The sequence below is a fragment of the Scyliorhinus canicula genome, chromosome 3 (genome assembly GCF_902713615.1).
Source record: "Scyliorhinus canicula chromosome 3, sScyCan1.1, whole genome shotgun sequence".
NCBI lineage: Eukaryota > Metazoa > Chordata > Chondrichthyes > Carcharhiniformes > Scyliorhinidae > Scyliorhinus > Scyliorhinus canicula.
In genome coordinates, this window is record NC_052148.1 from 208,845,143 (window position 1) to 209,133,500 (window position 288,358).

The 288,358-nt window shown below is 46.4% G+C and overlaps 4 protein-coding genes across 9 annotated transcripts in view; 3 read left to right on the plus strand and 1 right to left on the minus strand.

Annotated features, from left to right (window-relative positions):
• Nucleotides 1–7,667: 7,667 nt before the first annotated feature.
• tmem192 (transmembrane protein 192) lies at nucleotides 7,668–45,585 on the minus strand. Of its 3 annotated transcripts, none has more exons than XM_038792107.1 (6): nucleotides 45,373–45,585; nucleotides 36,971–37,120; nucleotides 35,274–35,526; nucleotides 20,043–20,174; nucleotides 13,021–13,129; nucleotides 7,668–8,412 (listed from the first exon to the last, which is right to left on the minus strand). In XM_038792107.1, exons 1-6 carry the CDS (start codon nucleotides 45,400–45,402, stop codon nucleotides 8,289–8,291), a joined length of 798 nt encoding a protein of 265 aa, XP_038648035.1. In that variant the 5' UTR covers nucleotides 45,403–45,585; the 3' UTR covers nucleotides 7,668–8,288. The 3 variants fall into 3 exon arrangements, with proteins under 3 accessions (XP_038648035.1, XP_038648037.1, XP_038648036.1); XM_038792109.1 differs by having other exon boundaries at nucleotides 37,015–37,120; nucleotides 45,373–45,567; XM_038792108.1 differs by lacking the exon at nucleotides 20,043–20,174.
• A 44,670-nt stretch (nucleotides 45,586–90,255) lies between these two features.
• Nucleotides 90,256–219,737, plus strand: klhl2 (kelch-like family member 2). 3 transcript variants are annotated; one of them, XM_038792110.1, is made up of 15 exons: nucleotides 90,256–90,573; nucleotides 111,121–111,246; nucleotides 112,629–112,735; nucleotides 133,547–133,668; nucleotides 153,403–153,565; nucleotides 163,038–163,147; nucleotides 190,164–190,280; nucleotides 193,320–193,469; nucleotides 194,063–194,180; nucleotides 196,138–196,335; nucleotides 199,737–199,838; nucleotides 203,696–203,824; nucleotides 205,081–205,221; nucleotides 205,318–205,461; nucleotides 218,423–219,737. In XM_038792110.1, exons 1-15 carry the CDS (start codon nucleotides 90,503–90,505, stop codon nucleotides 218,449–218,451), a joined length of 1,827 nt encoding a protein of 608 aa, XP_038648038.1. In that variant the 5' UTR covers nucleotides 90,256–90,502; the 3' UTR covers nucleotides 218,452–219,737. The 3 variants fall into 3 exon arrangements, with proteins under 3 accessions (XP_038648038.1, XP_038648039.1, XP_038648040.1); XM_038792111.1 differs by lacking the exon at nucleotides 90,256–90,573 and adding an exon at nucleotides 98,487–98,645; XM_038792112.1 differs by lacking the exon at nucleotides 90,256–90,573 and having other exon boundaries at nucleotides 111,186–111,246; nucleotides 133,547–133,675.
• A 3,673-nt stretch (nucleotides 219,738–223,410) lies between these two features.
• On the plus strand, nucleotides 223,411–236,098 carry LOC119963266 (methylsterol monooxygenase 1-like). Of its 2 annotated transcripts, none has more exons than XM_038792115.1 (5): nucleotides 223,411–223,907; nucleotides 227,623–227,771; nucleotides 228,806–228,932; nucleotides 230,890–231,044; nucleotides 232,523–236,098. In XM_038792115.1, exons 1-5 carry the CDS (start codon nucleotides 223,641–223,643, stop codon nucleotides 232,725–232,727), a joined length of 903 nt encoding a protein of 300 aa, XP_038648043.1. In that variant the 5' UTR covers nucleotides 223,411–223,640; the 3' UTR covers nucleotides 232,728–236,098. The 2 variants fall into 2 exon arrangements, with proteins under 2 accessions (XP_038648043.1, XP_038648044.1); XM_038792116.1 differs by having other exon boundaries at nucleotides 223,411–223,892.
• Nucleotides 236,099–285,044: 48,946 nt separating this feature from the next.
• The window catches only part of cpe (carboxypeptidase E), a 199,871-nt gene continuing 196,557 nt past the window's right edge, over nucleotides 285,045–288,358 (plus strand). The window contains exon 1 of the mRNA XM_038792117.1: nucleotides 285,045–285,429. Within this exon, the coding sequence (XP_038648045.1) occupies nucleotides 285,159–285,429 (271 nt within the window). The 5' untranslated portion in view covers nucleotides 285,045–285,158. The remainder of the gene's footprint in view (nucleotides 285,430–288,358) is intronic.

Sequence of the window (288,358 nt, forward strand, 5' to 3'; positions counted from 1 at the left end):
GTCTAATCTGGTCCCAGCCGTTCGGGAAACTCGCGAGCGGCTGCGGACTCAGTCTACGGCTGTCATGGTCGGGGGAGGGCCGATTGGAAGGGGGGGGGGGGGGGGGGGGCCTCATACGGGACCAAGGTATTTTTTAAATGTAAATTTAGAGTACCCAATTCATTTTTTTTTCCAATTAAGGGGCAATGTAGCGAGGCCAATCCACCTGCCATGCACATCTTTGGGTTGTGGGGGCGAAGCCCAAGCAATCTCGGGGAGAATGTGCAAACTCCACACGGAGTCGATCTGTGCTTTAAACGAGATGACCCCACCCCTCACTACTGCTTTCAATGCTTCCCACACCACTGATGGCCGAACCTCCCCATTCCTATTAAACCCTACATAGTCCTCAAACATCATTCCCATTTTGGTACAAATATTTGGGTCCGCCAATAACCCCACGTCCAACCACCAAGCAGGCCTCTGTGCCAGCCCCTTCTCCAAGACCACATCCACCCGATGTGGAGCATAGTCCGAAATAGCAATCGCAGAATATTCCCCCTCCCTCACCCTGACCAACAGCGCCTTCCCGTGAAAAGAAAGTCAACCTCAACCTCCCTGCGTTCGCCCCTCTCCTCTTCAACACCTTCACCCTCTCCCAGGATAACCGGTCCCCCCCCCCCCCCCCCCCAACCAGGTTCGTATCCAAATTCCATTTCAGGGTGGATACACTAACCAGCACCACCAACTTCATCTCGAAAGTACCCATTACCATCACGTAGCTACTTCCCTGGTCAGCCACCACTTTCTCCATCTGGAACCTCACCCTCTTACCCACCAGCCCTACTATCAAAGCCCAAGTGGAATACCTGACTCATCCAGCCCTTCTAAAGCCTCACCTGGTCTTTCATCCTTAGGTGAGTCTCTTGCAGCAGTAGCACGTTGGCTTTCAAGCCCTTCAAGTGTGAGAAAACTCTCACTCGCTTCACCGGTTCTCCCCCCCAGCCCTCCATGTTACCACCCCGACTGGGGTTCACTCAACACCCCCTCCTATCAACCATAGCAGCTACGCCTGGCCCTGCCCAACAGGTGGGACCGCAGCTGTGACTCACAGATGCCTGGGTAAACCACCGGAAATCTCACGTGGCTTTTGTACAATGCAGCCTTCGCCGGACCAAAGCATATGGAAGCATACTATCACAGCTCTTGGTGGCTCATTCGCCTTTGGTTTCAGCTGGAGTGACCGGTGATCCTGTCCAGCTCGTAAAGGAAGGGGTCCACCTCTTCCCTCATCAACTTAGTGAACCTCCGTGAAGTACCCCGTCGGCCTTTTGCCCTCCCATCCCTCAGGCTGTCCCTGCCACGATCCTTCGATTCTGCCTTTGTGACCTGTTCTCCAGGTCCTCCACTTTGGCTCTCAACCCTTTGTTACTCTCCCATCACCCTTCGCAGCTCCTCACCCATCGAAGTGAACTGGTCACTGAGTTGCGACAATGCCTCCTCCACATCTTTCAATACCTCTACTTGCTCCCTCACCCTGTCGGTCTCTTTTCCAGAGCCTCCTTCATCCGGCCATTGGGGCAAGAGTCTCATCTAACCACTTCTTGAGCGAGGCCGTCATCTCCTTTCGATGCCTGTCAAAGTGCTTGGAAAACAGCCGCTCAAACTCCCCCACCATCATTTCGGCCAGCTTCTCCACCGTAATGGTCACGGTCCTACTTGGCGAGCCTGCTCCCGCCATCATTCCTCCCGTTGGACTACCCGCCAAACTCACTGGCGGACTTTCGTTCGCCCCCTCTTTTACCCAGAATTTTCTTCTGGGTTTTCAACATCCTTTGATTGCCTTAGACTTTCCAACAAATAGTCATACAAAATCCTCCCCAAGAACTGGGTGAAGGGTCAAAAAACAAGCTTTAGCAGGAGCCACCCAAGGTGCGACCTCCACCTCCATGTCGCCACTGGAAGTCCCTTCTCAATCAATCTTTTTGTCCTCTGCTAAATTGTAAACTGCTCCCAATCCTCAGGTCTGCTGTTTTGTGTGGCCAATTTTATGCCTCTTCCTTGGAGTTAGTACTATCTCTAATTTCCCTTGTAAGCAATTGTTTGGTCAATTTTCCCATTTTATTTTTGCGCCAGAGTGAAATAAACAATTGTTGCCATTCAGTCATGTGCTCTTTGAATGTTTGCCATTGCCTATCCACCAGTCATCCCTTTAAGTAACATCCCACAATCCATCATTACCGACTCATACCTCATACCATTGTAGTTTCCTTTATTTAGATTCAGGATAGTAATCTCAGAATCAACTACGTCACTCTCCACCTTGATGAAAACTTCTTTTATATTATGGTCACTCTTCCCGAGGGGCATTGCACAACTAGATTACCAATGATTCCTTTCCTAGTTATGGCCTGTTCTCTAGCTGGCTCAACGTATTCATCCAGAAAACCATCCCGTATACACTCCAGGAATTCCTCCTCTACAGTATTGTTACTAAGTTGATTTGCCCAATCAATATGTAGATTAAAGTCACCCATACTTACAGATGTTCTATTGTTGCACAAGTCTCGAATTTTCTGTTTAATGCCATTCACAACACCACTACTACAGTTTTGGGGTCTAGATACAATCCCCAATAACATTGTTTGCCCTTTGGAGATTCCACATCGTTGGAGCAAATATCCTTCATTTAAAATTTTTTTTAAAGTACCCAATTCTTTTTTTTTCCAATTAAGGAGCAATTTAGCGTGACCAATCCACCTAACCAGCACATCTTTGGATTGTGGGGGTGAAACCCACGCAGACACGGGGAGAATGTGCAAACTTCACATGGACAATGATTCGAACCCGGGTCCTCAGCGCTGTAGTCCCAGTGCTAACCATCACGCCACCATGCTGAGCCGTGAATATCCTTCCTAACTTATTGTGTTAATTTCCCCTGTAGCCATCAATGAAACTCCGCTGTCTTTTTCTTTGTGTCTATCCTTCCTAAATACTGGTACGACTGTTAAATTCCCATCCCTGGTCACCCTGCAGCCATGTCTCCATAATTCAGACTATAAAATACCTATTTACATCTATTTCCCCAATTAATTCATCCACTTTATTGCAAATGCTCATTGCAAAATTACCTAATTTAAAAAAAACTGTCCACCCATCTGATTTCTAGAACATGGATTCTGAATCATACAGCAGAAAAGCTGGTCAGTCCATTGTGCCTGGCTCTTAACTGTCCAATTAGTCCCATTCCCTACTTTTTCCTCATTGTCCAACAATTGTATTCCCAAGTATTTATCCAATTTTCAATAAAATAATTGTAGGGTCCTCATTGAAGTCTCAAAAATGGTGTAGAAAAACAGCTTCCCAATTTTTCTTAAACGAGCAAAGAGATAAATACTTGGTCTGTTATATTTAGGATTGGAGAACAATTTCTGGGCAGCACGGTGATGCAATGGTTAGCACTGCTGCCTCACGGCGCCGAGGTTTGATCCCGGCTCTGGGTCACTGTCCGTGTGGAGTTTCACATTCTCCCGTGTTTGTCTGGGTTTCGCCCCCACAACCCAAAATATGTGCAGGGTAGGTGGATTGGCCGCACTAAATTGCCCCTTATTTGGAAAAAATGAATTGCATACTCTTAGAAAAAGAAGGATTGGAGAACAGTTTCTTAAAATGACAACGTGTTTTCCTCCAGCTTATTATTGACTTTATCTTTCACAAGCCAAGGACACACCAAGGAGGGAAATCTTAGGGTTTCCATGGTTAATATTTTCAACCATGAGAAAGATACATCAGGCTCAGGCAGACATGTTAACAGTTTCAAAGCATTACTTAATGCCTCAGTCTGGCCAAAGAAAACTTCCACTTCATAATTTAGTGCAAACTTCTAGAAGGCTAATTACAATATTAGGCAGGGACTGAAGAATGTAGATTGGTGGCAGATGTTCTTTTAAATAAATTTAGAGTGCCCAATTCATTTTTTTTTTTCAAATAAGGAGCAATTTAGCGTGGCCAATCCACCCACCCTGCACATCTTTGGGTTGTGGGGGCGAAACCCACGCAAATACGGGGAGAATGTGCAAACTCCACACGGACAGTGACCCAGTCGGGATCAAACCTGGGGCCTCGACGCGGTGAGGCAGCAACGCTGACCACTGCGCCACCGTGCTGCCCGGGGACAGATGTTTGAAGGCAAATGAACATGTGGGAGGCTTTCAAGTGTAAGTTGATAGGAATTCAGGGCCGGCACTTTCCTGTAAGAATGAAGGATAAATATAGCAAGTTTCGGGAAACCTTGAAAAACGAGAGATATTGTGAGCCTAGTCAAAATGAAAAAGGAAACATTTGTCAAGGCTAGGAGGCTGGGAACATGCGAAGCAAGTGTGGAATACAAAGAAAGTAGAAAGAAACTTAAGCAAGGAGTCAGGAGGGCTAAAAGGGGTCACGAAAAGTAATTGGCCAGCAGGGTGAAGGAAAATTCCAAGGCTTTTTATACATATATAATGAGCAAGAGGTTAGCCAGGGAAAGGGCTGGCCTACTCAAGGAAAGGGGAGGGAATCTATGCGTGGAGCCAGAGGAAACGGGTGAGATATTAAATGAGTAAGTATTCAGTATTCACCAAAGAGAATAACTTGGTGGATAATGAGTCTGGGGAAGGGTGTGTAGGTAGTTTGGGTCATGTTGAGATCAAAAAAGAAGAGGTATTGGGGGTCTTGATGAACATTAAAGTAGACATGTCCCCAGTGCCTGCATACTAGAAGAGGCAAGGGAGGAAATTGCTGGGGCCTTGAGAGAAATCTTTGTATTCTAACTGGCTACAGAGGAGGTCCCAGAGGATTGGAGAATAGTCAATGTTGTTCCTTTGTTTAAGAAGGGTAGCAAGGATAATCCAGGTAATTACAGGCCGTTGAGCCTTACGTCAGTAGTAGGGAATTATTGGAGAGGATACTTTGAGAGAGGATTGACTCCCAATTGGAAAGTGGTGGACGTATTAGCGAGAGGCAACATGGTTTTGTGAAAGGGAGGTTGTGTCTTACTAACTTGAGTTTTTCGAGAAAGTGATTGATGAGGGTAGGGCAGTGGATGTTTTCTACATGGACTTCAGTAAGGCCTTTGGCAAGGTCCCTCATGGCAGACTGGTACAGAAGGTGAATTTGTATTGGATCAGAGGTGAGCTGACAAGATGGATACTTAACTGGCTCGGTCATAGATAGCAGAGGGTAGCATTGGAAGGGTGCGTTTCTGAATGGAGGGCTGTCCCTAGTAGCATTCCTCAGGGATCTGCTGCAAATGGATAAGGCCTTTATCTGGATTTCACTTGGCTGGTTCGAAGAAAGTGGCTCTGTCTCTGCTGAGCCATCCATCAGGTAGCAATCGTTGGTCTTGAACTTAGCTGGCTGTTCCTGCTGCAATTGGGTTAGGCACAGGCCGGATCCAAGAGAGACAGAACACATGGCTGCGCTCTCTTTTATCCCCCTGGGATTTCGCACTCTTTGGTGTGGTCCTTAACCTTGGAACCAATAGTTCTGATCACTCTCTTCAATTTTGGCCAATAAAGGGGCAGGTGCCTTGGTAGCTGGGTGGGTCCTTAGCGGTCATTGATCTTGGCAGTTGTGCTTTCTGAGCAAGGGAGTGGCACGAACAGTCTGTGGCTGTACCGGTTGCTTGATTGGAGTTCTATTGTCCTGGGAGAATGGGCCATTGAAATGTAAACCACCAGGGGTTTCGGTCAGGTCTGGTTACCTACGTTTTAGATACACATAGGCGGTATATCTGTCTGAGTCCTGGGTTAGCCATAATTCCCATGGTCCTTTGCAGGTGTCCATCTTAGATGGCTCCAGATCAGTGTTGGGACCGTTGCTGCTTGTAACATATGATGATTTGGAGGAAAATGTAACTGGTTTGACTAGTAAGTTTGCAGACGACACAAAGGTTGGTGGTATTGCGGATAGTGATGAGGACTGTCAGAGGATATAGCAGGATTTAGATCGGTTAGAGACTTGGGTGGCGAGATGGCAGATGGAGTTTAATACGGACAAATGTGAGATAATGTATTTTGGAAGGTCTAATACAGTAAATGGCAGAACCCTTAGGAGTATTGATAGGCAGAGGGATCTGGGTGTATAGGTACACAGGTCACTGAAAGTGGCAATGCACGTGGAGAAGATAATGAAGGCGGCATACAGCATGCTTGCCTTCATCTGCTGGGCATTGAGTTTAAAATTGGCAAGTCATGTTGCAGCTTTATAGACCTTAGTTAGGCTGCACTTAGAACATAGTGTTCATTTCTGGTCACTGCACTACCCGAAGGATGAGGAGGCTTTGGAAAGGGCACAGAAAAGATTTATCAGGATGTTGCCTAGTTATGGAGGGCATTAGCTATGAGGAGATGTTGAAGAAACTTGGTTTGTTCTCACTGAGATGACAGAGGTTGAGGAACGAGCTGTTGAAGTCTACAAGTTTGAGGAGCATAGACAGAGTGGATAGTCAGAAGCTTTTTCCCAGCGTGGAAGTCAATTACTAGGAGCATAGGTTTAAGGTGTGAGGGGTAAGGTTTAAAGGAGATGTACGAGGAATGTATTTTTACAGAGGGTGGTGGGAGCCTGGAATCCGCTGCTGGGGGAGGCGGTGGAAGCAGATACGATGGTAACTTTTAAGGGGCACGCTGACAAATACATGAATAGGATGGGAATAGAGGGATATGGTCCCCAGAAGGGTAGGGCTTATTAGTTCAGACACCAGCATGGTCGTTGCAGGCTTGGAGGGCCTGTTCTTGTGCTGTAATTTTCTTTGTTATCCTTAGATGGTGCAGTAGGCATAAACTTTTCCCCTCCTTTCCAAAACATGGTATACTGGAGGGTTTGTAGTATTATGTTTCTGGCTTTCAAACTTCCCTCAGTCCATGTATCAATGTTATCCATCCTTCTGATGTTTCTCCTATCTCTTCCGATTTCACCCTCATCTTCTCGTTCAATTGCTTCTGGGACAATTACAAATATCTGTACTAACTGCACTTAATAATCCCTTTGCTTTCTGAACTAATTCTTTGGACCCGGGTTCGATCCCGGCCCGAGTCGTCTTTGTGGAGTTTGCACATTCACCCCGTGTCTACATGGGTCGCGACCCCAAAGACACGCACGCACACGCACACACAGAAGCCAAATCATAAGTATTTCTGAGCACAAGCATAGTCAGTGTACCGTTTTCTATTCAGAGGACGATTCTGCCTGAGGATGTCACATAGTACTTTAAAATGTGTGACTGACGAGACTTAGCATGCAATGTTTTGGACAGTCCCATCTGTCTGTTATCTTGGACATTGTGACCATTTCAGATATAGTCCATTTGCTTGTCCATCTCATTGATAATCTCTCTAATTGCACCCATTATTGTTTCATCTCCTGCTTTTAATCTTTCCATTGATATTGGATCTTGTCCTTCTACCTTTACACTGTTGCCTTTCTTAGCTCATCTTTCAGTACCTCAGGTTCTAGTTCTCCGTCTTAACTTCCAAATGTTACTCTTCAAACAAGTTTCCTATAAGATTCAAAGAGGAAATCTTGGACATTGCAGAATCAGGCTATTTCAATATGGATGTATACAGAATATTTAAAGTTAAAAAAGTGCCACAGAGGCTGAATGAACAAATTGTTAACGCATCGAGAGAGCAGTGACTTAAAAATCAAAAAACTTGGTGATTATGAAAATTTTATTGTATAATTACTATTAACTTACATTTTCAATGCAGCATTTCAAGTCATAGAATTCAAGGGTACCCAATTGTACACACGGCTGTCCAGAAAAGTGGACCTATACAAATGACTAGCATGTAGGTATTTTTTAAACCTGGGATATTTGGCATAGTACCAAAAAGCAACGTAAAAAAGTATATTTTACACATCTTCATAGCTTAAAACAATTGTCATTCTGAATACTTACATCATTAATGCCAAAGAAGTGAATATCAAGTTTACAAAAGCAAGAAACACAGCAGATACAATTGCCCTAGATTACAATTCACAATTGAAAGTCTTTTGGCACAGGTCATCCAAAGTAATTTTGCTACATGATTGATTTGAACCGTGAGGGGCAAAACAAGTTAGTGTTTGTAGCAAATATTCTCTAAGTATTTTCACAGGCAATACAAAAGTTTGATTCTCAAGGTAGTCTGCAACCATCTATTATTTTAAACAAAGTCATGTTTCTTTCGAATGGTTTTTACCAGTTCTGTCAATATTCATCTACAGCACAGGAAGTGTAGTTCTTTATTCTTTGGTTTGTCAAGATCTTGAGCATCTCTTCTTTCAGAACCTCAGTCTCTGGCTTGCTGAGAGATTAAAGTCAGCAGTCTTTTACTTAAATTCACATTGTGCATTTTTAAATAATCAATGAGGTCCGCTTGCTTTTCTACAAGGTTTTCCAAGTTTGATCCATCCCTTTGGGGGGGGGAAAAATAAACACAGCGTTACAAGTTTGTGAGATGCAAACATACTTGCACTAAAATGGTGCAATCTCTCCCTTAATGCCAGCAAAACTAAAGAGCTGGTCATCGACTTCAGGAAGCATAGTACTGTACACACCCCTGTCAGCATCAACGGAGCTGAGGTAGAGATGGTGAGCAGCTTCAAATTCCTAGGGGTGCACATCACCAAAAATCTATCTTGGTCCACTCATGTCGACGCTATCACCAAGAAAGCACAACAGCGCCTTTACTTCCTCAGGAAACTAAGGAAATTTGGCATGTCCACATTAACCCTTACCAACTTTTACAGATGCACTATAGAGAGCATCCTCTCGGGCTGCATCACAGCCTGGTATGGCAACTGCTCGGCCCAGGACCGCAAGGAACTTCAGAGAGTCGTGAATACCGCCCAGTCCATCACACGAACCTGCCTCCCATCCATCGATTCCATCTACACCTCCCGCTGCCGGGGGAAAGCAGGCAGCATAATCAAGGATCCCTCCCACCCGGCTTACTCACTTTTCCAACTTCTTCCATCGGGCAGGAGATTCAGAAGTCTGAGAACACGGACGAACAGACTCAAAAACAGCTTCTTCCCCACTGTCACCAGACTCCTAAACGACCCTTTTATGGACTGTCCTCATTAATACTACACCTGTCTGCTTCATCCGATGCCAATGCTTATGTAGTTACATTATATATATTGTGTAGCCCTATTATGTATTCTCATGTACTTTCTTGAATTCTGTTCAATTCCCTTTCTTCCAATGTACTGAATGATCTGTTGAGCTGCTTGCAGAAAAATACTTTTCACTGTACCTCGGTACACGTGACAATAAACAAATCCATCCATCCATTTCATGACAGAACATCTTAAAGCATTTTACCATCTCAAAGCATTTTACAGCCAATCAAATATTTTTGAAGGATAGCCACAATTCATGTAGCGCAGAACATTGTGGGCATGATCTAACCGCATTGCAACAGTCCCGTGTCGAGCACTTTTAGCCAGCTGTTTCCTGGTATTCACAGTGCCAAGAAAGATCACGCTACCTAATGGGACTTTGTTGCAATTCGGGGTCTCAGCAGGGAATGCCATGCCGAGGATGTACTTAGTCCCCTTTCCTGTACGGAGGAGCTCAGTTCACCGGAGTTCCACTGTGCACGGAGGAGCTCAGCTCGTCAGAACTCCACAGTGCACGAGAAGATCTGGACGTAGGCCCCCCAACCCGCACTCCATCTCACATGGGCAGGGCATCCCTGGGCCAGAGTCCCAGCTCGGGAAAAATGTCAGCCTGGCACCTTTGTGCTGCCAGTACCCCTGCCAGCAGTGCCACTCTGTCCGAATGGAATAACCTGGAGGCCTCCGATCCTCTGGGAGTCTCATTTGTGGGGACCGGTACTGAATGGCTCCTGCCCAAGTCTCTTGAGGGCCTCGGTAGATCAGGTCGATGCACATTAGAGCAAGACTGGCTGCCTTAATACACAGTTTTGACCAATACTGATCCCACCCACAATGGGCATGATTCAGATCATGATGTCTCCTGAGATCCCGTTAGATCGAGGAGTGGCGAGCCAGGTAGATCCTGGAAAAGGGATCTCCCAGCATCTGTAGGCCATGCCCCGGTTTACCCAACGGGGGCACGGCAAGGCCGGTAGATTGCACCCAGCATTTGTGCACAAGGTTCTGTGAACAACGAGATAATCACCACAACGTGTTTTCATAAAACCCCTACAGTGCAGAAGGAGGCCATTTGGCCATCGAGTCTGCACCAAACCTCTGAAAGTGTACCCTACCTAGGCCCACGGACCAGCCATATCCCATAACCCCACCTAACTGTTGCACACAAAAGGGACAATTTAACCCCACCTAACCTGCACATTTTTGGACTGTGGGACACCATTGGGAGAACGCACAAACGGCACACAGTAACCAAATGTCAGAGTCAAACTTTGTCCCTGGCCTTGTGAGGCAGCAGTGCTAACCACTGTGCCATCTGGATGGCTAAATATTGGCCAGTACATCAAAAGAATTATTCTTGTTCTTCTTTGAAATAGTGACATGGGATCTTTTATATTCATTTAAGGGCAGACAGCCTCAGCTGAATATCTCATCTGAAATATAGCACCTCTAATAGAACAGCACTTCCTCCTGTACTCCCATGAAGAGTCAGTCTGACTATGCATTCAAAACTCAAGAATGGGGTTTGAGCCCACAACTGTGTCACACAGGAGTCAGTTCTACCATTAACGTTATAACTCAACACAGAACATTTCATCAATGCAAACAAAACTAACTTTAAACTGAAAAATAGAATTGTTCAGAAGTTCCAGGAATAAAGGGTTACATTTCTCTTCAGTTAAAGTTAGATTACCGAATGAAGGCAGCACGGTGGCACAGTGGTTAGCACTGCTGCCTCCCCAGTGACAAGGGCCGGGGTTCAGTCCTGGCCCCCGTCTGTGTGGAGTTTGCATTCTCCCAGTGTCTGTGTGGGTCTCACGCCCACAACTCGATAGATGTGCAGGGTAGGTGGATTGCCCAGTAACTGAAAAAAATTATTGGGTACTCAATTTATATTTTTAAAAAAAGTTTATTTAATGGGAGTGGCGTGTTACAATTCATCAGGAACTGAAAGCTGATGTGGCAAAATGTGCATGGATGACAATGGTAGCGGTTCCAATGCTTTTCCATCACATGGCTCACCAGGAATCTTTCTTGCTGCTTACAACATGCTTGTCGGAGGATTGCAGATTGATACTCAACTGTTTGTCCGGGTTATGAATGTGCCTTCCTAAGCAATAGAATCCCATGCTGGAACTCTGAAGTTTCTGATTTAGACGCAGGAAGCTACCCACTGCACACAAGGCTTCCTTATCGAAACGACGATGGAGCCACAGGACCAGGAAGACTCCTTTTCATTTAGTGAGGAAGTAGCTGATGAAACACTGATGGAAGTGATAGTGGCACTAAAATTGGCCTCAGCTAATCGTCGTTAGCACTGCAGCCTCACAGCGAGAGGGACCAGAGTATGATTCTGACCTTGGGTGACTGGCTGTGTGGCGTTTACACATTCTCCCCGTGCTCCAGCTTCCTCCACAGTCCAAAGATGTGCAGGTTAGGTGGTTGGCCATGTTAAATTACCTCTTAAATATCCATAGAATCTCTACAGTGCAGAAGGAGCCCATTCAGCCCATCAAGTTTGCACTGACCCTTGGAAAGAGCACCCTACCCAAGCGCATGCCCCGACCCTACCCCCTTAATCCAGTAACCCCACTTAATCTTTTGGACATTAAGGGGCAATTCAGCATGCCAATCACCTAACCTGCACAACTTTTTGGACTGTGGGAGGAAACCCACGCAGACATGGGGAGAGAAAGACGAACTCCACACAGATCGTAACCCCTGGCTGGAATTGAACCCGGGTCCCTGGCGCTGTGAGGCAGCAGTGCCAGCCATTGTGCCACTTGACTGTTAGGTAGGGTTACAGGGATAGGGCGGTGGCATGGGCCCAAGTAGGCTGCTCTTTTGAAGGGTCAGTACACACTCGATGGGCCAAATGGCCTCAGTCTGCAACTGTATGGATTCTGCTAATGCATATGATGGAATGCATATACAACTCCAACTCCAGAATCAATTCAGACGAATGAGATGTTGAGATTGTGATCTATCCAAAGTATATCCCAGCCAAGCAAAGAAGCTGGCAAAAAAAAAAGGGGAAGTGTCACTACAGAATTGCACTTGCCAAAGTTCCCATCACAAAGAGATTTCCAATGGAAATTCTTTCCTAAAACTACATTCACTTGTTTTTATAAAAAAAAGACTATAGACCTGTCATCAGGCCCATTGAGTCTGCACCGGCCCTTGGAAAGAGCACTCTACTCAAGCCCATATCTCTCTTCTTCCTCCCCCCCCCCCCCCCCCCCCCCCCCATTCCCTTAACCCAGTAACCCCACCTAACCTTTTTAGACGCCAAGGGCAATTTAGTATGGCTAATCCACCGAATATGCACATTTTTGGACTGTGGGTGGAAACCGGAGCACTTTGAGGAAACCCTCGCAGACATGGGGAGAATGTGCAGACTCCACACAGCATGACCCAAGCTGGGAGTTGAACCTTGGACCATGGAGCTGTGAAGCAACAGTGCTAACCACTGTGCTACCATGCCACATAACAATGGCACAAAGCAAAACATTCCAAGATACTACACAGGAGTCTGAGCACGAAGTGCTCTGAACAATGATGAGGTGCAAAGTCTACTATGCAACAAATGCACTCCTGCCTTGTGGATGACATTAAGAGTGGAATTATATTGTAAAATAACAAATGTTTTAAATTAAAAACAAATTCCCTGCTGCATAGGGAGAGTTTCACACAAGAGACTACTAGAAAATGTAGGATGGTGTCACTACCTGTGACAAAAAAAATCACAACAAAATTCAACAAAACAGATTCAACAGGTGGAAGGCGAGTTGGAGCAGCCACCATAATACTCAAGATAGTAATTGGACAGCCAGAAGAAAAGCTACCTTTATCATATGGCAACTAAAAATTACAAGATGGTAAAAATGATGAGTCATTCACCTGAATCCAGTTTCAGACAGAACATTAGTGAGATTGGGATATCTATGCCTTATCTCTTCCTCTTGGATGTCAGGACATGGTTTCATCCGATTGAACTTTATAATCTTTGCTGTGAAGTAAATAGGCAAGTTAGAGGCGGAACAGAACTGATGCGTCAGACCAACACAGTCAGATTCAAAAGACCTCGAAGATAAAGAGAACTAAATGATTTCATGAATGATGGAACTACCATAACTCATCAAAATGACTTGATATTGCAGCCACCTATGACAAATAACTTATGCCACACTTTTTAAAAAAAAAAGCCACTAGAAGGATCAGTGTTCACTGAAACTGGGCCAGCTTTATTCTTTGCCTCCTATCCATTTCACCACCTTTTTTGAAACATGGATGGGTTTTACTTGACTCATCTCCAGTGTCCATCGATTGGAGGAACGGAACTTGACTAATCCATGCACAATTGGATTCAGTTGCTCCTGATCAAGGATGGCTGCCACTGGAAAAGTTTGAACCACAATAAATCATATACTTAACATTTAAAAAAAAAGTGTATCCAATTCATTTGTTTCCAATTAAGGGGCAATTTAGCGTGTTCAATCCACCTACCCTGCACATCTTTGGGTTGTGGGGGCGAAACCCACACAAACACAGGGAGAACGTGCAAACTCCACACGAACAGTGACCCAGAGCCGGGATCGAACCTGGGACCTCAGCGCCGTGTCGCAGCAGGGCTAACCCACTGTGCTGCCAGTAAATCATATACTTATTTGTGATAGATTAGTAGTAATGGTGGTTATTCTTCGAAAAGCTAATCCCCACATTGTCCAGAAATTCCAGCACAGTGAATTTGGACATCCATCCTGCAGCGAACGTAAATGCAATACTTCAAGATACTTCATTCAAACCCACAAACAAAACCAACTCCATGAGCAATGAATTATCATGGATGCACTCAACCAAAGTATGAAGAGAACCAGTATTTTAATAGGGCAAATAAAATCTGACCCAAATAATTATACTTTTAGGTGTTTTGTTGAGCTTGGCTGATAATTTAGGCACAGGCAAAAGGAGGAAGAGTTAGACAACTTCTGCTACAAAGTACGACCCATTTAATCTAATTTAGACACCAGCTATGCTAGCTACTTTGGTAGAGAAAACCTCTTGCACCTCACTCATCTGGTCACTTAATGAGAGAGTTTTAAAAAAAATTTAGAGTACCCAATTCTTTTTTTCTCCAATTAAGGAGCAATTTAGCACGGCCAAGCCGCCTAACGTTGCACAACTTTGGGTTTTGGGGGTGAGACCCACACAAACACGAGGAAAATGTGCAAACTCCACACGGACAGTTATGAGAGATATGAGAGAGTTTGTTAAGTGTATTTAGGACAGTGTGGAAAAATACATAAGGGTGAATGTTGCACTCAAGACATCCACATGTAGAATCATAACAGAATGTGCATTGACCAAACCAGTCCAGGTTTATGGTCATCTTGCTCAAGCAAACTTAATCTCATATGCCAGACAGGTTTCAATGTTCTTTTTTATCACTGCATTACTTGTGGTGTAGTTCAGGCATCTGCCCCAACCAGCCCAGTCTGAGCTGGGTCAGTCAAGGTACAATTCGAGCGGTGGTCTCCACGTCAACCAACTGTGGTGGTTCATTCCACAACCTACCAAAACGTTTAAAAAAAAAATAACCCTGCTTTTATTTTCTTCCATTTAATTTGTCTATTCTTCCTTATTCCAGATTCTTAACCTCCAAGAGAGTCTATTTCTATCTCAGTTTCTAATTCCTCAGTCAGACCACTCCATCTCCTCTGCTCGAACAAAACACAGATTTTTCTAGACTGTTTTCACTTTTGTTTCTTCATATAGGAAGAATTTACATTTTTTCTTAAATTTCCCAAGTATTCTTCCAATAGTGTAGCCCTCAGAATTGTACTCCAGGTAGCAGGAACGTGGCAAAAAAAATGCCCAGCCTTTGGGACATTGACACTAATAACACTTCAATCATACAGCAATAATTCCCGACCCCACAAAAATGAAATTGCAAGATATTTTAAAATACAATAATACACACCAAACCAACAACACCAAACACCCCCCCCCCCCCACCTCCGCAGTGGATGGTGATGGATTCCATACACACAAGCCTTCTCCACATCGAACAACACCATCACCTCTCCTTCTCTCCTCTTCCACCGCCTCCCTGGGCCGAGGGGGGGGGGGGGGGGGGGACCACATGCAGTAGGCACCACACATTGGAAGAAAACTGCCTACACTTCACAAATCCCGTTTGATCCTCCCCAACCACCTGCAGGAGACACCCCTCCAACCTGAGCGCCAGCACCTTTGCCAACATCTTTGCATTTACATTTAACAATGAGATTGGCCGGTACGACCCACACTCCATGGGGTCCTTGTCCTTTCTCAACGAAGGTGAAATGGACGCCTCACTCGAGTCTTCTGGAGCAACCGCCCGGCCACCGAATCTTCAAAAACACCTAATCATTAACGGCACCAATCGGTCGGCAAACCTTTTTCAAATTCCATTGAATACTCCCTTCCTAACTTCCTCCACCCACAACTGCTCCTCCAATGCTTCACATCCTCCTCCACCCTGGGACACTCCAACCGCTCCAGAAACTCCATCATGTCCAAATAATCCTCAAGCTGTTCCTTACTACACTAATTATATAAAACACTTCAAACACCCCGCTCACCTTCTCTGGTGCCAACACCAGCTCCCCACACTCTCACACCTGGATAATTTCCCAGGAAGCCACCTCAACAACTTGTGCACCAGCAGACAGCTGGCCTTCGCCCCACTCTAACTGCCCCCTTCACTCATCTCAACTGCCGCACCGCCTGATCCAGAGAATCCCAAATCAAACTCCGTCTGCAATAACTTCCTGCTGGCCAAAAGTAGGGCCCTCCAAATATTTCCCATTCACCTCCAATATTCCATTCACCAACCACTAATGTTTCTGCCTTGCTTCCTTATCCACCTATGCCTTGTATGCAATGACTCCCCCCTCACTACTGCCTTCAGAGCCGCCCATACCACCAAGGGCAAAACCTCCCCATTGTTTAAAAAAAATTTTTTTTTTTTTTTTTTTTAAGATTACCCAAATATTTTTTCCAATTAAGGAGCATTTTATAGTGTGGCCAATCTACCTACTCTGCACATTTTTGGGTTGTGGGGGTGAAAACCACGCACACACGGGGAGAATGTGCAAACTCCACACGGACAGTGACCCAGAGCCGAGATCGAACCTGGGATCTCAGTGCCGTGAGGCAGCTGTGCTAACCACTAGGCCACCGTGCTGCCTTAAACCTCCCCATTGTTAAACCCTACTTACTTATCTATCACCTTGACCATCCTTACACAAGATCCAATAGCAGCCTCACATCCAAACTCCACGCCGGTCATTGGACTGGCCCCTTCCCCAAAATCACATTTACCAGGTGCAGAGTATGGTCGGAAATCGCCAGTACTCAGCTTTCCTTACCACTGATAGCAATGATCCCCCCACCCCACCCAAATTATTTTCAAATCCGCAAGTTGCAGCGACGATAAAAAGGAGAACTACCCCCCCCCCCCCGGTGGCACAATCGCCATGGATCTGCTCCCCCCACACTCCAAAATCTGTTTCATAAATGGCGCCAATATTCTTGCTATCACACTCCCTCTCCTGCCACCCCCCCCCCCCCCCCCCCCCCCCCCCCCATCACATCCTTCATAAAATCTACATCACCTCAATTTGGGACATAAAAACTTCTTGCCAACGCCATTCGATTTACCCTCCAACACCTTCTAAACCATAACATACCTCCCCGCCTGGTCTGCAACACTGTCTCCATTTGCAATCGGATTCTTTTATTGATCAAGACTTCCAACCCCTGGGCCCTACTATCAAATCCAGAGTGGAACACCTGACTTGCCCAATCTTTACGAAGCCTCATCTGGTCCTTGACTAGCAAATGGGTCTCCTGTAACAGCACCACATCAGCCCTCAGATTCTTTAATGTGCAAATCTCTTGCCCGTTTTACCAGGCCTCCCAACCCACAGACATTCCACATCACCAGGGGGATCAGTGGTGGCTCTCTTTCTCTCTTCTCCACCCCCCCACAAAAAAACACAATCTCCTCCTCACCCCCCAAAACCAATCTCCTGCTCTCAGCCATCCCCCCCTCTTGACTTCCACAGCCCAAATTCCACCCAGGATGATGCCGAACCACACCCAATGGGTAGACCCACCCAGTCGCCTCCAGTCAGCCAACTACGATGTCCCCTTCCCAGAAGCTTCCCAAGCACTTCCTCTTCGAAGCCACCTCATTTCTCACAATCCCCCTCGAAACTTGCCTGAACAGGAATCTGTGAGCCGCAGAAATATGAAATAAACAAGTTAATTTAACAGAGCTGAGAAAATTTGCAAAGTTAGACTTTAAAAAAAAAAATCCTCTGGACACCCATAAACAGAATATGTTTGAAGTGATTTTATACACACTTGGGCCTACTTGAATTACTGTCATTTCATTTTACAATTGCAGAATAATGTTTGCTGAGAAGGACTAGCCAAATTGTACTGCCAGCAAGTTGCTTTTCCTACGTTGAGCAACATGGAGGGTAACTTCCCTGTTAAAATAGTACTGTGCAACTGGAGACCACCTGCTGCAGAGGACAATTATACGGTCAATAAACAAAACCGCATTATAAAAAGAGATCCTTGCAGTGAACCATAAGCTTCAAAAGAGCAAATTGTAAAGTAATTGAGACCACCATGATTATTCCTTGGTGGTCTGTTCAGACTTCTAAGACATCAGACTTCAGTTACAAGTAACCACCATACAGCTATAGAATCCTAGCATAATTTGATGCTTGTGGATTAGTGATTTTAATTATGTGGTTCTAACAGTTAGTTGGGAAGACAAGCCCCAATGTTTTCTTACTGGTTTTCATTCCATAATTTTATATAGATGTAGAATTTAATATAAAAGCTACAACTTTTATTTTGGGCGCATCATCATTCAATCTATATGTACAGCAGACGAGTAGCCTGAAGTAACTCTCTAAAAATATCATAATTGAAAAAAATGCTAGGCAGATTGAAGGAACTGTCTTGGACCAACAATTGAATTCCAGTGGTTTAATGTAATATAAAAGCAAAATACTCCTCCCACCAGGCTATGCCCACTTAAGGGCCTAAATCGGACGGACGGACGGGGGGGGGGGGGGGGGGGGGGGGGGGGGGGGGGCACCTGGCCTAAGGTTTTGCCCATTCCCCATAAAAATGCAGACAGGTCAGTGTTGGCAGAAGAGCAGTGGGAAGGTCATCTCAGGAATTTTACTGTCAAGTGATTAAATCAGTTGGCATCTTGCGGATTATTTACATTACAATAAAGATGAGATAAATTAAATTTGAGACCTCTTTCTCACACTATAAGCCAAAAAATTAATTAACGTTTCTCTGTTGTATTATATTGTGCTTCCCAAAAGTGTGACATCAGTACGAAAAAATTAAATCCACGAAAATGCTTTAAAAACTCATTAGGCCCTGCTTATTGTTACTAATTTGTAGACAAGCTACTGCTCATTTAGAACCAAATACTAATATAGCATGAGAGGGGATTAACCACTTATGACTGAAAGTCTAAAATTGAGCACCAAGTTAACTACTATTAAATTGCTTTAGAATAAACTCCTGAAAAGGTGGGGTAGGAAATAAACAGCTTATTGTGAAATAAGATTCACAAGACTGAATAATAGACTTCAGGTTTATATTGGAGGAAAATAAAAGTGACAAAATTGCAGAAAGCTAATGAAGGTAAATACACCTGCAGATGAAAGCCATTCTAATTCGACAATGTTGAAAATGTTTAGCTGCAGGATGTAGAGGACCATAAAATAATTGTTTCTCCTTTTCTTTCAGATTTCAGAGTAATGTGTGAAAAATGCAGACTACTGTGACATACCCAAAAAGTTGCAATTAAACAGTTTATGGAGCATCCTTATGGCTAGTGGGTAAAACAACCATCCTGTGTGATAAGGTACAGACTGGGACTTGAATTCCAGTATGGGCAGTTAAAATCATATCTGGTCCAGCATTACGAGTAACTACCGGCTAGGGAAAGAATGGAGGAGGAGCTGCTGTTCCTGGTCTGACATTCACATATGGGAGTAAATGGATGGCAGAGGATGGGAAATAGTTCTCTTTGAAACCTCTACTATTGCATTGCATTTTGGCACCCATCGAGACAGCATGAAGAAAGGTTACTTGGGCTAGGTACCAGAGGAGAACATGAAAAATGATGCTCCAGCAAAAGTCATCACCAGACAATGGAGGATAAGGACAAGGTAAAATTATACAGTAACATTATATCAACTACAAAGTCCAGATTGAAACATATGATTCAAACATTAAGCAAAAAAAAAAGGTGATTATTCATTAATTCAATTTCCTGCCATAAATATACTTTGAAATTTAAAATATATACAGTTCCTAGGTTGCTCTCAGCCAGTTTCGAATACTTATACTGTTAAGTCAGTTCTCTACAGGCCCACAATTTTTATTTGATACTCTGACCACCTTGCTCAGTTTTGAAATGCACAACTCAAATTTGGAATACTACAGATGAAAAATTCTCTGGCCAATTGCTTATTTTGAGTATTCAATGAGTTTCCAGTGATCCCACGTGCTTTTCACGTGGTAATAATTGTTAAGGCTAAATTATCTCTTCAATTTAAAGCCGTTGGTGGGGGCAGGAAAGGAAAGATCTTTTTCTGCGCAATGTTTTGCAAAATTGAACCACCCTTTAAAAACTGATTTCAGGTGGTTAATATTATTTTGTTACATGTGTAGCTCTCCTGCTTTTTTAAATTAAAAAAAAAGAATGAAGTTCAGGGTGGTGGGAACTGCTAAAGTGTAAACACAGATGCATTCAATCTATTGTAATACCTATTGTAGCTCCACTTCAAGCACACAGTAGGGAATGCTGCTTTCTTTTCTTTCCCCCTCACCTGTGTAAATGATGAGACATATTGAAGAAAAGAAAAGCTCTGTTGTCAGGACTCCAAGAATGAGATACATCACCAGAGTTTCCTGCTCATCCTGCATCCGTAAAGAAAGTGCCAGCAGGAGAATCGCATTTCCTTAAAAAGCAAGAAGATGGGTCGATAATTCTTTCATAGGATCTTGAAAATATATATTTTTCTCTAAACATATCAGCCTATCAAAAGTAGATGAAACTGCATTTTAGTAAAATTTACTGAATTTCAAAGCTGTACCCAGAAGACATTTAAACCAAGTTAAAATAAATCTCCATCCCGAGCGTTGGAAGAAATAACAAAAAAGGTGTTTGTACTCCCTCACTACTTCCTCTTCAACCCCACATCGAGGCATGCCAAGAAAATAAATAGCTCTTTAGTACCACATTACAATGCCCTTTCTTCATGCAGCAGTCAGCCAGCCATAATGTCGCATCTCCCTCAAAAGGTCCCTAAACTAATATACAGTCCTAATAGCTGTGAAAAATCTGACTGCACAAATCAGAAGATTAACATGGAACCTAAATTATATGGAAAAAAACAATACAAATGGTCAATCCACATCAGAAATAAAACAGCATAGATTTGAAGCAGCAAATCCTTTTGGAACTGGCACATTTGTTAACAGCTAAATGTATTATTCTTTTAACTCATCAGAACGGAAATGTATATGATTACTTAAAAATTGAATAAAGGGGGCAGGAAATGGAAAAAGAAATGACACGAGAAAAGAATGGTCAGAGAAAACAATGGTCAGAGAAAACAAAAAAAAAGTGAGAATGTGAAGCGGTGATGGGTAAATCAGGTTTGAAACGGAGGCTAGAAAAACACAGCAGGGTCCACGAGCACAAAGAGAAGGAAGAGATGCAAATCTGAAGATTAGATGAATTAAGATGAAAAAATGACAAAGATCATGTTCCTAAAAGGGATTTTTTCCCCCTTAATACACTATCACACAAGTTGCTTGAGGAAAAGGTGTATCATTTTTAAAAAATAAATTTAGAGTACCCAATTATTTTTCCAATTAAGGGGCAATTTAGCATGGCCAATCCACCTACTCTGCACATTTTTTGGGTTGTGGGGGCGAAACCCACGCAAACACGGGGAGAATGTGAAAACTCCACACGGACAGTGACCCAAAGCCGGGATCGAACCTGGGACCTCAGCGCCGTGAGGCAGCTGTGCTAACCACTAGGCCACCATGCTGCCCTGGAAAATGTGGATCATATCGTAAGAAGTGCAAAATGCCCCAGAGGCATCTGTGGCAGATCCAAATTTCTAACATTTTAAAAGCCCAGACTGAATGACTTCAAAGAGAACTCCACAGTTTATCTCAAAACAGAGCAGGTACATGTGTAGAGATAATTTTGTGCAATGAAAATGTAAGAGCACTAAAAATATATAAAATTGCAAGATTAAACAAACAGCAAAGCCTAAATGTTGATGGTTCTAGAAAAGGAGGAATAAAAAAATGTTACATATACTTTGACTTTACATTACAGGATTAGAAAAAAAAGCCAACAGGTCTAATAGTTAAAAGATGCAGCACAAAGACCAGAAAGTGGCGAGTTAGATATCAATCAGAAAAATAGCAAGTGGAGGAGGGAGAGTGCACAGTAGTTAGCACAGTTGCTTCACAGCTACAGGGTCCCAGGTTCGATTCCTGGCTTGGGTCACGATCTGTGCGGAGTCTGCATGGGTTTCCTCCCACAATCTAAAGATGTGCAGGTTAGCTGGATTGGCCATGTTAAATTGCCCTTAAGTGTCCAAAAAAGGTTGGGTGAGGTTACTGGGATAGGATGGAGCTGTGGCCTTAAGTGGGGTGCTCTTTCTAAGGGCTGGTGCAGACCCGATGGGCCGAATGGCCTCCTTCTGCACTGTAAATTCTATGAAAAGATAAAAAGCAGGAATTTAGCCTTTAATCCCATCTATTGATCATAGCTAGAAATAGTGGAAGCATAAACAGTAGAACCAAATGGGATTCAATTAGTTTGTTGTCTAGTACATTCCTCCACCATACCCAACTCCTCTCCCTTCACCCATGGTACCTTCCGATGCAATCGCAGAAGGTGTAATACCTGCCCCTTTACCTCTTCCATGCTTAACATCGCAGGCCCAAAATACTAATTCCAGGTTAAGCAGTGTTTCACTTGCACCTCTGTCAATTTGGTCTATTGCATTTGCTGCTCCCAATGTGGTCTCTATATGAAATGAAAATCGCTTATTGTCACGAGTAGGCTTCAATGAAGTTACTGTGAAAAGCCCCTAGTCGCCACATTCCGGCGCCTGTCCGGGGAGGCTGGTACAGGAATCGAACCGTGCTGCTGGCCTGCTTGGTCTGCTTTATAAGCCAGCGATTTAGCCTTGTGAGCTAAACCAGCTCGGAGAGACCAAATGTAGACTGGGTGATCGCTTTGCTGAGCATCTTCGGTCTGTGCGCATTCACGACCCTGACCTTCCCATTGATTGCCATTTTAACACAAGACCCTGCTCCCATGCCCACATGTCTGCCCTTGGCCTGCTGCAATGTTCCCGTGAAGCTCAATGCAAACTAGAGGCACAGCATCTTATCGTCTGGTAATGAAGAGGGACAGACATGTGGGATTCAGAAAAACAGGTGGACCAAGAAAAAAAAAACTGAAAGAAAGTGCATCGATGGTTGATGTGACGATGAGGATGACATTTTTGCTTTGGATGAAAAAAGGTTTACTTCCAATCAAGGTGCACACCAGCAGGAAACTTGCATCAGTCAGCACTGTGGAACTGCACATTGCGAGTGCTACTCAGTCACATCTGGAAATCAGATCCAGCTGGTACAAATACCCTGAACTTGGATGTCTTCAGGAGACCTTGTGGCAAGGTTTATTCTGAATGGAGATGGTTAGTTGCCAAAAAAACCAACAACTTTGTAGCGGCAAAGCTCAAGGAGTCTCTGTCCATTATTTCCCAGGCCATGATGTCCAAAACGCGGGGAGGGAGGCAAGCCTCATGGTTAGGGCCAATCAAATTAAAATTCAGGGGATGAGGGTATGTTATGTTTCACAAAGGTGAGAAAGCATTGAATAAAAGTACTAGAGGTAAGGCTTTAGGTTTTAGACACAAGGAATTAAATGCACAAGTAGATGATAATTTAGGTCACAACTCAGGAACCATACGACTTGTGTACGCACAGGGCTAAATCGCTGGCTTTGAAAGCAGAACAAGGCAGGCCAGCAGCACGGTTCAGTTCCCGTACCAGCCTCCCCGAACAGGCGCTGATTGTGGCGACTAGGGGCTTTTCACAGTAACTTCATTGAAGCCTACTTGTGACAATAAGCGATTTTCATTTCAGGTTTGTTCCCAGCTGGAACAAGGTCACTTTAAGAGCTTGATCACGTGACATATTGATGACATCATTGGCAGTTTGGCTGGGCTAACAGTCAGTCAGCCGAGTCTAGCAACCTGGGTGGCACAGTGGTTAACACTGCTGCCTCACAGCACCAGGGACCCAGGTTCGATTCTGGCCTTGGACGACTTGTGTGAGCAGTTTGCACTCTCCCAGTGTCTGCGTGGGTTTATTCCGGATGCTCTGGTTTCCTCCCACAGTCCAATGATGTGCCGTTAGGTGGATTGGCTATGCTAAATTGCCCTCAAGTGTCCATTGGTTAAATGAGGTAGAGTGCTCTTTCAGACTGTTGGTGCAGACTTGGTGTACTGAATGGCCTTCTTCTGCACTGTAGGGATTATGCTACAAAGAAACTGGTGACGAGGTGGTTGATCCACACCTAACATCCAAGAAATTACAGAAATCCAGGGAGGGGGGGGGGGGGGAGAAGAATAAGAAAAATAATTGATCCACGCTGCAGCCACTCAAATAGGGAAATACAAACAAAGACATTGCTGCACCAAATTTGGCAACAGAGGGGTGCCGAATAATAGCTGCAACCATTGAAGGAACCAAAATTTAAACAAAGGGATTGCGAAAACAGCATCAAAAAGAAACTAGGTCTGGAATAGTGCTCCCTCTACTGAGCAAGCAAGTAACGGTAGTTTTGAAACACCCCTTGCAAAACTCAGAAAGTAAAGGCTCAGCTCCTTTGTTTAAAAAAAATGAACTCATGCCAAAACCTTTGTGGCACATTTATGAAGCAAGGTGTCCTGGCCCCAGGCACTGTCACGTGGGCACTGCCAGTGGTGCTGCTAGCAGCAGGACCATGGTGCCAGGTTTCTGGTGCTAGGGTTAGACCCCGGGGGTGCCAGAGGACTCCCCAAGAGGTACGTTGGAGCAGTGGGTAGGGGAGAAAGAAAGAGAAAAGAGAGAAAGAAAGAAAAATTAAAAAATTGTGCCCCAATCTAAGAGTCATCTTCCTGCACCGACATGCTGAGCTACTCAGTGTAGGAAATGAGTACGGTGCGGCCTTAGCAGGATGTTCCCAACAGAGACCAAAAAAGGCAGAGTGCTGTTAGATAGTGGGGTTGTTCTATATGGATCCAAAATGGGACTCTTGTGGAGTACGGAAGAATAAACGTGGATTCTTCAAATGTTCTACTGAATACCTGGGGCACATCACAGAAGCAAGGGGACTGCACAAATTACCTTCAAAAGTAAAAGCCTTAACGGAGACATCTGCACCTCAAAAATTAAAATCAACATCCATCATTTTGGGCATTATTGAACTAATATGGAAGGTTTGTCCCTAATCTAGCAACTACTCTCAAGCCTTTAGATGACTAATTGTGTCAAAACATGGAATGGGTGGATCAGTGTGGGAGGCCTTCGTACAAGATAAATAGGCATTACTAAAGTCAGAAGTCCTGACACACTTAGATCCAAAGTTACCCTTGCAACTGGCTTGCGACGCATCATATGGAGTAGGAACAGTGGTTTCTCACAATGTCCAAAGGCGAAGAGAGACCAATAGCATTTGCTTCAAGATTCTTGAACAAAGCAGAAATGAACTATGCACAGATAGACGGAAAAGGTAGAAAAGGATGCTCTAGACATCATTTTTGGAATCTAACGTTTTTACCTTAACCTACATGGAAGGGAATTTGCTTTACTAACGGATCAACCACTGGCAGTAAGCCAGATGCAGAGATGGGCGTTGCATATATGTATAACGATATAAATCAGATTTCCATGGCAATGTGGATGGACTCTCCTTTACCATAGTTGTCATAGAATAGTTTGAGTGGTAACATTTTCTAATTTCGAAGTTAATAACTTGTCCTACGGTTACAGGAGTGTTAGGAAATGTCGAGGGGTTATGGACAGTGCTTTGTCGCAAGACCACGGGAGCAAACCCGGAGTTGAAGCCTAGTATTACTCAAAGACTCAAAACTAACTGTTCAGGTTGGCTGCCTCCTCTGGGGAAGGAGTGTCATCATTCCACCATTGTTTTTTAATTTAGAGTACCCAATTCATTTTTTCCAATTAAAGGGGCAATTTAGTGTGACCAATCCACCTAGCCTGTGCATTTTTGGGTTGTGGGGGGCGAAACCCATGCAAACATGGGGAGAATGTGCAAACTCCACACAGACAGTGACCCACAGCTGGGATCAAACTTGTGACCTCGGTGCAGTGAGGCAGCAGTACTAACCACTGTGCCACCGTGCTGCCCCCTTCATTCCACCATTGTGAAGGAAACATGTCCTAAACTAACATTATGAATGCCATTGTGGGATAGCAAGGATGAAGGAGGTAGCCAGGGCTCGATAGTGAACTATAAGGATAAGGTGGGTATGTGTTTGGCTTGTGCAAAAGTTCAGAACCTGCTGCCACTAGTGCCATTACACCCATGAGAATGGCCAAAGGGCCTTAGCAAAGAGTTCATATACATCATGCTGGACCATTCAAAGTATGAATGTTTTTCATTGTCGTCGACTTGCACTAAATAGCCTGAAGTCGCCATCATGAAGACCATGCCCTCGGAAAGAATAGAAAGTTCTCCGGTATTACTCATGGCACATATCTACAGCATTTGATTTGCTGAAGTCGCCAAGAGAAATTGTTGCATAAACAACAAAATCAAGTGGTATGACACGAGAACACGGCCATGTTTTTCCACAAAGGTCAAGTATTGGCAAGGAATTATACCACCAGTGAGAAATGGATACCTGCCATTGTATTAACACAGCCAGGACAAGTCTCCTACACTGTTCAAACTCTGGACGATGTTTTGTGAAGACATGCGGACCAACTTTTAGCAGTTGGAACCAAGATTGCCGAGAGAGTCAACAGAGTCTGCAGCAAACTGTGCCAAGACCTGTACATACTGGAGAACCTGAATACCTGAAACAACTGTGGAAGACAGTACATCAGTTGATGACATTTCAGCACCGTGTTGACCTCCAAATTCCATGTCGAGTTGAGACAACTACTGATGTCCAAACTCAACCAAAAACACCAGAGGTTCCAGTCAACACGGAAAAGCAGATGCCAGAGGTTTGTTGACAACCACACAGGAATTGACACCCTCCGAAATGTCTAATTATTGATTGCTGTGTTTATTACTTGTTCATATTGTAAATGTGACATTGTGTTTCATTGCAGTTGTCTCTGATGTAAAGGGAGAGGAAAATGTTGTGTATTCATGTTGGTCCCTGGTTGGAACAAGGTCCAATTTAAGAGTCCGATCACGTGACGTATTGATGAGGTTGTCAACAGTTTGGGCAGGCTAACAGTAAGTCTAGTCCAGCAGCCTGTAGAGGAAAACCTTTCCAATAAAGCTAGTTTGTTTGTACCTTCAGGGTGTGCAACCCCATCCTTTTAAAAACGACAATACTGGAATGATATTAGAGCCATCGAAAGAAGGTTTGGCTGTTTATACTTAAAGGGAATGAAAAATAGAAACTATATTTTGCTGAGAAAAGTAGATTAAGACTTCAAAAAGAGATCAAAAATATTCAATATTCTATTAAAAATGGTTTTCTACAGGTTGATGAATAACCAGGACTCAGAGCGGGAACTTCTGCTAACAGAGTTATTAAGACATGGAATATTGGCAACTATTGAAATTTAAAATGAAAAAGGCTCGGTTTGAGAATTAAAAATGGAAAAAAGATAGAGGGAGAGATAAGGGAAATGAGATTAGTGCTCATTTAAAGAGTTAGTATTAGCAGAGACAAAATTAATCAAAAAGAAAAACACCTCCTTTTGTGCTACAAATCTCGGGCTGGATTCTCCTCTTCACCCTCATGCCGAAATCGCGGCTGGCGAATCCATGTTCCAGCAAGAAATCAGGACCGGTTCAACGATTCTGCGCCTGGGACCTACCTGGGACCATTGCCAGAGGCCGGCTCAGCCATTCGCCGCCCCCAACCACCGAAGTCCCGACAGCGTGGACCACTCTCAGTCCTGCTGGTTGGGAAACTAGCGTGGCAGCTGCGGACTCCGTCCGTGGCCGCCCTGGTAGGGGCAGCCCGCTGAGGCCGGGGGAAGTGGGGGTCTCTTTTGTGGGTCTAGCTCCGCAGTCAGAGTCTGCTATGGAACACGGCGTGACCGCTGGAGGCCGCCGCAGTGTGCATAGGTGGCCTCCGACCTGGAAGTATCTGCAGCAAAAGCTGCGAGGTCTACTCCGGGTCCCTGCTAACCGCTAGCCCCCTGCAGGGCTAGGAATTAGTGTCCCTTTGATCCAAGTTTTTCTGGCGTAAAACTCTACCGTTTTGACGCTGGCGTGGCGGCAGTCCCAATAATGGAAAATCCAGCCCATTGTGTATTCAGCCAGTCCTGCTTTTACTCTAAAACCACCAGGTGGAGCCAAATTCATACTAGCGACAGAATAGAACAGGAGAACACAATTGTGAACATTGCACAGCAAAGTCAGTTTTGGTTCAATTTCTTTCAAAAAAGACATTTCTAACACCGTACACTGAAGAGACAACTGAAACGTTCATTAAGGAAATGCAATTGGAAGGCATTTATAGATAGCAATTGGTTACATGGATAACAATAATGATGTTTGGCAAGTGTGGTCCATAAGCTTGGAAATGTTATCTAAGTAGAACAATGGCTGAGCTAAGATTGCAAATCTATGGCATTCACGCCCAAAGTAACTTGGCAAATTTAGTAGCTTGTATGAGGCACAAACTTACATAATAAAGCTAATCAATGTCAATACCATTCTTTAGAAACGATAGAGTTCAGCAGGATTCAGGGCCTGAACATTATGAAGCCTGGCACCCCTTTGAGGAAACAAATGTCACACCCCAATAGGAAGTTGCAGGAAACTAGTTAGCCGAATGTCAGTCATAGGGAAAACTTTAGAATCTAGAACAAAGAGAACAAAGAAAAGTACAGCACAGAAACAGGCCCTTCAGCCCTCCAAGCCTGCACGACCATGCTGCCCGTTTAAACTAAAATCTTCTATACTTAGTGTAGAGGTCCGTATCCCATTTATGTATTTGTTAAGATGCCCTTAAACATCACTATCGTCCCTGCTTCCATCACCTCCTCCGGCATAGAGTTCCAGGCACCCACTACCCTCTGTGTAAAAAAAAAACCTGCCTCGTACATCTCCTCTAAACCTTGCCCCTCGCATCTTAAACCTATGCCCCCTAGTAATTGACCACTCTACCCTGGGAAAAAGTATCTGATTATCCACTCTGTCTATGCCCCTTATAATTTTGTACACCTCTATATGGTCGCCCGTCAAACTCTGTCGTTCCAGTGAGAACAAACAGAGTTTGTTCAACCTCTCCTCATAGCTAATGCCCTTCATACCAGGCAACATCTTGGTAAATATCTTCTGCACCCTCTCTAAAGCCTCCACATCCTTCTGGTAGTGTGGTGGCCAGAATTGAACACTATACTTCAATCTATTATAAAAAGGAACAGCAGAACATTTTGGATCATAATACAATAAGGCAGTGTCAATATGGTTTTGTAAAAGGAAATTATGTTTGAAAAATTTAGTTCTTGGAGGATTTGACAACAAGGATGCAAAAAGGAGAAAACAGTAACATATTTGGACTTCCAAAACGTATTTAATAAAGGTGCTGCATAAAAGATTACTTTCTGCAGCAGCATGGTGATGCAGTGGTTAGCACTACTGCCTCATGGCACCGAGGTCACAGGTTCGATCCCGGTCCTGGGTCACTGTTCATGGAGTTTGCACAGTCTCCAGTGTTTGCGTGGGTCTCACCCCCATAACCCAAAGATGTACAGGGTAGGTGGATTGGCCATGCTAAATTGCCCCTTAATTGGGGGGAAAAAAAAAAGAATTGGGTACTCTAAATTTATATTTTTAAAAATTGCTATGTAAGGTGCAAGAGGTAATAGATCAGCATGGATAAAATATGGGGGAAACTCTTTAGACTTCGAAAAATCATAACACGATTAGAAGTGTATTAAGATTTCCTTACTAACAGATTCCAACGACTGATGTCAGGTGAACTAGCCAATATTTCCATGATTTCTCTTTGCCTTTCTTGAATAGCGATGTGGCATTTGCTAACCCTCAATCAGAAAACCCCTACAGTGCAGGAGGATGACATTTGGCCCATAGAGTCTTCACCGAACCACTGAAAGCACACCCTCCATAGGCCCACTCCCCCACCCTCTCGTTGAAACCTTGTAACCCTACCAAATCTTTTGAGGCGATTTAGCATGGCCAATCCACCTAATCTTCACAGAATCACCTGAGAGTATTCCCAGTCTAGGAAATTTTGTAAAATCCTAGCCAGTGCATCCACCATCTCTGCAGCTCTCTTCTTTCAGAATCCTCAGATGTAGGCCATCTGGGGATTTGGTGGATTTTTCTCCTGTAAAACTTTCTGATATTACCTTAATTTGCTCACTCTCATTAGCCCCTAGGTTGACCACTGGAAAGACAAAATATTTGTTCAATGTCTCTGTGCCCATGATAATATCTCTAATCTTTGCTTCCAAGGGACCAATATTTATTTTAGCTACTCTCTGCTATATCCGTAGATAGTATACGCTCATATTCTATTCTTCCCCAGAATATATATTTAGGTGGCCCTTTGCTGATTTCTAAAACACTCCCAATCGTCAGACTTACTATTAGTCTTTGCAACATAAGCCTCACTATACTTAAATCTCCTTAGTAAGGCAAGAATGGATCATTCTCGTAGCTTTTATTTTTCAATGGGATGCATTTTTGTTGAATATTTTCTTTCCTCTGTTTATTTATTGCCATACCTTTCAGTCTATTTGCCGAACCAATAAGTCAGTTCTTACTTCATACCAGTGCAATCGGTTTTGATTAAATTTAAGGTTCTGGTTTGTGATTGGAGTGTTTTCAAGGTTAATGTGAAATTAATTGTATTATGATCACTTTAGGGTGGCATGGTGGCGCAATGGTTAGCACTGCTGCCTACAGCACTGAGGACCCGGGTTCGACCCCAGCCCCGGGTCACTGTCTGCGTGGGTTTACCCCCACAACCAAGATGTGCAGGTTAGGTAGATTGGCCACGCTTAACTGGAAAAATATAATTGGGTACCCTAAATTAGAAGAAAGGAAGATTGAGCCTGTAGCCATTGGGAGTTTGTAACCATTGGAGTTGAGGGGTAATCATATTGAAACATACCCGAGGGGAGTGGACAGGGTAGATGCTGAGTGTACGTTTAAAAACTGAAAGATCGCTCATTTAAGACTGAGGAGGAAAAGAAATCGTCTCAAAGAGGGTCATTTTCTTCTCTGTTGAATTCTCTTCCTGAAAGAACAGTGGAGGCTGGGCCATTGAATGTACAAGGTCCCAAAGTTAGATAGATTCTGGATTGATAGGACGGCACAGTGGTTAGCACTGTTGCCTACAGCACTGAAGACCCAGGTTTGATCCTGGCCCCGGGTCACTGTGTGGAGTTTGCACATTCGCTCAGTGTCTGCGTTTCACCTCCACAACCCAAAAGGTGTGCAGGTTAGGTGGATTGGCCACGCAATAGGGAAAAATAATAATAATTGGGTACTCTAAATTTATATTTTAAAAAAAGATTCTGGATTGATAAGGGACTCCCTTGGTGTGTTACAGAAACTGAGTGGAGGCCAAAAATCATGGGCGAGATTCACCAAAACATTTCTATGTCCAGTGTCAGGCACGTTTAGCGGAGCGTTTCTTAGCACTGCCTGCTTTCAAATGCACTTTGCCGTTTGTTTGGGCTTGGCAAAGAATGCCCCATTGACGCTGCAGTCATTTCTTGCACTGGCGAACACAGCCCATCAGTGCAGGAAGATGACTCGTGGATTGGGGCGCCACTTGTAAAGGCATCCTCGATCTTTCGAACCCCCTCAGCAACGCAAACTGCAGCCTCTGGATTTCCCGACCATCCAACTTGCCTCTTCCAGGGTCCTCGGGGCCCAGAGGCATCCTGCTAGCGCCAGAGCCAAGGTGCGACACTGCCCAATGTCCAACCACCTGGGGTCTCCAATGGCCTGAGAGCCCCCCCCCCCCCCCCCTTGGCCAAGGTACCACTATAACTGGCCTACAAAGTGGACCTATACCAAACATCTCCCAGGCGCGGTCATTATGTCCCAGGAGAATCCGGCTAGCGCGTACTTTATGAACCTAATGGCTTAAATTTGCACATCTGGATCTTGCCCAGCGAGAGAGTGAGATCCAGATCATGAAGTCTTGAGATTCCGTTGAATCCTGTGAGGCAAAGTGTCGCGAATTGCGCAAGAGGCGTTGCGCGAGATTCTACAACCTTGTCCCGACACCCAAGTTGGGTGCAGCAAAGCCATAGAATCACACCCCAGATGAGCAGTGATCTTATAGAATGATGGAGCAAGCTGGAGGCCCAAATTACCTACTCCTCATTCTTGTGTATCTTCCAGTGGATCTTTTCTTATGGCATTACTATGGACTCTGCCTCATTGTACAATCCTAGATCTAAAAAACAGTCCATAATAGATTGCTCCAGGAAACGGTCACAAAAAACATTCTGCAAACTCCTCTGCCAGACCACCTTTGCCAATATGATTGGTCCAGTCTAGATTTAGATTTAAGTCCCCCACAATTATTACATTGCGTATGGTTGCAAGCTCCACTAACAAATGTTAGGGAAGCTATAAACACCTACCAGTGTTTTGTTACTCTTGCTATTCATAATCTCCATCCAAACGGATACTACTTCATGATTTTCTAAGCCTTTCTCACCATCAACCTTTATCACCCAGGCTAACCTCCTTTTCCCATTCTGCCCGTCTTCAAAATGTGGTGCACCCCAGAATATTAATCAACCGTGGCCACCTTGTAACCACGTTTCTTTAAGGGCATTTAGATCTATGCCATATAGTGCAATGATCTTATTGTGGATGTTCTGTGCATTCAGATAAAGGGGGTTCAATTTTATTACTCTTCCATGCATGGGCCTTGCTCTCTGATAAGACTACAGTATTACCATTAAACACTGTCCCAATCAGTATACCTTGATCTCGTGCCTCCACTTTTATCTTTGGATTGCTAAATCTCCCTTCACCCACCCCAACCCCCCCCAAGAGTACAGATATTATAAATTGAAACCCATTTCTCCCACACCTTTTAAGCTATCTATTCAACTGATGTCATTTTTCTCATGGCTCAGGTAGCAATCCAGAGATTATTACCTCGGAGGATCTGCTTTTAAAATTTAGCCCCTAGCTGTTCTCTCTCATTGGACCCATGTGCACAAAGACAACTGGATCCTTCTACTCCCACTGCACATTTGTCTTCAGACCAAAGATATCCTTGACCTTGGCACCAGGTAGGCAACACAGCCTTTGGGGCTTACCCTCTCAGCTGCAGATAACAGTAACTATCTCCCTAACTGGTATATCCCCTACAATAAGTTATTTCTCAGGGCAATCCCGCAGGATTGAGGATAACTTTTTAAAATACCGTGTCCCTGGGTTGCCAACAGGTACATTTTGTTTACTCTTCTGCACCATAGTGCTGTGGTCAGTCCACTCATCCACCCTGCAATCCCTGCTCTCGCCCACATACGTAGCATGAATCTCAAAACCTGTTCGACAAACTGCAGACTACAATCTGGGACTCCATATCTGCCTCACTTGCAATCACTACCTCCTGTCCCTGACCATAGACCAAATCGAAGCACCTAGCCCAAAGGGTTAACGGCTTCCTGTACAGGTATCTGGATAACTTTCTTCCCACCCTAATGCATTGCAATGTCCATAGTCAGTCTTCAAGTCATCAACTCAGAGCTGAAGTTCATAGAGCTGTAGACACTTACTGCAGAAGTAGTTGCCATGGACGACACTGGCATTCAGAGCTCACAAGTACAACACGTCACTTGCCCTGTGCAACTGATTAGGTTTCAATTTTAGAAATACCACTCAATTATTATATTAAAGTAGTTTAGATGTAAAATTAAGGCTCCCCAGTCCAAACTACCTCTAAATTACTACAGCAATACTTACATCTCTCCAATCCCAGTTTAAACTGGCCTCATTTAGAGGCATAAAATCTTAAACTCGCCAAACACCTAAATTAATTCCTTTAAACAATCGCAAGTTATGGGAGGCCAAAACAAAAGGTATAAAAAGCAGCAACTGGTAAAATATCAATTCAGGGGACCACTTTCAATCATTTGACAGATAATTCCCACCATCAGGGATGGCACGAGGGATATTCCTTGGCCTTTTGGAGAAAGTAAGGTTCCTCAGATTGAAACCATGCTGGCTGCCAGTTCCTAGATTACTTCCAAATGTTCCAGTGTGTAAATTCAATATTTTGCCAATATCAACATTTGAGAACATGAACAATGCCAGCTCGTCTCTAATCCAGTTTGACCTCCCCTGTATCCATGGACTCTTTGACAATGAATGCAAAAACTATACTTACAATGTTATTCCGAAACCAAGTGATACACAGAATAGCACGAAAACAGGTTATTTATCCTAAGTCGATGCTTGTACTTGTACAAGCAACTTGCTTAGCATACTGTTCATGAAACTGTCCAATTCCTTTTAAAAGAGCATATGGATTCTCTTCAAAAACAGTGTGACAGAACCTCACATACAAACTAACTAGATTTTAAATGTCCTTTTTGAAAAATATTTTAGTAAATTTGTACCCTTTTATTCCTATCCATCTATGATCACTCCTCCCTGGCAAATTTACACAATCTCTTCCAATGTTCAATGATAGAAGTGCCCAAAACTCTACATAATATTCCATACAAGCATAAATTCACCCGTGTACAATTTCAATACATCATGGGGCGGACCAGAGAATCCCCGCAACCGGGCCACGCCACCCCGACGCCGGTACGTGATTCTCCATGGAGCAGAAAATCGGCGCCATTGGTGCGGCACCGGTCGCAGGCCGCTGTACACAGCCAGGCTGCCGATTCTCCGGCCCGGAATGGGCCGAGCAGACGCTCTAAAAGGCAGAGTCCCGCCGGCGCCATCCACACCTGGTCGCAGCCGGCGGGAACTCTGCGCACAGGGTGGGGGGGGGGGGCTCCGATGGGGCCTGGCCTGCAATCGGGGCCCACTGATTGGCAGGCCGACCTCCCGCTCCCTGGGCCTATTTTCGTACGCGCCGGCCCCTGAACTCCCGCACCATGTTGCGTCGGGGCTGGCACGTTGAGGGAGGCCACCACCCATGCACGTGTTGGCGCCAGCCTCACCATGCATGCGTGGAGCCCACAGTGCACAATTCGCGCCGGGATTGGAGCAGTGAACCGCTCCAGCACAGTGCTGGCCCCCTGCAGGGGCCAGAATTGGTACTCCCAGCGGCCCGTTCACACCGTCGTGAAACGCGACAACATTTCCGACGTCGTGGACAATGGGAGAATCCCACCCATAGCACTGAAACTAGATTTTAAAAAAGGGGAAAAAAAAGACAAATTTAAAATGCATGTCTACACACCTAAAGAAAGCAAAATCCTTTCTAGTTAATCCACTGTAACCAAAAGAATTTTGCTATATCCTCCAGAAACATATTTGGAGGTGTGCTGCCACTTATTACCCCTCAACATTGCCAGCCTTCCCAGCCTAGAATGCAACTTGTGACTTTCTGATCCGTACAACACAGCCCATCAGGTGGTGCTTGGGTGAAAGGTTTATCAGGGATAAGCAGGAAGTTACAACCATACCAGCCATGACCTCATTGAATGGCAGAGCAGGCTCGAGGGGCTGTGTGGCCAATTCCTGTTCTTAAGTCCTAGGCTTTTACCACCACACCAAAGTAGTATACATCATACAGCTCAGTTAAAAGTACTGAAACACTCATCTCCCCAGTACAGTAAATCTTGCTCACCTGCAGAATGAATAAGTAGTGGTAGACGCTTCAGATGCCTTGTGTTACGGTACAATGAGAGATAGCCTCTATTCCTGGCTTTGGAATGCTGAGTTTGCAAGTAATATCCAAAGACAGCATGTAGAACCCAAAGAACAACTTTTGTAATTGTTATAATAGTGAAAGGTTTGAAGGACGCAAGGACGTTACTACAAAGTTCAGCTGGTGTAACACAGAAAAAGACCAAAAGAAATGCCAGAACTACAAAAGCAACCTAGAACAAAGAAGATACAATTCATTAAAAATTTAAGAAGAAACTCAGAAGCAAAACAAATTTATTAAAATCAATAATTTCACAGTTAAACACAAATTAAAACATCAAGTTCCTTGTTAATGGAGATTACATGAATAAAGTTTTTTTTAAAATGGCAAACAAGTGAGCTTTGTCTCGACTTTTAGGCGATCTGAACAAGTCAGTCAGTTATTTATTATTTAGGGGTGTCCAAGTGTTATTTCTTTTAATGAATGCCTTAATCTGTGACACCCCCCCCCCTCTTTATACTGCATTCAGGCTTGGTTTTGTTTGTGAACATGCAGTGCATGTTAAGGTTTAAACTGGCTTCAAGTGTTACAAAATGCATCAAATGGCAGACAAGCAATTACTGCACTCATTCCTCGAATAATGGTTCACCACTATTTTAGCAAAGACCATTGATAATTAGTCATAATTAAAGTGGTTTACAAAATTATTTTCATATGCAAGTCAAATTTGATACAAGAGCCTTGGTGAGCATCTGGAGTATCGTGTACAGTTCTGGTCTCAAAGGAAGGATGTATTTGCTACAGAAGGGATGCAAGAAGTTCATCGGACTAATCCCTGCGTTGGCAAGATTGTATTATAGGAAAATGTTGGGGAATCTCTGATCACATTAATTTCTTCACTTGGGAGTATGGTGAATCTTTGGAATTCTATACCCCAAAGGGCTGTGGAATCTCAGTCATGGAGTATATTAAAGGCAGAAATCTAAGGTTTCTGGATATTAATGATACCAAGGCATATGGGATATTAGGAAATAGGGCATAAGATTAGCCATGACCCCAGCAGGCAATGTCTGACTCCTTTCCCATGTTCCAAGATATAATAAAGCAGAATTTTTCATTATATGGGGCAAAATATTTTAAAAGTATGTTATCATCTTTGGGGACACAAGTTTTCTAACATATTATATTTAAAAAATACAAACTGGAAATTAAGTATCCAAAAATGTATTTCATTGGTTGCCCAATGTTTTGTTAAATCACGCTTCAAGAAATTTTATTAAAAGGATTAAAAAGGTTTACCATTGATGATTGCGATCATTACAATAGCAATATTTCCACTGAAAACAATATTCTTGCTTTTTTAAATTATGCTTTTTAAAATTGTAATTTTTCTATTTTCCCTTTAAATAGTATCTACAGTGTTAACATTTAATAAAACTAAATATGTAAACCATGAAATATCAATTGTTACATGGTCTATTAGGAGATATTCATGCCTGGGAATCCGTTTTCCAGATGTTTCCAGAGTGTCTATTTAAAAGTAGATATTGAAGATTCGTGGCATTTTGCAGAGTTTTCAGTGTAGTAGCACACAGACACACACAATCATTGTATTACAACATAGATCAAATAATCCAGATCTGAAAATGTTCCTATATAGGAAATCTAACACTCACATGCAGAAACGTTAACAGAATTCCCCAACATACAGTTGGCACACCTTTGAAAGGAGATCTCGCATCACCAACTAGAGCATCAGCATAAAGAAGGGGATAGTCTATTAGAGGATCCTCTTCCACACTTTGGGTTACGTCAATGGATGAGTTCTGAGAAAAAAAAATGAATGATGTGAATGCTGGAGACAGCCGACTACCTCCTTTGTCCAGCAGTATCTGCAAGTTGTTTGCTTACACAAGTCAGAGCAATCAGTTTGGTATGGATAGTCTGTAATAAACATACTTTGTAGCTTAATCGCACAAAAAGGTGACATTTAGCAGTGAAAGCTTCACATCCTGTCATCCCATATTAACCCCTCCTATACAGCAGAAATCATTTTTGTGATAAAGGAAAGGAATCCAGCTGCATGTCATGTATCACACACCATCTACACTGCATCAGGCAATGAGTTTCTTTCTTTAGCAGTGTTAACAAGGCACGGGAAGCTTGGCAATGTATTAACACTGCAATGATAGATACATCATTACAAATTCAATTCATGTGAAACATCTAAAGAAAGCAACAGCTTCTATATCGTTAAATTTAAAAATGTATAAAACTGTCAAAGAACAGATCAGCAATATACATTTCATAATGAATACATTGTGGAGAGGCTGAGGGAGAACAAAAATGCTCACATGGCTTACAAATCAAGGCACAATATGTACTCCAAATATAATTAAAAACTGTAAATCAATTAATATTCTGTAGTAAATTAGTGTTCCAGGTTGCTTTCAAAATATTTAGATAAACATGCTGATATAATTATAGTTCAGCCAAAGACACATTTCAACTTCTGCGGTGAAAGAAGCATTTTCTGTAGAATTATTTAAAAACAATATTTTAAAATTAAAGAAAATGAAGTTGAGCTCAAATTATTATTTGCTGCCCAGGTTAGTTGCACTTGCAAAAATGGATAGTCTTCATGTGATATTCTCAAAAGAGACTTCAAGTTGCATCCGAGAAAATTATTGTATCCAAGAGATTGTAACCCTAGGCATGATTGCCCATTACCTTCAGCTGACAGTAAAGGCACATCAAAGGAAAACATCAAGTTAAAATCCAGGTTTTTTTGAGAAATTGAGACTTTGGAATTAAAACATTGATGAAAAGTATTCACACATGTTGTGGGTACCTCAATCATGTAATTATTCGTCATCAAGGTAGAAACATTATCCTGGAATTTTTTCAACTAGCCAACTGTCAGCATTTACTGTCATTACCTCTCCGAATCGGACTGCAACTTCAAGGTTTAGGGTTCAGCAAGAGTGCAGATTAATGCAAAGATCCTGAAGTTACCATCTTATGTCCACCCACCCGCAGAACCAGCATTCGATGAAATCAATTTATCTAGCAAGAATGCCCCCCTGTCTCATTCCCCTATTGTTAGGAACTCATTTAAAAAAAGTTAAGCCTCGTTAAATGAGGTGTACCTGGGTTTTTAAAACAGCAATCTTACTGCTAATTACTGTTGAACCATTGATCTGGCCTTCATAGTGCAATGATGTACTGAATGATCTGTTGAGCTGCTTGCAGAAAAATACTTTTCACTGTACCTCGGTACACGTGACAATAAACAAATCCAATCCAATGTAAAATTTCTCTTCGTCATAGTATCTATCTTACCCCACATGCATACCACAATCTTTATTTCTCTGTTTTTCTTTTTTTAAATAAATGGGGTATCGGTGCTTTTTATTTCCCAATTTGCTTGGGTGAAAATCCTTTAAAGCGATAGGCCGCTTAAACAGTTGGATGACCTCATTTGCAGTTCAATGCTGGAAGTTCTCAGCAAGATACGTTATAATCCCTCTCTGCTATGTGACTTACTCAGTGGTGATCACCATAATTTTTGAACAAGGCAGGCATTTGTATTTGAAAGGATTGAATGACTATAGCTTGGTTTAGTTTTGATTCTGTTCCATTTTCAAATGAATAGATTTTCAACTCAGTAAGGATTTCAACTCAGTCAAGATTTCGGACCTGTATTTTTAAAATTTGAGCCATCAGAAAGTGTACAACATTAAATACAAGGAAACTGCACAGTAAAATAGTTGTGATACAGTAATTTCTAATTAAGCGTCTTTCACTTAAAATGGTTCTCTCTGCCAATGCTGCCTGACTTGAATATTTCTAGCATTTAAAATTAAAATTCAAGGTTCGGAATCCTTTGTGGAAAAGATGTGCTGGGAGGGTAACCCAGCCTGGGTTTTTATTTTCTTCAGATTACTGGATTCACTTCCACATTGCGAGCTATCCAAATTCCATTTTTAAAATACTGTATTTTTATAGTTATGATAAAATCTTACATGTAAATATTAATTTGTTTGTTCATGCCACAACTGCTGATTGACTGGAGTGTTGCCAACCTTTGCTGTTACGTCAGCAGAGGCTGTATTGGGTGTACTTTTTAAAAATATGTTTCCAAGAAATATTCCTTTGCTGGAACATTGCACAGGTTAGGTACGATATGGTTGCTGGTCTTGGCCTTGCTGACACGATTTATATGACTGAATGCTACATACAACTGGGCACACACTGATACAGACTACCTAACCTATATCATTTCAATTGACATTGAGAAAGTGGGTGAGAAACAACCAGCAATAAAAGAGAGAGGGCTCACTCCAACTTGCTCTTCACACTTAAGTGACTGTTTCTTTTTCATTCGAAAAGGAAAAAAAGCATCAGTTCAAAACAATCTGCTTTTTAGAGAGGGGTCACATGGAAACACCAAGCATCAGTAGACAGCATATTTAGGGGCAGGCAGGCAGCTGCTGCAAGATAGAACCTTTGCTTTACAGAGGTTCTTTCAGAGACATTAGCAGCTTTTCCAGAAAAGCAGGTCTGACAAACTCTAGAGCTCCTCTCCAATAGCACTGAACTTTAAAAACGATTTTGGATACAGGCGTCACTAGCAAGGACAGTATTTGTTGCCCATCTCCAAATACCCTCAAGTAGGGGTGGTGAGCTGCCTTCATGAAACACTACAGTCCATGTGTTGTAGAAACACCCACATTGTTGCCAAGAAGGAGCTCCAGGACTTTGACCCAGCAACAGCAATATATTTCTAAGTCAGAATGGCGTGTGGCTTGGTGGGGAATTTGCAGATGGTGGTGTTACCTTCTATGCGGTATACATCTCCGTTTTGGAAGGAGCTGCCAATAGAGCCTTGGCAAGTTGCTGCAATACATCATGGAGATAGCACATACTGCAGCCACTGTGTGGTGGTGGAAGGAGTGAATGTTTAAGGTGGTAGATGGGATGCCAATCAATAAGACTGCTTTATCCTGGCAAAAAGATACCAAATTGAAAGAAAAGGCATACAATGCTGCAAATATTAGTCTTAGGGCAGAAGATTGGGAAAGTTTCAGAAACAGCTGACTAAAAACAAAGGAAAAACTGGAGTATGATTAAAAAAACTAGCAAGCAATACAAGACGACAGTAAAAGTTTCTGCAAGTACATGAATAGGAAAAAAATAGCTTAAGCGAGCATTGGTCCCTTGGAGGGAGGACTGGGGAGTTAATTATGGGAATAGAGAAATGGCAGAGGCTTTGAACAGATATTTTGTATCAGACTTCACATCAGAAGACAAAAATATTCCAAGAATAGTTGAAAATCAAAAGGCATAAAAAAGTGTATGTGGGGGTGGGGGAGGACTTAAAATAATTACTATCACTCGAGGAAAAGTAATGAGAAAACTGATGGGACTGAAGACTTGCATGTTCCTGCATCCTAGTGTCTTAAAAAAAAGTGGCTGTAGAGATAATGGACGCATTGCTTGTAATCTTATAAATTTCCCTATTTTCTGGAAAGGTTCCAGCAGATTGGAAAAGACAATTCAATTGTTCAAGGAGAGAAACTAGCCCACGGTCTGCCATTAGCAGGACATTAGATCATAATAAAATCAGAAAGAGTCAGCGTATGGAGGCCACTTCATACAAGGGCACCAGCTTAGGGCGTTGATAACGATACCTCTGCCGCTCCCGCCAGCACAGTACTCCACCAGCCCCGTGGTGGTGGCAGCCCTGAGAGTCTGGGGCCAATGGAGGAGGTATGTGGGAACAGAGGGAGCATCAGTGTGGTCTCCAATTTGCAATAATCACCGGTTTGCCCCGGGAAGGATGGACGGGGGGGGGGTTCCGGAGATGGTAGATAGTAGGGATTGAGAGGATGGGGGATATGTTTATAGAGGGGAGCTTTCCTAGCTTGAGGGAGCTGGAGGAGAAACTTGGATTGGCGAGGGGAAACAAATTGAGGTACCTGCAGGTGCAGGACTTCCTACGTAGGCAGGTTTCAACCTTCCCGCTCCTACCACCAAGGGGGGATATAGGACAGGATAGTTTCCAGACGGTGGGTGGGAGAAGGGAGGGTCTTTGACATTTACAAGGACCTATGGGGTTTGAGGAGACGTAGACCGAGGAGCTGAAGTGCAAGTGGGAGGAGAGATAGAGGATGTTCTTTGGGTGGACGCGTTGAGTAGAGTCAACGCGTCCACAACATGTGTTAGGCTCAGCCTGATACAATTCAAGGTCGTTCACCGGGCTCACATGACAGTGGCCCAGATGAGCAGGCAGGTTCTTTGGGGTAGAAGATGGGTGTGCAAAGTGTGCGCGCGGAGGGCCAGCAAACCATGTCCACATGGTCGGGACATATGCAAAGCTCAGGGGATTCAGGCAGGGGTTTGCAGAGATCATGTCCACATCGTTAAAAACAAGGGAGGCACCGGGTCCAGAGGTGGCGATTTTCAGGGTGTCGGAAGATCCGGGAATCCAGGAGGAGAAAGAGGCAGATGTTCTGGCCTTTGCTTCCCAGAGAGCTCGGAGACGGATATTTTTTAGCTTGGAGGGACTCATGCCCCCGAAGTCGGAGACCTGGCTATCGGACATGGCGAGCTTTCTCTGCTTGGAGAAAATCAAGCTTGCATTGAGAGGGTCAATGTTAGGGTGCACCCCGAAGTTGCAACCGTTTGTCGACTTCTTTGCGGAAAATTAATCGTCAGCAGAAGGGGGGGGGGGGGTTAGTTTAGCTTAAGGGGGTTAATAAAGGTGGGACCTGTAAGGAAGACAGCTTTTGCACTATGTTTATATATTCATGTATATTGTTTATTTTATAAAACCAAAAAATAACTCAATAAAATGTTTTTTTTTTCAAAAATCAGATGAAGTCAAAATCAACATAGTTTTCTTGAAAACTTGTGTTTGAAGGGCAGCACAGTGGTGCAATGCTTTCCTTTCAATCATTATATTCCAAAACAAACAGGACTGTCCTCTTCTCCTTTAGTTTATTTTCCTCCTCCCAATCTATTCCTGTTGGTACTATACAGTGTTGCGCACGGCACCAAGGTCCCAGGTTCGATCTGGGTCACTATCTGTGTGGAGTTTGCACATTCTCTGCATATTGCGTGGGTTTTGCCCCCACAACCCAAAGATGTGCAGGGTAGGTAGATTGACCACGCTAAAATTTCCCTTTAATTGGAAAAAATAAATTGGGTACTCATTTATTTTCACAAAAAAAAGAACACTGTTTGAAAAATTTACTCTAATTTTAAATTTAGAGTTCCCAATTATTGTTATTACAATGAAGGGGCAATTTAGCGAGGCATATCCACATAACCTGCACATCCTTGGGTTGTGGAGGTGAACCCCTACGCAGACTTGGGGAGAATGTGCAAACTCTACACAGTGACCCAGGGCTGAGATTTGAACCCGGGTCCTCAACGCCGTAGTCTCAGTGCTAACCACTGCATCATGTGCCACCCCATAAGAGTTCTAATTTATTAGAGTTCTTTCAGGATGTAATTAGCCGGGTGGTAAAAGGGGTAGTTGTATATGGAGCATATTTGGATTTCCAAAGCATTCAACAACGTTGAGCATATGGTGTGGGGGTGATATATTACCTTGGATAAAGGGCTGACTGATAGGAAACAGAGCAGAGCTAAATGACTAATTTTTTTTTTTTCTAAATTTAGATTACCCAATTATTTTTTCCAATTAAGGGGCAATTTAGCGTGGCCAATCCACCTACTCTGCACATTTTTGGGTTGTGGGGGCGAAACCCACGCAGACACGGGGAGAATGTGCAAACTCCACACGGACAGTGACCCAGAGCCGGGATCGAACCTGGGACCTCAGCGCCGTGAGGCGGTTGTGCTAACCACTAGGCCACCGTGCTGCCCCTAAATGACTAATTTCAGGTTAGCAAACTGTAACTAGTGGAGTGTTGCAGGGATCGTGGGTTGAGACCTCAACTATTTAGGATCTAGGTCAGCACAGTGGGTTAGCTCTGCAGCCTCACGGCACTGAGGTCCCAGGTTCGATCCTGGCTCTGGGTCACTGTCCGTGTGGAGTTTGCACATTCTCTCAGTGTTACCATGGATTTCGCCCCCGCACCCCAAAGATGTACAGGCTAGGTAGATTGGCCATGCCCCTCAATTGGAAAAAATGAATTAGGTACGCTAATTTATTTAGAGTATTCCTCTCACTAAACCCTGTGCTCCCCAACATTTTTCTGAGAAGTTTAGAGCACCCAATTATTTTTTTTTCTCCCAAATTAAAAAAAAAATCTAACACCTCCTTACATTTACTCACTGTCCCAGCATCCACCGCACTCTGAGGGTAGTGAATTCCAGAGATTTTAACAGAGTTGACTACACCATTCCCCAAATCTTTCAGTGATCCAGCTTGCACTTGTCTGGTTACATTTTTATCTAGTCATAACCAGAGAATCACCAGCTGAGACTTATGTTTGTGCTCCTCCACTAACAAGTCTGGGATCCTCAAAAGGATTTAACCTTGGCTCCCTCTTATTTATCATCTAGACTGGCAACACCCAGCTTGAACAAAGTGATCGTCTCTCTTGAACTCTCCACTTTCTCCAATTTATCACACTGCTTGTCCAGTAAGCTGTCCAGGACAAACAGAAATTTCCTCCAACCATACAATGGACAGATCAGAACACAGTATTTGTTTCCTTCCAGAAGCTTTGTCCTCACCACCAATTCTATCCAACCGTTTCCCTGTTCATATTAGGAGGTTGAATAAGAGTCTTCACTATCATCGCACCCTACTTGACCCTTGACAAGGAAAGATGAATGTTCAACCACACGTTCACTCCATCCCCAAAAATGCAGTTGGGAAATACGACCCAGATAGTTGTTTTTAACTAATGGGCTGAAGGGCCTTTGCTGTGCTTTATGACTATTACACTTCCATTACATCATCCCTCAGCTCATTACTGCTGAAATCCTCAGTCATGCCTTAGTGTTACCTCTAGCCAACACACTCCTTCCTAATTGACCTCCCAATTCCACCATCCAAAGCTAAACAATAAATCTGCTGCTATACACACCAAGTTTTGTTCACCCAGCACCCCTATTAAGCAACATTTTGATTTTATTCTGATCCTCATTTTCAAGTCCCTCCATAGCCCCATCTGCCAGATCTTTCTCCAAATTTTGTTGAATTCAAATTTCACCATCCAGGTCCACAGAGCATTACCTTGGGTTTCTGGTCCAGTGACAATACAACTTTACCACCACCTCCCCAACAACCCTTGGATTCTGAACTTCTGCTGCTCATTCTCACTTTTAATTGATCCGTTTGCAGTTCAGTTTTGAAATTCCCTCATTCAGCCTCTCTCTTCTCCTTCAGCTGTGTGTGTGTGTGTGTGTGTGTGTGGGGTGGGGGGGGGGGGGGGGGGGGCTTGGTATCAAACCTTGTTTGGCAAGTTCCAGACGATATCTGATGAGCTTCTACCCAAATAGAATCCTGAACATTAAGCTATCCGTCCCATTTCAAACAGCTTGTCCGCACAGATAATTTCAATTTGACAATATGATCTGGTTTCACCTGCACATCAATAAAGGGATGAAACTACTTTAAATCTTGGCGAGCAAAAGAACCCTACTCAAAAAGGCTTTTTCAACATAACTTCGAAACGTTCTGGGTATGGGGAAGGAGGTGGGCGATTGGCGCTAGGGAAGCTGCTCATTCGGAGAGCCGCCACCCACAGGCTGGGCCAAATGGCCTGCTCCTGCATCGTAACAATTCAATTTCTGCTGAACTCTTCAAAAAAACACAGAAGGCTCCCCAAGGTGCACAAAGGGCGCACCAGTCGCAGTCCCGAGGATACGTTATATTGTGGTTTTATAAAATGAATCCTATTTTCCTTTCCAAAAAAAGATAGAATCAGGAACGACGACGTACAAACTGTGCTGCAGATAAGGCCATATCCAGGACTAGGGGGAGGGATGGGGCGTTCACTGGTGGGCACTGACTGACTGACAGCCGACTCCGGGACGTTGATAAGAGGCGAGGGGCCCAACGTTTCAAATTTAACTCCCCCGCTCACTGACTCACCTCCTGCCGCTGCCTCGCCTCTGAGCTCATCGTTAATGGCGGGCGTGATGAAAGTATGTCAACACTGACGGATTAAATGCCGCCAATTCAACCAGCCTCACAAGCAGCACCCCTCTTGTCAGCTGGTGTACCAGTTTGGTGCTTCCCTCCCCCTCCGGTCCGCTGCGCAATCCCCTCCTGACCTCGCAATGGTGATGGCTGTAGGTTCCGCCTTTAAATTCCTTCCGCCCCTCCCCTCGCGCTCTCCTTGAAGTGCAAACGGCCGGCGCGCGCGCGCTCCATCATTGAGCTGAGGAGAGGCAGAGAAGGAGCAGAGATATAGAAAGAGAGAGTGTGATACAGGGAGATGGCGAAGAGAATAATGCACAGCGTCGGTGTCCAGAGAGAGATCTTTGAATATATTCAAGAGGGGGCTAGATACAGCACTTGGGGAGAATGGGATCAAAGGCTATGGGGAGAAAGCAGGATTAGGCTATTGAGTTGGATGATCAGCCATGTTCGTGATGAATAGTTTAGCTGGCTCGAAGGGCCAAATGTGTCCTCCCGCTCCTATCTTCTATGTAGATGCTGGGCTGCTTTAGCACAGTGGGCTAAATCGCCAGCTTGTAATGCAGAACACAGCCAGCAGCGCGGGTTCAATTTCTGTACCAGCCTCCCCGAACAGGCACTGCAATGTGGCGACTAGGGGCTTTTCACAGTAACTGCATTGAAGCCTACTTGTGACAATAAGATTATTATTAATAGCAAGTGAGGGAGGATGCACCGAGAGGCTTTGCTATACAAAGTGTGAAAAGTAAAATACTCAGCAATATCTGTTACATCTAACATTTACATAAGGTGAATATGAATTTTTAAAAATATTTTGATTATAGTTTGCATTTTTATACTGTACAAGAAATGGATGAAATGATAACAATTTACATGTTGATCCTTTGCAGTACCCCCCTTTACCCACACTTCCCCTTGTCTGCAGTTTCCGGGTCCTAACCTAGGCCTTTTCTTTCACCATAGGTGGTTTATTTGGTGTTTGTCTTGTAGCTTTGTGATGGGCCCTCTGGTCTCCGTGTCAATCTTTCCCAGGGCTCTCCTTTGGCGTTTCCCTGGGTTTCTCTCTCCTGCTGTCACTGAGCGCGCCCCCCCCCCCCCCCTCCCATTCGTGTCTGTTTTCTGTGGCCTTGGTGGTTCCCGTGCATCCCCCTGTTCTATCAGTTGTTGGCTTTGAACAGGTCTTGGAACAGGCTGGTGAATGGCCCCCACACTTTGCGAAAGTCATCTTCCGACCCTCGGATGATGTACTTGATCTTCTCCAGGTGGAAAAATTCTGATAGGTCTGCCAGCCAGTCTACAGCTGTGGGTGCTCCTGCTGATTGGCAACTGAGCAGGATTCTCCGGCGGGCGATTAGCGAAGCAAAGGCAAGGGTGCGGCCCTCTTCCCCATTTGAAGTTCTGGCTGGTCCGGTACCCCAAACACTGCCACTCTCGGGAACAGTTCCACCCCCATCCCCACAACCTTGGAAATTGCCTCGTGGAAGGCTGTCCAGAACCCAACAAGTCTGGGGCATGCCCAGAACATGCGGTGTGATTGGCTGCACCTCCCTGCCATGATTCACATTAGTCCTCCACCTCCAGGAAGAATCTGCTCATTCGGGCTAATGTCAGATGTGCTCTGTGCACCACTTTAAGTTGCATGAGGCTTAGCCTTGCGCAGGAGAAGGTGGAGTTGGCCCTGTTTAGTGCTTCGTTCCAGAGTCCCCACCCTACTTGCGTCCCGATCCCTTCCTCCCATTTTCCCTTGTTCCGTCCAGTGGGGAGCGTGTCCTTTCTAAAAGCCGTCCATATATGTCCCCGCAGTTCCCCTTTCCCAGGCTGTCTGCATCGAGTAATCCTCCAACATTGTGTTTCTTGGAACCCTAGGGTTCCTCATCATCTCCTTGCGGAGAAAGTTTTTGATTTGCAAATGTCAGAGTTCCTGTCCGTTCAGTAGTTCCAGTCTCTCCGTCAGCTTTTCTTTTTAAAAATAAATTTAGAGAACCCAATTATTTTTTTCCAATTAAGGGACAATATGGTGTGGCAAATTCACCTAACCTGTATATCTTTGGGCTGTGGGGGTAAGAACATGCAAACAAGTGGAGAATATGCAAACTCCACATGGTCAATGACTCACATTCTCAGTGCCGTGAGGCAGCAGTGCCACCCCGCCCATCAGCTCTTCTAGGGTCACAAGTCAGTCTCTTGTGTGGAAGATCCTAACCGGTAGTGTCCCCACATCTTGTCTCCACCTCTTAAAAGGTGACGCCTCGCATGGCTAGTGGAAACCTGTGGTTGTCACAGATGGGGTCCATGGTGGACACCTCGGTTAGACCAAAGAGCCGCCACATCTGGTTCCAGGTTCTTCGCGTTGCCACTACCACTGGGCTGGTTGAGCGACAGTGGGGAAGGGAGTGCTGTCGTCGTGAGGGCTCAGAAGTTTGTCCTGTGCAGGACTCCTCCATCCTCACCCATTCTGTGTTTGGGTCCTTCACCCATTTTGTCAATCACAGCCGTGGCAAGCCAGTACATTCATCTTGATTGTCTGCACCCTTTCCGCCAGGGAAAGCGGGGGCGCATCCCATCTCTGTAGATAACTTCTTCCACCAGACTGGTCAGATTATACTTGTGATCCATGTTCAGTTGTGGGCTATCTGGATCCCCAGGTAGGGGAATATGTTTCGGGATATTTTAAATGGGAGACCCTCCAGCACTGCTCCTTCCCTTCTCGTGTTCACTGGGAAAACTTCACTCTTGCCCAGGTTGAGTTTCTAGCCCAAGAAGGCTCTGAATCTTCCAGAAGCTTCATGATTTTGTTCATGTTGTTTAGCGGCTCCGAGATGTAAGAGGAGCAGATCATCCGCATTGAGTGAGACTCTGTGCTCTCTGCCTCCTCTTCAGATTCCCTTTCAGCCTCTCGCGTCTCGCAGGCCAATCGTCAGCAGCTCGTTTGCCAGAGCTGGGACAGCAGGCACCCTGCCTAGTGCTTCTGTGCAACTGGAAGTATTCAGAGCTAGTGGTGTTGGTCCGAACGCTCATCCTGGGATGTTGTACAGGAGTCTCACCCATGAGGTGAACCCCGTCCCTAGCCCAAACTGCTCCAGTACCTCAATGAGGTACTTCCACTCGACTCTGTCAAAGGCCTTTTCTGCTTCCAGGGAGATGATCACCTCTGGTGTTCTCTTCCCAGATGGACTCAGTATCACATTCAGCAGTGTATGATGTTCACAGTTAGCTGTCTATCCTTAACAAAGCCTATCTAGTCCTCTGCGGCCACCTCTGGTACTCAGTTCTCCAGTCTCTTGGCCAGGACTTTTGTGAGTATTTTCGTGTCCACATTGAGCAGCGAAATGAGTCTGTATGATCTCCATTCCATTGGGTCTTTGTCTTTTTGGGTATCAGCAAAATGGTGGCCTGTGTTAGCATTGGAGTCAGAGTGCCCCTCGCTAGTGAGACTGTGAACAGGGGCAAGAGTTGGTGCTAATTTAGGTGAATATGAATTAACATGCAAACTATGATCAAACAAGGGCAGCACGGTGGCGCAGTGGGTTAGCCCTGTTGTCTCACGCCACCGAGGTCCCAGGTTCAATCCCGGCTCTGGGTCACTGTCTGTGTGGAGTTTGCACATTCTCCCCGTGTTTGCGTGGGTTTCGCCCCCACAACCCAAAGATGTGCAAGGTAGGTGGATTGAACACGCTAAAATTGCCCCTTAATTAGAAAAAAATGAATTGGGTACTCTAAATTTAAAAAAAAGAAAACTATGATCAAACACATCATGCTGCATGTTAAATGGCCGATGTGACATAGGCAGGTCCCATGGATTTCTCATCAACTCACCCAGATGTCTTCAAACAAGAGATAGTTTGGGCACAGTCAAGTTTTGTGCCCTCAAAGGGGAAAGGTAGGACAAACAATCCAAAAACAAAATAAATAAAGATTAAGATCAAGAGGAAAAAGTGTGCTTGTGACAGATGTCAGGTGGATAATATGGAGAACTAGGCTGAATATAGAAGGTTCTGATGAAAAGTGAAAGAGCAAAAAAGAGAAGCAAAACTGGAGCATGAAGAGAGACTGGCAGCTACACAAAATGGAATTCCAAAATCTTCTAAAGGCATATAAATAGTAAAAGAATGGTAAAGGGAGAAGCAGTGTCCATTAGAGGGCATAAAAGGGATTTATGCATGAAGGCAGAGGGAACACCTGAGGCATTAAATTAATACTTTCCATCTGTCTTTACCAAGGAAGAAAATCCTACCCAGTCCACAGTGAAAGAGGAGGTAATTAATTAATTGGAATAATTTAAATGTGATAAGGAGGAGGTATTAAATAGACTGCCTGTACTTTTTTTAAATTTAGGGTATCCAATTTTATTTTTCCAATGAAGGGGCAATTTAGCATCGACAGTTGACCTACCCTGCTCATCTTTTTGGGTTGTGGGGATGAGACCATGCAAGACATAGGGAGAATGCGCAAACTCCATACGGACAGTGACACGGGGCCGGGACCGAACCCGGGTGCTCAGCGCCATGAGACAACAGTGCTAACCACTGTGCCACCATGTTGCCCAGGCTGTCTGTACTTAAAAGTTGATAAACTAGGATGAGATGAGTCCCATCCAAGGATGCCGGGCAGCATGGTGGCACAGTGGTTAGCACAGTTGTTCAATTTCAACCTCGGGTGACTGGAATTTGCACATTCTTCCTGTGTCTATATGGATTCCTTTGGGTGCTCCGGTTTCCTCCCGCAGTCCAAAGATATGCAGGTTAGGTTTATTGGCCATGCAAAATTGCCCCTTAGTTTCCAAAGGTTAGGTGGGTTAAGGGGATAGAGTGGGGGATTGTGCCCAGGTGGTGTGCTCTTTTGGAGGGTCATGCAGACTCAATGGGCTGAGTGACCTCCATCTGTACTGTAAGGCTTCCATGATTCTATGCTGAGGCACGTGAAAGTGGAAATTGCTGGAGCTCTTTCCATAGTTTTCCACTCTTCCTTTGACTCAGAGGTGGTTCCAGAAGACTGGGGAATTGCGAATGTTACACCCTTGTTCAAAAAAGGGTGTAAAGATAAGTTCAGCAACTATAGGCCAGTCAGTTTAACTTCTGGAAACAATAATTTGAGACAAAATTAACAGTCACATGGACAAATGTGGGTTAATTAAAGAATGCAGCATAGATTTGTTCAGGGAAAATTATGTTTAACTAACTTGCTGGAATTGTTTGAAGAGGTAACAGAGTGCTGATGAGGGCAATGCTGTTTATGTGGTGTGTATGCACTTCCAAAAGGCAGGTGTTACAGTGCCACACAGCAGCCTAGTGAAAAGTTTGAGGTGGAGTTCCCAAAGGATCAATGTTGAAACTCTTGCTTTTTCTGGTATAAATTGACAACCTAGGTGTACAAGAATGTTCAGGATTACGGGGAGAGGGCAGGGAAGTGGCAAGAAGTGGATTGCTCATTCAGAGAGCCTGTGTAGACACGATGAGCTGAATGGCCTGCCTTCTGCACTGTAACAATTCTCTGATTCTCTGATGCTAATTGTACTATTAGAGCTATATTGCCAGTATTTTCAGTTTAGCATGTGATCCATGAGTTTCCAGGGCTCCGGACTGAAACTCACTCGAAGCAATTGGCTTCTCCTACACGTTGGAGGTTTTTTCTATATTTTGGAACTACGACCTATCACATCAGGATGGATGCTATTTATGATGCTTTAGTTTGGATCTCAGATAAGGACCAATATGCTCAACAGTAGCAGCACCAGCAGCAACCTGTGGAGTGAAAGAAGCAGCAGAAAGTTGCAGTTCACGTGCATCTTTCGTTCACGTCAGTTCACGTCACTTTTCTTCACATTGCAGAACAACAGTGTCTCAGAGGGCTCAGGTTGGCACATCACATCAGGTGGTGGCATTTACAGGAAGAAGACCTGCTGCCAGTCAACACTTTACCAGTGGCTGTCAAAATACCTCAAATATTTTGCTTCTGGATCTTTCCAGTGCTATGAATCCATAGAATCCACAGCATGTCTTTGCTGGATATTTTGGAAGATCTCTCAAGTTTTTAAAAATATATTTTTTATTCTCCTTTTTCACATTTTCTCCCAAATTTACACCCAACAACAATAAACAATAATCAGTAACAAATATATCAATCCCCATATCAATAACAACGATCCCATCCTCCCACCAAACCCCAAATATTAGCCCACATGTTCACATAAACAAATGACAAAAAGGAATCAGGAATCACCCATAGTCACCATTAACCCACACAGCCCCCCTCCCACCCACCCGCCCCAACTAATGTTCGATGTTATCCAGTGCTTGAAAGTGCATAATGAATAATGCCCATGAATTGTGGAACCCCTCCATCCTTCCCCTCAGTTCAAACTTAACCTTCTCAAGAGTTAAGAATTCCAACGGGTACCCCCGCCACGCCAGGGCACAGGGTGGCGAGGTTGCTCTCCAACCTATCAGGATCCACCTTTGGGCGATCAACGAGGCGAAGGCTACAACATCTGCCTCCGTACCTGTTTCCAACCGTGGCTGGTCCAGAAGATCTCTCAGTTGGTGGGCCACAAATGCGTCAGATAATTGGCTAATGGATTGTTTATCAGGACCTCCAATTAAATCAATTTTGCCTGTGATGATGCTGGTCAGAATGAGTTGGCACGTATGTCTGTAGCTCTGTCTGGCTTCCCGCAGGTGCAGGGGCACACACATGGCAGTCAGGGCGACTGGTGTGTAACCACAAAAAGATTATTGTGCAATATGCAAGATCCCTGGGCAACTGCCATGATGATTTTGTCCTGTAGCAGACCAACCTCACTTATGTATTTGCACCTGGGATCAGAGTTACTAGGTGGTTGCCAGGAGGCAAGGTATACCCAATCAACAAGTGGCCAATGGCATCTCTCAGAAACCCAAAGAATAAGATCCAGGAGCAATACAAACATGACCACCAGATGTGTTGCTAAACTAGTCACTGACATGCTCAGGATGCATACCGGGTGCTAGGACAAATCTGGAAGCACCCTTCAGTGCAATCCCTGTGGCTTACGTAGGGGATAGAGGGAAGGGTTTGAGATGCTCTTCACCAAAGTCACCTGAATCTTTGATCCCCTGAGGGCCACGCCAAAGACTGCTCCACCAGCATCCATACAGAGGCACCCTTGACCATTGTATACAATGGCAGCATTTTGTGTGCTGACTAGGAGAGCAAGTGGAAGGCTGAAGTGCTTTTGGTGCAGTCTTCATTTCCCTTTCGCCATTCTCCCTCTCGTACCCTAGTAGCAATTCACTGCTGGAGGGTGCTTTCTGCTCTCAGCGAAGTATTGCAGGACAAGGGATTAGCTTTGTACACCCTATGTAAGGTGGCCTCCAGAGTCTGCAGCACCATGCACAAGGATGACATAAACTCCTCTGATTGCTGGGTTTGTTATTGTATGCAGTTGTGCACTCTTATCAATGGAGAAAAGATCATTGCAATGATATGCAGCATCAACCCATTCATGCTTGACACGGACACCTGTATTCTCTCTGCCGTCATGGACACTATGCCAAGAAGTCCCCATCTCTGACAGACAGGCAGATCAAGATTCAGCTGATCTCCAGTATCAATTCCTCAGTGCTTGTTAGCTGTAAGATGGCTTGTAGGCCAGCCCCCCTGGTCTCTCACCCTGCCTTGTATTTTTTGTTTTCTTCAGCAACAAGGGAACAATCAGATCAATGAGTAAGTGTCTGACATATATTTTGCCAATAGATGCAGAGCATTTTATGAGGATGAATATCAGGACGGACTGCACCCTCCCCGCCAACGACAATGGCAGCATGTCCCACCTCTTGAACTCCCCCTCCATCTGATCCACAAGCCTGGTGAAATTATGCTTGTGAAGAGTCCCCCAGTCCCTGGCCACCTGCACCCCCAGGTACCTAAAACTCTCCCCTGCCCTCCTACCATTTCCCTCCTCCTGGTCCCCAGGGTGCACCACAAACACCTCACTCTTGCCTAAATTTAGTTTATAGCCTGAAAAGGTCCCAAACTCAGCTAGCAGCTCCATCACCCCTGGCATCCCTCCCACCACATACAGTAGCAGGTCATCGGCATACAACTACTCCCTATGTTCCTCCCCACCCCGCACCAAACCCCTCCACCTCCCTGAATCCCTCAACGCCATCGCCAACGGCTCGATTGCCAATGCAAACAACAAGGGGGACAGGGGGCAACCCTGCCTGGTCCCTCGGTAAACCCGGAAGTACTCCGACCTCCTCCCATTCATGGCCATGCACGCCATCGGGGCCTCATATAGCAGCCTCACCCATCTAATAAACCCTTCACCAAATTCAAACCTCCCCAACACCTCCCATAAGTACCCCCACTCCACTCTATCGAAGGCCTTCTCCGCATCCAGCGCCACCACTATCTCAGCCTCCCCCTCAATCGCCGGCATCATGATGACATTCAACAATCTCCGCACATTCGTGTTCAGCTGCCTTCCCTTCACAAAACCTGTCTGGTCCTTGTGTACAACCCCTGGCACACAGTCCTCTATCCTGGTGGACAGGATCTTTGCCAGCACCTTGGCATCCACATTAAGGAGAGATATGGTCCTGTATGGACCACACTGCTGGGGGTCCTTGTCCCTCTTTAAATCAGCGCCCGCGACATCGTCGGGGGCAGGCAAAGTCCCCCCTTCCCACGCCTCATTAAGTGTCCGCACCAGCAAAGGGCCCACTAGGTCCACAAACATTTTATAAAACTCCACTGGGAACCCATCCGGCCCCGGCGCCTTCCCTGACTGCATCTGCCTGATCCCCTTAACCAGCTCAATCGGCGCCCCCAACCCCTCCACCTTCTCCTCCTGCACCTTCAGGAAAGATAGCCCGTCGAGAAACCTCTCCATTCCCCTCCTCTCCACCGTTGGCTCCGACCGGTACAGTTCCCCGTAAAAGTCCTTGAAGCCCTCATTCACCTCTACCCCCTTCCGCACCACATTCCCACTCTTATGTCTCACTCCAGCAATTTCCAAAGCCGCATCCCGCTTGCGGAGCTGATGAGCCAGCATCCTACTCGCCTTTTCACCATGTTCGTACACTGCCCCTTGTGCCTTCCTCCACTGTGCCTCCGCCTTTCTAGTGGTCAGCAAATCAAATTTAGCCTGTAGGCTGCGCCTCTCCCCCAACAGTCCCTCCTCTGGTGCCTCCGCGTACCTCCTATCTACCTCCAGCATCTTCCCCACCAGTCTATCCCTCTCACTCCTCTCGCTCCTCTCCCTGTGTGCCTGGATGGATATCAGCTCCCCACGAATCACTGCCTTCAAGGCTTCCCAGACCATCCCCACCCGGACCTCCCCCGAATCATTCACCTCGAGGTACCCCTCAATACTTGCCCGGACCATCCTGCACACCTCCTCCTCCGCCAACAACCCCACATCCAACCGCCACAACGGGCGCTGGTCCCGCACCTCCTCCATCTCCAACTCTATCCAATGCGGAGCGTGGTCGGAGATTGCAATGGCCGAATATTCGGCCTCCTCCACTCTCGGAATCAGTCCCCTACTCACCACGAAGAAGTCTATCCGAGAATAAACCCTATGTACATGGGAGAAGAAAGAGTACTCCTGTGCCCTCGGCCTCACAAACCTCCATGGGTCCACCCCTCCCATCTGGTCCATAAACCCCCTCAGTACCTTGGCCACCGCCGGCCTCCTACCCGTCCTTGAACTGGACCGATCCAGTGAAGGATCCAACACTGTATTGAAGTCCCCCCCCTGCATAATCAGACCTCCCGCCTCTAGATCCGGGACACGTCCCAGCATACGCCTCACAAAGCCCGCATCATCCCAATTTGGGGCATACACACTAGCAAGTACCACCTTCTCTCCCTGTAGCCTGCCCCTTACCATAACAAACCTACCCCCCTTATCCGCCACCACCTCAGATGCCTCAAACGACACATTTTCCCCCACCAGAATCGCCACTCCCCGGTTCTTCACATTCAACCCGGAGTGGAAAACCTGCCCCACCCACCCCTTCCTCAGACGCACCTTCAGGTGGGTCTCCTGAAGCATTGCCACATCTGCCTTTAGCCCCCTCAGGTGAGCTAGTACCCTAGACCGCTTCACCGGCCCATTCAGTCCTCTCGCATTCCAGGTGACCAACCGGATCAGAGGGTGTCCCGCCCCCCCTCCCCCGTCGACTAGCCATAGCCCGCCGACTGCCCGCCCCAGGCCAGCACCCCCCCGCCCGACCCAGTCCCTACAGCGACAACACGAAATGTGGAGAAAGTTGATCACCACACCTTCTCCCACCGGGAGACGTCGACAAAATTCCGTTTTGGGCTCTAAAAAGAGCCGAAAAGTCCGTTTGAATCGGGAGCTCCCAAATGTGCGGCTTCCTACGTCATCGCCGCCACCGGAAGTCCGGGTACTGTGTGTTTTTATTACTAATGCACAGAAAGGGGTGATCGATATCACTCATCTGTTTACACAAATGGAACAGCATTACAGCTGGAGCGGTCTCGGGTCTTTGTTTGATTGCCCTTGTTTGTTTTTTGATCTCCTGGACTGCAGAAAGAGAGACTGCTCGAGCAGAACACATCAGGAGAATGGGTGTGGATGGGTGGGGGGCTGAGCTCGGAGGAACAATGGGAGCGAGACAAGTGGGCACCGGAGGGATGGGTCACTGGGCTAGCGGGAAGCTAGTCAAGTGAGTCAGGTGGGGGGGATGCATACAGCCAGTATATGGCAGAGGTTGGGTTATAATGGAGTGTTGTTGCTAGGGGGGGAGGGGGGGAAGTTATTCTGCTGACATGGAGGGATCAAAAATAGGTAACAGAGTGGAGGTCGGGGGTGGGAAGTACCAGGAGGCGAACTGGGAGGGGCGCGGCACATGGGGTGGGGGCGGGCCCAAGAAGGGGGATGGTTGATCGGCAAGGGGGGGGGGGGGGCAGGTGCCCTCTAACCAGGCTGATCACCTGGAATGTCAGGGGACTGAACGGGCCAGTCAAGAGGGCACGTGTGTTTGCGCATTTGCGGGCTCTAAAGGCGGACGTAATCATGCTGCAGGAGACACATCTAAAAGTGACTGACCCGACCAGACTAAGGAAGGGCTGGATTAGCCAGGTCTTCCACTCGGACTTGGACTCTAAGTCCAGGGGAATGACAATCATGATTAATAAACGGGTTCAATTTGAGGCTGACGGCACGATTGCAGATGGAGGGGGTAGATAGTACGCTTGAGGGGGTGAGGGTAGTCCTGGTGAATGTATATGCTCCAAATTGGGACGACGCTGACTTCATTAGGTGCTGGGGAAAATCCCAGACTTAGATTCATGGGTGGGGACTTCAACACGGTCCTCGACCCCGGACTAGACAGGTTATGCTCCAGAACGGATAGGCTCCCAGCGATGGCAAGGGAACTGAGGGGGTTCATGGAGCAGATGGGGGGGGGGGGGGGGGGGGTAGACCCATGGAGAGCCAGACGGCCGACAGGGAGGGAATATTTGTTCTACTCGCATGTTCATAAAGTTTACTCTAGAATCGATTTTTTCATCATGAAGTGGGACTGTGTAGGCGGAGTAAAAAATACGGAGTACTCGGCGATCACCATCTCGGATCATGCCCCACACTGGGTTAACCTGCAGGTTTGCAAAGGGAGTTACCAGCGCCCGCAATTGAGGTTGGACGTAGGATTGCTAGCGGAGGAGGGGGTGTGCGAGAGACTGCGGAAGTGCATGCGGGACTACCTGCAGGTTAGTGACACAGAGGAAGTCTCAGCAGTGACCCTGTGGGAGGCGCTGAAGGCGGTAGTACGGGGGGAGCTGATTTAAATTCGGGCCCACAGAGATAGAACAAACAGAGCGGAAATGGACAAACTGGTCAAGGAGGTCCACCGGACAGATTGGGAATACGCAGAGGCCCCGAGGGAGGACCTACTTAGAGATAGATGGAGACTGCAAGCCGAGCTGGAAGTGTTGGCCACGAGCAAAGCAGTGGAACAACTCAGGAAGGCAAAGGGTGTGGTCTATGAGCATGGGGAGAAAGCTAGTAGAATGCTTGCGCAGCAACTCAGGTGGAAAGAGGCAGCCAGAAAAATAGGCAGGGAAGTGGACGATATTGGGAACAGAGTGGATGACCCGTCAGGTCTGAACAAGGTGTTTCGGGAGTTTTATAGTAAACTCTATACCTCGGAACCTCCTGGGGAGCCGGAGGAGATAAAGCGTTTCTTAGACGGCCTGACCTTCCCAGAAGTGGGTAGGGGGCTGATAGACGAACTGGGGGCCCCGATCAGAGCTGTCTGCCAGAAGGGGCGAAGAGAAAAAGGTCAAAGACGAAGAGAATGGATTGCTTCGACAGAACCTAAGAATCGGGAGGCTGCTGGAAGGAACAAAGGAAAAGAACCCCACGGAGTATATAGCGGCTATGCTTGGGAAACTGGTCGGTGAGGAGCGCTTTGCCAAGCTGCTGGAGGTCGGCCGCGCCCACAGGTCACTTTGGCAGTTGCCCAAAGCCGGGGAGCCACCGCGGACGATAATGGTAAGGCTCCACAAGTACCAGGACAAAGTGTGGAACCTGAGGTGGGCCAAAGGTGCGAGATCGACACTCCATCCACTTATACCAAGACATTGGGCAGACCTGGCCAAGCCTCGTGCTGAATTAAACGGTGCCAAACCTGCCCTGTACAAAAGTAAGGTGTGGTTTGGTATGCTCTACCCTGCCAAGCTATGGGTTACGCAGCAAGGGAAGGAATACTACTTTGAAGCCCCGGGGAAGCCAACAAGTTTGTCCAAAAGAACAGTCTGGACAAACAGGAATAGAATGCAATGGCCAGAACGCTGACTGCGAAAGTCAAGAGGGGCAGGGACGAACACAGCCAAAGGTGCAGAGAAAGCAGGGCGGGGACAGGGGAAGGTAGATAGGGGTTAAACCGTGGTGCGCCTCTCGGGAGGGAGGGAGCACCTGGCAGAAGAGAGGTTAGAGACAGAAATTAAGGGAAAACAAAGGGCAAATAGAGGGGGGGAGGGCCTTTATGCTTCACCCGATGCCGGTGCTTACGTAGTAACTTGTGTAACTTGTGTTGCCCTATTATGTATTTTCTTTTATTTCCTTTTCTTTTCATGTACTTAATGATCTGTTGAGCTGCTCGCAGAAAAATACTTTTCACTGTTCTTCGGTACACGCGACAATAAACAAATCCAATCCAATAAGAGGGCATAGCCAAAGTGGGAGGGGGGAACTACAAGAGGGAATAACAAGGACAGAGGTCACAGGGGGAGAAACAGAGGGGGGAGGGGGAGGAGAGAGCACTAGTAGCAACAGATAACATGTGGAGATGGCGAAAAAGAGGAAGATGTCGGCGGACGTAGCCTTCCTACAAGAAATACACCTAAAAGAGAGGGACAACAGTGGGTAAGGAAGGGCTGGATGGGACAAACATATCACTCATATTTTGACACTGGGATAAGGGGGTGGCTATGCTAATCATGCTAGGACAGTGTAATTTAGGGCAACGAGTACAGTGATGAACCCTGGTGGGGGTGGGGGGTGGGGGGAGGGGCAATACCTGATGGTCAGCGATACCCTGGAAGGGGCCCCGGTAGTCTTGGTAAATATATACGCCCTGAACTGGGATTACGCAAAGTACATCAGGAAAACAGTGGCTGCAATCCCAGACTTGGACACTCACCGACTTGTCATGGGGGCGTGACTTTAACTGTGTACAGGACCCAACTTCGAACAGATCCAACCCCAGGACAGGTAATGTGTCAGGCATGGGACGAAGATTGAACGCCTTTATGGAGCAAGGGGGGGTTGACCCAGAGGTTTCACCACCTGAGAGAAAACAATTCTCCTTCTTCTCCCACGGACATAAGGCCTACTCATGGATAGGCGTTTTTGTGGGAGGGAAGAGGGTGCTTCCAGGAGTAACAAAGGCGAAATACTCGACGATTGTAATCTCCGACCACTCCCACCCAACATAGATGTTGAAGGAGAAGGAATGGGCCCAACAGCCCCCATGGAGGCTGGATGCAGCTCTCCATGCCGATAAGGAATTCTGTGCTAAAATATCCCAAGCTATCGAAGATTATGTATCCTGCAACCAGAACAGGGCAGTCTCACCCTCTACATTCTTGGAGGCACTGAAGGCGGTGATCGGGGCAAAATCATAGCCTATAGGGCCTTAGGGACAGGAAAGAAAGGGCAGCCAAGCAGCGGCTGATCAACGCCAGACTGGAGGTGGATCGGCAGTACTCCACTGGCCCCAACCATGGGACTGCTGGCGGAAAGGAAGATGCTGCAGATGGAATTTGACCTGCTTGCCACATGGTAGGCAGTCCACCAGCTCCGCCAGACATACGGGACCGTTTAAAAACATGGAGATAAGGCCAGCCGCATGCTAGCTTACAGGTTGAGAAAACAGGCGGATGCGAGGGACGTGAGAGAGATAGCACAATTTAGGGACAGGATGGCAGTGGACCCAAAGAAGATCAATGAGGCCTTTACCAAGGGCTATGCACCTCCAGCCCCCGGAGGGAGACTCGGGGATGGAACAGTTCCTCGACAGATTGGAAATATCAGTTGTAGGGGAAGACAGGAAACATGGGCTGGAAGCACTGCTAGGACTGGGCAAAATCGTGAAGTGCCCCAACTCCATGCAGTCAGGGAAAGCGCCAGGATCAGATGGGTTCCGGTAGACGTCTACAAAAAAAGGCCTCAGCAGCGCTGGTCCCGTTGTTGGAGATGTTCAACAACTCACTATCAAAGTGGGCCCTGCCGCCCACGCTGGCCCAGGTCTCAATCTCATTGATCCCAAAAAAGGACAAAGACCCGACAGAGTGTGGATCACACAGACCCATTTCTCTCTTAAATATTGATACAAAAGTCCCAGCGAACATGAGGCGTCTGGAGAGGTGCCTGACAGAAGTGATGACAGAAGATCAGATCAAGTTTTTTAAGGGCAGACAACCAACAGCAAACATCAGATGCCTGCTGAGTGTAATAATAACCCCATCTGGGGACTGGACACCAAAAGTGATCATCCCTCTAGATGCTGAGAAAGCGTTCCATCGAGTAGAATGGAGGTACCTCATGAGGTGCTCGAACTGTTTGGCAGGGTTCACCATGTTGGTGAAGCTCCTGTGCTGCGCTCCTATGGTGAACGTATGGATGAACGTCACTAGCTCCGAATACTTCAGGCTGCACAGGGAACAAGGCAGGGATGCCCACTATCCCTGCTCCTGTTCGGGCTAGACAGGTGGTTTGTGATTCAGAACAAGGCTAGCAGTACGGTAGCATTGTGGATAGCACAATCGCTTCACAGCTCCAGGGTCCCAGGTTCAATTCCGGCTTGGGTCACTGTCTGTGCGGAGTCTGCACATCCTCCCCGTGTGTGCGTGCGTTTCCTCCGGGTGCTCCGGTTTCCTCCCACAGTCCAAAGATGTGCAGGTTAGGTGGATTGGCCGTGATAAATTGCCCTTAGTGTCCAAAATTGCCCTTAGTGTTGGGTGGGGTTACTGGGTTATGGGGATAGGGTGGAGTTGTTGACCTTGAGTAGGGTGCTCTTTCCAAGAGCCGGTGCAGACTCGATGGGCTGAATGGCCTCCTTCTGCACTGTAAATTCTATGATAATTCTATAGCAGCGTGGGTTCAATTCCCTTACCAGCTGAGAATTCTGAATTCTCCCTCTATGTGCCTGAACAGGTGCTGGAATATGGCGACTAGGGGCTTTTCACAGTAACTTCATTGCAGTGTTAATGTAAGCTTACTTGTGACAATAAGGGTTATTTATCTTTTATCTTTATCTGACAATTGAGCTGCTGGCTAGCGCCCTTAGATTGGCAGATTGGTGGATGGGCATTCGGAGAGATGGCAGAGAGCATAGAGTCTCGCTCTATGGCGATGACCTGCTCCTCTATGTGTTGAACCCCCTGACCAGCATGCGAAAGATAACCGGACTCCTTGGGGAATTTGGTGCCTTCTCAGGTTACAACCTCAACCTGGGAAAGAACAAAATCCTGGTAAACTCCCAGATGGTGGAGTGGAGCTGGAGGAACTGCCGTTTAAAGTAACCCAGACCATGTTCAGGTACCTGGGATCCAAGAGGCCCACAGCTGAAAGAGGCTCCACAAAGATGTGCGGGTTAGGTGGATTGGCCATGCTAAATTGCCCGTAGTGTAAGGTTAATGGGGGGATTGTTGGGTTATGGGTATACGGGTCACGTGGGTTTAAGTAGGGTGATCATTGCTCGGCACAACATCGAGGGCCGAAGGGCCTGCTCTGTGCTGTAGTGTTCTATGTTCTAAATGTAACTTCTCCAGCCTGGTGAAGGGGGAGCTGCAAAGATGGGACTCACTCCCTCTTTCACTAGCCGGAAGGGTGCAGCCGGCCATAATGAATGTGCTGCCTAGGTTCCTCTTTGTATTCAGATCACACTCGGTCTTTATCCCCAAATCCTTCTTCACCAGGGTCGACAGTTAATCATGGCCTTCGCCTGGGGGGTGGGGGGGGGAATAGTTCCTCGGATATGTAAGTCTATTTTACAGCAAGGGCGACACATGGGAGGCCTGGCCCTACCGAACCTTCTATTTTACCATCTATCTGGGCGGCAAACACGGAGGAGCTGAGGGGGTGGCTAAGGGAGCCGGAGGCCGACTGGGTCTGAATGGAGGTGGCCTCCTCCACGGGGACGTCTCTCCGAGCGCTGGCCACCATGCCACTCCCAACCCCCCAACATGCACACTCCAGGAGCCCAGTGGTAGTAGCACAGATAAGAACATGGAACCAGTTTAGGTGCCACTTCAAATTGGTGAGATGTCCATAGAGGCCCCCATCTGCAACAATCACGGATTCACACCGGCGAGAATGGGCGCTTCATTTGGGACGTGGGGGAAGACAGAGGAACACTGACAGGAGAGGACATGTACTTGGACGACAGACTGGTGACCCTGGGGAAACTCAAAAGATGCTCTAACTCCCGAAAGGGAACAGGCTTAGGCGTGTGTAACTACTCTCCACAAGGAGACAAAAAAGTTCCCGCAGAGACCCGGACGCACATTCATGGACACGATGATAGGGCTGGACTGGTTAGGAGACAAGTGTGGCGACATCTACAGACGACTTATAGAAAAAATTAGGACCCCACTGGACGAGACGAGGCGGAAATGGGGGCTGGGAAATGTGCAAGGAGATAGGGGGAGAACTCTGGATCGAGGCACTGCACAGAGTCAACTCCATCTCATCCTGTGCTGGGGTAAACCTGATGCAGATCAAGGTAGCGCACAGAGCGCACCTTACCGAGACGCGTATGAGCGGATTCTTCCCGAAGGTGGAGGATAAGGTGTGATGCACTATCAATTATGCTGAGAGGAGAGTAGAATGTAATTGAGGCTGTTACACAGAGATGTGTGGCCTCTTACAGCAGCTGACAAAATGGCTGCTGTACGGAGAGCACACACATTTATACTCTGCCTACTGGGCGGAGCCATCAGGCAGGGATCTACCCCTGTACATGTAGTACAGGGGCCTTACTGTAAAACCCATACATAAAATATCATACAACAGTGGTGACTACCACATTCACTCCCTGTTAAAAATGAGTCCAGCGGGGGGGGGGGGGAGGGGGGGGGGGAGGAGGGGGGGGGTGTTGTAGCCATCTAAGATGGCCACTAACGAACACAAAATGGAAGACTGCAAAGTGTGCAGGGAAAACGGACATGTTAAAGAGCAAACAGCTTGCAGAGCAATTATGCATTGAGACAATTGCAGAAACCGGTTTCCCGACAGCTGCAGAGATCAGGCAGCGTTGTAAATGGAAAGCCGTTAGCATATTAATGAGGTGATACCGGGCCAGTCCCAGATACAATGGACACAAATTAAGTATCAATCGATACATTCAATAGCAGACCAGACACGGTGGAGCCAGAGAAGCCCAGGACAATAAGTCCTAAGAACCGCCCCAGCGATCAAGGAACGGACCTAGGATTGGGGGGTTCAAACCATATCGATTGGGAAGAGGCCCAATCGATCCCCAGCAGGTGAGGAAGCCCGCCCAAAGGGGCGCGGACCCCCTGGGACCTATAAAAGATAGGTTCCACACATGGTTCAGTCTCCTGTCTCCGGCCTCCGACTCCAGCCTCCAGACCCATGTCTTCTACATCAGCCGTTGAGCAGCAGCCGCCAATACGTAAGTGCCTAAACAACGACCGCTACCTGAAACTGGCATTACTTACACCCTTGCCGACTGATTGTGATCCGAAGCCTCCAGACCAGAACAAAGGCCTTGTTCCCTGACCTCGCAGTTCCTTCTTAGCTAAGTATTAGTTGTCTAGTGGTAGAAGTAAGTTTAATCTTTAGCGTGTGCATGAGTGTTATTATAATTGTGTTATAATAAACTCTAATTGTTTTGGACTTACTAATTGGTGTACAGCTTTATTGCTTTGAACTTGACCTTGATACTTGTGACGGTGTCTTTACGGCACCTGGCGACTCCAGAGCTTAGAATGTGAAACAGAGCCAAGTGAGTGTTAAGCACACTCACCCAAAATGAGCAACAAGGTGGAAAACTATATACATATAGATTGTTTTTAAAAAGTACAGAAGGTTACAAATTTAGACGATCCGGCACCTCGATCTGTCAGTGAGAGCGCCGCAGTGCGGGTGGCGACTCAGGGGTCGGCTTGGTCTTCGGTGACTCCGGGAACGTGTCAAAATCCTCTTCATCCCCGGGTGGGAGCAAGGGGAGGACGGATTGTCCTGGAGCGGGGGCTGCGGTAGGGTACGCCGGGGGAAGGGAGGGTGGCGCCGGGGCAGTGGGGGGGGGTGTGTGTGGGGAACCAGCTGGTGCCAGGTCCCTGAGGGAGACTGTCTTGGCGGCCATCGGGGTACGCTACGTAAGTGTACTGCGGGTTGGCGTGGAGTAGCTGTACCCTCTCAACCACGGTAGCATTGTGGATAGCACAATCGCTTCACAGCTCCAGGGTCCCAGGTTCGATTCTGGCTTGGGTCACTGTCTGTGCGGAGTCTGCACATTCTCCCCGTGTGTGCCTGGGTTTTCTCCGGGTGCTCCGGTTTCCTTCCACAGTCCAAAGATGTGCAGGTTAGGTGGATTGGCCATGATAAATTGCCCTTAGTGTCCAAAATTGCCCTTAGTGTTGGGTGGGGTTACTGGGTTATGGGGATAGGGTGGAGGTGTTAACCCTGGGTAGGGTGTATATGAGGTGTTTCGTTGATAGTCGTGCACAGTAGTGATCAGATGGAGTGGAGTGCATCGGGGAGGACCTCCTGCCATCGGGACACTGGGAGATTCTTGGACTGTAGGGCCAGTAGGACGGCCTTCCAGACCGTCCCGTTTTCCTTCTCTACCTGCCCGATTCCCCAGGGGTTGTAACTGGTCGTCCTGCTGGAGGCAGTGCCCTTGGTGAGCAGGAATTGACGCAGCTCGTCGCTCATGAAGGAGGACCCCCTATCGCTATGGATGTAGGCGGGGAAACTGAACAGGGTAAAGGTGCTGTGGAGGGCTTTAGTGACAGTGGCAGCCATCATGTCGGGACAGGGGATGGCGAAACGGAACCGGGAGTATTCATCAATCACGTTTAAGAAATACGTGCTGCGGTCGGCGGAGGGAAGGGGCCCTTTGAAATCCACGCTGAGGCGTTCAAAGGGACGGGAAGCTTTCACCAGGTGCGCTTTCTCTGGCCTGTAGAAGTGCGGCTTGCACTCCGTGCAGATTTGGCTGTTTCTGGTTACGGCCCTGACCTCCTCGATCGAATAGGGCAGATTGCGGTTTTTAACAAAGTGGAAGAACCGGGTGACCCCCGGGTGGCAGAGGTTGTCGTGGAGGGTCCGGAGTGGGTCTACTTGTACACTGGCACAGGTGCCACGGGACAGGGCATCAGGAGGCTCGTTGAGCTTCCCGGGACGATACAAGATCTCGTAATTATGGGCGGAGAGCTCGATCCTCCACCATAAGATCTTATCATTCTTAATTTTGCCCCGCTGTGCATTATCAAACATGAAGGCTACCAACCGTTGGTCAATCTCCTGCCGGCCAGGTAATGCCTCCAATGCCGCACAGCTTCGACGATGGCTTGGGCCTCCTTCTCGACGGAGGAATGGTGGATTTCTGAGGCGTGGAGGGTGCGTGAAAAGAAGGCCACGGGTCTGCCCGCCTGATTGTGGGTGGCAGCCAGAGCTACGTCTGATGCGTCGCTCTCGACCTGGAAGGAGAGGGACTCATTGATTGCGTGCATCGTCGCCCTGGCGATGTCTGCTGTGATGCGACTGAAAGCCTGGCGGGCCTCTGCCGATAGGGGAAAAACCGTGGACTGGATTAGTGGGCGGGCCTTGTCCGCATAACTGGGGACCCACTGGGCGTAATAAGAAAAGAAGCCCAGACAACGTTTCAGGGCCTTGGGGCAGTGGGGGAGGGGAAACTCCATGAGGGGGCGCATGCGTTCGGGATCTGGGCCTATGACTCCATCATGCACTACGTAGCCGAGGATGGCTAGGCAATCGGTCCTTGTTGTAGGTTAAGTTAAGGATTTTTGCGGTATGGAGGAATTTGCAGAGGTTGGTGTCGTGATCCTGCTGGTAATGGCCGCAGATGGTGACATTGTCGAGGTACGGAAACGTGGACCGCAGACCGTACCGGTCAACCATTCAGTTCATCTCCCATTGGAAGACCGAGACCTCATTTGTGACACCAAAGGGAACCCTTAGAAAGTGGTATAGCCACCCATCTACTTCGAATGCAGTGTACTTGCGGTCGTCCGGGCGAATGGGGAGCTGGTGATAGGCTGATTTAAGGTCTACTGTGGAGAAAACCTTGTATTGCGCTATCTGGTTGACCATTTCAGATATGCGGGGGAGAGGGTACGCGTTGAGCTGTGTATACCTGTTGATGGTCTGACTGTAGTCTGTGACCATCCTATGTTTTTCCCTGGTCTTTACCACCACCACTTGAGCTCTCCAGGGGCTGTTGCTGGCCTCGATAATGCCTTCCTTTAGTAACCATTGGACCTCCGACCTAATGAAGGTCCAGTCCTGGGCACTGTACCGTCTGCTCCTGGTGGTGACCGGTTTGCAATCAGGGGTAAGGTTTGCAAACAGGGCTTTGATGACGGTGGCAGTCGTCATATCAGGGCATGGGACGGGAAAGGGGAATCGGGAATATTCGTCGACCACACTGAGAAAGTACGTATTTCGGTCGGCGGAGGGGAGGGGCCCTTTGAAGCCCACGCTGAGGCGTTCAAAGGGGCGGGAGGCCTTCACCAGTCGCGCACGGTCTGGTCGGTAGAAGGGCAGTTTACACGTTGCGCAGACCTGGCAGTCTCTGGTGATCGCCCTGACTTCCTCGATGGAGTAGGGCAGATTGCGGGCCTTAATGAAGTGGTAAAAACGGGTGACTCCTGGGTGACAGAGATTGTCGTGCAGGTTCCAGAGTCGGTCCACTTGTGCGCTGGCACATGTACCTCGGGATAGGGCATCGGGGGGCTCGTTGAGCTTACCGGGGCGATACTAATTCTTTTAATTGTAGGGGAAAGCTCAATCCTCCACCTCAAGATTTTACCATTTTTGATCTTGCCCCGCTGTGTGTTGTTAAACATGAAGGCAACCGACCGTTGGTCAGTGAGGAGAGTGAATCTCCTGCTGGCCAGGTAGTGCCTCCAATGTCGCACAGCTTCTACGATGGCTTGGGCCTCCTTTTCGACGGAGGAGTGCTGAATTTCGGAGGCATGGAGGGTGCGGGAAAAGAATGTCACGGGCCTGCCTGCCTGGTTGAGGATGGCAGCCAGAGCGACGTCTGATGCATCGCTCTCTACTTTGAAGGTAACATCTCGTCGACCGCGTGCATCACGGCCGTGGCGATGACGGCCTTGATACGGTTGAAGGCCTGGTGAGCCTCGGCCGTCAGTGGGAAAGCGGTGGAGTGAATGAGTGGGCGAGCCTTGTCCGCATAGTTTGGGACCCACTGGGCATAGTACGAAAAATACCCCAGGCATCGTTTGAGGGCCTTGTGGCAGTGGGGGAGGGTGAGTTCCATGAGGGAGAGCATGAGATTGGGTTGGGCCCTAGAACTCCATTCTGAACCACATAGCCGAGGATGGCTAATCGGTTCGAACACACACTTCTCCTTGTTGTAAGTTGGGTTGATGAGAGTGGCGGTTTGGAGAAATTTGGAAAAGTTAGCGTCATGGTCTTGCTGGTCGTGGCCGCAGATGGTGACGTTGTCCAGGTGCGGGAAAGTGGCCCACAGTCTGTACCGGTCAACCATTCGGTCCATCTCCCGTTGGAAGACCGAGACCCCATTGGTGATGCCGAAGGGAACCCTAATGAAATGGTAAAGGTGGCTGCCTGCTTCAAACGCAGTGTATAGGCGGTCCGCCTTACGGATGGGGAGCTGGTGGGAGGCAGATTTCAGGTTCACTGTCGAGAAGACCCGGTACTGTGCAATCTGATTGACCATATCAGATCTGGTTTGCAAAAAGGGAAAGCGGGTCGACCTTAAGGGTTGCGAGGCCACAAACAGTAAGGGGTGGTAAGGGCCCACCAAATTTCAGGGTTAGGCTCTGGAGGTTGCACTGGAAGTCCAGGCCGAGTAGCAAGGCAGCGCAGAGGTTGGAGAGGACGTAGAGCCGGAAGCCGCTGAACTCTACACCCTGGACGGTGAGGGTGGCGATGCAGTACCCCCGGATCACCACGGAGTGGGATCTGGAGGCCAAGGAGATTCTTTGGTTAGCGGGGTGTACCGCGAGGGAGCAGCGCCTTACCGTATTGGGGTGGATGAAGCTCTCAGTGCTCCCGGAGTCCAGAAAGCAGGATATCTCGTGCCCGTCAACCTTCACCTTTGTCAAAGCGGTCATGAGGTTGTGCGGTCGAGACTGGTCATTCATGACCGAGGCGAGACGTGGCTGGTTGTCGGCGGTTGCTGCCGATGAGTGGCCTGATGAGGTGCCCGACGGGCAGGTGGTCCTGAGGCAGATAAGATGGCGGCGCCCAGGGGCCGCACGTGTCCTGGGGCAGGCAAGATGGCGGCGCCCATTGGTTCTGAGGCAGGCAAGATGGTGGCGCCCACGGGCTGCACATGTTGTGAATAGAGCTAGATGGCGCCGCCCACTGACCGCACGTGGGGGGTACCGGGACAATAGCGGCGATTGAACGGGCCTGGCACACTGCAGTGAAATGTCTTGTTCTTGCCACAGGCCTTGCAGAGCCCACTCCGCGTCGGGCAGCGCTGCCGGGGGTGTTTTGTCTATCTGCAGAAGTAGCATTTGGGTCCCCCGGTGTTGGTTGGCTGTCGCGCAGCGCAGGCGTGGGGTTGGCTGGGGGCGGTCGCTGATGGGGTCCACGATGGGGTGGCCGCTGGCAAGGTTCACGATGCACAGGGGGGATGGGCCATGCGGTCGGGGGCATAAGCCTGTACGTTGTGTGAGGCGACCGTAAGTAAGAGCGCTAGTTTCTTGGTTGCCGCGAGGTCAAGCGTGGCCCCGTCTAAGAGGATGTAGTCAGACCCAAGCCCGTAACGAATGCGTCTCTCATCAGTAGATTCGAATGTTCAGTGTCCGAAACGGGCGAGCAGGGCACGCCAGAAATCTTCCACAGACTCACCAGGAAGTTGGTGCTGTGTGGACAGGAGGTGCCTGGCGTAGATCTTTTTTTTTTTTAAATAATTTTTATTGAAATTTTTCGATACAAACATTTACCCCTACTACATTTTAAATTAAAACACAACAAATCCCCCCTGGAAAATCCTCCCCACGCCCTCCCCCGCGCGCACCCCCCCCACCCTCCCCCCCCCCCCCCCCCCCCCCCCCCCGCGCTACCAGTCTAGCAACCAAACCGTTTTTTCCCTTTCTGCCGATGGCCTCGGGCAGTCATTGCCCGCGACCCCCCGCTGACGTGCTCCCTTCGTTGCTATCCCCCCCCCCTCCCTTCCCCCCCCCCCCCCCCCCTTTCTCCCCGGGTTGCTGCTGTTTCGGCCTCCAGTTCCTATCTCTGATCCAGAAAGTCAAGGAAGGGCTGCCTCCGCCGGAAGAACCCCTGTACCGACCCTCTCAGGGCGAATTTGATTCTTTCCAATTGGATGAAGCTTGCCATGTCGTTTAACCAGGTGTTAACACTTGGTGGCCTTGTGTCCCTCCACTGAATCAAGATCCTTCTCCGAGCTACCAAGGACGCAAAGGCCAATATTCCGGCCTCCCCTGCCTCCTGTACTCCTGGCTCCATCCCAACCCCAAAAATCGCTAGCCCCCACCCTGGTTTGACCCTGGTTCCCACCACTCTCGATACCGTCCCCGCCACCCCCTCCCAGAACTCTTCCAGTGCCGGGCACATCCAGAACATATGTACATGGTTCGCAGGGCTTCCCGAACACCTAACACACCTGTCCTCACCCCCGAAGAACCGACTCATCCTAGTCCCCGTCATATGGGCTCTGTGCAGCACCTTAAATTGGATGAGGCCCAACCTTGCGCACGACGACAACGAATTGACCCTCTCTAAGGCATCCGCCCATGTCCCATCTTCTATCTGCTCTCCCAGCTCCGCTTCCCACTTGTCTTTCAGCTCCTCTATCGATACCTCCTCCACCTCCTGCATTATTTTGTAGATGTCCGAGACCTTCCCTTCTCCGACCCAGACCCCTGACAGCACCCTATCACTCACCCCTCTATCGGGAAGCAAGGGAAATCCTTCCACCTGTCGTCTGGCAAATGCCTTCACCTGCAGGTATCTAAACGTGTTCCCCGGGGGGAGCTCAAATTTCTCCTCCAGCTCTCCCAGGCTCGCAAACCTCCCCTCTATGAACATGTCCCTCAGTTGCCTGATGCCCGCCCTGTGCCAGCTCTGGAATCCCCCGCCAGTGTTCCCCGGGACAAATCTGTGGTTCCCTCTCAGTGGCGCCGCCATCAGACCCCCCACTTCCCCCCTGTGTCGCCTCCACTGCCCCCAGATTTTCAGGGTGGCCGCCACTACCGGACTCGTGGTATACCTTGTGGGGGGGAGCGGCCATGGTGCCGTTACTAGCGCCCCCAGGCTTGTATTGCCGCAGGACGCCCTCTCCATACGTTTCCAAGCTGCCCCCTCCCCCTCCATCACCCACTTGCGCACCATCGATGCGTTCGCCGCCCAGTAGTATCCGGAAAGATTGGGTAGCGCTAATCCTCCCCTATCCCTACTCCGTTCCAAGAAAATCCTTCTCACTCTAGGGGTGCCATGTGCCCACACATAGCCCATAATGCTGCTAGTTACCTTCTTGAAGAAGGCCCTGGGGAGAAAGATGGGCAAGCACTGGAACAGAAACAAGAACCTCGGGAGGACCGTCATTTTGACTGACTGCACCCTCCCTGCTAGCGACAGCGGTACCATGTCCCACCTCTTGAACTCCTCCTCCATCTGCTCCACCAGCCTTGAAAAGTTCAGCTTGTGGAGGGTCCCCCAGTTCCTTGCCACCTGCACCCCCAAGTACCTGAAGCTCTTTACTGCTCTCTTAAAGGGGAGCCGCCCAATTCCCTCCCCCTGATCTCCCGGGTGTATCACAAAGACCTCACTTTTACCCACATTTAATTTATATCCCGAAAAGTCCCCAAACTCCGCTAGTATTTCCATTACTTCCGACATTCCCCCTTCCGGGTCCGCCACATATAACAACAAATCATCCGCATAGAGTGATACCCGATGTTCCTCCCCTCCCCTTGTCAGTCCTCTCCACCCCCCTGAACCCCTCAGTGCCATCGCCAACGGTTCGATCGCTAATGCAAATAGTAAGGGGGATAGGGGGCATCCCTGCCTGGTACCTCGATGGAGCCCAAAATACTCTGACCTCCTCCCGTTTGTAACCACACTCGCCATCGGGGCCGAATACAGCAGCTTCACCCACTTGATAAATCCCTCCCCAAACCCAAACCGTTCCAGCGTCTCCCACAGGTATTCCCACTCCACCCTATCGAATGCCTTCTCCGCATCCAGTGCTACCACTATCTCAGCCTCCCCCTCCACTGCTGGCATCATAATCACATTCAACAGTCTCCGGACATTTGTGTTAAGTTGTCGTCCCTTTACGAACCCCGTCTGGTCCTCATGGATTACCCCTGGCACACAATCCTCTATTCTGGTTGCCAGGACCTTTGCCAACAGTTTGGCATCTACATTCAAGAGGGAGATAGGCCTGTAGGACCCGCACTGTACAGGGTCTTTGTCCCGCTTCAGGATCAAGGAGATCAGGGCCTGTGACATTGTCGGGGGCAGAACCCCCCCCCTCTCGCGCCTCATTGAAGGCTCGCACCAGCACTGGACCCACCAAGTCCACATACTTCTTATAAAATTCCACCGGGAACCCATCCGGCCCCGGCGCCTTCCCCGCCTGCATCTGGCCTATCCCTTTAACTAGCTCCTGCAGCTCTATCGGCGCCCCCAGCCCCTCCACCCGTTCCTCCTGGACCTTTGGGAACCTCAATCTATCGAGGAAGTTCTCCATTCCCCCCCTCCTCCTGGGCGGCTCAGACCGGTACAATTCCCTGTAGAAATCCCTGAAGACCCCGTTCACCTCTTGCCCCTTCTGCACTACGGTCCCTCCCTTCTCTCTCACTCCCCCAATCTCTCTGGCTGCATCTCGCTTGCGCAGCTGGTGTGCTAGCATCCTGCTCGCCTTTTCCCCGTACTCATAGACCGCGCCCTGTGCCCTTCTCCATTGCGTCTCCGCCTTCCTAGTGGTCAGTAGGTCAAACTGGGCCTGTAAACTGCGCCGCTCCCTCAACAGCCCCTCCTCTGGTGTCTCCGCATATCTCCTGTCCACTTCTATAAGTTCCCCCACCAGTCTCTCCCTCTCCTGCCTCTCCTTCCTTTCTCTGTGTGCCCTTATGGAGATCAGCTCTCCTCTGATCACTGCTTTCAGGGCCTCCCAGACTACCCCCACCTTCACCTCGCCCGTGTCGTTCGTGCCCAGATATCTCTCAATGCCCTTCCGGACCCTTCCGCACACCTCATCGTCCGCCAGCAGCCCCACATCCAGGCGCCACAACGGGCGCTGGTCCCGTGCTTCCCCCAGTTCTACCTCTACCCAGTGTGGTGCATGGTCCGAAATCGCAATGGCCGAGTACTCCGTGTCCTGCACTCTCGAAATCAGCCCCCTGCTCAGTACAAAAAAGTCTATTCTGGAGTACACCCTGTGGACGTGGGAGAAAAAAGAATACTCCCTCGCCCTTGGCCTGCCAAATCTCCAAGGGTCTACCCCCCCATCTGCTCCATGAACCCCTTAGCACCTCTGCCGCTGCCGGCCTCCTATTCGTCCTGGAACTCGATCTGTCCAGCCCAGGGTCGAGCACTGTATTGAAGTCCCCCCCCATGATCAGGCCCCCTGCCTCCAGACCCGGAATGAGGCCCAACAGGCGCCTCATAAAACCCGCGTCATCCCAATTCGGGGCATACACATTCACCAGCACCACATTCTCTCCCTGCAGCCTACCCTTCACCATCACGTACCTACCCTCCTTATCTGCTACCACCTGCGCCGCCACGAACGACACCCTCTTTCCCACCAAAATCGCCACCCCCCGGTTCTTTGCGTCCAAGCCTGAGTGGAACACCTGTCCCACCCACCCCCTTCTCAGGCGTACCTGGTCTACTACTCTCAAGTGAGTCTCCTGCAACATTGCCACATCCGCCTGCAGTCCCTTTAGGTGTGAAAAAACCCTTGCTCTCTTGACCGGCCCATTCAGCCCCCTCACGTTCCAAGTAATCAACCGGGTCGCGGAGCGACCTGTCCCTTTCCCCTGTCTATTAGCCATGTCCTGTCCCCTGTTTGCCCCGGGTCGACCCTCCCCTTCTGACCCGTTCCCCATGGCGATGGCCCCCCCCCCCCTCTCTCCTCCCGTTCTTCCCTTCCCGTCCTCGGCCTTTCCAGCAGCAACCCGGTATCCCCCCTAACCCCCCTTCCCCCCCCTGGCTAGGACCCCTCCTAGCCGCGGTGTATCCACCATCGTACTCCCGAGAGTCAGCTGATTTTCGCTGACCCGGCTGCCCCTGCCACACTCCGACTCCTCCCGATGTGGGGGGGGGAGGGGCCTCCCCCCCCCTTGCCATCCCTCTCTGACCCCGCTTCAGCGCGGGAAAAGCCGCCATTGCTGGCCACACCCCACTCTTCTCCCCTCCCCCTTCCCCCGTCCCGCGCGCGGGAAACAGGGGAAAGCCCGCGCTTTCGCCCGGCCACACCCTACCCCGCCATCTTCAATTCCACCCCCGTCCCCATCCAAGCCCATAAAAAAGCCCCCTTAAAACGAGAGGAAGAAAAAAGAGAAAAAGAAAACACGCATAACCAACTTGCACCCCCCCCGTCCCGCCTCCCCAACTTAACAATATAACAATATAAATAACAAATCTCAAATAAATACATAAATACATAACTATGCCTGCATAACTAAATAACTACCCAATAATAACGTATTTAACCATCACCCTCCATCGAACAGAACAGTAACCATAACCCTTAAAGAACAGATCAAAAAACAGTAAAAAAGCCCCCCCTACAACAACAATAATTAAGGGAAGTTGGCAACGGGAAGAGACACACAAAAAGGAACAAAGAAACCCCCCATAACACAAGTTTCAAAGAAACCAAACGATCCATCAACTTTAACCAAGTTCCGACCTGGCCTAAGAAAGACATGGGCCACTTGATCAGTCAAGGGTACGCGGGCGGCCTCGACCGCCGGCGTTCCCAAGTTCTAGTTCAGGTCCAGCTTTTCCTCCCGAACAAAAGTCCATGCCTCCTCTGGGGTCTCAAAGTAATGGTGCTGGTCCTTGTAGGTGACCCACAAGCGCGCTGGCTGCAGCATTCCGAACTTGATCCTCTTTGCGTGCAGCACCGCCTTCGTCCGGTTAAACCGGGCCCGCCGCTTTGCCACCTCCGCACTCCAGTCCTGATATATCCGCACCGTCGAATTCTCCCATTTGCTGCTTTTCTCCCTCTTGGCCCACCTCAGCACTTTCTCCCGATCACAGAAACGCTGGAATCGCACCAGCACCGCCCTCGGGGGCTCGTTCGCCCTAGGCCGCCTAGCCATGACCCGATATGCTTCTTCCAGCTCCAGAGGCGATGGACCGGCCCCCTCTCCCATCAGGGAGCTCAGCATCTCCGCTACATATTTCGGGAGATCAGGCCCCTCCAGGCCTTCTGCTAGGCCCAGGATCCTCAAGTTCTTCCGCCTCATTCGAGTGTCCAGCTCCTCAAAGCGGCTCTGCCATTTCAGGTGGAGTGCCTCGTGCACCTCCACCTTTCCCATGAGGACCGTGGCCTCCTCCTCCCTTGCAGTCATCTCCTGCTGCAGCTCTCTTATCGACGCCTCTTGGGTCGCCTGGGCCCCCATCAGCCTTGTGGTCGTCGCGTTCATAGACTCTAAGAGTTCCACTTTCAGCTCCGTAAAACACCAGAGGAGAGCGGCCTGCTGCTCCTCCGCCCATTTTCTCCAATCTTCTAGTGCGCCACCGGCCGCCATTTTGGTCCTCTTCCCCCGCTTTTTTCGGGGAGCTGCTGCCGCTTTTTTTGTCGCCCCACTCCGAGTACCGACCATAAAGTTGGTCTCACTCTCCTCAGGGAGCCTTCCCCCACCGGGATTCGTCTTTACAGTACCGTCGGGGCCCTCCAATCGGCCCTTAAACACCTTTGTCGCAGGAGCTGCCAAATGTGCGACTTAGCTGGTCATAGCCGCAACCGGAAGTCCCTGGCGTAGATCTTGTTGGTCCGCTGAGCGTAATTCTCCTTCAGTAACGCCATGGCTTCTGTGTAGGTCGGCGTGTCCTGGACGAGGGGAAAAACGTTGGAGCTCAGCCGCATGTACAGAATCTGGAGGTTCTGTGCTTCTGGGATTGGGTCTGGCACAGACCCGATGTATGATTCAAAGCAAGCTAGCCATATGTTCAAAGTCTTTTTTGGCGTTGTCTGCTTGAGGATGCAGCTGCAGGCGATCCGGCTTGATGCGGAGGTCCATTTCTGAAAAATCTCTGTGTAATAAATTGATGCACTATCAATTACGATGAGACAAGAGTAGGATGTAATCGAGGCTATCACACAGAGATGTGTAGCCTCCTACAGCAGCTGATGAAATGGCTGCAGTACGGAGAGCACACACATTTATACTCCGCCTACTGGGCGAAGCCAGCAGGCAGGGATCTACCCCCGTACCTGTAGTACAGGGGCCTTACCGTAAAACCCATATATACAATATCATACAACAGTGGTGACTACCACAATGTGCGAGCGGTTTTAGGAGGGCCCGGCCATCCACACACACATGTTCTGGTCGTGGCCCAGACTCTGGGTGCTCTGGACGGCCTTCTTCAAGGCTATGTCCAGGTTGGTGGGGGTCGAGCAGTGCCCAGCTGTGGCGGTCTTCGGAGTGTCAGAGCACCCAGAGCTCTGGATGGGGAAGGCGGCAGACATTCTGGCCTTTGCCTCACTGATCGCCAGGCGGAGACTTCTGCTAATTTGGAAGACGTCAGTGCCAGCCAGGGCCTCGGAATGGCTCTCAGATTTGACCAAATTTCTGAGGCTGGAAAAAATAAAATTTGAGGTAAAAAAGTGCGAGGAGAGATTCCACGGCATGTATGGAATAAATTCACAAGCCTCTTCACAGACATGTTCGCAACCAGCAGCCAACTGGGGGGAGGGGGGGGGCGGTAGAAAAGGGGAGGGGCAAGGAATGTCACCTGGAAGGAGCGAAGCTCACAAGGCACAGAGAAGGAACAGGGAGGAGGGCCACCCACAGGAGGGAACACAAACCTCTCCCACATGGGCTGAACCGGGGAAACAAACCAACGCATCCTTCCTTGAAAACTCAAACTCTACCTTTCCCCACCAGCAAAACAAAGACAACCGACAAATGAGCGGAAGGATCCCAGCAATATTTGTAAATACGTGGACAAAGTTGGGTGCACCTCCTGCTGCCAAGCGGAGGACCCCAGTAAGAATCCTTTAAAGTATTGTAAAAAGTAACACTACTGGGGCAGCACGGTGGCACAGTGGTTAGCATTGCTGCCTCACGGTGCCGAGGTCTCAGGTTCAATCCCCGCTCTGGGTCACTGTCCATGTGGAGTTTGCACATTCTCCCCGTGTTTGTGTGGATTTTGCTCCCACAACCCAAAAGATGTGTAAGCTAGGTGGATTGGCCACCCTAAATTCCCCCTTAATTGGAAAAAAAAAAATGAGTTGAGATAAACATAATGGCAGAGAAAGAAATGGATAGACAGAGAGAGAGACATACAGATAGAAAGATACACAGCTTCAGAGAGAGACATGCATGCAAATAAAGAGACAGACAGATGGAGATACATTAGTGTCAAAGACCAATAAGCATCAGGGGGATATGTAAAAAGTGATAAAGTGATACACAAAAACAGAGAGGGAGAGAAACACATATTTAGATACCCAGTTACTGACAAACACACAGGAGGAAGAGTCAGCAGCAGAGATCCACCTGATGATGTTAATTCTTCAAAATGCACTGATTCTTTATAAGATTTGCCTAATTTCCTCCCTTTCAGTTTCATCATGGGGTCTTTCCCTCCTGTGATCCATGTTTTTGAACAGACACAATCTTGTAGACATTGTGATCTGTGCCATTTCCTTTCAGTACGTGCTAAATGGTGATGAACAAGTGCTACTTCGAAAATCCCTCTCCTGCACAATTAAGATGGTGAAGAAATAAATTTGCATGCTTTCCTCCTAGGCTCCCAGGTTAAGATTGAGTTTTGTGATCATAAGACAAACTGCTACATTTATTCTTAAGATTGAAATATGTGAAAATGAGTAAGTCTCTCTTGCCCACAACTGAATGATAAGTCTACTCCCACATCTTACTTCTGTGGATTGTTGCTTTGGTACCTTTATTATCCCTTTGGAAAAGAATGTGAAGTAGTGGAACACGCACTTATAGCCTACCAGGTACAGTAGTACACTGGTTATGTTACTGGTTTAATAATCTGGAGACACGAGTTCAAATCCCACCATGCTGGGGAATTTGAATTGAGTTAATTAAATCTGGAATAAAAAAAACTGGCATCAGTCATGGTGATCATGAAACAATTTGATTGTTGTAAAGTCCCAACTGGTTCATTAATATCCTTTAGGGAAGGAAACCTGTCATCCTTACCTGGTCCAGCCTTTATACAGAAAGATGGTTGATCCTGAAATTATCTGTCAAGTCACACAGTTATATGAAACTGGTATAAAAAAAACTGATGGGCCACCCAGCATCGACCTATTTTTTAATTTAAAATTTTTTTAAAATATAAATTTAGATTATCGAATTCTTTTTTTTCCAATTAAGGGGCAATTAAGTGTGGCCAATTCACCTATCCTGCACACCTTTTTGGGTTGTGGGGGTGAGACCCACGCAGACTCAGGGGGAATGTGCAAACTCCACACGGACAATGGGCTGGGATCAAACCAGGGTCCTTTGCATGGTGAGATAGAAGTGCTAACCACTTGGCCACCATGCCGCCCTTCCCAGCATCAGCCTATGCATTGGATTCAGACAACACTGCAAAATCCTGCTCCTCAACATTTGGGAACTTGGTGCCAAAATTGGGAGGCCAATTTGGCTAACCAAACAACAGCCTGATGGTCCTACTCACACAATCATGCCTACCAGCCATATTCCCAGACTCCTCCTTCATCATGCTTGAATAGAGCCTGTACTACTGGTAGGACGGATCCACCAGAGGTTGTGGCACAATGGTATACAGTCATGAGGTAGTGACCTGGGAATCCTCAAATTATATTCTGGACGACATGAAGTCAAATGACATCAGGTCAAACATGGACAAGTAAATCTGCTGATTCCACTACCCTCCCAATAACTGACGAATTAGTACTCCTCCATGTTGAAAATGACCTGCAGTGAGGGGAAAAAACGTACTCTGGGCGGGGTCAATTACCATCATCAAGTGTGGCTTGGAAGCACCACTACTGACTGAGTGGGCTGATTTCTGAAGATTGTTCAGTTAAGTTGAAGGGCATAAAACCAAATTAGAGTAGGTTGTGACAGAACCAACACGAGGGGAAAAACATATTTCACTTTGTTCTCATCAATCTACCTATTCAGATGCATTTGTCATGACACTATTGGTCGTAGTGATCACTGCACAGTCCTTATGGAGTAGAATTCCTGAGGACACAGGACTGAGGACACCCCCCCCCCCCCCCCCATTTTATTATGTAGCACAACCACTGTGCCAGATTTAAAATAGATCTTGTAGCTCAAAACTGGGCATCTTTGAGGTGCAGTGGGCCACCAACAGCAGCAGCACAATATCCACAATCTCTTACCATGGCCAATGTGTGTTCTAAGGTGCATGGGGTGTGCAGCATGCAGTAACCCAATAGTTCACGCGCAGGATACGCAAAGTCTACGCATGTACAACTGTGCATAAAAAATTAACAGGCCCGAACACTTAAACAAATTGGCCTGTTGTAATATAGCTTTGAGTGATGTTTATTTAAGGAACTCAATATAAGGGCGGCATGTGGCGCAGTGGATAGCACTGGGACTGCGGCGCTGAGGACCCGAGTTCGAATCCTGGCCCTGGGTCACTGTCTGTGTGGAGTTTGCACATTCTCCCCGTGACTGTGTGGGTTTCACCCCCACAATCCAAAGATGTGCAGGTTAGGTGGATTGGCCATGCTAAATTGCCCCTTAATTGGAAAAAGAAAATAATTGGGTACTCTAAATTTATAAAAAAAATAGAACCTCAATATGGAGGTATCTGGATGTCATCATGTGAGTATGCGTCATTACCTCTATCTGCACTCTCGTACCCTAGAAAGCAGGATGTATCTAGAGACTGCTCTACTGCTTGTATTGATTTAGCTATAAATAAATCCCACCAGAGATCCTCAAATAAACAGAATCTATATATCATATTCCTGTTTCGTATAGATAGCTCAAGGGTATCACTATATGGTGGACAGAAGTGATTGTTCTGTTTGAAATGAAAAAGCAGAACAAAGGATAAAAGCTTGAAGACCAAAGTGAAAAACAACAGACAAGTTCCTCAGGGTAATGTCCTAGGCCCAAGCATCTTCAGCTGCTTCATCAATGACCTTCCTTCCATCATAAGGTCAGACATGGGGATGTTCGCAGATGACTGCACAATGTTCTGCACCATTCACGACTCAAATATTGGAACAGTTCATGTAAAAATGCAGCAAGATCTGGACAATGTTTAGGATGGGGCGGACAATTGGCAAGTAACATTCACGCCACAGAAGTGTGAGACAATGACCATCTCCAACAAGAGAGGATCTAACCACTGCCCCTTCACATTCAATGGCATTACAATTGCTGAATCCTCCACAATCAACATCCTGAGGGTTACCATTGACTAGAAACTGAACTGGACTAGCCATATAAATACTGTGGCAGGTCAAAGGCTAGGAATCCTACAGCGAATAATTCACCTCCTGACCCTGCAAAACCATCTACAAGGCACAAGTCAAGAGTGCAATGGAATACTCTCCATTTGCCTGGATGAATGCAACTCCCACAACAGTTAAGAAACTCAACACCATCCAGGACAAATCAGCCTGTTTGATTGCCCGCATTTCCACAAACCCTCCACCACCGATGAACAGTGGCAGCCATGTGTACCATCTACAAGATGCACTGCAAGAATTCACCGAGATTCCTTCGGTCGCTCCTTCCAAACCCACGACCACTACATCTATAAGGATAAAACTAGCACATACATGGGACCCCCACCACCTGGAGGTTCCCCTCCAAGTCACTCACCATCCTGACTTGAAAATATATGGCCATTCCGTCACTGTCACTGGGTCAAACTCCTGGAATTCCCTCTCTAACAGCACAGTGGGTGTACCTACACCACATGGACTGCAGCGGCTCATGAAAGCAGCTCACCGCCACCTTCTCAAGGGCAATTAGGGATGGGGAACAAATGCTGGCCCGGCCAGCGATGCCCGCATCCCATATATTAATTAAAAAAAGGTTAGAAATCACTCCAGAGATTACAAGCACTGAACAACAAAGAAGCAAGTTTCACTTATAGGCTGTGAAGTCCGGAAAACAGCCAGCTGCCTCAGGAGAACGCTACTTGAATTAAAGGACAGCAGGAACACTGCTGGAGTTACATAAAACTTTCCTGCATATCAATAGTGTCTCAAAAAGGCTAAAAAACATTTGAAGGATGAATAGCAACCGCCCCCCCCCCCCCCCCCCCCCCAGTATGAATTGGAAGTCCTATCGAATTGCTGGACAATCAGCTTTGTGTAAGAGTAAATTTTAGAATTCAACGGCTAGAATTAATGTGCTCAAGGCAAGAGCCAAGGAATTAATAGATCAGTTGATCAGCAGATGTCGTAGTAAGGGCAACAAATGCAACTTTTCAGAGACTGAATAGTCGGAGCAAATAACACAGTTAGTGATTGCCTCAACGTCTATTGAAATGTTCCAAAAAGACCTCTTCGAAAAAAGAAAGGTCATGTCATCATTGCGCTGCTCGAGATGGCAGGGAGTACAAAGTCATTGTAGTCATCCTTATCTGATCTGACCTACATGTGACTCCAGACCCACAGTGGTTGACTCTTAAATGCCCTCAGGTATGGGTAACAGATGCTGGCCTGGCCAGCGACACCCACATCCCATGAACGAATAAAGAAAAAATGAAGCTTCCCTGAATTCCAACTTTTGTGCAAGGTGTGGGGAGAAAAAGGACACTGGCTTGTATACAGTACTAACTCCTCCATGGCCAGGCTTCATACAAACCAGTTTAGTTGGACAAGGAAAATAACTGCAGTTGTGATGTACAATGCTGCTAGCCCGGGACCATCGGGAATGCCGGTGTGAGTCTGGGCTGCGGGTTTTAAACTCCCATCAAATAGTTCCAATTGGGCGAGCCCCTGCCGGCTCAATAGGGAAACACATATTCCACAGATCCCACGGGGTTATCTATCGACGATCCCCCGTGGCCTTCATGGTCGTCATAACACCACTCCCCCCTCACGTCATTTCCCCCTAGATGCTTCCAAGGCGAGGAGGTTTCCTCCCGAGCCTCCACATCTTTACACTCAGCCTTGAGTCTGTGGCAGGCGGAGCTGGATTGGGAGATGTGAGGCAGATAGCGATCTTCACTTCTACAGGGAGTGCCTAAGGGTCACCGATGTTGGTTCTTCTTCAGTATTGGCTATCGGGGGAACCCTCAATTCCTTGGCCTCCATATCGGAACCCAAGTCCTTACAATCAGGAGAGATGGGCATCAGTCCTATACAGGTGGTAGCACTGCTCCATGACAGTCACCCCTTGGGTCAGAGGTGAGTCCTCAACAGGGGCAGGCTCCCTACTTCTGAGGTGGTGCAGGTGCTTCCTCAGAACTTTGTCTTGGACCTTCACCTTGTGTAATACAAGCCCCGTTTTGTCCAATATGACTCCTGAGACTACGCTGGAACCTTCTCCAAATTATTTTAAAAATCGTTCATGAGATGTGGGTGTCGCTGGCTGGGCCAGCATTTATTGCCCATCTCTAATCTAGAACTGAATGGCTTGCTAGGCCATTTCAGAGGGCAGTTAAGAGTCAACTATGGTACCTGAAGGTGGCGGACCAGGTCCGTCTGAGGAAGGGATGGGTGGGGCAGGTTTTCCACTCTGGGTTGGATGTGAAGAACCGGGGAGTGGCGATTCTGGTGGGGAAAAATGTGTAGTTTGAGGCATCGGAGGTGGTGGCGGATAAGGGGGGTAGGTATGTTATGGTTAGGGGCAGGCTACAAGGAGAGAAGGTGGTACATGCTAGTGTGTATGCCCCAAATTGGGATGATGCGGGCTTTATGAGGCGTATGTTGGGACGGGTCCCGGATCTGGAGGCAGCAGGTCTGATCATGCGGTGTTGGATCCTTCACTGGATCGGTCCAGCTCTAGGACGGGTAGGAGGCCGGCGGCGGCCAAGGTACTGAGAGGGTTTGTGGGCCAGATGGGTGGGGTGGATCCATGGAGGTTTGCGAGGCCGAGGGCACGGGAGTACTCTTTCTTCTCCCATGTACATAGGGTCTACTCTCGGATAGACTTCTTCGTGGTGAGTAGATAACTGATTCTGAGAGTGGAGGAGGCCGAGTATTCGGCCATTGCAATCTCCGACCACGCTCCGCATTGGATAGAGTTGGAGATGGGGGAGGTGCGGGACCAGCGCCCGTTGTGGCGGAGGAGGAGGTGTGTAGGAGGGTCCGGGCAAGTATTGAGGGGTACCTCGAGGTGAATGATACGGGGGAGGTTCAGGTGGGGGTGGTCTGGGAAGCACTGAAGGCAGTGATTCGTGGGGAGCTGATATCCATCCGGGCACACAGGGAGAGGAGCGAGAGGAGTGAGAGGGATAGACTGGTGGGAAAGATGCTAGAGGTGGACAGGAGGTACGCAGAGGCACCAGAGGAGGGACTGTTGGGGGAGAGGCGCAGCCTGCAGGCTAAATTTGATTTGCTGACCAGTAGAAAGGCGGAGGCACAGTGGAGGAAGGAACAAGGGGCAGTGTACGAACATGGTGAAAAGGCGAGTAGGATGCTGGCTCATCAGCTCCGCAAGCGGGATGCGGCTAAGGAAATTGCTGGAGTGAGACAAGAGTGGGAATGTGGTGCGGAAGGGGGTAGAGGTGAATGAGGTCTTCAAGGACTTTTACGGGGAACTGTACCGGTCAAAGCCAACGGGGGAGAGGGGGGGAATGGAGAGGTTCCTCAACGGGCTATCTTTCCCGAAGGTGCAGGAGGAGCAGGTGGAGGGGTTGGGTGCGCCGATTGAGCTGGAGGAGCTAGTTAATGGGATCGGGCAGATGCAGTCAGGGAAGGCACTGGGGCCGGATGGGTTCCCGGTGGAATTTTATAAAAAGTTTGTGGACCTAGTGGGCCCTTTGCTACTTAATAAAGCGTGGGAAGGGGGGACTTTGCCCCCGACGATGTCGCGGGCGCTGATCTCGTTAATTTTAAAGAGGGACAAGGACCCCCAGCACTGTGGTTCATACAGGCCCATATCTCTCCTCAACGTAGATGCCAAGGTGCTGGCAAAAATCCTGGCCATCAGGATAGAGAACTGTGTGCCAGGGGTTGTGCACGAGGACCAGACAGGTTTTGTGAAGAGAAGGCAGCTGAACACGAATGTGTGGAGATTGTTGAATGTCATCATGATGCCGGCGATTGAGGGGGAGGCAGAGGTAGTGGTGGCGCTGGTTGCGGAGAAGGCCTTCGATAGAGTGGAGTGGGGGTACCTATGGGAGGTGTTGGGGAGGTTTGGATTTGGTGAAGGGTTCATTAGATGGGTAAGGCTGCTATACCGTGGGGCAGCACGGTAGCATGGTGGTTAGCATAAATGCTTCACAGCTCCAGGGTCCCAGGTTCGATTCCCCGCTGGGTCACTGTCTGTGTGGAGTCTGCACGTCCTCCCCGTGTGTGCGTGGGTTTCCTCCGGGTGCTCCGGTTTCCTCCCACAGTCCAAAGATGTGCGGGTTAGGTGGATTGGCCATGCTAAATTGCCCGTAGTGTCCTAAAAAGTAAGGTTAAGGGAGGGGGGAGGGAGGGGGGAGGGAGGGGAGGGGAGGGGGGGGGGGGGGGGGGGCGGTTGTTGGGTTACGGGTATAGGGTTGATACGTGGGTTTGAGTAGGGTGATCATGGCTCGGCACAACATCGAGGGCCGAAGGGCCTGTTCTGTGCTGTACTGTTCTATGTTCTATATGAGGCCCCGATGGCATGCGTGGCCACGAATGGGAGGAGGTCGGAGTACTTCCGGCTTTACCGAGGGACCAGGCAGGGTTTCCCCCTGTCCCCCTTGTTGTTTGCACTGGCAATCGGGCCGCTGGCGATGGCGTTGACGGATTCAGAGAGGTGGAGAGGTTTGGTGCGAGGTGGGGAGGAACATAGGGTGTAGTTGTATGCCGATGACCTGTTACTGTATGTGGCGGACCCGGTGGGAGGGATGCCGGGGGTGATGGAGCTGCTATTCCGACCTTATGATGGGATGTAATTGATGAAGCAGCTGAAGGTAGTTGGGCCCAGGACACTACCCTGAGGAGCTCTTGCAATGATGTCCTGGAGCTGAGAATATTTTTTTGAATAAACATTGTATTGAATTATCAAGTATAAACTGTAAAATTCATGTATAGCCCAAAATACACATACAATATAACATTCATAAACAACCAAATACTAACGAGTCCAGGTCCTTAAAGAAATAAATTAGTGGCCGCCAACTCTGGTAGAAGCTCCCCACCAAGCCTCTGATGGTGTACTTGACTTTCTCCAGATTTGGCAGGCAGCACGGTAGCACAAGTGGCTAGCACTGTGGCTTCACAGCACCAGGGTACCAGGTTCGATTCCCCGCTGGGTCACTGTCTGTGCAGAGTCTGCATGTTCTCCCTGTGTCTGCGTGGGTTTCCTCTGGGTGCTCCAGTTTCCTCCCACAGTCCAAAGACGTGCAGGTTAGGTGGATTGGCCATGCTAAATTGCCCTTACTGCCCAAAAGGTTATGAGGGGTTATTGGGTTACGGGAATAGGGTGGAAGTGAGTGCTTAAGTGAGTTGGTGCAGACTCGATGGGCTGAATGGCCTCCTTCTGCACTATATGTTCTATGTTCCATGTTTTCTATGTAAGACTGATATCAAGTCTTTTATCCAGGCTGATGCCCTGGGTGGATAGGGGAATCTTCATTTGAGCAATATAACGTCCGCCCTCACTCCTGAATAGAAACCCCAAATATCGCAACTAGCTGACACAATTCTAAGGTTGTCTGCAAAATCTTGGACATTGTGTCAAAAAAGGAGGCCCAACATCCAGCAAGCTTAGGACAAGGCCAATACGCAGTTAGCCAGTGTAAGTGAACAGCAGGCACACCTGTTCTCGGTGTCTTGAAAGAATCCACTCATCCTTGCCTTTGTCCAATGTGTTCTATGTAGCACTTTGAACTGAACTAACTCAGTCTGGCACAGGATGAAGTGGAATTCACCGTTCGAGGGCTCACTTCCAAACCTCCCCGGTAAGCACAGAGCCCAGCTCTTCCGCCCATTTCTCATATACTCTATTCAAACGGACAGGTTCCGAAGATAGAATGAGATTGTACAGAATTGAAATTGACCGTCTCGTCCACGGTGCCAAGGCCAATATCTTTTCCAGCAAAAAAGAAAGGGTGGCCCCGAGGGATGGATGAAAAAAACATGAGAGAAATCCCGAATTTGAAAGAAACGAAAAAGGTTGGGACCGGACAGATTGTATCTGCCTGAGGGGTTTCAAGGCTGGCAATGCTTCCATCTCAGAATAAATCCCCTAAGTGCAGCAGACCTTCCGTTCTCCAGGAACTGACAATGGGTCCAAGCCCGAAGGCACAAAGAGGTGGTTATCGCATATCAGGGCAAGTGAGGACAGTGTGAGGAGATCGAAATGCTGCCGAAGCTACTTCTAAAGACTGAGGGAGGAAATCACCACAGGGTTTAAGGGAAGACCTACTGGGGAGAAGGGTAAAGGAGCGGTAATTGTGGCATGTAGGGAAGAGGCTGTGGCACAAGACTGTGCCTCTAATCTACTCCAGTTTGATTTTGGATCCGTCAGCCACTGTAGGATTTTCTGTATGTTGACAGCCCAGTAATAGAACAGGAGATTCGGGAGGGCCAAACCTCCCGAGCCTCTGTTTCTCTGAAGCAGAGCGCTGAGGACTCTGGGACTTAACAAAAAAACTTTTTACTGGAATTTCCCATATTTATAAGAAGTTGTATGTATACACATCACATTTTTCTCACCCGCACTAATTTCCTTTATTATACAGAGAGTTTAGTTTGTCCTCCGTTTAACTGACCCTATGTGCATTTAATTGCCCACTGGATCGGTATATGGTCGCTCTCCCTTCCCCGTTGTCCCCAACCGCCCCCCCCCCCAGCTGTGCTTTTATTTTATTTTCCGGACAGAACGAAAAAAAAAGAAGGGGGGTAGCCCCCTGCCCCCCTCATCTCTCGTGGTTTCCCCACCTTCCTTCTGCACCCCCCCCCCCCCCCCCCCCCCCCCACCACCAAGGGTTGCGCGGTCTTTTGGTACCTCATCTATCGTGTTTTTAAAAAAAAATCTTATTAGGTTAGTCCTCGTTGCTGGCCTGAAAAAGGTTTTGGATCAGACCGGCAAACTGCCCCCAAGTATCCAGGAAGCCTTCCTCTGACCCTCGGGTGGCGTACTTAATCCTCTCCAGGTGGAAAAATTCCAAACGGTCAACGAGCCAGTCTGCAGCTGTGGGTGGTGCTGCCGATCGCCAGCCGAACTGGATTCTCCGGCATGCGATTATGGAAGTGAAAGCGAGGGCGTTAGCCCTCTTCCCCATGTGTAACTCTGGCTGCTCTGACACCCCGAGGATTGCCACTATTGGGCATGGCTTCACCTTCACCCCCACAACCCTGGACATTGCCTCGGAGAAGGCTGCCCAGAACCCAGCAAGTTTGGGGCAAGCCCAAAACATGGGTGTGGTTGGCCAGGCCCCTCTGGCACCGCTCACGTTTGTCCTCCACTTCTGGGAAGAACCTGCTCATTCAGGTTCTGGTCAGGTGTGCTCTGTGCACCACTTTGAGCTGCATTAGGCTTAGCCTTGTCCAGGAGGAGGTGGATTTCACCCTGCTCAGTGCTTTGCTCCAGAGTCCCCATCCTACCACTGTCCCCAGTTCGTCCTCCCATTTTTGTTTGGTCTCGTCCAGTGGAGTCCGGGCTCTGTCCAGTAGCTGTCCGACGATTTTCCCCCCTTCTCGTTGCTTGTGCCTATCAGGTCCTCTAGCAGTGTGGTTTCTGGGGCCCCGGGGACCCTCCTGTCTTTGCAGAGGAAGTGTTTTATTTGGCGGTGTCTCATTTCCTGCCCTTTTTCTAGCCTCCACTTCCTTGTCAATTCATCTAGTATCGCCAGTCTGTGCCCTACGTAGAAGTCCCCAATCATCAATGTGCCCCCGTCCCGCCTCCATCTTTTGAAGGTGACATCCCGCATGGCTGGGGGGGAATCTGTGATTGTCGCATATGGGAGCCATGGGGGACATTTTGGCTATCCCAAAGTGTTGTCTCAACTGTGTCCACGTTCTCAGCGTGGCTGCTGTCACTGGGCTTGTTGTGTACCTTGTTGCGGAGGATGGGAGTGCTGCTGTGGCCAGGGCCCGGAGGGTCGTTCCTTTACAGGATGCATCCTCCATTTGTACCCAATCTGTCGGGTTCTTGTACCCATCCCCTCACTCTGTCTGCCGTTGATGCCCAGTGGTAGTATTGTAGGTTTGGTAAGGCCAAACGCCCTTTGATTTTCCTTCCTTGCACTGTCTGTTTGGGAATTCTCAGGTTCTTCCCCCCCCCCCCCACACACACACACACACACATAAACGGCATGATTAGACTGTCTACGTTTTGGAAAAAGGTCTTGGGGATGAAGATCAGAATGGATCTTGGCAGTACTTTCATCTTGATCGTCTGCACTCTCCCCGCCAGGGAGAGTGGGAGTGAGCCGCACCTTTGAAGGTCTCTTCTTACTTCCTCCAGACTGGTCAGGTTCCACTTGTGGATCTGTGTCCAGTCTCTGGCTATCTGGATCCCCAGGTAACGGAATCTGTTCTGGGCCGTTTTGAACGTGAGCCCCTCCAGCTCTCTCCGTTCCTAGTTTGGGTTCACTGGGAATGCCTCGCTTTTTCCCAGGTTAAGTTTGTAGCCCGAGAAGGTCCCTAACTCTTTCAGTATTTGCAGTATTGCCTTCAGTCTCTCATGTGGCTTCGAGACATAGAGGAGGAGGTCTTCTGCACAGAGTGAGACTCTGTGCTCTCTGTCTCCTGACTCTGGGACTCTTGCCTGCCCAAACAAACGGCGATATTAATTTGTTGACCGTAATGAAAAAATGCTTTGGCCAAACAAATTGGCAGCACGGTAGCATTGTGGATAGCACAAATGCTTCACAGCTCCAGGATCCCAGGTTCGATTCCCGGCTTGGGTCACTGTCTGTGCGGAATCTGCACATCCTCCCCGTGTGTGCATGAGTTTCCTCCGGGTGCTTCGGTTTCCTCCCACAGTCCAAAGATGTGCAGGTTAGGTGGATTGGCCATGATAAATTGCCCTGCCCATCGCAGGATCTGCTCTTTTTCTTTGAAGTTGTGGAACCTGAAGATCATCGCTAGAGGGGGTTCCTCTGCACAAAATCTTGGTCGCAGCGCACGATAAGCCGATCTAGCCCAGGAGAATGTAAGCACCTTCTTGCCCACCATTTTAAAGAGCATGTCGGCTATGAATTCTATGGGGGTGTGCCCTCAGTTCCTTCCAGCAGACTCACAAAGCGGATGTTTTGCCTTCGATTCCTGTTCTCCAGGTCAGTTACTTTATTCTTTAAAAATGTATTCACGTCCAGGAACCAAGACTGTTTTTTCTCCTTTTCTTTAGCGATGTGATCCACTCACTGTGTCAGTGAGGGCCACCTCCATATTCTGGACAGTGTCACCCCACGCTTCCATTTTTCTATCCATCCCTTGCAACGTGTTCGAGATTTCACTTAGTGGTTCGTCCACTGACCTTTTTATTCCTCCGGCCAGATCCCAATTCAGCCACGACAATGCGGCTGATGTCTTCAATAGATGGCCATGGGTCACCTGGGGGCTGGTGGGGGGACGGCGCCGGCGCCACCATTTTGTCTCCTCCCGACTCCAACGAAGCCTCTGAGTCTGAGGAGCACATTTGGCTTCCCTCTCTCTTGTCATTATTTTTTGGCATGTTTTGATTTGAAGCCATATATTTCCCCTGGTGTCCCTTAATGTTTTTGTTGACTGCTAGCGCTATTTATAGCACGCGTTATGAGTCAGGTTGGGTTGGAGCATCTCCCGATGCATGTCCTCTGCTCACATCCTCCACCAGAAGTCCTGGAGCTGAGATGATTGACCTCCAACCACCACAACCATCTTTCTTTGTGCCAGATATGACTCCAACCAGCGGAGAGTTTCCCCACTGATCCCCATTGACTCAAGTTTAGCTAGGGCTCTATGATGCCATACCCGGTCAAACGCTGTCTTGATGTCAAGGTTAGTCATCTCACCTTTACTCTGGCATTCATCTCTTTTGTCCATGTTTGACTTGAGGCTGTAATGAGACCAGGAGCTGAGTGACCCTGGCGGAACACAAACTGAGTGTCCACGAGCAGGTTAATGCTGAGTAAGTCCAGTCTAATAGCACTGTTGATGACTCCTTCCATCATTTTATTGATGATGGAGAGTAGACTGAGAGGGCGGTAATTGTCTGGGTTGGACCTGTCTTGTTTCTTGTGTACAGGACACAGGTAGATGCCAGTGTTGTAGTGCCAAATGTTGTTTGACAACACTCCTGTGAAATATGTAGGGACACTTTTTCTATGCTATAGGCAGTATATAAATGCAAGTTGTTGTTTCTGTCAACAGTATCGATAAAATAGTTGCTATGGAAACAATGCCAACAGCAACAATAGCCAAGTGACTGGAATAGGGCACTTTGTGTGAAGCCTTATATCAGACAAATTGAACACGGTGGCTAGCAGATCTGGTTTCGCTTGATTGTTTGCTTTTTCATCTTGTAGAGTCATGTATTTCAGCCTGGAAAGCGTGCAGTATGTTCTTAGAGACATGGGTTTAAATAGCAGGTGCAGTTCACCACTCACTGCCAAGGGTGCCTGGAGGCAGGCATTTGATGATACTACTGTACAGTACTTTCCTGAATAATTCCCATATTAGGGCTGCTTCTTTCAAGTCCTCCAGCCAAGAGGGAGCTCCTGGTATACTATTACCAGGTAAATATCAGTTTTCACATTAGGAGCGGAATAAAAGTTGAAATTGGGAGGCAACTAAGTGCTTGGGGGTGGGGGGGTTTGGAGGCGCGGAGCATTGTGGGGTGTTGGAAGAGGAGGAGATGGTTTGAAGGAAGCACTGCCTCTCTTGTCCTCCTTCCCTCCCCTAAACTGCTGGGAGGCTCAGAGACAGGCAGACAAGCAGGGAGTTGGTGCTGTAGTAGAGGCGGCGGCCGGCGTTGCCCCAGTGACCGCCCGGACAACCGCGGCGAGACAATGGAGCGTGTGTGGGGACTGGAAGGGCGCTAGAATGGGGCAGGATCCCACACGTTCCTGAGTGGAATGGTGCAGCGCGCCGAGCTCGCTCTGCGCAGTCGGCAACAGGCGGAGGAGACAATGGAGATACAGCAAATGTGAGTGTGTGGTTACAGTCACAGGCGGCGGCGGCGGCGGCGGCGGCGGGGGGGGGGGGGGGGGGAGACACACAGATAGACAGCCAGCACATTCCCACTCAGTGCGCAGGGCGGGGTGGGGAACTCCGGCCAAGTGGGGACACCCCGGCCTAGGGATGGGCTCTGCTCATCGTGGGAGTCTCCCCTGCTCGCTGGGAGGGACAGGGGGCTCTCCAGTCAGAGAGGAAACCCGCGAGTGGAGCGGGCTTACAAGAGACTTCTGAATACAAGGAGATCTGGAGTGGGGGGCGGGGAGCACAAGCTTGAGTTTCTGTGAAAGGCAATGCAATTGTTTTAACAATTTTTAGAAATGCTGTAATTTTAAAATATATAAAGAGCGTTGGGTCAGATTAAGAGGTCACCAGTCCATTGGTTGTTTTCCTTGGGGGGGGGGGGGGGGGGAAGAGGATGGAGGACTTTCCCATGGATGTACGGTAGCTGTTGCTATAGTGAATATTCTGTTGCTTATATACAGTAGTTGCCTTGCTCTTGTTGAGAGGAGATGTGTTAGGATGAGGGTTGAAATCTCAATCGAATGTAGGAGATCGTGTTGAGCGAGGTTTTGTTTCGGGGGAGGCCAGCTGCAGTGCGTTTCATGAATGCAATAAAACATAAATCGTTTCAGAAATGCTTGGCATACCTCTTTGGAGAAGATCAGTGTGTCATTTTTATATACTAACTTTATTTGATAAATTGCATTATTATGCAATTTGATTTGTGGCGTTAACACGAGAATATTTAGCTTCGAGTATGTTGAACTTTAACGTAACTGCTCTGAACATCCACTCTAAATTTCAGTAAAGCACAATGGTGGGCTTGTTATTTGTTTGTCCTGTTGATTTTTAATGGTGGGGAGAGGTGCACCTCTATAATGACTTGTGCTCTTCTGAGCTTAGTTAAGTCCAGTGGGGATCCTTAAGAGTAATTCAATACTTGGTCAAGTACTGGTGGAAGCACCATGGGTGAATGCCGTACTGTATGTGGTGTTGCATACATGGTATACAGTTCATGAATGACTGGTTTAACTTCTGGATTGAGTCAACTGACCTTTGCCTTTGTGATTGGGTGTGATGCTATCGGCAATTTTGCAACCTTCGATTAGATCGAGGCAGAACTGCATAAATTCCTGTTAATTTCTGCCATTGATCCTGGATACAGGTGTACATGTGGAGATGTTGGATGACGACATATCGTCCCACACATCCACCACCTCCTTTGTTCCAATTGTCTGCCAATACTTGTAGATTAGGCCCACATAATTCCTTTGAAAAGGCGTTCTCTCAGGATATAAGGAGTAAATTGGAGGTGGGCAGTAAATATAATTCTGAATATAAATTTTGTAAAGGTCACTGCATGCAATAAGCTAATAGAGATATGTTGTGTTGAGATTTTAGACAATTCTGCAAAGCATGTTGGGGGTGGGTGGGGGGGTCTTGGGTTCTATTACAGTTTTTACAGTGGCATAAAGCAGACATTGAATTTTATCAGTTGTAATTTACACTTACAAAGTCAATTTCATATTTCTCCACGTTTATTTTTTCCCCCCAAAAAGAGTTGACTATCAAAATGAATATCTGTCCACCCCAATTTAACTCTTAAAATGCTGGAAATTCTCAGCATGTCTCTGGAAAGAGAAATCTAGTGAACATCAGGTCGGTGATTTTTTTTTTTTGTTAGAGCTGGGAGTTCTTCGAGATGTCGGCAGGGAAAGTGGGGAGGGGAGCAAAGAACAAATAGAAAGATATGTGATAGGTAGGAGAATTGTATGACCGAGGGGATGATGGCAATGGGCCAAGTCAAGAAACCAAGGCTCTGTTTAGAGGAGCGATAAGTGGGAATAGCAGACTCCTTATTCCCAATTGTTGCTGTCGAAAAATATTGGGCAGCGGTTATGATCTGAAAGCCCAGAAAATTCAAGAGCTTAAACCAAAAGATGAGAGATGCTGTTCCTATTAAAGCATAACATCACCACTTAACATCAAACTATTATTTTCAAGACTGTCACTGACGTCATCTTTGGAAATCTTCCCACCACAGCCTACTCTCATCGACCCCATTTCCAAACAGCCCACTTTTACTTCCTTCCCAGGATCCATATACAAGACCCATTATTCCAGCCTGTTTTAGTTCTGCAGAACTGATTTCTTCCTATCTTGACTCTTTCTCCCGCCGACCTTGTTAGTCTCTTCCCACTTTCATCCATGACTCCTCTGATGTCCCACGCCACTTTAGCTGTTTCCAGTTGCCTGTCTTTAACCGTCTCCTGTTCAAGGTGGATGCCCAGACTCTCTATCAAGACAGTCGGAGAGCTCTCTGGTTCTTTCTTGAACAGAGACCTTACCGGTCCTCGCCCACCACCACTCTCCTCCACCTGACTGAACTTTTCTCACACTGAGGGGAGTTAAGAAGTTATTTAATTTCTCCCAAGTGGAAGGTATTGCCATTGGAACCTGTATGAATCCTAGATTTGCCTGCCTTTTTTTTTTGGTGGGATTTATGGAACATTCTTTGTTCCATTCTCACTCGGGACCCATGCTCTTTCCTGGTACACTGATACTGTTGACACCATTTCCTGCCCTTGCCAGATATGGAAAATTTCATCAACTTTGTCTCCATCTTCTTTCACCTTCAATTCTTCATCTCTGATTCTTCCCCTTTCTTCCTAGACTTTCCTGCCAATCCCCAGAAATGGAGGCAATCAGTGAATATTCACTGTAAGCTCACGGATTCCCACAGCTGGCTTGTCTGCACTTCCTCACACATTACTTCCTGCATGAACTCTTATTGTATTCTCCCAGAGTCCCCATCTTCATTGTATTGGTTCTGCCGATGCAACCTTTGATACCAGTGATGCTGGCATGTCCTACTTTTTGCTCTTCTGCTCTCTGCCTGTTTCCTCCTCCAATACCCTAAATAGTATTCGCTGGCCCTCTCCTTGCACCCCACTAACCTCTGCAGTCAATAGATCATCCTCTGTCATTTGCAATCTCGTGTCACCAGCTGATCATTATTTTACAGGATTCTCCCGTATCGTTATTTTACAAGATTCTCTCATATCTGAGTCCACTGTTCCAGGTTGCATGGTGTTGGGATGCTGTTTGTCCTGCAATCTGGACCTTTAAATATCACGCATGTGCAGTATCCACTCTCCTCCTGTTTGTGCACTCTTTTTTAAAATAAATTTAGATTACCCAATTATTTTTTCCAATTAAGGGGCAATTTAGCGTGGCCAATCCACCTACTCTGCACATTTTTGGGTTGTGGGGGTGAAACCCACGCAGACACGGGGAGAATATGCAAACTCCACACGGACAGTGACCCAGAGCCGGGATCGAACCTGGGACCTCAGCGCCGTGAGGCGGTTGTGCTAACCACTAGGCCACCGTGCTGCCCACTTGTTTGTGCACTCTTAATGGCTCTGGCAGACACCCTCGCGCTGCTTAGCTTTGGCAGCACCCACCCGAGACCCCTGTGGTAGGAGGTCCCTTAAATTACTCCATGAGTGTTGGTCACCTTGATGCCACTACCGGACGCATCTCTCCGGCCTATACTTTCAGCATTCCGTAGGGGCTGTTCTTTCTGTGACACCCTGTCCCCTTCCCAAGCTACTTTCTCATACAAGTGTCAGTGATGCAGCAGCTACAATTATACTTCCTCCTCCTGTCATGTGAGAGTCCTTTTAAGAAAAGTGTGTTTTATCAAATGACTGCAGTGATGTCATTGTGTGGGTGGAGCTGGAATGTGATTCTGCTTTTTACTTTCGTTTTGAGCTGGAAGTTCTTTGGCTCTATGTTTTAGTTTTGCTTTCAGTTGGAGAGCTGCATTCAAACCAAGCAGATGTATTTTAGCATCTCTCTTCATGCTAAAGAATGTTTCCAGATCACTTGATGATTTAAAAGTAATACCTGTTTGTGTAGAGAATTCAAATCTACTGACTTTGTTAAACAGTGTTTTGGCTTATGGATGTTGTTAGGAAAGTTACTAAGGGTTATCTATAGAGTACTCTATCTTGTTGGGGGGTTATCAGTGTTGGTAGTTGGTAAGATGTTTACTGTGGGTTTATAAAGTGTTAACTGGATTCATAGAATAAACATTGTTTTTGTTTTAAAAATACTTTAGATCTCTGTTGCATCACACCTGTAAAGTGGGCCCTTGTGCTCCCCATAACCAAAATCTATTAAAAGTTGTGAGCCAGGTGAACTCCATGATATACTTTGGTGTTCTCTAAACCCTGGCCCATAATACTCCTCATCCAAAATTCCATGGTCCTTCCAGTTGAAACAGCAATTTACCTGTACTGTAGATTGTATTCGCTGCTCGCGATGTGGTCTGTGATACGTGGTGGCGACCAAATCTGGATTGGGTGATTATTTTGCAGACCACCCCCGTCAGTCCACAAGTAGAACCAAACTTTCTGGGAGTCAGTTAAGATTCTCCACTCCCGCTCTGACCTTATTGCCCTTGGCCCCCCCACACTGTTCTAATGTAGGCTTAAGGGAAAACACTCGCCTTTTGACTAGATACAATATAATCTTTCTGAGTTGACGTTGAGTTGAAAATTTTGGATCATAACCCTTTTGTCATTTATTCCCTCCTGCCTTCTAGCCTGTTTGTTCTTTTCTCTCCACCCACTCCCCTATGCTTTCCCCTGCCTTGTTTAAAAACTGTTGCATCCCTAAACACTCCCAATCCTGAAGAAAGGTTAACTGTTTCTCTCTCCACAGATGATGCCTGATCTGCTGAGTATTTCCAGCATTTTCTATTCTTGCTGTATTTCAGATTTACATAATTTGCAGTATTTTGCTTTTGTTTTGGAAGGTTCAGTATGTTCCTTTCTCACAGCTTATTACCACCTGCTTTGTTAATAAAGCTGCCAGTGAACTGTATGGAAACCAAAATGTTGTTCAATCTTTCTGTGGTGCATTGAACAGTTAATTCCCTTATTTCAGAGCACAATTACAGTAGGCATTTAAAAAGGTTCTTCATCTGTGTAGTGAGAGAACTGTTTCAACGTTGTCACAACAGCCATTTTAAAAATGGTCCAGTGATGTATTTAGTGAGGGAAGGCATATACATCCTCCCATACAACTCTTATGAACGTCCCACAGTTGGTGCTCAAGCTGCCCACACCAAGAGTAGACAGTACAAAACACATGCAAATTGCAGATGAGCAAGGAATGACTGTTAATCCAAACCTATTCGACTTGCAACAGTGAAAAAAGAACCCTCTGAGAATAAATCAATGATTAATTAGTTTTGGTTGTGCTTGATGGAGGAATGTTGGCCAGTACACTAAATGATGTGAATGTGCTTCGAATGACTGGTCAGGTTTTTGAGGTCAATGTTGAAGGAATGGTGCACATGTTTTGCTATTCTGACAGTTGCCCTTTTGTGGGCTTTTGAACACAGACTTTCTGTCATTGGATGTCTGATCCTGTGCAATATTCTTTGCAGGGCATCTGTGCCATGTGCGAACAGGGCAAGAAACAATAGGGTTCTTTAAACCATCAAAAAATAGTTTATCTTTATCTGCCTTGCCTGTTCCTCTTTAATTTCTTGACAACAACTTCAATCAATTTACCCCTTAAACCTTCCAAATCCCAGGGAATACAACCCCGGATGTGTTAAATCTTAATAATTCATGAATGCCCCGCCACCTTCCAAAGATGTGATGCCCAGAACTCCTCACATCATTCCAGGTGTCTAACCAGAGCTTTGTGTTGCTGAATCATGAATTCCAGTCCCTTGTATTCTCATCCTACTTGCCACATGAAGCAAGTCTCGGGTTAACATTTAAAGGATAACGGACGATTGTGTGTGGGACTCGCCCTAAAATGTGTGCCGTTATGGGGTGGGTTTGAGGCTACAACCATCTCAATCCTGTGCCCAACTTGTCAAGCTGATGAACTTAAATCAAAACGTTTAAAGTCAATCAAAGATTGAGAGGGCAATACTGGGAGAACTGAAAGAGGATAATTCTCAAAGTAAAACACTGATATAATTTCCATTTTAACATTTATTTTACAAGTATATATATATATTCAAAAAGGAGACATGCGCATATATATTTATATATTACGTGCATCACTTTTCCCAGTGTGTGTTCTTGGGAGTGAAAAATATCGATACCTGGATAAGATAAACCATGACATCAGTGGAACAATCCATTTAGAATAGAGGGAAAAACATGAATTAATCATTTAAAAAAAAAAAAAATCTTTTTATTCTCCTCATTTTCAACATTTTCATCAAATAAGCAAAAAAATAAAAGTTAAACAAATACAATAACAATCCCCTCAAACAACCCCCCCCCCCCGGGCACCGGCCTCAATATACAGACCAAAATATCCGCCTGTGTGTTACAGGTAAAGAATTAACGGTCAATCAGTAAACAGCGCAATCAAAACAACAATAACCCCCCCCCCCTCAATGTTCAATGGAAACCAATTATTGAAAGTGCATAATAAACAATTCCCATGAATTGTAGAACCCTTCCTTCATCCTCCTCAGCACAAATTTCACATTCTTGAGAGTCAGAAATTCAAGTAAGTTCCCTGCCAAGCCGAGGTACAGGGTGGATAAGTTGACTTCCATCTCAACAGGACCCACCTACAGGCAATCAGGGAAGCGAAGGCTAAAACATCTGCATCCGCCTGCAGGTCGGCTAGTCCGACACACCAAAATATCTTCTAGGGCCCAGGTTCCAAATTCACGGCTAGTACCCCTGAGATGATACTGAAACCTTTCTCCAATACCACTCCAGCTTCGGACAGGACCAAAACATATGTACGTGGTTTGCGGGGCCCCTCCCACAACGTTCACATACACCCTCCACTCCCTCATAGAATCGGTCACCCTCGCCCTCGTGAGGTGCGCCCTATACACAATCTGCAGCTGTATCAGTCCCAATCTCGCGCATGAGGTTGAGGTGTTAACCCTTGGGAGCACCTCACACCAGAGACCTTCTTCTTCACCGCCCCAACTCTTCTTCCCACTCGGCTTTAATCCCCTCCATGGGCACCCTGGCCTCTCCTGAAAATCCTCCCGTAGATCACGACACCACCCCCTTTTCCATTCCCTCTGCTGTCGTCAATACCTCTTCCAACAATGAGGGGGTCAGCGCTATTAGGTAACTCCTTTCCAGCAAAGTTTAGGAGCTGCAGGTACCTAAACCCATCCCCCTGCCCCAGTCTATATTTCACCCCCAACTCTTCCAAACTTGCAAAACGTCCCCCCAGGAACAGGTCTTTTAATACCCTGGGAGGACGTGCAGACTCCGCAAGACAGTGACCCCAGCGGGAATCGAACTTGGCATTGTGAAGCCATAGTGCTAACCACTATGCTACCCGTGTCTTTTCTGCTGTTAGCAGTGCAGCTTTTGAAAGAGCGAGCGGTATGAATTGTTTCCTCGTAACGTTGAATAGAATTGAATACTAAGTGTGCAAAGTGTCCAGCTGATTGAATTGGCCCAGTGGAGACTCTGGGTGTAGCTTTGCACAATGTTGGAGTCACGTGTCACCCAATCAATGCATAGTCAAAATGGTGCAAAATCATGCAAGCAGAGATGGAATCAAAAACCTTTGTGTCCGGTCACATGGAAGTTAGGACGTGCTGTTCCTGGAACTTTGAGCTGCGCTGTTGTGTAGAATGCCAAGGTCAGAGAGGGAGTAGAGAATTACAATAACAAGCGACTGGAATCTCCTGGTCGAGCTTGAGGACTGAGTGGTGGAGTTCAGCAAAATGAGCGCCCGATATGTTTGGTCCCCCCAGTGCAGAACAGACCCATGTTGTGAGCAGCAGGTATGATCTACTAAATCAAAAAAGTGCCGATAAGTCACTTTCACTTTGATAGGGCGATGGGGAGTCATTTTCACTTTGCTAGTGTGATGTGGACCCTGGTTGGTACAAAGGGAGGAGGTAAAATGGCAGATGTTGCATCTCAGCTACTTGATGTTGGGGGTGACTGAGTGATGCAGGTTGACGCCGAGGGGGGAATTATCACTTTGGAATACTGGGAGAGAATGGCAAGGAAGGTAAGTTTTTGGTGTTTGCTTTTCTGCCACCTCCAGTGTGATGAATCATGAATTTATTTCAGTTTATTTAAAGCTTGAGGATGACCTACGAGTTGAGTAAATTAAAAAAAAACACATTTTTTGTGACGGCGCAGCTTTGTGAAAATTTAATAAAAAAACTAAAGGAACATAAAGGGGCTTCAAACACTTCGGCATCTGCACAGGTTGGATTATTTTCAATGCAGTAGGTTTCTATAACCTCCATAATTGACTTATTTCTGACTTTGATGAAAGGTTTAACAGAGATTTAACAGTGCAATAGGTTATCAAAAAATACTTTTTTTCTATATTAAATGTTCAGATAACATATTTACGGGTGACAACAATAAATCATAAATATTTCCTGTGATGTGCCACCAGCAGTTTAACTCATTGTTTTTTGCCGTGGATCTCTACAGTTCTGGCAGCAGAACAATGAAGTGTTTTCAGATTAACCACCTATTCAGTTGTTATCTTTTAACAAGAAATCCATATATCCTTTAGCAAGACATACATATACTGCAGATGCTGGAAATCCAAAATAAAAACAGAAAATGTTGGCAGGACTGGCCACATGTATGGAGAGAGCAACTGAGTTAATGATTCATGTCGCTGACCTCCTAGATGGAACTAGCAAGTAGGAGGGGGAGAGGTTGCAAGGCAGGAGAGATTAAAAGATGTAAGGGATGATTTTCCAAGGAATAGAGGATGTTAATGGGACAACTAAAGAAATAAATGATTGAGCTAAAGATGGTGGGGAAATCACCTACAACTGCTTTCCGATAAAACTAGTTCTGACCTGAAATTGTTGAGCTCTAGTGTTGAGACGGCGAAGGTGGAGTCTATCCAACTAATTGTGGAGGGAAAATCCTCGATAAGGGGTTAAAAGTATCAGAAGAGGAGTTAGAAAAGTTGGCTTTGTCTTCATGCGATGGAGAAAGAGAATTGAATAGAGTTCTTTCAGAAAGCCGGGCATGAGGAGTGTAGTCAAAGCAGTGTTCGGAGTTGGTGGGAGCCAGATTGTCTGTGCCAGCGATCAGGCCTGGGGGTGTCTTGTCCTTGAGAGGTGGGATGAGGGGAGGGGAGGGTTTTTGAGGACCCCGTGAGGTACGCTGGTTGCAGTGGGGAGCCTGCCGGCTGCAGTGGGGATGGTGAGGAGGGTTGAAATATCGGGATGGCTATTAAAAATGGTGGCCCGATCCACGAACACTCTTCTTGCACTTGCCAGTGCAGAAAATGGTGTGTGTGTGTGGCCACGGCAGGGCATTCCTCGATGAGGCTGAAAGAAACGGCAAAGTGCCGTCGAATAGTGTAATTCTCGGGGCCACACCCTGCTAAACGTGCCCAAAACGTTTCTGTCCTGTTAAATCATGTCCCTTGTCTGTCGTATGGTACTAGATAAGCAGAAATTTCCTCGAACTAAATATTGAGAAGGTGGAAGCCATTATCTTTGTTTCCTACCACAAATTCCATTTGCTAGTCACTGACTGAATCCATCTCCATGGCAACTACCTGAAGCAAAACCAGGTTGTTTGCAGCCTCTTGTGTCTGTTTTTTATACGTTCATTGCTGGCAAAGCCAGCATTTATGACTACACCTCACTAATTGTCCTGGAGAAGGTGGTGGTGAGCTGCCTTCTTGAACCACTTAAGGTCCATCTTGTGTGAACACACTCACCTTGCTGTTTGGGAGGGAGTTCCAGAACTTTGACCCAGTGATGATGTAGGAACAGTGATCAGACTTGACTAATTCAACATATCCTGGCTGACCTCCTACCCTCTAAGATTGAGGTCATCCAAAACTATGATGCTCAATGTTCTTACTAGCATTAAGTGCAATTCACCCATTGTCAATATGCTTGCTGGCCCCTTAAATGTCCTCTATCTTACTTGCACCACTACTGACCTTAAGCTGCCAAGACACTAAGGATTCCCTCCCTAATCCTTTCCGCTTCTTCTACCTCTAGGACGCTCCTTAAAAGTGACTGCTTTGGCCAAGCTTTTGGCGAGCTGCCTAAATCTCCTTGTGTATCTCCTTGTCAGGTTTTGTTTAATAATGCTCCTGTGAATTGTCTTGGCTCTGTAATGGCAAGTTGTTTTTATTGGGGGCATAGTGAATGGAATCAAATAGGTTTTTAAAAAAAATAATATAAAAATGTTTTAATTGAAAGATTTACCACAACAAATCTATGACGCACATAATTCCTATTATTCCAAAGTAATAGGAATAAATATTGCACATCTTTGAATTCAACCTGGGTACAATGGCGATTAAACTATGTATCTTGCCAGAGTGGTTAATGTTTACAGATTGTGACAGGTGGATTAACAGAAAAATCAAAATAAAATGACCCCCCCCCTCCCAATGTCACCTGAGGTGGGGGGAGAGGCCAACCGAAGGTGGTGAGGCTACATCTGAGGACTCTGCCCTTCTCTTGGGGTGTGTTGCTGTAGTGCTGCTTGTGGGCCCGCACCTTCATTGTACCGTGCACCTGTCACTTTACCTGTGTTATGGGTGCTTCCTCTGACCTCCCGATCCCAAGATGGTAAACTTTATTTTTTCCAGTTTCAGGAATTCCGCTAGATCAGACAGCCAGCCTGCAGCCATGGGTGGCGCTGCTGACCTCCATCCGAGCAGCAATCTCCGGCGGGCTATCAGAGAGGCGAAGGCCAGGGCTTTGGCCTCTCTCCCCATGAAGGTCTCTGGATGCTCAGAGACCGTGAAGACCTCCACTAAAGGGCATGGCTCCACCCTCACTCCAAGATCTTGGACATGGCCTTGAAGAAGGCGGTCCAGAACCTGGTCAGCTTGGGGCAGGCCCAGAACACGTGGACCGCCCTGACACTGCTTGCATTTGTCCTCCAACTCCAGGAAGAACCCACTAATGCATGTCTTGGTCAGGTGCATCCTCTGCACCACCTTTAGCTGTGCTGGCTTAGCCCTGCGCATGAGGAGATGGGGTTTACCCTATGCAGTGCTTCGCTCCAGATCTCTTCCCCCCCCCCCCCCCCCCAAATCTCCATGCCTAGTTCTTCCTCCCACCTTTCTTGTGTCTCTTCCAGTGGGGTCCTTGCATTTTCTCAAAGTCGTCCGTATAGGTCAGCACATTTACCATCCCCTAATTGGTCCTGCGCTACCAGTCTCTCCAGTGAGGTGTGTCTGGGTAGCTGGGGGAATGCTGCAGCCTCATTGCGGAGGAAGTCTCCTAGCTGCAAATACTGGAGCTTGGTCCCTTTCGGGAGCTGGAGCTTCTCCGTTAGTTCCCCCAGGGTTGCTATTCTACCGTCTACGTACAGGTCCCTTACTGTCAATACTCCTTCGTCTTTTCTCCACGTTTTGTAGGTGGCATCTGTTTTCAGCGGGATAAATCTATGGTTTCTGTAGATGCTGTCTCCTCCCCGGGTGGGGTCATGATCACGTTCAGCAGGCATCTGATGCTCGCTATCTGCCCTTGACAAACCCGGCCTGATCTTCTGCGATTACTTCTGGCAAGTAACTCTCCAGTCGCATCGCCAGAGCTGTCGCCAGTATTTTGGCATCAGTGTTCAGGAGTGAGATGGGTCTTTGTTCTTCTTGGGGATCAATGAGATTGAGGCCTGTGCCAGTGAGGGTGGCAGCACCCCAGTCGATAGAGAGTCGTTGGAACATCTCCACAGGTGCGGGACTAATACTGCTACAAACTTCTTGTAAAAGTCCACCGGGAGTCCCTTGGATCCCGATGCCTTCCTGGACTGCATGGAATTGATGCATTCCATGATCTCCCCCAGTCCTCCCGGGGTACTTCCAGTCCCTGCTTTTCCTCCAAATGGCTGGTATGTCCAGCCTGCCCAGGAACGGGTTCATCTTTGAATCCCCCTCCGGGGGCACGGAGGTGTACAGCCCCCGGTAAAAGGTTGATCGTGTCTGGAGCCATGACCACCCTACTGTTCCCATCTCTTATCTGTGCTATCTCTCTTGTGGCAGCCTGTTTCCTCAGCTGGTGTGCCAGCAGGAGACTGGTCTGGTCCCCGTGCTCATAAAAGTTCCCCCGTGCCAGGCAGAACTGGTTCACTGCATCCCCAGTAGAGAATTGTAGCTTTTCCTCTCAGTAAGCAGCTCCACGGTTGAAGCCATAGAGTACTGTCGATCCACTTCCAATATAGAGTCGCCTGGCTGCTCTTTCCCTCTTGCCCCTGTGAGCCCTATACACTATTATTTACCCTCTGATCACTGCCGTCAGTGCCTCCCAGATTGTGGAGATCTCCCCGTTCTGGCTGCAGGTTACATTTCCGTTGATGGTTTGTGATATTTTTTCGCAGAACACCTTGTCGGCGAGGAGGGCTGTGTCCAGCCTTCACCTTTCCCTTATGTCAAAACACGCCTGATATGTCTGTCCCATTCAGCTTTTCCTTCCCGTCAGTAGCTACCTCTCTCTTAGATGTGCCTTCTGAAGAAAGACTATGTTGACCCTCGGGCTTTTTAGATGGACTAAGACTCTGGATCTTTTCACTGGTCAGTTAAACCCTCTCGCCTTCCAGGTGACTATACTGATGGGGTTTTTGTCCTTTTTTTAAAATCCCACTCCCCTTCCCCTTTTGTGGGGTCAGCCATATTTGCCTCGTGGACATGCCCCAGCATGCTCGAGTTTCCCTTTGTTCATGGACTATCCAAGGTGGCGACTGTCACCTTCCCCTTTCAAACCATCTCCGCATGCGACCTGTTGTAACCAGCGTTGTACCCTCTCCCTTCATCCCCTGCCTGCCCTGGAAATGGATCTTTTAGTTCCCAACGCGTCTGATTTCTAACCACCCCCCCAAAACAACCACTATGCGGATAGTGTGCCCTTCCCACTTACAGGACTGCATGCTCCTAACCCAGCTCAGAATTCCATTCCTCGTCCCAACTTGGGTTTTTGTCCAAGTGACCTGTAGGCCCGGTCCACCTCTGGGGGCTTGGTGAAGCCCTCTACCCCGACCAGTCTTCCAGGCATCTTCAAAATAAATTACGTCAGGTTCCTACCCGCTGTGCCCTCCGGTAGCCGGTGATCCAGAGGTTCAGCTGCCTGGACCTGTTTTCCTGGTCATCCATCTTCCCTTTTGATGCCTTCTGGGTTGTCACCAACCTTGCAACCTCTGCTTTGAGCGTGGTGATCCGCTCATCCTGGTTGGTGGCCGCTTTCTCCAGGTCCTTCCCTGTAGCCTCCTGAGCCTCCAGTCTCTGCTCTGGTCTGTCCAACATTCCTTTTATGGGAGCCAGAGCAACCTCTATTGCCAACTTCATTGTTGACGTGAGGTTCTCAATTATCGTTTCTGTTATTGGAACTCCATCAGCTTCTCTGTTAACGATTGGACCAGCGTTGGCGTTCCTGCTGGGTCGCCATGCTCTGGTCTGTGTAGCCACGTGGGTTCCCCTGTTCTGGGGTAGGGGGTCTTCCTCCTTTTGCTGTTGCTGGTCTTGCGGCCTGGCTACTGGTTTGCCGGCATCTCAGACAGCTGGATGTTGAGTGGAGGTTTTGTTGGGGAACTTTTTCGTACTTCTGATGGGTTAAAAAGATATCACGAGAAGTTATATCCACTTATGATCGCTCACCTCATCGCCACACCGGAAGTCGTCAAATAAGAAGTGGTCAGTGTGAGAACAAGTTTAGCCGGGTAGAGTTTGGTGTCAGGGACATGTTTAAGGCATTTAAAAGAAAGGAAGTTTGTATAATTCAGACAGCATTTTGTCAGACCTGGTCAGTGTATTTTTTAAATCTTCATTTTTCCCTCGAGTTACTGAACTAATCTTCATCGTATGAGAGATTCTCTTCAGTCTAAGATGAAGGGATTCCATTTATTGATGTGCACATGGGGATTCCAACAGGATTGAGGATAATTTTTGGCAGTGATTATTTTGGCTGGTTTACAAATGAGAAATTTCAGCCATGAAATACCATTTGCACTTCTGAGTTTGGCTTGTTCTGTGCAATATTGAGCTAAATTACAGATCTACAATTTCGGAAGCTGTCAGATTGGTTAGGTGTGGCAGTCTGTTGTGGCTATGAAATTGGTGCAGCTTAAAGATTCATGCATGAAATTTTTGTAACATGTCCACTTCCACTGTAGAAAACCAGGTGGTCCTGCTCCAAGTACCATGCCCTAGGAGGGAATAAAAGAAAATTACTGCAGATGCTGGAATCTGAAACCAAAGAGAAAATGCTGGAAAATCTCAGCAGGTCTGGCAGCATCTGTGGGGAGAGAAAAGAGCTAACGTTTCGAGTCCAGATGACCCTTTGTCAAAGCCTAAGAGGGTTTTGGTGACTGTGGACTTTCATTGGATAGATCCATTGTTATGCTTGCCAAAATACTGCAGTGGTTTCTCGTCACCTTCTACAGCATTGCTGACTAGAAAACTCTTTCGCTCTTTCTGCCTGCCATCAGGGGTATTGAAAGGATTTATAGGCTAACAATCTACCTTTTTGGTCATGTTATGAATGCACCTTCCATGGCCATTGAGATCAGGAGTGGGACTTGAGCTTGGAGCTTCTGGCTCAGAAGTAGGGACGCTTATACACCATACTTCAAGATAAGAAATTAAATCCAGGCAGCAGTGCAATTAAATTTTGTTTGTTGACACTTGAATTGTGTCTGGGGGAACGTTTTAATTCTAGCTTTGAAGTGAAGTACCGATCGGAATAACCAAAGGTAAGTTAGCCCATAGAATTGTATAATATTGGATGTTGTTTGGGAACAAGGGGTGCCTGAGAGATTGAAAGCAAGAGTGTTCATACAAGAAATGTATTACACTAAACGTATTGGCTTTGATTTACTAAAAAACATATTTTTGCTGTACAGCATAAGTACACAATAGACCTCGTGATAACACTGCTGTGTTGCATTGAGTAACAAAAGTAATGAAATTTGCCTCCACTGTCTCTTCCTGGACTCCCAGGTCCTCCGAAACCCCAAAGATTGCCACCTCCGGGCTTATTACCCCCCCCCCAGTTTTCAACACCCGGGACATGACATCTGTGAATCCCTGCCAATACCCCCCAAGTTTAGGGCACGACCAGGACATGTGTACATGGTTAGCTGGCCCTCCGGCGCATCTAGCACACTTGTCCTCCAGCCCGAAGAATTTACTCATCTGGGCCACGGTCATGTGGACCCGGTGCACGACCTTAAACTGGATCAGGCTGAGCCTGGCGCATGTTGCGGTCGCGTTTACTCTGCTCAGGGCTTCTGCCCAAATACCCCCCCCCCCCCCCCCCCCCCCCCCAAATCTCCTCCCACTTAAGCTTCAGGTCCTCTGACTGTGTATCCTCAGCTCTCATTAGCTCCTTGTAGACGTCTGAAATTACCCTGTCCCACCTGTCCCCTAGAAACTACCCTGTCCTGCCTCCCCTTCGGCGGGAGACGTGGGAAGGACGGCACCAGTCTGCGTACAAAATCCCTCGCCTGTAAGTATCTAAAGTCATTCCCTCGTGTCAGTCCAAACTTCTCCTCCAGCGCCCTCGTGCTCGGAAAGCTCCCTTCCAGGAACAGATCCCCCATCCTCACAATCCCCGCCCTCTCATGTTCCCCGGGGCAAATCAGTGGTTGCCGCAGATTGGGGTCCACACCGATGCTCTTACCTCCCCTACATGCCTCCTCCACTGGTTTCAGATCCGAAGAGCCGCCACCACTATCGGGCTGGTGGAGTACCGTGCCGGCGAAAGCGGCAGAGGCGTCGTGCTGCTAAGCTCGTGGCCCTGCATGAAGCAGCCTCCATCCACTCCCAAACCGACCCTGCATCCACCATCCATTTCCTTCTCATCGCTATGTTGGCTGCCCAGTAATAGTTGAAGTTTGGCAACGCCAGCCCCCCTTCTCCTCTGTTCCTTTGAAGCATCACTTTCTTCACCCGTGGGGACTTCCCTGCCCATACAAATCCCAGAATAATTTTATTCAGCCTCTTAAAGAAGGACCGTGGGACAAAGATGGGGAGACACTGAAAAACAAACAAGAACCGTGGGAGAATCGTCATGTTAACGGTCTGCACCCTCCCCGCCAATGACAGCGGGAGCGCATCCCGCCTCCAGACCTCCTCCCTCACTCGTTCCACCAGTCGGGACAGGTTGAGCTTATGCAACCTGCCCCAGTCCCGTGCCACCTGAATCCCCAAATATCGGAAACTCTTCCCCACTAGCCTGAACGGCAACCCCTTCAGGCTACTCTCCTGCCCCCTCGCCTGAATTACAAACAACTCGCTCTTAGCGATGTTCAGTTTGTATCCGGAGAATCGGCCAAATTCCCTCAGGGTTGCCATAATACCATCCATCCCCCACCACCCATCCCCCATTCTGGTCGCCAAAATCTTGGCCAGTAACTTGGCATCTACGTTAATCAAAGAGATCAGCCTGTATGACCCACAGGCCTTCGGGTCTTTATCCCTTTTCAGAATGAGCGAGATGGTGGCCTGCGATATTGTCGGGGGTAAACTCCCTCTGTCTCTTGCCTCATTAAAGACCCTGACCAGCACCAGCCCCACTATCCCGGCAAATCTTTTGTGAAACTCCACTGGATACCCGTCCGGCCCCGGGGCTTTACCCGACTGCAAGACCTTCAGGCCCCCCAACACCTCTTCGACCCTGACCAGGGCCCCCAGTCCATCCACCAACCCCCTCCCCACTCTTGGGAAGGTCAGTCGGTCCTCCCCACTCTTGGGAAGGTCAGTCGGTCCAAGAATCGCCTCATGCCCCCCCCGGGTGGTTCGGAAGTGTATAGCTTCTTATAAAAGTCCCTAAAGACCTTGTTCAGCCCTGCTGGATCACCCACTAAATTACCTTCCCCACCCACTACCTTCCCCATTTCCCTAGCCACTTCCCTCTTCCTCAGTTGCTGCGCAAGGATTCTACTGGCCTTCTCCCCATGCTCATAAATCGCGCCTTTTACCTTTCTAAGCTGCTCTACAGCCTTGCCTGTAGTCAGCACCCCAAACTCGGCCTGCAGCCTCTCTTTTCCTGAGTAACTCTGGCCTCGGGGATTCCGCGTAACTCCTGTCCGTCCGTAGAATTTCCTTAATCAGTTGGTCTGTCTCTACTCTATCTGTCCTGTTCCTGTACGCCCGGATTGAAATCAGCTCCCCTCTCACCACTGCCTTCAGCGCCTCCCAGAGCACCACTGCCGAGACTTCTGCAGTATCATTCACCTGCAGGTAATTCTGCATGCATTTCCTCAGCCTCTCGCACACCGCCTCGTCTGCAAGTAGTCCATGGTGGGTGCTGAAAGCTGTCCTTACAAAACTGCAGGTCTACCCAGTCCGGAGCATGGTCCGATATGGTAATTGCTGAATATTCTGCCCCCACCATTAGGGCCAGCCCATGATCAACTTCTGCGAGCCAAATTCGGGGATCTTCCCTAGCATCCTCCTAATAAAATCCACATTGCCCCAATTAGGAGCATACACACTGACCAGGACTACTCCCACCCCTTCGAGCTTACCCCTCACCATAACGAACCTGCCACCCCCATCCCCGACTGTGCCCGCCTTCAGAACCCGCAGATGCGCAAACACACGCGCCCTCTTCACTGGCCCGTTTAACCCTCTTAACGTTCCAGGTGATCAGCCTGGTTGGGGGGCACTTTGACCCCCCCCCCCCCTTTGCCGATCAGCCATCCCCTTTCCTTGGCCAGCCCCCCAGCCATGTGTCGCGCTTCCTCTGGCACGCCTCATGGCCGGCTCCACCCATGACCTCACTGTTACCATGCCCAGTTCCCCTCCCCGTCAGCAGAACAACCCCCCACCCCCTGAAGCATCCATTTTAACCCAACCCTTTTAACTGTTTTTCTTTATTAATTCCCCCCAGCCAAACTCCAACTAAGCAAAGAGCCCAAACAGGAAACATTCAGGTAAATAACGCAAAGAGCTCGCAAAAAACCCACAAGAAAACAAAATACATCCCAAAACGGGAGAGACACCACATATACTTAAAAGCTCTAACATGAGTCCAAATGGCCTCAGCTCAGGGCCAGTCCTTGCTTCGTAACGAAGTCCATCGCCTCTTCGGGTTCCTTGAAATAGTGGTGCTGACCCTTATACGTAACCCACAGTCACACTGGAAAAAGCAGCCCGAATTTCACTTTGTTTTTATACAGTATCTCCTTCACCTGCCTGAAGCCTCCCCTCCTCCTGGCCACCTCCGCACTCAATCTTGGTACACACGCAGGGTGGTATTGTCCCAAATACAGCTTTGTGTGCTCTTTGCCCATTGCAGCATCCATTCCTTGTTCAGGTACCTGTGAAAGCATACCACCATCGCTCGTGGGGGACCCCCTTGTCGTGGCTTCCTCACCTGCACTCTGTGTGCCCCGTCCACCACCGACAGGTGTGGGAACACCTCGTTCCCCAGCAACTTCTGAAACATACCCTCTATATATGGGGCAGCATCTAGCCCTTCTGCCCCCTCCGGGAGGCCCACGATTCTCGCGTTCTACCGGCGAGATCTGTTGTCAAGGTCCTCCAGCCTTTCCAAAAGCTCTTTTTGCTGGTCCCTCAGCCTCTGAATTTCCACATCCGCCACCGTTTGAAAATCAGCCTGCTCCTCCACTGACTTCTCCAACTGCTGGAGCTTCTCAGCCTGATCATCCAGCCTTTTTCCCATCCGATCAATCGACTTCTGAAGCAGCTCCAAGTTGTCACACTTCAAAGCCAAAAAGCCCTCCTGCATAGCCTGCAGCAGCTGCTCCATTGTGGGCTGGGCTGTCGGCTCCTTGCTGTGAACACCAACCATGCTGGTCTCTCTCATGGCTTCTTAGGTCCATACAATTCTGTATGGGTCCAGTGCCTGAGTACTATTGCTTTCCAGTTCCGTGCTCAAAAGCGCAAAAAAGTCAAGGGCAAAGGGACAAAAGTCCGACCGAAACGGGAGCCACCAAATGTGCGACCTACTCCCTCATGGCCACCACCGGAAGTTCCACACATCTTCTACCCCCTCAAAGAGCCGGCTTATCCTCTCCCTTGTGAGGTGTGCTCTATATATCACCTTAAGCTGTGTGAGCCCCAACCCCTCTCACGAGGTGGAGGCGTTCATCCTCCGGAGCACCTCACACTCAAAACTCCTCCTCCATATCCTCTCCCAACTTTGGTTGCGTTAGTTAATGGGGAGATAGAATTCCTTTAGTTTGGTGTCTTAGTTGTCTGTCAAATAGTGTTTGACTCTGTTGATTTAAGTTTGTTACAGTAAAAGTCTTAAAACCAGAAATCCTTTTGTGATTCTTTGTCAGTCATTGGGAAATCCATCTCACTTTTTACGTTATCAGTCTCTAGGGGGATCCTAACCAGCTAAACCTAGAAAATTGTATAGGATTACTGGTCTTGTATTTAAGGGTTTCCTCACTCGGTTGCACCTTGTTAGCTGCTGCAGCACAAAGTTTTCCATTACAGTCTTTGCACTTTTACTGCATACATACCGTATATACAGTGTTTTGATTAAATAGTTTCTTGAGATATTAGTTAATGTCAGTAATCAATCATGCTGCTGCCACAGTTCTGGTGATTATTTTTAAGAGCCTTGTCATTGTAATGCCAGGCATTTTAATTAGGACCATAGAACCATAAAATTCCTACAGTGCAGAAGGAGGCCATTCAGCCCCTCAAATCTGCACCGACCCTCCAAAAGAGCACCCTACCTAGGCCCACAAGCGCACCCTACCCCTGTAATCCAACCTAGCCTTTGGATACTAAGTGACAATTTAACATTGCCAGTCCACATAACCTGCCCATCTTTTGACTGTGGGAGGAATCCCACGCAGGCACGGGGAGAAAGTGCAAACTCCACACACAGTGACCCAAGGCTGGAATTGAACCCGGGTCCCTGGCGCTGTGATGCAGCTGTGCTAGCCACTGTGCCACCCCTGATTGTGGCGGCTTACTTTGGTTTCATGTTTTCCCATAATCTTTCAACGTATTTCAATCATTCCTTACAAATTGGAACTGTGTAATTCCATATGAATGCCTTGCTGATGCATAGTTGTAGGATGAAAATGTGTATAATTATTTAATTGTTTGCGGACTTAGTCGGACTAAAGCTAAGTAAATAGCCATATTTGTGGGGCAGCACGGTAGCATGGTGGTTAGCATAAATGCTTCACAGCTCCAAGGTCCCAGGTTCGGTTCCCGGCTGGGTCACTGTCTGTGCGGAGTCTGCACGTCCTCCCCGTGTGTGCGTGGGTTTCCTCCGGGTGCTCCGGTTTCCTCCCACAGTCCAAAGATGTGCGGGTTAGGTAGATTGGCCATGATAAATTGCCCGTAGTGTCCGAAAAAGTAAGGTTAAGGGGGGGGGGGGGGTTGTTGGGTTACGGGTATAGGGTAGATACGTGGGTTTGAGTAGGGTGATCATTGCTCGGCACAACATTGAGGGCCGAAGGGCCTGTTCTGTGCTGTACTGTTCTATTCTATCTATATTTCATCTATTGCAGACCTTTCCTGCTGGATATTTAATCCTCATTCTTGCTTACAGGTGCACAAAATTATGCCAACATAAACGCCATGATCTAAAGGATGATGTTTCTGAGAAGCAGGGCCCAGTGACTGTAAATCCTCGTCATATGAAAAAAGCTTTTAAAGTTATGAATGAACTGAGAAGGTACGTCTCTGTATGTCCATTGGAGCTTGAAACTAGTATTTTGATAACGAACAGAAAATCGCTCTGAGTGGTTCTATAGTTCTGTATTAAGCTTTTCACAGTAGGCAATATACTGCCAACTATCGATGCACAACTACAGACATTGAGGTTTTCACTTGTCCCTTCTCTCGTTGCTTGAACTGACGGGAAATCTAGGCACTGATTGTAATTCACTGCCAATTACTGATGACATTTGGCATCCCAGCAGTTGCCAAGTAAACATTAACCATCAGCGATATGTTTTAAAAAAAAACTCCATCTGTAGTTCATAGCAATTTCTTTTATTCTGCATATTACACTTTGTGGTGTAAGATCCATGCTTCCTTTCTGCCTCTTCAATATTACAAAATATTTGCAGCACAACAACCGGTCATCTGACCCAAGAAGCCCCCACCCCAAATTCTCTGTGGATTTGTTGGTAAACAGCTTATTTTATGGTCCTTGGTTCTGCCTACTCTGTCAAATCTGTCAAGTTAGTCTTTTCCACCTTAACTTTCCTCTTGACATGCCATAACTCGTGACTGAATTCTTGTGTTGCTTGGTATCACATGTGTTTGACGTTGTTCCTGTGAAGTGCCTTTGGATACTTTACGTTAAAAGGGCTGTAGAAACATTTGTTGTTGTAAAAAGAGCCCTAGCCTATTCAATTGTTCCCAATGGATATGACCTATAACCTCTCAATATCATTCTAATAAGTCACTTTTGTACCTTTTCTGATGCCCTTTCATTTACTTTTAGTGATTTTGTTCATCTCTACCCTTAAATTCCCCTCTTTCTCCATCCCACTTAGACACTTGTTTTGCAAGCAGTATGTGACTGCCTTATTCTATCAAGCCCAAAGTGTGCTATCTAGCGCAGTTCCAAAGGTGAATCTTATCGGCTCAAAATGTTATAAGCTCTCGTTTCTCTCCACAGATGCTGCCAGACCTCCTGGGATTTTCCAGCACTTTTTTTTTTTAATACAACCTCGCATTTCTCTGTATTGAAATGTAGGGAAATAGGTGGTGTAGTCGTAATGTTACCGGACTATAATCCAGAGGCCCAGACTACTGCTGTGAGAGCAGGGGTTCAAATCCCACCATTATGGAGTTTGAACTCCATAAATGGCCATATGGTACATGAAAATATACACCTCTTGACCTTGTTTATGGCATAATATTCTCTCTCATTAACCTCTAATTGTGATATCATATCTACTGTATTTCTGGCTAACATCCAGCAGAAACGCAAAGCTCCCAACCCTGGGCTTTCCCTTATTCTGGTGACTGACCCAGAAAACAGAAATGAGGTGTCAGCAACCCATTAGGTTTGCTACTAATGATCTTCACTCTGTTCTCTTACAGCCATAACCTTTTGTGTGATGTAACACTTGTAGCTGAAGATACTGAGATTCCAGCACACAGAGTCGTCCTGGCAGCTTGCAGTCCATACTTTCACGCAATGTTTACAGGTATTGTGATACTAGTTGTTACATGTATCTGTAGGCAGCAAAATAAACGGGTAGAGAAAAGTACTGGTGCTGCGGATTGGGGGTTGCTGCATTGCTTGGGCACAAAATTATACCTGTGATTTCTCTTGTTATTTCCAACCTTGTTGGTGGATGATTTTTGAATGGAATTGAACTGCTTCCTGCTTCCTCAAATGGATGAAAAATCGGAAGACAAGTCAGTACAACAAATCTGGTGTACCTTGCCAACCTGCTCTGAAGTAACGAGGGCTGCCATTTGATCTCGTCTGTTATGCCCCTCATAATTGGGTGGCACAGTGGTTAGCACTGCTGCCACACAGCGCAAGGGACTCTGGTTCAATTCCAGCCTTTGGTGACTGTCTATTTGTGTGGAGTTTGTACGTTCTCCTCGTGGCTGTGTGGGTTTCCTCGGAGTGCTTGCACAGTTCAAAGATGTGCGGGTTAAGTAGATTAGTGATGCTGAAATTGCCCCATTGTGTCCAGGGATGTGGGTTAGGTTAAAGGAATAGGGTAGGATGGACGGGGGAGTAGACATGGGTAGGATGCTATTTTGTGAGGCCGTGCAGACTTGATGGGCCGAATAGCCTCAGCACTGTAGGAATTTTGTGATAATCAAGTCTCATCTTGTGTGCATTTTAGCACATGAGTGGTTGCGCATGAGTGCCCTTGATGGTTTTATCTCCTTCATCCAAGTCTCGGATGCCAGTTGCTGCTAAAATGAGGTTAGCTAACTCCAACGCACATACAAACAAAGGTTGTAATTTAGTCACACCGAAGGCAACAGAGTAAGCAACCACAAGCAAATGACAAGACTGTTAAAACAACTAAATATTTTATTTCAATATGTACCAGTCGAAAAATTCAGTCCTGAGTTACAGAAGTTTTTAATTATGTTTTTCTTCATGATGACTCCTGTTTTAAGCATCCTGTCAGTTGCATTCTTAAGTTACACAACTTTTAATGCGCAATACCTCCGCCCAAAAAAAATCCATGTGTGCTTGTAGTGCTGCAATGAAGGATTGTGGTGCATGCCTCCACTGGAGGTTAACTCTGCTTTTTGAGGATATATTTCGAAAGTCATTGTATGAAACATTACTGTCTGCTTGTAGTGTTTGCTCTCTGGTATCCTTGGGCTAAAATCCAATTGAAAAAGATTTGTACTCGTAGGCCAGAATCTTGCGTTGATGTGGGTGCGCGCCTGACTCAAATCAATGTAAAATTGCTAATATTTCATGTTCTGTGTTTTCTGCTGGACTTTTGCCATGTGTTTGCTTCCTATTTTGAGGACTTATTTGTTCTTCAAATCTTCTTGGAGGCTTTCTGCCTTTAGTGCATGAGGCAGTGCCATCTGCATCTCAGCAAATGGGGATTGTGTACTCTGCTGGTAGAACGTCCTCTGAATCGGAAGAGAGGGACAGAAGAGAGGGAGGCCAGGTGTTCTCCGAGAGCAATCTATGGAAGGAAAGGCACAGCGAGTGCCGGGTGAGTAGGGAGTGCAAGATGGAAGGGTTCGCAGAAGACTCCACCGTCCTGCAGTCCCAAGTGCACGGGCAATGTTCCAGCCACCTCCTCGTGTCTTGAGGTTCAGTGTCGAAGGAGGCTCCACCTCTCTCGGAAGACTGTAGCCTTCATATGCCAGATTATTGGACCCGATATCCCCTCTAACTGTGTGGGTGACCACCCTGTGTCATACAAGTCAGTAACTTTTGCATGTCGGTGCAGACTTGATGGGCCGCAAGGGCCTCTATTGTACTCTAACTCAATGCATCTCAAACTATCTGATGTGGCGGACCGGCAGTTTTTTTTTCAATGTGCCAGGGACCGGTGAGCGAAACAAGCCAATCCAGGATTACTGTCTCTTTCTTTTCTGGAAACACTCCAAGTACCGGCAGACGATGGCTCGAGTACCGGCACCGGTACGCGTACCACACTTCGAGAAGCACTGCTCTAACTGACTGTGCAGATAGTTTGCAACCACAAGACGCAGATTCCGCAAGTTTGTGCGAGGTACCCCAGAAGCTCCAAATATCATCCATCCTCCGACACTCTCCGGTGCCAAGGCTGTACATCACTCAAGCTCGGACAGATGGGTAGCTTTTCAATGACAAAAGGTTATCCATTGAAAAGGTGGTTCGTGGGGTCACTCGACACCCAAGGACGGAAGCAGAGGAGAGTACAAAGGAGTCCTTTCTCCACAAGGGTGGTGATTTGTGAGGACCATTGGGTTGATGAAGATGAGGTTCAGATGCCTGGACTGATCAGGAGAGCAACGCAGTATCCTTCAGAGCATACGTTTCTTATAGTTGCCGCTGCTGTGTTCGGCACAATCTGGTTATGGCACGGGGGGACCCACTGGAGGATGATGGTAGTGAGGCAGCTCCACAGGCCGCAGAGGTTGACTCAACTGATGGGTTTGATGAAGAGCCCGAGGAGGAACAGAGTTAGGATCTGGAGGCAGACATGAAGAACCTTCAGGGAGGCAGGGACACCAAGCACGCCCTGATTCTCTGCACATTCTGCAAGGCTGCCAAGGCATGCCGTTAACCGCCTGCCATGAGTGCCACCTCCTCACCAGACACTTCTGATGAGGCAATCCTTTGACCCCCAATGTCAAATCACAGCCTATGTAAAAATGTTTGCAGCCCTTGCTGTCTGTCATAAGCCACTGCATCTGTGGAAAAACATGAAGGATCCTCATGCTATTGAAGCACAATCAATATCTCTTTTCATGAGGAACGAAAAAGGAACAAAACATAATCTAGTGTTAACAGACATCAAAAATAATGCATAACACTGATGAAATGGAAGAATCTAAACTGTGAAAGCCCCTCATGCCCACTGTGCATTTGCGAGTCCTGGGTCTTTGTGTGCCCCCTCGCTGGCAGTGGCATAGGGACAACCTGCTGTCCTGTCCACCCTGATGGCATTGACAATCGCCCCCTGGCTGGTGATGCCTGAGCAGGTGTTGCCTGGGAGGGTGTGTCCAGTGCCATGGCTGGGCACTCCTCAGTCATTGCAGCCTCATCAGATGGCACAGTCACTGGAGAAAGTGCAGAGAAGCTGCTGCCGTCATCTGGAATGCCCTGAGGGGAACCCGCTGAGATGGCAAGCAATCCGTCTACCAGCATGAGGTTGGTTTGGACCTCCCTGCTTACCATTGATGGACAGGTACCTACCTGGGAGACTAGATGCCTTGTCTATCTCTGTGGTTGTGACCTCCAGAGATCACTGGCAGTATGTGGGCTTGCAGGTCCGAACGTAACCCTTGCTTCTGTTCTGGAGCTGCATCACCATGAGACTCGCCACTCGTGGAGGAGGCTGCGTGCTTGGTGCTCGGGGACAATACAGTGCTCACGCTCCGCATAGCCTCCTTCATGACAGAGACCACAGTACACACACCCTTGAGGATCTCCAGGAACATCTGCTGGACATGCAGAACCTGCAATCTCTGGTGTCCTCCATCTATCTTGGACTCAGCATGGTCCTGGTCCTCAAAACACCTCCAACTGCCTGCACCCAGGGCATTCTCTGTCTCTGCCAGCTTCTCCAGCATGTGAGCTGTGCCCTCCTCACTGTCCACTGCCACCTGAGCCGAAGGTCTAAAGCCAACGGATGTGCTTGTACCTGGTTCTGAGAGTGGATGTGACACTAATGCATTTGTCTGCAGCTGCTGATCTGGTGTCGAGAGGTCCTCTGGACTCTGACAGCCTCTTGACGATGGTGCATCTGAGGGAGGAAGACAATATGTCAATGTGCGCTAGGCAAGTTGGTGATTTGGAGTTCAACGATGTGCAGGTTATGTGGATTGGCCATGATAAATTGCCCCTTAATAGCCAAAAAGTTTGGTGGCGTTACTGGGTTGGAGGTTTAGACAGGAGATGTGGGCTTGAATAGGGTGCTCTTTCCAAGGGAGAGTGCGTACCCGATGGGCTGAATGGTATCCTACACTGGACATTCTATGATTAGACCCCCTTTACCTCCAACACCGTAGCAATGTCTGGGGGGGGGGGAAGAAGAAGAGAGAGAGACCGAGTGCCCACTGGTATTATCTTCTCGCCTGGCAAGCCCAGCTGATGCTGCAGCCATAACTGCTGCCAAATTTTAGATTCTCTCCTGGATAGCACCCTGAGGCTCCTCACCAGCTCCTGTTTATTTTCAGGGAGCTACCTCTGCTCTGGTTAAGCACTGGGTCCCCATTGCCTGATAAGCTCCAGCCCCAACCAGCGGCACGGAGTCTCTGCCTAACTGTTTCACGCTGGCCGGCTCTTAACTGGCCAGTCAGCATGAAATCGTGCGTCGGTTGTGATGAAGTGGAAATCGCAGCCACTTCTGGGCCCGCCAATCACTCATGCATTCGGGCCATAGTTATTTTAATTTGTGAAAAACTGCATTTTGTTTGAGATCCTATTTAAATAGACAAGATGAGAGTTTGGACCAAAACTAGTATTTTACCAAATAAAGCTACGCTATCTTTGAAGTCCAACATGAGGTTTTGAGGTTTGGTTTGATTTCTTGTGTGCTGAGTATCTGACCTCAGTGGCATTAATAGAATTGCAGAATACAGGTCTAGGTTTGTTTGCAAGGGACAAAGGGAAAATTGAAAAGGGACCTTCAGTCACCCTGGCTCACACGGTGACTTTCCAGAGTTAGATTTTAGTTTGATATCTGTGATATCCGCTTGATGCAGGTAATTGAGGCAGTGCAGCACAGTGGTTAGCACTGTTGCTTCACAAAACCAGGGACCCGGGTTCGATTCCCGGCTTGGGTCACTGCACTGTCTGTGCGGAGTCTACATGTTCTCCTGTGTCTGCGTGGATTTCCTCCCGGGTGCTCTGGTCTTCTCCCCCCAAGTCCCAAATTGTGTGCTTGTTAGGTGAATTGGACATTCTGAGTTCTCCCTCTGTGTATCCGAACAGGCGCTGAAGTCTGGCAACTGGGGGATTTTCACAGTAACTTCATTGCAGTGTTAACGTAAGCCTACTTGTGACAATAATAAAGATTATTGTTCCATGTGGCTCTGCATAAAATTAAATGTGGTTGAATATATGTAATTAGTTTTGAAATTTGGTTTTAATGGTGAATTTTTTTTCTTCTTAATAAAATCCATTTAACAGTTTCAGTTGAATCATTTTGGTTCTTTTAACAGTGTTTATGATCAATACATTAACTCTTTCTCCGTTTGACTGAATCATTTACATTTTTGTTCAGTGGGTTTTGTCAATGGTTATTGTGTAAGCACACCAATGGAATACTACCAATTGTGATGAATAACATTGGAGTAAGAATTGTCGGTCATTGGACTTTAATGACGGGCACCGACCAGTCCAGTTAATTCAATTGAAACATTTTGAAATTGTATTCAAATTTAAATAACCAATTGTCCTTTTTATAAAAAAAAAATCCAAGTCTTGGAAAGGTTTATAAGAGATAGGATTTATAATCATCTAGAAAGGAATAATTTGATTTGGGATAGTCAACACGGTTTTGTGAAGGATAGGTCGTGCCTCACAAACCTTACTGAGTTCTTTGAGAAGGTGACCCAACAGATGGACGAGAGTAAAGCAGTCGATGTGGTGTATATAGATTTCAGTAAAGCGTTTGATAAAGTTCCCCACGGTAGGTTATTTCAGAAAATACGGAGGCATGGGATTCAGGGTGATTTAGCAGTTTGGATCAGAAATTGGCTTGCTGTAAGAAGACAGTGGGTGGTGGTTGATGGGAAATGTTCAGCCTGGAGTTCAGTTACTAGTGGTGTACCACAAGGATCCATTTTGGGGCCACTGCTGTTTGTCATTTTTATAAATGACCTGGAGGAGGGCGTAGAAGGATGGGTGAATAAATTTGCAGATGACACTAAAGTCAGTGGAGTTGTGGACAGTGCGGAAGGATGTTGCAGATTACAGAGGGATATAGATAAGGTGCAGAGCTGGGCTGAGAGGTTAATGGAGTTTAATGCAGAAAAGTGTGAGGTGATTCATTTTGGAAGGAGTACCAGGAAGACCGAGTACTGGGCTAATGGTAAGATTCTTGGTCGTGTGGATGAGCAGAGAGATCCCGGTGTCCATGTACATAGATCCCTGAAAGTTGCCACCCAGGTTAATAGGGTTGTTAAGAAGGCATACGGTGTGTTAGCTTTTATTGGCAGAGGGATTGAGTTCATGAGGTCATGTTGCAGCTGTACAAAACTCTGGTGCGGCCGCATTTGGAGTATTGCGTGCAGTTCTAGTCGCCGCATTATAGGAAGGATGTGGAAGCATTGGAAAGGGTGCAGAGGAGATTTACCAGGATGTTGCCTGGTATGGAGGGAAGATCTTATGAGGAAAGGCTGAGGGACTTGAGGCTGTTTTCGTTAGAGATAAGAAGGTTAAGAGTTAATTGAGGCATACAAGATGATCAGAGGATTAGATAGGGTGGGCAGTGAGAGGCTTTTTCCTCGGATGGTGATGCCTAGCACAAGGGGGCATAGCTTTAAATTGAGGGGAGATAGATATAGGACAGATGTCAGAGGTAGGTTCTTTACCCGGAGAGCAGTAAGGGAGTGGAATGCCCTGCCTGCAACAGTAGTGGACTCGCCAACATTAAGGGCATTTAAATGGTCATTCGATAAACATATGATAAGGGAATAGTGTAGATGGGCTAAAGTGGTTTCACAGGTCGGCGCAACATCGAGGGCCGAAGGGCCTGTACTGTGCTGTAATGTTCTATGTTCTACATTGGCAGGTATTGTTTAATTAATCAGAATTCTGTGTTGATGATGATTTTTAATTGGTTATTCAAATTTGAATACAATTTCAAATGTTTCAATTGCATTAACTGGACTGGTCGGTGCCCGTCATTAAAGTCCAATGACTGACAATTCTTACTCCAATGTTATTCATCACAATTGGTGGTACTCCATTGGTGGGTTTACGCAATAACTATTGACAAAGTGCACTGAACAAAAATGTAAATGATTGAGTCAAACTGAGAAATTGTAACAAGGTTGTGAACACACGGCCTTAATCTCAGCCTATTGCCAGATAGAAGGATGGCATTGGAAGCTAAGGAATAGTCTGCAGTGGGAACCAAAAATAATGGCTACAGTTATCCCAATATTTAATTGGAGGAAATTTCTGCTCATTTAGTGCTGAATTTTGATGAGTAGTCTGATAACTTAGCAACAGTGGAGGAATGGAGAGACATGGTGGTGAGGCTGGGTGTGATCAGTGCTTTTAGGGACATGGGAAAAAGAAGCAGGAGCATGCCATTCAGCCCCTCGGCTTCCATTATGATGCAACCAGATCATGCTGATTGTCTACCTTAATGCTAGTTTTCCACACTGTCCCTTGATGTTTTAAATATCTTGAAATCCATCGATCTCTGCCTTGAGCAGACTGCATGACAGCATCCACAGCCTTCTGGGATAGAATTCCAAAGATTCATCACCTCTGGGGGCGGGGGGGGCGGGATTCTTCATTTTCATTCCTAAACGACCAACCCCTTATTCTGAGACTGTGTCCTCTTGTTCTAGAATCCTTCCAGCATCTACCCTGTTGAGTCATGTAAGAATTTTGCATGTTTCAATGAGGTCGCCAGTCATTCTTCGAAACGAGAGTGCAGTCATGGAATCATAGAATTTACAGTGCAGAAGGAGGCCATTCGGCCCATCGGGTCTCCACCAAGGAGCACACTACTTAGGCCCATACCTTCACCCTATCCGAGTAACCTCACCTGACCTTTTTAGGCACTAAGGGCCAATCCACCTAACCTGCACTTCTCTTTGGATTGTGGGAGGAAACCGGAGCACCCGGAGGAACGCAAACATTGGGAGAAAGTGCAAACTCCAGACAGACAGTAACCCCAGGCCGGAATTTAACCAGGGACTCGAGCTATGAGACAGCAGTGCTAACCACTGCCACCATACCATGCTGTCTATTTCAAACTTTTTCTCCCGGCACCCAACCGGCTGACCTTCGTGGCCCACGCCGGCCGACCTTCATAACATGCCATGTTTGCTTACCTTTAATGCAAATGAGGAGCCTGCTTGGTCCTCACAACCTCGGTCTAATCAGGTTCTCCGGAGGAGAGGGCAATGCGCACATCAGGTGCAGACTTCAGCCAGTTCCTTTGCATCGTCTTTATCTTTGTGAAACGGAAAATCCAACCTCCCAGTGTAGGTCGTCGTGAAGGGCAATAGGAACAAAATGCTTGTTTTACTCAGCTACTCCAGAATGCTGACAGCCTTATGGGTTTTGGCATGTGCTATCACAGGTCAGGTAAGGCAGCATAATCTTTTCATTTGGAGTCAGCTGTAAATTATTAACTGACTGGGGTCTCAACGTTAAAAGGAATTTTTCATCCAACACTTTTCTCTTTCCAAATCTGAAGCTTCTCTCACTTGCGAGTACATATAACATATGTGGGCTTATTTGCATTGGCACAATCAACAAAACTATACCTCACAAAATCATCGTCATTCTGCTTTGTACCAGAATTAGTTTCTTAATTTGTAGGTTGTGAACCAGAGGCCCTGGAGCTCTGTACAGAGCTAACATCTAAACTGCTCTGTCTGCCCTGGACTCTCCAGCAGATTCAGTTGTGAGATCCTTTCCTGGATGTACACTGTCTATTTCCAGTAGGTACGCTGCCTATTTGTGTCTCTGGCCACCTCTGAATTGTAAGAAAACGATTCATCTTCATAGTCCTTTTGCCTTGCTTGCTAGCAACTAGAAAATGGAGAAGCTCACCTTCGTGATTTGGTGCCAAAAGCATGTACGTAGAGGGTGCTTGATGTCAAGTGTACATACTTTGTGTGTGACCTCACTGCTACAGCTTCTGGCCTGAAGACAGCGCACATCCATATTTCTTCTCATTTAAAAGGTGGCAGTGGCCAGCATTCTCAATACAAACAATTCCGGTAGCAGCTGTTGTGCGCTTCTCCCATGATCCGGACCACAGCGGGAACGCCGGGACTGATTTGCTCCAAGACCCTCCCAGCTCCCACCCGCAGGTCGCGTCCAGTATTTTGAAAAACCCTGCTGTAAAGATTACAGACCTAGTCCCCACCATAACACCATCCTGCCATCCCAGGAATCAGTCTGATGAACCTTCAAAGCACTCTCCCTGGCAAGTATATGCTTCCTTGAGACCAAAACTGCATGGTACCTTGGGTGTTTTCTCATACAATTGAAGCATAAATCTCGCTTGTGTACTCAAATATTCTTGCAGTAAAGGCCAACATACCATTTTGCTTTCCTAATTGCTTGCTGCACCTGCATATTAGCTTTCAGTGACCCATGAACAAGAATACCCAGTCCCCTTGGACATTTACGCTTCTCTTCCCCTTTTAAGAAATACTCTGCCCGTCTGTTTTTACTACACATGTGATTTGCATTCTTTCATATGAAATTTTATCTGTCATGCCCATTTATTTAGCCTATCTAAATCCTCTTGAGACTTTTTGCATCCTCCTTACAATTCTTATTCCCACCTAGCTTTGTGTCGTCAGCATATTTGGAGATTATACCATTGATGCCCACATCCAAATCATTGATATCAGTTATGAGTAGCTGGGACTTGGAAGCTCTAATCCTTGCGGTATCCCAGCAGTCACAGCCTGCCAATCTCCAAGACCAGTTTATTCCTATTCTGTTTTCTGCCTGTTATCCAAATCAAAATCCATACCAGTATATTACCCAAATCCCATGTGCTTTAATTTTGTTTACTAATCTTTTATGTGGGGCCTTATTGAAAGCCTTCTGAAAATGAAAATACACCACATCTACAGGTTTGATCTAATTTCTTCTGCTAGCTATTCATGAAAGCTCCACCTTCTCAATCTTGCCCCAAGCCTGAGGTGTGGTGATCCTTGGGTTAAATCACCACACCCGTCAAAGGGTAAAGCAGCCTATGGTCATTCGTTCTCAAAAAATTAGAACCGGATTGTCAAATATGATTTCCCTTTCATGAACCCACATTGATTCTGCCCAATCCTACCAGTATTTTCTAAGAGTTTGATTTCAAATCCTTTATAATAAGTTCTAGCATTTTCCACACGACTACAAATATGAAGACACTGTTCTAGAATCTATAGAATGTTAGGAGATGACCACCAATGTATCCACTATCTCCAGAAGCTCCTTTATCAACAGTATTTGCCAACTTTCAGTCCCATTAATTTTTCCAATATTGCTGCCCCCCCCCCCCCCCCCCCCCCCCCAAATAATTTCTTCAGTTCCTCATTCTTGCCAGTCCCTTGGGCTTGATTTCTGGGAGATGTTTTGTGTCTTCCTCCGTGAAAAAGTATTTATTTAGTTTCTCTGCCATTTCCATGTTTCCCTTTATAAATTCTCCTCCTGTCTCTGCCCATATTAGGGCATGGTGTCAGTGGTTAGCACTGCTGCCTCACACCCGGGTTCGATTCTAGCCTTGGGTGACTGTGTGGACTTGCATGTTGTCCGTGTGCCAACGTGGGTTTCTTCCACTTGCTCCGATTTCCTCCCACAGCCCAAAGTATGCAGGTTAGGTCGATTGTCCATGCTAAATTTCCGCTTAGAGTCCAAAGATGTGCAGATTAGATGGGATTACAGGGGAGTACAGGTAGTGTGCTCTTTTGGAGGATCGGTGCAGATTCGGTGGTGTCCTTCTGCACTGTAGGGATTATATGGATTTGTCTTTGCCAATCTTTTCCTTTTTACATACCTTATAGAAGCTTTTACAGTCCATATTTAAATTTCTCTAGTTTACTTTCATATTCTATTTTCCCTTTCTTTATCAGTTTCTTGGTCCTTTGCATTCTAAAATGCTCTCAATCTTCAGGTTTCCTACTTTTTGGGAACTTTATAATCCTCTTCCTTCAATTTAATGCAGTCCTTAACTTCTCTTGTTAGCCATGGTTGAATCACTTTTCCTGCTGGGTTTTTGTGTCTCATAACGATGTATCTAGTAAACCATGTATTAATTCTTTAAATGCTAACCATCGGCTATCTACCATAATGTCTTTAAATGTAGTTTCCCAATCTGCCACTCTACTGTCATATCTTTTGTAGCTCCCTTTCTTGAATTGAACGACATCATCTTCAAGCTTCATGTAAAATTCTGTCATATTATGGATACTCTTCCCTTAAAGGCTCCTTTTATAACCAGATTATAATTAGACCTTATTGCACAATATTAGATCTAAAATAGCCCATTCTCCTATTGGTTCCTGAACATACTGTTCTAAAAAACCGTTTTGTATGCATCCAGAAATTTGTCCTCCACCGTATGAGATGAAATGGGTTTCCCCATTCTAAGTATAAATTGACATTCGCCGTTATTACTGTTTTACCCTTGTTGCATGCAACTCTTAATTTCCTGATTTATATCATGTCCTATAAACAACTTCCACCAATATTTGCTGTCTCTTGCTGGTTCTTGCCCCCATTCAAATTGATTCTACATCTTGACCTCTGAATGAAGATCTTTTCTCTCAAATGCACTGATTTCATCCTTTAACAGCACAACCCCACATGTTTGTCCTTTTTGTCTGTCGTCCCAAAATGTCAAATAATATGAAATATTCATTCCCAGCCCTTCTTACCTTGCAGCGATATCCTTGTAATTGCAATTAGATCATACCCATTTATTTCAATTTGTACCATCTACCTTGTTGCAAATGCTGTGTGCATTCAGATAGTGCCTTTAGCTAAATGAGAATCGGCGGGGGGACAGGGACGGACTCTCCACTGCTTGGATTCAAACCTAACACAAGGGAACGTGGTTGTTGAAGGGCAATCGTCACAGTTGTGGAACGTCATTGCGGGAGTTCCTCAGGGTAGTGTCCTAGGCCCAACCATCTTCAGTTGCTTCATCAATTACTTTCCCTCCATTTATAAGGTCAGAAATAGGGATGTTCGCATGCATCATGTTCAGCCCCATTCGTGACAACTTGCAATGAAGCAGTCGAGTTCATGTGCAGCAAGACCTGGACAATATTAAAGCCTGTGCTGACAAGTGGCAAATTGCATGCGCACCACACAAATACCAGACGATGACCATGCACACCACACAAATACCAGACGATGACCATCTCCACCAAGAGAGATTGCAACCATCTCCCATCATGCTGAATCCCACCATCAACATTCTGTGTTTTGCCATTGACCAGAAACTGAACCCTCCCTCCTGCAGCAATGCGTTCATTTGCTCTATCCTTTTCTTTTTATACTCCCTAGCATGGGGCACTGGGTGTATTCCTAAAATGACTGCCTTTGAAGTCCTGGTTTTTAATCTCTTTCCTAGCTCTCAAATCTGATTTCAGGACCTCAACCCTCTTTCTACCTCTGTCATTGGGGCTGATGTAGACGACAACCTCTGTTCACCTCCCTAATTAAAAAAGAAAAATGTCCTGTAATCGCTCAGTGACATCATTGACCCTGGCACCATGGAGGCCACCGTCAGGAGATTACAACCATCTCCCATTATATTCAGTAGCAGCCTATCATCGCTGAATTCCCCACCATCAACATTCTGGGTTTTGCCATTGACCAGAAACCGAACTAGACCATATAAATACTGTGGCTACAAGAGCAGGTCAGAGGCTGGGAATTCGGTGTAAAGTAACACACATCCAGACTCTGCAAAGCCCATGCTGACAAGGTAGAAGTCAAGAGTGTGATGGAATACTCTCCACTTGCCTGGATGAGTGCAGCTCCAACAACACTCTCAAAGCTTGGCACCATCCAGGACAAAGCCTGCTTGATTGGCACCCCATCCGCCACTTTCAACATTTACTCCTTCTACCACTGATGCACAGTGGCAGCAGATTGTACAGTCTAATTGTTACTTGTTATTAATCGTTAGTATGTTTAACATTTGTTAAATCCAATTTTATAATTTGATCCCAAGCAGCAATTCTCGCTTGCAATCTGTTTATGGCTTAACTGTGATGTTGCTGTGCGCTTTTCTTTTCCAAACTCCGATCCGCTCTGCTCTTTGCCTCTCTCCACAAAAGTAAATGTCGTAAGCTTTATTTATCTGCTCCCCAGTCTGTGTTTCTCTGCAGGTTTGCTTCCGTCCCCAAGGGTAAATGAGATCTAATACTACTTTCCAGATGATATTGCTGAGTGGCAGCATGTAAATGTAAAATTGGACGGGTGAAGAGTGTATCCCAAATGTTAACGGTGCAGGAATAGGAATTAAAACCTTTGCAAATGATTCTCGGGCTACAGTTAGATAATGGAACCAGGTGACCCTGGCACTGCCCAGCTGGATGGTAGTGCGAAGGCATTGGAGGAGGATGGTGTGGTCAAACATATCAAAGGGTGTAGGTCAGGAAGGCTGGAAAAGGAAAGTTTGATTTTGTCAGTCGCACAGGATGTCATTTGTGACTGAGAGCTGTTCGGTACTGTGGCAGGGGCAGAAACCTGATTGGTGGGATTCAAACAAGGTGAATTGGGATCTGGGCATGGAAAGGGAGTTGGGATTAGGACCGTCGTTTGCAAGGATAGTGAGTCAAGGGCTTTTTTTTCCTGGAGGGGGGGTGATAACGCAGGTTTAAAGTAGAGAGGACAGCACCTGAAGAGAGAGAGTAAACAACATTGGGACCAGGAGGGAAAGTTGATGGCTAATAGTATAGTTGGAATAGGATTGAGGGAACAGGAGATGAGATCAGAGGGCACCTGAGGAGATAAGAGGGAAACTAGAGAAAGATGCGAGTCCAGGGCTAGGACAAGGAGTGGGGGTATACTGCAGGAAATCTGATCCGGTGAGTTAATGGAATTGAGGGATGTAGCAGAGGCTGCTGATTGATCTCACCTTGGTGACAAAGAAGTCCTTGAGCACGTTGTACTTACTGGAGGTGAACATGGAGGCGGTGGTTAAGAAGAACCAGCCAGACTAAAAAAAAAATTGAAGTTTTGTTCTGTCAGGATGTTTCCTAAAATTTGAGTGATGTGAAACCTGTTTCTAATGGGCATGAATTCACTGAAAAAAAAACCTAATTATGATTTGGCACTAAATTAGCAGTGTCACTTGGGGACCATATGGCTGGCTGGTAGGAAATAATGGCATGCTGGTATTAAGGGATGTTCTTCTGAGGGTGGGCTGAGGCTCACAGTTGGATCAGAAGCGAGACAGATTTCCTCTGCATCTGAGCAACACCATGCCTGGTACAGAAATGCTTTGTGCTAATACTGGGAATGCGTCCATTTTAGTTGGAGGTTTTTCCACATTGATAAGATTGTAAATGGTTTCTTTATTATTTTAATTGGTCAGTTTTGTAGCATGATGAAGTACTGCATTATACTTGTGGGTTTATGCCAGTCACGACCATTTTAAAAAGGTCTCATTGCCTCACAACTTTAAAAATATCTGATTATGTATTAAGCCATGAAGATGCAAGTATTTTACTTGAGGTGGAAATAGCAAAATCACAAAACAACTTTAAAAAGAAACATGTTTTTATTAAAGTTTATATTGTTTACACTGTACGTAAAAATAGATGAGCTGGTACCAGTTGTGTGTCGTCCCCCGTCCCCCCCCCCCAAACTTTGTGGAAGCCATCTACAGACCCTCGGATGGTGTACCTGATCTTCTCCAAGTGAAGAAATTCTGATGGGTCTGCCAGCCAGTCTGCAACTGTGGGTGGTGCTGCTGATGGTCAGCTGAGCTACATTCTCCGGCGGGCGATTAGGGAAGCGAAGGCATCCGCCTTCTTCCGCAGATGAAGTTCTGACTGGTCTGATACCCTGAAAACTCCCACTCTCGGGCACAGCTCCACCCTCACCCCACAACCTTGGACATTGCCTGGAAGAAAGCTGTCTAGAACCCTACCAGTCTGGGGCAGGCCCATAACATGTGGGCATGGTTGGCCGGGCCTCTCTGGCACTGTTCACATTTGTCCTCCACCTCTGGGAAGAATCTGCTCGTTCTTATCCGGTTTGCTCTCTGCACCTCATTTAGCTGCATGAGACTTAGCCTTGCGCAGGAGGAGGTGGAGTTGGCCCTATTCAGTGCTTTGCGGGGAATGTTTTTGATTTGCAGATGTCGGAGTTCCTGTTCGTTCAGTAATTCCAATCTCTCCGCCATCTCTTCTAGGGTCGCAAGTCAGTCTCCTATGTAAAAGTCCCTAACTGCCAGTGTCCCCCCATCTGTCTCCACCACTTAAAGGTGGCGGTGTCTAGCATAGCTGGTAGAAACCTATGCTTGCCGCAGTTGGGGGCCATGTGAACACCTCTGTCAGACCGAAGAGCTGCCTCATCTGTTTCCAGGTTTAGTGTTGCTACTACCACTGGGCTGGTTGAGTGTTTTGTTGGCGGCATTGGGAGTGCTGTAGTGGCATGGGCCCGGAGGGTCGTTCCTATGCAGGGGAACTCCTTCATCCTCACCCATTCTGTGTTTGGTTCCTTCACCCATCCCCTCACTCTTGGCCGGGGCTATCCAGTGGTAGTATTGCAAGTTCGGGAGGGCCAGGCAAACGCCATAATCATCTTGGAAAAGGGCCTTGGGGCTGCAGATCGGTATGGATCTAAACAGGAAGAGGAACCGGGGCCAGTATGTTCATCTTGATCGTCTGCACCCTCCACGCCAGAGAAAGCGGGAGTCCCATCTCTGTTGGCCCTTTTTAACTTCCTCCTCCAGACTGGTCAGGTTCTACTTGTGGATCCGTGTCCAATATCTGGATCCCCAGGTAGTGGAATATGTTTTGGGCTATTTTAAATGATACACTCTCCATCTCTGCCCCTCCCCTTTTGGGTTCGGCTGAAACACTTCACTCTTGCTCCGGTTGAGTTTGTAGCCTGAGAAGGCTCCAAACTCTCCCAGAAGCTTTGTGATTTTGTTCATGCCGCTTTGCAGGTCAGAGATGTAGAGGAGCAGGTCATATGCATAGAGTGAGACTCTGTGCTCTCTGCCTCCTTTTCGGATTTCCCTCCAGCATCTCTCGGGGTGATCGCTAGCGTTTCAGTTGCCAGGGTGAACAGGAGCGGGGACAGTGGGCATCCCTGCCTGGTGCCTCTGCAGTTGAAAGTATTCAGAGCTGGTGGTATTGGTCCGAACGCTTGCCTTGAGGGCATTGTGCAGGAGTTTCAACCAGGCGGTGAACCCTGTCCCTAGCCCAAACCGTTCTGAGTAACCTGAATGAGGTACTTCCACTCGACTCTGTCAAAGGTCTTTTCTGCATCCAGGGAGGCGAACACTCCTAATGTTCTCCCCAGCTGGAGTCGGTATCACATTCAGTAGCTGTCTGATGTTTGCAGTTAGCTGTTTACCCTTAACAAAGCCTGTCTGATCCTCTGGGACTCAGTTCTCCAGTTTTTTGGCCAGGACATTTGCGAGTATTTTCATGTCCACATTGAGCAGCGAAACGAGTCCGCATGATCCACATTCCATTGGGGCGTTGTCTTTTTTGGGTATCAGCGAAATGATGGCCTGTGTTAGCATTGGAGGCAGGGTGCCCCTCGCTAGCGAGTCTGCAAGCATCTCCCGTAAGTGTGGGGTGAGAGCCGGTGTAAATATTTTGTAGAAATCCGCCGGGAACCCGTCCGATCCCGGGGCCTTCCCTGCCTGCATGGAAGTGATGCTCTCCATGACCTCTTTCAGTCCTTTTGGTGCATCCAACTCCCCCTGTCTGTCCCCCACAACTGGCATGTACAGCCCATCGAGGAACTGTTTCATCCCAGAGTCCCCGTCCGGGGGCTCCCTGGTGTACGGACCCCGGTACAAGGCCTTGAATGCTTTGTTGATCTTTTTTGGTTTGGCTACCAGTCCGCCTCGGCTATCCTTCACCTGTGCTAATTCCCTTGTGGCTGCCTGCTTTCTCAGCTGGTGAGCCAGCAGGTGGCTAGCCTTCTCTGTGTTCGTAGAAAGACCCTGGTGGAGTTGGTGCACTGCCTTCCTAGTGGTTAGCAGGTTTAAATCCATTTGTAGCTTTTTCCTCTCCATCAGAAGCTCTACGTTTAGAACCTTCTGTTGACCTCCAGGATGGAGTTGATCAGTTCGCGCCTGGCCGCCCTCTCTTCCCTACCGCTATGTGCCTTGTAGGGTAGAATTTCTCCCCTAATCAACACCTCCGTGCCACCCAGAAAGTGGATGGTTAGACTTCCCTGTTCCGGTTGTTAGTAACGCACTTGCCTATGGCCTGTGATGTTTTCTGGCAGAAAACCTTGTCGACCAAGAGGGGCGTTGGGTACGGCCCGCCTCCAACCTCACATCCATATAACGTGGAGCGTGGTCAGAGATGACTATTGCGGAGTATTCCGCTCTGACTATTTCTGGAAGCACCGGTTTCCCTACTATAAAGAAGTCGATGTGGGTGTAGAACTTGTGTACTGATGAGAAGAACGAGAATTCCTTCTCACCTGGGTGCAGGAAATGCCATGCCCCCCCCCCCCGCTCCAGGGTTTCCCTTTGTCCAGGAGCAACCCATCATGGCTGCCAACTGTGTGTATGCCATGTGGGTGAGCACCTGCACTCTGGGGACACCCAAGGAACCCTCCAAATTGGCTGCTTACGATGCCATCTTGTTCCAGTTTAGAGTCCTTCCCTTCCTTATCATTATGCCCCCCCACCCCCCGGACCAGGCGTGCTCTCCCAGCTGGGAGGTGTGCCACATCCCCGTCTCTCATGCTTCCAAGCGCTCGCTTTCCCTGCTAGTGTGGTGGCTGCCTTTCTGGGGTTACTCCCCCCCTCCTATGTCCGTTCCATTGCTGTCCTTTCTTTCCTCTCCGTCTCCCTTTCCTTCCTATGAGCTAGTCCTCCTACTCCTATCGAGGCAGTGCAGTCCTGCGCAAACATTGTCCATATCCATCACTATTTCTCCCTGCGTCTTCCTCACCGCTGCTTTATTTGCCTTTTGACCAGGCCGTTCACACGAACAAACCCGTCTGTCTCTGCCGGGGTGGTGAAATAATGTTCTTTATTCTGGTATGTCACCCAGAGCCTGGCTGGGCATAACATCCCGAATTTTACACTGTTCTTGTACAGGGCCGACATTGCGTGGTTCAATTTGGCCCTGCGCTTAATAATAATAATAATAATAATAATCTTTATTATTGTCACAAGTAGGCTTACATTAACACTGCAATGAAGTTGTGTGAAAATCCCCTCGTCGGCACATTCCGGCACCTGTTCGAATACACTGAGGGAGAATTCAGAGTGTTCGATGCACCTAACAAGCATGTCTTTTGGGACTTGTGGGAGGAAACTGGGTCCCTGGCGCTGTGAGGCCACTGTTCCACCCCTGATTGTGGCGGCTTACTTTGGTTTCATGTTTTCCCATAATCTTTCAACGTATTTCAATCATTCCTTACATATTGGAACTGTGTAATTCCATATGAATGCCTTACATAGAACATAGAACAGTACAGCACAGAACAGGCCCTTCGGCCCTCGATGTTGTGCCGAGCAATGATCACCCTACTCAAGCCAACGTATCCACCCTATACCAGTAACCCCCCCCCCCCAATATTAACCTTACTTTTAAGGACAGTATAGGCAATTTAGCATGGCCTATCCACCTAACCCGCACATCTTTGGACTGGGAGGAAACCGGAGCACCCGGAGGAAACCCACGCAGACACGGGGAGAACGTGCAGACTCCGCACAGACAGTGACCCAGCGAGGAATCGAACCTGAGACCCTGGTGCTATGAAGCAACTGTGCTAACCACTCTGCTATCGTGCCGCCTGCCAGGTCTGCCCCAATATCCTAATACACCCTTTATTCTGTGTCCTTCCCAGCTGCTCGCTTTGGTCTGCTGAGCCCAGCGCAGTTTCCTCTCCTGATCCTGTGCAGCTTGGCAATCATCAGCCTCAGCTGCTCCCTGGTCTTGGACTTTGGTTGAAATGACCTGTGGGCCCTGTCAATCTCTGGTGGTTTGGGGAAGCTGCCCCTTCCAACCAAGTTGCCCAACATCTGTGCCACGTAGTCAGTTGGGTCTCTACCCTCGAACCTCTTTGACAGAACTGCTATTTGTATATTCTGTCGCTGGATCAGTTCTCTTGGCCTTCGACCTTCCCCATCAGGCTCTCTTGGGTCACCACCAACATTTTTATCTCGGCGACGATCCAGTCACTCTGGTCGGTTGATGCCTTTTTGAGCTCCAGCTTTCCCATCCTGTCGAGCGCCATCTGCATGGCGGCCAGTGCCTCCGCCACCCTGACCGTCACCTGGATTTCCACCTTGACCTCATCTTTGATCGCGGTCAGTTCATTAGTTAGGAATGTCTTCCATCCCTCTCCAGGTGTGGGGGGGGGGGGTGCGTGGCTTTCGTGTCGTCAGTCTCCCTTGCGAGTGGTTGGGGAACCCCCGCCTTGTGGGTCAGCTGACTTGTTCGCTCTCTTGGCCTTTTCCACCTTTTCTGGCTTCCCAGTTGCCTCTCGAGCTACTGTTTGCTGGCATACTATTCTTTGCCTTTTTAGTTGAGGAGCTGAATGAGTCTGAATTTTTGGGCTAAAGTTGGCAAAAAGTGACTGTTTTTCTGTGTTCTGGAGGAGAGCCACCTGATGTGCGACGACTCCGCATATCCTCGTCACAAGAAGTCCCGTGTTGTAGTTCTTGAGGTTGAATGTATAGAATGTTGTTGGTCACTGTCTATAATGCAATTCCTGCGGATTGGCAGCAAGTGTAATATTTGAGAATTTGTATTGTAATGTGGAATTTGTGCTTTCAAACTTGTATTACCATTTTTATAATGAGCAGTTGTAAATGGCAAAAAATCATTGTATTTCGGTGGTCCGCCCAGTCTATTAAAGCATTGTCCCGTGTAGCAGTGAGGCCTGGGTCTGTTCTTAAAATCCTGTTGTACCAAGGAATGGAGGATGAGAAAAATAAACAAAGTATCTAACAGTGGATGCATACTTCAAAACAATAATAGGACGCCGTGTGTTAATTACTTTGGATCAGGGTGGCACAGTTGCTGGCACTGCTATCTCATAGCTCCAGAGACCCGGGTTTGATTCTGACCTCGGGTGACTGGTGTGGAGTTTTCACATTCTCCCCGTGTCTGCGTGGGTTTTCTCTCTCAGTCCAAAGATGTGCAGGTTAGGTGGTTTGGCCATGCTAAATTGCCCCTTAGTGTCCAAAGGCTGGGTGGGGTTGCCGAGGTAGGACGGGGATTGGCCTGAGTATGGTGCTCTTTTGGGAGGGGGTGGTCGGTGCAGAATAGATGGGCCGAGTGGCCTCCTTCTGCACTGTAAAGATTCTATGAGACATTGATGAACCGTGAAATGTACGAACACAAGCACCAGAAAGAATACATTGCATCAAGAAAGCAGGCAGCTTATGGGACCATCACCATGTTATATAGCCAGCAGTTTGTAGTCAGTGAGTCCCCACCTGATTGCTATACAGCAGTTCTGGGAAGTGGGAAACTTCGCCGATTTTTCAGCTCTCTAACCCAGTGTATGGAACTAGCTTCTTCTACCAGCTCAGCTGAAATCAACAACTCCTGAAATTAGAGTAAAACCAAAGATTTCTGTCGGAATGGCTCATCCCCTCACTAGATAAAACACTGGGTGCCCCCACCTGCAATCTCAATGATAAGGAAATATAACCATTCATTTCTGACAGAATACACTGAAGAAGAAGACAAATGCAACAGTAGCCAAACAAGGAGCCTACCCAGAAAAACTGTGGAACAGAGCAACAGAATGCCATTCAGTAGCATTTTTTCCAAATTCCTTTGGTTTGATATGTAACATGCCCGTACAAAGGTGTATAAAGGCAATGCTTTGTCTAAAATATACGTGATTGATAAATGTACACTTTAAACGCTCCTCTTTTGTAATGCCGCGAGATAGAAAGGTGGACAGATGTCATGCTTATCTTTTTCAGGTGAAATGAGTGAGAGTAAAGCAAAGCGAGTTCGCATAAAGGAAGTGGACAGCTGGACATTGAACATTCTTATTGACTATGTTTACACAGCTGAACTTCAGGTTACAGAAGAGAATGTACAGGTACTGTGTGAGTAGATCATATTTAATATCAAACCATGATAAAACAATCAAATAATTACAATGGAATTGTAGACTTGCTCTTTTTAAAAAAACTTTGAATGTGATTTCAGTCTGATAATAGTAAGGCCCATGCAATGTTGAACCAGTTTTCAGAATTTTTGGCTGTTTGGATAACCTGTTGCTTAAAATGTTCTTTTACATGTACATGTAACAGTATAAACATGTAAGTATGTAAATGTGTGTACATTTCTGTGTATGTATATTTGTGTTTTTATGTGTGACAAAATTCGAAGACATGGCAAAATCAAGGTTAAGTAAGCCATAGTCTCCAAAATTCAAATGAACTAAGCGCTAAATTGGATGTGTTCTGCTTTTCCAGCGAGTTGGTGCCGAACCATATGTGAACCAAATTACAGGTCTGTGCTAACTGAGCTGATTTTAGTTGGGGCAGCAGTTGGTTTGTACAGATGGTATCAGTTCCTCCTATGGCAGAGCAATGGAAAAGCAGCCAGAATTTTTTGCTGTTGTCCTACTGCAAAGTATGGATGGGTGGATGTTGGAGTCAGGACTGGATAGGGCTCGGCTGTGATGCACCCTGATGGTCAAATGGCACTGCAATTGGTTTCAGCATTTTGGTTAGGAAGGGGAAAATGAGCCGTGTTATCCAATAGAAATTACTGACTAACTACTGCTGTTGCTCTGGTGATATTGATTTAACTAATTTTAGTAGAAAAGACCTTGCATATACACAAGTATGCCTTTAATCAACATGCATGTGTGTTAACTTAGGAGCATCGATCACCATTCAATGATGAAAAATCACTCGAGTTGGATTTTGTCTTGCTGTTGCCAACAAACCCCTAAAAAGATTAAAGTACATGTACACACCTTGCAAATATGGGTTTGAGCTCGCACGACTGCTCATTTTTAGTACTAATCAGAAATGCAGTGAGCTATATCTAGATTCCTGGTTGGTTGCTGGGGCGAATGTATTGAAAAGCACTCCACTAAAGAGTTCCCTACTTCTCATGGCTGTCTCGCCACACTATTCGAAGCAGGGGTATGGACATTGAAAGCCCTTTTAGCTTTGCATGAACTGCTGACATTCATTGTCACGGTGCACATATTGTTTTGTTGCTGAATCTGAAATGTATATCAACTTTAAAGTACTGAGTAAGATACTGAATGGGGTCTGTAAATAATGATTGCCTTCAGTGGAGGGACGAAAGTGAGAGGAGAAAATTGGAAAGGCTTCGGTGGGGTGAGAGGTATGGGGCGGAGTAAGGTGGAATGAAAATTGGTATAACTAGTGCAAATCTAGATTAAGTAGGTTTGGGACATCAGCATACACGTGGAAGCCTCCTCCATAATTAAGGATAATGTTGCCTCTGTTATGCAAGTAAACGTATTATTTTCTTTAATAGTCAGAATTTCATTGGTCTGCAACTTATCACTACAGTAATTAAGCTGTATAAATTTTATTTTTTTTATTAACTTTGGGATCCTTTTTATAAAACTGAGCTAGTATCAATAAACATTCCTCTCCATGCACTAATTTATCTCTCAATAAATATGAGGATTTTAAAAGCAAAATAGTATGAAGGGTTTTCTGCTTAATCACTGCCCCGTCACAAAATGATCAGAGTGGGATCTTGACTGAAACGAGATTGGGTGAGAAACAAAACAAAAATGTGAAATGTCAATTATCTGTACAATTTTCGATGGGTTATAGAAAACCAATGGGTTTTGAGGCTGTCATGCATTTTCTACTTTTTAAAAAATAGATTGGCCTTTTTGCTGGTGCATTCAGCAGATTTTCTGGCTCACTTCCTTGTCAGCACCCTTTTCTGACTCTAGATAGCGGACCTGCTGCAGATCCAAGAGCATGGCCAGAAATGCTCCCCCAGCTACAGTCGCGAACACAGCATCTCTGGCTAGCTGGAATTGCAGTACATAGGAAAATAGTTGATTGGCAAATTGTTGCAGGTTGATTGCCCTCATCAGCAAGAGCAATGAAGTGGAGTGTTGGAGAGGGCTCTAGGTGTAGAGAAGTATTTTGATGTACAGTAGTTTGGTGAACATCTGCCAATCAGACAAGCGCTGGCTTGGTTGATAATAAAAGTTTCACTGTAACGTATTGTTTATCACTGTTGAGGGTTTTCCTGTGAGATTTAGACACTTTAGCAAATACGCAAAAAGTGTCCTCGCATCGCACAAGTCAACTTTTAACCTACCCTCAAATTTTTCACACTTGGCCTCCATCAATTATTGCCCTTTCTGTTTGTATGTAAGGAGTCATTAATGACCAACCAGAAGCATGAGTGCTCCTTTGATAGGACATGGAATTCTGTTTGGCCAGAACCAAAATCCTCTCTTATTGATCTTATTTCCTGATAATTTATGGTCATTTCAATTCTTCAGTCACAATAGTGAGTCCAAAGGAATAATCTCCTCTTGCCCGTTCCAACTCTGTGGATAGTTTGAAACAATTATTTTGCCTTAATAGTACTAGTGAGGTTAAATCGAAAAGCAACTTCCGGAGTACATGCTTTCATACTTGGACATTTCAAGATTTCAGCATGTTGAGTTGCGCTCTACACATTGGTCTTAACAGAAGCTTGCCCATAGACTTGTCATTTAAAGGTATGAAATGGCACAAATGGCACAGAAGGAAGTCATTCAGCCCACCGAGTTCATGCTAACTTTGGGCTACTTGTACACGACATACCCACTAAACATCTAGGAAAAAGTTAAACTCTGGTGTATTCAGCACTAAGTGAACTTTAAAAAAAAATATATATATATATATTTATTACAGTTTTCTAATTTTTAAACCGAATACTCAACACATTTTCAAAACATAACTGATACAGTACAGAACAAATATTTTTGCAGATGTAAGAACAGAGAAAGACAGGATAAATTCAGAACAACAGTTCATAAGAAGTAGGCTTATAGATCTGATCAGTCAGAAAATGGGAGGGGTGGAAGAACAAAGGATAAAGCCAAATAAACATGATGGTTTAACATAGCAAGATGCACATCTTTGTGTAGCAGGATCACAACTTGCAGTATGGCTCATGGGAAACCTTGCAGGAGCAGGTCAGGCAAAGCAGAGCCTGTGAATTCCACAGGGATACATTCCATGACTCTCTTATGCCGGTTTTGAATTGAAGGTTACTTTAATCCAGGAGCAAAGGATATCTTTGAATTGCAAAGGTTAGGATGTTATACAGCCTTTTTTTTATTAACGTTAATAATGCTCCTATCTGGCAGAGCCAGAATTAGGAAGAAAGGATCAAGTTCTAAAGCCCTGTCCAATATCCTCTCGAGTACCTTTAACTACACCAGACAAACAGGACTGAATCTTGAAACCGGTCCGGTCCACGCGCAGTGTATATTATCCCCCTTGACTACCAGGCACATTGGGGAAAATAGCAGGATCAAACTTGTGTTCTCAAATGTGGTGTGATATGCAAGCAGTGTAGAGTCTTGAACTGAGTTGCCTTCATTCTATCGCACGCCAACATTTTATTGGCATAATCCCACATAACTACCCCATATCTCCTCATCAATGTTAGTTGCCAGGTCTCTTTCCCAAGACTGCAAGGTACCCAATGTATTAAAACCGGATCTAGAACACAAAGTATCATTAAAACTTGGTAATGAACTGTTTAGGCTCTGCAGAAATCAGGATTTTTTTCCACTGGGGAATCAAGGTGCAAAGTTGTCTTGTTAAAGATAACGTCTCTAAGTTGCAGACACTTAATAAAGGAATGTCTCAGGGTATCAAATTGTTTGCATTGCTGCTCAAAGGATGACCAGGAAGCACCACTGAATACATCTCCCAGTCTACAAATGCATCTATCTCTCCCAAGTATCCAATCCATCGTCTGCAAGATCTGGCAGGCGAAAGAGTGGAAGTCAGTTTAGATCTCCCTTCTAGTTTATGAACCATCATTCAAGCTCTTAAGCGTATTAATAATATGGTTTTCACACCTCGCAGAACATGACTAAAAGTCCCCACAAAATAACAAGACCCGTAATGGGTAAGCCGACTGGTCTACTTCAATATTGAGCCATATGGCGGTAAGGCCCTTTCTAACCCAGTCCCTAATAAACCTAACATGAGAGGCTAACTGGTACAGTCTAATATTAAAGATCCCCTTGGGACCTGGGAGCTGCAACTTGGTGAACTTTAGACGAAGCTTCTTTTATTCCAAATAAACGAGCCAATCAAGCCATTAATCTCTTTTTCAGAATCTAGCAGACAAGATTGACAGCATGTGCAATGAATACAACCATATAGGCAACACATTCATCTTAATCAAGGATTACCCAACCATTATATTAGAAGGAAGGAGCAACTAGTCAAGTCCCATCTAATAGGTTCAATTAACTAATTAACTGAGGAAAATTGGCCCCACATAGTTGTTTAGAAAAGGGGGTACTTGCAACATCTGGATAAATGAATGCCTAGGGGACCAACTAGCAAGAGGGGTGCTGGTTTACCGCTCCACTCTCTAACTGGCATAGTTTCCGACTTTGTGAAATTAGACTTGTAACCCGAGACGAGGCGGTGCTAATACCACATCAATGATGGCGGGAACGGAACCAATGGGCTTCGACATAAACAGCAGTGTATCGTCAGCATAACGCGTAATCTTGTGCTGCTTCCCCCACATCACGGCCCAGATATCAAGGGATCTTGCCTATTGCCTCTGCCAAACACTCTATGGCCAATGTGAACAGCAAGGGGGATAGGGGCGACCCTCCGAGTTCCTCACTGAAGATCAAAGCTCTCAGATCTATAACCATGCATGAGCACTACTGCCAAAGGCCTGTGGTACAACACCTGAATTTATTTTAACATGTTCCTCTCCCAGCCCAAATCTCCACAACGTAAATGTTAAGTAATTCCACTCCACTCTGTCAAAAACGTTCTGTGCATCCAAGGATATCATTAACCCATTCAATGTCTGCTTCACTACCTCCTTAGTGATAGCAATCATCTCAAGGTCCTCACCTGTCATAGCCTCATTTCTATCAGTCACTGGCATGTTATTTGTGTCTTCCACTGTGAAGACTGACCCAAAAAACCTGTTCAGTTCCTCAGCCATTTCCTCATCTCCCATTATTAAATCTCCCTTCTCATCCTCTAAAGGACCGATATTTACCTTAGCCACTCTTTTTTTGTTTTATATATTTGTAGAAACATTTACTATCTGTTTTTATATTCTGAGCAAGTTTACTCTCATAATCTATCTTACTCTTCTTTATAGCTTTTTTAGTAGTTTTCTGTTGCCCCCTAAAGATTTCCCAGTCCTCTAGTCTCACACTAATCTTTGCCACTTTGTATGCTTTTTCCTTCAATTTGATACTCTCCCTTATTTACTTAGATATCCATGGTTATCCTCTTTCTACCATCCTTCCTTTTTGTTGGTATAAACCTTTGCTGAGCACTGTAAAAAATCGCTTGGAAGGTTCTCCACTGTTCCTCAACTGTTTCACCATAAAGTCTTTGCTCCCAGTCTACCTTAGCTAGCTCGTCTCTCATCCCATTGTATTCTCCTTTGCTTAAGCACAAAACACTAGAATAGAACAGTACAGCACAGAACAGGCCCTTCGGCCCTCGATGTTGTGCCAAGCAATGATCACCCTACTTAAACCCACGTAACCCGTATCCCAACAATCCCCCCATTAACCTTACACTACGGGCAATTTAGCATGGCCAATCCACCTAACCCGCACATCTTTGGACTGTGGGAGGAAACCGGAGCACCCGGAGGAAACCCACGCACACACAGGGAGGACGTGCAGACTCCACACAGACAGTGACCCAGCCGGGAATCGAACCTGGGACCCTGGAGCTGTGAAGCATTGATGCTAACCACCATGCTACCGTGAGGCCCAAACTTTTTCCTTCCACTAGTGTTTGATTTTACCTTCTCACCCTCCATCTGTATTTTAAATGCCACCATATTGTGATCGCTCCTTCCGAGAGGATCCCTAACTATGAGATCATTAATCAATCCTGCCTCATTACACAGGACCAGATCTAGGACCGCTTGTTCCCTCGTAGGTTCCATTACATACTGTTCTAGGAAACTATCGCGGATACATTCTATAAACTCCTCCTCAAGGCTGCCTTGACCGACCTGATTAAACCAATCGACATGTAGACTAAAATCCCCCATGATAACTGCTGTACCATTTCTACATGCATCAATTATTTCTTTGTTTATTGCCTGCCCCACCATAAGGTTACTATTTGGTGGCCTATAGACTACTCCTATCAGTGACTTTTTCACCTTACTATTCCTGATTTCCACCCAAATGGATTCAACCTTATCCTCCAAAGCACCGATGTCATCCCTTACTATTGCCCGGATGTCATCCTTGAATAACAGAGCTACACCACTCCCTTACCATCCACTCTGTCCTTTCGAATAGTTTGATACCCGTGGATATTTAACTCCCAGTCTTGACCATCCTTAAACCATGTTTCAGTAATGGCCACTAAATCATAGTCATTCACGATGATTTGCGCCATCAACTCATTTACCTTATTCCGAATATTACGCGCATTCGGGTAAAGTACACTTATGTTGGCTTTTATACCTCTGTTTTGAATCTTCACTCCTCGATCAGTAACCTCTCCACGATCGGTAACCTCTCCTAAGTTATACTTCCTCTTAACTTTTCTCCTAATTTTCCTTGTCGTTGAACCCATATCTTCATGTAACAACCTGCCGCATCGCTTATCATTTACGTTTTTACTGCCCGTTTTATTCCTTTTAGTATTACTGGGCCTATTCATTGAGCTCCCCTCAGTCACTATACCTTGTACTGTCGCCCTTTTTGATTTTTGACTATGGCTTCACTGCCTTACACTTTCCCCCCTTACTACCTTTTGTTTCTGTCCCTGTTTTACTACCTTCCGGCTTCCTGCATTGGTTCCCACCCCCCTGCCACATTAGTTTAAACCCTCCCCAACAGCTCTAGCAAACACCCCCCCCCCCCCCCCCCCCCGGACATCGGTTCCAGTCCTGCCCAGGTGCAGACCGTGCGGTTTGTACTGGTCCCACCTCCTCCAGAACCGGTTCCAATGCCCCAGGAATTTGAATCCCTCCTTCTTGCACCATCTCTCGAGCCACGCATTCATCCTATCTATCCTGGCATTCCTACTCTGACTAGCTCTGTGGCACAGGTAGCAATCCTGAGATTGATGCCTTTTTGAGGTCCTACCTTTTAGTTTAACTCCTAACTCCCTGAATTCCGCTTGTAGGACTTTGTCCTGTTTTTTTTACCTATACCGTTGGTGCCTATGTGCACCATGACAGCTGGCTGTTCACAACCCCACCCACCCCACTAATGCCCTGCAGCCGCTCCGAGACACCCTTGACCCTTGCACCAGGGAGGCAACATACCATCCTGGAGTCTCTATTGCATCCGCAGAACGGCCTGTCTATTCCCCTTACGATTGAGTCCCCTATCACTATAGCTCTGCCATTCTTCTTCCTGCCCTGCTGCGCAGCAGAGCCAGCCATGGTGCCATGAACCTGGCTGCTGCTGCCTTCCCCTTGTGATCCATCTCCCTCAACAGTATATCTGTTTTGCAGGGAGATGACCGCAGGGGATAACTGCACTGCTTTTCTACTCTTGCTCTGTCTGTTCGTCAATTATTTTCTATCTCCCTCAGTAACATTTACCTGCGGTGTGACCCAACTCACTAAACATGCTATCCACGACGTCCTCAGCATCGCGGATGCTCCAAAGTGAGTCCATCCGCTGTTCCAGAGCCGTCAAGCGGTCTAACAGGAGCTGCAACTGGACACACGTCTTGCACGTGAAGGAGCCAGGGACAGTGGACGTGTCCCTGAGCTCCCACATCGCACACGACGAGCATGACACGGGTCTGGGTTCTCCTGCCATGTCTTAAACCTTCCGTTAATTTGTACAACTACAATTCCAAAAAATATATATACCAATGAAAATAAAAAAAATAAAAACTACTTACCAGGGATAAAAAGCACCCCCCCCCCCCCCCCCCCCCCAACCTCTTCCCCAAAAGCTTCAAATTCCCACCTAGCTTCAAATTCCCAAACTCACTCCTAGATGTGTCTCACTCTGGCTGTGTCTTCTCTGGCTCACTGTGAGAACTCAAAGATAGATAGGAATGTAAATTGTGAAGAGAACATAAGGAGGCTACAAAGGGGTATAGATTGGTTATGTGAGTGGGCAAAGATCTGGCAAATGTGAAATGGTCCATGTTGGCAGAAAGAATAAAACAAAATGTGTTATCTAAATGCTAAGAGATTGCAGAGCTCTGAGATTCAGAGGGAATCTGGGCTTCCTAGTGCATGAGTCAAAAAAGGCTAGTATGCAAATAATTAGAAAAGCTATTGGTGTTATTGTTTATTGTGAAGGAAATTTATTGCAAAAGTAGGATGATTATGCTTTAGTTGTACATGGCATTGGTGAGATCTACATCTGGAGTACTGTGTACAATATTGGTCTCCTTATTTAAGTTAAGATGCAAATGCGTCAGAAGAAGTTCAGTGAAGGTTTAGGCTAATACCAGGAATGGGTGGTTTGTCTTGTGAGAAAACATTGGAGAGGTTAGGTTTGTATCCGCAGGAGTTTAGAAGAGTAAGGTGACTTGATTGAAGCAGATCCTGAGGCGGCTTGACAGGGTTGATGCGGAAAAGATGTTTCCTCTTGTGCGAGAATCTAGAACTAGGGGCTACTGTTTAAAAAATAAAGGGTCACTCATTTTAATACAGATGAGAATTTTTTGTCTCTCCCAGAGGGTGGTGAGTCTTTGGACCTCTCTTCCTCAAAAGGCAGTGGAAGCAGAGTATTTGAATATTTTTGAGCAGAGTGGGATGGATTCTTGATTAACGAGGGGGTGAAAGGTTACGGGAGCAGGCAGGAATGCGGAGTTGGGGCTAATATCTGTTCAGCCATGATATTAAATGGCGGAGCAGGTTCGAAGCATCAAGTGGTCATATGTTCAATAGGATTGAAGTTGTGTATAAATCAACCTGGATAAGAACGGCAACTTTCCTTTCCTAAACGATGTTAATTAATTGGACTTTTATGACAATCTGACAGTCTTGCGTGTTTACTGAAATCAGTTTATTTTATTACTACTGAGGTGAAGTTTCAGCTCATGTTCTGTGGCGTTTTAGTCAAATTCAGCAAAAGGACCAAAAAATTGTGATTAAAATTGATGACTGTGTTAGACGGACAGTGGCTGAATACAATTGGGAACTCCAAGCCTTGAATAATTTGAGTCAATCACCATGCACTGAAAAAAATTCCCCCTCTTTGACGCTTTGTTAAAGTTTGTTTTCTCCATTTTGGGTTACTGTCTTTTGCACTACATGCCACTTTATAAAGTATTTTGCACCTTGTTCCCTGTCAATTAAGTTGTTACTAGCTGCTGGGAACACTCTCAATGATCAGGTTGATTTTATTTGGTTGTAAAATTTCCTCCTTCCTGTGAGAAAGCACGTTCGCTAAGATACTGCAGCTCGCATTAGAATGACAGAATATGCACAGTTATAAATCCACATGCTACCACATAATAACAGAACAAAAAAAAATCAACATACTGTGCCACCAAGCTAGTATCTACAGATTTATTTTGTCCTGCATTCGAACAGTGCTTCCAAATGCATTTAGCGTTTTCAGGGTATTAAAGCTTATTTCTGGAAGCTTCAAATAAAAGCTTGTCTGTTTGGGGTTTAAACCCGTTTCTAGGTCGTATGATCTGAATAACAAAGTTTGAAATAAGTTGGTCCACTTTTAGAAATATACTGAAAACGGTATCGTGGTTCAGCGACCTGACGTGTTCACACAAGTTCAAGTGGGAAACAGGGCAAATACAATAGGCTGAAAGGGGAAGTGAAGAGGACAATAAAATCAGCAAAGATAGAGTTTGAGAGTAGAATGGCATTTAACATAAAAGCGAACCCAAGCATCTGCCATCGACATACAATCGTAAGAAGGGGGGGTAGGGGGGGTTCCTGTTGGGGACAAAGAGGGTGACATGCTTAAAGGTGCAGAGCAACATTAGAATACTAAGGCCGGGATTCTCCGCCGGCATGATTCTCCGTTTTGCCAGCACCCAGGGGTTTCCCCCCAGCTTGGGGCTGCCCCACAATGGGAAACCCCATTGACCGGCTGGCGTAAAGGAGAATCCTGTCAGCAGGTCGGGGCAGAAATGTGGCGCGGCGGAGAATCCAGCCCTTAATGTTCACTAAGGCCTGGGATGTTGAAAAAATATCGCTAAAAGTGGAGATGGTAGAATTAATCCATGGGGTGAAGAATGTACTGGAAAGGCTGGCAATGCTTAGAATGGATAAGTCACCCCCTGGATGGCTTGCACCTCAGTATGCTAACGAAAGTGGGGTTGATGATGGCCTAAGGGCTTGCCATAATCTTCCAATCTTTCCAGATGTGGGAAAAGGTACCAGAGGATTAGAGAGTGGCAAATATTCAAGGAAGGGCGTAAGGGCAGGCCAGTTGATTTAACATCCGTGACGAATAAGGTTTTAGAAAGAATCACCAGGAAAGAAAATCACCAGGCACTTGGGTGTTTGAATTAATTAACGAGCGTCAGCACAGATTTGTAAAAGTTGAACAAGATCTGTCTAATCTAATCTAATTAATTTTTTTTAAACACACTTTTTTAAATTCGGTGTACCCAATTAATTTTTTCCAATTAAGGGGCAATTTAGCGTGGCCAATCCACCTAGCCTGCACATCTTTGGGTTGTGGGGGTGAAACCCACGCAAACATGGGGAGAATGTGCAAACCCCACACGGACAGTGACCCAGAGCCAGGATCGAACCTGGAACCTCGGTGCTATGGGGCAGCAGTGCTAACCACTGCGCCACCATGCTGCCCCTTAATTGAAATTTTTGATGAAGTAACAGGGAACGATGATTAAGCGATTGCAACGCATGTTAGCTGTCTGGATTTTAAGAATGTGTTTAACAAAGTACTACACCAAAGGGCTGGTTGATTAAACTCGGGCTCATCGTCCCCTCCGATTATTGCTTCTAGAAACCTTTTTTGGTATATGTAAATTACTTTTTGATATTGAAACGCAGAGTAAAATTAAAAAATTTGTCAAAGGTGCTAAACTTGGAGATATGGCAGACAAATGAGAATAATACTGATCAGCTGCAACAGGACAAAGCGATGGTGACTGAATGCATAGACAAGTGGCAAATAGAATTAAATACCGAGAAGTCTGAGGTGATGCATTTGGCAGAAGGGATTTGGAGAGGCAATATAGACCAAATGGCACAGTGTAGAGGGACATGGGGCTTGGGAGTTTCATGTGCATGGATCTTTGAGGGTGGCAGGACATACAGTGAGAGGAGTTATCAAAGCAAGTGGGACAAATAGAAAATGCTGGAAAAACTGAGCAGATCTGGAAGCATCTGTGGAGAGGGAAATGGAGTTAACTTTTCGAGTCTGTACGATCGTGCAGAGCATATGGGATCTTGGCTTCACGAATAGAGGTATGTGTGCAAAAGCAGCGAGGCTTCGCTGAACCGGTATGAAGGTCTGGTTAGGCCATTGCTAGAGTATTGCATCCAGTTCTGGTCAGCAGGAAGGATTTGAAGGTCCTTATGAAGGTGCAATAGTGATGTACCAGAATAATCCCAGGGAAGGGGCATTTTAGTTACAAGGTTGGCTTGGAGAGGCTGCAGTTGTTTTTTGGGACAAGAAGATTGAAGGGAGATTTGGTACAGAGGTGCACAAGATTATGAAAGGTTTGCGCTGAAGAAAAATTGTACCCATTAGCTGATGATCCTTGGTTTGGATCACTGTCCGTGTGGAGTTTGCACATTCTCCCTGTGTTTGAGTGGGTTTCGCCCCCACAACCCAAAGATGTGCAGAGTAGGTGGATTATCTCGCTAAATTGCCCCTTAATTGGAAAAAATAAATTGGGTACTCTAAATTTATTTTTAAAAGCTTGCTGAATTTTCTCCTTTTCCCCTCGCCCATCTCGTGCCCCCATGCTTGATGCCAGCATACGCTCGGATCAAATTGGGAACTTTCTGGATGGTATGTACAGTTAGCCTGAAAGAGGAAACATTTCTATTTCTAACTATTCTAAACATACAGAACGACTCTCGCACGAGGCGCCCTAGTCCCAGTCACATAGGACTTCATGCACGATGCCCTCCCAAACCCGGGGACTGACTCTTAAGATCCATCCCTCCCCAACCTGATTGGCTGACCAATCCCTGACCCTTCCTCCCGAGACAAGTCTACCGATCAGCCAAATCCCATCGACTTACCTTCTCCCTGGCCTGTCCATTTCATTGGGCTCTTTAAACTCACCTGCTTTATGGCAACCAGTGCACTAAAAAAGAGGATGTGGCCTCCCTGGGTTTGCTGGAGATGTACTGTGCTGTGGTCTGCAGGGACTGAAGATGCCAGGTGGCTCCAACCAGCGGAGGTTTCAATGAAGCTTTCCAGAGCAACTAAGTGCACTAAAACACTTGTAATTCCATCACTAGTATGAAGCTATGGGCCAGGATTCTCCGACCTCGCGCCAGGTTGGAGAATCCTGGGGGAGGCGTGAATCCCGCCCCAACGCCAGATGCCCTATTCTCCGCCGCCGTTTTTCGCGCGGCGGTGGGATTCCCGACATGCTGGTCAGGGACCATTGACAGCGACCCCCCGGCGATTCTCCGGGCCCCGATGGGCCGAGCAGCCGTCCAGTTTTGGCCCGTCCCGCCGGCGTGGGTTACTCGCCTAGCGCTCTGCGGGACCTGGCAGGTAAGAGTGCGGGCGGGTGGGGTGAGCCTACCGATCTGCGGGCGGGCTTGATCCGTGGGGGGACATCTTTCCTCCGCGCCGAGCCCCTATAGGGCTCCGCCATATTGTCCGGAAATACGCTGGCCGGTCTGTGCATGGTCAGAAAAACGCCGGCCGTTCTGCGCATGCGCGAACTCGCATTTGGTGCCGGCTGGAGTGGTGCCAATCTCTCCGGCGCCCACCTCGCCCGTTTGGAGAATTCCTCACTTTCGGGGGCTGGAGTGGTTGGCGCCGGTTTTCCCGCCGACGTGGGCACTTAGTCCCCAGAAGGGAGAATCCCGCCTGTGGTCTGTTGTGTTCATTCTTTGTGTGCTAGCCAGTTAGTGAATTTTAGCAATTGCACAATGACAGCAGTATTACATTCTGTATTTACATGTATATTGCGCATATATAGTGGCGACTGCAGAAGAGAAAGATGAGGAATGGAAAATGTTTTTTTTGGCATGCCTGCCTTTATCAGCGGAGCTGCGATTACGGGTTACATAGTGATGAGAGCTGTACTATGGAGATATTGAGTTGCCTTGACATTTAGGACAAAGCATTTGGACTTCTGGCAGCATGCTCTATTTTACAAATCTGTAATCTGTGTGTATTAGGTAGTCCTTGAAGTTAACTGATTTGAAGTCAGGACGTCAGAGAGCCTTTCTGCTGACTTGCAGTATCGACAGTCAAGCAGCCCTTTTCTGAAATGCTGCTGGCTTGGTTAATAAACCCATTTTTGGCTGAGACCAGTAACGTGCAAATTTAAACCCAGGCTAAGTAGCCAATATGCATGGAGCTCTTCGGGAGTGGCAGAATGAAAAATACCACTTAACCATAAGAAATGGCAATAACTGACTGCTCACTCCCCCGGCAGCAGCATGGGCGTACATCGTACTCCATCCAGTTTTGCAGCAGATGCATTTCAATTCTCTGCAACTCCAACATATTAGATACTAAGGCCTTTTATATAAGTGAACACCGGTACTCGTATCTTGTCTCTAAGCAATACCTTCCATTTTCTGAACTGTCAAAGATTTAGTAACCCCTTTTGAAAACATTTGGTCACCCTTGACACTTGTATTTTGCTTGTTTTTGGAAAGCTGGGCCACACTCTCAGGATGTTTCCCATTTAGTTTAACAATAGGTAACCATACATCTCAGATGTCATAAAATCATTTCAATTCACCCCATCAGAGGTCAGAATCATTACTCATTACTTTATTACACATATAAACATAAAATGCTGGAAATACCCAGCAAGTCTGGCAACATTCCCAGAGAGAGAAACCGGGTAATGGGCGCGATTTAACAGTAACATTTCTAAGTGTCATTTTGGGTGCGGTTGGTGAGGTGTTCTTCAACAGCCTTGTTGGTGAGGTCGCGGCCTGTATTTAATGGCACTTAGTTCTGAAAATTAGCCCCCATGAGCTTCTCGCCATCATTGGCAATCTCGCCGTCTGATTCGCTAGACTCACGCCTCAGTGTCCAGCTGCTAAACAACGGGGAGCTGCTTTCAAATGCTCCCTCACCATTCCCTCCCAGTCAACACACGAGCATGGCAGTGCACAGACCTTCTCCTCGCTTTGGGGATGCCATCCTCCCAAGGCTTCTTGACCCTGGTTAATGTGAGATGGGGCATCCTGGTCCCATGAGGAATCGAAGGACCAGCAGCAAGGCCACCAATACCGCCTGGAAGGCAGTGGCTGAGAGTTCAGGCAGCATGACCAGGAGGACCACTGTCCAATATAGGAAGAAGACAAACTATCTCCAATGAGCTGCAAGGGCAAGTAACCACCTCTCTCTTGACATCTGCCACCTTGCACCCTCTCTGCATCAAATGTTTGCACTTGTTCCTCAGATCCGGTACATTGATCTAGTCCGCAGAGGTGAGGAGCCACTGCCCCTTCACCCAGATGACCTGTCTCAAGTGAGTTCATGTCAGACAAAATGATTCTTCCCTCTCACTGACCACATGTCCATTGTCTCAGGATCTCCATCTAATGGCGCTGGGCCATCCAGAGTCATCCGCGTGCACCCCCCCCCCCCCCCCCCCCCCCCCCCCCCCCCCCCCCCGGCCACCCAAGAGATCACCTTTTGAGGAGACCCACATCGACGTGTCACAGCTATCACATCCACCTTCTATCAGCGCACAGACACACACCTCTGTGGGCGACGTTAGTGTACAGGCTTCCGGGGCACAATTTGGTGAGCACCACACAGTTGCTGATGCACATCAGGTGAAGGCAGGAACATTCCAGGGAGTCAGCAGTCTGAGTCCCAGTCAGATGCCGAGCCTCTGGACAAGGTTATCCCAGAGCTGATGCAGATGCGAAGACACAGCCGTGAGATTCAGGAGGGATTGTGAGCAACATTCCAGCAAGTGAATAGCCAATTGGAGGAGCTCCAAAGGCTACGGTGCAAGAGATGATGCCGACAATGTGCGGCACTGAGGCCAACACTGCTAGGGTGGCGACTGCAGAGGAAAGCTTGCACCACAAGGTCAGCGTCGAGTGGTGGTGCCCAAGCCACGGCTCAGTTCGTGACGAGCATGTCTGAGGTCCTCAACATCGTCCCAGTCACTGAGGGACATGTCCCAGAAGCAGGTGGACATTGCCAAAGCACTGCAGACCATGGCCCAGTGACTGAGGGGCATCGCTGAGGGTGCCAACACCATGTTGCCGACAATGGGGAGCTACCAGACTGGCAGAACCAGGTGGTGCAGAGGCCTCTAGTGCTCACATCAGCTGCCTACGGGCACTGTGAGGGAGGAGGAAGTGCTGGAAACCAACCCATGGCTGCCACCAAGGACACGATGGGTCTCCCGTTCTTGTGAATCCCTCTCTCTTGACACTGGCACATCTCGAAGAAAGCGGGCAGAACAGGGTGACACCTGTGACACCAGTAAGTTGGACAGGACCCTCCGGCTCGAGGCCTTCCACAGAACGTCCAAGGGCATCAAAGGTCACAGGGCGTGGATTTTCCTCTGATGTGCATCCTGAGGACACACCTAGACGTAGCAGTAAACCACAAAATCAAGAAGAGAGGAGAACTGAGTGGGCACTATCTGTAGCGAGGGGAAATGGAAATTTCAAATGTTCACTATTAAAACATGTACAGTCTCTGTAATTTTAATCTTCACCAGTGGGCCTGCCTGCAGCTTTAACACAGAGCACCAAAGGTGTTCATCTACCCGGATGCAGAAAAGGCCTTCTTTTCCATGTCGAGTGGAAGTACCTCAGAGGTACTGGAACAGTTTGGGCTTGGTCCAGGATTCGCCACCTGGGTGAAACTCGTGCGAACTAGTACCACCTGTTCCAAATACCTCCAGCTGCTCATAGGCACAAGGCAGGATGTGCACTGTCCCCGCTTCTGTTCACTCGAGCAATTAGGTCATTATCATGTTCAGCAGGTGCATAATGTTCAATGCTAGCTGCCTACCCTTGATAAAGCCCATCTGGTCCTCTGCGACTAGCTCTGGTATGCAGTTCTCTATTCGCCTAGGATTTTGGCCAGGAGCTTTGCATCCACATTGAGCAGCGAGATGGATCTATAGGACCTGCAAGGGAGGGGCAGAGCTGGAGGGATTCTGCTTTATAGATACTGTCATATGTGTGGAGGGAGGTAGGAAAGGAGGGGTGGTGTGTGTGCAGTGGATGGTGCTGGGGTGGATTGAGAAGATGTGTTCGCACGCAGGAGAGGGCCTTAATTGAGTCTCCAGTTAACCAGGGAATAGTGAGCACTTGGCTGAAACGTGTATGAATAAATCAAATATTTTTGTTAAGTGTTTATTTTCATATTTATGTGATGCATTATATGTTCATATGTTTATATGCTGAAACAGACAGTAATTATTAAAAATTAATTGTGAGAAAAAAATGATACAATAGCAATAAAGCAGCATTGTATGTTTACTGGCATCTGGACCGGGATTGTCCAAAAACGTGGCTAAGTGTTGACGCTGGCGTAAACACCAGAGTGTTTCACCCCAGCGCCAACGGCGTCTGAGTGCTCCGCACTGCTCCAGCTGCCGTATGCGGCCATGCACTGCTGGCTGCGGGTCTGTGCATGCTGTTGCTCTCTTTTAGTGGCTATAAATATGGCGATTAATAAGGTCGCCTTTCTTAATCTCAATTATGAATATGCTTTCAGAGTTGCCAGGTATCTCTTGATACCGCCACAAGGTTCAACCGAATACCGATCAAAGAGCCAATACACCAGTTAGTTAGTTCAAAGTCAATGCTACTTTATTTACACACAGTATGATTTACTCATGCACACTAACACTACAGGCTAAACTATGTCTATCACTAACACCTATACTTAACTTCGGGTGCCCACTTAGGTCAGAGGAACAGTGGCCGTTGTTCGGATCTGAGGCTGTTGGGTTCGAAGAAGTAGCAGGAGGATAGCTATGGTCGTCTGTCTGGTAGCGAGAGTCGAACTGGAACTTGCTTCTGGTGGTGCAGGTGGAAGGGTTTCTCCAGTTGAGAGCCGAATCCAAGAGGCTGATCATATGGCGGGGGTTCCTTCATGTACTCGGGTTGGGGGGGGGGGGGGGGGCGCTTCGCGCGCTTTTGGGTGGGCCTTAACCTTGGTCCCAATTAATCGGGCCACTTCTCGATCACTGCCATCGATCTGAGCCAATAAAGGGGCGGGTGCCTTGATGGCTGGGTGTGTCCTAAGTGGTCGTTGGCCTTGCTTTGTTTATTTCGTCTTGCTGGGGTAGTGGTGCCGGAATGTCCGGGATGGTATCGGCTACCTGAGCACCAGTCTTTGTTCATCCGAGATGGGCCATCAATGTGCAAATCGGCCAAGAGTTTTGGTTCTGTCTGCAGTCTGTCTTTTAAATACACATTCAGGCTCTGTGCCTGCTTGTTACTTTGCATTGTCCATTTTTCTCTGTATGCTCTGCGAGTGTCCATTTTATACGCTGGAAATGGCCATCTCAGATGGCTACAATGCACGAGGCGGCTGGTTCCGTGCAGGCGCCGCGTAACATGGCGGAGCCACACAGCAGGCCGGCGCAGAAGAAGGCAGGCCTCCCCGCAGATCGCGTGCGTCTGCCGATTGGTGGCCCCTGATCACGGACGTGGCCGTCGTGGAGGTCCCCCCCCCCCCCCCCCCCCCGAGACTGATCCCTCTCCACCAGGACGGCCACAAGCAGCCGCGACGCTGAGCCCCCGCCGGGTGGAACCATACGTGAACCACGCCGGGAATTGCGTCCCGGTGTCGGACTCGATCGCGGGTCGGAGGCCCCATTCTCCGCGCCGAGCACCATTTCGGCTCGGAGAATCCCGGCCCAGGTGTCACATTCATTTTCAAGTGTTTGAATAGGTCCCATTGAAAAATCGTTTGTAAAACGTTGGACCAGATAATTTGCACCACTCGTCGAAGTGCACTGACACCCCCCCTGACAATTGAAGTACACGCATACATGAGTGTAAAGGTTTGTCATACCTGTGCTGTCTGTATGGTGTGACAAGTTACCAATTGGATGTGGGCTAATGGCAATCCTGGAACTGCATGCTAATACAAAGAAGGAAAGACCGTTTGGTGGAAGAAGTAGCAAATGTTTGGGGGGGGGGGGGGTTGCGGGTGGAAGAAACACCCTACTCACCAAGTTTTCGTCTAATTTTTCCCCTAGCTGAAAGCTGTGATTCATCTGGGGTACAGTTCCGAAGGTACTAGTTAGCCTCTGATATTGTGACTGAATATCTGGTTTTGATGTGTGAACCTGGCTCAAGTGATTGCCAGTGAAATGAATCAAAAACAGAAAATGCTAAAATGCAGAACAGATCAGTCAACATCTTATGCAGGGAAAAGACACTAGATTCTGACTAAGGTTTACCTTCAGGATATTAACTTGTCTTTTTACAGCTGCTGATTTGAGCTGTGTGTTTCTGTTGCTCGCTGTTTTTGTTTCCCCATCAGAATCCGCAGCGTTTATTTAAAAAAAAAAAAAAAAATTGACCCGTGAAAAGGCTGTTGGCAGGGACTATAGGGAATTCCTATCCTGGCTGTGAACCAAAACTGTTTCTGGGCAACTGTTTTTGCATGTGTGTACTCTGGAATAGGACTTCTGACCTTGCTATTATTGTAAGCCTCTTTGGACTGGGGTTGTTGTTGTTAAATGTAGGGTCACATTTGCAGCCCTCACTGCAATCAGACAAGACCACAGACTGAAATTTGAACTTGGACCTTCTGATTGATGTCCCATGCTGTTGCACTGGGTGGTGCCCTTAACCATTTTTTAAAATTTAAATAAAAAAAAAAAAATTTAGAGTACACAATTAATTTTTTTCCAATTAAGGGTAATTTAGCGTGGCCAATCCACCTATCCTGCACATCTTTGGGTTGTGGTGGTGAAATCCATGCAAACACGGGAAGAATGTGCAAACTCCACACGGACAGTAACCCAGAGCCGGGATCGAAACTGGGACCGCAGCGCCGTGAGGCAGCAGAGCTAACCCACTGTGGTGCCCTTAACTAGTGAGCTTGATAAAATGTGATGTGATATTCTGTGCCACTTGGTGGACCTGAAATTCTACATTGCTACTGGCACACAGGATATGAATTTTAAAAAGCTGTAAGGCTCATCAATTATCCCATCATAAGCTGGATATGGCAACTTTGTGTGGCATTCGTTATACTAACAGAACAACAATTCTTCCCTTGGAAGCAAAGAAAACTGGACCAATTTGAAGAGAAGCTGCAAAATGTGCCTAACCATAAGAGAATCAAGTAAAGAAATTCATCCACCATGAGTCTTTAAACATGTGTTTGTGTTGTCAGTTTATAGGATCCTTTGTATGTGATGTCTTCCTGTCCAATTGTGCAGTATCTTTGATTGTTCAGATGTTGATGTCCTATGACAAATTGCAATTTGTTACTATTCATTAACAGGTATTACTTCCAGCAGCAGGATTACTGCAATTACAGGATGTGAGAAAGACCTGTTGTGATTTCCTGGAGTCCCAGCTTCATCCTACTAATTGTTTAGGGATTCGGGCTTTTGCTGACATGCATGCCTGCACTGAACTCTTGAATCAAGCCAACACATATGCAGGCAAGTGATGTCCAAAAGAACTGTCCTTTAAGCCACATATGGCCAATAATCTATTCATTATGCATGGAATTTATTTTTTCTTTATGTATCTAAGAGAATGCCGGTAATCGTACTGACGCTGAATGTCAAAGCAAAGATTCATCTCTTCAGCTTGATGGGATGATTACGGCAACAATACATTGAAAATTACACAAAAAAGCATTTATTCTCTTCCCCATCTCCTCTAATTTCCCCAATTGTTAGGGAATAATTACATAAGCAGTGGCTATCTTCCGTTAGGTTGTCCGAATCCGAATAGTCACAGTTAAACAGGTTGGGACATTTTTCATCAGAAAAGAGAAGAATAAGAAATGACCTGAGAGAGGCCTTCAAAATTATGAAGGAGTTGGGCAGAGTAGACGGGGAGATAAGTGGGCGTGACTGAACGGCATCGTCGCGCCTGACTCTGTGATGCGATGAGACCGTTTAATCGCGCAAGTGCCTCGCGAGGTTTACGGCGCTCTGAGCGCCTCACTAGATCTAACCAGATCTTGTGTGATGCCGCGATCTGGATCTCTCCCTCGCTAGGAAAGATCCAGATGAATTGAGTAGTTGAGGAATTGAAGCTAGGACCCTTTAGCTTACATGGCTCATTACCACACTGAATGCTGCAGTTATCAACCAAGTGGAGTTTTAAAAATAAAAGAAAGTCTCGACATCCAGAACAATTTTGTGTTATGTCAACTTCGCTAGAGATGATTAAATACCAAGTTAATTAGCACCCAGTTCATGTATCCCCCACAATGTTGAAATTACATTTTTATGTTGAAAGGTTTTTTTGGGGTGGGGTTTAAATATTATGCAATTGTCTATGTAGGATTTGAAAAACTTTACAACTAAATAATCATAATTGCTGTCTTGGGGCTTTGTGCCTTTCGCATGGTCATAGCCTGATTAATGTATATATTTGTTGCTATGCTCATTTACTGTGTTACAGCTTGAAAACTGATGAGCACCATTGTTCAAATTATTCAAATTGATATAATGTTCCACAAGTAATATTTTTGTGTGTTAAGTACTTGAAATGGTGTTTTTGTGGTGACTCAATTTATTAATTTGCAAATGACTGCTGTCTTTGCTTTGACATACAAAAAAAAAACAATTCTGTCAATCAAACTGGTCGTTCATGAATACTCCAAAAACATTTACTGCTCATATAAGTAATGATTTATCTCAAATATTAATAAAGTTAAGTGAACATTCCGAAATGATTAACTATTTTGATTTTTGGCTTGGATTTATTTTAACCCATATGGACGTTTCATTATTAAACCTTATGCTGCACAGCAATTTTCACTTTCTCCTAATCCCAAAACTCTGCTGATATCTGATGTCTGCACAGATTTTCTAGCAGCCGGTGATTGGATAGCAATCAGGAGCTGTGAGAGATCCTGGCTGATTATTATCTCTCTGTTGCAGAGGTGCTGACTTCAGTTGTCGGTTCTTATTGTCTTTTTGACTGAGGTCAACTAAGTCTGCTCACCCCAGAACCTTTTAATTACTATTCACTGACATAATTTTAGAAAAACTATGAGGGCGGTGGCGCAGTGGTTAGCACTGCTGCCTCACGGCGCTGAGGACCCTGATTCGATCACGGCCCCAGGTCACTGACCGTGTGGACTTTGCATATTCTGCCCATGACAGCGTGAGTCTCCACCTCACAACCCAAAGGGTAGGTGGATTGGTTATGCTAAATTGCCCCTTAATTGGAAAAATTCAAAGAAAAAGCAAAGCAATTTGGACATGCCACTTTAATGGTTGCTCCATTGAATGAACGTAACACAATTTTAAAATTTGGTTCTAGAACTTGGATTCAAAAAACGGCCAAGACCAATGGCATGAAAGTCTTGTTTTGGTTGTGAATTTTAATTTCTAGATTGATAGAGTTTGCCAAGCAACATAGAACGGACAATGCCGAAGGAGGCCATTCGGCCCATCGAGTCTGCACCGACCCACTTAAGCCCTTACTTCCACCCTATCCCCCTAACCCAATAACCCGTCCTAACTTTTTTTGGACACTAAGGGCAATTTAGCATGCCCAATCCACCTAACCTGCACGTCTTTGGACTGTGGGAGGAAACCGGAGTACCCGAAGGAAATCCACACAGACATGGGGAGAACGTGCAGACTCCGCACAGACAGTGACCCAGCAGGGAATCGAACCTGGGACCCTGGTGCTGTGAAGCCACAATGCTAACCACTATGCCACCGTGCTGCCCACAACATAGTGCCTTGTCAAGTTGGTTAGCTTCCCAAATTGGTTGGTTGAGGGAAAGAGCGAGAAGCTAAAAGGATAGCGTCCATGCAGGTATCTGGCAGCTGGGCTGTGCCATGTTTTAGCCTGAGAGAATAAAATGTCATTTTGTGTGTGCAGGAAGTAGAGAAGGCAAGGAAAAGTAGAAAAATAATTGGGCTTTGGGATTTATTTTCATGACTACTTGTGAGTTGAATTGAAACCATTGTATTGTGCAGCACATAGCTTTTGATGGTTATTGTTTTCAATTATGCTCAATTTGGAAGTGTGGCAACCAGGTAAAGTGAAATTTGATGTTTTTTTTCTGGTGCTGCAGCATTTGATTCACCTTAATAGGTTATAAAGCCAGACAGCTGTTATCCGGTTTATGAAAATTTTGTTGTTTGAACGTGCTGATTCTTCAGGTGAAGCATCTACTGAACAGAAGTCTACATTAATGCTTAAATTTCTCCTCTCGCAGTCACCTTAGCAACCAGTAACTATTACAGAAAAGGCTTGTATCATGCCTTTCGTGTTGCAGTTTCCTATTTGTAAGCTAGATGAAAATTGCATTCGAACAAATTAATAGTCCTCTGCTGATTTTGAGTGGGTTGGTTTATTTACTATGCAGACAGCTCACAATAATAATTTTTACATTTTTCTTCACTCATTTTTGGGGCTTGGTTTCAAATGGCGTTTTTAGAGCCACACTGTTGTCTACTTAATCTTATTAATGAGATTACTGCACATGGGTTCTGTTTTTAAAAAAATAGTGTGCCATCCAACATACCAATTCAATTTATTCATGTTAAAAGTTTTTAATAGGAAGAGCCAAATGTTTACAATGCATAAATCTCTTTCCTTCTGTATGTTTTAATGAGGCAGGCATATCTGCAGGAAATTCGTATTGTAATGACCCATCTGCCCCATTTTTATATAAAGGTAAATATTTGATTAAAATTCTGACTGAAAAAGAATTCTCACTGAAAAAATATTCAATATTCGGGCAATGAGCTGCATATAAATTAGTCTTTTGTTGCTTTGTGCGTTATTGATATATTTGTGACACCAGTCTTTAATCTATTTTTGAGCTTTAAATGCTTTAGCGTGTAAATTTTCATTGCAAAATGAAGATCCGTGATCTCTAAATTGCTTGTGTACATTCTAGAAAACAATTTAAAAACAGAACCTTATTGCATACTCTGAGTGAATAGGAGGAAACAGAAATGTTCGTATTTGGGTGAATTACAATACATTCTAGTTATTGATCCAATAAAACATTTGAGATGTTCACTGAACATATAAATGCAGTTAACTTTTGCATGCTGGGGCAGAATGGTGGCGCAGTGGGTTAGCACTGTGGCCTCACGGCGCCGAGGTCCAAGGTTCGATCTCAGCCCTGAGTCACTGTCCGTGTGGAGTTTGCACATTCTCCCTGTGTCTGCGTGGGTTTCACCCCCAAAACCCAAAGATGTGCAGGTTAGGTGGATTGGCCACGCTAAATTGCCCCTTAATTGGAAAAAAAAAACTATTGCATGCTAGTGTCAAGGGGCTTGGTGACCCACAGCATTAAACTAGATGTAAAAGAACTAAAGTTGATAGTTTCGGCTCAAAAGTTCCAAGTAATCAGTATGATCATTAGGAAAATATATCACACCGGTGCAGCGGGAGGTGCTTTTCTGTGGCTAGAACTGGGGTACTTCGCGATAAGAGTAGAGGGAGCTTTGCTCTGCTTCTAATCATTCTGTATATGACTTGAAGGCATTTGAATGCAAATATTCATTCTCCAACACAACCATCCGTCATCTTAGGCATCTTGATAATGTTTGTAGGCTGGGTGGTGGAGGGGGAGTGTGTGGGAGGACAATAAATCTTTGGGCCATCACGCAGGCATCTGAAAGATGCTCCCTTCCCATTCGCAAGAATGTCATTCGTGATAGGGTTAAGGCAAGTCAGTAGTAAAAATATATTTAAAACATATAATTTTTTACTTTCTTTCAAAGCGTGTAAGCCAATACAAGGATACAGTGCAAAAAGCAAATTTAATTGTGTGCTTTTGTTTAACAAAACTTGCTTCTTTTTTTTTAAACTCTTGTTTTGGGCTACATTATTTATGGAAGCTTCTTTGTTTGCTTGGGGTTGTTAATTCACTTGCTGCCCAATTCAACATAGATCTTGAACAGTTGAATAGTAATGTCTGTAAAGCAACTTTTGCATTTCTTGCACTAACTTTTTATCTTGTAAGTGCACAAATTGTGATGGCTGTGTGTATATGTACAGACCCACATATTAATTTTTAAAGTGTAGTTGATTTTGGTGATAAATGTATGGACTATCCTGGGATATGGTTCTACAGCTGTCAGTGTTCCACTACTTCGCTCAAGTGGTCACTTTCTAAAATTCATTTATGGGATGTGGGTGTCGCTGGTTAGGCCAGCATTTATTTTTATCCCTCATTGCCCTTGAGAAGATGGTGGTGAGCTGCCTTCTTGAACCGCTGCCTGTGGTTTCAGTACACCCTCAATGGGAGGGAGTTCCAGCATTTTGACCCAACGACAGTGAAGGAACGGCGATATATTTCCAAGTCAAGATGGCAAGTGACTTGGAAGGGAACCTCCAGGTGGTGGTGTTCACAGATATTTGCTGCTCTTATCCTTCCAGATGGTAGTTGTCATAGGTTTGGAAGTTGTGTCAAAGGAGTCTTGGTGAGTTCTTGCAGTGCATCTTGTAGATGGTGCACATGGCTGCCACTATTTGTCAGCGGTGAAAGGATTGAATGTTTATGGAAGAGGTAGCAGCCAAGCGGGCTGCTTTGTCCTAGATGGTGTTGGGCTTCTTGAGTATTGTTGGAGCTGCACTCAAGTAGGCAAATGGAGAGTATTCCATTTGTAGTAACCTAGACAGGACTCATCCAGCTGGGGTTGGTTGTTCCCCGTGCTTAATTGGATTGAGTTAACCCAGCACTAGCATAAAAGGCAGGCAGCTGTAGAGCCAGCTAAAAAAGAAATGAGGACCCGGTGAAAGGTAACCGGGCCACAATGTATGATGCTATTGCTGAAATAAAGGACTTTTAAGAAGCCCGTTGGACTTCCCTGGCTTTATTACACCATTACCCTCCTAACTTGTGCCTTGTAGATGGTGGACAGGTTTTGGGGAATCAGGTGATGAGTTACATGCCGCAGGATTCCTAGTCTTTGATCTGCTCTGGGAGCTACTGTATTAATATGGCTAATCCAATTCCGTTTCAGGGGGTGATTGCCTGGCACTTGTTTGGTGTGAATGTAACTTGCCACTGTTAGCCCAAGCCTGGATATTGTCCAGGTCTTGGCTGCATTTCGACATGGACTGTTTCAGTCTTGGATCACAAGATGCTCATAACTAAAGTCTACTCTGCCAATAACATCCAGGCACATACACTTTATTTATTGCAAGGGGCATGGGTCTGGATTATTATTTTTCTGTTGCCCCTCGTAGCTTGGAGATGCTGAGGATAGGATAGGAAACTGACCATTCGGCCCAACCATACAGGTGTTAATGTTCTACACAACCCTTCTTGCGTCTTTTAAAATCTAAATGTAACATTGTAACATCTATTCCCTTCCCTTGTATGCTTGTCCAATTTCCCCTCAAATGCATCCATGATACTTGTTTCAGTCACTTCCTATGGTAGTGAGTTCCACATTTTACAACTCATTGAAGAACTTTCTTCTGAATTCCCATTTGGACTTCTTGGTGATGTTGCACTGATGGCTGCTAGTTATGCTCTTCCTCACCAGAGGAAACATTCTCTCTATCGAATAAATCTTTTCATAATTTTAGAGATCTCTTAGGCCATTCCTCAACCTTTTAAAGAGAGGAGACTTAGACCGTCACTCCCTTCCTGAAGTGTATACCCACTCATTTCTGACATTTATCCTTGAAAATCTCCTCTGCCCCCTCTATATCATTTTTATAATCTGGCACCCGAACTGCATGCAGTAATTTTAAGTGTGATCTAAGGCTCGATACAGGCTTACCATAACTTCCTACCTTTTAATTCTATTCCTCTAGAAATAAAACCTCAAGCTTGGTTTGCTATTTTAAAATGGCTTCGCTAACCTGAAGTGCGACTTTGTGATTGATGGATGTGCTCCGAAATCCCTTTGTTCCTCTACCCCAACCTAACCTGCACCTTCCACATAATGTGACCTCCCTATTCTTCCTGCCAAAATGTAGTTTCTCACGTTTATCTGTGTTGAACTACATTTTCTAATTATTTGCTAGTTCTATAATTATTAATGTCCTTCTATAATTTGTTGCATTCCTTCTTTGGATTCACAAATGTAGAAATGGTGCTCTTTGATTCTCGCCTTGCTCAGAAAAAAAGTCTAATTAGATGAATAACCATAAACATTTGGCTTGTTTCCATTGGTAACTGTTTCTCATTTGACAAATCTGTCTACCGGGTATATAAAAATTGAAGAAATGTAACTCCCAGCTTGTCAGAGTTGCAATGCCAATAAAATGATAGTATATGTGCAGTTAGTTTAATAGAATCATGACCAGTGTCTGAATGGCAAATTCATCACACAAGATACACATGCATTTTCTTCAAGATATCTTCGAAAATACATGCAAACGGGGTCATGATTCAATGAAAATGGTGGGGTGCTTGAATTAATGACGATTTGTCTATGATCAAGCAGAATTGCAACTCCTTGCAGTGCACATAATTAAATATTAAAGAACATTTATGTGGGATATTTTCGTATTGAGCATTACAACTGACTAGTTATTGACTAAGATTAAACTAGGATAAAAGCGCTCTAGTGAAAGATTGTGGGCACGATTCTCCCCCCAAATTTTGAAGTTAATTTGTGGCGGGTTTTTCAATGAATTTCCCGCCAGCTCTGCTGGCGCGTTGCCCAGCGCTATCCACGACACTTGAGTCACTGTTTTGGGCCCTGGGGAGTTTCTCACCTGTTTAGCCCACACCGTATTTTTTTTAGCGCTGGAGAGCTGGACTCCGATATGGGCTGCCATTTTGAAAGGGTTTCTTGAACTCCCAAGTGAGCTTGTGGGTACACTCCCCACCCATGGACAATGTCACTCCCCCACACGCATGGGTACTACCCCCCCCCCCCCCCCCCCTCTTCAGCCCCTCCTCATCCCCCTTACAGCACCCCTCCCTTCCAGGACCCCCATCCATCACCTCTCCAAACTCCCAGAGGCCCCAATTTAACCTGCCCTGCACTCCCCCGCCCTTCAAACCCACCCTAATTTCATGGGCATGGCACCCCTTGCCCTTGGCAGAGCCACCCTGGCACCTGGGCATCCTTGCACTGGCAACCAGGCACCTTATCAGTGCCAGGGTGGCAGTACCAAGGTGCCTGCATTCCAGGAGCCCACCCTGCACTTACTCTGACCACCCAGGGCTTTCTGATGGTCCGGGAGAACCCCCGGATGCCGTTCTGCCTGGTCCATGTTTGTGTGGGCCAGCATTGATCGGCAAGGCTGCGGCCTCCCTATGGAGGCCAGAGAATCGATGTCCGGGCAGGTAGGTCGTAAATTGGTTTGTAATCTACTTCCGTGAGCTTCATTTAGTCCCAGCTCCTTTGGGCGGAGTTCCGACTCCATGTATCGCGGAAGATATTGCTTCACTTGAAATCAAAATTAGTACAAAATATTTGTTTGCCAACTTTCTAATTATCTTGGAAGTGTACCATTTAAAAAAGTCTTGTAATGATTCGGTTATTCAAGTAAACAAAATGATTTGGTGAATAAATGGCATTCCAAGGAGGATTTTGCTGATGACTGACCTTGTTACGATGGAATGAACTGGGGAAGAGTGCAACAAGAAGCACAAATGTTTTTATCTCATGATGCTCCAACTCACATGTTATTTAAAGCGTGATCAAGATCCAAACAAGGGTTTGTTAGTTACTCGCTGCTGGTGAGTGGGTTCTCCAGGTCAACCTCTAATTGGGTTGTTGCATCTGCTGCAGCTTAAGACAAGCTGTCTTAAAGGTGACTTCATAAAGAAAGTGGTTGTTCAGAAGCAGCAGCAAACAAAATGTGACAAGCATACAAACCTCTATCGGTTGTTATTACTTGGTAATACTGTTCATGTTACACCAAAACTAAATCAGAACTGGCTGGGAAAGAGCAGTTCTTGCCTTATGAAAGTAAGAGTCCAAAACGCTGTTAGAGGCATTACGAAAATAAGACTTGATGCTGGGTTGCTTGAAAAGTATTGCAGCATAAAAAGTATGTTAGCAAGGTGATGATGTTATACTTCAACTGTGTAAGTGAAATCATGGGAGAAACATCGCCTGTCTATCCCTCTTAAGGAGGTTTGTAACTTTTGCTTTGAAGAAAAGATGTGGGGGGCGATTCTCCGAGGTGCGGAAAATCGGTGCCATTTGTGCCGGCGCGTTTGGCACGCCGCCAGCCAGGGGCCGCTGGAATCGGCGGGGCGCGCCGATTCTCCGGCTCGCATGGGCCGAGCGGCTGTGCTGATACGACAGAGTCCCGCCGGCGCTGTTCACCCCGAGTCGCTGCCGGCAGGAACTCTGCACGAACGGTCGGGGGGGGGGGGGGGGGCCTTCCGATGGGGTCAGGCCCGCGATCGGGGGATCGGTGCCCCCCCCCCCCCCGCCCCGGGCCTACTTTCTGGCGCGGCCGGCCCCTGAACACCGATGCCATGTTGAGTCGGGGCAAGCGCGCTAAAGAACTCCCCCAAGCATGCGCAGGTTGACGCGGCCCAAATGCGCATGCACCGGTTGGCCCATTTGGCGCCGCAGAAGGAGGCTGGAGCGGCGTGAAGCGCTCCGTTTCGACATGTTATATTCACATAATCAGCATTACATTTCGATAACCATGAAACCGGGATAATTTGGACGCCACTTCATTGTGAGAGCTTTAACAGTAAAAGCAGTTTTTCTTTTGCTTATTAAATGAACGTAACTGATGAAGTTCTGACTGTAGGTAGTTGACCTGAAATAATAACTCTTTCTCTATCTCTGCACGGATGCTGACTGGCCTGCTGAGCATTTCCAGCCTTTTCTGTTTATATTTTTATGTTGACTGCAATGTTCTTCTTGTGGGGGGATATTTTGTGCAAGTATTTCTTTCTGTTGAGGTAGTCCCAGTTTTAAGGAATACTAACTTTCTTAAAACCAAACTAATTTGTGCAATAACATTTTTTTTTCCTTTGAACAGAACAGCATTTCTCGGAGGTTGTGCTGGGAGACGAATTCCTCAATCTTGGTATAGATCAAGTGTGCAGTCTGATAGCCAGTGACATGCTCACAATTTCATCAGAAGAAAAGGTAATTCTGTAAGATTTTAAATTGATTTTAAATATGAGAATGTGATGTGTCCAGTCAAATCCAAATGCTTACAAGGATGGCTGAAAGGTTCAGTGCTAGGAATACACTCCTGCTTTTGTGCATTTCCTATCCACCAGATGTGGGTAATGGCCAAGACTTTGAACCAGTTGTTTGTAGCTTGGAAAATGTGGCACTGAATCCAATAATACAGCGAGTATGTTCTTTGCGTCCACATTGTGTGGTTTAGTGTCACAAGTCAGTTTACATTAACACTGCAACAAAGTTACTGTGACAATCCCCTAGTCGCCACATTCCGGCGCCTGTTCGGGTTCAGAGGGAGAATTCAGAATGCCAAGATTTTAGGGTATTGATCGAATGTGACTGAAGTCATTCAGTTGATCCTTTTTTAAATGTTGTGTCTTTATGCTTTTTTTCTAGAAAACCTAAAATCAAAGCTCGACCAAATAATTGTGAAAACAGGCGTTTGATACACTAGATTTTCATTCAAAGTGTAGCTGCTGTGCTTTCGGTTCCTTTGTGATGACCTTTCGTAACGGATCAATCAGCTCATTCAGATCCACTTTTTTCCTAAACAGTGAATACAAATGTCACTTATCTTTGAAACAAATCTAAACAATCAAGGCACACATCTCTACAGCTTGACTGGCCAGCTGTCAGTGCCTTGAAAATCAATGGAGTTTGACTTTCCTCATTGGCATTCCTTTTTGTTTCTAGATGAATGTTCAAAGAAGCATTTTAAATCCACATTAGTAGACATTTCTGCAGGTGCTGTCTCCTATTTCTTTAACTTGTTAGTTGTGAAGCTTCAGTAGTATGGGAATGGAGATTCACTTGTCTGAATGCTGTTGCCAAATAAAAATATGGGGCAATGTTGTTGTGGAACCTAATGGTTATAAACAAAAGTGTGTAAAAAATTGCCAGTCTGGAAGCTGAAAAATACAGGTATATACAGAGCAGCCGGCACTGTTAAATTCAGACATAAACTGCATAGTGTACTAGAGAGAGGAGCCGAGAAACAATAAGAACAGGAGGAAACAAAAAAGGCCCTTAAAGCCTGCTCTGCTATTCAGTACGATCATGGCTGATCTTGGGTATCAAATCTATTTTTCTGTCTCTCCCAGTCTTCTGTTCAGTGATGGGACATCCACAAACCTCTGGGGTAGAGAATTCCAAAGATTCACAACCCTTTTGAGTGAAGTAATTTCTCCTCATCCCGGCCCTGAATGATTGTCCCCTTATCCTGAAACTGAGCCCCTGCGTTTTAGATTCCTCAGCTAATGGAAGCAATGCCTGTGCCTACCATATCAAGCCCCCTCAGAAATTTATAGGTTTCAGAGAGCTCACCACTCATTCTTCTGAACTCCAGAGAATATAAACCCAATTTACTCACACTCTCATCATAATACATTCCCTTCAGATCGGAGACTACCTCCAATGCAAGTATATCCTTTTTTAAATGTGGAGACCAAAACTGCACATAGTATGCCAGATGTGTAATATATAATGTATAAGACTCATATATTTAACTGGACAATCAAATTTCAGTTGTAGATATGGAGGAATTTATCATCCTAGAATCATTATTGTTTGTATGTGTGTGTTCACGGTGGCACAGCTATTGGGACTGCTGCCTCACTGCCTGCCAGGGACCTGGGTTCCATTTGGGCCTTGGGTGACTGTGTGGAGTTTGCACATTCTCCCCGTGCCTGCGTAGGTTTCCTACTGGTGATCCAGTTCCCTCCCACGGTCCATAGTTGTGCAGGTTATGTGAGGCTATGGGCATAGGGCAGCGTATGGGCCTAGGTGGAGTGCTCTTTTGGAGGGTCACTGGGCTGAATGGCCTTCTGCACTGTAGGGATTCTATGATTCTAAATGCAGCTCTTTCTAATTGATCCTGGCCTTGCCTACTTAAAAACGATTAGATTTTGGTGCCTTCAGGGGAGAAACCAGAGAAGTTGCTGTCTACTTGATGAACATATCAGCAGAGTGAAATAGTCCCAGAAAATCACTAACCCCACCACAAAAAGCTAATGGTCAGCCAGTTTGATGTTCTTCATGGAGAGACCGTTAACTGCAGTGAATGCAACAAAGTCTCGGCCTTGATAACATCCCAGCTATTGTGCTGAATAAACGTCCACCAGAGCTAGTCCTTAACCCTAGCCATCCTGTTCTAGTATAGCTGTGCCATTGGTGTCTACCACACACATTAACAATTGCCCAGTTATATCCTATCCTGATACGGTTTCAAGTCAGGATAGGGTGTAACTTGGAGGGGTTCTTGGATGTGGTGTCCCCCATGTGACTGCTGTCCTTGTTCTTGGTGGTGGAGGTCATGGGCTTGGGTGATGCTGTTGAAGGAATCTTGGCAACTCCCTGCAGTCCACTATGTAGATAGTGCATACTGTAACCATGGTGTGCTGCTGATGAAGTGACTGAATATTTATGGTGGTCAGGTGCTGATTATGTCTGTTGCTTTGTCCTGGATGGTGTTGAGTTGCTTGAGTGTTGTTGGGGTTGCACTTATTGAGGCACACTCCTGGCTTGCGTGCTGTAACGTTGGACAGGTTGTAAAGGTGAACTGGTGTTGGGGAAGGAGACAGCAATCATGGTGTGGAGTTAAGAAAAGCTTTTACCATATACTCAAATGTCGTAACAGCAGTGCGGATAACTTTTGTGCCAGAATTTTTTGATTATCTTTTTCATTACTCCCTGCAGGAAATGTGGCAAGAACTGGCACTGTGTCATGATGATTTTGTTTGATTATGTAGAAAGGGAACTGTTCCCATAAATTATAATTGACAAAAGAATGCAAGCAGAGGGAAAATACGACAATGCAACAAAGGATATTTTTCCCTGAGAATTTGGCACTGTGAAGCAGCTTTTCAAACTGTAGTTCCTGGTTTGAAACACATTGGCAGTTCATGTGGGGGAGAGAGAAGGTGGTGGGGGAGGAGGTCAAAGAGAGAGGGGGAAAAATGTTGGATAAAGGAATTGGAGGGAAAGTAAATAAAGTCAGAATGGAGAAAAAAAAAGGAGGTGCAGGTGCAGATCTTTTGGCTGTTCTCGGCACAAGGGGTGTGTTATGTTTTTGATGTTGCCCACTTTTCTTTTTAGACTATCCGACTCTTGTTGCTTTGCTTTCTATTTCAGATGTTGTACTGTCTAATTTATTCGTATGTAGTTTGTCTTTATTATGTGTTTTTATTCTTCTTTGCACCATCTGATGATGAATCTGCTGCATATTCACCTCCCTGTTTTTCATTTATGGTCATTCTAGTTGTATGTACTTTCCCATTTGTGTTTTACTCCTTTCCATTGTTGCTAATTTGTGGTGAGTGTGCTTTACACTTAATTGCTCTGTTTTATAACCTTGCTCTAGAGTTGCCAGGTATCTTTATGATACCACCACGAGGTTCAAGTTCAAGTGCTGATCAATAACTCAATACACCAGTTAGTAAGGCTCAAATCAAAACACATTTATTATATACACAGTCAATCGCTACTCATGCATAAAATACTACAGAACTAAACTATTTCTACCACTAAAGGCCAATACTTAGCTTTGTAAAAGGAACCCACTGGGTCAGGGAACAATGGCCTCTCGTTCGATCCTGAGACTGCAGGCTTCCAGCTGGTATGGACTAAGGGTCAGGAGCGCCTATCTCCTAGAGTGCGTTGACTGGGCACTCACTTGTTGGTGCAGCTGCCAGGCAAGTCTCTCCGAGTTGAGAGTCATGGTCAAGACTTCTTTGAGAGCTGCCAAGAAGACTTGTCAAGAGACCAAATTGAACTTGAGGACTCTTTTATAGTCCCCAGGGGCTTCACGCCTTTTTTGGGCGGACCCCGTACCTGGCTCCAATTGATTGGACTATGTTCCAATCGATTGGTTTGATTTCCCCAATACTGGGGCTGTTCCCTGATCGCTGGGCGGTTCCTAAGTTGTGTGTTGGCTCCTGCTGGCGCCGAGGAGTCTGGCTTTACCTCGATTATCTTTAACTGTTGCTATTGTTCCCGGGGATCGCTCATTAATATGCAGATGGTCGTCAGTTTCAGTGCTGTCTGCTTTCTGCAACTCTAATATACAGGACACTTTGCATTCTGCTTGCTTTTCTGAGCCTGTCCATTTTTCCCTGCGTTCTTAGCGAATCTCCATTTTAAACTCGGGAAGTGGCCAATCCAGGTGGCTACACCATCTTGACATGATTTATAGAATAATAGTGCACAAGAGGCTGTTCGGCCCATTTGTGTCTGCACTGACACATGAAAGACATCTGAGCTGCCTATCTGATCCCATTTGCCAGCACTTGGCCCATAGCCTTCAATGTTATGACATGCCACGTACTCATCCAGGTGCTGTTTAAAGGATGTGAGGCAATCCGCCTCTACCAGCCTCCTAAGCAGGGCATTCCAGACCATCGCCACCAGCTGGATAAAAATGCCTTTTCTCAAATCTCTTCCCCCCCCCCCCCCCCCCCCCCCCCCCCCCAACCTCCAAAATGATTTATCATTTCATTTTCAGTCTTGATAAAAGATTATCTCCAGAACATGAACTTTTAATGCCCTCTCGCGCACCCTCTCCACACATTTGGACCGATCTGCTGAGAGTTTGTAGCATTTTCTGGGGGGGGGGGGGTTCAGACTTGGTGTTGCCCTTCAAAACCTGAAAGTGGCATTATCTGCTTTGTATGTGGGGAAAAACGTAGTAATGCCCTGGGATCAACAGAGAGCATTTGCCAATGTGTCATGGCCATGTCATGAGCCTTCTGAAGATATCCTACCTCAAAATTAGGTCAAAATAATCCCCTTCAACCTACCTACGTGGGGAATGCTGAGTTAGGATTCAAGACTGGGTGGGATGGTAGTCCCTTCTTTATTATGTCTTTATTGCTATGTCCAAAAGTTAAGACTTTTAGTTAATGGTGGAGAGGACTAAACCAGGATTTCATATCACCAAAAATATCTTGTTTTTGCAAGAATACCTTGAATTTAAATGGCACCTTTGGCACAGTAGGGCTATTTTTTACAAATGTTTTTTATTGGGTTTTTGAATAAAGTATATTTACCGTTATGTACACAAAGGAAACCCACGCAGATGGGGGGAGAACGTGCAAACTCCACACAAGGCAGTCACCCCAGGTCGGAATCAAACCCGTGTCGCTGGTGTTGAGGCAGCAATGCTAACCAATGTGCCACCCTAAGCATTAAGCATTTTCAGGGGTAGATTTTTAACTGTGTCTTGAAGGAGGAGGGATATATGAAGTGTGTTAGGAGAGAATTCCAGAGCTTGGAGCCTAGGCAGCTGAAGGTACGGAATTCCAGAGCTTGGAGCCTAGGCAGCTGAAGATACGGAATTCCAGAGCTTGGAGCCTAGGCAGCTGAAGGTACGGAATTCCAGAGCTTTGAGCCTTGGCAGCTGAAGATATGGAATTCCAGAGCTTGGCGCCTAGGCAGCTGAAGATGCGGAATTCCAGAGCTTGGAGCCTAGGCAGCTGAAGATACGGAATTCCAGAGCTTGGAGCCTAGGCAGCTGAAGATACGGAATTCCAGAGCTTGGAGCCTAGGCAGCTGAAGATACGGCTATCAATGGTGTAACAATGAAAATTGGGGTTGTGAAGAAGCCAGATTTAGCAAAGCACTCACTGCGACATATAGTGCAGTGGCAAAATGTAAGGAAACAGAAAATGGAGGTTTGCACAGAGGTCTTTCATTTTTAGATTCAAATCCAGCCCAAACTGATGGGATGAGAGTATCATCTCTTTGCTGGAGGGAACTCTATGTCAAATGATGCAAACAGCTGCAGCTGATGGAAATCTGAAACAAAGGCAGAAAATGCTGGAAATACACCCCACCGCAGTGATCATCTGTGGAGAAAGCAGACAAGTTCATGGTTTGAGTATATCTTTGCATTAAAAGCAAAAGCTAAATTGAAAACAAACATTCATTTGAACAGTCAGAGCAAAGAGAGGGGGTACGGAGAGAAGAAAAATACAGGCGAGGGGGTGCATGGCTGGAGTCACCTGTCATGTGCTTGAAGCAAAGAGTATAATTGGATGGCTGAGGTCCTCTTTATAATGGATTACTGAAAAAAGCATATTTAAAGACTTTAGAGAAAGATGAAATGGCTATCTCAGCAAAAATGTAGCCACCCTGATGCTCTCCCGTAACTCCCGCTGAACAGGACTATGGCGTTGCAAAATTGAGATGCTCGATTGACGCGGCAAATCACCCATCTACCCTTCTTCTGTCCCCTCCCATCTGTGTCCTCTACCTTTCCTGCATTGATTGAATTATTGAATCATCTTTTACGTCTGCTTAGCCTGAAAAGTACTCTTGGTCTTGACTTCCCATGTTCAGTGCCAGGAAAGATGGCTAATACTTCAAAACCAAAGATCCAGGAGCCAGATTAGATGCATTAATATTGACATGGATTACAGTAAGTAGTATGGCCTAAGAAACTTGCTTGACAGAAAATATTTACAGCCATCAGTGGGACTGAACTGGCAATATTTTTTCAATTTTTAAACTAATTCCAACCAAGTGATGGACCCAGGCTGAGAAATAGCACCCAACTGGGGTTTTAACTTTATTAACATGCATATCCATAGATTTCCCACAGTGCAGATGAGAAAGTAAGTAGGTGCATTGTTTTCGGAAAGTGTAGAGAAACCGGAAGCAAACTTGGGAAGAAAGGGGAAAGTTTGGCATGAGAGATGGCAGGTGGAAACAGTAAAGTTTTCCAACCTGGAGGCAGTGAGCTGACTGGAGAATGCGAAGGAGGTAAGTGGAGGAGGTGATTTTAAAAATAGAACTGGTAACTTGCAGGCAGCAAGCTCTCAGTTTAAAAAAAATTAAAATTTAGGAAATATGCTGGGCAGAGTTGGAGAGAACATTTAAAAGACCGAGTGCTCACACCCTCTACTTGCGTCCTGACTGGCAGCAATGTAGATTTAAAAAATGACATTATCCCGGAGTTTGTGGTCAGTGGGAAGAATGCCATTTTCTACTCTATGCCGAAAGCTACCAACAACGTTTTTGCGGCTGAGATTTGTTCTTGTTCAGTGCAGCACCCTTTGAAGGCTCTGACATCCTAAGCAAGGAAAAGAACAATTAGGCTGTTCCTCAATCAGATTGAAGAGTCCTCACCGAGACATGCTGTGAGAGAAATTTGCAGAGCGCCACATTTAATATGGGGGCGGATGCTGGCACAGTGGTTCGCACTGCTGCCTCACAGTGCCAGGGACCTGCGCTCAGTTCTGGCCTTGGGTGACCGTCTGTGCGGAGTTTACATGTTTCATAGATTTCATAGAATTTACAGTGCAGAAGGAGGCCATTCGGCCCATCGAGTCTGCACCGGCTCTTGGAAAGAGCACCCATCCAAAGGTCAACACCTCCACCCTATCCCCATAACCCAGTAACCCCACCCAACACTAAGGGAATTTATCATGGCCAATCCACCTAACCTGCACATCTTTGGACTATGGGAGGAAACCGGAGCACCCGGAGGAAACCCACGCACACACGGGGAGGATGTGCAGACTCCGCACAGACAGTGACCCAAGCCGGAATCGAACCTGGGACCCTGGAGCTGTGAAGCGATTGTGCTACCCACAATGCTACCGTGCTGCTGACATGCCATATGTTCTTCCCATGTCTGAGTGGGTTTCCGCCAGGTGCTCTAGTTTCCCCTCTCAGTCCAAAGATGTGCAAGTTAGGTGGATTGGCCACATTAAATTGCCCCTTAGTGTCCGGGAATGTGCAGGATAGGTGGGGTTACTGGGGATGTGGACATAGGGTGGGGGAGTGGGCCTAGGTAGGGTGCTCTCCGGAGAGTTGGTGCAGACTCGATGGGCTGAATCGCCTTATTCTGTATTGTGGGGAATCTATGGATATGCAGAACACACCCTTGTTGATTTGTTGGTGGCAAGCAGTACTGTTGTTTGCTACTAGCATGAACCTGCCATGGGGCTGAATATTCCGCTGCTCAGCACCAACAGAGTGATCTACGATCAGGCAAATAATCGAGGGCCGAAAAATGAACGGGATTGGCCGGTGCCGACCTGTTTCTGATGCTTCGGTCACCCGCTGGCGGGTGCAGGTATTTGTTAGTATGGCCCTGGCGCGGTGGGCCAAGGGGTTAAGTCCCCAAGGGGTAAATTCCTAAAGTCCATCTGAGAGCCCCCCCAGCCCAGTCCATGTTCTTGAGTTGAATGCAAAAACGATTGCTGTTCTGCCTGAATCCAAGGAGTTGCCATAAATCTGCGTAGCTACAAGAACAAATTTAATCCCCGCAGTCTATACCAGGACGTGCAAGTTATCTACAGAAAGCAAAATAAATTTGGGAAAGACTGGTGTAATTAAGAGAGAGATCGAAGATGCACAAAAGTAAAAATATTATCTAAAAAGAAAATCTTAAACAAAAAATGCAAAAATGAATTTCTGAAAGAATGCCATTCCGCATTTGTAACAATAAAATCCAGGGACAGAGAGGTTGTCTGCATGTAATTAATGTTTAGTGTGCTGTTGGAAATTCCTGAATGCACCAGTCTTTTTGCGACTGTACCGCAGTTTCATGCCTGTGCATTGATTTTAATGCCGAGTCTATTGGTGAAGGCTGTTGCTGCGCGCCCTGTGGAGGAGTGAATTACTTCTAGTCACTTGTGGATTTCTGCAGATGCCACAGGTTGTTGGCCGATTTTTGTCTCCCACCCCTCCCCCATAATATCAATACTGATTGCCGTTAGCTTCACCGCTATTCTTAAAATTCTGGCCATTGAAAAAGTTGCTACAAGAGCATGACTAATTATGACAAAAATAGATCAGAAGTGTGTACAAGAAGCTATACTTGTATCTTATTTTTTCCTTCTTCATTATTTCACAAATTTGCTTGATACAACTAGATTGAGATTTAATGTGATGTTCCATTGTTGATTGAGAGCCAAGAATAGATTTTGTGAAAGCAAAATGATGATTACTGTAATTTACCATGATTCACAGATTATTTCATTCTGTTCACCACTTCTTAAGGGGCTGGTTTAGCACGGGACTAAAGGGCTGGCTTTTAAAGCAGGCCATAACAGGCCAGCAGCATGGTTCAATTCCCGTACCAGCCTCCCCGAACAGGCGCCGGAATGTGGCGACTAGGGGCTTTACACAGTAACTTCATTTGAAGCCTACTTGTGACAATAAGCGATTTTCATTCATTGCTGTTTTACCAATGATTTACTGAGTAATATTAGGGAGGTAATTTTGAAGCTGTATAGAATTGGGACTTATTGAGGAAAACAATCTGAAATGTGAGAGCTGTAAAATCTTTATTGGTAATAAAGAACTGACATTAAAATGGTAATATTGCAGAAAATGTTCAGGTACTGAATAAATGCTTATTTGTGCTCTGCTATTGGAAAACATTGTCAGAGTATGGATCTAGAACCTAATCTTGCACCCAAGATCAACAGTGTTTCAGACGGATATGGGTAAGGTAATTCATGTTTCAGTAGAACAGTTAGTAATAGTTGTGTGTAAATGCTACTTAGCTGTGGAAGAAATTGAAGTCAGTACTGTGTGTTATGTTACTTTGAGTAACATAAGCTGCTACTTGGTGTAGGCATTGTTGAAAGATATTCCAGACCTTGAGGTAAGTTGAACGTATTTATTGAGCGATTAACAAAGCTCCTAAATGAGTTCTACACTCTACTAATCTGACTCTAGTAACACAGTACACTCTACTAACTATATGAACTTGCTCTAGACCACATGCTGTGGTATGATGGTGCTGCTAACTACACCTGTCTTGCTCTCTAGGTTTCTGCCGGTGGAAGGGACAGGGCCTGTGTGCCTTGTCCTTTTTATAGTGGTCGTGTGGTGCCTTCTTGTGGTGATGCCACCGCTGGGTGTTCTAATTACCCATTGGTTGTCTTGTTCTGATGACCCATTAGTTACATGTCTGCATATTACATCTCCCCTTTTTTCTTTTTGTTTTTGTTGTGTGCCTGTCTAATGTGATTGTAGTTATGATTGACAGTATTACCATAGGTTCACACCAGCACTGACTGACGCCACCTTCAAAAGGTGGAGGCAGGACGGAGGGACACTGAAAGTCAGGGACCTATATACGGACGGCAGGATCGCAACACTGGATGAACTGACAGAGAAATTTTGGCTAGCCAGGGGGAACGAGCTACGGTATCTGCAGCTCAAAAACTTCTTACGAAAGGAGACAAGGACGTACCCACAACCGCCACGACAGACACTACTGGAAGACCTACTGGGCGCAAGTATCCTAGATAAACGGAACTGTAGCGACATGTGCGACCGACTGACAGAAAGGGCCGACACCGTATTGGACGCAACAAGAAAGAAATGGGAGGAGGACCTGGGGATTGAGATGGGATGGGGACTCTGGAGCGAAGCACTGCATAGGGTCAACTCCACCTCCACGTGCGCAAGGCTCAGCCTGACGCAGCTAAAAGTGGTACATAGAGCCCACCTAACAAGAACCTATATGAGTAGGTTCTTCCCGGAGGTGGAGGACAGATGTGAACGGTGCCAAAGAGGCCCGGCCAACTACGCCCACATGCTCTGGTCTTTCCCCAGACTGGTGGAGTACTGGACAGCCTTCTTCGAGGCCATGTCCAAAGCGATGGGGGTGAGGGTGGAGCCATGCCCGATAGTGGCGGTCTTCGGGGTTTCAGACCAGCCAGATCTATTCTTGGGGAGGCGGGCGGACGCCCTTGCCTTTGCCTCCCTGATCGCCCGCCGTAGAATCCTGTTTGGCTGGCGGTCAGCAGCACCACCCAGAGCTGCAGACTGGCTGTCCGATTTCACGGAATCTCTCCAAATGGAAAAAATCAAATTCTCCATCCGAGGGTCGGACGACGGCTTCCACAGAATGTGGGAGCCATTCACGCGACTCTTCCGGGACCTGTTTGTGGCCAATGAACAAGAGGAAGAATAGCCAGGTAGCCAAGAATCAAGGGAACTTAGTCAAGAATCAGGGGAGGGTAGCCAAGGCATGAAAGGGAGAGAGGGACTGGGAGGGAGGGGGGTGGGGGGGCTAAACCTGAAGAAAGAAAGGCGAACCACAGGGGGCGGGGGGAGGGGGAGGGGGGGGGGAGAGAGAGAGAGAGAGAGAGACAGCTGAACCTGAGGAGGGTGGGGTGAACCGTGGAGGGAGGGGGGACAGGAGAGGAGAACCGGCAGGGGGCAGGGAAACAAGAGCCGGAAGGAAGGCACGGGGTGCCAAAACATGCATGATCTCCAGGAGCGGGGAATGAGGAGGTTGGGGATGGAGGAGGGGAGGAGCGGCGGGAGAGGCGGTCGACAGCGGCACGCGACCCGGCCTGGTGTCGCACACTGTGGTTATCTCCCCGGCACCCAAATGTATATTGCCCCCCCCAAAACAGTCGCGTACTTATGTGGTGTAAATAATTTGGCCAGATGCACAGAGCTGCCACTGCCGAGCTGGTGCACAGTACCCCACCAGTTAGTCTATTTCATATTTTATTGTATTCTATGTTGGGGTGTGCCCTTCTCTTCTAAATACGTGTATATATATATATAGATATATATTTCTTATTCTGTGTACATAACGGTAATTATACCTTGTTCAAAAACCCAATAAAAACATTTATTTAAAAAAATGATTAGTATTACAGAAAATAACATGATATGCATGACTTGGATAAACAGTAGATGTAAGACGGCAAATGTTCATAAGTCCAGTGTTTGGGGTCACAGTCTTATCCTTGATGACCTCCTGAGAGGTGGCGGAGGGGATGCCGGTGTCTTGATAGGTGTGCGGAAGTCACGACTGGTGGAATCGTGGTTCGTGGTGTCTTGAGGTGGCGCTTCAACAGACTCGAGTGGAAGGGGAATTGGCTGTGGGCGTATGATTTTCCGAAGTGCCCTTCGATTTCGTCGAATGATGGTGCCGTCAGCCGTTTTAATCACAAAGGATCTGGGCGCGGCCTGCTGAATGATGATAGCTGGGACAGACCACCCACCATCAGATGTTTTGATCCTGACGGTGTCTGCTGCGGATAGCACTTCCAGATTGGTGGCATGTGCGTCAGAATGCTGTTTCTAACGGTCACAAAGCTGTTGCATCTTTTGTAGCACCGGTAAGTGATCTGGGTTGGGCAGATGTAGGGCTGGAAGCGTTGTCCTCGGGGCCCCTGTTCATCAACAGTTGAGCTGGTGACATGCCAGTTGATAAGGGAGTTGTCCGGTACGCTAGTAGTGCAAGGTGCATGTTGGAGGCGGAGTCTGAAGGCTTTGTGAATAAGTTGCTTGACTATGTGCACCCCTTTTTCGACTTTGCTGTTGGACTGCGGGTAGTGTGGACTGGAGGTAAGGTGTTTAAGGTTGTAGCCTTTAGCAAACGTGATCCATTCGTGACTGCGGAAACACGGGCCATTGTCGATCCTGACGATATTCGGGATGCAGTGCCGCGAGAACGCTTTGCACGCTTTGATGGTCTTGGAGGTGAGGTCGGACAGCGTCAGCACCTCAGGATAGTTTGAGAAGTAATCAATGAGTAGGATGTAGTCGCAACCATTTGCGTGGAATGGTCAATGCCGACCTTGGACCATGGCGAGTTTTCCAGGTTGTTTTGTTGGAGCGTCTCCTTGTCCTGTGCTGGTTGGAACTTCTGACAGGTCTCGCAGTCCAGGACCATGTCCGTGATGTCCTGGTTGATGCCGGGCCAGTAGACGGCTTGTCGGGCCCTGTGTCTGCATTTTTCTATGCCCAGGTGCCCCTCGTGAATTTGCCGCAGTACCATGTGCTGGTGACGCAGAGGGATCACTATTCTGTCCATCTTTAGCAGGATTCCGTTGATTAGCGTTAGGTCGTCTTTGACATTATAGAATGGAGGGCATTGCCCTTTTGGCCACCCATTGTTGAGGTTGTAGATGACTCGCTGCAGCAGGGGGTCTTTGTCCGTCTCTTCTCTGATGAGAACGGGTTTTTCGTCTGTTGCCGGGAGGTTGCTTGAGCACATTTGTATCTGCGATTCAATGTGCTGGATGATCTCCAGTGGCTCACTCAGTGAGGTGACGGAGCGGGACAATGCATCTGCAACGATGAGCTCTTTGCCAGGTGTGTACACAAATCGTATCTCCGGAGCAGAATTCTCTGCAATCTGGATGTCATGTCGTTCAGGTTCTTTTGGATGATGTGGACCAGAGGTCTGTGATCTGTTTCAACGGTGAATGTTGGCAGTCCATAGACGTAGTCATGGAATTTGAGGAGCTGGTGAGATTACCTAAACACTTCTTTTCAATCTGCGCGTACCTGGTCTCCGTCGGTGTCATTGCCCGTGATGCGTATGCTACTGGGACCCATGATGATGTGTCGTCTTTCTGTAGCAGTACCACTCCAATGCCAGGCAGGAAACAATACTTTTCATTGTATACTAATACATGTGATAATAATAAATCAAATAGATCAAATCAAATCCTGACTCTAATTGGGCAAGATCTTAGTTTTGCAATCTGTGTCAAAGAATGCGAGGACGGTGCAGTGGTGAGTTTGGCCTTCAGCTCCAACAACTCTGTCTGGTGTTCCATCTTCCACTTGAAGGCGGTTGATTTCTTTGAGTTTTCTTAGGGACGTTGTGTGTGTGGCCAAATTAGAGATGAATTTGCCTCTGACGTTTACCACTCCAAGGAAGTGCAGTACTGCTTTCTTGTCCTCCGGACTTTCATTGCCTCAATGGCTTTTATTTTTTCCGTGTCCGGGCATGCACTGTGTTTCAATATCTGATCACCCAGGAACTTCAGCGTGGATGTCACAAAGCAGCACTTGGATTTGTTTAGCTTGAGGCCATGCTCATGTAGGCGTTGGAATACTCTCGTCAGTCGCGACGCATGTTCCTCCAGAGTTGAAAACCAGATTATGACATCGTCAACGTAGACACAAACCCCGTCTATTCCTTCCATCATCTGTCCCATGATGCGGTGGAATATTTCTGATGCCGAGATGATGCCAAATGGCATTCGGTTGTAGCAGAATCTGCCAAAAGGCGTGTTGAAGATGCAGAGCTTTCTGCTGGATTCTTCAAGTTGAATTTGCCAGAATCCTTGGAATGCGTCCAGTTTTGTGAAGAAGCGCACGTGTGCCATTTCGCTCATGATTTCTTCCCTTTTTGGGATTGGGTAATGTTCCCGCATAATGTTTTTGTTTATATCCTTGGGGTTGGTGCAGATTCGTAGGTCTTGACACACACCACCAAACTGACCCAGTCAGTTGGTTCAGTGACCTTAGAGATTGTCTTTCTTCTGTAGGCTTGTGAGCTCTGCTTTCAGTCGATCACTCAGTGGAGCAGGAACCCCCCATGGCGGGTGGACCACTGGTTTTGTGTCAGGCCGCAGTAGAATCTTGTGCTCAAACGGAAGTGTGCCCATTCCGCTGAAGACATCTGGGTATTGGGTCAGTATGTCGTCGATGCTGGCCTGAAGATCCTGATGAGACGGCATCATAGTGTACACCCTTTGGATGAGGTTCAGTTGCTTACAGACTTGTGCACCTAGCAGGGTGATGGGACAATCTCGAATCTCAGGCTTGTCTCTATGTGTCGGTTGGACACTCAGATGGCATGACCCCAGTGCCGTGATTGCGTCGCCATTGTAGTCCTGGAGTTTGCAAGCAGCTGGAAGGATTCTGGGAGCCTTCTTGATTTTCGTGAAGTCACCTGTGTCCAGTTTGAACTGAAATGAAATGAAACGAAAATCGCTTATTGTCACAAGTAGGCTTCAAATGAAGTTACTGTGAAAAGCCTCTAGTCGCAAGATTTTGGCGCCTGTTTGGTGAGGCTGGTACAGGAATTGAACCTGCGCTGCAAGGTCTGCTTTAAAAGCCAGTTATTTAGCCCTGTGCTAAACCAGCCCCTATTGATGGGGCATCGGTTGACATCCATCACTGCGTTCCATTCTTCCTCGGAATCAACGGCAAGGATTGATTGGACTTGCGAGGTGTCCGGACTGGCGTTTTCGCACTTCGTGATGATGGCTACTCGGAATGTTTTATCCAGGTAGTCATCGTCTGGGTCTGTTGCACAACCTTGATCAGAGTCATGCATTTGATGTTGCACACTTCTGATGCTGTTCTGTTTGAACTATGGTCGCTGACCCCTGAATTGTGGTGCGGATCTGCATAGTGGTTGAGTTTCCCACATTGGACACATTGTTTGCCTTTTGCAGGGCATTTTTTTCTAAAGTGGGCGGTTCCACAGTTTGCACACGTCATGACATCGTCGCGCATGCGCGGTGCAGTTCTCGGCCGATTTGTATTCCCGGTCGTACTGCGCATGCGCCGGGCCCCAGGAGGAGCGCACAAAATGGCTGCCATATGAGATGTGGAGTGCTGCATCCGGGAGATGGCTTGAACACATTCCACCTCATGGGAGGTTTGTTTTTCACTCTCAGCATTTCTGTATTGTGATTAGCGATTTTGTTGAATGTTCATTTACAGTGCACGTTTCAATAGCGATCTTTAAGGTCAAATGTTTGATTTTTAGCCATTGCTCTCTGAGGATCAGAGTAGATTCCAAAAACGATTTGGTCTCTGATCATGGAGTCAATTATGTCACCGAAGTTGCAAGGTTGCGCCAGCAGGCTTTGGTTAGTGAGATACCTATTGAAGGATTCATCTTTACCTTGCATCCTTTGTTTAAAGATGCAGCGCTCAAATATTTAGTTTGTGTCGACCTCGCTGTCTACTTTGCCATGGCAGGTGGGAGAGGAGGCGTGGTGGAGGGGGTGGAATATGTGGTCTGTCAGACCTTCCAAGTGAATTTTGTCCAGCGATCTAAAAAATGAGATCTCCTGGGGTAGTCCAAAGATCAAAGCACAATATTACTCTGTAGTATTGATCCAAACCCTTACTACAGATTTGCCAGGATGGTATTGAATGTTCTGATACTGATTAGGTAACTTAAAAATATAGTGTTGCCTATAGCAGTGGTTTCTGCAGAAGCAGCAATAAACAAGTGACTGAAATGGTACTTATATGCACGCACCCTGAAGTTTCATGGGCTTTGGATTTACAAATGTAAATGTTCAAGCCGGTTTACAGGTGCCGATTGTCTAAAACATGAATTAAAATGGTGGCAATATAAAAGTAGCTAAAGTTGTGAATACAAATTTTCTAAATTGTGCAATGGTTGGTTATTGCTAAATCTACCTTGCTATATAAATGCTGCAGATTCACCATCAAAGGGAACTGGAATGTATCCATTTGAAGTGATTTTGTAATATAAATTAATTTTGAGATGAAATGGAAGATCAGCACTGTATAGATGGGGTTAAGCATATTCCATTTAAATATCTTGCCACAAAATGGCATAGGCCTAGGTTCATGAAGTAAATTGCCTTCGTTATGCATGCGTGACTTTCTGAAGTGTTGTGTAGGTTGGTTGTCCTGTAGAGCTGCTAATTAGTAATTTGTTGGAGGCTGGTAGTTGCTATGACAGCACAGTGGCTGTCAGAATATGAATATTGTGCAATACGCTGCTGATCTGTTCAGCTATAAAAGGTGAAACGTTGAATTTATTTATTTTTCACTTGGTATTCAAAAGAAGAAAACCGAGACACAGATTAATTAGTATACTTTTGGAAACGATTTTCGTTGGTGGCGGGAGGGGTATAAGCAATGTTAACTGTTCTCTCCCATCCTCTTGGCAGAGAAATTCTAATAGCTGTGGGTCTGAATTCCAGTTACCGACCAGCAATGACTCTCTAATCCACTTTGAGTGCAAGGGGTCACCGTGTTGCCTGGTGCAGAATTGGTGGTGCCACTGTGCTATATTAAATTATGGTGAAACTTGGTGTAATAATTTACATTTTTAAATGTTTTCTCAACTTTGAACAAATTCTGCAACCTTAGAAACATAGAAACTAGAAGCAGGAGAAGGCTATTCGGCCCTTCGAGCCTGCTCCGTCATTCATTATGATCACAGCTGATCATCAAGTTCAATACCCTGATCCCGCCTTCCCCCATATCCCTCGATCCCTTTTAGTCCCAAGAGCTATATCTAATTCCTCTTTAAATTACACAACTACCTTTCATCCTTAACTATTTTCTGTAGTAGTGAATTCCACAGATTCACCACTCTCTGGGTGAAGAAACTTCTCCTCACCTCAGTCCTAAAACTATGACCCATAGTTCTGGACCTCCCCACCACCGGAAACATTCTTTCTGAATCTACAATGTCTAATCCTGTTAGAATTTTGTACGTTTCTATGAGGTCCCCTCTTCCTCTTCTAAACTTCAATGAATATAATCCTAACCGATTTAGTCTCTCCTCATATGACGGTCCTGCCATCCCAGGAATTTGATTGGTAAATCTTTGCTGCACTCCTTCCATAGCATGAATATCCTTCTTCCGATAAGGACACCAAAACTGCACACAATACACCAGGTATGGCCCCATCAATGCCCTCTACAATTGCAGTAAAACATCTCTATTCCTGTACTCAACTTCTCTTGCTATGAAGGCCAACATACTATTTGCCTTCTTTACTGCCTGCTGTACCTGCACGCTTACTTTCAGCAACTGATGCACAAGAACACTAGAGTATCCAACTGTTTCAATTTACACCCAGTCAAATAAGAATAATCTTAATAATCTTTGTCACAAGTAGGCTTACATTAACACTGCAATGTAGTTACTGTGAAAAGCCCCTAGTTGCCACATTCTTGCACCTGTGTGGGTACACGGAGGGACAATTCAGCTCGCCCTCCCACCCAACTTTGTATCATCTGCAAATTTGGAGTTAATACATTTAGTTCCCTCATCCAAATCATTTATATATAATGTGAACAGTTGGGGTCCTAGGACAGATTGCTGCGGCAGCCCACTAGTCACTGCGTGCCAATCAGAAAAAGACCTGTTTTATTCCAACTTTCCTGTCTTCTAACCAACTTTTTTATCCACTCAAGACACTACCCGTAATCCCATGCGCTTTACATATTAATCTGCGCTGTGACACTTGGTCGAAAGCCTTCTGAAAATGCTGAAATTATGAATTTTAACAATGCAACCTTAATTCACATACTAGAGTATTTGTACATTAATATTACATGCCAAATGAAATACTGTCAATATCTGCTGTGATCAAGTTAGTTGATTTGATGTCATACTTTCCAAAATTAAAATCAGCATTTTTGGAATATTTACGTTTTCATCTCCTTATTAATTGGCAATTTGCAACTTCCCAATTCATGTTATGATATAGTGTATGATTTAGTACCCAATTCATTTTTTCCAATTAAGGGGCAATTTAGTGTGGCCAATCCACCTTCGCTGCACATCTTTAGGTTGTGGGGGAGAAACCCACGCAAACACAGGGAGAATGTGCAAACTCCATACTACCAGTGACCCAGAGCCGGGATCGAACCTGGGACCTCGGCACCGTGGGGCAGCACTGTGCCACCGTGCTGCCCCATAGTGTATGATCTTAACAGAAAGGGAGATGGTTGTGATTGTTGGAAGCAAATCATCTCCACTCCAGAATGTTACTGTAGGAGGTCCTCAGGATAGTGTCCCAAGCCCATCCATCTTCAGCTGCTTTGTCAATGACCTTCCCTCCACCAGAAAGTCAGAAGACAAGATGTTAGCTGATGGTTGCATTTGAAACTCCCCCACAACTGAAACAGTCTGCCCTTCAACATTCAGGTTTGCACTGATGGTGGCAGATAGAGAGAGTTTAACCTCCTCGCCTTGATATTCAAATTACATTACTGCCGTTAAAGCACCCCCCACCATCTTCATTCTGGGAGTCAACATTGACGAGACACATAAGATGAGATCCAAGGCTGGATATTCTGCAGCGAGTAATTCAAACCCTGATTCCCCAAAGCCATTTCACCACCTACAAATAGTGTGATCGAAAACCTTCCAGTTGCCTGGATGAATGCAGCTCAAACAATATTGAGGAAACTTGACACCATCCAGTTCAAAGCTGCCCGATTAATTAGAACTCCATCCACTACCTTAAACGTTCACTCCCTTCACCACTGGCAGCAGTGGCTGCAGTATGTATCATCTTTAGTTCCTGTCATAATATCCACTCATGTATATCATGAGAAACTGAGGTCCCAGGTTCGATTCCGGCTCTGGGTCACTGTCCGTGTGGAGTTTGCACATTCACCCCGTGTTTGCGTGGGTTTCGCCCCCACAACCCAAAGTTGTGTAGGCTAGGTGGATTGGCCACACTAAATTGCCCCTTAATTGGAAAAAATGAATTGGGCACTCTAAAAAAAAATTTTTTTAAATGTATATCATGAGATGCAGACAGGCAGTGATTGACACACAGGATAACCAATGAACACACACGACACAGAACAACCAATCACCAGACAGGACACCACCACTATAAAGCCCACAGGGCATTAAGGCTCTTTCTCTCTCACAGGACACGGCCAGGGAGATAGTCGCAGTGCACAGGCCAATGAACATCATCACCATGCGGTAGAGAACTAGTCTGGATCAGTTAGGTTAATAGAGTGTCAACCCACAGCAGATTATGTACAGCAATCAACAGGTTCAATAAAACAGTGTTGGATCATCTCCTGTGTCGGAAGCCTGTTTTTCGTTTTACTGCATCCAGTTGCAGTCGATGTTAGACCAACACAGATAACACATCAGTTCCAAACTCGGATATGTTGCCATCATATGCCTTCTCAAAGAACCCACCCTTGATACCTGTCATTGGAAACTACCACTTAACTTAATCCTCTGAGAGCTTTGAGTTATCGCTTTCCTGATTCATATCAGCTCTTCTATGACTCCCTATTTGAGCACCTACAATCAGGCTTCGACCGCGCACACAACCTGGAAAAGAAAGGTCTATTACCATCTCCACGGGAAAGATTAAGAGACGCTCTGACATTGGTGTCATTTGAGTGTGGGCCGAGGGGCATTGATGTCTGGGCTTTGGGAGCACCTTTCAACATGGGACAAAGGCTTGAAATATGGGGCAGTCCCATGAAAAAAGGATGATTGGTCACCTTGTATAGCAGATCTATAGACTCCCCTCTATCCAATCACATGCTACTCCTTTAAAGAAATTCCGAAAGATAAAACAATTTACAATATCTATCTTATACTGTAACATTCTGGGTACATATGAAGTACATCTGAATTAACAAGGGCACTGTGGCTCAGCATATCACACTATAGAATAAATGACAAATGTGGCCAAAACAGCTCCATGGATCTCTCAACATTCCATATGAGCTGACCAATCACACTGAAACTTCACCTTTCTCATGAGGGTTTACAATCCTCACATTTGAAGATTTCTGTTTGGCGTTCTCTCCAAATGTTGCTCCACTTGAATGGCTTCAACAATGACCCTTGACCGAGATTCCTTTCCTCATGATCTCCAAGTACACTTAAGCGTCACCTTCCAAACACAGTTTTAGATCATTGGACGTGCCAAGTAGGACATCATTGCTCCAACGGGATACTATTGTCCCAGTGGCCTGCAGCACAGAGTAACCGACCTTTGGCTGCCCTCTTGGATCTTCAGGGTGTCTCTCGTGCCCACTTTCCTTAAAGTCTGCTTGCTGCAGCTCTTTCTTTAATTTGGAACATCCCTCTCTGCTCCTTTCTCTTAGTGGGACCTAATTTTGTCTCCTGGCTTTGTCGCTTAGTTGGAACATTCTTTTGGGACCTCTCCCTCTGCCCCTCCCTGGTTTGGCAGCCCTCCTTTTCCCCATCCCATATTTCACTCCCTGTAACACTCGCTCACAATGGCAATCCCTTTCAGTCATGACGTTTCATGCCATTCTTTTTCTTCTGTGCAGGCTGCAGGGCCAGTCCTCGGCCTGAAGAGTAAATTAACTGAATTACGCATGTGCGGCCATCTCCCAGCTGACACATGTGCAGGGGGTTCAAGGTTCATCGGGAATTCTTTCTGACCTTTGAACTAAAGAAGGTAAGTATTTGAGTTTCATTGCAACATAGATCACTAAATTATAGTATTGCTCCTATTTGGTCATCAATAAGAAATTCCAACTTCACTTTCTCCGATCTAAAGTACATGTGCTGACAATTCCCCACATTAAACTCGATCTACCATAGTTTTACCTATTCACCACTTCCATGACCCTTTGTAACTTACTTGCTCCCATTCGCCCAACTTGGTTTGCTTCATAATTTAACGTCTTCAAGTTTGTATATGTAACTCTATTCCTTCATCCTAGTTATTAATATGAATGCGAAAAGCTAGAGGCCATATTGATCCTTTGGAATGCTATTTGCCACATGTCCAAATCACGCTGCACACTTGCCTCTCAAATCCGTTACCTCCAATTTTGTGCACTTACTAGATGTTCATTTTTATTTCTTCCTGAGGTTTTTAATCACATAAATGTAGGGTAGTCAGAACTGCACAATATGCCAACAATGATCTCACTAATAATCTGTTTGATCATGGTAGCATAGTGGTTAGCACAGCCAGGCACCCGGGTTCAATTCCAGCCTTGGGTGACTGTCTGTGTAGAGTTTGCACTTTCTCCCCGTGTCTACGTGGGTTTCCTCGGATGTTTCCGGTTTCTAGTTGCTCTGGTTTCCCCGCACAGTCAAAAGAAGTGTAGATTAGGTGAAGTGGCCATGCTGAATTGCCCCTTAGTGTCCAAAGATTTGCAGGTTAGGTGGGTTTCGGGGATAGGATGGGGGAGTGGGCCTAGGTACTCAAAGGGTTGGTGCAGACTTGATAGGCCAAATGGCCTCCTTCGGCACTGGGAAGTCTATGGTTGATTTGAAATCAAATATTCCAGAGATCCACATACACAAGTTCCAGGACATTAGCTTTATTTAGTTCATCTACTTTAAAATATGATGGCCATTTATTAGCTCTGGTTTTGTTCAAAAGTCGTTGATTATTACTGCCTTTTTGATGGAATCTGTGGTTTTACAGGTTGTTTTTTTTGAATTGAAAAGGAACACTGAAAAAAGAATCTTGAGTTTTCTGAGGAAACTAGGACTGAAAGTAGCAAAACTTCTGGGAGATGGAAAATGGTTGAAGGTATACAAAGGACACGAAGCCAGAGAGCTCTGATAATGATTCCAGTGGTGCAGCACAGGCAGGCTAAAGAGGTTCGAGAAAGCTGAGAATAGGCAAATTTACAGTTTCTTTTAGCAAGGCAGTTTTGAAGGGCTTTGTGACCGAGATTGATGACATATATACTGTGTGGACGACTTGAGCCAATTCGTAAGATCTGTCTTCATTGTATCGACCATTTAATATATAATTGTATAAGTTTATAATTGACCACAATTTGCCTGTTAATTCATGTTTAACTTGGGTTTTGATTTCAAACTGTAGTTGGTTACCAAAGATCGTATTGAGTGTTTGCTTTGCTTAACTCTTGTATAGCAAAAATTGTTGTGATAAACTGTGGAATCTTAAGGCTTCATTCTTTCAGGAACTGGGATTTCTGATTTATGTTTTAAAAAGCTCTGGTTTTGACCGAGATCTGAATTTTTTTCCTTCGATTGCCTTTGTATGAAAAATAAATACTGCAGTCCTTTTAATATAATAACTATTTGCCATTTGAGTCATCAGATGTTCGAAGATATAAATATTATTTTCTAATTCGGGTAAAAATTCTCTCCATTGTGTATTAGATTGACTTAAATAAAAAGAATGGCCTGGATTTATGGTTGTAACAATAGTGAAACTGTCAGCATTTGTCAGCTGTTATTAGAACTGTAAAACTGCCAGTGACTTCTGGCATCTAATAATGATCTTTATACGGGTCACAAGTAGGCTTACATTAACGCTGCAATTAAGTTACTGTGAAAAGCCCCTAGTCGCCACACTCAGACGCCTGTTAGGTTACACGGAGGGAGGGCAGCACGGTGGCCTAGTGGTTAGCACAACCGCCTCACGGCGCTGAGGTCCCAGGTTCGAATCCCGGCCCTGGGTCACTGTCTGTGTGGAGTTTGCACATTCTCCCCGTGTCTGCGTGGGTTTCGCCCCCACAACCCAAAAAATGTGCAGAGTAGGTGGATTGGCCACACTAAATTGCCCCTTAATTGGAAAAAATAATTGGGTAATCTAAATTTATAAAAAAAAAAAAAAAAAAAAAAAAAAAAGGTTACACGGAGGGAAAATTCAGAATGTCCAATTGACCTAACAAGCATGTCTTTCGGCACTTGTGGGAGGAAACTGGAGCACCCGGAGGAAATCCACGCAGACTTGGGGAGAACGACTTCCAGTGACGGCGGGCGGGAGCCAGCCGCACACTGGAGGGCTCCTGCTTGGGAATATGAATTTCTGAGTTTTAACGCCCGGTCCCGGGGGCAGTGGAGGCTGAAAAGGCTGTAAGAAGGCACAGGGAGGGGAAATGTCCAAGTTTGGGAGAAAAACGGCCGTGAAAAAGGGGCTTAACGGAAGTCCGTCGGGGATTGAAAAAGTCAGCGCAGGAACTGTTAGGAAAGTGTAGGCTTGAGCACCAGGGGAAGCCGCATCGCTCACAGCAGAAGAAATGACCAAGGTGATGGCCGTGGAACTTGGAAAAACAGTTCACAAAACACATGGAAGCGATGGTGCTGGTGGAGGAGGCGATTGCCCCAGTGAGGGCGACGGTATCAAGCGCAGCAGAGGTGCAGGAGCAAGGTGAGACACAGAAGGAGGTGGAAGAGGCATTATCGCAGCACAGTGATCAACTCGCCTCGATGGGGGAGGAGTTGCGGAGGGTGATAGAGACCAAGAGAGCAAGCCAAAATGGAAGACCTGGAAAACCGATCCAGGTGACAGCATCTGAGGATCGTGGGTCTTCCCAAAGGGGTGGAAGGCCTGAGGCCGACGGAGTATTTTGCCATGATGTTGGCGAAGCTATTGGGGGAGGGGGAGGATCCCTCCGGATATGAACTGGATTGGGCTCATCGGTCGTGGAGGCCTCTACCAAAGGCGACTGAGTCGCCAAGAGTAGTAACTGTGTGTTTCCGTAGGTATAGCATGAAGGAGAAAGTCCTGTGCTGGGCAAAGCAGAAGTGGGTGGTACAGTGGGCTGGAGCTGGTATATGCATATACCAGGACTTTACGGTGAAGCAGGCGAGGAGGCGGGCTGCCTTCAGCCGGGTAAAGAAGGCACTGTGCATCAGCAAGGTGCAGTGCGGCATAGTATATCCAGCTACGTTGAGGGTGACCTACAAATCCAAGGACTTTTATTTTGGGACGGCGGAAGCAGCGGAGCAGTTTGCGAAGGCAGAAGAACTGGCAGAATTGAGAAATGGTCATCTACCGATGTAGCCTCATGTAACTTTATTTTTTCACGCCGTTGGTGTATTTACTAAATGGGTCAACACTATGTATGTGTGTATATATAAGGGAAGAGGTAAGACTTTCATTTGCAATGATGGTTCTTTGGGACTTGGGTGTGTATGCGGGGGTAGTGTGCTGAAGGGGATTTCTTGGTTTTCCTGGGACCAGGCAAGGGGGAAGGAGACCATAGGTGGGGGCCTCCACGCTGGCCGGTTTAAGCCAGTGAACGGGAGTGAGGTGGTGGGAGGGGCTGTGGCCATCGGAGCCTGGTAGAACATGTTTCGGTGAGTCTAGCTGGGGTGAAAAGTTGGGGGAAGGAACCGAGGTTGGGGGTTGGAGTTTACAAGAGGAAGTGGAGCGGAGGAGTCTGGAAGGGGGCTGTGGGAGGGGAGGGGGGTCTACAATTCATGGGTGTCATTCACGGTACTCTTTTGGGGATTGGATGGCATTGAATATTCTGTGGAGGGGGGGGGCGTTCTGTGGAGGGGGGGGGGCGTTCTGTGGAGGGGGGGGCTTTCTGTGGAGGGGGGGGCGTTCTGTGGAGGGGGGGGCGTTCTGTGGAGGGGGGGGCGTTCTGTGGAGGGGGGGGCGTTCTGTGGAGGGGGGGCGTTTTGTGGAGGGGGGGGGCGTTGTGGGTGGACTGTACATGTCAGTGGTGACCATAGCGATTCCTGATTCCTTTTTTTTTCCACCTTGGGAGGGTTTGTTTTATTTGATGCTTGTATTGTCATACGGGCCGTTGTTTGGGGATGGTAGGAAGATGTGATTGTAGCTGTTAATAAGGGGATTGACATTGTATTCGTTACCGTTTACTGTTTGTTGGTGGGGAGTAAATTCTGAAGAAAATGGAGAATAAAAATATTTATTAAAAAAAAAAGACTTGGGAGAACGTGCAGACTCCGCGAACACAGATAGTGACCCAAGTTGGGAATTGAACCCGGGCCCCTGGCGCTGTGAAGCAACAGTGGTAACCACTGTGCTACTGTGCCATCCATTGCATACATGTGTTTCCAAGTTTGCCAGGGAGGATGGAAGCCAGCCAAAGAGATCATGGAATAGAATCCCTGTAGTGCAGAAGGAGGCCATTTGACCCATTGAGTCTGCATCGACCCTTTGAAACAGCACTCCACCTAAGTCCACTCTACCGCCCTATCTCAATAACATTAACCTAACCCACACATCTTTGGACACTAAGGGGCAATTTAGCATGGCCAATCCACCTAACCTGCTCATCTATGGACAGTAAGAGGAAACCGGGGCACCTGGAGGAAACCCAAGGAGACATAGGGAGAACGTGCAAACTCCACAAGTCACCCAAGGCCAGAATTGAACCCAGGACCCTGGAGCTGCGGGGGAGCAGTGCTAACCACTGTACTACCGTGTCACCCCAGGAAGCCATACGGTAATGAAGGCATATATGTCATAAACTTTGGCAGTGGATCAAGTTCCCCGGAATTATTGGCCAGGATTCTCCAATCTCGCGGCCAAGTTCTAATGCCAACGTGAAAAGCGGCGCCAACCACTCTGGCGTCAATGGTCCCCGATAATCAGGAATGCTCCCCTTCCGAGGGGGCTAGCTAGGTTGGCGCTGGAGTGGTCCCTGCAGCTCCAGCCCGCGCGGAATGGCCGGCGCACGTGCGGTACGGCCAACGTGATTCCATGCATCCAGGCTACAGCCGGCATGATTCCGCGCATGCACAGACCGGCTGCCGTGATTCCACACATGCGCGTGGGTTCCTGTCTCCGCGCCGGCCCCTGGGCAATATGGCGGAGCCCTACAGGGGCCAGGTGAGAAGGAACATAGGCCCCCACGGAGCCAGCCAGCCCGCCGTTGTGTAGGCCCCGATCGAGGGCCAGGTCACCATGGAGCCCCCCCCCCCCCATCCCGGGGTCGGATCCCTCCCACCCCCACTCCAGGACGGCCCTCTCAGCCACACCTTCCAGGTCCCGCCATGTGGGACCTGAGTAACTCATGCCGGCGGAACTCAGCTTGCACTCGGCCTGTTGAGACCTAGAGAATTGCCCGGGGGTGGGGGGGGGGTGCTTTCAACGGCCTCCAACCGGCTGCGGTGGCAGTCCCGCGGGTGCCCGAAAAATTGCCGCCAGAGAATCGGCGAGTCCCCGTCCCCCCAGGTGGGGTTATGGGATGGGGCAGGGGAGTGGGCCTGGGTAAGGACTCTTTCGGAGGGTTGGTGCAAACCCAATGGGCTGAATGGCTTCCTTCTGTACTGTCGGGATTCTGTAATTCTATGAAGTTAATCCCAGAAGATTGGCTTGATCTATGTCCTTTTGGGACTGGGCAGTGTCTCCAAAGTGGTTGCATTCCTTGTTTTTTCTGTGTTTTTTAACTTGAAATCTTTTGAGCTGGCCTCATCCATTACTGCACTTCAAAATTTAAAGGATGTGGATGGGGTCTGGTTGCTTTAGTCTGGTCTTTAGAAAACTGAGGATGAGGAAGTCAGGCACGGGATACTTATTAAAACCATTCACTGTTTAAATCTATATTTTTTTTCAATGTTTTCTACAGTTATTGTCTTCAGTTATATTGTGGTACTTTTGAGTTAGGATGTGGGTTTCTGTCTCGAGTGTTTTGGTTTTGAAAGGTTTCCCTCACAGCATGGTTTGAAACCCACAGGCCTGAGCTAATATGTAGTGGTCTATGAAACAATTGGATAAAAGGCTGCACAGTAATACTAATCGATCATTACCTCAATCAGGTTTTTGAAGCAACCATCTCCTGGGTAAAGCACGATAAGGAACCCCGGCAAGAGCACATGGCCCGACTGATGGAACATGTCCGGCTGCCCCTTCTTACACGTGAATACTTGGTGCAGGTAACGTTACTACTTTGAAGTTAAATTATGGTCCGCAAGGGTCAAATCATTGTGAATTAAATTATTGAAAGTTGCAAATAATTAAGGTCCGACCTTTTTTTTTAATAAACAATTTTATTGAGGTAGTTTTTGGCTTTGTAAACAGTTACAGACATCAACAGAAAGAAAGCAAAAAAGGCAAAAATGTGCAAACATCCACGTACATTCAATACTTCAATCGGAACATACTGTACAAGCCCGCTCCTCTCCCACCGGTACTACCTTCCATTTTATCCCTCCTACTCTACTCTACTCTACCCCCCCCCCCCCCCCCCCCCCCCCCCCCCCCCCAAACCCCCTGCTGACGCTCACTCTCCCGCAAAGAAGTCAATAAATGGTTGCCACCTCCGGGCGAACCCCTGTACAGATCCCCTCAAGGCGAACTTAATTTTTTCCATACCCAGGAAACTCGACATGTCCGCAAGCCACAACTCAGTCTTCGGGGGCTTTGAGTCCCTCCACGCCAATAGTATTCATCGCCGGGCTATCAGGGAAGCAAAGGCCAAAACATTGGCCTCTTTCTCCCCCTGGACTCCCGGGTCTTCCGAAACCCCAAAAATTGCCACCCCTGGACCCATCACCACCCTTGTTTTTAGCACCCGGGACATAACGCCTGCAAATCCCTCCCAGTACCCCCTAAGCTTAGGGCATGCCCAAAACATGTGAACATGGTTTGCTGGTCCTCCCGCGCACCTAGCGCATTTGTCCTCTATCCCAAAGAACTTGCTCATCCGAGCCACCGTCATGTGGGCCCGGTGAACGACCTTAAATTGAATCAGCCCAAGCCTGGCACATGTCGCGGTCGAATCTACCCTACTCAGGGCCTCTGCCCACAGCCCGTCCTCCATTTCCCCGCCTAGCTCCTCCTCCCATTTAAGTTTCAGTTCCTCCGTCTGGGACCCTTCCTCCCTCATGAGCACCGTATAAATATCAGAGACTCTACCCTCCCCTTCCCCCCCTAGAGACTATTCTGTCTAGGATCCCCATTGGCGGGAGGCGTGGGAAAGATGGGACCTGTCTACGAACAAAGTCCCGCAACTGTAGGTACCTAAAATAATTTCCCCTTACCAGCCCAAATTTCTCCTCCAAGCTCCTCAAACTCGGAAAGCTCCCTTCCAGGAACATATCGCCCACCCTTCCCACCCCCGCCCGCCGTCATACTCGGAACCCCCCATCCATACTGCCGGGGGCAAACCGATGGTTGTTGCAGATTGGCGCCCAAACCGACGCCCCCATCTCCCCGACATGCCTCCTCCACTGGCCCCATATCCGCAGGGTCGCCACCACTACCGGGCTGGTGGAGTACCTGGCTGGCGGTAGAGGAGCCGTGACCAGGGTTGCCAAGCTGGAGCCCCTGCACGAAGCCGCCTCCACCCGCTCCCAGATAGACCCCGTACCCACCATCCACTTCTTTATCATAGCGATGTTGGCCGCCCAGTAATAATTGATCAGACTCGGCAAAGCCAGCCCTCCCTCGCTGCTGTTCCTCTCCAGCATCGCCTTCTTCACCCGTGGGGATTTTCCCACCCAGACGAAGCTCATGATTATCCTGTTAACTCTTTTGAAGAAGGACTGTGGGACAAAGATCGGGAAGCACTGAAAAACAAACAGAAATCTAGGGAGGATTGTCATCTTTACAGTCTGCACCCTCCCTGCCAGCGACAGCGGGAGTGCATCCCATCCATGAAACTCTCCCTTCATTTGCTCCACCACCCTGGCCAAATTTAACTTGTGCAGCCTGCCCCAGTCTCGTGCCACCTGGATTCCCAAATACTGGAAATTTTCCTCAACCAGCCTAAACGGTAGCCCTCTCAATCTGTTCTCCTGGCCCCTTGCCTGTGCCACAAACATTTCACTCTTGGCCGTATTTAATTTGTATCCTGAAAACTGGCCGAACTTCCTCAACATTCCCAGTATACTTCCCATCCCAGCCGCTGGGTCCAACACATACAGGAGCAGGTCGTCTGCGTAAAGAGAGACCCTATGTTCTACCCCGCCCCTCACCATCCCCTTCCATCCCTCTGCGGCTCTCAGCGCAATCGCCAGCGGCTCTCAGCGCAATCGCCAGCGGCTCTATGGCCAGCGCAAACAGCAGCAGGGAGAGCGGGCAGCCCTGTCTGGTCCCTCGGTACAACCTGAAGTACTCCGACACTTCTCTGTTAGTCCTGATGCTGGCCCTCGGGGCCCGATATAATAATTTGATCCAATCCACCAGTCCCTCCCCGGACCCAAACCGTCCGAGCACCTCCCATAGATAGTCCCACTCCACCCGGTCAAAGGCCTTCTCGGCGTCCATTGCCACAACTACCTCCACCTCCCTGCCCGCCGGGGGCATCATTATCACATTAAGTAATCTTCTCAGGTTGGCCGCCAGCTGCCTATCTTTCACAAACCCAGTTTGGTCCGCCCCAATCACCTCCGGTACGCAGTCCTCCATTCTAACCGCCAGTACCTTTGCCAGGAGCTTGGCGTCAACATTAATCAGGGAGATTGGCCTGTAGGACCCGCACGCCTCCGGGTCTTTACCCCGCTTCAATATCAGTGATATAGTGGCTTGCGACATTGTCGGCGGCAGGGTCCCTCTGTCCCTTACCTCATTGAAAACCCTTGCCAAGACCGGGCCCACCAGCTCAGAAAACTTCCTATAGAACTCTACTGGGTATCCATCCGTCCCCGGGGCTTAGGTCTGACCTGTTTGCATTATCTTAGACTTGTGGGGATGAAATTAAGATGAGGTATTTTACCTTTCTGTATCCATCACCTTAAAAATAGAGGCAGCATAGTAGCCTGTCAGTGCACTGATGAGTTGTGACGGAGAGGAAATCTGTGTGTGTTCTGTAGGAGAACTGGAATCCACTAGTTGATGTTGATTTTATGGGATTATTGACAAAACTATTTTTATCTGCTAAAGGGGAATAATACTTTTGAAAGTAATGTGCGAAACATTATTCTGAACTTGATTATGGCATTCACTACTATTGATTTGATTTTGTTTAACAGAGAGTAGAAGAGGAGACCCTGGTTAAAAATAGTAATGCATGCAAAGATTACCTCATCGAAGCGATGAAGTATCATTTGCTTCCAGCTGATCAACGTGCATTGATGAAAACAACCAGAACAAGATTAAGAACTCCAGTGAGCCTCCCGAAGGTATGTGATTCTCAGTATCTCAGTATTTGTGCAATCGAACACATTAATTATTGCCACATCCACACAACTTTGATCAGATTTCATAACATCCTTGCTACCAACACCCCTTTAATTTACTCCAGCTGTAAGCGTTCAGCCAAATATCATCCTCTTTGAGTTTCCATGCACAGGAACTATCTAGGAGTGAATCAAATCATAATACTGTAGATTGCCAGATTGGCTAAATTGATGATATAACTGCTTGCATCTTCTATTACAGAAAGCCATATAAATTTTTGTGACAAAATCAGGGCAGGATATTAAGGCAAGTTTCATTAATAACCATTTAGACTACATATCAAAATAATGTAACAATATTGTGTTTTCCTCATTCTAACAATTGATTGAGAGATTTTTTTTCTCTCTCTCCCTTTTTACCCTCTTTTTGAATAACTGCATGAGTTTAGTTGAGGGAAGAGCACTTTTTCACAGTATGGGTGTATTTGATCTTAGTTCTTGTTTTCCTTACAAAAGTAAAATAATGAAACTAATGATTTCTTCTGCAGCTTAAGATGTAATGCAGAAGTTTAACTGAACGCTACTTTAAATTTCAGGTGCTGGTAGTGGTTGGTGGTCAGGCGCCAAAAGCTATCCGTAGCGTGGAGTGTTATGATTTTGCGGAGGAGCGTTGGTACCAAGTTGCTGAACTTCCCTCTCGGAGGTGTAGAGCAGGTAGACCAGTAATACTTGGCTTTGGATGATCTTGACTTTGGTTATAAAGCGTCTTTGATAACCTATCGCTTTGACCAAGCGATTTGTTAGCTGTCTTAACATCTCTTCACGTAGCTGGCAGTCCAGTTTATCTGATGACACTCTTTGGGTTGCAAGAAGGTGGAAGCACCCTGGATTGTTTTGACTATGTGGAAAGCCTTGTGCAAAGTTGTGTCATAATCATTGAAGTTTTATCCTGAGGAACTGATATACTTTTAGTTTCTAGACTGGGTATGATTTGAAACAAGATTTTTTTCTTTTTTAAATGCAGCAAAGCTGGCAATTAATGGCCACGGCAGTACTCTCGAAAGGAAGTGCTCGCTTTTGTATGATGCCAAATCACATAAAGCACATCGCGCACAGGCATTATTACTATATTGTGGTGTTTGGCAGCTGTTTTGCTGTCTGTAAATAGAAAGTGATGAAGACAAGTTAATTTATTTTAATAAGAGAGGCTGAGGGAAGAATGTTGGTCAGGATATTAGGAGGTCTACTTCTCTTCAGTTTTTAAATTCTAACCAGACCACCAGAACAAGGACATGGAATCTCAATTAAAAGATTAGAAACGAGGGCAGCACGGTGGCACAGTGGGTTAGCCCTGCAGCCTCACGGCACCGAGGTCCCAGGTTCGATCCTGGCTCTGGGTCACTGTCCGTGTGGAGTTTGCACATTCTCCCCATGTTTACGTGGGTTTCGCCCCCACAACCCAAAAGATGTGCAGGCTAGGTAGATTGACCACACTAAATTGCCCCTTAATTGGAAACAATGAATTGGGTACTCTTACATTTTTTAAAAAACCATTAGAAGCGGGGCACTTCTTGTTAATATAATACTCCCTTGTTATTGAACTGACTATTTATGTGTTCGAGGCCTAGAGTTTCATTTTCGTCCAGATATAGCTAAAACGCAAACTGGAATTATTAACAAATGGAAGTCCCAGTCATATGATAAAGCCGTATTCTTATTATAATCCTCCTTCATTCATGGATGTGCTGCACCCATTACTCAATCTTACAACATTAAAATAAATGCAGTTCATATTTATCCCTGGATTACCATTTGATAACTTAGCTCTGGAACAGCAAGACATTGCCACAGATTTATGAGCTAGAGCCTGATCATGCCTCCATCGGAAAGGCTATAAATGCAGTGATTTGATTTCAAAGTTAATGTAATTTCAAAGAGGAAGAATTATTTACATGAGTCTGCTTTAACTCATGGAGGCAGATGGTGAGCTGCTCTTTTCACATGGCTCAAAATGGAGCAGTGCAAATTGTCCAGTAATTAGTGACGATTTTCAACTCGTGGATTATTGCTTATCAACACATTGGATGATTTAAACATTAATAACATGGGTACATTAAACTCTTAATTATTTTGCCAGCAAATTCTTCTGTGCCTGCTTGATAACATGGTGAAGGTCACTGTTTAATCAGGAGGACAGTTACTCGTTCCCAAAAAATGGTTAGATCTTTAAAAGAAGTAAGCAAGGAGATCTTTTCATGTACCTCCTTGATTTTGAGGTTCTGGGTGCTTGTCAGATTTTCTATACTTGAGTCTTTTAAAATCTGTAATGCAAAATGGTTATTTATACAACTAATACACTTTAATGTGATAGCCTAAGGCAACCTGAATTTTGTTAACAAAAGATGACAAAGAAATGAAGGCCAAGTTGATTTTCCTTTCAAATCCACCCACTGTTTAATCTGAATCAACATTTTGTTCCACAACACAAGTTTTTTTTTTTTTGTTTTTCTGTTTGTGCAAATGACAATCAAGAGGATAATTAAATGAAATTGCAGAGAGTGCGATGTTTTGATACAGTCATAGGACTGTGAAGGGCCTGTTGATTGCGAGAGAGAAGTGCATTTATCATCCAAGAGTTGACTTTGATTTTTATCCTTCCTATTCCCTGCAGGTGTGATGTATATGGGTGGGTTGGTTTATGCTGTTGGAGGTTTTAATGGTTCGTTAAGAGTGAGAACAGTTGATTCGTATGATCCAGTCAAGGACCAGTGGATGAGCAATGCTAACATGCAGGACAGACGGAGCACTCTGGGAGCAGCAGTACTGAATGGACTGCTGTATGCAGTGGGAGGATTTGACGGAAGTACAGGTATGCCCAAATTGTGTATGCTGGCCTTCCATGTTGTTCTGCAATGCATTATTGGATTAAGAGGATTTAAGTACACACGTTGAAAGGAATCTTAGCAGCCACATGGCGGGGTTGTTTCAGAAAATATTGTGCTGAAACCTCTCATCTACATGCTCAGAAACCTCATCCAAAAGCACAGCATTAGTTTTTGCACATATGTCAGTGTCACCCAGCTCTCTTTCATCACCATCACCACCGCCTCTGTCTTGATAGCTGCACTCTTAGGGGCTGTTTAGCTCACAGGGCTAATCGCTGGCTTTTAAAGCAGACCAAGGCAAGCCAGCAGCACGGTTCGATTCCCGTAACAGCCTCCCCGAACAGGCGCCGGAATGTGGCGACTAGGGGCTTTTCACAGTAACTTCATTTGAAGCCTACTCGTGACAATAAGCGACTTTCATTTTCATTTTCATTTCTTGCTAAATTGGGTGCCTGTCCAACATCCAGTACCGGATGAGCGGAAATTTCCTCACAAGAAAATATTGAGAAGACTGAAGCAGTTGTTTTTAGTTCCTGCTCCAAACTCCATTGCCTAGCTCTTAATTTGATCCCTCTCCACGGCAAACAGCCAGTGATTATACCAGATTGTTTGCAGCCTTGTTGTCACATTTGACCCGACATGATCATCCAGTCACATCTGCTCTTTTCTCAGCTCTTCTGCTGCTGAAACCCTCATTCATGCTTTTGTTACCTCTGAACTATTTCCATTCAATCTTAACTATCTGCTCTATTCTATCTTCTGTAAACTGGAGGTCATCCAAAACTCTGCTGCCTTGATTCACAACAAGCCCCGTTCACTACTCACCCGGTCAAGCAATGCCTTGAATTCAAAATTCTAATTTTTCTTTTCAAATCCATCCCTGACTTCGCCCTTCCCTGCCTTTGTAATCTCATCCAGTGCCATAGCCCTTTGGGACATTTTATTACATTAAAGGTGTTATATAAATATAAGATTATGTTGTGTTTCGGCCTCTGAGCAATCTTGATGGAGACAGAGTCTGAAAGGCACCGACTACCTGCCTGGCAGCAGCGGGAAGCTAGGCTGGAATTCTCCGTTTGTTGCAATTCACTTTTCTTGCTGGCAGCGCGCAGGTCTCCTGGCGCCGTGGGTTGGTAACAATGGGAAATCCCGTTGAGAGGGGCTGGAAGGTAGAATCCCGCCGCCAGCAAAGGGTGCAGTGCCAAGAAACACGTGGCTGGGGGACTGGCGAATCCAGCCCCTAATGAGCAAAGAAGGGCCCCCATGTCGGAAAAGATTGGTGGCCTCCTTGCAGCAGACTGGGGAGCCAGTGAGCTGCTGGAGGGCCACAGCTGTAGTGGCAGGCCATCTTGTGGAAGGATTCCTCTACCCAATGATGGCCTGCAAGCTGTGCTCGCATTTCCTAATGCTGATTTTTGTAGGCTTCAGAGGATGCCTCCATCATGAGGCAACCTCACGGTCTCCCAAGAACATAGAACATTACAGCGCAGTACAGGCCCTTCGGCCCACGGTGTTGCACCGTCCTGTGATACCCTTCTAAAGTCCCTCTACACTATTCCCTTATCGTCCATATGCCTATCTAATGACCATTTGAATGCGTTTAGTGTTGGCGAGTCCACTACTGTTGCAGGCAGGGCATTCCACGCCCTTACTACTCTCTGAGTAAAGAACCTACCTCTGACATCTGTCCTATATCTATCTCCCCTCAATTTAAAGCTATGTCCCCTCGTGCTGGACATCACCATCCGAGGAAAAAGGCTCTCAATGTCCACCCTATCTAATCCTCTGATCATCTTAGTACAGCGGTAGCACCCACCTCTCCTGGATGTTCCAACTGGCCCTTCCACCTGGCCCTTCCACCTGCAGAGCCTGCTTGTTTAGCAGCCTGTCTCCAGGAGCCCTGTTAGTTGGCAGCTGTTAAATGGCTTCCTCCAGGAAAGTTGTGTAGATAGATGGCCCTCCGAACCTATTGAGAGTACGATCCAAAAATGATCCTGTCCCTTATTTTAAAATATTCTACCTTGTAAAAGCATTACATTTGTCAACTTGTTTGAGAAATGTTTAGATCATCAGGTGGCACTATACATGAACTGTGTATTGTTGGTAATATTTGCTGTTGGGTCTAAATTGTTCACTTATGTTGATATGTTTAAAATGCATCCTGAAAAAGCTCATTAACAAACTTGCTTTCCAATTGTTTGTATCACTTTTAATTCTAAATAACTTGCCTGTGTTTTGCAAATTGTTTCTTTTTCTTATCTGACTACAAATTGCTTGGAATAGTTTCTGCTATATAATTTTGGATATATGAATAACTTCCAGTAAATTTACAATGATTAAATGTACTGAAATAGTGTGATGATTAATAATGTGGGTGGGTGTTGTGATATCACAGCAGTTATCAGATGTATGCCAGCTTTTATTGATAGACCTAGTGTGGGCCTATAAAGAGCTGGAAAACACTGGATCTTGGTGTGGAGGGGGTGGTGGTGTGTGAGTGGGTGCTGTGGTGGGGATGGGTTAAACTAAACAGCAGTGAAGGCAAAACATGAGAGAGAGATTATGCAGCAAATCAGAGAAATGGAAATTGGATAGGAGGTAAGTGACTTTGTGGAATGGTAAAATATGTACATCATTGCAGGAAAAGATAAAGGTAGCTCAGTAGAAAATAAAGCAGGCTAGGGTGATAAATTTACTCCCAATCTAAAGCCACGAAGGAGCGATTAATTAAGTTTTTTTTCAGTTGGTCTCTGCTCCCTGGCAAGGAAAGAGGACTTGGTCTGTGTTTCCGCTAAATATCCAGTGATGTCCTCCTAGAAAGTGCATGAATGTGAAATTCTGTTACAGGCAGAATTGAGCTTCCCTGTGACGCTCTCAAATAGCTGGCTGATATTCACTTTCTGGGCTTGCACATGAAGAATAGCCACTTGATGAAGTACTGGAGGGCTGCTGTGCCCCTAGATCTGTAACTGAATGTATGTTCATACTGCCTTCAAAATAAATGAGAAGAAAGGGTGAATAAAATTAAGATAAATGAAACCAGGGGTAAGTTGATCGTTTAAAATGATCAGAAATATCACATTTGTGACCTAGTTGTGTTTTTATGACCAGAAACTTTCATAGTCCAAAAAGGGGAAAAATGAATTCAGTTTTACAACTTACCGTGCGGGGATTATAAACTCGATACCTCTGGTTGTTAGTACTGGTTTCAGATGTATACCCACATCTACTGTAGACCTGTGGAGTAAGACATGAGGCTGCCAGCTGCACATATGTATGAGTTGTGTGAATTTTTATATATGAATTGTTGATTGGTTGAATATGATTAACAGTCTACATCAATATATTTTTGATATTTAGTGCATAATATGTTACTTTATTGCAGGTTTATCGTCTGTAGAGGTATACAACGTCAAAGCGAATGAATGGTTTCATGTGGCCCCAATGAACACCAGGAGGAGTAGTGTTGGTGTGGGTGTTGTAGGAGGTGAGTTCTGCTGAATCAACTATACTGTGCTCGAAATTAAAACCTGTTCTGCCTTTTTTTTGTCATTCATGACATGTGAATGTCACAGACATGGTCAGTTTCTTGTCCACCTCTAGATTGCCCTCGAGAGGATGTAGGTCCTCCCACGGTGCTATAAGCGCCAGGATGTTTACCTCGTGATATTTAAGGAATGGTGGCATTGTTTCAAATCAGGATGGTGTGTGGCTGGGAGGAGAATTTACAGGTGGTGGTTTATTCATGTCACCTGATGGCCTTGTCCTGCTGGAGGTAGAGGTCGCAAGTTTGGAAGGTGCTGGCAAAGGAACCTTGGTGAGTTGCTGCAGTGCATCTTGTACACGATGGACATGCTGCTATTTCACTAGTGGTGGAGGGAATTAATGTTTAGGGTTGTGGACATGGCACCGATCAAGTGGCTGCTTTTGAGTGTTGAGCGTCTTGAGTGTTGGAGCTACACCTATCCACTCGGGTGGAGAGTATTCCATCACAGTCCTGACTTGTGCATTGTAGATGATGAAAAGGCTTTGGGGAATCAGGAAATTAGTTATTCATTGCAGCATTCCTGTCCTCTGACCTGCTCTTGTAGCCATGGTATTTATATGGCTGATCCACTTAAGTTTCTGGTCAATGGCAACCCACTGGGATAAATTCACTCTTGTAGATGGTCATTGCCTGATGCTTTTGTGGCACTAATGTTACTTGCCACTTATCAGGCCAAGACTAAATTTGTTCAAGTCTTGTTGCACATGCACATGAACTGCTTCAGTAGCTGAGAATTTGGAATGGTACTGAACATTGTGCAGTCATCAGCAAACATCCCCTCTTCTGACATTAGATGACGGAGGGAAGATTATTGATGAAGCAACTGAACATTTTGGCCCAGGACATTCCTCTGAGGAACTCCTGCAGTGATGTCCGGGGTTTGACGTTATTGACCCCAACAAGAACAACCATCTTCTTCCTTTGTGCTAGGTTTGAGTCCAACCAGTGGGGAGTTTGCCCCTGATTCCCATTGACTCCAGTTTTGCTGGGGCTCCTCGATGCCGCAATTGGGTTAAGTGCTGTCTTGATGTCAAGGACAGTGATACTCACCTCACCTTTTGACACATGCTCTTTTGACAATTTTTGGACCAAAGCTGTAATGAGGTCAGGAGCTAAGTGTCGTGACAGAACCCAAAGTCAGTGAGCATGTTATTGCTGACTAAATGCCATTTGACAACACTGTCGACAACAACTTCCATTACTTTGCTGATTGGGAGTATTCTGATGGGGTGATAATTGGCTGGGTTTGGATTTCTTGTTTTTTTTGTGGACATGGCATAGCTGGGCAATTTTCCAAGTTGATGGGTAGATGTTGTAGCTGCACTGGAACATTTTGGTTAAACGCAGCTATTTCTGGAGCACAACTCTTCTGTACTGCTGCCAACATGTTGTCAAGGCACAGCGACGGTGCTATACCCTGTGTATCAGCTGTTTCTTGAGACTATGTGGATTGATTCAAATTGTCTGAAGATTGGGATTCGTGATAGGGCCCTTAGGAGTAGGCTGAGGTGGATTTCAACAATTTTTGTTTGTTTCGTCACTACAGGGTAATGATTATTATTATTATTATTATTAGAAGATAGCAAATTGATGCTCCCATGTTCTTTAACCAATTAAATTATGCATTTTAGTTTCGGGTTCCCAATTGTAAAACATACAAAATACTGGAAATAAGTAGTTATACTGTGGTATTTATTTTAACACTTGAGGTTTAGAAATCCCACTGTAACATAATAGTTCACCCCGAGGCTGAACTACAAATGGTTAGTAATTTCTTTGTCATGGGAGTGCTGTTTAATTCACTTGCATGGTTAGTGAACTGTAATGTTGGAATTTGTCACTATAATTGGATCTTCGCTTCTATTCTGTTCTTCTACAATATAAACAGGAATTATATACATTTCCTGTCACAGCTGAAATGGGCTACAAGAAATCATGGCCTCTCAGTGACATGACTGGTTTGTGGTATAGCTCTGAGAAGGGGAGAGTTTTTCAGCCACCCAGTTAACAGTCTTGTAATAAATTCTTAAACTATTTGCCAATGCAATTAATGCTGGTTTGTGGTTTTTTTTAAAGTTATGTTTGTTTAAATTCTCAGCCCCTAGTGGGTACATAATAATATACTATGCTTGTCCATAGTCAATGAAGTCAACATTTTAAAACAATTATATAGCATTATGCAGAAAACCTCTGTGGTAATCCACTTTATTCCGATTTATTTGCTCCCCAGCCTCCTGCCCACCCCAAAGCCATTTTACAGCTTGCTGTGGTACAGTTCTACACTCATTGAATATCTCTCATTAAGAGGGCACCATTCTTTATGCATGATCCTTGCTATTGAATGGGGACAGTCTGCGTTTGTTCTCCCCAGTGCAGCGGAGACCACATTTTGAGCAACAAATAAATTAGACAAAATTGAAAGAAGTAAAAGTAAGAAGTGCCAGGGCGGCATGGTGGCACAATGGTTAGCACTGTTGCTTCACAGCGCCAGGGACCTGGGTTCGATTCCTGGCTTGTCTGTGTGGAGTCTGCACGTTCTCCCCATGTTGCACGGTTTTCCTCCGGGTGTTCCAATTTCCTCCCACAGTCCCGAAAGACGTGCTTGTTATATGCTAGCCTCCCCGTACAGGCGCCGGAATGTGGCGACTTGGGGCTTTTCACAGTAACTTCATTGATGCCTACTTGTAACAATAAGCGATTTTCATTTCATTTCATTCATGAATGCACATTCTGAATTCTCCCTCTGAGTACCTGAACAAAAGTGTGGTGACGAGGGGAATTTTCACAGTAATGTCATTGCAGTGTTAATGCAAGCCTACTTGTAATACTAATAAAGATTATTATTAATAAAAAATTGTTTCTTTGCCTGGAAGGAACATTTGGATTTGTTTATTGTCACGTGTACCGAGGTACAGTGAAAAGAATTTTTCTGCGAGCAGCTCAACAGATCATTTAGTACATGAAAATAAAATAGAAGGAAATACATAATAGGGCAACAGAAGGTACACAATGTAAATACATAGACACCGGCATCGGGTAAGCATACAGGAGTGTAGTATTAATCAGATCAGCCCATAAGAGGGCCGTTTAACAGCGGGGAAGAAGCTGTTTTTGAATCTGTTTGTGTGTTGTTCTCAGACTTTTGTATCTCCTGTCCGATGGAATAAATTGGAATAGTGAATAAGCCGGGTGGGTGGGGTCTTTGATTATGCTGCCCTCTTTCCCAAGGCAGCAGGAGGTGTGGATAGAGTCAACGGGTGGGAGGCAGGTTTGTGTGCTGGACTGGGCTGTGTTCACGATTCTCTGAAGGTTCTTGTGGTCTTGGCCAAACAGTTGCCATACCAGGCTATGATGCAGCAGATAGGATGTTTTCTATGGTGCATCTGTAAAAGTTGGTAAGAGTTAATGTGGACATGCCGAATTTCCTTAGTTTCCTGAGCAAGTATAGGGGCTGTTCATTCTGTATTCTCCCTCTGTGAACCTGAACAGGCGCCTGAATGTGATGACTAGGGGCTTTTCACAGTAACTTCATTCCAATGTTAATGTAAGCCTACTTGTGACAATAAAGATTATTATTAATAATTAGGGATGTATAATCTCTTAGTTTCTACATTGTCAAAATTTAATACAAAATGGTAACTGTGAATATTTAATATTTTTGAGGTAATCTCAGTACCATCTGAAAATAAAATCTATGAACCGAACCTTGTATTCTCCATTATGGTGTGTAAATATATACAAAAGCTCTTGTAAATGTAAACTGTCCTTGAACCACATTTTTTGTATGTTTTTGCTAGGTGTGCTGTATGCTGTAGGTGGCTATGATGGAGCATCACGACAGTGTCTTAGCTCTGTAGAGGCATACAACTCAGCCAAAAATGAATGGGCCTACATTGCTGAAATGAGCACGCGTCGCAGTGGAGCAGGTGGGAATTTGGAAAATACAGACTGCACTTGAATGGGAAAGATTTACACGGCTGTGTGGAAAGAACAGTAGAATGGTTCCATTTGCTCTCTAGGATCTGGCATGTGATGGAATGAAGGGCTTTCCTCTGTGCTGTATTATTCTACAATACAATGAAAGGCAGAAACATACCCTGTTATTGATGATCACCTTTTGAAGCAAATAAATTATAACCGTATCTTTAACATTCATTAATTTCTGAATTAGCTGCAAATAACAATCAGATTTCCTCTGCTATTTTTAATATTGTAAAATTTGTTAGAAACAGTTATTTTTTTTTTGCTACAAATATTACACTGGAAATAATTTTAATACCCTTTTTAAATATGATATTCCAAAAAGGGAAGTTATGCAACTTCCTGGGATTTATTTATCTTTAAATGCAATTGTAGCTTCAGAGCAATCCTGAAAGGGAATGCTACACTGTCTGAGGTGCCATGTTTCAGATGAGACCTTGAACGAAGGCCACACCTACCCTCAGGTGGATGTATATGATCCCATGGCACTATTTAAAGAACAGTTGGAGCGTTCTCGTAGTGTCCTGGTCAATTTTCATGCTGCAACCAACATCACTAGAATGTATTGTTTGTTAATTTATCTCATTACTATTTGTGAGTCCTTTCTGTATGCAAAATGGTTCTAACAGATCTCTGGATTAAACACACAAAAATTAATTTTACTGGTTTTGAAGCATTTTGGATGTTTTCATATGGTGAAAGATGGTTACTTTTGTCATCTGCACCGCAGTATTCCAAATAAATGACATGGGATTGAATTTTATTTGTAGGTAGTGCAGTGTACTTAAGTTACTGCTCATGTCTCTTGGGAACAGCTTTCACTTTGCCAATACAATACAATACAGCCCCATCTTTGTAACAGTCAAAAACATTATTCAGCAAAGGGAAAGCCAAATTCATGACTGCAGCCAATTTCACTTGCGTTTTTTAAGTATGATTAAAATTAGCTTGCAATGGAGCGGTGGCTGAAACAGTCGTAACAATGTTCTTCTCATTCCCTGTCTTTGCCACCACTTCCCCCAGCCCCTGCACCAATTCAAGTATCAAGAAAAATGGATTCAGGAGGGTAATGGTGGGTTATGCAAGGTATATTGTCTCAATCCACTGTGGTCGTCAGAATCATGGAAGCTCCCTCATTTCAAGGAAGGAGATCATTTTATTAGCAATCATGGGTAATTGGGACTTGTTTGCATTGTTGCAGGTGTGGGAGTTCTCAATGGTTTACTCTATGCAGTTGGAGGTCATGATGGCCCACTGGTGAGGAAAAGTGTGGAAATGTATGACTCCTCTGCAAATACCTGGAAGCAGGTTGCAGACATGAATATGTGCAGAAGGAATGCAGGTAGGATTGGCTAAGCAAATGTTTGTTTATTATTTTTGTTTGTGCGCAAGGTGCAGGAAACAAACTAACCTCTTTGTCTGCCTCCACTCCTGACAGGTGTCTGTGCGGTAAATGGTCTGCTGTATGTAGCAGGTGGAGATGATGGCTCCTGTAACCTTGCATCTGTGGAATATTACAACCCAGCATTAGATAAATGGATACTTCTACCACAGTGTATGAGCACAGGAAGAAGTTATGCAGGTGAAAAATAAAATTGCTGCCTTTTCTTTCAGTATTTGTATAGTCATGTTTACAGCACTCCATTAGTGTTATTTTACAGACCACCTTGGAGAGTTCTTTCGATGAATTGAGCAGGCGTCACCTGTCTGTTGTATACATGTCCAAGCTCTCCCTCTGCAGGTTTAATGGGATATTGCATCTTTCATCTGTGGTGCAAAACACCAAAGGAATTAATTTTAACGAGTTGCTTTTCATTTCATATTTTGTTGGTTTTTTCCTGTTTTTCTGGTTGATGAATGATCCAAATCATTCACTGAAGGTCTAAACAGCTGAAGTTGAGAAATGTGAATTTTCATCACTAAATGAAGGCATTAATACCAGAGTTTTTTAAAGATACACTTGTGACATCATTCATTTTGACACGTGTGCAAATTGTGGGTTTGATGCATCCATCATTCTCCACTGCAGCAGTAAGGACGGACGAAACACTGCAGTGATATTTGCAACTGTCTTGGGACAACACAATCATGATTAATTATTTGTATATTTAATTTATTTCCTGCTTTCTGGGCGAGGTTCTTCAAGGTTCAATTCGTAAGTCAGCACAGTAGTCATATATTGCACTTGCTCCATGGCCCAGAGTATTGAGGTATATTGTTTATGATCTCCGTAGAGACTGAACTTTTTAAAGAGACTTAAATTTTCACTGCCAAACTGAACTTTCTTTTTGCATTCTCTCGCGCGCTCTCTGTCTCCCTCTTGCTCCCTCTCTCTCGCGTGCTCCCTCCCTCTCGCACGCTCCCTCTCGTGTGTACGCTCTCTCTCTCTCGCACGCGCTCTCTCTCGTCTCTCTCTCTCTCTCCCTCTCTCCATTCCTGATTCTTCTGATGCCCTACCTCATTTCAACAATTTTCAGTTTTCTGGTCCTTATTGCCTCCGCTTCACTATATACTTCCAATCCCTCTAACCTCCATCTCTCACCACAACGGTCTGAAAGCTCTCTTCTTCCCGCTTGAGCTGAAGCCTGAACAGTCCCCATCCAACACCATTCCCCTTTTCCTCCTGTCACCCTCATTGAGCAATTACTTTTTTTAAGAAAAACATTTTTATGGGATGAGGGTGTCGCTGGCTAGACCATTTATTGCCCATCCCTGGTTTCCCTTGAGAAGATGGTGGTGAGCTGCCTTCTTGAACTGCTGCAGTTCCTGTGGTGTCAGTACACCCTCAATGCTGTTAGGACGGGAGTTCAGGATTTTGACTCGGCGACAGTGAAGAAACGGCAATATAGTTCCAAGTCAGGATGGTGAAGGGAACCTCCAGATGGTGGTGTTTGCCAGATATCTGCTGCCCTTGTCCTTCTAGGTGGTAGGTTTGGGTTTGGAAGCTGCTGCCTAAAGAACTTTTGTGAGTTTGTGCAGTGGATCTTGTAGATTATGCACATGGCTGCTACTCTGTGCCTGTAGTGGATGGAGTGAATGTTTGTGGAAGGGATAGCAATCATGCAGGCTGCTTTGTCCTGGATGGTATCGAGCTTCTTGAGTGTTGTTGGAGCTGCACTCCTCCAGGAAAGTAGAGAGTATTCCATTACACTCCTGACTTGTGCCTTGTTTTTTTACACAGAGGGTAGTGGGTGCCTGGAACTCGCTGCCGGAGGAGATGGTGGAAGCAGGGACGATAGTGACATTTAGGGGCATCTTGATAAATACATGAATAGGATGGGAATAGAGGAATACGGACCCAGGAAGTGTAGAAGATTGTAGTTTAGTCGGGCAGCATGGTCGGCACGGGCTTGAAGGGCCTGTTCCTGTGCTGTACTTTTCTTTGTTAGGTGGAGAGGCTTTGGGGAGTTACTCGCCACAGGATTCCTAGACTTTAACCTGCTCCTGTAGCCACAGTATTGATATGCCTAGCTCAGTTCTGTTTCTGGTCAAAGGTACCCCCCAGGATATTGATGAGACCATAAGACCATAAGACATAGGAGTGGAAGTAAGGCCATTCGGCCCATCGAGTCCACTCCGCCATTCAATCATGGCTGATGGGCATTTCAACTCCACCTACCAGCATTCTCCCCGTAGCCCTTAATTCCTCGCGACATCAAGAATTTATCTATCTCTGCCTTGAAGCCATTTAGCGTCCCGGCCTCCACTGCACTCCGCGGCAATGAATTCCACAGGCCCACCACTCTCTGGCTGAAGAAATGTCTCCGCATTTCTGTTCTGAATTTACCCCCTCTAATTCTAAGGCTGTGCCCACGGGTCCTCGTCTCCTCGCCTAACGGAAACAGTTTCTTTGCGTCCACCCTTTCTAAGCCATGTATTATCTTGTAAGTTTCTATTAGATCTCCCCTTAACCTTCTAAACTCCAATGAATACAATCCCAGGATCCTCAGCCGTTCATCATATGTTAGACCCGCCATTCCAGGGATCATCCGTGTGAATCTCCGCTGGACACGCTCCAGTGCCAGTATGTCCTTCCTGAGATGTGGGGCCCAAAACTGGACACAGTACTCCAAATGGGGCCTAACCAGAGCCGTATAAAGGCTCAGTAGCACATCGCTGCTTTTATATTCCAACCCTCTTGAGATAAATGACAACATTGCATTCACTTTCTTAATCACAGATTCAACCTGCATGTTTACCTTTAGGGAATCCTCGACTAGCACTCCCAGATCCCTTTGTACTTTGGCATTATGAATTTTCTCACCGTTTAGAAAGTAGTCTATGCTTGGATTCTTTTTTCCAAAGTGCAAGACCTCACATTTTCTCACGTTGAATTGCATCAGCCATTTCCTGCACCACTCTCCCAAACTGTCTAGATCCTTCTGCAGCCTCCCCACTTCCTCAGCACTACCTGCCTGACCACCTAACTTCGTATCATCGGCAAACTTCGCTAGAATGCCCCCAGTCCCTTCATCCAGATCATTAATATATATGGTGAACAGCTGTGGCCCCAACACTGAACCCTGTGGGACACCGCTGGTCACCGGCTGCCATTCCGAAAAAGAACCTTTTATCCCAACTCTCTGCCTTCTGTCAGACAGCCAATCCTCAACCCATGCCAGTAGCTCACCTTAAACACCATGGGCCCTCACCTTACTCAGCAGCCTCCTGTGTGGCACCTTATCAAAGGCCTTTTGGAAATCCAGATAGACCACATCCACTGGGTTTCCCTGGTCTAACCTACTTGTCACCTCCTCAAAGAATTCTAACAGGTTCGTCAGGCACGACCTCCCCTTACTAAATCCATGTTGACTTGTTCTAATCCGACCCTGCTCTTCCAAGAATTTAGAAATCTCGTCCTTAACGATCGATTCTAGAATTTTACCAACAACCGAGGTTAGGCTAATTGGCCTATAATTTTCCATCTTTTGTCTTGATCCTTTCTTGAACAAGGGGGTTACAACAGCGATCTTCCAATCGTCCGGGACTTTCCCTGACTCCAGTGATTTTTGAAAGATCTCAACCAACGCTTCCGCTACTTCTTCAGCCACCTCTCTCAGAACTCTAGGGTGTAGCCCATCGGGGCCAGGAGATTTGTCAATTTTAAGACCTTTTAGCTTTTTTAGCACCATCTCTTTTGTAATGGCAACCATACTCAACTCAGCCCCCTGACCCTCTATAATTTTTGGGATATTACTCATGTCTTCCACTGTGAAGACAGACGCAAAGTACTTATTAAGTTCTCCAGCCATTTCCTCGTCTCCCATCACTAGCCTTCCGGAATCAGTTTGAATTGGCCCAATGTCTACTTTGGCCTGTTGTTTGTTTCTTATGTATTGAAAGAAACTTTTACTATCATTTCTTATATTACTGGCTAGCCTGCCTTCACATTTGATCCTATCCTTCCTTATTTGTCTCTTTGTTAACCTCTGTTTGTTTTTGTAGCCTTCCCAATCTTCTGATTTCCCAGTGCTTTTGGCCACTTTATAGGATCTCTCTTTTTCTTTGATACATTTCCTGACCTCCTTTGTCAGCCATGGCTGTCTAATCCCTCCCCAGATAATCTTTCTTTTCTTGGGGATGAACCTCTGTACAGTGTCCTCAATTATGCATACAAACTCCTGCCATTTTTGCTCTGCTGTCTTCCCCACTAGGGTCTGCTTCCAGTCGATTTTCGCCAGTTCCTCTCTCATGCCCTCGTAATTACCTTTATTTAACTGTAACACCATATGATAGTGGGAGTTTCAGTGATGATACTGCCATTGAATGTCAAGGGGTGATGGTTAGATCCTCTCTTGTTGGAGATGGTCGTTGTCTGAAACTTGTTTGGCATGAATGCTACTCGCCACTAGTCAGCTCAAGCCTGGATATTATCCAGGCCTTGCTGCATTTGGATATCGACTGCTTCAGCATCTGAGGAGTTGTGAATGGTGCTGAATATTGTACAGTCATCAGCAAACATCCCCATTTCTGATTTTATGATTGAAGGAAGGTGATTGATGAAGCAGCTCAAAGATGTGCCTGGTAGGTGGGTTTTCATGCGAAATTGCCCCTTAGTTGGAAAAAAAATGGCTACCCTAAATCTACTTTAAAAATTGATGAAGCAGCTGAAGATGCTTGGACCTAGGACACTATCCATTTTTTATTTTATTTAATTACCCAATTATTTTTTTCCAATTATGGGGCAATTTAGCATGGTCAATCCACCTACCCTGCACATCTTTGGGTTGTGGGGATGAAACCTACGCAGACACGGAGAATGTGCAAACTCCACACAGACAGTGACACAGGGCCGGGATCAAACCTGGGTCCTCAGCACTGTGGGCAGTGGTGCTAACCACTGCACCACCATGCAGTACCTAAGACATTATCCTGAGGAACTCCTGTAGTGATGTCCTGGAGCTGAGGTGATTTGACCTCCAATCACCACAACCATTTTACTTTATTCAGGTATGACTCCAACCTAAGTTTGTCAACTTGACCCACTTCCTCCAAATAAGGGGTGTGGTTATGGGTACTTGCATGGGCCCTGATTCTGCCTGTCTTTTTGTGGGTTATATAGAACATTCCTTATTCCAGTCCTACATGGGGCCACATCCCACTTTCTTTCCCATTACATCGATCACTATCAGTGCTGCTTCCAATCTTGTGCAGAACTAAAAATATATTAATTTGCTTCCAGTTTCCACCCTTCTCCCCCCTTTCATATGTTCCATCTCCGGCACTTGAAAATGAAATGAAAATCGCTTATTGTCACGAGTAGGCTTCAATGAAGTTACTGTGAAAAGCCCCTAGTCGCCACATTCCGGCGCCTGTCCGGGGAGGCGTTCCGATTAGGCATTTTGTAGCCTGGACTCAATATTTGAGTGCAGCAACATCAGATCATGAACTCGGTCATCCAGTTTGAATCTTTTTTACTCCCAAGTGTAACCTACCCTGTTTTCATGTTTTTGCTTTCAAACAGAGCTGACCTCTATTCTGCTATTAACACTTACTCTGGGGCAAAGCTCTGTTCCTTTGCTGTGACCATTTCCTCATTCCCGTTGCTTTTTGTTCCATGACATTTTTGATTTTTAATCTGCCTTCCCTTTTATTTCACCAGATCCCTTTCACCTATTCTCAACAGTATAAAACTAATCACATTTCTACCCTCTTCAGTTCAGAAGAAGAATCATATTTAAACCAAAACATTAACTCTGTTTTTCTCTCACCACAGATGCAGCCAGTCCTGCTTTTTTGTAACTTTGTTTTTATTTCAGAATGCCAGCATCCACAGTATTTTGCTTTCATTTGAATTTCCAGTGACACTGAACAGGCCACACAACACGATTTTCATGTTTTAAGAACATTACTGTAGAAAACAAACTAAAAGTAACATGGTCTAAACATTATTCAGTGGCTAATTTATAATCTAAGCTGCAGAAAAGAAATTGCCCATTTATCTTTGAAGGTGATTGAAAATATCCTGCTATAGTTATATTTTCGCTGTCCCTTAAGTGGATATTTTCTTCTCCAGGAACCAGTCCAAAGTTATTCTTGGCTCCCAATGGCTTTCTTCCTTTTTACTTTCCCACCCAGATAAATTTTAATCCCAGAACTGCCTTTCACTGTGAGGGTTCCATTGGAGATTCCTCCCTCCAGCCCAAAATAGGCTAGTTTACCGGCCACCTTCAAATCCACACAAACTCTGTTTCATCAAGTTGAGCATGAACTCCCACCCGCAATCTGTGTGGTAACTGAAAGAGTCTGTATTTTCTTTATTTAGTGCTGGACTGGCCACCTCTAACCACGTCATTGGTTTCGCTCTTGTTTTCTCTTGCTCTCTCTCTCTTCATCAGGTATATCTTGGAAAACCTGCAACCCGGTACTATAGTGGCATTTTATTGCCTTTTTCCCCTTCAGAGCTCATCTCTATGGCAATGTGAATCACATGGGCTTTGTATCCAGATACAAATGTTAATTATCTATCCTATAGATTCCCAACCTCATGCTAGCTTGGAATTAAACCGACAATTTAAAGTACAATCTTTCATGAGTCCTGATGTTCTTAATATTCCCTGTGAGACTTGTGATTCGCAGGTCTACCCTGAGTCAGCACGACTAATTGTACCATTGCATAAAGGTGTGACCACCTTGCACCCTCTTCCTAGTCAGTTGAATCTAAACCGACCGTCTGAAAGAGTATCCCACCCAAACTCACTTCCTCTTCCTATATAACGCCTTAACCTAACCTACACATCTCGTTTTGAACACTGAGTGGCAATTTAGCAGAGCCAATCCACCTTACCTGCATATCTTTGAACTGTGGGCCAAACCGGAGCACCCAAAAGAAACCCACACAGACACAGGGAGAACTTGGAAACGCTACACAGACAGTGACCTAGGGCCAGAATTGAACCTGGGTCGCTGGTACTGTGAGGCAGCAGTGCTAAACACTGCCATCCTGTCACCCAACAGTGCTTGTTGGACAGAATTCTAAGCGGGCCACATGATCCCATTACCACTCCATTTTTCCGTAAATTGAAGAGTCATCCCAAAACATAACAATCATTTAAACTTCATGTTTGTAAAAATATTTTAAATTGAGGGAAAATTTACTTTTTCTTTGAAACTCACAATATACAGCATCATGCCTTTTACAACATAGAACATCACTTATCATAGGTAATAGCCGCACAAATATTCTAGTTTTTGCCATTTTCAACAAATGCTTGCCTTGAGCAATAAAAGTAATTATTTAATGTGTAATTAAAACAAACAGCAGGTCAGGCAACAACTGCAGACATTTCAAGTTGATAAGCTATCAACAGTACGGTGTTATCTACCTTTTGTTAAATTTTATTTACTTTTATTCTACAATTTAGTGGCGGGATTTTTTGTGCCCCCACAATGTATTTCTCTTCCGCGGGGATTGGTTTGCCGTTGGCGGGAATGGCTGGAAAACTCCGGCCTTTGATAACTAACTTACAAATGCACTTTTCATAACCAAACCGATCATACTTGACCTGTAAAGAGGAAATAAATTGGGATAGAGATTAAAAATTATTGGTCACTTCTTAAAAAGTATTGGTCATGTTGCTCAGCCCCCACATGCTGCAACCCAGATTTCATCTTGTTTTTCTTCTACTTCCTTCAAACAAATGTTGTATCTTCAATCTGAAAAATAACTCCAGACACAACCATGGTGGAGATAAAGGGATGGGATCATCTTCTGTTACACTTTTAAATATGTACTCACCAACTCTAATTAATATTTGTTCTATATATATCTGACGAGACTTGTGGGGCCACTTTACTATTCAGAATGACTGTGCCTGCTCATCTCTCAGGAAAGCTGCAAGTTCCCCTATTGATGTTCCAGGAATTTCCAGCACTGGCAGGAGTGGGTCTTTCACAGCTCTTCAGCTTGCTTGGAGATGCTTTGATCTCGAGCTGTTGCAAATGGAACTATTTAAAATCTACCATTTACTGCGAGACCATGACATGTAGAAACATAGAAATAGGAGCAGGAGGCGACCATTCAGTCCTTTGAGCCTGCTCTGCAATTCATCATGATTATGGCTGATCATCCAACTCATAGCCTAATCGTGCTTTACCCCATATCCTTTGATCCCCCTTCGCCTTCAGTGCTATATCTAACTGCTTCTTGAAAACATAGATTCTTGGAAACATGTAATGTTTTGGCCTCAACTACTTCCTGTGGTAACAAATTCCACAGGCCGACCACTCTCTGGGTGAAGAAACATCTCTGGTTTGCCCCCTATCCTCAGACTGTGACCCCTGGTTCTGGACTCGCTCACCATCGAGAACATCCTTCATATATCTACCCTGTCTAGTCTTGTTAGAATTTTATAGGTTTCTATGAGATTTCCCCCCCCCATTCATTCTTCTGAACTCCAGTGAATACAATCCTAACCAATTCAATCTCTCCTTGTGCGTGCCAGTCCTATTATCCCAGGAATCAGTCTGGTAAACCTTCGCTACACTCGAGAGAAAGAACATCCTTCCTCAGATAAGGAGACCAAAACTGCACACAATATTTCAGGTGTGGCCTCACCAATGTCCTGCCTAATTGCAACAAGACGTCCCTGCTTCTGTGCTCTGATTCTCTCGCTATGAAGGCCAACATACCATTTGTCTTCTTTACCGCCTGCAATATCTGCATGCTTACCTTCAGTGACTGGTGTATGAGGGCACCTAGGTCTCCCTGCACATTCCCATCTCCTAATTTATCACCATTGAGATAATAGTCTGCCTTCTTGTTTTTGCTACCAAAATGGAAACCTCTCATTTCTCCAAATTATACTGCCATCTGCCATTCATTTGCCCACTCACTCAACTTGTCCAAATCACACTGAAGGACCTCTGTATCCTCATTACAGCTCAAGCTCACACCCAACTTGGTGTCATCTGCAAATTTGGAAATATTAATTTTGGTCCCTCATCTAAATCATTAATGCATATTATGAATAGCTGGGGCCCTGGAGCCGATACCCACAGGATCCCACTAGTCACGGCCTGCCAATTTGAAAAAGACACATTAATTCCTGCATTCACCAACATTTCTGATATCTGATTTGAATCCTCATTTGTGAAGACAGAACCAAAGCATGTGTTTAGATGCTTCGCCATTTCTTTGTCCCCTATTAGACATTCCCTTGTTTCTGACTAAGGGACCTACATTTTTGTCTTCACCAATCGTTTTCTCTTCACGTATCTATAGAATATAGAAGCTTTTACAGTCAGTTTTAATGTTCCCTACAAGCTTACTCTCGCACTCCATTTTCCCTATCTTAATCAATCCCTTGTTCCTATTTTAAAATAAATTTAAGAGTACCCAATTTTTTTTTCAAATTAAGGGGCAATTTAGCGTGGCCAATTCACCTACCCTGCACATCATAGGGTTGTGGGGATGAGACCCACGCAAACACGGGGAGAATGCGAAAACTCCATCCTTGGTCCTTCTTTGCTGAATTCTAAACTGCTCCCAATCCTCAGGTCTGTGCAGGGTAGGTGGATTGACCACGCTAAATTGCCCCTCAGTTGGGAAAAAAAATGAATTGGGTACTTTATATAAAACAAAAATTAAAATTTTTAAACTCTATTAGTTGCGTCCTTGAAGAATTCCAGAAGATTTGACAAGCATGATTTCTCCTTCATAACTCCATGCTGACTCTGTCTGATCTTGCCACTATTTCCTAGGTGCTCTGCTCTAAAACCGTTGATAATGGATTCTAGAATTTTCCCCACTAATGTCAGGCTTACTGATCTATAATTCCCTTTTTTCCCTCTCTCCCCATACAGATTCCACAATGTCACATTCCACGCTATTGTGTTAATTTCCTCCTTAAAAAAAAATTTTAGAGTAGCCAATTATTTTTCTTTTCCAATTAAGAGGCAAGTTAGCGTGGCCAATCCACTTAACCTGCACATCTTTGGGTTGTGGGGGTGAAACCCACGCAGACACGCGGAGAATATGCAAACTCCACGCGGACAGTGATCCAGGGCCGGGATTCGAACCCGGGTCCTCAGCGCCGCAGTCTCAGTGCTAATCACTGCACCACATGCCGCCCCATTAATTTCCTCTTTAACCAGCACTGCCACTCCAAGCATTTTCCTTTTCGTCTGTCCTTCCTAAATACTGAATATCTCTGTATATTAAGTTCCCATCCCTGGTCACTCTGCAGCTATAATCCCGATTATATCATACCCATGTCTTTTTGCGCGATTAGTTCATCCGCCTCATTGCGAATGCTCTGCGCAATAAGGCACAAAGCCTTTAAGCTTGTCTTTTTAACATTACTTGCCTTGCTCCCAATATTTTTCACGTGGCCCCATTTAAATCTGGTCCTTGGTTTACTTGCCTATCACTTTTCTTATTCCCTTTCTGTCTTTTGTCCTTGTTTCCGCCTCCACCGACTCCTTACTTAGGTTCCCATCCCCCTGACATTTTAGTTTAAACCTTCCCCAACCACTCTAGAAAATACTTTCACTAGGGCATCAGTCCAGGTCCTGCCCAGGTGTAGCCCTTCCAGTTTGTATTGGTCCCATCTCCCCAGAACTGGTCCCAATTCCCCAGGAATCTGAAACCCTCCCCCCTCACACCATCTCTTTAGCCACACATTCATTCAATATATCCTGTGCATCAGGTATCCAAATGAGTTTGAATAATTGATGATGAAGTGCCAGAGGAGGCCATTCAGTCCATTGTGCATAAGACATAGGAGCAGAATTAGGCCACTCAGGTCTGCTCCGCCATTCAATCATGGCTGATAATTTTCTCATCCCCATTCTCCTGCCTTTTCCCCATAAACCTTGATCCCCTTATTTATCAAGAACCTATTTGTCTCTGTCTTAAAGACACTCCTGTGCTGGCTCTCAAATAGTCTGACCCCCCCCCCCCGCTCTTTCCCCATAGCCCAAAAATGTCTCCAGTCCCCTTTTGCAAGTTATTGAATCTGTGACCACCACCTTTTCAGGCAGTGCATTTGGTGAAGATATTTGGTTTAATTGGTTTGAGTAGCATGGATTTATTTAATAGCTGGTTTCTATGAACATGCTAAGCTTGTTTCACTAATTAAAATAGCTGATCGTACTGTACAGTTTCAAACAAGGGATGAATCTTGGACAGCATGGTAGCATAGTGGTTAGCACTATGGTTTCACAGCACCAGGGTCCCAGGTTCGATTCTCGGCTTGGATCACTGTCTGTGCGGAGTCTGCACATTCTCCCCGTGTCTGCGTGGTATTCCTCCGGTTGCTCCGGTTTCCTCCCACAAGCCCCAAAAGACGTGCTATTGTGTAATTTGGGCGTTCTGAGTTCTCCCTCTGTGTACCCGAACAGGCGCCGGAATGTAGTAACGAGGGGCTTTTCACAATAACTTCATTGCAGTGTTAATGTATCCTTACTTGTGACTATAAAAGATTGAGTCATTCTGGGCTACAACTCCCGAACTATTAACCATATTGATCTGAATATTTCATATACATCTGCCCCACGCTAGCATGCTTAGATTGGTAGAAGTTTAAGATTATGGATCAGTGTTACTAGCATGGCATGATAATCTTTGATTTACAGAAATAACCTAATAACATTTAATCTAGACATATTGGACCAGCAAAATGTAGTTGACCACAATTAGAATTCATTCTAGCCAAATACAAAGAGACGAGAAAGCAGTATAGGACAATATGCTGAAAAGGATGTAAAATACCATTACGGTAAACGGCAGGCTTTCAAAATGTAAAGTACGTGGAAGGATGGTTTGCAAAAGTAGTTTGGAGGACAAAAGTAGGAAGTTAGAACATAGGTACTTGTATGAGGAAATGACCCTTATTAAACAGTTACTGCATATCTGTCTCTAATCAAAGAATATGGAAGTTTTTTAGATTTCCAGTAATGAAAGGGGGCTCAGTCAGCTCAAGTATGGTGCAGAATAATGCACAACAACATTGTTTGTGTTCCTGCAACAGCTGAGGGTACCTCTTCCCCACAGTGAAATCATTGCGTAAGCCGTGATCAAACGACCCTTGAACAGTGAGGATGTCACATGATAGAAGGGAGGGATGGAGAGTGATGAAAGAGAACCAGCTAAACGGTGTGAAAATTAACATATTTTAAGACATCTAAGCTTTTTAATAATGGTACATTTGATAAATACCTGACACCTACAAGTCTTGAAGGAGAAGAATTTAGTGGAGCTTTAACTGACGTTTTTCGAAGTTCCTTAAGGTTTGTGGATCTGAACATAGCAATGATTAGGTTAAGCTCAATTGAAATCAAAATGCAATTCCTGTGTGACGGTGTCCACCATTTCCTCCTAATAGTGAATGTAAATAATCTTTATTGTCACAAGTAGGCTTATATTAACATTGCAATGAAGTTACTGAGAAAAGCTCCTAGTCGCCACATTCCGGCGCCTGTTCGGGTACACAGAGGGAGAATTCAGAATTCTCAGCTGGTATGAGAATTGAGCCTGTGCTGCTGGCTTTGTTCTGTATCACAAACCAGCTGTCTAGCCCACTGAGCTAAACCAGTCCTGCTACCGGCAGTATCGTGGGAAATTCACTCATTTGATTTTTTTCAAAAAGGTTGAGGCACATCTGGATTATAGACCAGTGTATTTAACATCTACTGCGAGAAAAATACAGAATCGTACAAATTGAGAGGAAAGTCTTTGAAGTGCTTTGAGATGAATTTACTCATAATTTGGGTTTTATTTACAATTTTCAATCTGCTCACTTCTGCAGAGTATAGCTTTCCTTGTGAGCTGATGTTGCAGCATAACGTTTGCTGTGAATTTCACAAAGTATCAGTACCAACCCGTTACTTGTGTATTAAGTTCATGTTTCTTGTCTGCAGGATGAAGTAGATTTTCCAGTTTCCATCCATAGGAATTTTTCCAGAACAACCAGACTTACCTGCATTGTTCTTGCTCGAGCAAAGAGGACATACTGCTTATAGTTGATTTCATATCTATTAAAATAACCTTCTGTTCTGCTCCCCCACACAGGACTATAAAAAAATGTTCTCTCTTCTTTTAGGTGTTACAGTAATTGACAAGCCTTTATGATTAAAGTACGCTGGATACGTTGAACATTTGGATTCTACATTGAAATGGTATTTCATGAAGTAGCTCAACTTTTTAGCACTTCTTTTCTGATGATCACATTAGAAGCAAGCATTTAAAGCAGTGTGGAAGAAGGCAGACAACCATGTCTTGTCAACAAGAATAGAAGATTATGATGATTGCACTTGATAGAAGCACTACATGGAAAGGGGCTACATTACAGCTTTTAGCGAGTAGTGTTGGACTGGAGCCTTGAAGTATAGGATCTGAAAATCAAAAGCTGCTATAGAAATACCGACATGTCGGTGACTTGTGACGTGTGAAACAAAGCAACACTTCGTTATGGACACTACAGTTAGTGGCTTCACAGTGAAAAGCAGAGTAATGGTTACAATTGTATAGTGGCAAATAAATTGGTTCCATATGTTTAACTATGGAGATTGATATGTAAGTTGCCAACAGTTACAGTTTGGTACAGGACCATAATTTTGTCTACCACTTGCTGTTGGTGGCACTTCAACACTTGATTAAATATTTAATTTATTTTTGATTTGGTACTGAAAAAATACCAATCAAGAGTAGTAGTATTTGTAGATATTGAAAGTTTAACACTTAAGTTATCATTTGTGAAGAGGAAAGAAAACGTCTGTACCAAAACTTTTAAATGCATTTCCAATTTTAAAGTAATTGAACTAATAAATGAGTGCAGGATGATTTTGAAATGTATGATTTGTTCTTTGTTTCTATTAAATCATGACCATGTTTTAATGCATTCCTACTTTTCCTTGACTCTTGGTTTACTTGTTCTCGGCATGAAGAGTAGTGTTGTAAGTTTACATTATTAAATGATGTGCATTTTCCCTGAATTGCATGTTGTGTTGCCCATGTACAGTATAATTATGTACTGGTTACATTTTGCTGCTTTTCTTTTGAGTAACACTTGCCAGTTATGTTTAGTGTTCTGCTTAAATGCTGTAAGAAATATGAACACTGAAAAATTTATTTGTTTTGTGGGGGAGGGTAAAGAGTGATAACTGCTCCTGCTTTACTCCGATTGTTTAAATAAAGCTTTCTATCGTGTTTGATTTGTAAATCTCCATTTTTTTTAGAGCAGGTGTAAGTATGATGCATCTATCTAGAAGTTGGAAGATGTTAGGGTTAACTTGGAGATGAAGGATTTGATGTAAGCTGGTTAATCATTCGTATGTCAATCTTGTTTTCTACCGTGTTCTGTAAACAGTGTAATGTTGTGAAGACTGTTACTAAAGTGCTGATGCTGTTCATTTTAACTGCATTATTTTCTTTCTGTCAGTCACATCTCAGACATTTGAGGAACCTCCCCACAGTTCTTGAACGTAATCTCCAAGCTACACTGTTAGGAAATCCGTGTCAATAGAGTTTCTATATGCCAAGTGTCCAACTAATTCCTTTAGGAACACAGTCCCCTTCTGCAAATCTGGAGAACTCGAAGTTGTCAAGAACCAAGGCTAAGGGCCAACAAAATGTGTTCAGTTTAGAGACAAAAATCTGTAATGCAATTTTACACTTTGGGGAATAACCTTTTTATCTCCATGATTTAAATTTTATCTTTAACTTAATGGCTTGTTTTTCTGAGCACAAACCGAACAATTAAATAATTTCAGAAGCATCTGGACAATATTTTGTTTCTAATTGTTCATGGGATGTGGATGTCGGTGGCTGAGCCAGTATTTAATCCCGAACCCCGAGGACATTTAAGAGTTAATCACATTGCTGTGGATCTGGAGTTACATGTAAACCAGCTAAAGATGACCAGTTTCCTTCCTAAAGGACATTAGTTCCTTCCAAAAGGACATTAGTTAACTAGATGGGTGTTTATGACAATTGACAATGGTTTTGTTGGTCACCTTTTTAATTCTAGGTTTTATTAAATTCAAATTTCACCATCTGCAATGATCCCCAGAGCATGACGCTGGGTCTCTGGATTAGTAGTCCAATGCCACTATGGATAATACCAGTATGCCACCGCCACTGCCTCCCCTTATGCATAAATTAGAATTGCCTTAACAGTGCAACAAGTTCTGACTTTGCAACTATCAGAGCAGTTAGAAATTAAATATCGATCCCCAGCGGGAGCATTAAAAACAAATGAACGTTGATTGTAGCAGTCCCAACTTGGCACTTCAGCACCACCAAAACTCACACTTCTACCACATCAGTACTCCAACTTTGCTTCTGATTGAAGATCCAATCCAGACGAGGGTGAGTCAGGGAGTGGGGGGTTCGCCAGGAGGAGGGGGAGGGGGAAGAGGAAGAGAGAATCAACAACTCTTGCCTTTGGGGGACTGGGAGAGGTAACTCCAAAAAGGTGCCAAACTGGTCTAGTGGAAAACAATGTTAAAACACTTCTAATGGGATTACAGCCCTCATTGGGGCTGGGGCTGGTTTAGCTCACTGAGCTAAATCGCTGGCTTTTAAAGCAGGCCAGCAGCACGGTTCGATTCCCGTACCAGCCTCCCCGGACAGGTGCCGACTAGGGGCTTTTCACAGTAACTTCATTGAAGCCTACTCGTGACAATAAGCGATTTTCATTTTCATTTCATTCATTAACTTCCTGACATTATACAGTCCACATTTAACATTTAGTCTAAATGGATAGACTGAAGAATTTTGCAGTACGGACGGCTCTAGGTGTTCTACATGAAGTGTAAAAAGCTAGCATGCAGGTACAGCAAGCAGGAAGAAAAATGGTTCATTAGCCTTTATTGCAAGGAGGTTGGAGTCTTAAAAATAACCCCTCAGAAGTCTTGTTACAACTGTACACTGCATTGGTGAATCCCACCTCGTACTGCATATGGCTCTAGTCTCCTTATTTAAGATAGGATATGCTTGCATTGGAGACAGTTCATAAAAGCTTCACCAAGTTGATTTCTGGCATAGAATGGTGTTAACTTCTGAAGAAAGTCTGAAAAATCAATGTGTATGTTCATTGGAGTTTAAAAGAATGAGAGATGATATTGAAACGTATAAAATTCTGACGGTAGCTGCTGGGAGGTTGTTTTTCCTTGTTTGGGAATGTAGAACTGGGGCATCAATTTAAAAATAAGGGGTGGGATTCTCCGTTCCTGAGACTGTTAACGCTGAGGCTGGATTCGTGGACTTTGACAGTAAAACTGGCACCGACCCTGGACCGATTCAGTGACTGTGGAGGGGCTAGCACTGTTGCCACAAATCGATTCCATTGAAGAACGGTGTGGGATTTGCAGGGTCTGTGATTGACACTGACCAGCTGCATATACACATTACAATCCCCACACACACTCATCCCAACCAACAAGATGGCACTGGTTGTGCTGGAGTGCACCCATCCCCCTGATGGATTGGCTAGGGCCAGAGGGTACCGAGGGGAGTGCCCTGGGGGGACACTCAAACGATTCGTAGCCCTAAGTTCACAGTGAGCAGGCAATGGCGTGCGCAGCTGCGGCAATGATGTTCAATGCCTATTCATTCCAAATCCACCTCCTGGCTACTCCCATCGGCCCTGATAGAAGACCCCCCCCCCCCCCCCCACCAGCGGCACAACTGTCAGCACACTGTACCCCCTCTCCCTCAGCCGCCATGACGCTGCTTTCATGATTTTTGAAAGCACAAGTGAACCTTGCTGTTGGGAATTTGGCTGGCCCATCAGAGGTGGAGTTTCGCGGAGGCCTGCTAATGATATGCCAACGCCGTTTGTGTGCAGTGGAACGCATGGAGGCACTGGAGAATTGCAATTTGGTGTCACGGCCGATTCTCTGCCCAATCACGTTTTGCGATTCCGATGTCGGCCGACGGAGAATCCCGCCCAAGAGGTTTCACATCGACGAAAAAATGAGGAATTTCTACTGAGGCTTGTTAGTCACTGGAATGTGTAACTGCTCAGTGCGGAGCCTGGGGGATTTCCGTCTTAAATGACCCCAGATTCCTTTCACCTGCTCTGGGGTAGCCTTCTAGTTCTTAGCACTTTTTGCACATCAGCTGTTTGTGCAAAATCATAAGTATGGGAACTCATTAAGACAAACCTAACAGCATTTGCAGATAACGTGAACAATCGATTAGATTCCAGAAATGCTTCTGAATTCTGGAAAGGTTTATCTAAAGATTGATGGCACCATGAGTAGTATAGCCTGGAGCATAAAATTACAAAGACATTGATAAATCGAGGGTACAAAACTGGGGCAGATGGGTTTCAATGAAGACGAGTGTGAAGTGATCCATTTTGGGCCAGAGCAGAATTGAAATGATAAGTTAGGAACACTAGAGATCCAAAGAGATTTGTGGGATCCATGTATGAAAATCCCTAAAATATAGTGCCACATACAAAGAGTCAAAAGCTTAGCGGAATATTCGTCTTTAGAACTAAAGAGCTAGAATCCCAAGTGTGGTGGGGGACGTTCAGTTTTGGACATGGTGCAAAGCCCTGATTAGGCCATCTGGAATACTACTGGCTTTGGAAGTAGCGCAAAGCAGATACCAGAATGTTACCTGGGGGCGGGGGCGGAGTGTTAGATTGAGGAATGATAGGAATAAGACTTGTTTTCCCTGGATATTAAGGGTTTTCAAAAGGAACTGATCCGAGTAGAATGAATCTTTTTCTACTGGTGAGAGCCCGAGGTGGGGGAAGTTACATAATCTTAAAACTAGGTAAATGGATTTTACTTGGACATGAGTAAAAAAGGATTATTGTAGCAAGGCAGGGAAGATCAAATTAAGATACAAATCAATGAATGGTAGAACAGGGTCGAGGGGCTGAATGGCCTGTTCCTATTTCCCACTGCCTGGAATTTTCCATTCGCTATTGGTTCCTGCTTCCGGTCTCGCGACCTCAGTCCACCCGTTCGGCCAATCAACGGCAGGCGTTCCATTCTGACGTCGGAACGCTCTGCTTATGGCGGCCAATGGGCAGCGGATCCTGAGGAAACAGCTGATAGGATGGAATGTTGATACAGCTGAGATGGAATGTCCATACAGCTGGACGAGCAGCAACGCGTTGCAGGACCGGTAAGAACCGAGTGTAACTTCAGGTCCGGCGACCGCATCGGGGGAACCGAATGTAGCGAGAGAGCCCCAGGACAGGGGGATTGAATGCAGCGGGAGCGGCTCCAGGACCAGCGCCTTGAGTGCAGCGGGAGTAACTCAATCCCGCACGTTGGCACAGCAACAACATTACAGCAATGAATATCAGTGGCGATGGCATCCTGAGCTCAGCCTACCTGGTTGTGGGGTATGTGGACTCGAGGCTTCCTGTGAACCCGCTGCAGGCACCTTTCCGCAGCGCCTGGAATTACATGTTGAGCAATTATACCAAGTTTCAGATTGCAACCTGGGGTTCGTTACTTGTTCACGAACTCGTTTATTTCCTCTTCTGTTTGCCTGGGTTCATCTTTCAGTTCATACCTTGCATGCAGAAGTACAAAATCCAGCAGGTAAAAGAGCCTCCCGTACGTAACTTGCTGAACACGTTTCTGCTGTGCCACTTTAGAATTCAATTAGTCTTCGTTTACTTAAAAACAAACCCCTTCCCCACGTGCAACCCAACGGCATCATTGTTTGATGTTGTTGACAGAAATTAGGTGTGATTGCTGTAGTTGTGTGTGTCCAAACACACACAATAATGTCAAAGTCTTTAACAGCTCACTTTATGTTGGTCAGATCGTGTGATTTTGTGCTGTTGGAAAGATGATGGTGCAATACCGTCTTATCATGTTCTGTTATCTGCGTTTTGTAACACAAAGTGGGCCTATACACCATCTTCTATTGTTAATTTCATTGTTTAGTTCATAGAATCATAGAATTTACAGTGCAGAAGGAGGCCATTCAGCCCATCGAGTCTGCACCAGCCCTTAGTAAATGCATCCCATTTAATGCCCACACCTTCACCCTATCCCTGTAACCCAATAACCCCACCCAACCTTCTTCGACACTAAAGGCATTTTAGCATGGCCAATCCACCTAATCTGCACATTTTTGGATTGTGGGAGGAAACCGGAGCACCCGGAGGAAACCCGCGCAGACACTGGGTGAGTGCGCAGACGACGCACAGTGACCCAAGCCGGGAATCGAACCTGGGGCCCTGGGGCTGTGAAGCTTCTGTGCTAACCACAGTGCTGCTCTGCTGCCCAAATATAGTCTGTGGCAGATTTTGCCATTGTGATAGAATATCTTTTCATTGCGTACTTTTCACACACCCCCCCCCCCCCCCCCCCCCCCCCCGCCCCACAAACAAAAGTTACAATAAGGATAAAGGGAGTTTATGTTTTATGTTCTGTGTCACATTATATATTTGATAAATACTTTGGGAAATAGAACATTTAGGCATTATTTATATGGCTCCACAATCATGTATGTCTTTACAATAGCTTTTTGATGTCATTATACCTTTTTAGTATTATACCTTTTTTAGTATTAAAGTAATACAACAATATAGTGCATTCCAATGCCATGAAGAATGCCATTTCTAATACGTACAATTCAATGGTAAAAGTTTTTTGAGTCTACATCTCTAATTTTTCTCCATTAAATCAAATCCACACTGCTTATCTGCCAATCTTATCAATTTGAACTTTCTTGGTCCAATGTGGAATTACATGGAATCTACATCACCAAACCAGGCCATTCGACCCAAGTGATCGAGCTTTCTAGTCCTCTTGTGCACGTGGAGCTTCAGTTTCATTCTGCAACCATTAATTTCTCACGTTTAAGAACCAAGCATGTTTTGAAACAATCTCAATTTGTGCAAATAGTAGTATATGGCATATGTGGTTTGCACTCCACAATCTGTTAGCATTTACAATTTGCAATAGCAAAATGCACTTTATAGCACAGGGCGAAGCAGTTTGGCCCATTGTGCTTGCACCAGCTTTTTGGTCGAACAATCCAAAATTAATGCTACTGCCCTGCTATCTCCCACTGAGATGTTCCCTAATTTTGCTACATGTGGCAGTGTGCACCTATTTTCTGCTGCCCCAAACTTTCATTTAGCTATTGCCAGAGAAGCAGGAGCAGGCGGTAGGGCTCTTATCTGGGATGGTTGGAATGTGCACAGACTAACTTCACATTAGTCAATGTGGAGCATGGTTAGCGCCTGGATTCTAGTTCGCACCTTGTTTGTTTCTATTGCAGGAAGAGGAGTTTTAAACTAATAGCACCTATTTTAATGTGCCGTTATCATCTTGGCTGTGATACTAAATACATAATGTGGAGATGCTGGTGTTGGACTGGGGTGGGCACAGTAAGAAGTCTTACAAGACCTGATTAAAGTTCAACAGGTTTGTTTCGAATCACTAGCTTTCGGAGCACAGCTCCTTCCTCAGGTGAATGAAGAGGAATCGGAAGAAGGAGCAGTGCTCCGCAAGCTAGTAATTCGAAACAAACTTGTTAGACTTTAACCTGGTGTTGTAAGACTTCTTACTAAATACATAGTCACAGAAGAGGGTTTTAAAAGAAATGGCAAAAATGTGTAAGAAGGAATTTCGGAGTGTGGGGCAAGATGGTTAAAGATACAGCCACCAGCAGGGGGATGGAAAGTGCAGGATGTACTAAACGCTAGAGGTGGTGCAATAGAAAACTCTGGGGAGATTAGTGAGCCTATATGATTTATGGGTAATGCTTTAGTCATTCACTGATTTTGTCATTCTGATGTTTTGTTTCTTAGTTGTGCAATGCCTTAATATCCATATATTCCTTCTTCTGTGCTATATCCTTGGTTTAGTTATCTGTTAATGTGTTATAATTTACTCCCTCCTTACCTACCTCCCCATACAATAATTTGTTTTATCCAATTAAGGGGCAATTTAGTGTGGTCAATTCACCTATCCTGCACATCTTTGGGTTGTGGGGGCAAAACCCACGCAAACACGGGAGAATGTGCAAACTCCACACGGACAGTGACCCAGAGCTGGGATCGAACCTGGGACCTTGCCGCCGTGAAGCGGCTGTGCTAGCCACTGTGCTGCCCGCTCCCCATACAATAATACCTTGTAGACACGCCCACCCACAATTGCAACTTAAAACACTTGTCACAGTGCTTTTTAAAGGTGAAAGCAAGAATTGAGTCTGAGGTGGGATCTTGGCAGACTTTTAAGAGCAGCTCATGAGTTTGCAAGGCAAAATGCTTTTGAAAGAATTCTGGAGAGCAGAAAATGTTACCCAAACCAACAGTAGTGGTGAAAGATTGACATTTTTCAGAGTAAGAGAACTCTGTGTTGATCAGAATTAGAGCTGAAGTGGCTGGAGATTTCCCATAGGAATTTATTGGAAATGACCAGGATCTTTATGTTGATTGATTGGGGCTAGTGGAGCCTGGAGGAGAGTGGGGCAATGGGTATTTGGAACTTTGAGCAGGAGAGGCTTGAACTGCAGAGTTTTGGATTAGCTAAATTCATGAAAGAAATGGAACACTCCTGAAGAAAATCATAACGGAAATAAAACCATGAGGCAAATGTGGTTTGTATTCTGGAGATGTGAAAAAGGTGGACTGAATATGGGATTTAAAGCTTTGCACGTAATCAAATACAACACTGAGCAGGTGCACAATCACCAACCTAAGATGTTTGATGGGGCCAGAAGTATGCACAAGCATATCGCAGCTAAACTGATGGCGTCAGTTTTGCAAACATTGACTCACATAAAATTTCAACCCATTGAAGACCTAATGTTGGACAGACAACAGTAATATTCAGCAACCCTTGCCCAGACTGGTGATTTGAACTGGAGTCGCAAGTTCCACACGCTGGGCAAAGACATTTCTCCTGAATTCCTTATTCGATTTATTCATGGCTATCTTGTGTAGTTGTGGATTCCTACAATTGGAAACATTTTCTCTGCATCTTTACGTTGATGTAGCCTGCATGTAGCTAGTTTTAATATTTGTGTTCATATAATATCTCATTGCTGTAAAATCCAGAGGCAATATATTTAGAAACACTTTTTTTTTTACGATAAGGGTGATAACTCGATCCCTGGAGGGATTTCATGTGCTGTCCATTTCGTCAGGTGACATTAGTTACCTAGTGTGCAATAGAATTTTGCCAGGGGATTACTTGGGCTAACAGCCACCAAAGGTTGTTTATATTTTAATGCAAATTTTTCTTCGTGCGAGAGATTTATTGTGATTCAGATTGTTTTCTATGTTGTATATGTTTCTTTTCCTTCCAGGACAAACCAGAAACTTGGGAAAAACAATGGAAATGTTTCAAGGTGCTGCTCTTCAATCATTTCTGTATCCAGTTACCCATGATCTGTGGCACCTATTATTTCACTGAATACTTCAACATCCCTTACACCTGGAATTCTATGCCAAGATGGTACTTTTGTATTCTATTTGCTGTACCTTTGGTGGTTGGAGAGAGTTTCTTTTAGTTGTACCCCTCTCTTTAAATTCAAAAATGACTTTCATTTGCTTTATTAGAATACCTGCTGTGTTATTTGGGAAACATTACTTGGGACTTTTCTCTTTTAAAAAAAAAAAAAAGAGTGCTGAAGGATTATAGGCCTCTCATGAACTCGGGACTCCCAAGACCTTTGCAGCCAGTTAATATTATTGAATTTTAATAACTGTTGCAGTGTAGGGAAGATGGCAATCAATTTGAACACGGCAAGGACCTAAAAACACCAATGAAGGAAAAAAGATCAGATGATCTGTTTCAGTGGTATTGATTGAAGGATGAATGTTGGCCAAGGCACAAGGAAGAATTACCTTACTCTTTGAATGGTGCCGATAAATTTTTTAGATTCACCAGCCGGGGCAGATAGTCCCTTGGTTTAACGTCTCGTTCTGAAAAACTGTCACTGCAACACTCTCTCGATCTGTGTTGTATTCTCGGGGTGTGGGATGTGTCTTCTATGTAAACCTCCATTGGTCCATTGCCGCTTTAAACACAACCAGTGATGTGCTTAACCACATGACCTGTAGTTAACTCCTATGAAAACCTTGTTGAAGAAGGGCGGTGGTGAAATTGCAGGAAGGTTTTCAGGTTCACTTCGCCTCCCTTGACGAATGGGCTCCACCACTCCTTAGTCTACAGCCTGAGATTTGTTTTCTAGATCCAGCCTCCTTATCCTGGCCGCAAAGAATTGAATTTCAAAAAGCCATGCTTCCCTCAAATGATTAATAATCTAATATGTTAAGACTTTAAAAAGAATTTGCAGATGCCTTAGTCTTGGATTGTACATAAAGATGTACACAAGGATGTTATCAGTATGATGCATGTAATTACATCATTACTTAATCTTTTCCACGATTCTTCTAAGCTTTCAAATTGAATGATGCCAGCAATATGCAAACATGTTAATTGGAGGCACATGCTCCTGCTCCTAACTATACCCTATGAATTACCAGGTACATGCTGCTCTCGCAGTGCTTCGGTTGTGCAGTTATTGAGGATACCTGGCATTATTTCTTGCACAGACTGTTGCATCATAGGAGAATCTACAAATATATTCACAAAGTGCATCATGATTTCACAGTAAGTTCCAAGTGTACTATTTTTTCTTTTGGAAATTGCGTGCACTTTGACTAAAGTGCTATAAGTATGAGTAAGTTGCCCTCTTAATCTTCAGAATTTTCCATGCAACCCGTACGACTCCAGTTACTCTAAAATGTAGTTGACTCCAGTTACTCTAAAATGTAGTTGTACTAATTTGTAATGGGTGCAACTTCTTGGTGGAATTCTCCCAGTAAGTTTGGTGACTGGCAGGAGCGGAGAATCCCCTCGGGCCTTCCAATCTTGTGTCACAACAATGTGCAATTACTTTGTTCGAAAATCCCATTGCTAAAGTGTAGCATGCTTAAGGCGGGACTCAGTTCGCAAGAGACTTCAATGTGAGTACAACCTTTCTGCCATAGTGCTGCGCTGATTTGCTGTATATCACTCTGCCGGGGCCGACTAGTTCCTGCCCTCTCATCTCGATGCCAAACTGGTCTTCATGGCCAGCATTGTGCTACTGGATCCATGGATCCCGCTGTGTCGGTTCAAAACAGTACCTGGGGTTGGGGAATACAGGGGTCTCCTTCCCACTGGTGTGACTAGGGGGGGTGGGGGGGTTGGAATGTGTGGTGACGGGGGATTGTAATAAAAGCTCACAAACAATGGGGTCAAATTAGTTTTCTGGCAGGGGTTGGATGAAGACTCCAGATGTGGTGGGTAAAGGTCCAACTTGGTCCTGGGCGCCTCTCACGATCTGGTGAATACAGTTGGACTGGAGAGAGTGAAATGAGTGTGCTGGACTTGTATGTTAAAATGGTGCCAGGTTCTTTGAGCTCACCAGCTGACTGAGGAGGGGGGGGGGGGGGGGGGGGGGGGGAGGGGAGAGAGAGAGAGGAGGGGCAGGCTAATCTTCCGGCCTGCCTGCCAGTAGAGTAGGAGGAGAACTCTCATTTCCTCCAGGCACAGCATCCCACCATTTTGGCCAGTGGGCAAGGTGCCACCGGATCCACCCTTAGTCTTAAAACAGAAGAATTCGGCCCCTTTTTCCAGTCTAATTTTGGACTTCAATTTGCGAGATTACGTTCTTGATGTTGATTCATCAGCATTTTGCTGATTGTGTTTAATTTCATCTGATACTTCTGTATGATTGTGTTTTTAAATTTAAAAAAAATGGAATTCCGTCTTTGAAATTGATTAAATCTTTTGTTTTGTTTAGAAAAGAAAATCACATAGCACCTTTTAATGTTCTCTCCTTTTGTGCGTCGATCGTGGTCATTACTGACCAGGCCAATGTTGATTGACCACTCCCTTGAGAAGTTGTAATGAGCCACTTTCTTGTTTATTTGAAGGATAGTTTCAGAAAATATTGAATTTTTTTTATTAGAATACCCAATTATGTTCCCCCCCCCCCCCAATTAAGGGGCAATTTAGCATGGTCAATCCACCTACCCTTCACATTGTAAGAAAAAATGCTGGAAAATCTCAGCACGTCTGGCAGCATCTGCAGGGAGAGAAAAGAGCTAAAGTAATTTGCTTTTACCCTTCACGTTGTTTTGGGTTGTGGGGGTGAGACCGACACAGACTGGGGGAGAATGTGCAAACTCCATATGGACAGTGATTCGGGACTGGAATCGAACCTGGGTCCTCGGTGCCATGAGGCAGCAGTGGTAACTACTGCACCACTGTGCTACCAGAATATCGAATACTACAAATATCCTCTTTTTACTTGTTCTGATGTTGACGGGGGTGGGGGGGAGAGACATGGTTGGCTAACCCAGCTGGACACCTAGTTTCTGGAGAGATTAATGCCAAAACCACTGGGGTTTGAGCCTCATTCTGGCTGAGGTACACTCCTTACTACCTTACCTGTAGTACAAAAAAAAAAATCACAGCACTTTGCAATGGCCCAACCAATAACTGCCAAGGACCAGGTTACAAAAGTGCAATTTTACCATAAATTGTACTATGCTATATTTATTGAAGTGTTTTCTTCTAGTCTCCATTTGGCATGCAAGCTGAATATGCTCATCCGTTGGAGACCATTATTCTTGGAGCAGGCTTCTTCATTGGAATCATGACCTTCTGTAACCACGTGATGCTGCTGTGGGCGTGGGTCGCTTTCCGCCTGCTGGAAACCATTGATGTTCATAGGTAGGCCTGAATATTTTGTAGAGGTGAAGCAATTTAGCTGATTAAAACTCAAGTCAACAAATTACAAGCAAAAGATTGGAATGGCTTTACCCATTTAAGGAACAGTTACTGTTGTTATCAATTAAAATGTGCTGAAAGAAATGGTGAATAGTGAACCTCTTTTGCAGCCCACCCCCCACCCCCATTGCAAATAATAATCTTTCTTGGAGCTAAAACTGCACCTATTTCTGTTTTCCTTTCATTTCCACTAAAGTGGATCATTTCACACATTGCCAAATTCTATTTCATTTGCCACCTTTTTGTCCAATCGCCTTAACCTCTCTTTGCAACCTTTATGTCCTTGTCGCAGCTTACTTTCTCACCAGTTTTGTATCGTTAATAAGCTTGGATATAATATTCTTGGTCCTCTCGTCAAAGTTACTGATGTGGATTGTAAATAGCTAAGGCTATTGATGCTTGTGGCATTACATTGGCTACTCCTGCCATCCTGAAAATGTCTGTTTATTTTGTGTCCATTAATTGTGCATCGTTCTCAGTCCATTCTAATGTATAATTATGAACCCATGGGAAAAGCTCATGTCTTCAGACTTTTAAAAAAAATGGCTGTAGAATATTAGTGCCACTGGCTTGGCCAACAAATCCCTAGTTTTCCTTGAGCAGGTGGTGGTGTCATAGGTGCCCGTATAGAGCTATTAGGAGGCTCAGCACTGGCCTGAATTTGTCATGATCTGTCCCTCCTTTGGTTAAACAAGTTAACTTAAACGAATGTGCTAGCTTTTCTTTCATTATTCTTTTTTTTTAAAAAACGGACGTTTGCCCTGGCTCTTGTCCCAAAAGCTGAAAACACAGAGATTTGCCTTTATCGAGGGCCGCAACTTCCAGGGACCCCACTTAGACTAGGATCTGGAGGTTGTGGTGTGCCTGAATGGGCCGCAGAGGAGCCCACACTAATGGTTGCACTGGGACTTGTCATGTGGGACTTGTGCTGATTGCTCAGGAGGTACACAGATTTCTACGTAAGAATTTTTATGGCTGTTTCAAGCAGGCACAGAGCTGGGGTGGTTGGTGGGGGTGAGGAGAAGGGTGGTAGCTGTAATGAAAACTTGTACATTACTACATTGCCACCATCAAATAAGAAATTCCAGAGAGTCAAAGAACACTTGCCTGTCATTGAGTTGAACATGTCTTCAAGTGGCATGTCTTCAGCTGGTGATGCTAACTAGGCTGTGACTCTGCTGGCAGTGGGCTGCGCTGCTAGATCTCTGCAGTGACCTTGCTGGGGGACCCATGCTGCACACAGGAAAGCAGGTTCTGTTGCTGCTTACAACCAAGGTAGGGTCGTACCTCTTCATGCAGTTAATGATGAATGCCTTCACTTTGCTGATCTAGGCCATTATTGTAGCTAATTTTTTTCTAGTATTGATACTCTGTCAACCTTAATTAATGTTATTTTAATATTTTGAATTTCTTGCCTCCAGTGGTTATGACCTTCCTATGAATCCCTTGCATCTGATTCCATTTTACGCTGGAGCTCGGTTCCATGACTTCCACCACATGAACTTTATTGGAAACTATGCTTCAACCTTTACCTATTGGGACAAAATCTTTGGAACTGACTCCCAGTTCAACACACACTATGCAGTGTTAAACAACCAAGAAAAATTAGAAGATAAGATGAACTGAAGCCAACCAGTGTGTCACACACCACTGACTAGTCCTCTTTCCAAGTTTCTGATTCGGGCCAGGCGTATTGATTTGTCTGTCCTGGGCTTCTGCTAAGTCTCCACTGAGTCATTTCCTGCTGTAAATGGTATTATTTGGACTGTACTGGTGTCAAGTTTAGATTCTGTAGAATCCCTACAGTGCAGTAGGAGGCCATTCAGCCCATTGAGTTTGCACCAACCCTCTGAAAGAGCACCCCAGTCTGGTCCACTCACCCGCCCCCAACCCTGTAACCCCATCTAACCTGCACGCCTTTGGAGTAATTTAGCACGGCCAATCCACCTGACCTACACATCTTTGCACTGTGGGAGGAAACCGGAGCACCCAGAAGTAACAGAGACACTGGGAGAATGTACAAACTCCACAAAGACGGTCACCCAAGGCCAGAATCAAACCCTGGTCTCTGATGCTATAACTCCACAAACGTTTGAGATCTGGAGGTAGGAATTCCAACCGCTGGGGTCCTGACATCTCTTCCTATTTGACTATTGTCCTATAAATTCATCAAACCAAATAAAACGTTTACAGTACAAAATTAAATGGGGAATAATGTCATTGCCAATGCTGACCAATCAGACTACTAAAATTTGCATTGCCTTTTTTATGTCTTAAGACAGTGTGCATTGTGTTCCAGCTCAATAATAATGCACCTTGATGATGCTTAAAGCTGTATTTAAACTAAATAAATCATCTTTGCTATTATCACAAGTAGGTTGGGTCCCATGTTTGAATCCCGGCTTGGGTCACTGTCTGTGCGGAGTCTGCACGTTCTCCCCGTGTCTGCGTGGGTTTCCTCCGGGTGCTCCGGTTTCCTCCCACAAGTCCCATTGGACGTTCTGAATTCTCCCCCTGTGTATCCGAACAGGTACCGGAGTGTGGCGACTTGGGGACTTTCACAGTAACCTCATTGCTGTGTTAATGTCAGCAGTTGCATAGTTTTGAGCCACTTTGATTAATAATCATTTATAAGTATTGGGTGTGAACTTACAGGACAGCTTTCACAGACATCCTGAAGGCTCAGCCATGAGAGAGAACCTTCCTTAAACTGGATTACTTTGCAGAAGTTTTTTGTCCACATTCTTGATCATTTCAATTTATCATTCCGATTCTTTATAAATATATATTTTAGCCATTATGATTTACTTGTCAGTATTTTAATGTTAATAAATCTTTATTACACTTAAACTGAGATCACTGGACTTGATGGAATTGATATGTTTTCATTTTCTTGTTTGTACCAACTGGTTTGGGGTAAAACATGAATTCTTAAAGAAGTAAACTATGATATTTGTTCAGTTTTTATTATCAACAAGTACTTTGACTTTTTCATTTTACACTTTACCTTTGGTGGTGATTTGCTCAAAAGCTCTGCTGTCGACTGCAAATTGGAATATCATTTGAACACCAGTGCATCTCAACTGTATTTGATTTTCACCGCCTTTGAAAAAGTATTTTCTCTTTGCAGCAGTGGTAATTTATAAAACTTGGAACTCAAGTCAATGAGTTGATTTAATTTGTGTATGCGATGCATGCATTTTCGGTCATGTATGCTCTTATCATACAGTGACATATGAAACGAAACTCAATGGATCAACAGCAAAACATAGGAAATTTAATTCTGCCTTATAAATGATGAAGCTGATCCTATTTGTGCAATAATGATGTGTTTACCATCGCTCATTGTTTTATCTGTTTACATACCCACTCTGTTATGTACTGTTTTCCTCTGACTTTTCTATGATGACCAGTATGGAGAATGGTCCAATATATTCCGTACTGATGATTTGAATGTACATGCTGTTATATCAGGCTGCTCTGCATCAACTTGTTTATCTATATATTATTTCTCAGTACCATGTGTTGTCAAGCAAGTATTTTTTTGTAATCGTGATCACTGTGATTATTGTAGGTTTAGTTTAAAACAGCCCAATCCTAATATGAGAACTTTTTCATCCCAATCAGCCAAGGTTAGAATCGCCCTTAAATGCCAACCCAGTCACACACATGGTCACACATTGCTGCTGTATTTTTGCAGGTCTTTCTGTGGTTACTGGTTATATAAAAGTGCATTGTACCTCAACTGCTGGGTAATTATGGGCCTACTTCCAAAACCTACAGTTTCTGTGGGTTTACTTGTAGTCTGGTTACTTGTAATCAAGTGGTATTTTTTTGACCAACCTCCTTTGCCTGAAATATTGTTTTCCTTCACCCCCAACACCACCACCCACTCACTGCTCTCCTGCACCTCCTTCATTCCCTGTTGAAATTTTGTTTTGGTTGGTTCCATTTGCACATTGAAATTCTAGCCCCATCTTTACTCCCCATTCTGGCCTAATCTCTGCTCCACTATCACTTTCTTTTCCCCATTCTATTCCTCTCTTTTACTCTCTTTCTCAACGGAATTGTATAATCCCCATCCGATAATCCACCTGAAATTGAATACTGTACTTGGGAACATAAGAACAGGCACCATTCAGCCCTTCAAGCCTTCTCCACCATCCAGATCTGGTTAGATCATGTCTAATCTGTAACTTAACTTCATTTTATCCAGCTTAGTTCCATATCTTAGATACTCTTGCCTATCAAAAATCTATCACAATCCAGAAGGCTCCAATTGTTCCAGCATCCACCAATTATTGAGGAAGTGAATTCCAGATTTCTACAACTTTTTGCCTGAAACAGTTCTTATTTCCTTTGTGTATGTCGGCTTTAATTTTAACATAATATCCCTTTGGGAATTTTTTTTTTTTACATCTATACTATTGAATCCAATTCACATTTGAAACATCTCCGTCATATCACATCTTAATTTTGTAAACTTGGCTTGTGTTCCCTTGAGTCTATGTAACCTGTTCTCGCCGTTTTGGCGAATCTGCACCACACCTGCCTCAAGGCCAATATATCCCTCAAACTGAACACCGTACTCTCAAAGGGATCCGGCCAAGGTTCTGCACATTTCATCTTGCTCATCTTGTGCAATGCCACATTGACTGCTGCACTGTAAACGTTTCAACTGTGTGTAATAATGCAATATTGTGATGTGTGTGTATATAAAATGACTGATATAAAGTAAGAGCCTTGGATTGAAGGAGTAAGCTTTTAATTCTGAAAATATTGTCAGCAATGATTGTGATCTTATTTGTGCCTTTTTTACCTCTGATTATTTTGCTGTATTTTTTTTTTAAGTACTGTATTGATGACTTGTACCTAAATTTGATATTGTCCTCCTTTTCTTTTTGGAAGTAACTACAAACTTTCTTGCAGTAAATTCTGTTGACCATCAAAAACTATCGAGAGAATAAGAATAAAATGGATGCCTTAAGAAATTGAAATCTGAGTTTTGTTTTTCCTCTTTCCACTACCGCCCACTACATTTTACCATGCTATTTTTTTTTTTCAAAAGTAAGATACGGGGCCAGAATTTGCAGTAGGATCATGTCTAATGACATTTGCTATTAATTAGACTTTCCCCTGAATCCTTCAACTCCAAACACGTTTGTCCACTAAGTTGCTGAAAGTGTGAACCGTTCACAACGCAGTGAGGGACACTGGAACCTGAATGCTTAGGGCACCAACAGACCACTTTAAGATTTTAGGATTGGGAAATAAGCACAGGACTGTATGAAGAAGGCAGTGAATTCAATGTCAGACCAGGCCCAGAACGATTCAACTAAAGGGGAGCAAAAAGGAAAAATAAGAAATTATAAATACAAAATCTCACCGAAAAAATCATAGCTGAAGGGGTAATTCACATTGCCAGGGAGTTTGATTTACACTCATTGCTGCTTTATAACTAGATTAAAAGGATATTTAAGAAGGTAATGACTAGGCTTAGCTTTCTGTGGCAAGGTCAACAAAACAAAATGGCTGACAGTGAGCTACTGTTTTTGTAAGAGAACAGTAGTACCACTCTCTCATCAATTTTGGATATTCACTTTTTTTTAAATTTAGTGTACCCAATTCATTTTTTTCCAATTAAGGGGCAAGTTAGCATGGCCAATTTACCTACCCTGCACATCTTTGGGTTGTGGGGGCGAAACCCACGCAAACACGGGGAGAATGTGCAAACTCCACATGGACAGTGACCCAGAGCCAGGATCGAACCTGGGACCTCGGTGCCGTGAGGCCGCAGTGCTAACTCACTGCGCCACCATGCTGCCGTCTGGATATTCACTTTTAACTGCGTATCAGTCCCTCCTCTAAAGTAGCTGCATTATTTGTGCATAAGTAACATGACAACAATTATCCTTGTCATTATTTTGACAGGAAATTCTGACCAACCATACTTGGATACTGTAAACTTGTATTTTTGGTATGTGGTCTGTTTTTGTTAGCATTGTTATAATAATGCTTCAATTTGTCTGAACAGTCTATTTTGACTGCACTTTTATCATGTAACATGATATTGCAAGGTTAACTGAAAGGATTCTGTTTGAGAAGATAACTGCTAGATCTATAGTTGAAAAGGCATATTTAAATCCACCATTTTATATAATGCATGAAGTATCTGACTATTTGTAAATATGTTTATTAAAAACTTGATATGAATTATATTATTACTTGTGATACTGCAGATTCCAGTAACTTCACAAATATGTTTATCTTGATTTCTATCGTCAGCCAGAATTTCCTTGTTGGCCACATCCTAGTGGGTATCTCAAGGAGCAATAGTTACCTAATTGGCAACTGAGCTCATAATGTAGCCATGATGTGGAGATGCCGGCATTGGACTGGGGTGGGCACAGTAAGATGTCTTACAACACCAGGTTAAAGTCCACGGGTTTGTTTCGAAACACTAGCTTCCTGAGCACAGCTCTTTCCTCGGGTGAATGTGAAATCAGGGGAAAGAGAGAATGTGAAATGGGGGGAGAGAATGTGAAATAGTGAGGGGGGGGGAGAGAGAATGTGAAATACGGTGAGGGAATGTGGGGAGAGAGAATGTGAAACAGGGTGGGAGAGAAAATGAAACGGTGAGGGAATGGGGGGGGGGGGGAGCTAATGTGAAACAGGGTAAGGGAATGTGGGGGGGAGAGAGAATGTGAAATAGGGCGAGGGAATGGGGGGGAGAGAATGTGAAACAGGGTGAGGGAATGGGGGAGAGCATAGGAAATGGGGTGAGGGAATGGGGAGGTGGAGAGAATGTGAAATGGGGAGGGGGAGAGCGAATGTGAAATGGGGGGGGGGGGAAGAGGGAATGTGAAACGGTGAGGGAATGGGGGGAAAGAGAGGGAATGTGAAACGGTGAGGGAATGGGGGTGGGAAGAGAGAATGTGAAACAGGATGAGGCAATGGGGGGGGGGGAAGAGGGAATGTGAAACAGGGTGAGGGAATGGGGGGAGAGGGAATGTGGAATGGGGGGGTGAGGGAATGTGAAACGGTGAGGGAATGGGGGGGAGAGAATGTGAAACAGGGTGAGGGAATGGGGGAGAGCATAGGAAATGGGGTGAGGGAATGGGCGGGGAGAGGGAATGTGGAATGGGGGGGGGTGAGGGAATGTGAAACGGTGAGGGAATGGGGGGGAGAGAATGTGAAACAGGGTGAGGGAATGGGGGAGAGCATAGGGAATGGGGTGAGGGAATGGGGAGGTGGAGAGAATGTGAAATGGGGTGAGGGAATGGGGAGGTGGAGAGAATGTGAAATGGGGTGAGGGAATGGGGAGGTGGAGAGAATGTGAAAGGGGGGGGGGAGAGAAAAATGGGAATGGGGGTGAGAGAGAATATCGGCTGAGCGACCTGGGGGAGGGGGAGAGAATGGGAATGGGGGTGAGAGAGAATATCGGCTGAGCGACCCCGGGGGGGGGGGAGGGGAAGAGAATGTGAAATTGGGTGTGGGAATGGTGGGGAGGGGAAAAGGGAATGGAAGAAACGCTGAGGGATGCAGCTGCTAAATGTGAATCTGATTCTTTTAAAATAAATTTAGATTACCCGATTCATCTTTTCCAATTAAGGGGCAAATTAGCATTGCCAATTCCCCTATCCAGCACATCTTTTGGGTTGTGGGGCCAAAACCCATGCAAGCACGGGGAGAGTGTGCAAGGAAGCTGATTCTTTATGCAGAAACAGCATATAAAAATTTGAAATCATGGCACAAAAAAACCCAGGAAAAGGAGAGATCACAATTGTTTGGGGGGTCTTCTCCCAGAATCCTCTTCTGCCTCTACTGGACGATGATCTTCCTCCTATTTGTCACTGGAGAGGTTCTTCAGCTACCCATAGTACAGTTGAGGTGACTGAATTGACTTTTCCCAGCTTCCTCTTCTGCCACCTCTGCTGTAAAATGTCTTCCTCCTGTTTTACAACACCAGGTTAAAGTCCAACAGGTTTGTTTCGAATCACTAGCTTTCGGAGCACTGCTCCTTCCTCAGGTGAAATGAAGAGGTAGGTTCCAGAAATATATATAGACAAAGTCAAAGGTGCAATACGATACTTTGACTGTGAGTCTTCGCAGGTAATTAAGTCTTTACAGGTCCAAACGGAGCAACTGGAGAGAGGGATAATCACAGGTTAAAGAGGTGTGAATTGTCTCAAGCCAGAACAGTTGGTAGGATTTCACAAGCCCAGGCAGATGGTGGGGGGTGAATGTAATGCACCATGAATCCAAGGTCCCGGTTGAGGTCTTACTCGTGTGTGGAATTTGGTTATAAGTTTTTGTTCGGCGATTCCACGTTGTTGTGCGTCCCAAAGGCTACCTTGGAGAATGCTTACCCGAAGATCAGAGGCTGAATGCCCTTGACTGCTGAAGTGTTCCCCAACTGGAAGAGAACATTCCTGCCTGGTGCTTGTTGCGTGATGTCCGTTCATCCGTGCATGATCTCGTCAATGTACCACGGTTTGGGACATCCTTTCTTGCAGCGTATGAGGTAGACAACGTTGGCCGAGTCGCACGAGTATGTACCTGGTGGGTGGTGTTCTCACGTGTAATGGTGGTACCCGTGTCGATGATCTGGCACGTCTTGCAGAGATTGCGATGGGAGGGTTGTGTGGTGCCGTGGTCGCTGTTCTGAAGGCTGGGTAGGTTGCGTGGTTGTTTGAAGGCAAGTAGTGGGGTTGACCTTGGATGTTCGTCTTCATTGAGGACATGTTGAAGGCTGCGAAGAAGATGTCGTAGTTTCTCCGCTCGGGGGAAGTACTGGACGACAAAGGGTACTCTGTCGGTTGTGTCCCGTGTTTGTCTTCTGAGGAGGTCGGTGCGGTTTTTTTGCTGTGGCGCGTTGGAACTGTCGATCGATGAGTCGAGCGCCATATTCCATCGTAAGAGGACATCTTTCAGTGTCTGTTACGTTCCTCCTTGTCTGTACAGATCCAGTGTATACAAAGGGCTTGTCTATAGGGGATGGCTTCTTTATGTGTTTAGGGTGGAAGCTGGAGAGGTGGAGCATCGTGAGGTTATCCGTGGGCTTGCGGTAAAGCAAAGTGCTGATGTGACCATCCTTGATGGAGATGAGTGTGTCCAAGAATGCAATCGATTCTGGAGAGTAGTCCATTGTGAGTCTGATGGTAGGATGGAACTTATTGATGTCATCGTGTAGTCATTTCAGTGATTCTTCACCTTGGGTCCAAAGGAAAAAAATGTCATCAATGTACCCAGTGTATAACATCCTGTGTGGTGAGGAGGTCTTGTTCAAACCTGTGCATGAAGATGTTGGCATATTGAGGTGCAAATTTGGTCCCCATGGCTGTTCTGTGCGTCTGGATGAAGAACTTGTTGTCGAAGGTGAAGACGTTGTGATCCAGAATGAAGCAGATGAGTTGCAGAATTGTGTCTGAAGATTGGCAGTTGTGGGTATTGAGTACTGAGGCTGTTGCAGCAATGCCGTCATCATGGGGGATGCTGGTGTAGAGTGCCGAGACGTTCATTGTGACAAGGAATGTTCCTGGTTCAACTGGTCCATGGGAGCTGAGTTTCTGTAAGAAGTCTGTCGTATCGTAACAGAAGCTGGGCGTACCTTGTATGATGGAGGTTTCAAGATGCCCTCGATGTGGCCAGAGAGTTTCTCACGCAGGGCCTAATATGATAGGACGGCCTGGTGTGTTGGCCTTGTGTATTTTCGGGAGGCAGTGGAGATCTCCTACGTGGGATGAGGGGACGTAGGGTGCTCTGAAGGTCTGGATCCAAGGATCAGTCTGTTGAGTTGGCGGGTGTGTTCATTGGTCGGATCTGTGGGTAACTGTAGTGTTGCTAGTTGTTGAGTTGTCGGGACACTTCTTTGCAGTCGTCCGTTCTGTTTAGTATAACGGTGGCACCTCCTTTGTCTGCTGGTTTGATGACTATGTTGCGGTTGGCCTTGATGGCGTTGCGTTGTGCTTGGGTGACGTCACCCCGGCATCTCGTAAGATCACGTTAGATCTTGCATGGCAAGTCAGGTAGATCCCGCAAGAGGGCTTTCCTGGCATCTATCGGTCGCGTCGCGCTGCCTTTTGGCTGTAAAACGATTTGTCGATCGTGCCCGTTGTGTACAACTCATGTCCACAATCACTTTAAATTCCTGTTATACTGCAAACAAAAGCAATTAATTATTTAAAACAATGTGGTAATTGCATTATCAGTGACATTCTGGTAACCTTGAGGAAAGTACATTAAAACGTAATACAGATATATTTTCACATGACCAAAGAAAGCACTGCCAGCGAAGCAATCATCTCCTGATATATTCTTGAGTGGTTCGGTGTCATATTTTGTTTTCCTGGGCAACATGGTGGCAAAGTGGTTAGCATTGCTGCCTACGGCGCTGAGGATTCGGGTTCAAAATCCAGCCCTGGGTCACTGTCCGTGTGGAGTTTGCATATTCTCCCTGTGTCTATGTGGGTTTCACCCCCACAACCCAAAGATGTGCCGGGAAGGTGAATTGACCACGCTAAATTGCCCATTAATTGGAAAAGAAAGAATTGGGTACTCTAAATTTTAAATATATATATATTTTGTTTTCCTACACATCTGTGAAGTTTGAGACATTGTACTAGATGCCATGTTATTTTACAATTAATTTTTGCAAGGTAATATGGTAAAGCACATGGAATATCAATGGAAGTTGTTTTCAATACCTGTTCTGATTTATTTATTTAATCTTAGTTCAGTAATAGATGATGTATGTATTATAGCCTGACAATGGGAACAATTCTTCCAAAACGTTTCTAAGGGTAGTAGTGAGTGGGAACTACCGTGAGCTTCCTGGCACTTGGCCTGGCAAGACCATCACCGCAAAACGATGTTGATTGGTCCACTTGAGGCCCCACGGCCTTCACGCTGCAAATGAAAGTTCGCTAGCCTATTCCCTGAGACCGCACTTGCCAACCCCCCGCTAACAATGTTGAGCAGCACCTAAACTGTTCTTGCACAGCCAACCCCACTCAGCTCGCTGCCATGGCACCTGGACAACCGGCCCCACAATTCGGGGATGCAGACCTAGGGAGGATCATAGAGGTGGTCAGGGCTAGGAGATAAGTTCTGTATCCCCGAGGGTCCTGGAGGGTGAGCCACAGGGCAGCCAGAGCCACCTGGGATGAAGTGGAAGCAGCGTTAGCTCAAGCAGCGTGGCCAGGAGGGCCGGTGCCCTGTGCCGTAAGAAGGTCAAAGACATACACAGGTGAGTTGGCCCCACCCCCTCATGAGCCTGCACCTGGCACCGCCTTTCCCCAGCACCGTGGTGTGTCCTGGTCCGTCCATGCTGCTCCTTCCCAAAACATTCCCCCCACCCCGCCCCCTCGCTGAACCATGCGTACAGCTAACAATGCTCTCTGTGTCTCAGCAGGCCCAGACTGGAGGCAGGGTGCCTAACATTAGAATCCTCACCACCTTTGAGGCCTTGGAGGCTACTAGGGTGGCACAGGAGAGATCGGACACCAATGCGGAGGTCGGTGCATGCCACAGAGGAGAGGATCCACTGGGCCCCACCTAGGTGGACTGTCAAACATGAGTTGTTGTTGCCATCCTGAATGACCCATCCCTCCCACTTACTACATGCCCTTTTTCCAGGTCAACCAGCCGACGGCGCCAGCCCATTTGGGGTTGCCACCCCCCCGCCCAGCCCTGCATGAGACCAACTCGGTGGGGAGCTCCGAGGGTGCCACCATCGATGCGTCACAGTTATCATCCCCACCCTATGCCAGCGCAGAGACACGCACCTCGGTAGGCAATATTAGTGGGCAGGCTTCTGTGGCACGTTCTGGTGAGGACCACACAGTTGCTGATGCACATCAGGTGGAGGCTGTAACGGCCAGTGATACAGCAGTCGGAGGTCTGCTGGATTCACGGACCCAGCTGGGTCCCAGTTAGATGCTGAGCCTCTGGAACAGGTTTAACCGGAGCTGATACAGACGTTGGGGTGCGGCTGTGATATTCAGAGGGAGATGTCAGCAACACTCCAGGTCCATAGCCGATTTTGGAGGAGTCCCAGAGGCTACAGGTGCAGGAGATGTCGCCGGCCATGCGTGGTGCTGAGGCCAACACTGCTCGGGTGGCGACTGCAGTGGACAGCCTGGTGCATGACATCAGCAGCATTAGTGAAGGTGTCCAAGGCATAGAGTAGTCAGTGACAACCATGGCTGAGGACCTCACTATATTGTCCAATTTGATGGGGGACATGGCCCAGTACCAGCCGGACCTTGATGAGGCACTGCGCGGCATGTCCGGGTCTCAGATGGGAATAACCGAGGCACTGTAGAGCTTGACCCACTCGCAGGTGGCATTGCCAAGGCACTGCAGAGCATAGCCCAGTAATGAGGAGTATTGCCAAGGGCGTCGACTCCATGGTGCAGACATTGGGGAGCTGCCAGGGCTGGCAGAGCCAGATGATGCAGGGGCAGCCTGGGTTCAGTTCAGCTGCCCCACTATCCCTAGGTGAATCCCCGAGTCCTATGGGCACCGACCGGGAGGAGGGGGCACTGAGTGTCAACCCAGACCGTCCCATGGAGTGGTATAGTGGCCACCAGCTCCCCCAAGTTCCATCTCTCTAACAATGCCGAGTCTCGCAGACAGCATCCGGAAAAGTGCAGCGCAGCTTTGAATGTGCTGCCATCAAGTTCGCCGGGGCCCTCCAGCCCCAGAGGATGCCTGCCAGGGGCATCGAAGACCACGGGACATGGTAAGCAGCTGGGTCCTCTAGTTCCTCCTCTGGATGGTCCTCCAGGCCCTGCTGGTCTGGCACCTTCTCATCATCCTCGTCCTTCTCCTCCTTGTCAGAAGTGACTTCCTGTCCAGAGTGGTCGAAGCATCAGAACTGCATTTTTAAGAATGCGATGCACCACTCAATGGCAGCCCTGGTGGCCACATGGGCCATGATGTATTGAGTCTCCACATCGGTCTCCGGCCTCCGTACTGGTGTCATTAGTCAGGTCATCCCTTATTCCCCAAGAGCCACCCGGCCATCCTGGGGTGGTCCTCGAAGAGGCCGGGATGTCGGTCTGTCCCAGGATGTAACTGTCCTGCATACTCCCTGAGAAGAGTGCACACACATGCATGATCTTAAGGTGGTGGTTGCACACAAGCTGTATGTTGATTTGAGTGGAACCTCTTTCTGTTAACATGGGGCACTCTCAGTTGGCCTGGTGTGCTCACGGTGACATGTGTACAGTCTATCAGCCCGACAATGGGGGAGAATCCTGCTGCCCGGGCATTTTGTATGGCCCAGGAGCCAACCCTTCAACCGAGGGTGTACCTTGAAGGTGTCGGGAACTGTTGAATGTGCCGGCATGAAGGCTTTGTGCACACTGCCCCGGGTATCGGGCACAGATATGCATGATGGGCAGCTCATGGTCCATGAATTCCAGCTGCACGTTCATCGAGTGGAACCCCTCATGGTTTGTGAAGACCGGTCCCTCATGCGCCGGTGCTCGCAAGAGGACATGCATCCCCTTGATCAACCCCTGGAACATTCCAGCGATGGTGGTGAATCCCGCTGGCTGGGCATTCTGGTAAGCTCAGCCCACATTGAATTTAATATATTGTGCCGACTGGACAGGTAGGGTCGCTGTGACGGCGCAGGTGCACCTCTGCACCGAGGTCTGTGAGATTCTAGAACATGTCCCCACTCGGCACCTGGAAGGATCCATTGGCGTAAAGGTTCAGGTCCTGGTGGGTTGGGGCCACGGCACTCGCGGCCTCTACCATCTGCGCCCAGGCCTGGTGTAGGTGGGTGGCAGCCTCCTTCCCACCTTCACGACGACCTACATGTGTGAGGTTGGAATTTCTGTTTTCATAAAGCTGAAGATGGCACAAAGGAACTGGCTGAAATCTGCACCTGATATGCGCATTTCCCTCTGCTCCTTTGCACCAATTCAAGTGAGATTGTGAGGACAAAGCAGGCTCCCCTTCGCATTAAAAGATAAGCGAACGTGGCCTGTGCGACGGAGGTCAGTTGGTGTATGCCGCGAAGGTCGGGCGCCATAGGTCCCAAAGGTTAGCTAGTTGCCAAAGGTGGGCCTGGAAGAAAAGTTTGAAAAACAGTGCGTTAATATACTCCCATGTATCCTCCAATGCCACTCACCTACTCTGCCCTGATCTGTGAAATGAAATGTATTGATAATCCAAAATAACAGAGCATGATTATTTTAAACTTCTAAACCTTCAATTTTGCAATGTGCATTGAGGGGAAATGGCATGAAATAATTGATCAAATTATTTGAACAGTTGGGTATCGCATTATACTGTAGCTTACCATCAAATATAGCAGCTACTCATTCCTTTTTTATGAAAAATCTTGCTGACATGTTTTAAGAGGTACCAGGTTGGCTGCGAACTCTCCTCAGTGCAGCATGCCATTGATGTCTTCAGGAATTCAAGGTGAATTTCCTGCATTGAAACCTGGAAGATTAACCTATCAAATGAAATAATGGTGTGTGCCACTCAAGAGTATCACAGAGGAAAGGGTCCCTTTGGAATACTGAAAGGGAATATGTGTTTGGTGGTGGCTTCAAATGTATTTGATAAAGCTGTTTAGCTAATCTTTTGTTGCAATCTTCTATGTTGAGTGAAATTTGCTGGGCCTATATAATGCAGTATTTTAAGTAGGAATGTTTCATATTGAATAAATTGACGAGCACAGCAGGGCCAAAGTGATATCGGACGCAATTCTGTGGCCCCGGTTCTCGAGCGAGAACTGTGCCTGGCGCCAAACCGTTTGCGATGCAACCGGCCCGCTCCCGTAGGCAAAATTGGGATCCCGCTGTGGTGTGGCGAGATACCAACAATCACCACGTGAGACCTATTTCCATAGAATTAACAGGAGCCACCCCATATCCAACGGTCTGCTGTTATCCAGCTACCTCCCCAATAAGTGATTACGTGAACCTGGCGGAAGGGCTTCTGCGGGGAGGTGAGGAGCCATCTTCACTCACAGGAAAAGAATTCTGGGACACTGGGCTTGCTGCACCTGTGCTCGGAGGGAGGTGGCGGTGGGGAGCACCCAGGGGGGTGTCCAACCTGTGCTGGGGTAGTCCGCCTTGGGGGAGGGGTCGGAGTTTGGGGGGGGGCCTTCTGGGGGGGGGGGGGGGGGGGGAAACCGGTTTCGCACCGCCATGCCAACAGCTAGATTGTGTGTACCCGTTCCGGGGGCAACCCTTGTTCCTGCCGGTTTGCCCCACCGACCAGCCATAACCTCAATGACCGCGGACCACTCTGGCCATGCGGCTGAAGGCTATGGGCAGCACTCTTGCACAGTGGTTAGCACTGTTGCTTCACAGCATCAGGGACCCGGGTTCGATTCCTGGCTTGCGTCACTGTCTGTGCGGAGTTTGCGCATTCTCCCTGCGTCTGTGTGGATTTCCTTCAGACGCTCCGCTTTCCTCCCACGAGTCCCGAAAGACGTGCTTGTCAGGTGAATTGGACATTCTGAATTCTCCCTCTGTGTACCCGAACAGGCGCCGGAGTGAGGCGACTCGGGGATTTTCACAGTAACGTCATTGCAGTGTTAATGTATGCCTACTTGTGACAATAACAATGATATTTATTATTATTCCTTGCTATAGCTATTGACCAAAACGCAGGTGCTCTTTCCCTTCCACTTCAAATAAATACTCGTTCCCATGGTTTCCTTTGTTTGATGTGGAATGAAAGAAACCTTTGTTGGATCATATTTCATGCTAAGACGCACGTCACAGCATTTTACCAATTATTTGCTAGCTCTGTCTATTGTTGGATAACAACAATAGATTATTCTGATTGTTTTCATCCCTGTGTGCTCTTGATGTACCATCTCTAACCATATCTCTTTAAACCTTGGTGTAATAATGTCTTGTAAACCCCTATAGAGACAGCCTTGATCTACATTTATAATAAAAACAGAAAATGCTGATAAACTCAGCAGGTCTGGCAGCATCTGTGAAGCGAGAAACAGAGTTAACGTTTCCAGTCCAGATGACTTTTCTTGAACATGAAACAAGAGTTTTGCATTTTAGCTTTGATGCCATACTCTTGAACACTGCGGGAGCAGCAGACTCTCCAGATGGTAACCTTTCTTATCATAGAATTTACAGTGCAGAAGGAGGCCATTCGGCCCATCGGGTCTGTACCGGCTCTTGGAAAGAGCACCCTACCCAAGGGCAACATCTCCACCCTATCCCCATAACCCAGTAACCCCACCCAACACTAAGGGCAATTTAGCATGGCCAATCCACCTAACCTGTGCATCTTTGGACTGTGGGAGGAAACCGGAGCACCCGGAGGAAACCCACGCACACACGGGGAGGATGTGCAGACTCCACACAGACAGTGACCCAAGCCGGAATCGAACCTGGGACCCTGGAGCTGTGAAGCAATTGTGCTAACCACAATGCTACCGTGCTGCCCTTATTGGTACAGCTGTTTGTGTGTATGAATGGTAAGCAATTCCTTGCTCTTGTCAGCTAATTCTAGTTGGAAATAGGCATCTTACAAATCTTACTGAACATTTTTCCATCGACTCAATTAGAAAGCAATTTCCCCACAGGAAGACATTGGGTAAGTATCATTCTCAATCACCTTATTACTATTTGCTTATAATCTCCACAAATCTGATTAGACCCTTCGGCCTTTTGAATTTCTGTAACCGATGCAGCACATTCACTGCTCTTCCTTCACCTTCTTAATTGCTGCTGTTCTTGCTAATCGATCCACTGCTTCTCAATTTGCACTCGGCATTGACCTAGCCTTGCAAAGTGCCAGCTGTACAATATCCTTTATCTTGACGTCAGCCCTGTGATGTCTAATTTTATTATTTGGCCCTCCTTGCTCGAAGACCACTTTGTGCTGTCTTAGCACTTTCTCAATATCAGATCTACTCTTACTGATTCCTGCTGTAAATAACGTGGCCCAGTTAAACCATATCTTCGAAAGCCAATTCTTTCCCATCAGGGGACAGAGGGACTTTGTCCCCTCCAACTATTACCATTGGTAAGTAATACGATGCATCATCATATGCCAACCTAACGCTTGAATACTGAGATGAATTTTATCAGGGGGGCGGGGGTTGGATTGCATGCTCTCCTCCTCCCCCCCCCCCCCCCCCCCCCTTTTTCAAAACTCCGGCAGGCTTGTTAAGAAGTTCAATTGCTGTCTAATTATTTTTTCAAAATGGTAGCAGGGGCAGCACAGTAGCACAAGTGGCTAGCACTGTGGCTTCACAGTACCCAGGGTCCCAGGTTCGATTCCCTGCTGGGTCATTGTCTGTGCGGAGTCTGCAAGTTGTCCCCATGGCTGTGTGGGTTCCCTCTGGGTGTTCCGGTTTTCTCCCACAGTCCAAAGTTGTGCAAGTTAGGTGGATTGGCCATGATAAATTGCCTTTAGTGACCAAAAGTGGGTTGGTGCAGACTCGATGGGCCGAATAGCCTCCTTCTGTACTGTATGTTCTATGTACGCTCGCTGCCGATTTTGGCACCCACCCACCTGTATCGTGATGTTCCCTCTGCACCCCACTAACCCCCACCAAAAACATGTCTGGCAGTGGATATGAAATCCAATGCACTGTTATTTGAGTAGCTAGGTCTTGACACCAGTTTTGCATAAGGGGAGGGGCTTGAATGAAGCCCAGGGGCAAGGGGTGGACAGTTACATGACTGTGGAGTAGGGGGACTTAGTCGGGGCTAGAAAGTAGAGACAGTCCTCAAACTTTGCGCACCATGTTACAAGGCATGCATGCCCTGGTTCCAGTCCAGGGAGGAAGAAAGTCTGTCCACCATGGGGGCCAGTCATGTCCACCATAGCAAACAGGGTGTGGGTCAGTCATTCACGCACATCGGTCCTGATGGTTGGTACTGGGCCACAGACGGCAGAGTCAAAATCAGTTTAGGGGGTCAACCATAGAGTGGGAGGCACTCAATGGTGGGGTGGGTGGGATTGGTCTCTGGCATTTTTGTGCGTAGGGCCTCAAGATAGGGAGGGGTCAGGCCGACATAGAGCATTGGGTTATCCACAGGAAAAGATTTTGGGGAAGGACAGGAATATCAACAGCAATCACGTTGGGATCCAGGATTAAATAGGAGGAAGGAGATTGATCAGAGGGAGGGAAACCTGCTCTTGATGCTCTTTCAGGCTGATAGGAGGCATTGGATGCTCACAGGGGGAGTTGGAAGCTGGTCTCATAATATAAGCAGAGCAGAACCATTTTGGTAGCCAATGAAAAATAACCTAGGTAAAAATTGCCAGGGGAGGGGCCTGAGGCCTTGTGAGAAGGGTTGACAACTATACTCCTGTGCCGATTAAAGGGGTACCTTAGAACATAGAACAGTACAGCACAGAACAGGCCCTTCGGCCCTCGATGTTGTGCCGAACAATGATCACCCCACTTAAACCCACGTAACCCGTATACCCGTAACCCAACAATCCCCCCATTAACCTTACACTACGGGCAATTTAGCATGGCCAATCCACCTAACCCGCACATCTTTGGACTGTGGGAGGAAACCGGAGCACCCGGAGGAAACCCACGCACACACGGGGAGGACGTGCAGACTCCACACAGACAGTGACCCAGCCGGGAATTGAACCTGGGACCCTGGAGCTGTGAAGCATTGATGCTAACCACCATGCTACCGTGAGGCCCCTTAATAGTTTTTACTTCAGGAAATGAAGAGCAAGGCTCAGTGGAGACATGTTCGGAAGATTCAGATTCCAATTGAAGGATTTGGATACCTTAACTCATGATGCGCATACCATAGCAGTCTGGAACCAACTGTTGATTGGATCTGAATGACCATTTGTCCCTTTCTTATGAATGCACAAACGACACAAGGATCCAACTGTAAAAGGGCAACGGCTAAAGTGCATATGCCAAAAGCACTACACATTGTTTTGTTATGCTCTTGACGTAGCATAAGCTGTTTCCTTGATGTACGCTCTGACAAATGAAAGTTCAGACTTGGAGATAGCTTTAATACATTTATTAAACTGTTAACGATTCTCCTACTTGGATTCGACTCTCCTGTTAATCCTGCTATAGCTACTCAGACTATCTAACCAGTCTGCTACAATCCACATGGTGGGTGTGATGTGTTTCAATCAACCCTCTGTACTCACTCTGTCTCCACTGGAAAGAGGAAGATCATGTGTGCTGTGTCCTTTTATATGGGTTGGTGTAATGCCCTCCTGTGGTAGTGTCACCTGTGTGTGTGTGTGTGTGTGTCTTGAATGCCCATTGGTCGTGTCCTATCTTACGGGCCTATTGGTTGAATGTCTGTGTGTCATGTCTCTGGTGCTCCCTCTAGTGTCTATCTAGTCTACGTGTATTTACATTAACCCCTTGTGTATTTACAGTGATGCATATCACCACATCCCCCTTATTTCGTGTTACATATTTTCTGCACAGTGTTAAAGAAAATTGAACAAAAACAGGTAGATAAGTGATGCTATGCACAGTTATGATGTCTGTGATGACAATACAATAGTATACAAGACCAAATAATAGTTGCAATGACTTTGAAGATAAGATAATGCAAAATAAAACTTGAGTCCAATAGTTCATGAATTTATATGGTCTGGTATGGAAGTGTCAATGGTGACGTCATTCCCTTGGGCACGCCGTCAGTGTTCTGGTGTTTGGTCATCAGGAGGTGTTCAAGTGTTCAAATCACTTCATTGACTGATTTGGAGTCAGTTTCTTTTTTTTTCCCGATGCTTATGGTTGTGGTAATTCTTGGTGGCATCTGTCCTGAAAGCCAGGTTGCCTGTTGGTAGTGCAGCAAATGTGAATTGGGAAGATGCATCGTCCTGCCATGGTATGTCATTGTACTGAGCTGAGCAGTAACAGTGTCCCTCATTTGTAGTGTGCCTCTCTGGAGTCATGTCCGGCTTACTTGAATCAGCTTTGGCTTGTCGATGCTCCCCGTCTGGAGTCATTGCAAGTTCACTTGAGTCGGCTGAGATTGCTTGATGCTCTGCGTCTGGAGTCAAAACATTCAGGAATGCATTTGCTTGTTGAGAGGCTCGAGCGGATGAGGATTGAAGTAACGTGGTGTCACCGGAGTCACCAGTAGTCTCACTGTGATTGTCGAGTGCCTCTGTACACACTAGCCGAGGTCTGTCACATTGCACATCTTGTATGGGACGTGGGATGCATTCGTCACTTGTCTCACATACAGTGGGTACAGCCTCAGTGTCTTCTTGCTTTGCACTTCAGCGTGGTAGACTGTCATAGTCTGCTTGCTGTACACTTGAGCGTGGCAGACTGTCATAATCTTTCTGTTGTTCACTTGAGCGTGGCAGACCTGCATTGTCTGCTGCTGGTTGCTCAGAGGAGGTTGCTAGACCCTCATGGTCTTGTTCATGCAAGGACTGTGCTCGGGAGTCTTGCGTTCCTTCCATCGTGGAGCCTGTCCATGAGCTCGCTGTGGAGGCTTGTGTCACTGGAGTCACTTTCTGTGTGGAGACGTGCAGTTGTCTCACTGGAGTCTTTCATCGCTTTCTGTGTGGAGGCTGGGACCCTTTGTGGTGCGTGGACCACTCTGTGTGGAGACGGGTGACATGTTGTACGACTTAACGATTACAATCTTTACATTAGTGCAAAGTTGGGCTCTAGTCTAATCTTGAGGAGTCAGCTTGACCATGCCCTGTTTGAGGCTGCTGGCATGTGGCTGCCCTCATCCAATCCCAAACCCCTTTGTGAAAGCACTGTGGCGCTGTCATTCCTGGGGCAGTTGGAGGAGGGGGGACTGGAGGGGGGACTGGGGGGAGTGAGAGCAGCGTGTGTGTATCCTGTGATCCTTTAGACTGTGCGACAGTTGCAAGGGGATGGAATGGAATGCCTGGAATGAAGGCAGCCCAAGGGGTTAACAATGACTGTAGCAATGGAAGGTGATCCCTGCAGAGTTCTGTTCAAATATCTCTCTTTAATATCCCATAGAGATGAGGAGACAGACAGAATGAATGGTGCAAGCAGCATTGCCTTTTTCATTGCAACCAGATATCTGGGGAGGAGAAGAAGGGTCCGTCGCCATCAGACAGGGAAAAGGGAAGAGCCTCGCCCTGATGAACCTGGGCCAGTGAAGTCCCATTCAGACCCAGAAACTGAGGCTGATCGACCCATTCCATGGAGGCATTTGACTTGACCCAGGGTTTACTGAAGACAACTCTCATGGGTGAGTGTCAGTGTTGGAGACATCTTCACTTGTCAAGGTGTGTGGTGACTTTGGGATAAGCTGGAGCCACACAGCCTGAGAAGCTAATAATAATCTTTATTAGTGTGACAAGTAGGCTTACATTAACACGACAATGACACTGTGAAAACCCCCTAGTCACCACACTATTGCGCCTGTTCAGGTACACTGAGAGAGAACTCAGAATGTCCAATTCACCTAACAAGCACGCCTTTCTGGACTTTTGGGAGGAAACCGGAGCATCCGGAGGAAACACATGCAGACATGGGGAGAACGTGCAGACTCCGCACAGATAGTGACCCAAGCCGGGAATCAAACCTGGGACCCTGACGCTGTGAAGCAACAGTGCTAACCACTATGCTACCACGCCGTCCCCTAACCATTGCCAGTGGCTCTAAAGGTGACCAGCGCCCTCAACTTACTTATGAGTGGCTCATTCCAGTTATCACTATCTTCCATTCATAAATGCATCCGAGAGGTTACTGATATCCTGTTCAGTAAACACGCAGTTATGTCCAGTTCTCTCTGGATGAACATAGCAAGGCTGCCAGAGCAGTAGGATTTGCAGCGACCTCCAACTTCCCACAGATGCAAGGTGCCATCGACTTCACACATGTGGCTTTGAGAACTCCCTGGTAGCAGCTACTATGATTCTTCAATAGAAAAAGCTTCCACTCTCTCAATGTTCAGCTGATCGGTGACCACAAGAAGCAAATTAGGCCAGTTTGTGTGAGGTATGTTGGGAGCTACGACGACTCTTAAACCTTGAGTCATTCACACGTGCCACAGATTTTCGAGGGCCTTTAGCTTTTTCAGAGTTGGCTCACCAATGACAAAGGCAAAAGACGTGGCAAATGGCGCCCAACTGGAAGCCAAAAGAGCTTCAGTGGAGAGATACAATGTAGCTTATTGTGACACACTCATTGATTGATAATCCATTGGCATCTTGAAGATGTGTTTTGGATGTCTGGACCAGTCTGCTCGTGCTTTCCAGTACTCTTCCCATAGACTGTCTGTCTTGGATTACTCCAAGGGTTCTTTGTGATTCGGACACACAATTAAGTGAACAATGGCAGAAGTTTGTCTACTCTACTTTATTGAAAAGAATAATATGATAGAAGAATGTAATATAAGAATATACCACAAGAATCTTTCGCCGATCCGCTCATTGGGGACCCCAGGGTCGACGGCGGCTTCGAGATTTGGCTCCTGACACCTATTGCGACTCAGGTCCGAAGTTAAGTCCAGAGAACAAGCAGAAGCACCTCTCAGTTATACAGTAGAATAAACAAGTCTAGGAGAGACAAGCACTGGGAAAGTCAACAAGATGTTATAAATAGTTGGATAAATAAAATATTAAACAAGCCGAGAACGTCTTAGTTTGAACACCTGGTGCTTTATGTCCCAATAAACATCTTGGCCCTGGAAGGCTGCCAAGTATCCTCACAGTGGACAGAATTTACCCTTAAACTGTCTCACATCCTCATGTTCTGCTGTGTTCTACAGACCCTGCCATCCCAAAAGGGGAGGTTGCCAAATGGAGAGATGGAGGAGCTGCATGTCTCCTCCGATGAGGAGGATATTGAGAGGGATGAGTCCATTGAAGGCAAGGAAGTTGAGGCCCCAGAGGACGAGGCCCTAGCATGGCCAGACGCAGGAGCCATGTTCGTAATAGCCTTATAGCCACAAGATTCCAGCACAATGATGATAAACAGCTCAAACAAGCCTTTACCACCTGTGCCCGTCATGCAGGTTCAACATTAACACTTTCTTTGTCATCCTCAGCATCTCTATGAAGGACATCAGACTCCAAATGAATATTTTCAACCTTGTGGCCAATGGCCTCATCATTGGAAGGCTAAGGGCGGCATGTGGCGCAGTGGATAGCACTGGGACTGTGGCGCTGAGGACCCGGGTTCGAATCACTCCCCTGGGTCACTGTCCGTGTGGAGTTTGCACATTCTCCCCATGTCTGCGTGGGTTTCACCCCACAACCAAAGATGTGCAGGTTAGGTGGATTGACCATGCTAAATTGCCCCTTAATTGGAAAAAATATATAATTGGGCACACTAAATTTATTTTAAAACATCATTGGAAGGCTTAGCACCTCCTGTAGCACGTGACTGTGTTGTTATGGGATAAGAACTCCACCAGTGTACACTGTGAAGAAATGTCTTCAGTCTTTACAAGCATTTCATCAACGGTTCACGATGGAAGCCTTAAAGAGGCAGGAGCAGCACTACAAACCCTCTGATGATCCTCTTCTGGAGAGCTCTGGCACTATTGCCCAGGCGACCGTTTCCCAAGCCTTGGTGGTGAGGTTGGTGGGCCTCCAGCACCTATTACTGGAGGGGTGCCTTCAGTGCCTTGTCGCTGAACTTAGAGTACATGGCGTTTGTCTCTTCTTGAGGCCATCGCTCACCATGACAACTCCTCTGCAGCAGAGAGTGACTTTTTGCATGGGTACCCCGGAGGTAATGGCAGGGCGGATGAACCCTAGTCAATGAGATATGGCATACTGTGCATTTATGCATACATAATATGCTAAAAAGCAGACAGTCTGGTGCAGCAGCCTGCCCCGCTGCATGGTGGGAACCACACAAAACATCACCGTGCTTCGACCCTGGGGCAGAAAATTCCACCCAAAGACACTGCTGCAACAGTGTCAACAGTGAATCATAGAGGGCTGCACGGTGGTGCAGTGGTTAGCACTGGGACTACGGCACTGAGGATCCAGGTTCGAATCCTGGTTCTGGGTCATTGTCCATGTGGAGATGGCACATTCTTCCCGTGTCATGGGTGGGTTTTGCCCCCACAACCCAAAGATGAGCAGATTAGATGGATTGGCCACGCTATGTTGCCCCTTAATTGGAAAAAAAATAATTGGGTACTCTAAATTTACAAAAAAAACAGTGAAAGTTTTTAATGAGCCTCAAACTTTTATTTCTATTGTGGGTGCTGGAATTATATTGTCAGTGCTTTGACTATCCATCTGCTATTTATCTTGCTCTCTGGCCGAGTACAACTCTCAATTTTCCTGCTCAATAACATCAATTTCTTTTTCCCCCTTCTATCGTATATGAGGACCTCCCAGGTTCCTGAACCAGCTTTAAATCTGCCTGGTGCCCTTGATCAGGTGCACAGTTATGACCTAATGCTTCACTATGAGCTGGAGCTTAACTGGGACCTTAGGAACATAGGAACAGGAGTACGCCATTCAGCCCATTGACCCTGCTCCACCATTCAATGAGATCATGGCAGATCTGTGGCCTAATACTGTATACCTACTTGCCTTTGGCCCATATCCTTTAAACCTTTGCTTACCAAAGTTTTATCTATTTCAGATTTAAAATTAACAATTGCCATTTGTGGAAGAGAGTTTCAAACCTCTACCAACCATGAGTATTACTATTTTTCTGAATTTAGAGTTCCCAATTATTATTTTTTTCCCAATTGTTATGGGAGCAGCATTTTCAGAACCCCAAAATGTATCATGGAGTTCAACCAACCTCTCCCTTGAATGTATTGTTGCTTTTGAAGCACACGGCTTGGTCTCCAGGTGTGGTATTACAATTATGAACAGGTGGGTTTTTAAACACAAAACAATGTTTATTCCATGAATTCAACTTATCCTTTTAAATAAACATTGGATCCCTTAACACCCCTTACTTCAAAGATAACCCCGAAAATAATACAACACTAAATAATCCCTCAAAATGTTCCTTCAAACCTCCAAAAGACTTAACACCTTTAAACAGAAACACATCAGGTTAAAGACATTACTATTTTTTTTTAAATTTAGAGTACCCAATTATTTTTTCCAATTAAGGGGCAATTTAGCGCGGCCAATCCACCTACACTGCACATCTTTTGGGTTGTGGGGGCGAAACCCACGCAGACACTGGGAGAATGTGCAAACTCCTCACAGACAGTGACCCAGGGCCGGGATTCGAACCCAGGTCCTCAGCGCCGTAGGCAGCAATGCTAACCACTGTGCCACCGTGCTGCCCTAAGACATTACTATTTTGAGTTTAAATCACCCAAATGATTCAGAGATAGTCTTTTCTGGCAGAGATCACAGCAGATCCAGCTCACTGCAAACACAGACACACCCAAGCTCTTTTCCTCAAAACTGAAACTAAACACTGCAAAATGGTTGAGCTAAAAACCTAGCTCCACCCACACTCTGACATCACTTCAGTAATATGAGCTGCTCTATTTCTTAAAGGTACATTGCTTAAACATCCATTTTTTAAAGGTACTCTCACATGACACAAATTAGGGGCAATTTAGCATGGCCAATCCACCTACCCTGCACATCTTTTTGGGCTATGGGGCTGAGACCCATGCAGGCATGGGGAGAATGTGCAAACTCACACGGACAATGACCCGGGGCTGGGATCGAAGCCGGGTCCTCAGTGCCGTGAGGCAGCAGTGCTAACCACTGCGCCACAATACTGCCCTAGTTCCTGTACTTCTGCTTACTGTTTAAATGTGAGCCAACTTTCCCACAGGCTGAGGGCATTGACTGGAAGTGGAGACATTTAGGTTATTGGTGGTTACCATGGTGATGGAAATATCTGAATTTTGAGACAATGAACTTGATTGCTGTGAGTTGGATCTGTGGTGATCGTAGATTTGACTAGATGCAATACAACTGAGCAAACACTAGAGGGAGCACGGGAGAGCTATATATACACAGGGACAGGAAGTGAGGACACACTTCACGGAAGGCAGAACTCGTAGCAGCACACAGACACAAGCAGGCAGCATTTGAGGTAGCCGTAAGTTAAGCTCTGACAAGAGAACGAATTCACAATAAAGCATCTTCTCCACATTTGAGACTACGAGCTTTATTAAGACACGAGGAACAACACATGATCTAATTGAAAGCCATTGGCCTTTACCTGCTGGCTTGGGAAAGTAACTAATTTGCAATTGGCAACCATCTCTTTCTGTCATTTCTATAGTCATGGCCTCACATGGCCTCATTACAGGTTCCCTGCGAGGGCAGCACGGTGGCACAGTGGTTAGCCCTGCTGCCTCACGGCACCGAGGACCCACGTTCAACCCTGGCCCCGGGTCACTGTCCATGTGCAGTTTGCATATTCTCCCCGTGTCTGCGTGGATCTCACCCTCCCTCACAACCCAAAAAGATGAGCCGGGTAGGTCAATTGGGCATATTAAATTGCCCCTTAATTGGAAAAAAAGACTTGGATACACTAAATTGAATTTTTTTTTACAAGCTCCCTGCTATGTCAGCTTATTATTCTCTTTACTCGATTGGACCATTTTATTGTGCACACGGAACAATCTTTCAGAACGCTCATTTCTCTCAAAATCATAGAGCATAGAACAGTACAGCACAGAACAGGCCCTTCGGCCCTCGATGTTGTGCCAAACAATGATCACCCTACTTAAACCCATGTAACCCCTATACCCAACAATCCCCCCATTAACCTTACACTACGGGCAATTTAGCATGGCCAATCCACCTAACCCGCACATCTTTGGACTGTGGGAGGAAACCGGAGCACCCGGAGGAAACCCACGCACACACGGGGAGGACGTGCAGACTCCACACAGACAGTGACCCAGCCGGGAATCGAACCTGGGACCCTGGAGCTGTGAAGCATTGATGCTAACCACCATGCTACCGTGAGGCCAGCATTGGGTATTCCCAAGAAATTATCTGATCATTACTCAATTAATTACTCAATTGAATTCTATCCTTGCCTCGTTGCTGTCTTTCTGTGGTGTGTTTGACTGGGAAAAGACTCTCCCATGGGCCCAACTGTAAGTAATCATGCTGAAGCACACTTTATTTACACTTTCTGAACAGGAGAGGGCAGCAGAAAGGACAATATCACAATATGATTACAATATACCACTGTAACTGTGAGGCGTGGGTGTGAAATGGCACAAACTGTGGTGAGTATGAGTGCTGACTGTGCAGATGGAGATGTGTGGTGGCGCCTGGGGAGAGAGGAATAAGAGAGTGGCAAGGTGTGGCAGTCAGAGGTGTGTTATGCAGGAGTATACAGAGTGTGGGGCTTTTTACAAAATAAATTTAGTGTACTCAATTATTTTTTTCCAGTTAAGGGACAATTTAACGTGGCCAATCCGGCAACCCTGAACATCTTTTTGAGTTGTAGGGGTGAGACCCACGCAGCCACGGGGAGAATGTGCAAACTCCACATGGACAGTGATCCGGGGCTGGGATTGAAACCAGGCTCATCGGTGCCATGAGGCAGCAGTGCTAACCACTGCATCACTGCCGCCTGAGTGTGGAGCTTGACACCTGAAGGTATAATGAACACACCAGAGACCAAAACATGCTGAGGCCACTTCCAGCTTTTGAGGTTCTCGGCTATAATTAAAAAATTGAAGATACATGAAGACAAAACTAGGGCACTGTTACATCCCCCGCAGAAGTCGCGGAGTGTGGACCAACTGGTTCCCTGTGACCTCCACAGAGTATGAACAAACCCTGGCAAAGGGGCAGGGCTGCCCCTTTAACAAGGGAAGTCCACAGAGTATAAGAACCCAAACCTGAGTGTAGGTCGGGGGGGTGTGGGTGTGGGGGGAGTGGAGAGAGTTAGTGGGCGGGATTCTCTCACCTCAGGGCCCGGCTGGAGAATCGCTGGGACCGGCGCGAATCATGCCACGCCGCCCTGATGCCGGTCCGCCGATTCTCCGGAGCGTGGAGAATCGGCGCCGGCGCTGTGGGCACGGCACCTGTCAGGAGCCGTTCTACGGCCCCCCCCCCGGTGATTCTCAGCACGGGATAGGCTGTTGGAACCAACAATTCTACGGACACATGCTTGTAGGATTAGAATAGCGGTTTTAATATACTCACAACAGAGCCAGCCGGTTAGCCTTTGAAGTTTTGGTGAACTGGCCGGCTGACCATGTGGCACTGATCTTTATACAGCAGCTCCAGGGGGAGGAGTTCTGGGCGGAACCAAGGGAGAAGCCCAGTACAATTCTCGAGCATTCCCAGATCTACTCCCCCTGGTGGTCAGGTAGTGCAACTGCACTTACAATATAGGCACAGTGCTATGTCTTTTCGTCCGACGTCATTTCGTCCAACGACACTTCGTCCACGTCTTTTGGTCCAACGTCTTTTTGTCCGCACGTCTTTTGGTCCTACGTCTTTTTGTCTGATGATTTTTTTCGTCAAAGACTTTTTGTGACTTGTTACGTTTTTTTGTCGGATGATTTTTTTTATCAAAGACTTTTTGTAACTTGACTTTTTGTGACTTGCTTATTAGCACTCCACTCCACTCCCCACATTAACTTTTTGTAAATAGAAATCTTCTCTAATGCACATAGCAAGGTATAATATGCAATAAAGGATTTTTATTACCGGTCTCTTTCCTTTAACGAGCCTCGTTAAAGGATAGTTATTATCGTTCACTTTCTTAATTCGCCCATCCCGAAATGGCAAAGTTCATTGTGTCAACGAAGAGCAAAAGGAAGGTAGCTGATGAAAATAACTACATCTACGATTTTCATTCGAGCACTCCAAACCTAGGAAAAGAATACTGGAGATGTGAGAAAAGAAGGCTGTGTTCAGTGCGGATTCACACGGTAACGGAAAACAATGAGTCGAAAATTATTTATTTCTCTAATGAGCACCTTCATCCAGCTGATGTTGATTCGTTAAATGCTAGAAAAGCAGTTGCAGAAATAAAGCATGAAGCAGTGGAAAACATAGCAGCAAGTTCGCGTAGCATACTAGCGGCCAGGTTTACGCAGCTATCAGAAAATACCTGCTCTCAACTCCCTAGGTTGCCCGTCGTCTCAAGGACTATTCAAAGGTGCCGACAAAAAAATTCTGGATTTCCCGCTAATCCAGCGGCTAGACACGGTTTTGAAAAAGCTGACAAATGTTGTAAACTTGACAATGGCGAACAGTTTCTGAGATATGATTCGGGCGCCGAGGATCAACAGCGCTTACTAGTATTCGCATCAGAAAGTGCTCTTCAGGATTTAGCATCATATTGTCATTGGGCATGCGATGGGACATTCAAGATTGTGCCACAACAGTGGTTTCAACTGTTCTGCATTCATGTACAAGTTAAAGGAAGCAGTTTTCCACGGGTCTTTGCATTACTGCCGTATAAAAGAAAGCAGACATACGAATTATTTTTTGACCAATTGAAAATTATGCAACCTAATGCAGATCCGATTGATATCATGGCAGATTTCGAAGTTGCAGTTCACAAGGCAATTAATTCATCATTCCTTAATTCATCTGTCGTGGCATGTTTGTTTCATTTGAGCCAATCTGTGTTTTGAAAAATTACCGATTTAGGCCTCAAAGAAAAATACAATACAGACTCTGAATTCTGTCTTAAAATTCGATGTTTTTCAGCATTAGCTTTCCTCCCCGTTGACGATGTCGAAGAGGCTTATGAAGATTTGATAGACGATGAAGAAATACCTGCTGAATTCATCGTTTACTTCGACTTGACTTACATAGGCATTGTGAGAGGACATGGTGCCAGACGAAGGAGAGAAACACCTACATTCCCGACAGCTGTATGGAATGTTAATCAGCGTGTTCTACAAGATCTACCGAGAACAAATAATGCTGCTGAGAGGTTTTATTCTGCGATAAAGCGTTCGGCGGGTGGAGCTCATTTGAATATCTGGAGGTTAATCAAAACTCTGAAGGAAGAGGAAGGGTTCATAATAGGCAAAAAGGCTCAAATTCTTCGGGGAGATCAGTCGACTTCATGTACGCGATATAAGAAAATAACTGAACGCCTCAAAAGATTGGTCGTTGAATATGATTCTACAACAAAACTTGATTTCTTGAGGAATGTTGCTTACAATTTACATCAATTTTAAGTAACTTCGGGAATTTTAAGTAATTAGTAAACTTTTAGATTTTTTAACTGCATTTTTAGATTTTTTAACTGCATTTTTCAACTTGCATTTTACTTGCATTTTATCAATGACTTGCATTTTAGCAATTAAATTCACTTGCTGTATTGTACTTGCATTTTATCAATTAAATGGTTTTATACGGAGTTAATTTGTAATTGGATAATTGGACAAAAAGACGTTGGACCAAAAGACGTGTGGACAAAAAGACGTTGGACCAAAAGACGTGGACGAAGTGTCGTTGGACGAAGTGACGTCGGACGAAAAGACGCGACACGCATAGGCACATGTATATACAGATTGTAATCCGGTGTGAATCACATTCACCACATGGGCCGAGTGGCCACGCTAAAAAAAATGAGTCAAACTTGTCATCTACAGGAGCAGAGGACAAGGAAAATCTGGGCGAAAGGCGTGACAAATGGTTGAAGCGGAGGTGATCGCGAGATTGACCGACTGAAAGTCATCCACAATGACCTCTGCCACCCGGGGGTCACCCAGCTCGCCCACTACATCAGAGCCCGAAACTTGCCTTTCTCCAACGAGGAGGATCTTGGGTGACTCGGTGGGCCCGGTTTCTTTTCTGCTATCAGACCACGCTGCATGCCATGATAGGGGTTGCGCCGTCCGAACTGCTGACGGGACGCTGCCTCTACAAACAACTGAGTTTGGTACTCCCAGACATTGGTGGCAAAGTCTGGTGCAGCCAGTACAGGTCTGACGTAGAGAAGGCCCTTTGTACAATGTACAATATGGAACAGAAACACTTACTTCCTTTTCATATATTATTTCGTTATGTGCCAAAAACAAGTTGCGAGACTTGTTAAAAAGCAAAAAATGAACAAGTATCAAAATATGACCCTCCCTTTGAACTTGAGGTCCAGGTGAAATGGCCCTCCTGGCCCACCCTTTGGCTCTGGTATTAACCTTTCCTACTCTCCTACTCTCCTACTCTCCTGAGATGTTTGATCCTCTAGCTGCACTGTTTCCAGGTTTGAGGGACAACACTCCTGCTGAAAACTTTGTCAGTCATTTCTATCCACACCTGTTTGTTTTTAGCTGTTCCACCCATACTTGACAAACATTATCTCACTTCAGTCCTTCAGATCACGCAGCAAGTCACCCAGATAAGAAGGCTTCAGCCTTCCCACATGTCTGTTCCATTCCAGCCAATGGGCGGGATTCTCCGACCCCCTGCCGGGTCAGAGAATTGCCCGGGGACGGTGTCAATCCCGCCCCTGCCGTGTCCCAAATTCTCCGCGACCCAAGATTTGGCGGGGGTGGGAATCGTGCCGCGATGGTCGGCGGGCCCCGTGCGGCGATTCTCCGGCTCGCGATGGGCCGAGGTCCGGCCGCTGACAAGTCTATCCTGCTGGCATGGATTAAACCACCTACCTTACCGGCAGGAGCAGGCGGTGCAGGTACCTGGCGGGGTGATCTGACACTGGGAGGTGCCCCCATGGTGGCCTGGCCCGCGATCGGGGCCCTCCAATCGGCGGGCGGGCCTGTGCCGTGGGTGCCCCCACGTTAAAATCAAATTTGGCCTGCGTCTCCAATCTTTATGTCAAACTTAGACTTCCTATTTCACTATAAGTCATTAACAAAAATAAGGAATCATTGAGGGTGCAGACAGATCCTCATAGACACAACCAGTCACTTCCTTCCAATAGATTATATTCCCATTATCCCTACTCTGTCTTTCTCCTGCTTAACTAATCTAACCAGCTGAATAATTATCTTCAATTCCATAACCTCTAATTGTAATTAACAGTCTTTTATGGAACTTTTAAAGTCCATTCGTACACCTCCATGGACAATCCCAATCGACTGCTTTAGATATTTCCAAAAAGCTCAATTAAGTTTGTTAGACCTGCCTGTTAAAAAATCCATGTCGGCTCTTGCCATTCATCTGAAATTTCTCAAAGTGCTCTGTCACTTGGTGCTTAATTATGGATTCCAATGGGACAGCACGGTGGCGCAGTCGGTTAGCACTGTGGCCTCATAGCGCCGAGGTCCCAGGTTCGATCCCGGCTCTGGGTCACTGTCCATGTGGAATTGGTACTTTCTCCCCATGTTGTGTCGGTTTCGCCCCCACAACCCAAAGATGTGCAGGGTAGGTGGATTGGGCATGCTAAATTGTCCCTTAATTGGAAAAAATGAATTGTGTACTCTAAATTTTAAAAACATTATGGATTCCAATGACTTCTACACAACAGATTTAAGAGCGACAGGTCTGTCTCTGTCATTTCCTGATTTTCTCTCTCATCTCTCTTAAATAATGAGTTTCATCTGCAATTTTCCAAACTACAGGAACAATCCCTGAATTGAGAGAACTGTGGAAGGTTATGGCGAATGTACCTGGAATTTCCTCACTGATATCCTTTAAAACTCTTGATGGAAATCCTCAGATGATTTGTCAGTATTTTGTGCCAGTATTCTTTTCCAAGATGACTTTGTTTGATTACATTAAGTTCTGTCATTAAGTGGTTGATTCATTGTCAGTTTTCATGAAATTTCAGGTTTGTTATCCCCTTCCTCTATTATGAAGGCGGCCATGAAATAATTATTCAACGTTTTAAAAAAAAATTATATTACCTGTATCTATTTTAAAGGGGTCACATTGCCCGTGACTACCTTTTTCTTCTAATATAATTGTAAACACATTCTGAGTTAATATTAATATCACACGTTTCTTTTCTTTTTTTTGCAGTTCTATAGTTTTTGACTGCCTTTTCTCTACTTTATATCTTTTCCTTTCACTTACACCTGCACTACCCTTTCACTTGCACCTGCACTATCTTTTTCATTTTTGCACACTCCTTTCTAAGCTTTATGTTATTCTTCATCTCCTTTGTTCACCATGGCTGTTTTATTTGGAAACTTTTGCCTCTCTTGTGATGTATACTGGTCCTATTAATCTCTGCGGTGGCACAGTGGGTAGCACAGCTACCTCATAGCTCCAGAGGCCAGGGTTCTATTCTGGCTTTGGGTACTATCTGTGTGGAGTTTGCACTCTCTCTCCGTGTCTGTGCAGGTTTCCTCCGTGTGCTCCGGTTTTCTCCCACAGTCCAAAGTTGTGCAGGTTAGGTGGATTGGCCATGCTAAATTGCCCCTTAGTATCCAAAAGGTGAGGAGGGGTTACTGGGTTATGAGGATAGGGTGGAGGCGTGGGCTTAAGTAGGGTGTTCTTTCCAATGTCCAGTGCAGAACCGATGGGCCGAATGTCCTCCTTCTGTACTGCAGGAATTCTGTATTAAGCTTAAATTATTTCTGAACATCTAACACTGTTCATCTATATTTTATACATTTTTTGACCTGTTGCCAATCTCTGTCTCATTCCAATGAAGGTTATCTTGCCAAAGTTCAGAATCTTATTAACTGTATTAAGTTTCTACTTTTCATAACTTAATATTGATTTCATTCTATTATGATCACTATTCAATTGAGTGAATGTGATGGAAGTGCCAAACTTGACATGTGGGCATCAGGGGCCTTGGGGGTCGGTGGGGGCATAGCTTGGCATGAGGCAGGACAGGGAATGAGGTAGTTGGGGGTCATGATTTAGCAAGATGTAGCATGGATAGAGCCTGTGGAGTGTGTGGGAATGTGAGAAGTGAGGTCTGAAGGGCCTTTCTGTTTTTGTTTTAATTGAGATGAAGTTCTGCAGCGCTGTGATGGGTCTTTTAAACAGTCTACCTCCACAGCCAGCAGCCTTTGTGGCTGCCTCCAGGCACTTTCCCAGGTTGGCTGGCCCAACTTCAGCCAACACCCGTCCCGTCCTCTCCCCACTCCCCAGCAATGACGAGAAGATTCTCCCTTTGCTGCATCACTACAATAGTAACCACACTTCAAAAGCACCTCATTGGCGCTAAAGTGTTTTTGGGCACCCAGCAGTCATGAAAGGTGCTATATAAATGCAAGTCTTTCTTTTCCATTTTCTTCAGCTGAGTCTCAGTTCCTCATGATATTGGACCAAAGCACTACACAAATTTTGCATTATGAGGTAAAATAAATTGGCTGCCATTTGTGGACCACACTGAGAACACGGTTCATACAATAGCGCCTCCGACTTTCAGATTCCCTTCTGTAGCAAACTGGGAGTGTATGGTGTTTTGTGATTTATGCTCATGCACCACGAGTGGCACAATAGAATGTTGACTCAGATTTGTTTAGGACACATGGAGTGTGAAATTCATTCGCATAGTGCAGGTTATAACAGTGCAGAGTCACCAAAATGTTACCAGGATTCCAAGGGTTAAATTAGATTGCATAAACTAGGCTTGTATTCCCTGGAATGTTGGGTGTTATGATTGAGGTTTTTGGGATTTAGAAAAGAATTGATTGGGCAGATAAACTTTCATTGAGGGAGACAGCAGATGAAACTGTAGGCCACCCTCAAGAGGCTTCGGGCCTTGAAGTCCTGGCTTTGAACTGCACCACCTCAGCATGGGCAGGCTGAGAGGCATCAGTAAGGGCAGTGGTGACTTGGCAGTGGCGGGAATAAAGATTGCTGCTCCCCTGAAAGAAGACAGCTCCACTGTGCTGCACTGATCTTGAATTAGGAGGCCTTGGCCTGAGCTGAAGTGGAATCTGAGATGTACCGCAGCCAGCAGATATTCCTTCATGGGTGGTCTGGCAGTGACATCATGGAGGTGCCCATAAGGATATAACCTGCTGTGGCCTCTGCCCCTCCCCCCTTCTTTTGCCCTGACTTTGTCTTTATTCTCCCTCCTGCCAGATGCGCCCTTCCTCCCGGGAGGTTTGCTGTGGCCTCCTCCTTCCCTGTACTCCTCTCTTGGCCAGATTCCCCTATTTAACCCCCTATGCCTCTCTCTCCCCCTGCCCCCATCATCTCCTCATCTCTGAGCCCTCTTGGCTCTTGACACTCACAATCAAGCCCATGTGCGCTATCGCTTCCTGCTCAGACCATTAATCTGGACGGATTTGTGGGCCTCCTCCGAGACGTCAAAATAATACTTTTTCCACTGGTGTGTGACCCATAACTCGGCAGGGTAAAGCACCTTGTACAGGGTGGATTTGGCACTGTTAAACTTGGCATGGTGCTCGGCCACATCTGCCCCAATTTCTTGATACAAGCGGATGGAATGTCCTTCCCACTAGCACCCTCTAGCACCTTTCGCCCACCTCAGCATTTGCTCATTGTCCTGATACTTGTGGAACTTTACCATTATTGCCTGTGGAGGTTCCCCAGCTCTGGGCTGCTGCTGTAGTGACCTGTGGGCACGGTGCACCTTCAGGGGCTTGGTGAAGGCCACCTTGCCGATCTGTTCCCCAAGTATCGCCGTTACGAATTCCATGGGATTCCTCACCTCCATACCTTCAGGCAGCCCCACGATTCCTAGGTTTTGGCACCGAGACCGGTTCTCCTGGATTTTTTCTTTTAAGCCCGCCTGGGTTAAGCGGTGCCGAGGTCCCAGGTTCCAAGGACTAAATATGGTAGACTCATTAGGTGCATCCCTAATTGCAAACAATACGAATGGAATTCCTTTATCCCAATCCTCTGGATAATCTTGACAATACGCCCTCCACATTGTCTTTAATGTCTGATGCCACCTTTTTAACACTCCCTGCGATTCTGGATGATACGCAGTTGATTTAAATTGTTTTATTCTTAAGCTATCCATAACGTCTTTGAATAACTTTGAAGTAAAATCTGATCCTTGATCTGATTGAATTTCTGTAGGTAGGCCATATCTAGTAAAGAATTTAAGTAACTCCTCCACAATCCTTTTAGCTGTAATATTACGTACTGGAATGGCCTCTGGAAACCTAGTAGACACATCCATTATCGTCAAAAGATATTGATTCCCACTATTTGTTTTAGGAAGCAGTCCTACACAATCAATTAGGACCCTCATAAAAGGTTCCTCAAATGCTGGAATGGGTATTAAGGGCGCTGGTTTTATCACTGGTTGAGGTTTCCCTATCACTTGACATGTGTGACATGATTGACAACATTTAACTACATCTTTATGTAGTCCAGGCCAATAAAAATGTTTCTGGATTTTAGCTTGAGTTTTCCTGATCCCAAATGACCTCCCACTGGTACCTCATGTGCAACTCGCAACACCTCCTTTCAATACCCTACCGGCAATACTACTTGATGAACTTCTGCCCACTTTTCATCCGCCTGCATATGTACATGTCTCCATTTTCTCATCAAGACATCACAGGATGTTTAATCAATGTGGCTTCAGATACTGCTTTTTGATATTTTCAAACAATATTCATAGATAAGAAATAATTAGTAATTTACTGAAGTTATCCCAGAATACGACTCTTAATTATTTAGCTCATTACTTAGCAAAGTCTTGGCAGAATGGTGTGCAATTTTATTTATTCAAAATTATTTTCTGTGCACCAAATGAATAATGTTCAATTTCTAAGTTCTGGAGATGGATTATTAATCAGTCTGGAACAATTAAAAAAACATATTTCGGACTTCCGGTGGCAGTGATGCAGCAATAAGCCACACATGTGGGAGCTCCCGTTTTAAAGAGATTTTTCGGCTCTTTTGAGAGCCCAAAACGGAAATTTTTCGACGTCTCCCGGTGGGGGAAGGTGTGCTGAACGACTTTCCCTGCAGTCCATGCCTCGAACTCGGAGTGGAAAGGTGGAAAAAACAGCAGCAGCTCCTCAGAAAAAACGGGGGAAGGGATCCAAGATGGCCACCGACAGAGCTCCAGAGGAGTGGAGACTCTGGGCCCAGAAACAACAAACTGATCTCCTGCGCTGCTTTAAAGAATTCAAGGATGAAGTACTGAGCTCTCTGCAGGAAACAAACAGAAGGCTGTCAGAGATTCAGTCCACCCAGGGTGCTGCCATCAAGAAGTTGCAGACGCAGGCCATTGAACGAGAGGAGGAGGCCGTGGTCCTCGTGAGTAAGGTGGAGCGGCACGAAGCACTCCACAAGAAGTGGCAGGAACGCTTCGAGGAGCTGGATCACCGCATGAGGCGGAAAAACCTGCGGATCTTGGGCCTTGCGGAGGGGCTGGAGGGATCGGACCTGACAGCCTATGTGGCTGTAATGCTGGGTTCGCTAGTGGGGGCCGGGTCTCTCCATCTACCCCTGGAGCTGGAGGGAGCACACAGAGTACTGGCCAGGAGGTTCAGGAAAATTGGCGGAGTTACAACAGAGAGATGTAGAAATAAAACGGATATATCAGAAAGCATATACGGAAGAGGAGTCTGAGAGTATACCAGAGTGTTATTACCGTAAAAGTGAGGCCTAAGGAGAATGAACCCCCGCGTGCGGTGCTGGTGAGGTTCCACCGGTTCAGTGATCGGGACTGCGTGCTGCGCTGGGCCAAGAAGGTGAAGAGCAGCAATTGGGAGAATGGGGTAGTGCGGATCTACCAGGACTGGAGTGCGGAGGTGGCTAAGCGGCGGTCCGGATTTAATCGGACGAAAGAGGTGCTTTATAGAAAAAAGATAAAGTTCGGAATGTTGCAGCCCGCGCGCCTGTGGGTAACTTATTTGGACCGGCACCATTATTTCGATTCCCCGGAGGAGGCGTGGGCCTTCGTGCGGACGGAGAAACTGGACTTGAACTAGGGGTTGGGGGTTGCGAGGTCGGCTGTAAGATATTAGTGCTGGATTCGGCTGTTGCTGTGTTCTCTTTTTCTTCTGTTTTTTTCTTCTTGTTTTAGTACTTTTGCAATTTTGATATGGTTATTTACGGGGGGGGTTGTTCTGCTATGTTTTTGTTTTTGTGCTTGGGGCATTGTTTGGGCTGTGTATCTTGCGGGGAGGGTCGGGGGGGTATGTTGTATTCTATGTCGGAGTGGGGGTATGAAGGGGGGCTGATATTTGGGAGCTGCGTCAGAAGGGTGTGGTGGGGCAGGGCGAAAGCGCGGGCTTTCCTCTGGTTTCCCGCGCTGCGGGGCTGGGGGGCGGAGATGGTGACGGGGGAGGTGGGGCCTTAACTGGTTCTTCCCCGCGCTGGAGCGGTGCCAGGAGGAGGGATAGATTGGGGGATGATCCCACTTCGGGAGGGGTCGGGCTATTGGCGGGAGTTTCCGGGGTCAGCAGAAGTTAGCTGACCCACGGAAGTACAATGGAGGACGGTTCGCGGCTGGGAGGGTTCCTAGCCTGGGGGGGAAGGGAGGGGGGAAAGGGGAATACCGGGTTGCTGCTGGTAGGGTCAAGAAGGAGCTGGTGGGGGCTGGGGGGACAGAGGTGAGGGGTTGTCGCTATGGGGACGGGGTCGAGCAGGGGATGCTGGCCTGGGGCGGGCAGTCGACGGGCTATGGCTAGCCGACGGGGGAGGGGGGCGGGACGCCCTCTGATCCGGTTGGTCACCTGGAATGTGAGAGGGTTGAATGGGCCGATGAAGCGGTCAAGGGTACTGGCTCATCTGAAGGGGCTAAAGGCGGATGTGGCAATGCTTCAGGAGACCCACCTGAGGGTGGCGGACCAGGTCCGCCTGAGGAAGGGATGGGTGGGGCAGGTTTTCCACTCGGGGTTGGATGTGAGGAACCGGGGAGTGGCGATTCTGGTGGGGAAAAATGTGTTGTTTGAGGCATCGGAGGTGGTGGCGGATAAGGGGGGTAGGTATGTGATGGTTAGGGGCAGGCTACAAGGAGAGAAGGTGGTACTGGCTAGTGTGTATGCCCCAAATTGGGACGATGCGGGCTTTATGAGGCGTATGTTGGGACGGATCCCGGATCTGGAGGCGGGAGGTCTGATCATAGGGGGGGACTTTAATACGGTGTTGGATCCTTCACTGGATCGGTCCAGCTCTAGGACGGGTAGGAGGCCGGCGGCGGCCAAGGTACTGAGAGGGTTTATGGATCAGATGGGTGGAGTGGATCCATGGAGGTTTGTGAGGCCGAGGGCACGTGAGTACTCTTTCTTCTCCCACGTACATAGGGTCTACTCTCGGATAGATTTCTTCGTGGTGAGTAGGGGACTGATTCCGAGAGTGGAGGAGGCCGAGTATTCGGCCATTGCAATCTCTGACCACGCTCCGCATTGGATAGAGTTGGAAATGGGGGAGGTGCGAGACCAACGTCCATTGTGGCGGTTGGATGTAGGGTTTTTGGCGGAGGAGGAGGTGTGTCGGAGGGTCCGGGCAAGTATTGAGGGGCACCTTGAGGTGAATGATACGGGGGAGGTTCAGGTGGGGATGGTCTGGGAAGCCCTGAAGGCAGTAATTCGTGGGGAGCTGATATCCATCCGGGCACACAGGGAGAGGAGCGAGAGGAGTGAGAGGGATAGACTGGTGGGAAAGATGCTGGAGGTGGACAGGAGGTATGCAGAGGCACCAGAGGAGGGACTGTTGGGGGAGAGGCGCAGCCTGCAGGCTAAATTTGATTTGCTGACCACTAGAAAGGCTGAGGCACAGTGGAGGAAGGCACAAGGGGCAGTGTACGAACATGGTGAAAAGGCGAGTAGGATGCTGGCTCATCAGCTCCGTAAGCGGGATGCGGCTAAGGAGATTGCTGGAGTGAGAGACAAGAGTGGGAATGTGGTGCGGAAGGGGGTAGAGGTGAATGAGGTCTTCGAGGACTTTTACGGGGAACTGTACCAGTCGGAGCCAACGGGGGAGAGGAGGGGAATGGAGAGGTTCCTTGACAGGCTTTCTTTCCCGAAGGTGCAGGAGGAGAAGGTGGAGGGGCTGGGTGCGCCGATTGAGCTGGAGGAGCTAGTTAAGGGGATCGGGCAGATGCAGTCAGGGAAGGCACCGGGGCCGGATGGGTTCCCGGTGGAATTTTATAAAAAGTTCGTGGACCTAGTGGGCCCCTTGCTGGTGCGGACACTCAACGAAGCGTGGGAAGGGGGGACTTTGCCCCCGACGATGTCACGGGCGCTGATCTCGTTAATTTTAAAGAAGGACAAGGACCCCCAGCAGTGTGGGTCATACAGGCCCATATCTCTCCTCAACGTGGATGCTAAGGTGCTGGCAAAAATCCTGGCCACCAGGATAGAGGACTGTGTGCCAGGGGTTGTGCATGAGGACCAGACAGGTTTTGTGAAGGGAAGGCAGCTGAACACGAATGTGCGGAGATTGCTGAATGTCATTATGATGCCGGCGATTGAGGGGGAGGCAGAGATAGTGGTGGCGCTGGATGCGGAGAAGGCCTTCGATAGAGTGGAGTGGGGGTACCTATGGGAGGTGTTGGGGAGGTTTGGATTTGGTGAAGGGTTCATTAGATGGGTAAGGCTGCTATATGAGGCCCCGATGGCGTGCATGGCTACGAATAGGAGGAGGTCGGAGTACTTCCGGCTTTACCGAGGGACCAGGCAGGGTTGCCCCTTGTCCCCCTTATTGTTTGCACTGGCAATCGAGCCGCTGGCGATGGCATTGAGAGATTCAGAGAGGTGGAGAGGCTTGGTGCGAGGTGGAGAGGAACATAGGGTGTCGTTGTATGCTGACGACCTGTTACTGTATGTGGCGGACCCGGTGGGAGGGATGCCGGGAGTGATGGAGTTACTAGCCGAGTTTGGGACCTTCTCAGGTTATAAATTAAACTTAGGCAAGAGCGAGGTGTTTGTGGTTCACCCTGGAGACCAGGAGGAAGGAATTGGTAGGCTCCCGCTTAGGCGGGCAGGGGAGAGCTTTAGGTACCTGGGGGTGCAAGTGGCCAGGGACTGGGGGACTCTCCACAAGCATAACTTTACCAGACTGGTAGATCAGATGGAGGAGGAGTTCAGGAGGTGGGACATGCTGCCATTGTCGTTGGCGGGGAGGGTGCAGTCCGTCAAAATGACAGTGCTTCCGAGGTTCTTGTTCCTTTTTCAGTGCCTGCCCATATTTATCCCCAGGGCCTTCTTTAGGAGAGTGACCGGCAGTATTCTGAGCTTTGTGTGGGCACATGGGACTCCGAGAGTGAGGAGGGTATTCCTGGAGCGAGGAAGGGATAGAGGCGGGCTGGCGCTGCCCAACCTTCTGGGGTACTATTGGGCAGCCAATGTGTCAATGGTGCGTAAATGGGTGATGGAGGGGGGAGGGGCGGCGTGGAAAAGAATGGAGATGGCGTCATGTAGAGGTACAAGCCTGGGTGCCATGGTAACGGCACCGTTGCCGCTCTCCCCCAAGAGGGTTACCACGAGCCCGGTGGTGGCGGCGACCCTAAGAATCTGGGGACAGTGGAGACGGCATCGGGGGGAAACAGGGGGCTCGATGGAGGCTCCACTGGGTGGCAACCATCGGTTCATCCCGGGGAACACGGATGGGGGATTCAGGGGATGGCAAAGGGCGGGCTTCAGCAAATTGAGGGACCTGTTTATTGGCGGGAGGTTTGCGGGCCTGGGGGAACTGGAAGATAAATTTGGCCTTCCCCAGGGGAACATGTTCAGATACCTGCAGGTAAAGGCGTTTGCTAGGCGACAGGTAGAGGGATTCCCTTTGCTGCCCTCGCAGGGGACGATGGACAGAGTGCTTTCGGGGGTGTGGGTAGGAGAGGGGAAGGTGTCTGACATCTATAAGGTAATGCAGGAGGTGGAGGAGTCGTCAGTGGAGGAGCTGAAGGCTAAATGGGAGGAGGAACTCGGGGAGCAGATAGAGGACGGGACTTGGGAGGAGGCCTTGGAGAGAGTCAACTCCTCCTCCTCATGTGCGAGGCTTAGTCTCATCCAATTTAAGGTGCTGCACCGGGCCCATATGTCCGGGACTAGGATGAGTAGGTTCTTCGGGGGTGAGGACAGGTGCACCAGATGTTCGGGGAGTCCTGCGAACCACGCCCATATGTTCTGGGCATGCCCAGCACTGGAAGAATTCTGGAAGGGGGTGGCGGGGACGGTGTCGAGGGTGGTTGGATCCAGGGTCAAACCAGGGTGGGGACTCGCGATTTTTGGGGTTGGGGTGGAGCCGGGAGTGCAGGAGGCGAAAGAGGCCGGTGTCCTGGCCTTTGCGTCCCTAGTAGCCCGTCGAAGGATTCTGTTACAATGGAAGGATGCAAGGCCCCCAAGCGTGGAGACCTGGATCAGTGACATGGCGGGATTTATAAAATTGGAAAAGGTCAAATTTGCCCTGAGAGGATCAATACAAGGGTTCTATAAACGATGGCAGCCTTTTCTGGACTTCCTGGCTCAGAGATAGGTAACTGGGTCAATAGCAGCAGCAACCCGGGGGTGCATTATTGTAGTGTTTATTCTGTAACTTTATAGTGTGTTAATTTGCGTTGTTGTTAAAATGCTGGGTTGTTCATGGGGATGGGGCGAATGTATATGATTGTTAATATTATTGTTATTTTCGTTATTTTACTAAGGTGCGTTATTGTTGTATAAAATCAAAATTTCTCAATAAAAATTATTTAAAAAAAAAACATATTTCATAACTTAATACATAATTCTTTCACATCCATATCTTCAAAGCCCACATCAGAAAATAACTTAATTTCAGAGGAAATATGAAAGATGACACTGATGTTGAGAATTTAACAGCATACACCGTAGCCCTGAATCAAAGCTGCCAGGGAACACTTCCTACTTTTGCCAGTATCCTGCAATTGACCAGCTCTGTTTGCTGGCATGCAAGAGAGCCACAGAATCATAGAATGGTTACTGCACAGAAGAAGGCCATTCAGCCTGTCACATCTGTGCTGGCTCTCTGCAAGAGCAAGTCAGCTAGTCTTTAAAAGACACAGTGGCAAGTCTGCCAGAATAGACAGGCCCTGGCAGCTTGTAGGACAGGGAAAGCAAATTGCTTAGATACCTGATGCTATTCCAAATACTTTGAAATGGTAAATCAGGTTGGACTTGAGTGATAACATTGTATCGCATTGAGCAGTTTGGCTGAGTGTGCTTACCAGAGCAAACTTTTTTTTATAATTTAGGATACCCAATTTTTTTTCCCCCAATTAAGGGGCAATTAAGAAGGGCCAATCCACCTAGCCTGCGCACGTTTGGGTTGTGGGGGTGAGGCCCACACAGACACGGGGGTGCAAACTCCACACGGACAGTGACCCGGGGCCGGGATCAATCCCGGGACCTCAGCGCCGTGAGGCAGCAGTGCTAACCATTGCATCACCATGCCCCCCCTTTACCAGAGCAAACTTGACATATGATTAATCTGTTAACCGCATTGGTTCAAACCAACAAGAAAATATTTTTTATCACTTCTTGTTTTACTATTATTTGTTTCTGTTTCCTGAAAGTTGCCCAATCCCACTTCATATATACATAGAACTGTACAACATGCTGTCCATATTCGCACCACATCTCTAAAGCACACGCGAGCTTGATACCTTTCTTGCTGTGTTCATTACGATATTCAGCTGACTGGTACTATTTGAATGTACGTATTGTAACATACAGAATGAATGTGTTTCTTTTCACTGCCTGTGATCAGTATGTTTGCGTAGGATGGGTGTGTTTTCCTACCCTCAGGGTAGGATCCCAATTAAATAATTTCCAGCAGCAATTTTTATTCTGAGTTTAAAAATAAAGGATGTTATTTATTACGCTTGCCGCAGAACTTAAAATGCGACCACTCACTCATTCGCAGTACAAACACACATTTCACACATATTAGATCCAGATGAATGTAAATACACTATGGTTGCAACTCTTAATGATCTGCCTCTTTTGGGGCAGGTTCTTAGGTGGGAATGATGTTTTAAAGTTGAAATGTAACGCTGTTGAAGTGAAGGATTCTCAGTAAGCTGTGAGGCCAGGTCAGTTCTCAGGTGAACTCAAAGTTGGAACGGGTTGGGAGGAATCCTTTCCCACTTTCAATGCATAGTTATTTATTTCCTTTGGTGATTGGATAGCTTGCAACTGATTTGATGGCATTCAGTGGAGTTCCCTCTTTGAACTTATGTTGAATTTTTAAAGTGTTTTGATTGGGTTTTCACATTTTGTATTTCACAACTCATATGCTATATGTTACATTTTACATAACCGCGCCGACCTGAGGAATAAAGAAACAAACACAAGCAAGAAATAAGAGGTAAAAAGACAGGCAGAAGTCAGAATAGATATTTAGATGCAAATGCTTTCCCTCCTGCTGTGGGCGTGAGCCCCCCTTTGAATGGTGTATCTTTGTTGCAGTTGCCTGTTTGGCCTGGGGGTGTATTTACAGATAGTCCCTTGTCCTCTCGATTTCATTATATATGTCTCCCCCCTCCCTGTCCTTCCCCCCCCCCTCGTTCCTTTGCAACTTTATCCCGCGACTCGCTTATGTCTCCCCACCTCCCTCTTACTCTATTGATTGCTGGCTATGAACAGATCTTGAAACAAGTTGGAGAACGGCTTCCACGTCCTGTGGAAGCCCTCTTCCGACCCTCCGATAGCAAATTTTATTTTCTCCAGTTTGAGAAATTCTGCCAGGTCGGTCAGCCAGTTTGCTGCTGATTGCCACTCGAACAGTGTTCTCCGGCAAGCAATTAGGGAGGCAAAGGCAATAGCATCGGCCCCTCTCCCCATGAAGAGTCCTGGCTGGTCTGAGACCCTGAAGACTGCCACTTTTGGGCTTGGCTCTACCCTCACTCCCACAACCCTGGACATTGCTTCAAAAAGGTTGTCCAGTACCTGGCATGTCTGGGCAGGCCCTGTTCACATTTGTCCTCCACCTCTGGAAAGAACCCACTCATTCGGGTTCTGGTTAGGTGCGCTCTGTGCACCACCTTTAGCTGTGCTGTGCTGAGCCCTACACGTGTGGAGGTGAAGTTGGCCCTGTGCAGTGCTTTGAGCCAGCATTCTTTCCATGCCTAGTTCCTCCTCCCATTTTTCCCTTGTCTTGTCCAGGGGGAAGTGTACCTCCACCAAGTTTTCCTTGCCTGGGTAGCCAACGTCCAGCAGTTCTTCGACTAATCAGTGTCCTGATATGGGAGGATATGTCGATGTTTCCTTACAAAGGACGTTTTTGACCTGTATGTGTCTTAGCTCATTTCTTTTTAGCAATTGGAACCTCTTTGTGAGTTCCCCCAGGGTCACTACTTTGTCGTCTGTGAACCTATCCCTAACAGCCAATCTCTCCTCATCCTGTCTCCACCTTTTAAAGATGTCGTCTAGTATTGTGGGAGTAAAGATGTGGTTGTTGCAGATGTTGTTGCATGGTGGACATTTTGGTTTGGCTGAAGTGTTGCCTCATTTGGTGCCACGTTCAGTGTGTGGCTACAACCACTGTGCTTCTCGAGTGTTTGTCGGGAGGATAGCAGTGCAGTTGTGACTAGGGCATGGAATTACATCCCTATACAGGAACTATCCTCAATCCTCACCCATTCTGCTCGGGGTTCCTTCACCCATCCCCTCACTCTTTCTACTGTGGCTGCCAAGTGGTAGAACTGTAGGTTTGGGAGGGCCAGACCTCCCATGTTTCTTTCCCTTTGTAGGACCTTCTTTTGGATCCACAGGTTCTTCCTCCCTCCCTCCCTCCCCACACAAATGGCATGATTAGTTTGTGTACAGTGTTGTAAAAGGCCTTGGGAGGGAAAGGGCCTCACCTCTGCAGGTCCCAATGACTTCCTCCACGAGACTCGCCAGGTTCCATTTGTGGATCTGTGTCCAGTCGTGGGTTATTTGGATCCCCAGGTAGTAGAATTTGGTCTGGGCTTGTTTGAACTGCAGTCCTCCAGCTCGGTCCCTCCCCCCTGTGGGTTCACAGGGAAGATCTCACTTTGCTCAGGTTAAGTTTGTAACCCGAGAAGGCTCCAAACTCTTTAGGAGTTTCATTATCCCTTTCATGCTGTCCTAGAGGTTCGAGATGTAAAGGAGCAAATCATCGGCGTAGAGTGAAACTCTATGTTCTCTGTTTCCCCTTTGGACTCCTCTCCACACCTTTGCCATTCTGAGGGTGATCGCCAATGGCTCGATTGTCAGCGCAAACAACAGCAAGGATAACAGCATCCCTGCTTCATGCCTCTGTGCAGCTGGAAGTATTCAGAGCTGGTGGTGTTTGTCCGTATGCTCACCATGGGAGCGCTGTACAGTAGCTTCACCCAGGTGGTAAACTCAGGTCCGAACCCAAACTGTTCCAGTACCTCTATGAGGTACTTCCACTCGACTCTGTCAAAGGCCTTTCTGCTTCCAGGGAGATGATCACTTCTGGTGTTCTCTCCCCGGATGGAGACATTATCATGTTCACCAGGCACCTGATGTTCGATGTTAGCTGCCTGCCCTTGACAAAGCCCATCTGATCCTTTGCGACTACCTCTGGCACGCAGCTCTCCAGCTGCTTTGCTGGAGTCTTTGCCAGGATCTTTGTGTCTGCATTGAGCAGTGAGATGGGCCTGTAGACCCGCATTCTATTGGGTCTTTGTCCTTTTTGGGTATCTGCGATATTGAGGCTTGTATCAGTGTCGGTCACAGGGTGCCCCTAATTAGCGAGTCTGCGAACATCTTCCGTAAGTGCGGGCCAATGCTGGCACAAATGTTTTGTACAAGCCTGCCGGGAATCCATCTGGCCCTGGCACCTTCCCCATCTACATGGAGTTGATACTCTCCATGACTTCCCCCAGTACTAATGGTGCTTCCAGGCCCCATCTTTTCTCTTCCCCCACAACCAACATGTCCAGTCCATCGAGAATCTGCTTCATCACCGAGTCCCCCTTGGGGGGTTTCGGAGGTGTACAGCTCCCGGTAGAAGGTTGCAAAGGTCTCATTGACACCTTCCAACCCAGCGACTAGCCTGCCGCTTCTGTCTTTGACCTGAGCTACTTCCCCCGTGGCTGCCTTCTTTCTCAGCTGGTGAGCTGTGTCTCCGTGTTCGTAGAAGGTCCCTCTTGTCTGGCGGAGCTTGTGCACTACTTTTCCAGTGAAGAGTAAATGGAAGTCCATTTGTAGCTACTTCCTCTCCACCAGTAGCTCTACGTTTGGGGCCGAGGAGTACTGCTGCACCACCTCCAGCATGGAGTCAACTAGGTCTTGCTTCGTCGCCCTCTCCTTCCTATCTTTGCATGCCTTGTGCACAATAATTTCCTTGTTATCACCACTTCAGCGCCTCTCAGAATGTGGAGGGTGAGAACTCCCCATTCTGGTTTTTGCTAACGCACCCATCAATGGCCTGTGATATCGTTTGCAGAATGCCTTATCGGCCAGGAGGGCTGTGTCCATCCCCCATGGGGGCATTGTGCCTGGCCATTTCCAACCTCACATCCATGTAGTGTGGAGCGGGTTAAGAGATTACAATTGAGGAGCAATCCGCACCTATTAGATCTGGAAGCACCGCTTTCCTCACTACAAAGAAGTCAATCCTAGTATATAGTCTGTGTACCTGGGAGAAGAAGAACTTCTTCTCCCCAGGATATGTAAACCTCCATTGGATCCACTGCCCCCATCTGTCCCATGAACACAGCCAGTTCCTTTGCCATGTTTGACTTTTTCCCCCGATTTGAGGTTTGATCTGGTTGTCTGTGTATCCTGTACAGTTAAAGTACTCCCCACCCCGCGATGAGTCAGTGTATATCTATGTTGAGGATTTCCACCATGATTTTCTTCATGAATTCCACGCCGTCCCAGTTGGGAGTGTACACATTTACCAGGACCTCTGGTGCCCCTTCCACTAACCATGACGTACCGTCTCCCTTGGTTCGTAACCGTTATCGTCACTATCAATGCCGTCCCCTTATGAGCAGTATGACCACCACTCTAGCCCTCATCCCATGGCATGTATGGTACGTCTGTCCCATCCCAGCCTTTTCTTACCCGCAATCAGTCCTTCTCCCTCAGGTAGGTCTCCTGGAGAAAGACTATGCCGGTTTTCATACTTTTCAGATGGGCGAAGACTCTGGATCTTTTCACTGGGCTGTTAAGTCCCCTGATGTTCCGAGTGACTATTCTGATGGGAATGTCTGTCCCCGACCCCCCCCCCCCCCCCTCCTGCGGGATCAACCATACTTACCTTGAGATACGCCCCTGGACTCCGGGGTTTCCCTTTGTGAGGAGGCCATCCAAGATGCTCATGGCCACCGTACTCACCATGAGGCTGTGCCCCGGTGCTCCAGGGTTTCCCTTTGTTCAGGGGCCATCCAGATGGCCACCATCATTTTGGACGGCACGTGGATGTGCCCCTGCACTCCGCAGTTTCCCTTTGTTTGAGGGTCCTGAAAGTGGTTGTTTGCTGTGCCTTTGTTTTCCTTGCCGCCATGTGTAATTTGTCTTGGCCTGCCTAGTACCCTTCTCCTCATCCCCCGCACCTTTGCTTTCCCAAGGGTCTGTCTTCCCAAGGGTACCGCCCAATCGTCCCTGCAGGTTTCCCCCTCAAAGTCTTTCACCCTCTGTTTAACCCCCTCATTCCCACCCCCCCATCTAGAGTATTGTCGCTCCCTATCGCCAGGTACCCTCTCCCCATCGAGAGCTGTGCCATGGCCTTCCCCTTGCTTCTACTTTCTTCTGCTAGCTCACCTGCTAGTGTGGTGCCCCCCCCCCCCTCCTCCTTTCCCTTTCCTTACCCCATCCTTCATCCTACTGCTCTCACCTGCTCCTTTCTGGAACTCAACATCAGATTTGAAATGAGATGGTTCAGTCCAGTGAAAATGGTTTCTACATTTTTTTGTTGTTGACCGTTACGATGACGTGTCTGGTTCACTGCTGGTTTAATTGCCTTCCCAGCCCATGCTTGTACACAAATTCACCTGCTTCCGATGGTGCGATGAAATACTACTCCCAGCCCTTGAAAGTCACCCAGAGCTTGGCGGGGTACTGCATTCCGAACTGCACATTGTTCTTATGAAGGGCCGCGTTGGCTTTATTAAATTCTGCTGACGCTTGGCCTGATGTATCCCAATGTCCTTGTACACCTGGATCGAATGGCCCTCCCATTTACAGGACCTTGTATGTCTTGACCAGTTTGGATCTTTTTCTGGTCTTGGTACTGTTGCAGTTTTGCAATGACATCCTGCAGCTTGGGCATTGGCTGGAGTGACCTGTGGGGTCTGTCCGCTTCTGGGGGTTTGGGGAACGTTTCCCCTCCAACCAGTTTACCCTCAGTGCCCTTGGTAGGCCCAAAATGTGGACGTTTTGAAGGCGAGATTGATATTCTTGGTCCTCGACTTTCTCCCTTAGTGCCCCTTGTGTCGCCACCAACCTTGCCATCTCTGTCTCCAGTGAGGCGATCCGATCACAATGGTCGGTCATGGCCATCTCCAACCTTCTGATCATCACCTTCTGCATCTCTAGATATTTTCCAGCGCTGCTTGCAAGGTGACCAGCGCCTCTGCTACTGCCACTTTCACCATCATTTGATGGCATCCTTGAGCTCTTGGAGTTCCTGTGTTAGGAATTCCCTCCATTCGTTCAAAGGGAGGTAGCCCAGAATATGTTCTGGTGGTCCATCCCATTCAGGTGTTGCCAGGACCTCGTCGTCCCACATGTTTGTCATCGCCTCTATCTTTCTCTCCCAGCTTTTACTGCCTCTGTCGTCTCTTCGGCTCCTCGGGTTGTTGTTGCTTGGCATGTTTCTTTGTTTCTTTCGTTATGGTGTTGTTGGAGGAGGGTGTTTTGTTCTCTGGGTTTAGCGGGCTATTTTGGGTTAAAAGTGCCTAATTTTGAGTTTTCAGGAGGAGAGCCACCTTTCGTGCATCCGCTCAGCTCATCCCTGCTTTTGTTAAATTTAAAGCAAACAACCAAAATTGCTTCATCCTCATGTGACACCCGCAAGCTCAAAGCTCTTTTTACAAACAATGGGGGTTGCATTGATTACACATCCTGTGTTGTTTGACATCTGGAGAGTCTGAGGCAGCCAATGCCTTTGGGTTTGGTTACCACATTCTATTGACTCATTCAAAACCCTGAAAATCTAGGGAACTGATCATTGACTTCAGGAATCAAAGTATTGTACATAACCCTGTCTGCATCAATGATGCCAAGGTGGAGATGGTTGATAGCTTCAAATCCTAGGTGTGCACACCTGTCCTGGTTCACCCACGTTGATGCTACAACCAAGAAAGCACAACAGCGCCTATACTTCCTCAGGAAACTAAGGAAGTTTGGCATGTCCACATTGACTCTTCCCAATTTTTACAAATGCACCATTGAAAGCATCCTATCTGGCTGCATCACAACCTGATATGGCAACTGCTCAGCCCAAAACTGTAAGAAACTACAGAGAGTCTTGAACTCAGCCCAGTCTATCATGTGAAACCGCCTCCCATCCATTGACACTTCCCGCTGCCTTGGGAAAGTGGGCAGCATAATTAATGACCCCCCCCCCCCCCCCCCGGGTTATACTCTCTGCTAACCTCTTCCATTGGGCAGGAGATACAAAAGTCTGAGAACACGCAATAACAGGTCAGTGATATCACCGAAGTTGCAGGACAGCATTAGCAGTCTAAGGTTAGTTAAATAACCAGCACGGTGGCATTGTGGATGGCACGGTTGCTTCTCAGCTCCGGGGTCCCGGGTTCGATTCCGGCTTGGGTCACTGTCTGTGCGGAGTCTGCGCGTCCTCCCCGTGTGTGCGTGGGTTTCCTCTGGGTGCTCCGGTTTTCTCCCGCGGTCCGGGGATGTGCGGGTTGGGTGGATTGGCCATGGTGGATTGCCCTTAGTGTCCGGAATTGCCCTTAGTGTTGGGTGGGGTTACTGGGTTGTGGGGATGGGGTGGAGGTGTTGACCTTTGGTGGGGTGCTCTTTCCAGTCCAGACAGGTTATTCCATAAATGAAAAAACATAGAACATACATAAATACACAATGTAAATATATGGACACAGGTATCAGGTGAAGTATACAGAGTGTAGTTCTACTCAGTGGAGAAGATGTGTGAAGAAATCAGTTCAGTCCATAAGAGGGTCATTCAGGAGTCGGATAACAGCGGTGGATAAGTTATTTAACTAACCGGACTCGGTGGGCTGGGTGGCCTCCTTCTGCACTGTAGATTCTATGAAAAACAGCTTATCCACCGCTGTTATCCGACTCCTGAATGACCCTCTTATGGACTGAACTGATTTCTTCACACATCTTCTCCACTGAGTAGAACTACACTCTGTATACTTCACCTGATACCTGTGTCCATATATTTACATTGTGTATTTATGTATGTTCTATGTTTTTTCATTTATGGAATAACCTGTCTGGACTGTACACAGAACAACACTTTTCACTGTTACTCATGACAATAAATCAAATCAAATTAAATGGCATTGATTCATCATCAGTCTGGAAGGTTTCTTTGGTTCCGGTTTGGGACAGGGAGGTGATTCCAATCCACAGAAGAAGTTAGGTGATCCTCTGGTAGCCATCTTTTGGAGTCTTTTCTTCAGTTTCTAAAGATATAAAGTATTGGCTGAAAGTCCATAATATACTGGAACATGACAGTAAAGTCACCATAGTCTCAATTGTCACAGGCTGCTTTCACCTTTGAGGGGGAGAGCTGACTGGTGGTGATTTAACCTGAGGATCACCACACCTCAGGCGAGGGGCAAGGTTGAGAAGGTGGGGCCTTCATGAATAACCTCAGCCAGTATGGGAATTGAATCCGCACTGTTGGCTTTGCTCTGCATCATGGACCAACTATTCAATTGGCCGTATAGCCAACTGAATAGTTGGTCCATGATGCAGAGCAAAGCCAACAGTATAGCCAACAGTATAGGGTGTATAGCCAACTGAACTAAACCAGCTCTCAAACATGCCAGCATTGATTATTTAGTCCAAAAATGTTGCATTTGTAAACATTTCCTAAGGAAAAGGACATTTGAGATGGTTCAGTTTCATGATGTAATAATAGGCAGTGTCTTATCATCTTAACTTTTAAAGGTGGGCCAGGACCATTTCCAGGTCCTGATGCCTCAGGGGCTGGATTCTCCGCCAGCCCGATGCTCCATTTTGCCGGCAGCCCGGGGGTTTCCCGACAGCATGGGACTGCCCCACAATGGGAAATCCTATTGAGCAGCTAGTGGAGCATCTCGCCGGTGGGGTGAACTAGAAATATGGCGCAGCGGGCGGAGAATCCAGCCCATGCTTTCTGAGATAAAAAACAGAAAATGCTGAAAGTACATCTGGCAGCACCTGTGGAGAGAGAATCATGAGTTAATATTTTGAGTCAAATATGACACTTCTTTGGAACTCTTGAGATTTCTGAGGTCTTCCTGAGGGATCTAATTATCAGGCTGCTTTCGGGAGCCCTGTCCAATTAGTGACAGCGGGAAGGCTGAGCAGGTGGCAGGGTTGATCAGTGCCAGACATTTTGGGTGGCTGGTTACCCCACCAGGAGAGATGGGCATTATCTCTACAAGTGAGGTAAGGTAAAGTCGTCATAGTCCCAAATGACCTCTTTGAGGGGGAGAGCTGACTGGTGGCAATTTAACATGAGGATCACCACACCTCAGGCGAGGGGCATGGCTTTTAAAAATAAATTTAGAGTGCCCAACTCATTTTTTCTAATAAAGGGGCAATTTAGTGTGGCCAATCCACCTACCCTGCACATCTTTGGGTTGTGGGGGTGAAACCCACGCAGACACGGGGAGAATGTGCAAACTCCACACAGACAGTGACCCAGGGCTGGGATTCGAACCTGGGACCTCGGCGCTGTGAGGCTGCAATGCTAACCACTGCACCACCGTACTGCCCTGCGAGGGGCATAGTTGAGAAGGCATGAATAAGTGATCAAGATGGAGGGGTAACCCTGAACAGCCTTGGGTAGCCTCAAAGGTGGAGAGGTAATTAAAGGAGGCCTTCAATAGGGCAGCACGGTGGCCTAGTGGTTAGCACAACCGCCTCACGGCGCTGAGGTCCCAGGTTCGATCCCGGCTCTGGGTCACTGTCCGTGTGGAGTTTGCATATTCTCCCCGTGTCTGCGTGGGTTTCGCCCCCACAACCCAAAAATGTGCAGAGTAGGTGGATTGGCCACGCTAAATTGCCCCTTAATTGGAAAAAATAATTGGGTAATCTAAATTTTTTTTAAAAAGGAGGCCTTCAATGACACCATGATGCCCTCACCTGGCTTCTGCTAGGCTTTGGCCCTGGGGGCGGGGAGGAATGCTGATAAAACATCCTGTCAGTCTAACTGATTAGACCTAAATGAACACGTAATTGCTGTTGATTAGCTGTCAGCCTCTGCTGGCTGGGTGCCATTTCCGCCCCGCCTCTGTCAAAATCCGGAGGTAGGAATGTGTCAGAGGGCCTCTCTGATGTGAGATTGTTATTTAAAATACCCCTCCCCCTTTGCTCCAAGAACCTCCCCCCTTACACAGGTTCTGTCTCGTGACTTTGTTACCTGAGCAGAGTGGAATCGAATCATTGGAGCGATGTTGGTTTTTGTTGGCTGTGCTCATTGTTTCTATCTCCGTCTCGTACTCTTAAATGAATAGGGCAGCACGGTCAGGGTCCCAGGTTCGATTCCCGGCTTGGGTCACTGTCTGTTCTCCCTGTGTGTGCGTGGGTTTCCTCCCACAGTCCAAAGATGTGCAGGTTAGGTGGATTGACCATGATAAATTGCCCTTAGTGTCCAAAATTGCCCTTAGTGTTGGGTGGGGTACTGGGTTATGGGGATAGGGTGGAGGTGTGGGCTTGGATAGGGTGCTCTTTCCAAGAGCTGGTGCAGACTCGATGGGCCGAATGGCCTCCTTTTGCACTGTAAAATTCTATTAGGAGTCAGCTCTGATCTTAAATTCCTGACAGTCGCCCACCTTACCCTGTCAGATGAGGTAGGAAATGGTGGACGTCGGTATTGTTCTCTTTTTTTTTCATTGATAGCGAAATGATAATAAAAATGTTCTTTGGTTCCGCTGAACTGTATGAAAAATGCAAAGGTCACAACATCCTGATAACAGAAAGGACAAAAAGGTGCCACACCAACACTTATGCAAATGTGCAATCAGAATTTAATTATCTCCTTTAACCTTGACAATGCCCTTTTAAAGTGTGTGTGTATCAGATTGGTTTGTGTCAGCAGTGAGCAGCTCCTCCCCTTTGCCGGGCTGTCAATTTATTCGCGCTGCTGTTTCTTATCTGGGCGCAGAGGGGGTTGAGCCGTTCTCCATTCACTCGTTAGGCGCCTTCTGAGGTGCGGCTGGCAGCAGCAACCAAGCCCCGGTTGAACATGACCCTGTGTCGGCTTTTCCTGACTTGCTCGGCCGTGTGGGCGACAGTAGCCTGGGCAGCGATGCCCGCCGGCAGCCCGCGAGCACCCGACTGGGTGTCCCAGGGCATCCCCTTCGAGTACCACCGGTACCGGGAGCTGCGCGAAGCACTGGTGGGCGTCTGGCTCCAGTGCCCCAGCATCAGCCGCATCTACACGGTGGGCAAGAGCTTCGAGACACGGGAGCTGCTGGCCATCGAGATGACGGACAACCCCGGGAAGCACGAGCCGGGTAATTCATTTATCTTTCAGTCACCGCGAACAGCTCGGTCTTGCAGTCCCAAAGTCAGCTTCTAAATTAAACGGGCAGGAGGGACGAAAAAGAGACCGCAATGATGAAAATGGCAATGAATGAAAGTCTCTTATTGCAAAGGCTTTATTTTGGTTTTTGGTCTTTCGGGGTTATGTAGTTAAATGCAGAGTGGTTGCAATAAACCCTGAAATGGAGGGTTTGCACAGCGTTCTCCGGGGTCTGACTGCTCGCTGCTGTAAGTGCTCCTGCTTGTCTGGGAATATTATGTTTTTTTTTGTAATGGATGTGCAATCTTATCAACCCGAAATGTTTTGCTATATTTTGGCGATGAACGGAATTTTGCGAGGAGGACAACAGTCGGTTGGGATGGAGTTTAGTTCAGGTGTTTTCCCCTCGTCACTGCCTTGCGGCCGGACCAGTTGAGCCTACATTTTAGATCATGTCAATACAAATTCCTTCTGACTTTTCCAGACCATTCCTATCATTAGCCATCTTTTAGTCCTAATTTGTATGTAATGGGCCTGCGCACGTTTGGATCCCCCCCCCCCCCCCCCACAAATTAATCCCACAGCAGCGAGGGCCCTGGGCTCATCCCACTTTACCTTTCAATTTTCAAATGGCTGCTGCTGTTTCAACCTTCCCAATGTGACGCGCATTAATAGTCAGAGCTCACCCCGCGGCACGGTTGTAGTCTTAAAATATAAAATCTCTCTCAAAAAGATGTCGCCTTGTTTGAGTCGCGTCATGGATGGGAGAGACATCCAGTTCAGGCTGGGTTACTGCCTGAAGACATGTGGATTGATACCTGATGTACGGGCAGCACGGTAGCATTGTGGATAGTACAATCGCTTCACAGCTCCAGGGTCCCAGGTACGATTCCGGCTTGGGTCACTGCCTGTGCGGAGTCTGCACATCCTCCCCGTGTGTGCGTGGGTTTCCTCCGGGTGCTCCGGTTTCCTCCCACAGTCCAAAGATGTGCAGGTTAGGTGGATTGGCTGTGATAAATTGCCCTTAGTGTCCAAAATTGCCCTTAATGTTGGGTGGGGTTACTGGGTTATGGGGATAGGGTGGAGGTGTTGACCTTGGGTAGGGTGCTCTTTCCAAGAGCTGGTGCAGACTCGATGGGCTGAATGGCCTCCTTAGAACATAGAACATAGAACGATACAGCGCAGTACAGGCCCTTCGGCCCACGATGTTGCACCGACATGGAAAAAATCTAAAGGCCATCTAACCTACACTATGCCCTTATCATCCATATGCTTATCGAATAAATTTTTAAATGCCCTCAATGTTGGCATGTTCACTACTGTTGCAGGTAGGGCATTCCACGGCCTCACCACTCTTTGCGTAAAAAACCCACCTCTGACCTCTGTCCTATATCTATTACCCCTCAATTTAAGGCTATGTCCCCTCGTGCTAGCCACCTCCATCCGCGGGAGAAGGCTCTCGCTGTCCACCCTATCTAACCCTCTGATCATTTTGTATGCCTCTATTAAGTCACCTCTTAACCTTCTTCTCTCTAACGAAAACAACCTCAAGTCCATCAGCCTTTCCTCATAAGATTTTCCCTCCATACCAGGCAACATCCTGGTAAATCTCCTCTGCACCCGTTCCAAAGCTTCCACGTCCTTCCTATAATGAGGCGACCAGAACTGTACGCAATACTCCAAATGCGGCCGTACTAGAGTTTTGTACAACTGCAACATGACCTCATGGCTCCGGAACTCAATCCCTCTACCAATAAAGGCCAACACACCATAGGCCTTCTTCACAACCCTATCAACCTGGGTGGCAACTTTCAGGGATCTATGTACATGGACACCGAGATCCCTCTGCTCATCCACACTACCAAGAATTTTACCATTAGCCAAATATTCCGCATTTCTGTTATTCTTTCCAAAGTGAATCACCTCACACTTCTCCACATTAAACTCCATTTGCCACCTCTCAGCCCAGCTCTGCAGCTTATCTATGTCCCTCTGTAACCTGCAACATCCTTCCGCACTGTCTACAACTCCACCGACTTTAGTGTCGTCTGCAAATTTACTCACCCATCCTTCTGCGCCCTCCTCTAGGTCATTTATAAAAATGACAAACAGCAACGGCCCCAGAACAGATCCTTGTGGTACGCCACTCGTAACTGAACTCCATTCTGAACATTTCCCATCAACTACCACTCTCTGTCTTCTTTCAACTAGCCAATTTCTGATCCACATCTCTAAATCACCCTCAATCCCCAGCCTCCGTATTTTCTGCAATAGACGACCGTGGGGAACCTTATCAAACGCTTTACTGAAATCCATATACACCACATCAACTGCTCTACCCTCGTCTACCTGTTCAGTCACCTTCTCAAAGAACTCGATAAGGTTTGTGAGGCATGACCTACCCTTCACAAAACCATGCTGACTGTCCCTAATCATATTATTCCTATCTAGATGATTATAAATCGTATCTTTTATAATCCTCTCCTTCTGCACTGTATATTCTATGTAATTCTATGTATAATGAGACAGATCCAGCTGATTTCGCGCCCAATTCCACTCCCGCTCGAGGTGACAATGTAGTTCTTGTGGAGACTGCTGAGCCTCCAGATTATTTTATCACAGTCGAAAGGCAGATTTGTTTTAAATCGATTAGGTGTCAGAATATTACAAATAACTGAGACATGTTTCCTGGTGAAAAGGATTTGTATTTGAACAAACAGTGCAGAAGGAGGCCATTCGGCCCATCGAGTCTGCACGACCCACTTTAAGCCCTCACTTCCACCCTATCCCCGTAACCCAATAATCCCTCCTAACCGTTTTGGACACTTAAGGGCAATTTAGCATGTCCAGTCCACCTTACCAGCATGTCTTTGGATTGTGGGAGGAAACCAGTGCACCCGGAGGAAACTCACGCAGACACG

Coding starts and splice junctions, on each gene's coding strand:
- tmem192 (XM_038792107.1), bottom strand. CDS start 45,402: ATGAGCTCAGAGGCGAGGCAGCGGCAGGAG. Junction 35,527..36,970: donor TTCTGTTAACGTTTCTGCAT/GTGAGTGTTAGA, acceptor TCTTTGTTCTAG/GTTGCTTTTGTAGTTCTGGC. Junction 13,130..20,042: donor ATGTCTCATCATTTACACAG/GTGAGGGGGAAA, acceptor TTTACTTCACAG/CAAAGATTATAAAGTTCAAT.
- klhl2 (XM_038792110.1), top strand. CDS start 90,503: ATGGTGCAGCGCGCCGAGCTCGCTCTGCGCAGTCGGCAACAGGCGGAG. Junction 90,574..111,120: donor ACAATGGAGATACAGCAAAT/GTGAGTGTGTGG, acceptor TCTTGCTTACAG/GTGCACAAAATTATGCCAAC. Junction 133,669..153,402: donor TTACAGAAGAGAATGTACAG/GTACTGTGTGAG, acceptor ATTCATTAACAG/GTATTACTTCCAGCAGCAGG.
- LOC119963266 (XM_038792115.1), top strand. CDS start 223,641: ATGAATATCAGTGGCGATGGCATCCTGAGCTCAGCCTACCTGGTTGTG. Junction 223,908..227,622: donor AGCAGGTAAAAGAGCCTCCC/GTACGTAACTTG, acceptor TTTTCCTTCCAG/GACAAACCAGAAACTTGGGA. Junction 231,045..232,522: donor GAAACCATTGATGTTCATAG/GTAGGCCTGAAT, acceptor TCTTGCCTCCAG/TGGTTATGACCTTCCTATGA.